Source organism: Aythya fuligula, chromosome 24 (genome assembly GCF_009819795.1).
Source record: "Aythya fuligula isolate bAytFul2 chromosome 24, bAytFul2.pri, whole genome shotgun sequence".
Lineage (NCBI taxonomy): Eukaryota > Metazoa > Chordata > Aves > Anseriformes > Anatidae > Aythya > Aythya fuligula.
Genome location: NC_045582.1, coordinates 2,521,535 through 2,764,977, shown reverse-complemented (window position 1 = coordinate 2,764,977; position 243,443 = coordinate 2,521,535). Strand labels below are relative to the sequence as shown.

The following is a 243,443-nucleotide window of genomic DNA, read 5'->3' as shown; positions in this document are numbered from 1 at the left end:
ATTAGACCCGGAGCAAACAGCTGCTGCAGCAACTTCTGCTGCTAAAAGCGCCACAAAAGGGTATTTTTACCCTCTCCTTTGCAGGTGAGCTTCCTGCAGGTGAGGGCTGGGCATGGGCAGTGCTCCCAGCCCCAGGAGCACCCGGTTCCTCTTGTGCCAGCATCCCCCTGCCTCCTGCAGCCGTGCGCTCACCGACCTCCCCAGAGCCAGGGCAGCACAATGATTTATTTTTATACAGCCCATTTCATTTATCGTCAGTACATCAGAAGGCAGCAATTCACCTTTCAATGCGCCAGCTGGAAAAAAAAAAAAAAAAATCTCTGCTCCGCTCTGCCTGGAAGCTTCTCAGATTGGCCCTTCCCGAGGCTGGGTATTTAACGGAGCCTTAGAGCTCAATCTGTTTAGCTTACCGAAAAGTAGCCTGAGATGTGACTTGATTACAGGGCGCGAGCACCTTCCCAGGGAGAAAAGTGCCAGGTATTAAAGGACTCTTTAACTTTGCAGAGAGAGGAATAATAAGAACCGAGGGCTTGAAGATAAAGTCAGGCAAATTGAAACTCAGAATTAGGGGCAGGTCTCCAGCAGGGAGGGCGCAGAGCGGCTGCAGCAGCAGCAGCCCTGGGTGCCCCTCTGCAGGTGATGCTCAGGGATGGGAACGTGACGGGGGGGGGCTGCTGCATCCCACCCCGAGTGGATGAGGTCTTGGGCAGCAGCAGGAGCGGTCTGGTGACAGCAAAGGGCAAAGGGGCTGAATTTGCTTCCCGGGCACATCTTAACCTCATGGTGTCTCAGCTGGAGCCTGGGCACGCAGAGGTGACCTTTCCTGGGACAGCTGAAGCGTCCCTTTCCGTAACAAAGGGAATTCCAGCCTGGTGAAAACTGCTTATCGTGGAGCAACTAGATCCCCAAAACCAACCCCCTTCTCCTCACGCTGCTCTTATCTCCCCTCTCCTCTCCCAGCGCGTGCAGGAGCCTCCTCGTCTCGCTCTGCGACCGCCTGCTGCACCTCTGATGATTCCCCGCCGGGAATTAATCGTGACTGTTCTCATGTCAGGTTGCTGCTGGATTAAACAAGGGGATTAGCATCAAACAATTTCCCTGCCGCCCCAAGTGGGGATGCAGGAAATACAACCGCTGCGGGTTTTTTTCTGCTCACCCTACAGAAGCTCCCTGGCATGGGGACGGGTGGTGCCAGCAGTGCCGGTGGCACAGAGGATGTGCGCCCAAGGTGCTGTGGGGACACGGGGCCAGCTCCTGGTCCCCCGGGCAAGTCAGAGGCTCCCCAAGGAGGCCACGAGAGCTGAGGCTGGCGAGGGGAGGCTTCCAGCTCCATGAGGGATGCGGCCGAGCGAGCACCAGCGATTTTCTCCCCGCTGTTCCTGCATGCCCGGGCTCAGCTGTGGCCAGCAGAGGATGAAACAGCTTTGCAGGTGCAGGAGAAAAATCTGTCTTCCCAGCAGCTCCCAGATCTCAGAGCCAGGGGAAAATGATGCAGCTCGGATCTTGACGCTGCAAACTTGGCAGCTTTTATCCCAAGTTTCCTCCCCAGCTGCGACTGCAGCATCCACGGCCAGCACCGGGGCACAGCGCTGCCCTCTCAGCTGCTATTTAAATAACAATAATAACAAAAACCCTCTCATCCAGGGCATGTGTTTGATAAAAAGAACCAATGCAGCTCCAGCCCTGCGCTCAGCGCAGACCTGACGGTTCCTGGGACCACAGCACCACCGGGGCTCCAACCTGCTTCAGAGCCCCGCGTCCCTTTTGGCCTAAATCTCCTCGGTTGCCTTCATGGAAGAAGTATTTCCAGGGCAGCCAGGTCCCTGCTCTTATGTACCCGGCTGTGCTGTGACTCCTCTCGTTTGGTTTGGGCATCAGCAGACCAGGAACGGAGGGGATGCAGCAGCACGGGGTGGGGGTGAAGGCTAGGGACAAATGCCAGAGTCTGCACGGCCTGGGGCTCGGGAGAGGACCAGGGCCACGAAGCTGAAATATTGAAAGATTCCCAAACGAAATTTCATGCACCAAATATCAGGGCTGTGATTCTGCTGAGACCGGGCTTTATAATTGGATCTGTCAGGAACCCGTCACGCTTAATGTGCAGCTGTCAACAAGATGCGCTCTTTCTCGCTGCACGGCAAGGCTGACGCTGGTTTTTTCCCCCTCTCCCCGTCCCCTTTTCGGGGTCGGATCCGTGCTGGCAGCAGGGACAGCCCCGTCCCAGGAGCCTGGAGCTGCCCGGCCAGCAGAGCCCTGTCCTGGTGAGCCCTGCAAAAGCCCCCAGGGAGTGCATTCAGCTCAGGGACCAGCAAACCAGCCTGGGATCCACCCGGCAAAGGAATGGGGATGCAACAGGAATATTTGGTGTACCGATCCTCGTCATCAGCTGATGTAAATCAGCTTTACGTAATTAAATGTTGACCCCAGATCCTCCTTTTCTCTCTCTCTCTCTCTCGTTCTGCTGAATTTGGCTTCTTGCTCTGGGAGCTGGGTGACTGCACCGGGTGGCTGTGGGGGGGTGAGTTTCCACATTCCTTGCTTATAGTTTGCAGGAAAAATAAAATAAAATAAAATAAAATTGCTTTTCTTCAGCTTGTGCTTCCCAGGGCCCACCCTCAGCTCCCCCCAGCCCAGCAGAACCCGGGTCCCTGTAAGCCCCAGGTTCCTGCTGTAAATCAGGGGGATCCCTGGCAGCCGGGAGGTGCTGAGAGCGGGGCTGGCTCTGCTGGGGCCACCCCTGCGCATCTGCTCGGCAGCTGTCCCTGCTCCAGCACGTTCCTTGCTCCTCGCACCCATGGGGGCAGCTCTGCTGGGCCCCCCGGTGTCACACACCGACCCCTCTGATGTGTTTTGCATCTGCCTGAGCCAGCACAACCTCGCGGATTTTCCCAGGTGGGGCACCCATCCTGGCTGCAGGACCCCAAATCACGCAGCACCCAGAGGTGGCGCAGCGCATCCCTGCTCCTGCTTTGCTTTGGCGGCCACTGAGCTTTTCCTCCGGGTGCCCCCATTTCTCTCCCTGCCCCAGGGGAAGGTGTAGGGACGAGGATGGGGACAGGGACGGGGGCAGGATGATGCTGGCGACCGCGGCGGTGTGAGCGAGGCGTGGGAGCCGAGCCGCCTGCGGCCACCAAGCACACACATGCCCCCGTGTTCTTCACCTGAGTAATCAAAGTCTTTATGCAGTGTTTGATTAAAGGCCACAAAACGTATTACCTTTGATTCTTTCTCTTTATTTTTTGTTCCCTTCATTCGTCCCTTGGAGACGAGGGCTGCTCCGGCAGTTATTAGTCACAAAGCCCTAACCCCGCGCTGCATTCCTGCTATCTGAGAAATTAATTATTAATGGCGCATTAAACGCAGCCTGGAAAGGGGCCCTGGGACACTGCTAATCAGCAGCTAATTGAGGAAGAAATGAGATACCGCTCCCCTTGCAGGGCGAGGGCTGTGCAGCGCTGTGATACCCAAGGTGACCCCGCTGCACCTCCCGGGCGCTGCGATGCCAAAACCTCGCTGCTGGCCCACGCGGGCACACACTGGTGTGACTGGGACACGCTGGTGTGGCCGGGGTGCTCTGCACAAGTGGTCACCGATGCCCGATGAGCTGGGTGAAGCAGCACAGCCGGGGATGTCCCCGGGGACGCAGGGTGCTGGGACCAGTGGCAGCAGAAGGGGCTGGAGGGGCTGGAGGGATCTGTTGCAGTCAGGGCTTTCGCACAGATTTTTTCCAGGTCACCTGTGAGGCTGCAGAGAGCTGAGCCCAGCAGGCAGGAGGTGTTCTTTGGTCCTAAAGAGGCATCGGAAAGCTTCAGGGCTTGCTTTTGTGCCACCGTGTCCCACCACAGTGGCTGCAGGCTGGCACCTGTGGCCACCCCAAATCTGCCCCTTTTGTTCAGGGCTGCCTGGCCCTGGCTCGTGGATGCTCAGCCCCATGGCATCACAGCCCCATGGCATCACAGCCCCAGATCCCCTCCAGCACGGTCAGGTTGGGACCAGGAATCCTGTGACCGGTGATGCAGGAGGGTTGACAGCCCCACGTGCCACTCGTTTGGTTTCAAGCACACCACCCGGCACCCGCTGCGGGTTCTGGCTTCCTGTGCCCTCTTTTCGTGCTGGCAACCAGAGGCAGAGCAAGCAGGGGACACGGGGGGGCTGGCAGCAAAGCACAGGAGGGGACAGAGCTCCCCTGTCATCCTTCCCTCCCTTCTGCCATGAGGGCTGAGCCATTTCAATCAGCTTTTATTTACTTATCTTTTACTGTTTCTCTGCACCATGGGCCTGTCAAATTTCTCTCTCTTTATTTTTTTTTTTCTCCACTCCATCTGTATTGAAGTGTAAAAAACCTCTCCTATTAAGCCCAGGCTAAATGGCAAACCCGTGCGAGCTGTGAAACTTTCTGTAAGGACTGAGGCAAAGCTGGGAAAAACGCTACGGGGTGGATAACGCCCTGTCCCCACAGCTGGGGGGGATGAAAATTGCTGAGGTTGCCTCTTGCTTTGGCACCGCTTTGGAGACATGGGGACCACAAACACGCCTGGGTAGCAGCCCCTACTCTGCCGCTGTCCCTGGGCAGCTCCGTGCCTCAGTTTCCCCCAGTACAAACCAGCAGCGCCGAGCCCCAGCTGGGGCTCCTGGCACCTCCCCGGCAGCAGAGCCGGGCGCAGCTGAGCCCCCGCAGCCTGGTGAGGCCGTTTGGAGGCTCCCCACCCCGCGGGGACCTGCTTTAAAGGCTGCTGTCCCCGGGGGGGAGGGCTGCTGACAGGGAAAATGAGAACTAGGCTTATTCAGGAGGGAGGTGGCTGTTGCTATTGCTGGAGCAGAGCTGGCCTCGGTGATGTTTTCTGAGCCCTGGAGGCAGGAGTAACCTTCAGGAGGGGGCAGGCGCACGCTGCTCCGGTGGCACGGAGGGACTGGGGGGGCAGCTGTGCCCCCCAGCATCAAACCCAGGTTATTTTCCCACTGGATCTGCCCCTGCCTTGCTCATCTGGCTGTCCCTGAGAGATCCGTGATGACCCACCAGCCAGAGACCTGCGTGGGGTCACCGATGCTGCTGGCACCAAGCCCATGCTCAAGATGAGGCCACCGGGGTCATGGTGATGGTGCCAAGGTCCTGTGGGGTCTGGTGCTGCTCTCCCCACGGTGTGGGTGCTGCCTCCTGCCCTGTGGGGCTTTTTTGGGGGGTGAGCCTTGCTCTCCCTGCCCTTGGTGCCCCAGCATGTGGTGCTCCCCGCTGGGAAGCGCCAAGATGCAGCCGCTGGGTCTCGGGGCTTTGAGGACCAGGGAAATCTTTTGGCATCTTCAACCCCAAATATGTGCATGCAGTGGGTGCTCCCAGCACCTGGATGTCCCAGCCCTGATGCATATCCTGCTGTCCCAGCCCTCCTACCTGGAAATTTTGGGGGTTTGAACCCAAATGTGGGTGCGGGGCTGGGTCCTGCCCTGCTCCTGCCCAGCCGGGGCTCCCCGCATCGCACCCAAGCAGCCCCGGAGTCCTGGCATAAATATTTATGTGGTGACGCTCTTCTAAATATAAAGCTTTATCTGGAATTTCATTTAAACAGTAAGTGTAGATAATTTATTTATAATTAATGTAGACATCAAGTCCCATCTCTGGAATGCCTGCGAGCTTTCGTTTATAATTGGGAGGTAAGTCAGAAGCTAGAGGCTGGGCCTCTTATCAGTTTGGGTTTAATTTTCCTCCTACAGCAAATGAAGCTGCTGCAATTCATCTCTCATTAGGAAGAAGCACAAAACTCCCCTAAAATAACAGTTTTTATTGGGAACATGTAATAAACCCCTCTCTGTTCCTCTCCTCGCCTTTGATAATGTTACCAGGGCTCACAGCTCCCTTCAAAGTGTTGCTCCAACTTAAAAATAAGTCTATTAAAAATTTAAACCTGCTTTTCTATACAATAAAACTTGCTCCCTGCAATTATGCAGAGGGACTAGTTATCTTGCCTTTTGTAGTTTTTAATTAAAAGTTACAGCGGGAAGGGAAGAACAACTGCCATGCGCTAACAGCCTTCTGCTGGGGCTGAGCTGCCAGAGCCTTTCCTGGCCGGGCACAGGTTCGGGGGCAGCTCCGTGGCTGGGAGAGGACGTCAGGACGTGGCATTTGCACCAGGATGCTTGGGTGAGCAGCTGGGGATGAGGAATGGATGCTGAGGTTCTGGGGTGAAAACACCAGGGTTTGGATGCGGGGTCCTGGGGTGCAACCACCAGGGTTTTTATGTAGGGTCCTGGCGTGCAACCACCAGGGTCTGGATGTGGGCTCCACTGCCAGCAGCACCGTGGCTCTGGGTGTCTGGGTAGGGGCTGCCCCAAATATTCTTAATTTCTAGAAATCAGCTGGCCCATTGCTCCACCAGCTGCTCCCCGCTGCTGTGCTCGGAGGTCCTTGAGCCTTTCCTCGCCAAGCCTGTTACCGTTTCGCTGTGAAGCAGAGGCTTGGAGCAGCTCTTCTCCTGCATGGATGTTTCACAAAGCTAATAAAACTGTCAGCAGAGAAGGCTCGGCACCAAAAATAGCCGGCGCACGGGACGGAGCGGAGGCGGCCACGGGAGCGAGCGGTGCCTGGGCAACCCTGTAAACACGAGAGGGGCTCGCTTGGCCCCGGTGCTTGGTTTTGAAGCCATTCGATGCCCCCTGCTCCTTCCAGCTGCTGCTGGAGGAGAGGAGGGCACGTGCTGGACCCCCTGCCTGGCTTCTGTCCCCGCTGTGGGGCTTGGAGCATCCCTGCCGTGGGGCAGCCTCTGGGCTGCTGTGCCAGCCTCTGTGCCAGGTCCTGCTGCGTGCTCTTGCTCTGCAAAACCAGGAACCAGGTCCTGGGACAGAGATGGGACAAAGCCCCCGTGGCCCCAGGGTAGCCCTGGTTTAATTCTGGGAGAGCTGGCTCTGCTCATGCGCTTTGGAACCATCTGAGGTGGCTCCAAGGTTTGCTTCTCGTCCTCTTTTGCTCACAGTTGAACCAAGTCCTGCTGTCCCCAGAGCTTGGTGGCAGGAGGGAGATGGTCACCACAGAGGCAAGGTGTTGGCAGGGCTCAGGACACAGGCGGGGATGTCTCAGCCCTCTCACCCTGTCCCTAAATGCAGCAGGAAGGTGCTGGTGCAGCCCTTGGTGGTCTCCAACCCATGCACCCCGGGGTGCTTGCTGCTGTGCTAACGGCAGCACCTTGCCACAGGGCACTGAGATTTGGTTAACAAGGTAATTGCTCATGTACAAGGGTCTGCAAATGGAAATGTGATTTTTTTTATTATTGTTGTTATTACTTTTTATTTTTTTAGAGCAACTTGTACAGAATTAAAGCCTTGGCTCCTGAGGACTTTGGTTTCCCCCAAACCCAAGGGCAGGTGTATGCCTGGGGGCCGGTGCCCTTCCCATGGAGGGGATAAGGGCAGGGCAGGGCAGGGCCCCCTTTTCCAGGCTGATTTCCACTCCAATCACTGCCTCTATCAAGAGCCAGGTAATTTGCTAATTGGGCTGATGGGCACAGCGCTGGCAGGAGAGCCAAGGTGCTGCTGGCACGGGCGCGCTCACTCCGTCTTAATGGCTTCATCACATTTCCAAGTGGTGCTGGAGCAGCTCCTGCCCTCCCATGTGTGTCCCCACCACGATGTCACCCAGCGTGGGCCACCCTGGGGACACCGTGGGAGCTTTGACAGATACCCTGCAGCCCGGCAAAGTTGTCTTTAACCAGTTCTGGCTAGAGAAGGTCATCTTCCAGACCCATCTCCCTATCACCTCCCTTTTCTCCAGGCTGGGAAGATTCATTGATCTGGATTTGAAACATTAATGAAATCTTTATGGGCTTTTGCAAAGATTTTAATTCCCTGACAGTGCTGCTCTCACCAAAAATATATATATATATATTTATGACTCAATGAGCAATTATAGGCTTAACAGCTGCTGAACGGCCGCAGCAGCTGCGGGAGCAGCTTGGCACAGCTCAGTGCCGTGGCCGAGGAGCCAGGGAGGGTTCCTGGAAAGCGGTGCTGGGACAGGGCCCTCCCAGGACCAGGGCTCTGAGTTGGGTTTGTGGGACCCGTGCTGGGTTCCCCATCCCATCCTCTGCCCACCAGTCCCTGTGGAAATTTAGAAATTCTTCGAAAAGCATCGTGGCCAGGACTGCCTCCAGCTCCTCCATCACCCCTGCCCCATGTCCCCGCGGTGTCCCCAGGCAGTGGCAGCCCCTCGCTGCCCGGGGATTGCCCAAGTCCATAAACACGAGGAAAGGAGCCCTTTGAGCTCGGACACGTGCCTGTTCCCAGCATAAAGGGTGAGCTGGGGAGAGAAGCTGGAATCAGAGGAACATCTGGGAGCAGTAAGCTCAGGCCGATGTTGGTGGCTTTGCACAGCGCTGCCCAGAAAAGGAGCTGCCTCTTGCATTGTTCAGGCCCATGCTGGCTTGCAAAAACTTCTTTGTGGACTGATTTCTCTTTTGGATGCCCAATGCTGCATAAAGAAATGAGCACGAGGGGATGGGGAGAAACTTTGTGGGTAAATGCAGCTCGTCGGAGGGGTTGGAAGCGCCGTCTCCTCCTAATCTGTCCCACAACATTTTTGTGTGGCGCAGCCGGAGACGACCTTGCCTTTTGTTTAGAGGTTTGTCTTCAATTTCAGGACGATCTGCAGCAAACCAAGCGGCCCGAGGGCGATGAGGAACAAACAACATCCCAGGGAGAAGCTGAGCTGCATTTGAGAAACGAGGTGTCCCTGGGGGGTATGGTAGCTTTGCTAGGGTGCAGATTGTAAGCCTTGCCTTTTTTCTCTGTGCCGTGTTTGGTTTTATTTTTATTTTTTTTTTCTGGGAAGAGAAGTTTATTTGCCATAAGCCAGGGTTTGTTTGGAGCCAGCCGAGGCTGCGGCTGCGTGGGAAGGAGATGGGAGTGAGATGTGGCTGGGCAAGGTTGTGTAGGAAATAAAAGCAGATTGCAACGATAACGCCAGGGAAAACATTCGCGTGAGGAATTCAGCTGGCAAAACCCATCGGTGGGGGGGGGGAGGGGAAGGAGCGACCGTCAGAGCTGTGCCCAAAATCTCGGCTGGAGCAGGCCCGTGGACCACTAACAGCAATTGATAGATCTGGTTCCTGCCTTGGGACAACTGCTTCCACCCCACCTTGGGGGTGGGAAACTTGTTCCAATAACCCCCCCCTGCAGCTGCGTTTCAGTACAAATCCCCCCTCCTTCTGTAGGGGTGCAGGGTTAGAGGGGAGCTCCTGCTCCTGGGAACCCAGGTTTCTGAAGGGATACGAGCCCAGATGTCCGAGATAAGCCACCCTACCAGGCCCTCGGACCTCACTGCAATAAGAATTATTTAAATAAATTCATTTCTCTCAGCAGCTCTGAAACAGCTGAGAGGGAACACAAATGAGTTACTGGGGTGCAGCCCCTAAACCCTAATTCAGGTGCTGCCTCAGATCCTTCACAGGGACAGGCCACAATGGGCATGGAAGATTAGGTTAATTAAGAATATCCCTGCATGAAAGCATCTTAGATGTCCTATGAAAACCTCAGGAAACGGGAAAGAGGGCAAAGAAAATATCGCGTTGGGCTGAGTGGTGTGAAAGGCTGCCCAGGGGAGAGGGAAGGCAGCGAAGACAACGGGTGGGGAGCGATACTGGAAGAGGGGATATGGCCAGCTGCGTATTTGTGCCATGGTGGGAGGTGGGAAGAGGCTGCAGGGGTTAACGGGGATGCAAAAAACATGGAGGAGCTGCAGCCCTGTCTGCTCCTCGGCGAGGAAGGCTACGCCGTAATTGTCAAGTTCCTGACAGCCAAGGTAATGCAAGGTTTGAGATCCATTAGGCTGCTGGTAATTATTTATAGGGAGGGGAAAAAAAAAAACAACACCCAACGTTGTACAAATCAGCTGGCACTGCGAAAACATGCAACGAGCTTTGGGGAAAGGGTTCTTAAAAACCAGAGTGATTCATAAGGAGAGATGGAGGTGCTGCACGGCTCTTCCTTGGGCTCCCAGCCCTGGCTCCGGTGCCAAGGAAGGGATTTTTGGCCCAACTGGGCAAAACCAAGACCTGCAGGGCCACCAGCTCGTGGTCCAGCACCCGAGGACTCAAAACAGCTGCTGGAGAGGACTTGGTGTCTCTGCCCCTGATTTGCACCTCCTGGGGAGCTGGGGTGGCCCCGCGAGCCTCCAGCCCTGCTGCAGGAGCCCGGAGCTTGCAAGCAGCAGCCTCCAGCCCCTCTGCCGGCAGCTCCTGGTTGCCTGATCAGACTTTTCCATCCTGGCATCAATTCCGCTGCTACAGCAGGGGCGAGAGCTCCCGGGGCTGAGAGCTCCTGAGCGCGTCTGCTTTGGTGTAGAGTGCTCTTGGCCAGGGAGCCCGGCAGGGCCGAGCAATTCCCTCACAGCCGGGCTGCAGAGCTTAATTAGCAGTTTGCGAAGTGCTTTGAGATCCTCTGCGCAGCGTCCGGGAGGAGGGCAAAATGTGATTATGTAAGGCCGTCTAGACAGAATATTCCTCGGGGTGGGGAGCGGGGTCTTTTTTATCCCTGCCCTCCCGTGTCAGCGCCGCACGGCCCCGCTTACAGGTTCTGGGAGCCGCTGAAATATTAATGACAGCGAGAGGAAAACAGACGCTTCTCCAAAAATGTTGATCTTAGCACAAGGCAGCTGCGTGTCAGCAAAGACGCCTCAGCCTCGCGGGTGCCTTGTGCTCCAGCAGCGATGACTTGAGAGCAGGCAGCGGCTCCCCGCGGGCCCCCCCCCTCCAGCCCAGCTCCGTCCTCCTCCTCCAGCATCTGAGCTCCCCCAGCTCTTGCAGAGGCTCTGGGCACGACGCGAGGTGTTGTCCCTGCTGGGACAGCTCCGGGTCACACCTGGGGCAGTGCCACCAGCAGAACCCTGTAGCCCCACTGGGGCCACCAGTGCCACATCCACTGGTCCCCAGGCTTCAAGTTTGTGCAGAGTCGGGCGTTTTTCTGCTGCTGGCATCTGCAGGACTTGGGAGCCTCGGCCTGGAGGCGGAGGGGAAAGCTCAGCGGGCAGGATCGGGCCCTGAATGTGTGCGTGGTGCTGAGGCCACCGGGCACCTCTGTCCCCCAAATCCTGGGTGCCCTCCCCGCTGCTCTGCTGGCTCACCCTCCTCCGTGCACCTTCCTGCCCCCCCCCCCCCCGGGAAGGTTTTGGGGAGCCCCTTGGGGTGACCTGAGGCAGCAGAGCCGGGCTGGGGGGCCCCCAGCTCCCCAGATCTCTGCGTCCCCAAACCTGCGGGATGCGCACGGTGCCGGTGGGAGGGGAGGAAGGAGGAGGAGGGGGGGGGGACGGGACCGCGGCGGCGCGCACGCTGCCTTCATCCCCCCCTTTCCTCCTCCTCCTCCTCTTCCTCCTCCTCCTCCTCCTCCTCCTCCTCCTCCGGGAGCGCGCTCGCCCAGCCGGGAGCGAGCAGCCGGCGGGAGGATGCTGCAAACGGCGGCGGAGCCGGGCGGCTGGGCAGGTAGGGCGACCGGGAGGGGGACGGAACGGGTTTTTTGGGGCAGCCGCCGGTCCTGAGAGCCCGACCCGGCCCGGGTCGAGGGGTCGGGATAGTTGTGGCCGTAGCAAAGTTGTTGGAAGAGGGGGGGATGCACTGGGGAAAGCGCGGAGGAGCCGGGGGGAGGTCGGCCCCCGGGGAGGCAGCGCCGTGCCCCGGCGGGGATGCTCCGGTCCCCCCCTCTCCGCCCCGATTCCCCCCTCTGACGGCTGTTAAGGGGCGAGCCCGGCTGTGCAGCGCCGTGCACAGGGGCAGAGGGGTGCGGGGGGGGGGGGGGGGTGCGGCAGGGCCCCCGCTGCCACTGACCTCCTCGTGGCAAGGTGTGGAGACAGGAGGGAAACTTGTTCGGAGGAACTTTGCAGGAGCCCTGATCGCAGCCCCTTCTCCCTGCACTCCAGAGCAGGACCTAAGGGGGTGCGAGGTGGGTGCTGGGTGCCCCCCGGCAGCCCCAGCTCCCAGCTTGTGGCTACCGAGGTGGCGATGCTTTGGGGTGCGCCGTGTGCCACCCGCATGGGCATGCATTGGGGTTGTGTCCGTGGGCATCATCTGGGCCCAAACGGTGCTTGCCGGGGGGCTGTGTGCCATCGGGGTGTGCGGCCCGACCTGCGTGGGTGCCCGTGGGGCTGTGCCCATGGGCACCACCTGCACCCCGCTCGCACCCATCACGGCGCTGGGGTTGCTGGAGCCACGGCGAGGTTGGCGCTGGAAATGGAGCCGCTGGCTGTCTCCACGAGGGGTACTCGGCTTTTAAAGAAAAGGACTTTTGCTGAAGCCTTACAAAAGGGCTTTCTGTTAGCCAGCCGGGTAAGGAGTGCTGCAGCTCGGGCTGGCTGCGGTCTGGGGCAGGGCACAGCCCTCCCAGGCAGGCGCACGAGCCCGCCGATGGGCTCGCCGAGCAGCGGGGAGCTCGGGCACAGAAGTGGCAGCATCACCCAGGAGATTGCCCGTGCCCTTCTCAGCCTTTACTGATCTATTTGACTCCAAGCTGGAAGCAGCAGTGAGTTATCTCTGGAGCTTTTTCTGAGTCGTGTCGGGCTGGGGTAGGGCTGGGAGCTCTCCTCTGCTCGGAGCACATCGCGATGAGAAGGTGCCCGCCTGCGACCTGCCCTTGAGAGCGCAGCAGCAGAGCTGCTGGTGCTGCGGGGAAAACTGCCTCTTGCACAGGATCTGAACTCCTCTCTCTCCTCTGCCTGTGCCTGGTTTGTTTTGGTTTTCATTTTCTGAGCAAAATTTAAAAGTGCGCCTTAAATACAGGCAATGATTTTGCTTGAACCTCACATCCAGGGCCCAGCTTTGGGCTCCCGGAGGCTTTATGGGGCTGCTGGGTTATCTTCACCCGAGCGAAGGGGATCGGTGCTGCCTCTGCTATCTCCGCTGCTCGAGCTGCCTGCTCCTGTGCTGATGTTGGCAGCAGCTTTCGGCAGGGCTGTGGCGATGTCAGGCAGGAGCTGGCCTTGCGCTGCTCGACGCGGTGCAGAAATCGGCTGCATCTCTGTGATTAGCTGGGGCAGCGGAGCGTGGATTCTGGATGCTCTGTGCAAGCCTCTGGGTTGGCTTGTGGGGCACTGGAAACAGCATCAGTGGGAAGTGCTGCTGTATGAGCCAGTCCTCAAATAAATGGGGCTCTGTCCTAGACTCCCAGCCTGGCCAGGAGTTCCCGCAGCCGCTGAAAGTCAAATCCATGCTCATTGAGTTGTTTTTTTTTTTTCCTTAAAGTGGCTGCAGGTGTTTTTCAATGGAGCCATCCAGCCAAGTGCCGGCTTCTCTGGGTGAGATTTGTCACTTGGCTGAAACAGCTCCACAGGGGTGCGAGAGGAGCCACCCTGCGCCGGCGTAGCTGCCAGCGGACCTCTGCTGCCGATCAGCTCTCTCGCCATATGTAGAGTTCAGAATCAGGCTAGTGATAATGTCTGCCCTGGGATTTTTTTTTTCCTGCTTGTTTTGTAATCCGCTGCATGCATTAAAAAAAAAAAAAAAGAGAGAGAGAGACTGGTATAATCCTGTATGCAAATGTGCAAAGCTTGGCTCCGAGCTCTCGGGGTGGCTGGCTCGTGCTGCGCGGTGACTTAACGCCGGGCGCTTTGTGCACGAGCCCGGCTCAGCTCTGGCATCGCGTCCTGCATGACCCGATCCCTGGGCTGGGCTGGTAAAGTTGTTGCCCTGTTGCCCGTTGAAGGAGGTTTTGCTTTGATGAAAAGGCCAGCGTCCTGCGCTGAGAAACCAGGAGGGCGGTGGAAGAATAAAATGCGTTTGGCTCGCTGGTCCTCGGGTCTCGCCCCCTTGGCTGGAGCACGCAGGGACTGATCTCACAGCTGCAGCGGGTGAGGATCAGACCCTGCAACAAGCCTGTGCAAGGTGATGCTGCCCCATTAAAAGTATAAGGTTTTTAATTAATTTTTTAAATTTTATTTATTTATCTATTTTTGCCAGCTCCCATCTTTCTGCCTCTTCTCTCCTCTCTGGCTTTTCCCCTCGCTTTTAGCACTGAGACACCCAGCTCAGACGTGCTGGCTCTATTTGTGCTGGCAGGAGAGAGCACAACCACCACGGAACCCGAGCAGCTGCCCAGGGACATCGCACCCAGAGCTGTGGGGCTTTCCCTTCCCTCTTGCAGTGCTCGCCATCAGGCCGTTTTGAGGCTGTTTCTGCTCTCTGCCTTGTTTATTTGTGGTTGGCATCATCTGCCCAATGCGCCGGGCTGTAGTGGCACGGGAGAAGGCTGTGGGGTTAACTCAAGTTGTGTGATTTCGGGTTAACTCAAGTTGTGTCACTTTAGGTTAAATCAAAAAGTGCTAAACCAAGTTGCTTTATGCTGTTGAATTTCCAGGCTTGGAATCATACCTGTCCTGGAAGCACCGGGCAATCTCCAAAGTGTGATGGGCTTCAAAAGGAGGGAACCGGAGAACCCCTCTCTCAGCTCCGGCCCTCGCAGACTCTTTTCCTTATTTCTCAGCCTTTTTGGGGCCGGTGCCTGACTTTTGGGAACGCAGAGCCCACAGTCCTGAGGGTCCTTCATCATTCCTAGGGAAAAGAGAAAGGCAAAAATGGGCACAAAGCAGAACGATAAAGCCCATGAGGGTCCACTTGTCAATTTAGAAACAATATTGTGATACGCAAAGGCAGTTTCTTAGTCTGATGCTCTCAGATGGCCTCCAAAATAGTGTCATAATTTATACGTCAAGAAGGCCCCGTCAAGAATTATATCTGTGCTCTCACGGAAATTCACGCTGTGACTGCATGGTAACAAGTGCTCCTTTTTTTATTATTTTTTATTAACACCATAATAATTTACTTGCGAGTCGTAAAAGACAACCTGGGTATTTAAGGAGCCTCGGGAAGCTCAGAAGTCAAGCTGTGGCTAACGGGTGTGTGCAGGGAGATCCTTGGCTTCCCGTGCAAAGCTTACACCATTCTTTAAAAAACAAATAATAATAAATAAAAATAATAATAATAATAAAAAAAAACAACATTTTTTTTTTCCCACAATGGTCACAGGGGGCTCACCGTGCCACTGCATTGCAAGGACCAGGGTGAAGGTGGCAGGACGTCTTGGGGGGCTGCTCCCCAGCTCCCCCAGAGCCCAGCAAGCTGTGGGACCCCCCCAAAATGGGGGTGTTAAAGCTCTCCTGGGCTGCAGTGGGGGGCAGCTCAGCTGGGGGAGGGCTCTGGGGGGGGCTCCCACCCAGCACCGCGGCACAGCTTGGGGCTTCTTTGAAATGGGAACGTTCCCAAGCTGTGATTTTCCCTGGCCTAATTATGGAAATTTTTAATTAGGTGATAAGGAAGATCACTTGGAAATGGCAAGGGAAACAGTTTGAGGTTAAGTCCTAATCTGTGCCCCTGTCTGCCCACTGACGGGGGCTGCTCCCTTTTGCAGGAACCCCTTGAAGGGGTGGAGGAGCAGGGGGGTCCCGTGGAGGCAGGGGTCCGTGCCGTTCCCTGTGGCAAAGCATCGGGGTCCTTTAGCCAGCAGCTTTGACCCAGGAGAAATTGAACCGAGGTAGTTTTTTCTTGACCTGGCTCTGAGGCCAGTCTTTAATTTCAGTTTTATTTTAATTGGGCTTATTGGAGCAGATGCTTTTATCCACACTGTGTAATTTTTAAGGTCCGTGTTCGCACCTTGGCCCCAGGCAGAGGAGGAGCTGGGGCATCTCAGAGGGATGCCAGGCTTGGTATCAGGGACACGGTGGCCCCGGTACCTGGCCAGGGCTGTGAGTGCTTTGGGTATTTCTGGCTCTGACGTCTGGTCTCTGGCTCTTGCTCCGCATCAGCTGCGGGATGAAGGAGCTGTTGGGATTTTTTTTTTTGCCAGGGTAAGGTCAGAGGCTGCCTCTCACCCCCCTGTCACCACCCGGCTCTTTGAGACCTCCGCTGCCTTTGAGCTGGGAAAAGCACCGCGGAGCGTGGAGGAGCAGGTCACTGCTTTGTGAACGTGGCAGAGGATCCAGAGGTTTTTTGGGTGTTTTTTTTTTTTTTTTTTTTTTTTAATTTAATTTTTTTTTTGAGAGAGAGATGTGGGATCAGTGACCTGGCCTTGCAGGTGCCAGGTTGCTGAGCCATCAGCCAGAGGGGGACCAGAGCCGTGCCTGGGGACGCCTCCTGGGGAAAGGTTTGGTCCAAAGGGTAAAAACGAGCTTTGTGCTGAAAAGAAACAGCGGTGTTTTAATTCTTGTTCCTGTGGCTGGCTGACTAATTAGCAGCTTCTGTCAGCATTAAACCCTGGAAGTTTTCAGAGCAATGCGCAGCCCTGATTTTTGTGATCCTGACTCTTTTATCTGGTGATGGCACACGCACGTGGCCGGGCATCCCGCTGCGTCTGCCCGAGGAAGGGGCGATTTCCGTCGCTGGCTGCTCCTGCTGGCACAGCACGAAGCACACGGTTGCTCATTTTAGGGTCTCCTGCACCCCTTGCCAGCTGCTTTTGGACTAGGGATGGGTCCTGGCCTCATCCTGCTGGGAGCTTCAGCCTGGTGGATGAGGTCCAGCACCCGGAGGGATTTCTGGTCTCCAAGCACTTCAATTGCTCTTCAGGAGCAGCCTTTCCTGCGGTGGGGACCGTGCCCTGCTGCCAGCAGCCTTTGGGGTGGCTCCATTCTCCAGGGTTTGGATGAAAACCCGTGCCAGGACGCCTCTGGCTGCATTCCTGTGGGTTTTGCTGGGCTCTGCCCGCTGGGCAGAACCCATTCTGCTGGTCTCCAAGGAGAGAAGAGCACAGGGGAGCTTACCCAGCACCTGCCAGCCCTGACCACGAACAGGATGGATCTGGCTCGTGCATCCCAGAGCTCCAGCCCTGAGCCCTTGCTGCCCCAGCTCAGCACCTCCAGGTGCTCCCAGCACCCAGCCACCCTGCACCCGCTGCCCACCCAGGAAGTTTTCCCGGAGGTTTTCTGCCCCGGCACGGCTCCAGCAGCCCCTGATCCACATCTGAGCAGCAGCACGAGCCCAGCGTCGAGGGGCACTGGCGGGGGAGCACGAAATCTGGTTGGAATTAGGGTGCATCCATGGGGATCAGCCCGTGCGCCGTGCTGGGGGGAGCCAGGGGTTAAGGCTCTGCATGCAAACATCTCCTGGTGGCCCCCACCAAACGTCTTCCTCGGGGTTTCTGCAGATGTGTGTAATTGCTGGCACCTGAGGTGGTGTAGAGCTTTGGCATTTGGCTCCCTGCACGGCTCTGCTTTGGTATTTCTTGCGAGCCCAGGCGTTAATTCACGGGTACGGACCTTCGGTGAGGACTCAGCCGTGTTGGCAGGAAATAATTGAAGGCTTCGTGCCACTCCCTCGCACATCACCAGAACCATCCCCTGCTCTCTCCTCACTTCATCTGCGAGTCGCAAAGATGAAAAGAAAAAAAAAAAGAGTGGCAGGAACAGCAGCTAGGAATTAACGCTTAAAACTAAAACAGGCAGATCAGAGGCATCACAACAGGGATGGGACGTGGCATCCTCTCCGGGAAGGAATTTCATCCCTACGAGCATCCTCCTAACCCCAAGTCTCTCCTTGCCTGGGCTGTCCCATGCCCAAGGAGATTTGGCCACACGCTTGCCAGCCCTGCTCGAGGTCTCATCCCCCACCAGGTTATAAATAACCCACGGAGGGGAATTGATTCTGGAGGACCTTTGCAGCTCCTCGTCCTGCCGAGCCTGCCAGAGGAGATGCTGGTGATGCTCCCTGTGCCACGACCTTGGGCTGTGCTCTTGGAAAACAAACTGGGAGCAGCCCACGGGAAGGTTTTTTGCTTGCTTGGGAGACAAACAACCTGAGCCCAGGTGGAGCTGGGTTTGACGAGGCTCCCAGCGAACCGAGGCCCCCGAATATTCATGTATTTATTTATTTGAAGCGTCACTTTTTTCCATTAATTTTTGTCATCTGCTCCCCTCCCGTCTGCTGAAGCACAGCACGTGGCGCGGGGCAGCGCACACACACGGGCGCTGTTTATTTCGGTCAGGAGCGCCGCTGCTTCGCATCCCTTTGAACTGCTGCGAGCATCTCAGCACAGAGGATTCACTGTGCTGAAGTTTCTTTTGAGGAACCGTGAAATGTTTATAGAGGAAAAATAAAAAAACGACAAGAGGAGCTTGTTACGGAGCCAGCGGCTGCCAGAGGATGCACTGGAAGCTTGGGGGGGGGGCACAAGTGGTCTGTGGCCCTGGGGGTCTCAGCATCAGGTCCCCCCCTTGAGCAAAGCCCTTCAATGCCCACTGCTGGCTGTGCTTCATCGCATTTATAGGGTGAAGCCTATAAATATCCCAACTCCAAATTTTCACGCGGTATTAGGAACTCTGCAGGCTTATTTTTGAGCATCATTATGAAAGGACTTTAGGGATTAAATCGCACTCAGATTAATCTTTGCTGCGGGAGGCACGATGTGCAGGACAAGCACTTTGGGGTGATTTGCGGGCTTCAAAGGGGCTCCTGGGGTCACTGTTCCCAGTCCCAGTCCAAGGGGGGCTGCTTCAGCCCCAGGATGTGGCTGTCAGGTTGGGGGACACCTCAGCAGCAGCTTCGTTTTCAGCCTTGTTCCCTGGCCTTGGCTTTTCTAGGTTTGCAGATTTTCACCTCTCAATGTCAAATTTCTGTCCTCTCTGCTTTCCCGAGGAGGTAATTAGCAAGCAGGCATAATAGCAATTTAATAAGTGTGTCAAATCAGAGAGCCACTCGTGGTGTACGGCACGCTGTGCCTTCGGAGGAGCCCTTCCACAAGGTAGGGATGTGCCAGGCTGCTTTTTATAGGGAAATACAGAGCAACCTGCTCTCTGGGCACATCCCCGCATGGGTTCGCTCTCGGCAGCGTGCAGGGCAGGAGGTGACGAGGTCGGGGCAGGGACCTGGTGTGACCCTGGTGCTTGAATCCACACCGGGTGGGGACAGCAGTGCAACCACAGAGAGGATTTGGAGAGGGAGCAACTCTGCAATAATTGGGGTTGGTGTTTCTGGAGGGAACGGGGAGCTTGGGGCTGAGGGATCATGCCCCACAGCAGCTTCAAGGGGAGCGCACCTGGCCCTGAGGGGGGATTGCTCCATCATGAGGTACAACACGTTTCTGGGCTGAGAGCTCCCAGGGCAGGATGAGTTCCTATTTAGGCAGGGGACGAATTAAAAGGATTTATAGGAAGCTGGCAGCCACGTGCACCCCAGGGTGCTTGTGTGCCCGGTGCCTTGCTGCAGTGCTCGGTGCGGGCACAGCACCAGTGAGCAGAGCAGGGGGACCCGGGGGGGCTGCCAGCATCCAGCTGTGGGGCAGCACCTCCCTGCGTTTGGCTGCTCCTTAGCAGTGGAAAAGATGCTCAAGTCATCCTTACAAATATTTATCTTCCTAAAGGTTTGGGCAAACCAAACCCTCTCTTTGGTGAGGAAGGCGGTGGCGCGGGCGCTTGGGAACTGTTGGCACGCTGCAGAATTTCCTCCCCCCCCCCGGTGGGCACCGAGAGGCAATTTCCTACCACCCAGCCAAAGGAGCTTTTTCTTCTCGTGCTGCCTGCAAGGAGCCCGGTTTCCCTGCGGTCCTGGCTGTTAAACAGCATGAGAAAAGCAGGCAGGGAGGATGAGGGATGCTGCGTGCACCAGGGGCTCAGGGCTCAGGGATGGGATCGAGCTGGGATCCCAAAGGGGGTGAAGGTGGCGGGGGAGAGGCTCTGGCTTGTGGCACATCTCTGGCTGCAGCACCCATCGCAGCACCCACGGAGCCCAAAATGGGCTGTGGATGGAGCAGAGGAGTCCAAAAATGGGGTTATCCCCCCAGGGGGGCATGGGCTGCCCCACTGAGCCTGGCTGCCTGCTGGGCAGGGGGAGGACGGAGCCGCAGGGCTTGGGGGGGCGCAGACAGGGGCTGGGTTTTGAGGGTCCCTCCCAAGCAGCTGAGCACAGGGAAGCGTTGTGCGCCCGTGAGCGAGCAGGGAAGGGGACAAAGGAGCCTCTGTGGAGGATTTGGCCTCTCTCTGCCTGCTCCAGCCCTCGGCAGCCGCTTTGCTCGGGTGTAAATAAATAAGTAAATAGCAGCAAACCCTGCAGAGCTGGGGGGTGCAGGTCTTGGCTGCGATCACCCCCCTCCAGGCATCACCAGCCCCGTCCCACCGTGGGACCACGCTCGGGCACCCCACGGTCCCTCTCCTGTTGCCAAGAAGGGTGTTGGCTCCTCTGCCCTTTTTCACATGCTGACAAGGCGCTGGAAAAGCGAGAGGTTTTTTAAAACATAAAACAAATAAAATTAGGTCTTCTGGTAAGGGATTAAATGGGTGCCCTCGGCTGTATTTATAGAAAGTTCAAAAGTAAATCTGTTCCCAGACTGAATAAATATTTTGCTCAGGCAGGCGAGATTTTCAGTTCATCTGTCTCGCAAAGCCTCGAGTGAGAGGGGAATTGATTTTCTTCAGCTTGAACAAGGCAAGCAACCCTCGAAACCAGACAGATAGCGAAGTCCCATTATCGGTTCAAATGGGGAAGCAGCTGGGAAATCATTTAAGGGAAAGTGAAAATGGAGCCGCTGTAGGGAGCAGCCCAATCCCCGGCGCCGGGCACGGCTCCGCTCGGGCATCGCCGCGGCACGGGGCGCTGCCAGAGGTTGTCCCTGCTTCGTGCTCACCCTTGTCAGGAGGCTGTTTGGTAGCAGAATCCCAGCTCCAGCAGCTTGCTAATTCAAGCCCCTGGTGTTTGCAGCCATGGGTTACTGCTAAGACAAGAGCTTAGCGCTGCGCTCGTGATAAAAGTCACCGCGGGGCAGCTCCGGCGTGGCACCGACCTCCTGGGCTGCCCTCCCCGTCCTGCCCGGGACTGGGGCTGTCCCGCTGCCCTCCCCGTCATAAAAAATAAAAGGGAGGATTGTGGAAAAGAAAAACACCGCAAAGCCTTTGGCAGTGCTCTCCGCTCTCTTTTGGAGGAGCCTGTTTTCCAAGGGCGGACCACGTGAAATGAATATTTGCCTTGAAAAACTGCCTCGGCACCACCCGGGCAGCTTGCAGCCGATCCTGGAGCAGCCCCGGCATCGCTCCACGCTCATCCTCCATCACCTTTTGTCCCCAGCATCATCCTGCTGTGCCCCAGGCACCTTTCCAAGGTCACGGCCAGCGAGGGGGAGCCGGGGAAGTGGCCAAGGTGGGAGCAGTGGCTTCCAGGGGATGGTGCAGGACACGGGGCAGGTTACAGCCGGAGAGGATGGGATCAGTGTCTGCACCTCGCTGGGGTTTGCAATGGGAGGTCTGACCAGGGGGGGCTAAAAAAAGCCGTGAGATGAGCAAAATGATCCGCTGAGTCACTGATCACTCGCTCGCCTGCTGCTTTAGTCACCCCCTTCCCTGAACCGCTATGGGTTTGGTGCTGAGGGGGCACAAACTGTGAGCGCGTTAAATTGCTGCGGCCGAAAAAACAAAGTGCTGCTGCTGCACGCGCGGCTGCTGGCACCAGATGGATCACTGGAGGTGCTCAATTAGTGGTGGCTCCCTAATAAAGCCGCTGATTAATACCGGTGGAAGTGCTGCGGAGTGGCAGGTGCTCTGCGCCGAGGTGCTCTCCGGTCCCTGGCATCGCAGCTCCTGCTTTTCGGGTGTCCCTGGGGACAGGAGCTGCCGTGCCCCACGCAGGGCTTGGTGGAGGAAGCAGGTCCCAGCCTCCTGCTCCTCGGGGGAAAGGCTCGAGTCCTTCCAGCAGAAATTCTGCCTGGAGAGCCTGGATTCACCACGCCGCTTTCTCATGCACGTGACGTGGAAATAGTGCGAAAGGGACGAGTTGGGGCTGCAAAACAGGCCCCCAGCACCGCTCCCTGCCGTGGCTCTGCAGAAAGCCCCATCCCCTGCTCAGCCTCTGGTCTGGGTGCCTGGGCACCACAGCACGATTTGTCTCGGAGCATCCCAGTGAGGAGATGGAGGTGATTGCTCAGGTCCTGGTGAGGGGACGGAGGTGATTGCTCAGGTCCCATCGGTAGCTGCAGAGGCAGAGGGACCACTGCAGGTGGGTGCTGGCACCGGGGGGGCCGTGCTGGCTGCCTGGGCAGGCTCTGATGTGGCTCTGCTGCTCCGCTGCTGCTGCTCGGCCTCCCCAACTCGCCCGGCCTCGCTGCCTCCCCCCACACACCCCGCACGAAGAGCCCTTTTAGCCGAGTAACCCCACCGTGCCGAAGCCAAGCGCTCGTGAAAGGGCCTGTCTTCGAGCAGGAAAGAGCCATAAAGGGCCTATTTATGTAGCTGGCTCCTTGCAATGTTTTCAGACACGGCCCTCGCATGTTTTCATAACAACACCGCCTCCACCTCCCGCCAGCTGCCAGCACAGCCCGGCCCAGCCTCCGCCGAGCCCGGCCTCCGTCCTCCACCTCCATCCCCATCCCTGGGGGCTCCGGGTGGCCACAGTCGGTGCTGGGGCATCACCGTGCCCTTGGGCATCTCGGTGCTGCTCCAGCCGTGCTTGCTTTCAGCAGGCAGCTGGCCAGCAGCAGCAGGGTGCTCGTGCTGGGGGTGAAATAGGGAGCCCTGCTCGCATCCCCGTGCATGGCTCTGTCTGGGATTGTGCACCGGGGCTGGGGGTCACCATGGCACCCTGGTCTGGCACCCTGACGTCCTGGGATGTGGCCCTTCTAGCACCTCTGCCCGGTCCCCTTGCTGTCATGTCCCCCTGCAAGAGTGTGCCAGCCTCCAGCGCTGCGGCAAGGCTCCCTGTGAGCCTCCACCTCTGCTTCCAGCCCTGCCAGCCCCTCCAGATCGTGCCCCATCGGGTGATGAGGCCGTTACCAGTGCTGGTGATGCGAAGTGTGCCAGGAGGTGGCTGCACGGTGGAGCAGGGACGAGCCGGGTCCCCATTGCGCTCAGCGCCGGGGTGCAGGAGGGAGCCATCGCCCTGCAGAAAACCCCAAAACTGAGTGAATACCTGGAGGCATCAGGGTGACAGGTTATGGACCTGCCCTGCCTTCTTCGCCCCACAGAAGCAGTGCTGTGGTGTGTAGGGCACAAGGCTACGCGCGCTCGGTGCCGGCTGCCTGCAGCCGCGTGTTTGCCATGGCAGGGAGACAAGCGACTTCTCACGAACCCATTTGCAAATTCCTTTTAAACAGGAAAGCTGGCCCGCTAGAAGTCCTTAAATAGCGTTAACGGTGCTGCCCAGCAAAATATCGGAGCTGCCACCTGCGCTGCCAGCCGACACACGCTTCCTTCTGGGCCTCTCGGAGCAAAGGTTTCTCCATTTAATTGGGCACGCACGCTTCTCTCCTGACACTGGTGACCTCTGCCTACTTGAAGGATGCTCACAGCACCCAGAGGGGGCTCCTGCAGCTTTCAGAGCTGCTGTAAGAACCAGGGGAGTGAGCAATGAGGCTTCCAGGAGCTGCATTTGTTTGGAAATAACCAAAGAAAGCCAAAGCAGCGTGCGTAATTTGGGCCATGCTTATCACTGACAGTAAACCCCAGCTCTGCGATTCTTTTCCTTCTGTCTTCTAGCCAGAGAGTCATGTATAACTTCATTAGCCCATATCCAGGAGACGCTGAAAGATGTGGACAATTAATTATCATCTGTCCTCTTTCATTCCCCTGCCTGTCAGTGATGGCTTTCCAGTAGCGTGAAGACAAGTCCGTGCTGAACACCAAGAGGAGCCGAGGCAGGAGGCCAGGGCGATGAAGGTGTTCCTCTCATCTGCTGCAGGGTTGGAGGAACACAGCCCCTGCTCAGAGGGAAATTCGGGTGATGGAGCAGCCTGCCTGGCCCTGCCTGTGCACTGAAATCAGTTCTGGGATGTGTTTTGATGAGCACCTCGAAATAGCATCACCAATTTGGAGCATCCAGCAGCCAGGCGGCACTGCCCAGGGGCTTGGTTTTGCTTGCCTGCATTTTAGTTACGTGTTTTGAGGTTCCTCCTGCCCATGCCTCCTGAATCAAGGTTTCCGTGTCCCTGGCCCTGGCTGGAGAGCAGAGCCCCGTTTGCAGCCTCTTTTGGAGCAAAACTGCTTTTTAAAGAGGCCACGATGAAGCAGCTGCACTGCCCTAATTTGCCGATGGCTGATGTCCTAGAAATACGGTCGGAGGCACAGAGGTAACGTCGGGACTCGGGGGTGCAAATGTCCCACATGAGGGGGGCCGAGGCTGGCAGGGCACGGAGACGGGGGGCCACAGAGGCAGGGGGCGATGCCAGCACACCGTGCTCGTCCCCATGCCCTCCTTCTGACTGCAAGGTGAGCTCTCAGGCGCTGTGACACAATTAAATGGAAGCTGGTGGCTGCTAATTAGAAGAATCGGAGGAGAGAGCTGCCTAAATGCCAGCTCCCACATGGGAAAAAACCCCTCTGGATGCCCACATCGGCCTCAGGTGGTCCCTACAACCGACCCTGAGACAGAAATGTGCAGCACAGAGAGGGATGCTGGCTTCAGCAATTGCTGAAGGGTTTTTCAAGCTTTAACCCCTTTTTGGCTGCCTGAATTTTAGCTAGAAGCAGCAGCCGCACGCAGCCCCATCGTTGAATTGCCCTGTGCTCCTGGGTGCTCCTGGCCTGTTCTCGCAGGTAAACGGTGACCGAGGGGGTACTGCAGGGTTCTGGCACCCCAAAATCACCACGGGGCTCCCACTGAGCCAGGACCACAGCCGGGCATGGGACCAGAGCTCCCTGAGCCCCACGGGTGCCAGCAGCGAGCCCCCCTCAGCTCCCGGTTACTAATTGCCCTGCGGAAAGCATTCCTCACAAGTTTCCTTCATAAGAAACAGTAAGCACAGACTTTGATTTAGCTCTCCTTTGCCTTTCTTCCTCTCTTTTAAATTTTTTTTTCCCTTCCTACCCCGAATGAAGAAACCCTTTTGATCAGGCCGGGTTCAGGCTCCGTAACGAGCATCCCTGTTTGTGTTGGGGGGCTGTCAGCCTGGGAACATGACAAGGCGTCTCCTCTCCGTCTCACACACAATGAATTATTTCTTCCACTCTCTCTTTGTACTGTCTCTGGGATAAATTACCGCTTCCAGGATTAGCAGATGGGCTTGTCAACCAGCGAAGCATCCTTAAACCCTTAGATTATACGCTGCCCAGCGTGAAGCGCTGGCCGCTGCGGCTTGACCGAGGCTGAAGGAAAGTGGTTGTGCGGGGAATTGTCAGGCGGGCTTGAAAGCAAATTGCTTTGCCAATTTATTTTCTTTCCTGTGTGTGAACATGTTTTTCTTAAAGGGATGCTGTCACATTAAATATGGAACTGCCAACCGCAGGCATTAAAAAATCATGGGTCGTCCCATTTTCCTTCCTCCCACTCGAAATTCTAAAAAAAAAAAAAAGAACAACCAAAAAAAACCAAAAACCAATAAATTTGGGGTTCTTTTCATTTGTCATCTAGAGAGCTAAAGAGGCTTTTTCAAGTTTTTCCTGGCAGTCGGGAGCTTTGGAAACTTCAGAGTCATCACCGACACTGCAGATCTGGGCCAGATGGTGCCAAGGAAAATGAGCAGTGGGGCAGCCCTTCGGGCTTAGCTTTAACCAAAATCGGGCTTTCTCACCTTGCCCTTTCTCTCCAGAAGTTCATGTTTTTGGCAGGCAGTTGTCACAAGGGTCGGGAGAGCAGTCGCAATAGGAAAGCACTTGGGGAGTGTTTAGTTCCCTCTGAAGCTGATGGGACCGAACCACGTGCTTGTATGCAAATTTTCCCCAAAATCGTGTTTTTATACTGCTGCTCGGCACCATCAAGCCTGGTCCTGCTGCCTGGACTCTGTTCTGTGACTGCTGCAGGATGGCAAACCCCAGCCTTTACCTTTCCAGGCACTTTTTTAGGGAAGTTAATGAGAGCAGTTTCCTTACGTTGTGACAAACCCTCATTTTTAGCAGTTACCCAGAAGGATACAGAAGAACTTGGGGAAGGAAATCGGGCATTGGCCAGAACCCAGCAGCTCCGGGGTACCTCTTTTAGCACATACCCAAGAGTGTTGTTTGAAAAAAGCTTGGATTTTGGGCAGGTGCTCAGTGATTTCTCCTTCCCTCATCAGTGGCTGCAGGGGTTGGGGTTGGGGCTGTAACCACAGCAGCCCCAGCTGGGTTGTGTTGGCCAGGGCCATAAGAAGGGCAGGGGAGGAGGCCTTGGGGTTTGCAAGTTGGGTGCTCTGCTCCTAGATTAACAGCCTGGATAGGGTCTGCTTTGCCCCCTGCCATGAAGCTCTGGTAGGTCCTGATGTGCTCCTTTATTTTGGGGGGTCAGTTCTGGGGAGATTTTGCTTTGGCTGTTGTGGTGTTTGGTGCTGCTCCTTCTTGAGTTTAAGCTCTTGTGTGTGTAAACCTGGGATGTGGGGAGGTTCTGGTGGTGTAATCCTGTCCTGGGGGTTAAAAATTACCCAACCCAGGGTCGTGAAGGATTTGGAGAATGAAGAAGCAGTGCAAAGTCTTGTGCTATTGTTAACTTCTGAATAAATATTGCTTTAACAGCTGGCTTGTGGTCAGCAGCACTGGGCTCATTTGCTGCGTGCCCCACGAGGCTGAGCACCCCACGGGTGCCCTGGAGCCACCCCCAGAAGGTTGGGTGTTTGGTGACTTTTGGTCTAATAACGCACTGGGCTTACTTTGATGGGGTGACTCAAAACACTGCGTGGATTTAAACGGATCCCCTTGCAAATATCTTTACTTGATACCACTGCAATGGCTGGATTTCAAATGTCACTTACTTAGCACTATGAAATAATTAATTCAGGTTGTGTTACAGGAGCCTGCGGGAGCTCAGACTTAAATTGGAGAGCTCCCGTGTTAGCAGTTATACACAAACATGCCTAGAAGCCAATTTCTGTCCCTAAAACATTGCAGCCTAAGTGCAGGCGAGAGGGGGCATGAGCCTGGCAGGACGGGCTCAGCCTGTGGGTCACTGCTTGCTGTAATTCGAGGCCTCTGAGCTTTGCTTTGCTTCTTTAAGTGGCTCCGGCACAAAAAATAGCTGTAACAATCTGGGTTCGGCTCCGCTGAGTGAGCAGCATTAGCTGCTGCTCTTCCTGAGCAGAGACTTTTAAAGTTTAATGTGATAATCTCGTCCCGAGTCCTTCAAATGTGGTAAGTCGCGTCCTCCTGGACCCTGCGGGAGCGGGCACAAGGCAGCGCCGCGGCCTCGGACCCATCCCTCGGGATAGCCCTTATCTGAAGGCTTTTGAGATAATGAGCTTCTGGGGGGTCAGGGAGGAGCTGGGTGGCGAGTCCTGGAGCAGGGTTTAGGGGGGGGACACACAGGGGGGCTCCTGGGACTGAGCGTGGCCAAAGCTGTGCCGTGCGCCTTGCTGCCTGGTGGCTCCTGGCTCTGCGTGCCCGCTGGCACCTTGCCCGGAGGAGATGCTGCTATTGCACAAGCGGTGCCTGGGTTTGATTTCAGGGGGGATTTGGAAAAATAATAATTAAAAAAAAATAAAAAAAAAGAAATTTAAATTGTAGGGACTAGGAAGAGACAGCGAGGAGCGGCTCAGCCAAAACTCGCGCCGCGGCTGCATCGGGTTGCACTCCCTGCTCTATTTTAAGAGGCAAACAGCCCGGCGGCGGCGGGGAGCAGCCGGAGCCGTCGTCTACCAGCCCCCCGGACTGGGGCATCGCTCTTTTGGCAGGAGGTGATTGATGGTGTGCTGGCCTGTGTGCAGGGGGTGGCACGGCTGCCTGCTCCCCAAAGCTTGCTTGAGCCACGTGTTTTAGCCCTGTCCTGGCGTGACACAGCTTATCCATGCCCTGCGCTGCTCCTGCTCGCAGCCGGCTGCCTTCGTGGTGCTGCAAGCCCCAGAGCTGCTGCTCTGGGTCCTCAGGTGGCTTTTTGCCCTTGTTGTGTTTTGGCATCCCGCAGGGGTGAGGTGCTGGGGGGCCACGGTTGTCCTGGGGGGACCAGGACCTTGGGTCCTGCCTGGCCATCCTGCTCCGTCCCCTGGTGTCCTGCTGGGAGGGCTGAGTCAGTCTGCTAAATTAAGGCTTGGGAATTTTGGGTGGAAGCGCAGCAAGGGCTGGAGAAGGACCTTTGACAGCAGCCCCAGCACAGCAGGGTTCATGCACACATCGAGCCCCTGAGATTTAAGCACATACTTGAACGGAACAGGATGAAAATGATTTACGGTGTAGATGTCCCTGGTGGCATTGGGGTGCCAAAACCACCGCAGTGTGCGTGGCCTTGCTGGTGTGGGGGCCCCTCTGGGAGCAGGACTCTCAGTTCCCATGGCTCTACCCCAATCTTTGTGCCGGTCACAAGAAACCTGAAGGATTTTGTGATCTTGAAAGTCCCGTGCCAGGAATTCCTCGGCCAGGAGAGCAGCAGCCGGGCGGGATGATGAATCGCTCCCTCCACAATCTTTCCTCTCCTGCTGCTCTCTTACACTGTGCTAACAGTTACAGCTAAACCCCTGGGGGCAAAATGTCAGGCTCTCAGTGTGCATTTGCTTCTGTTTTTTTCTCTGCTGATGGAAGCACGGGGTGGGTCACCTCCGTGATCTGCAGCAAGCATGGGCAAACCCCGCGGTCCCCTGCCCGTAACCAGTCAAGGTGCTCATTCACAAGAGCCATGTGCTCACAGGACATGGAGAGCAAGTCATTTGTTTTAAAAAAGAATCATCCACTCGTGCTTTCCCTGCCCTCCTGCTGCTGCATCTGGTACCTCGTTACCCCGCTGATCGTCCCTTTTTGTCCCTGGTGATGCTGATTATCCAGCTTGCTGCAGATGCAGAGCACAAAGCTTCAGGATTGCAGGACCCTTGGGTAGGAGATCAGATGTATTCTTCGTGCTTTGTTTCCTGGGTCTGGTGGGTGCTTCTGCGATGCTTCTGCAGTCCAGCCGTGCTGTGTCCTGCCCGGTGTCCCCTCGGTTTGGGCTGTGACTGTCCTCGTTTGAGATGCGCTGACTCAGGGAACGCGCCGAGTTAATGATGCTGATGTGCAAACGAGAGGACGGGCACCATGCTGTCCTCTGCGTGCTGGTGGTGCTGTGGGAGGTCCCGCTGCCCTTCAGAGTGTGGGAATGGGGCAGAGGCTGTCTGGGGGTGGGAGGCAGCCTGGGTACCCCAGGGGGGGCTCAGACAGCAGTGTGAGGGTGGTCAGTGGGGGAGCCCCCACCTGCTCCACTCCCTGTGCCAGCAGCCAGCCCTGGGCTCAAAGTAATCCTCGCTTTGAGGAGCGATGGTTTATGTGCTGATCCCAAAACGTGCCTCGCCCCAGCATTAGCAGAACATATGCTGGGGCTGTGGGGAGGGCGGGGGGGGGGGGGGTTGGCTTTACTGGTGTTATGAAATGCTGAGCATGAAGAGGGCACGGAGAGGGCTCTCTGAAATCCGTGGTCTGCCCTCAGCTGCTCAATCTTAGCCCAGGACACCAGAGCATCTCCTGCTGTCCCTGCAGCCCTGCTGGGACATCTCCATCCTCCCAGCAGGCAGGGCTCCGTGTCCCTAGGGCTGGCTGCCCTCGTATCCATCCTCCCAAGCCTGGAGGCTCTCTGTTGAAGCCACCCGGGGCATTTTCTAGGTCTGACCTTCGAGGAAGCTTCCCCATCTCCTCATTCACGAGCAGAGCTGATGTCAGGTGCCCTCGCCCTGCTCTTGGCTCAAGGTAACTCCTACAGTCACAGCAGGCGCCAACTGGCAGGAGGCTCCCCCGCGTGACGCCCGGGGCTTCAGCAAAAACTCGCTGAGAAGCAAGCACCGAGCGCCCAATATTCACCCGGGCCCTGGTGCGGAGGCTGCTGATGAGGGCTGATTTAGTGGCCATCGAACCGCGCTCGAAGTGCTCCTTGAAACCTGAGCCAGGAGTCGGAGGCTCTGCTGGCGGCGTAGGGGCGGCTGCGCTGCCCAGGCACACGGCAGAGGCTGGACTGCGGGCGGCCGAGCTCCAGCTTCGTCCAGGTAAGAGCTCGTGCCACTGGGGCAGGACAGCAGGGATCGCTGCCTTGCCCTGGGCTTTGAAGGAGCAGCTGGGAGTCCCTTGGTGCTGCTGGCAAAAGCTGCACCGGGAGCGGAGAGGTTGCAGGAGACAGCGGGGCTCCAAGCCTGATCCCACTGCTGGAGATCTCATGCACTCAAACCTATTTTAATGGGGGCGTGCTCCGAGCTGTAAGGGATGATTTTAAGTAGAAAAGCAGAAATGAGATGGAGTGATTTCAGCCCTGCTGGGGTTAGGGTGTTTTTCTGGCTATTCTGCAGTTCTTGGCGAATACGAGCAGGGCCATTGCAGTAAGGCAGTTGCTTGGGGTGGCGGGTTAGCTGGGTTCTGTGGCAGCTGCTGGTGGTGACTTTCATGCTAATTGTTCTATTTCTGTTGCTTTTATTCAATATTCCATGCCCTCATGAACAGATAAAGAAAGCAGATTCAATGTTATGAAATCACGTGAGCTCAAACAAGATTACTGTGTTGTTTTTTCAAAGTTTCTTACTCTTAGCAAATTCACTCAAACTTCAGGTTGAAATTGCCCTGGTTTGGCACTGCTAGATGGGACAGGTATTGAGAGCAGCAATGTAGCTGTGCCCCAGATCCGTGGCAGATGCCATTTCACTGGGGTTGAGGTTCTGGCCGTGTGTGGGGTCGGTTGTGTTTAGGGATGCGGTAAGTGCAGGAAGGAGCCCGGAGCTGCCTGCCAGGGTGGGGGGTGCTTGGGTGCTGGATGGGACCCCTGGGGATAAACCTGGGCAGGTGATTGGGTTTCATTAACACAAATTTCTGCCCAGACTGTGCTTTCTGCTGGGGACAGCTTGGTGAGACCTGTCCTCGACCACTCAGAGTATCAGAGCAGGGGCAAAGGGCCAAATGCCCGTTGAATCCCTGCTCTTGTCAGTATTTCAGCCTGGCCTAAATATTCAGTACCTTACCTCGACCCATGTAGTTGTTTTTCTGCGTGCAAGGCCCGTTCTGTGTGCTAAAACCCAGCTATTTTGGAGGTTTTAGGGGGCCCCAGCGCAAGGGGTGGGTGGTGCAGCTGGGCTCCAGCTCCTCACCCACAGGCTGGGGGTGCGTAAATGTGTCAGCACGCTGCGGGTGCCTCCTGGCACTGCCTTGGATTCCCCTGCTCCTGCCTGCTGGGGGACGGGGGCTGCTCTTTAACCGCCGTGTGTTAGCACGGACCCTGCTTTACAGATTTTGGGTGGGAATTGCTGGTTTTGGATGAGTTTGGTTCCTGTTTGGGAGCACGTCCCAGCGTGGGGCTGTTTCAAAACCTGGCACTGGCTGTGCAGGTCCTCAGGCTGTGTCCCCCAAAGAGGGACAACAGAGGTTGCAACCCCCAGCTGAGGGTGCAAGGATGGGAGATTTTCCTGGGGGAGTCAATGGCAGCAGCCAGCACAACGGGGCGCAGAGGATGAGCGATGTAACGCTGCCTGCTCCAGCCGTTCATTTCCATACATTTCACCCATCATTAAATCCCAAATCAGTACATCAGGGGTTGGCTACATCTGGGGTTGGCTTGCTCTGAGGTGTGGTGGCAGCTTGCTGGGAGCAGGGTCACGGAGCAGGGTGATTTAACCCCTGGCTGTCACGTGCAGGAAGATCAAGGTGTTGGGAACTGATTTGTAAATTAGGCTTGGTGGTAGGTGAATTCCCAGAGCTGAGATTGGGGTGAGAGAAGTGCCCTGCACGTCTTTAACCCTGGGTTATTTTTGCTGGGTGAGGGAGAGGTGAGCCCTCCAAGCTGCCCCAGTCACTGGGGGCACTCATTGATGTTTTCTGCTCAGAGCCCTAGGTGAGCCTGGGGATGCTTAAAAACCTTCTGCTCCTTGGTAGCTGGGTAACGTGAGCATCCTAAGGACAGGGCAAAGCCAGCCCCGAGGTGTTCAGCTGTGGGTCCCCAAGGGGCTGAAATGAATTTGGGTTGTGGCATCAGTGTAACTGGTGCCAGGGATGCAGTGTCCCTGGAGCAGCACCAGCTGCGCCCTGCCCCGATGCAAACAATTCTGGGCTCGCTTTTGGGTACTGAAATCATTGCTGGTGGTACCATGAGCTGTGTGGGGCTGAACTGGGTGGTCAGCAGCCGAAAAATGTCTGGGGTGTGTGGAATTGCATGGCACAGCTTTGCTCTGTCACTTCCCTTCCACCTGCAGTGATGCCCTTCGGAAGGGAGGCGAGTCCTGAGCTGCCCATAAAACAGCACTTATTTTGGGCATTTAGTGCATGGATTTTAAATCCTACCCAACGTTTGTCACCGCTTTACAGCCTTCTGCAGCCTGTGTTTATGGTGTTATTAAAAAAGAGGAAGAGACCTGGGGTTATGGACTATGATACAGGAGCATAAAACTGACCTTAAGATAAAAAAAAACGGCTGTGAGGAGTTTTCTGCTGGGGCTGGAGGGACGAGGTGGGATCGCTGTGACTCACGGGAGGTGAGGGGGCTGTTGTCCCCGAATCAATATATTTTTTTGCATCACAAACAATAATAAAATTAAAAAAATATATATTTTTTTATTTGGGTGGGGGAACTTCACAGAGCTGGGAGAATGGGGAGCTGCAAGCTCAGATGGTGGCTGGGTGTGCGTGGGATGCTCAGGGTTTGGAGGAATGAGGGTTTGGTGGGGCTGGGGGCTCGCCGTGACCCCCAGGAGTGCAGAATCAGCCTGGAAACGTCCCACGGAGGGGAGGAGAAGCCTTTTGAGGCAGCACCCGCTGCTGCGGTGACACCCAAGCCGCTCTGACCTTCTTTGATTTCAGGGAGATTTGGACATCTGTCAGGGAGCGTTTTGCACCCGTCAGGAGCCCCTCTCCCTGAGTGGAGGCTCCGAGCACAGGGCAGTAAAATGCAGGCAGGAGGAAGCATCCCGGCCTCCAGAGGTGATGCTGGTGGCCATGGGATCATTCTGCTCCCTGCGGGCAGTTTAAAGCAGGGCAGAGGTGGGCGAGTGGCAGCTTGGTCCCTGGGGAGCCCTGCCTCCATCAGGAGGCCCCCCCAGGAAAGATGAGGCCACCTGTGGTCCTCCAGGGAGAGGCTGGAAGTGCTGTCCCAGCAGCCCTGTAGGGTTGGGGTGGTGGATTTGGGGTGTGGGGACCCTGGGTTTGGCTCAGAGCCCCTCTGGGGTCGCTTTCATAGGAGGGAAACTGAGGCATGGTGGCTCAATCGTCACCGTGCCTCAGTTTCCTTCCTATGAAAGCGACCCCTTCTCATGCGGGGCCACCATGGGAACAAAAACCCAGGCAGGATGGAGGCACCATGAGGGTTGGGGTGGCTGTGGGGGGGTTATCAGCACCCCAGCCCCATGGTAGGGCTCTGCAGGGGGGTGCTGGGTGCCTCCAGAGCACCCGCGGCGCTGTGCTGACAAGGAGAAATCCTCTCCAAAGGAGCTGTCAGTCACAGGGACTGGTTCCCCTGCACGCACATGGGGCTGGCAAGCCCCCAGCTGCCAAATTTCAGGTCCTGACACCTGAGAAGCAGAAGAGGCCCCGAAGGCCCAGGAGAAATTAAGTGAATGAGATGGGCGCGCAGGCGATTAGGGCAGGGCTTTTAAATACTGCAACGGGAGCCGGCCCGGGGAGCCTCGGCCTAATCAGAGCAGCAGCAGCTCCTTTTTATAAGACGGGGGGTATTTGGGGGATACTTTGTCCGTATAACATTCCAATTTTAGCTGTGAATCCCTGGGTGTGATTGCATTATAAATACCCAGGGAGGGCAACGCGCCAAGAGCACCCGAGGACCTGCCCCTGCCCCCGAGTGTCCCGCTGCGTCCCCAAGGCCCTGTTTCACGTTCCTGGTGCTGATCATCTCCCAGACCTGCTCTAGGGCTGCTCTGCTGCTGGAGTTCTCTGGTCAGGGCCATCCCCAGGGTCCCCATGGGGTTCTCTGCCCCTCCAGGTGCTATTGACGGCTGTGGGTTTTGGGGAGCATCCATAAATGAGGTGGTTTGGTTGGATGGGGCAGCTCTGCTCCAAGGAGACTCAGCTTGGCCCTGAGTCCTGGAGGCTTCATTTAAAAGCAAGTGTTTTTTTTTTTTAGTACACATTAGTTTTTTTTTAATATTATTCCTGTCTTCTTGAGCCTTTCAGGGCTGGACCATGTGTGTTTTTTTTTTTTTTTTTTTTTTTGTTTTTTTTTTCCAGTCATCTCAAAAGCAGGGGGTGTATATTTTCTTTCCTTTTCATTGCAAGGTGACGTTGGACCTTCAGGAAAAATCCCAAGGGCTTGGGAGAAAATCCAGAGTTCACAGGTCCCAGGCAGCTGCACAGGGACCTCAGGCACCCAGATTCTTCTGCCAAGAGCTTGATTTACTTGCTTTCAATGTAAAGCTCCTTTTACGCTCTGCTCTAGCATATTTTTAGCTGGTGAAGCAGGAGTTTAAGGAATTATTTGTGACGTTTTTGGCCAATCGTGGTGTAATTTAGGTGGATCAGGACTTTGGGTGGTGGCTGGTCTGTGCTGCTGCCCTGAGCAGAGCTGGAGCACGCTGCCAGGGTCCTGGTCCAGCTTTGCACCCAAACCTGTGTCCGAGAAGCTCACCCGAGGTGACCTGAGCTCCTGCAGCAGGGCTGTGGGGTTTGGGGCTCAGTTCCAGGCTGTGCACGTAAAAGATGGGTGGCAGGATGGGGGGCGCAGCCACACATCGATGGGAGGCATGGTGAGCTGCTCTCCTCCCATCACGGCAGCTCCCAGCCCCTCCGCGTGCTGCCTCTCTCCCTTCGCTCGTTTTTATATCATTTTTGACCACATCAGAGGTGAAAAAAAGGCAGAGCGGCTGCGCCATCGTGGGGCTGCTGGCAGGAGCTGCATTGCCCGGACCGCCCGGCTCAGCTCCGGGTCTGCACCCCGGGGGCTTTTCACCCAGCGTCGGGGTTTGGTTGCTTGAATTGCTCTTGTCTGGTCTTAATGCAGAGAAATCTGCTTGGTGCACTCGCTTTCCTCCACGGCTGGGTGGCTGTGCCATGTGGCTGTGCCAAAATTGCGTGCTCTGCATGAGAGGGGACTTCAGGGCCACCTGGGCTCTCTGCTGAGCTCCAAGGAGCTGCTTGGTACTGAGGCAGGGATGCTCCTTGGAGCGCTGAAATCCCAGTGGGACCCCTTGGAGAAGAAAAAGCAAAATTTAGGAAGCTTTAAGCCACTGGGAGGAAGCTTTCCAGGCTGGTGCCACACCAAGCCATGGTGGTGGCAGCAGCATTTCAGGCTGCCCATCGCGTGGACCGAAGCCTCTGCTCCTCACCTCTAATCCCCGAGGGGTGCACAGGTCACCTGCTGGCTGCTTCCCATGGGTGCCAGGCACGTTGCTGCACGATGAGACCTTGGGGTCTGTCTCATGGACCCTGAGCACCCCTGTCCCTGCTTGTGGCCCCCCGGGGTGGCTCGGTGCTGGCGCAGCGTGCCCGCCTGTGCTTGTAAGGGGCAGCTGCCCGCTCCCAGGCGGTAACAGGATCGCAGGGCTCGGGTGACCTTCGCGCCTCCTCCAGGCTCCGTGCTGGGTGTCCCAGTGGTTCCTGCTCCAGGGTCACTCCCCTGGAGCAACAGGGGGCCGTGGGGACTGTCCCCAGCTGACCCCTGGGGCCGTGGGTAGCTCTTCCCTGCGCCGTCCCTGCGTGCAGCTGGGGCTTGAGCTGCTGATGCTAATCCATCCCATGTGCCGGGGACAGGCACCTGCTTCATGTGGGTGAGAAAATGCTTGAGGGGACGGTGCCTGTGGCTGAGATGGGCTGTGGGACACCAGTGCACGGCTCCCTCCAGCTGGATTTCTTGCCTGTGTTGGGTTGGTTTCATCCCAGCTCTGCCTAAGGATAAACTACAGCGCTGTTTGGGAGCGAACAAGAAAGGTCTTAGCTGGCATGAGGAGCTTCTGCTGGTGCTAGAAATTCAGGAGAAGTCCCTGCCCCAACACGTTCCTCCTAGGAATGCTGCTCCTTGTCATCTTGCCCAACGCAATTCTTTATAGAGATGCAAACACTTCTTCCAGCTCAGGATCTGGGCAGCCTGTGCACCACGCAGGAGTGGGACCTGCACTGGGTTTCCCCACCTCACCTGGCCCCTCTTGTGGTCCGTCTGTCCTGACGGCAGCTCTGTCCTTCCCCCCGCAGGCATGAAGCGACCCCTGAGCCCATCCCACAGCCCTGAGAACGGTTTGCGGCTGGTGGAGCCGGCCAGCGGCCAGCCCGAGCAGCGCCTGAAGCGGGAGAAGAAGCAGCAGTCCTTCACGCTCTGCGAGGTCTGCAACATCCAGCTCAACTCGGCTGCGCAGGCGCAGATCCACTACAACGGCAAGTCCCACCAGAAGCGCCTCAAGCAGCTCAACAAGGGGAAGATGCCGGCGGCCCAAGGTAGGAGTTTGGATCGGCGTTGCCCGAAGGCTGCCCTTGCTTTGGGACAGCTGCTCCCATGGGTTCGGAGTGGCAGATCTGTGGGATGTTCCCGTGGGATGTTTGGGAATGTGGTGCTGTGGCCTTTGACTGTCACTTGCTGGTGTCCCTGAGCTCCGGGGGCTTCCTGGCTCTGCTGTCACCAAGTGGTTTTGTGGCATTTGGGTCTGAGAACCCACATTGGCATTGCTGGATGGACAGATAGGCGTGGGTCCTGTCCATGTGCTGCTTGCTGGTGCCCTGTGTCATCAGGAGCATCTTCTTGGGTTTTCTAGGATGAATTTTGTGTGTGAGGCTGGAGTGGTTGGTGCCTTCTGGATTCCTGATGGCTCCCCAGTGGGTTGGTGACGTGATGGGCACCTTTGGGGCACCTGGCTTCAAGGTGCCACCTTGTTCCTGCAGCCCCCTGCTGTGCACTTCTCCTGTAACTGTGCCAGGTTTGGCTGCCATTCGCTCAAAAAGCTGCTTAGATTTTGGTGCTGAGGGTTAAGAGTGGATTTCTCAACAGCTCTGATGTCCACAGCAAATGGTTCTGTTCTGGTTTGGGGTGGGGGATCGCTGGTGCAGCCCCAGGTAAGGCTGTGTGGGGATGGCTCCCGTGTGTGCACAGGGGAGCTCACTGGCACGAGTCCCCCCCAGTTTTTCTCTTTGGGTGGTGGAGCTCCCGTTTGTCACTTAGATATTATAAACTAATGGCTTGCAGGAGTGGAGTCCAAGTCCAACACCTTCCCTGCGGACAGGCTCAGCACCAATCAGTGTTGGCAACTTTGAGGTGCAGAGCTGCATGTTATGAGCTGTCACCCCGGGGAAGGAGCATCTCTTCTGGTGGCTGGACAAACCTTCTCTTAAAGAAAAATAAAATGATCCCCATCACACTGAACCCAACTAGCTAAGCCTCTGTTTTCCTGCCTGCTTTTTTTCCCAAAAACTTCGGTGATGGACATTTTCTTAAAGCTGTTTGAATTTATTTCCCTGGGGTAAAAAAGGGATGCACAAAAAGGGACTGGTGACACTGCTGGGGCAGCCGAGGGGCTGCATGGTTGTGGCACAGGGACATGGGCAGGTGCTGTGCCGCCGGGCTCACAACATCTCGAGTGCAGGATAGGAGCTCGTGCAAGGATGAGGGCTCGTTCGCCCTCTGTGCCATCTGTTGGCGTTTACCTGACCTGGTCTCGCTACAGCTGATTGTTGCAGGTTTTTTTCCCCTGCATAAAAGCAGCAAAACGTGCCAATAAATATCACCCTGCAGTAAGGATTGATGGAATCTGAGGGGTGTTGCATGTATTAAGCCAGAGGAAGTTGTCCTTGAGGCCAGACAAAGCTGGGGCTGGTCCAGCGGTGCCAAGAGCCTGAGGCAGGGCTCGTGCATCCCGGGGCCCCCATCACCATTTGGGGGCAGGTGGCACAGCCCACTCAGGTGACTGTCTTCCTTTCCTTACACACTAATTACAGGTTGGATTAATGAGCTGGGGTCTCTTCAGAAGCTAATTGGTGCCTTTACATGGAGTGAGGGTGTGCGAGTGCAGCAGGAGGTTGAGAGAATGGGGAAAGGGCTCCTGTAAAATCGTGTCCCGTGGCTGAACCTTGCGCCCTGCGCTTCTGCTGTGGTTCTGCTGCTCGTGTGGGGTCATCCCTCAATATCCCTCAAGGAGCTGCTGCTCCGAAGAGCAGTAAGCACTTGAGAGTCCAGCCCTATTTTCCTGCCAGGAAGCGGTTGTTTAATAACACTCAAGGTGTTGGCAAATAAACATGCAATGCTTTTGCAAACAAACCTGCAGACAGCAGGTTTCAGGGTAAAAGCTGTTGCTGGCGGCTGGGGCAAGGAGGATGCTCGGCCCCAGAAAACCATGGGAGGTGTGAGGGGTCCCGGCTGTGGGGGGGGGCTCTGTTCTTGGCAGACCCCAAGGGAACAGCCCGTGGAAATACTTGCTCCTGCTCTTGCTAAAGACCACGCAGGCCAGAGCCATAAATTCCTAGCGTGGCAGCTGTCATCTGTATGCCAAGCCCTGCTCTCCCCAGTGGTAGTTTTGTTTGAGCAAGGCCCGGGATATGCAAAGGAGCTGCTCTGTTTATCATGGTTCACTGACAGATGGAAATATGGCCTGCTATTTTAATGGGAACAAGGCTCATAAATTCCAGCCTGCAGCTTCCAGATTCTCCCCCCCGGACCTGATTGTGGCCTCGATGGGTGGCTGCCCATTGATGCGGTTCCCACCGAGCCAAAGAATCTCGGCGTGTGCTCTTTGTGGGTCTGCATCCTCCCTGACCTCCTGCATGGCCTTGGCCTTGGCTCCGGCAGCAGTCGCAGCCCTCTGGGGCTTTGCTGTGCTGTCAGCCTCGCGTGCGCTTCCCTTTGGCGTTCGAGAAGTCTGCTTTTTGCTCGTGCAGGGAGGTGCAGACAGCATCTGCTCCTCACGCCGCCCTGTCCCCACCGGGCTTTGCCACGGAGCAGCCTGCTCATCCGGAGCTGACCTTCTCCCCCGCGCTGTTGTTTCAAAATGTCACTTCCAGCTCTGTCACCGGCAACCTTTCCCAGCCTCCTGAAGCGTGAGCCCACGAGGGCACGTGGCTGCGAATGACAAATTGGGGCTGGGACCCGGCTGATGCGATGCCTGAGTCCCCTCTGTCACTCACCAGCACCGTGGGTGCTTGGTGCCACCCTGCTCCATGTCATCCCCACTGGGAAAGGGACCCATCCCCAAAATCCAGCTCTTTTTCTGCCTTGCACCAGTGAGGACCAGTGCTGGAAACCCCCCCCACACATACACTTCACCAGGCTGTATCAAGGGCTCTGAGTATGTTTGCAGCTGGGGGTTTTCTTGGGTTAACCCCTGTGTTGGGGGGGGGTCCTACCGAGGTCCATCGCCCTCCTTGGAGCCCTCCAGCAGCACCTCTGGGTGCCAGCAGACGTTGCCCTGTCCTGGCACTGAGCTGCTGCCCGGGGAGAGGGCAAGCTGCCGGTGTCAGAGCCGGAGCAGCACCGGGAGGAGAAGGGGGTGGTCGTTAAAGGCTTTGGATTAAATGATATAATTGAGTTAGACAAAGGCAGAATATTCCTCTGAGCTGGAATCTCCGTCTCGCACTGACATCTACAGCTACATCAAAGGCAGCTCTCACAGACACTGAGATCTTCCCCGCTCCCCCTCCGGCTTCTGTGATCAGTGATTTCTGCAAAGGCTGTAATCGCTCGCAGCTCAGGGAGCAGAGCTGGGGAGGAGCTTAGCTGGCAAACAGATGCAATAATCAGTATCATTACAATTTATTAGCTCTATGCTAGGAAGACCCCCAGCTTAAAAACAAATTATTGTTCATTAGGCATTTTCTTGCAAAGCAAATCGTGTTCTGTTGTCTTGTGTTGAATGGCTGCGCAGGCAGCAATTAGATACTGGGTGCCCACAGATGAAGGGTGTTTTCATGTTGCAGATGCCAGTTCAAATCCAACTGGGTCAAGAGTGATTTAATTACTGCCTGGGATTTTCGAGGGTGTCCAAGTTAGCTTGGTTTGCTCATGCTGTTCCTGTGCTCCCCCAAATGGGAGCCAGAGCTCATCGGTCTGGGTGTCGTGTAAGCAAAACGTGCTTTTTTCCACCCAAATGGCTGCAACCAGCTTCTGATGTGTCTTTGTGGCAGTGCTGGGCTGCTCTCCCGAGCTCAGCACCGAGGCTGGGTGGGCAGGGTTAGGCCAAAACACTGGGAGCAGGCTGTGCCCTGGTGCCAATCCATGCCACGAGCTCTTCCCATGTACCCAAAGCGGGGGCTGCCCGGTGCCTTCCCCACCTGGAGCTTGCTTTGGAGCTCCCTTGGGTGCCTTTTTCCCCCAGCTTCAGCAGCGCAGCACTGAGAGAACTTCCTTACGAAGCAAAAGGATTCAGGTTTCCCCAATTAGCTGCTGCCACGTCTGTCCGTGCGCGTTTGCAGAGCAGGGAGCTTGGAGATGCGCAGGGAAATCGCTGTGACAGCTGCAGCATCGCCCTGGCTCTGCAGCAGAGGGGAAGGCTGTCGGGATGAGGGGGGGGACATGGAGCCTGTGGAGGGGTCAGGGTCATCTTGGGGGGGCAGATTCAGCGTTGCATGATGTGGTGCTAGGTGAATCCATGGATTTTGGAAGGTGCAGGCAGGTTCTGTGTGCTGGCGAGAAGCCCGGTCCTGCAAAAGGCTCCGTGGAGACCCAGGGCTGCAGGTCATGGTGCACGAGGGCTGGTTTATCCAGCCCAGAGCCATTCTGGCACAACGTCACACTGCAGGAAAAAAAAAAAAAGAAAAAAAAAAAAAAACAAACAGGGTCAAGGGGGTGCTGTGCCTTTGAGCGAAGGGTGGCGTGGCTGCCTGTCACTTAAGTTTTTGCTGGTGTGAAGCAAGCTGGGCTGTGCCAGCAAATGAAGGGTCCCCGCAGCTTTTGCACTGAATGAATAGGACGTGTTTATAGCCCTGCTTTTTTTGCACTACTGGGATAATCCTGTCGGTAGACGAGCCCTGAAAACCATCCCGAACTCCATCTGGAGAAGCAGTCCCCTGGCATGGCAAGCAGCACGAGGGGGGAGCTCGGGGGTCTGACCTTGAGCAGGCAGGCTGCTGTTGCTGCCATCCTGCTCTGGCACCCAAAATCTCCAAAGGTCAGCTGCAGGGAGCATTTCCTCCCCGCCTTCTCCCTGCTATCGGATCTCTTCAGCTGTTAATTACCAAGAAAATGGGTGCCAACCTAGCGTGCCTTTTTTTATTTTGTTATGCATCGAATCCCTTAATTGCCTTTATTAAATGGGGCGACTCTGTGCTGCTTTGCCTGCAATACGATTTAACGTATTGATTTAAACAATGCACAAACGTGCGGGATTAGAGCCTAATTGGGAACGAAGCCTTGAAGCTTTGCTTCATTTGCTGCTCGGAGTGTGTTTTTAAGAGCTATAAGATGAGCTGACCAGACCTTGGGCACGATGCTGGTGGTGCCGGGTGAAGTGGGATGAAGATCCAGCTCCCAAAGCGATGTACCCGTGTGGGCAAGGGCATGGCATTCCTCAGGAACCCTTTGGAGATGGGTTTGGGTATAAAGGGATAAGGACTGATGGCAGCAAGAAGTTTTTACCTCCCTGCCTGCACCGTTGCTCTGTTCCCCGGCAGCACCACGTGCAAGGACATCGTGCAACGAGGGCAGCATCAGGGGACAGGTTTTGTGGGGAGGTACCCAGCTTCCCTGGCCAGGTTGTTTTCATTTTTGCTGGGAGAATCCACCCGTGGTTGGCAGCTGCACCAGCGATGCTGCAGAGGGTACAAGCAGCCTCTCTGTCTTTCTACTGAATTCCTGCGGTCGTTTTGCTGCTTCCCCGCTTTGGGGACTTTTCGGAGAAATTTGGCAGGGAAAACAAAGGGTACAGCTGGCCCCTGAGACACGCTCGCTCGCCTGGCACGGCCGAGTGGGCCTGTGATTATAACGTCAGCTGACGGGATTAGCTACAGATAGCAGGGCGAAAGGAACAGTCGGGAGCGGCGGGGAAAGGCGAGCGCTCCCCGTTGGTGTTCCTCCTCCAGCTCGGGCTCGCTGCACCACCTCTGCAGTGCTGGTGGTGGGAGGGCTCTCCTGCTTTTACCCCCAAGCCTCTTTGTATTGATATTTATTTAATCTCCTTCCAAACTTTTTTTTTCCTCTGGGTGCCTTGGAGGATTTTTGGTGGTGGTGCCGGGTGGCACCCAAGGCGGGCTCTGCTCGCAGCAGCGTGGCTGGAGGCTGCTTTCAGTGCTCCTGTCCTCCAAACCCAGGCTTTAATCAGGCTTCTCCTTCCTTCTCCCTACATAACAACCCCTGTTAGCCATGTTAACAGCCGTATTCACTCCTGGAAACACTTGCAATGTGCCCATGGGAAGCGGGACCCGTTCCCTGTCCCCAGAAGGTGCTGGGAGCTGAGCGTGGATTCACACGGGGCATCAGCATCACCCAAACATCGCAGCAGCAGCCCTGGGTGCCCACCCTGTGCCTTAAAGGGTCTTTAATATTCAGCTCTGACAGCTGCTATGTCTGCCGGCGTGCCCGATCAATGGTTTCGTGGCAAAACAGTAGCAGGGTTCATGTTTTAAGCTTCTGTAAATTCAGTGAAGGGCAAACATACGGAGCCCTGCTCAGCTGGCCTCGGCTGCTCCCTTCAGCTGCGTGCAAAGATGACTAAAAATAGCTTTTCAGATCAGATTGGAATAACCTGGGATCTCTGGGAGGGGAAAATCTCATGCTCTTTTTGCATCTTGGAGATGCTTGCTGGGATCAAAGGTCACTTGAAGATGCGAGGTATTGTAGTTGTGCGTTTTCCTTTTGTCTACTTGCTTTCCAATTTCTGCCCTCCTGCTGGGGCTGTTCCTTGGGATTCTTGGTGACACCAAACCCTGCTTGGGTCCAGGGCTGCGCAAGGAGCTGGTGAGGGCACAGAGGTGCTGCCAGAGCTTGGAGAATGAGCTCTGTCCCGTTCCATGGTCTCGTTATCAGAAAAAGCCATTTCATGCAGGGGCAGCCCCCGTTGTATTGGGGTAGGGAGCAAATGATGTCCTATAAGTGCTCTGAGGATGTCTGCTCTAGGAAAGGTGGAACAGGGCTGCAGCAGGAGGCCCTACAACTCCAAGCCCTCCTTTTAGCGTGGCTAGCCTCGTGCTGGCTATCTAGGGAAAACCGTACCCTTAAATCCTTGGAAAATACCCCATTAGCTCTCCCCTGCTCTGAAAAGCCCTGCCATTCAGCTTATTGGGGATTAATAACTGCCTCCTAATTAATCCCTGGTTTTATTGAGTCGAACTTCAAATACAAAATGAATTGATTAGCTGTTAACTTCTGCTGGAAGGATTTTCTAGCCGCAGCACTCGCCACACTGGGGCATGCCCCTCGCTCTGCACGCTCGTTTCCGATCAGAGGCTGCACGGATTTATTTTTTTCCCAAATGACACGTTTATTTATTTTTCTAAAGAAAAAGCTTCTTAAAATTTAAACTCTCGGCCAAAAAAAAAAAAAAAAAAAAGATGCAGAGAAAGCTACCAGGCTCTGCTTATGCAAGCGCAGCCGCGAGCGGGCTGTCGCGTGGTGCTCGGGAGCGGGGAGGAGGTTGGAGACCCCCCAGCAGCGGGGGCACGAGGAGGGCTGGGGCAGCTGCTCCAGCTGCCCCCGAGGGAGGCTTTTGCCTTAAAAAGAGACCAAAGCGGCTGGATGCGTGTGTGACTTGGGGATGAGTCGCAACCCCGAAGATGATAAACTAAGATAAAGGCTCGAGGATTACATTAAGATGCATTCTCCATGACTCACAGCCCGAATTCCTACCTGACGTAAATATTTAGGCGAGCTCTCCTTGCTGGGGGCTGCTGGGTCAGTGTGGGAGGGCTGGCAGCCTCCTGTGCAGCGTGGGTTTGTGACCGGGGGGCACAGCGGGGTCTTTGGGATGCTGAGGGAGGCAGCAGCACTCCTGTCCCCACGGGGCTCCAGTGGGATGAGCCGGCAGAGGAGGTTTAGCAGGGCTGGGTATAGAGGATGCCACTGGTGATTTTTTTTTTTCCCAAAAAGTCAGGAGGAAATTGCCTCGCATTATTTTTAAGCTCTCTATTTTGCGAGCCGGTTGTTCTTAATCTTGGATTTTGCTGTAATTTTCTTCCTTTTGGTTCGCTATTGAATTGCGACAATGGCAATTTATGGCCACTTAGCTCTCAGGGATGTGTCACGCGTGGTCTTAATTAGAAGTGGATTAAGAGCAGTGGGGAGCAGGCAGTCACGGAGCACTTCAGCTCCCCGTGCAGCATCAGCTCAGCAGATTTGGGAGAGGGAAGCCAGGGATTTATTTTAAGTGGGGAAAATGGTAACTGCACAGCAAAGCACGAGCATGTTGCAGCCAGCATGAGGGTCCTGAGGGATGTGCAAGTCCCAAAGGGCAGTAGCAGGGGGGTGATGCAGTCCCGGGGGTGCCTTGTCTGGGGTCCCAGGGAACAGAGCTGGGAGCTTGGCACTTCCCATCCGGAGCTTCTCTCTGCCCCGTCTCAATGTGTGTGCACACGCGTGTCAGGCTCCAGGAGAAAAGAGTGGAGAAAGCACACATCAAAAATAATAATAATAAAACCTAAAAATAGGGAAGGGGGAGATAGGTAGGATGGAGCTGGATCAGTGCGAGCGGAGATTTGTGGGTAGTGTAAAGCTGTCAGGGTGATTTAGGGCTGGCTGGTTAAACTGTTTTATGTTCCCAGACAGTAAGTCGTAAGCAATATAAAATTTTCTATGAAGAGATGATCTCCCCTCGTCACGCTGGATGTCATCTTTCCCAGGGTGATCTCTCCTTCCTCTAACAGGCTGTATCACAGCGTGTTTATGCAGGGAAAAAAAAAAACAGATTCTGGTGAAGAAATCGTGACAGCCGAGCCCCCGAGGGGCTTCTGTGTCCTCGCGGTGGGGACCTGGCCCCAGTCACTGCATTTCGGCTGGCACGGGCTGCAAGGTCGGGCACTGGTGCTGCAGTCTGGGGTTGCTCAGAGGATGCTCCAAATTTTGCTAAGGATTGATCATTTTAGAGCGCCTTCCTTAAGGTTTATGGTCAGTGGTTAAGGATCAATCGTTTTGGAGCTGTTCTCAACTTGATCACTGCTGATCGGTGCAGTGGTGATGGTGACCACCGTTAGCTCCGTTGCTTGGAGCACGAGGATGTCTTAATTAAAGCTGACGGGCCCTGTGATAATTGTGGTCCCCGTGCATGGCTAGGATGGCTGTTGGATTGACTGTGCTCAGCTCTGAGCATCAGCACACGAGAACTGCACGGTGCATGCCCCATGAGCCTTGCACTGACCTCATCCCAGTGCCTTGGATGCAATTAGTGTTAGAGCAAGACTTCTGCCTAATTGGGCTGGCTGTTTGCACCTGCAATTAGGAAGACTTTCCTTGGAAGGAAACCTACAAAGAATAGTTCTGTTTCCTTCATTGCTGCCGTGTCACCAGGAGCAGCATCTTGAGGTCCTGGGATGTGGTTGAAGACCTGAAAAAGGGGTTTTAGGGAGGATGTGCTTGTTTAACACCACTCATGACTGTGGAAATTCTGAGGTTTTTCTCCTCTGTTCCCAACCCCAGGCTCTCTGCAGGAGCCGTCCCAGTGGTCATCCTGCAGTGGGGTTGGGGGCTCCCTCCCACCCTCCTAAATCAAAGGGAAAATATGACACAGTCTCTGAAATGCTCAAAAGGTGCAATTTCCATCTCTTCTCCTAGTAATTAAATGGCTTTAGGTGATCCGTTTCTCCACCTATTTGCAGCCCTGTTTTGGATGCCTTTGTCATCAGGCAGCTCCCTTTGAAAGGGGTGATTAATCGTGATGGGGACCAAATCCTGCAGCTCTGAGCAAGGCATCTCCTGTTTTCAAGTCATCGCTTGTCCCCTGGGGCTCTGTACGGGCATCCAGCCCTGTCCCCTGTGAGGGTGACAATGGACTGAGCCCCTATTTAATGTCACCAGACCTGGGACGTGCTGCTTCTGCTTCCCGTGGTGACTGTTCCCCATGGTGACACCTGGGCAGCAGCTCTCGTGGCTCTTACAGGATGAGAATTTTGAGAATGCTTAACTTCAAGCTGCTTTTTTTTTTTTTTTTCTGGAGGTGGATCAGTGCTAAAACGAAGGGCAAACAATGCTTTAATGCCTTGCTCTGCTACAAAAAAAGGCCCTTAATTGAGTGTTTCCATCACTGAGATTTCTCCCAGGAGCTGGAATTAATGAAAGGGCAATATTGTTCTCCGCTCCCGAAACAGCGAGATTAAAGCAAGAGGAAAGAAAAGCCTAGGTGTTTGTTGGGAGCCCAGATAACATGATGAGACCAGACCTTGCCTCCACAAGGAAAATTGGGGTTAAACTTTGGCATTGTGGTAAAGCCTCCGGTGCCCTGTGCTGCCCCTCGCCTTCTCCTTGCACGTGAATGGCATTGCTTGGTTCCCTGCTCCACCTTGCTCTTCTTACCCAAGTAAACACAGAAATCTCCAGGAAGAATTCATTAAAATGAAATGAGTTCATTAAAGGATCAAGGGAAGTGGTTTCAAAAATAAATAAATAAACCCATGCACCTTTGGCCAGCAGCAAACCCCATCCCCTTTGTGTGAGAACCCCCCCAGGGGGAAGGCAGCCCTTAAAATCTGTTATCTTAATCCCGAGCGGGGGGGCCAGGAGCACGGAAGGTCAGCGCCTGCCTTCCTGCCCTTGCCAGCATCAACCCCAGGCGCTTGTTCCACGCCTGAGCCGTTCTGCTTATGGCGGGGCTCAAATTTCAGAGCAGGAAGAAAACCGATACACCTCCTCCAGGTGTATCAGTCCTGATCCTATCTGGCGTCTTTCACCCCCAAATTATACCCTAAATCCTCGGAGAACAAAGCCAGCCAGAAAGGCTCAAGGAAGCCCCGTCGGTCCTGGGGGGAAGCTTCCTGCTGGTTTTTATCCCTCTCTCTCCTTTCTCATTTATTTACGTGCTTTTTGCCAAATCCGGGCGCTATTTGCCAGGCTGCTTTTGGAGGCTAAAAATTGGTGAGAGGCCATCCCGGCTGTGTCTTGGCTGGGGAGGATTTTAACACTGACCTCAGTAGGTTTCAGAGCGATCTCTCCCTTCTGGTTCTTGGTGCCCATCCTCGCAAGGAGCCCAGTGAAATCGGTGACATGGGGACACCTGTGCCCAAACTGGGCCAGACTGGTTAATGGGTGGGATGCATACTGGTGGTAGTGAGCAGCAGGAGTGCAGGTGTGTGCGTGGTGCTGGCTGTGGCTGCAGTGGAGGTGCTGGGAGGAGAGAAGTGGAAGAGCAGCTCTTTAATTACACTTTTTTTTTTAATTATTTATTTTTTTTCTGTTTCCTGAGCCCCCTCCTTCTCCCTCTGCGTCGCTGCTCGCCTGGGCTTCGGGCGCAACTTGAGCAGACTTGCTGGAGCAAGCCAGGCACTGCAGAGCTGCTGGGGGTTGTTTGGGGATCCTCCTTTGGGATTCGCCTCCCCTGGGATGAGCCCTGCTGGGGAGGGAGTGGCGGCCGTGCCGGGGCAGGCTGCGACGTGCAGCCCCTCGCTTCCCCCCCTTCTGCCCCCCAGCTCCTCGGCTCTCCCCGTTCCTGGAAGCTCTGCAGAGGGTTGCTGCAGCCCCCGTGGCTTTGCAAAGAAACATCTGCTTCTGTCGCCGCTTCCTTCTCCTAATGCTCTGCCATTAGGGCCTTGAATTTCGTTAACAACCTGTGTCAGAAAATGGTACCCGCGGGGGTGCGCGCAGCACCTGGCGCGTTGATGCCCAACGGCGTTGACTTTTTATTTAGCATCCTGCACTCATTGCGGAGCCTGTTGTTCCAGGCCCTCGGGCAGCCCCGTCCCAAAGAGGATGTTTTGGGAAGAAGCGGCCCCAGGCTTTGCTCCTTTGGGTGCTAGCACTGGGTGAAGCAGGTCCGGGACCTGGTGGGAGGACTCGTGCAGCATCCACGAGCAAATATAGCAAGCTATGCTCCGGCCGGACCCGCGGCTGCGGTGCGGGGGAATTCCAGCCATCAGCTGCAGCTGGGCAGGGGAGGGCAGGAGGCGTTAATAGCGGTGGTCTGTAATCAGTACCTGCAATTAGCATCTTCTCCAGCTGGCCACAAAGGCCCGGCCAGAAAACGCCGCACCCGTCCCACGCTGCGCTCTCTCTCCCGCCCCTTCATTTCACGCCTGCTTGGCTGTGGCAATGCCAGCCTCGCTGGGATGGACTCGGCGCCAGCCAGGGCAGGAAAATCATTTATTGGTGAAACTGGGCAAAATGCCTGACGCTGGAGGAGCCGGGCCCTGCAGGAGCAGGGGGAGATGCCCCAAATTTGCCTGGGGTCGTTGAGTGTCAGCCCCGTCCTCGCGGTCTTTACACCTCCGCGTTCCCCTCTGCTTAATGCTCGCTCGCGGTAACGCCAAACTGCTGCTGACATTAAGCAAATTAATATCAGGTTTAAATAGCCTGCTGGGAGCTGGCAACAGGTGGGCCGGACCCAGCTGTCAATTCCAGATTAGCGAGTGCCCGGCTAAACTTACTGCTAACGACCCTGAAAGCAATACCCTGTGCCCAGCACGGCCGCACGCTGCCACGGGGCACCAAAATGTGCGAATCTACCCCAAAAGTGCCCAGTCTGGCTGCAGCTCCTCCGGGTTTTGGTGGTTTGCTGTTTGTCTTGGTTCTCTTTCTGCTCGTACCTGAAAGAGACAGTCTTCTGCCCTCTCCTTTGAATTGTCTGCTTGAGGAAAGTATTTAAATCCTCCCTGTTCTTCCCTTCCTTTCATCCCCAGCCTGCACGGGGGTTGACGAGATTGTTTTTTTTTTTTTTTCTTTTTTTTCTTTTTTTCACCTCATTTCACGAGCAGGTTCCTAATCAGTTCTCCCTTTAAAAGGCGCTGTGCAATCAGGTCGTGAAACTCTCCTACGGAGGCTGTGAGCTCAGCCTGAACAGCAAAAAGCGTGGAGATGCCGGGGATGCTCGGTTCCCCCCTGGCTTTGCAATGCAAACGAGGGGGAGGACGGCAAATCTCGGGGGGTCGCGCAGAACCCCCCGGCACAGGAGGCTGGGGAAGCCCCTGCCCCTCTCCCAAAAGCCAGAGCCGGCGTCCCCCGGGTGCCTGTCCCTTCCCGTCATCCCTGATGCCTTGACACCCACGCGGAGTTGGTTTTAATTTCCCTTTTAAGGGGGAATTGTGTTTAATGAGGAGTTTGGCGGCCAGGGGCAGCTCCAAGCACCGCGCCAGGGATGCTGTGCTGGGGAGGGGGGGATCCTGCGGAGCTGGGTGGGTGGACTGGGGGGGGAGTCTTGGTTTTAATAGAAAAAGGAACGAGCTGGGGGTGTGGGGTGAGCCCTTGCACCTCCTTCCCGAGTCCTGAACCCCCTTGGGGCTGCTTTGGGGCAAAACTGTGTGGAAATCAGCCAAGGACTTGCTGTGGGGGATGCGTGCAGGATGAGGTTGGCTTCCCAAGAGAATGAGATCCTGGGGTTTAGGGAGCTCTGCTCATCCCACCATCCACGCTTGCCCCTCGCGGGGGGGATTTTGGGGAGGTATCCCCTGGAGCTCCCTAACCAGGGGCTGCCGCAGCCATCAATCCCCTCCCCAGTCAACCCCAGCAGGTCCCAGCCCAGCGGCGCAGATCTGGCACAGCCGCATCCCGACCCCTTCCCCAAATTACCCTCCCTAATTGGGGGGGAAATCCTCAGCACTTGGAGGGGGCAGATTCTGGGGGCGTGCAGCTGAAGCCGGTTGCCGGCTCCTTCCTCTCTGCTCCAAGTTTCTTTGCTTTGGCAGCCCTGGAGTTTACTCTGCGCCAGCCTCGGAAAAGAAAAGAGCACTTGTGCTTTGCTCCAGGGAAGGGGAGGAGGAGGAGGAGCGGGGAGAGGGGCACCGCAGCGAGGTTCCTCCGACCTCCCTCCCACCCGATTTTCATGCTAATCCCCGTCCCTGGGCCGGGACCTCAGCTGGGAGAGGCTGAGGCTGGGCAGGACGCGTGGGAGAGCGGCTCGCACCTCTGCGGGGCGCGGAGCAGCGGAGCGCTGCGCTTCCATTTGGGGTCCCAGCGGCTCCATCCAGGCACGGCGGCGCTCGGCTGCGGGCGAGCCATGCAGCCCCGTTAAGTCAACGCCAAGGGAAGGAGGGAGATACCAGCAGCGTGGAGGAGAAGCGGCCGGATCCAAAATGCTGCTAGGTGGGTGCCACTTTCCTTCCCTCGCGTGCGCCCGGCCGCTGGCATCCCGGCCGGTCCCCATTGCTTCGCGCTCCTCTTTACTGGGTAGATACTGGAGAGCCGGCTGCGGGGTCGCTGCTCGTTTCGGTGCGGAGGGCAGGGTTTAGAGGGAAGCTTCTTTGCGTGTGTTTTGCGGAGCCCTCGGCACAGCAAGGTCTGGGTTTTAGCCGGGTTTGCTGTGGCACCGGGTGTCCATCCCGTGGATGCAGGGCGAGGTCTGGGGGGGTTCGTCCTGGGCACGTCCCCGGCTGCACGGATGGGATTCAAGTGTTCGTGCCAGCAGCCAGCTTTTGCTGAGTTACTTGAGCAAATTGAGATCAATCAATGCATGAATTGTTCCTTTGTTGTTATTATTTTTTATTTAAATCTTCCTGATTTCTGGGTAGCTCTGCTAAGGTTATGGAGAGAGAGGGGGGCGCCTCTTTTTCCCTTTTGCAGTTTTGGCTGTAGGCTTAACTCTCAGTAGTGAAAAATTGACGTGGATTATTTGCTGCTGGGAAAGAGCTACAGAAATATGTGGAATTTAAGGAGCCTGGGCTCAGGAATGGGTGGCTGGTAAGAGGCTCAGCATCAAGCACAAATATTGGTTCACCTGTAGGGGCTTTTCCATGCCCTGTCCTGCACCCTTCGGGGTTTTGCAGTACTCAATTGCCTTCATTAGATTTTCCTTTTTTTGAAGCAAATCAGATCCCTATTGTTCCCGATTTCCATCCTGCCTGAAAAGCCATTTAAAAGCTGTTCTTTTTCTTTGAATCGACTCAGCCCTGTATCGTACACCCACAAGCCAGTCCCTCCCCTGCCCAAGCACACATGCAGCCTTGTTTCTTCAGCTCCCAGCCTGCTAATCCTAATTACTTATGGGATTCAAGCAGAGTTTGATTCACTGCATCTTATTGATTTTTCCCAGGGCTGCAAAAAAAAAAAAAAAAAAAAAAAAAAGAGGAAGAAACGGGTTGCGGGCTGACACGGCTTTATTTTGTCCTTGCTCTGCGTCTGGGGGTCAGCTCTGACTCCTGGGCATCCTCTGGCTCCGTTCTGCCTGCTGCACCCGCACCATGAACGTTTGATGCTTTTCATGTGAAACGAGGCTGGGTGGGGAGAAGGCGGCAGGCAGCGCCTTTGAAGGAGAAGCAGTTAAAAAAGCTCGCAAGGCTCTGTGGTGTTTGTGGCTTTCGTTTTTTTCTTTTTTCTTTTTTTTTCTTTTTTTTTTTTGGCAGGCTCAGGCTCATTGAGTTGAGCTGCGGCAGCGAGCGAAGTGTAACGTTTGCTCTCGCACCCATTTCACGCACAGCTTCACGGCTGGGAATTTCGGGGGCTTTTATTGTCATCAGCCTGAACTTTCTGCGCCGCTGCTGGAGCAAGGACGGGGCTTTGCAGGAGCCTCCAGCAGAGCCGTGCGTCTCCCAGCTGCCCGTGCCAACAGGCTTTGTGCCGTGCAGGGTGGCTGCTGCTGTTCCCGTGTGCATGCGTGTGCACATACGTGTGCGTGTGCACGCATCCATGCACACACATGCCTGCAATACTTTATCCCAGCACCGTGCTTGGTGCTGGCTGGGGTTTTCTGAGAGCAGCAAGTCCAGGGCAATCACGGATGTTATTGAACTGGCACATCTGACAGGGCTTGACCGAGGTGCTGTCATTTTTTTAACTACGGCCTTGCTCATCAGCTGTCTTGTGTGGATCACTTTAATGTTTCTAATGGCTTGAAGCATGGTCCTTCCTCCGTGAACTGTCTTTCCCTGTGTTCCTGGAACACGTAACAACAGTTCGTGGGATATCTATCTAGAACGCTGCTCAGGCAAAGCAGGTTTAACAACAACAAAAAGTGAAGCTTGCTGTCTCAAATATGTAGGAAATGTTGTAAAGCCCCTAAAGCTTTAATTTTAATCTTTGAAATGCAGCAGACACACAGACGTGTTTGTGTCTGCATGCACTGATATATGTGCAGACCGTGCCCACTGCTGTAGCAGAATACTTTATTTAACATTATTTTTCCTCGGTATGCTTTCTTCCTCCTTAGCCCCTGAATAAGTTTCCAGGTCCCCTCAAATGGCAGAGCAAGGAGAAGGGATCAGCCCAGCCTCACTGCCCTGTGCTGAGTTGGGATTTTGCTGCTCGGGTTAGGACTGTGCCTTGTGAAGTATGTGCGTGTGGCAAGGGTGAGGGCTTCTCACCCCCTCGTGTTTCAAACACCTCTTCAAGGAAAAGGTGAAGGCCTCGCAATGCTCTGAATTTCAATGTTTTGACTGAAGAAAAGTTATTTTCTTAAGATGTTGCAGCTCCGCAGCACGTTTGTAAAGCTTTAACCCGTCGGGCTGTAAGCGCCCTCTCTGCCTAAGGTGACTGCTAACATTTGAAATTATAAATGCCACATTATTTTTTTATGCTCTGTTATAGTGCACAAACAGAGTTTTAAATCAGGATTTTGCGCTCCTGCTTTTCCCACTCCCTGTTTTTGTTTGCACTTGTCAAATTCCTGCGGCCCTCCCAGCTCTGGGAGCTGCTGCCCAGCCTTGGTGAGCTCAGGACCACCGCAGGGACAAAGCCCCCTTACGATAAGGAGCAGCGTGGTCCAAAGGAGTTGGGGGGCTCTTGGCTCTCTAGGAGGTTTTGTCTTGCCTTGAAAATTAGGCACTGTGAGCAGCTTGCTGGGAATTTGCCCAGGTTGGAGGTAGAGGGGAAGCACTGGGAAGGGCTCGGGTGAGGTGCTGGGAAATGCTGGGACCCCGTGGAGTGGCGGTGCCCACGGGGGGATGCTGCTGGGGTGGATGATAAAAACCCTAGCCAGGGGGTGTCCCTGCTCTGTACCCCCAGGTTTCAGGACTCACTCCTGTGCTGCAAGGTAAAACTGGGGCTGTGGTGTTGCTTTGAGTCGCAGTGGGTGAATGGTGACTTCTTTGCTTCCTGCTCCCTCTGGAAATCATCTTCCTACCCGTGTGCGCGTGGGCACGGTGCTGGCAGGCATCAGGGGACAGCAACAGCAGCTGCTCCCTTGCCTTGCACCTGGAACGGCTCCGGTTCAGTGCCCGGGTTATCAGAGCTGGGGTGCGTTGGGGTCTCCATCACCGCCAGGCTCAGGAAGGGATCGGGGTGCGCTTCTGGCACACCAAGGAGCGCATTGTGCTCTGTCCTGCCCTGCTGCTCCAGGGCTTCTCCGGCAGACGGTGGAACTTTGCTTTTCCTAAGGTTGTTTTGGGTGAATTTTCCTGTAAATGCAGCAGTTGCTCTTGTTCCCGGGGGCTTGCTCTCAGAAACGTCTCGGGGAAAACATCTGTTCCCTGCTCCCAGCCGTTACCGACATCCCGGGGAGGCACCGGGGAGCCTGAGCTGGAATTCCTCCTGCAGCCTCCCCTCCACAATATTTTTAGACCGAGCAGTCATCTCATCCCGACCTCCAGTCTGATACGGGCCAGAAATATCACCAAGCTGAGGGCAGAAATCACTTTTGATTTAAAACCATTCTTAATTATACTTCACCTTGCTTGAGCAGTGGATCGCTGACAAGTATTGTGAGCAGATGCCAACATTTTTTTTTGAAGTTTCTGTGCAAATGATGCTCCCAGCAGCCTGCTGACAAGCCCTTTGCCAGCACCGGCACTTTGATGACCCATTCCAGCACCCGCTGATGTCCTTAAGCTTGTAATTACTGCAGGGGCTGGGTATTTAACAGATTTTTTTTTTCCTTCTGCGGAGCGGGATGTTCGAACAAGTAGGCTGGCTGTTCCCACTCTTCTCCGAAGTGATTATATTAGCACGGTCCGGGTAGGAGTGGCGGAAATTACAATGAAATACTAGCGGTAGGAAATAAAAATCTAATTAAAAAATAATGACAGATGTGCGTCTGCTTCCAAACATTGAATATGACCAGGCTCGCCCCAGGGCAGACTGAGTGGAGAGTTATGTACTTCTGCAGCTGTCAGCGCAAACGTGACAGGCTCTGTTCTCGGGGCTGCTCTAAAACCCCGAAATAAGCAGAAAGCAGCAGGGGGGAGGCAGAGGGCTCTGACCTTTATAAAATTGGGGGGGGGGGGAAGGGTATAAATGGGCTATTTTTCTGTCCTGGCTCCGGGCTGTGCCACCTGCTTGCAGGTGACCCTGGGCACGTCCCTTGTCCCCCGCGAGCCCTTGCTCCTTCCCCTTCCTGCTGCTGTCCCTCTCCTTTAGTGCCAAGGGAAGGGCTGGTCCTGCTCGCAGAGTGCCAGGGATGAAGCGTGGCCGGGTTCACCTGCCCCCAGGTGCTTCGTTCAAAGGAATCATTAACGATCCCTGCCATGGAGGAAATGCCACATGATGAAAAATGTGCCTTCGCTCTGAGGCAATTCAAAAGGCCGGTAGAGAAGGGAGCCCCGTAATTTGTTCCAAATTGGTTATTTTGCTGAAACGGTGAGAAAGCATCAATTTTGAGTCTTTTCTCCCTTTTCATTTCTGTCAGCTGCTCCCCGGCTGTAATGAATTTGGCTCGGCTGTAATTTTTATGATTTAAATGATGCTCAGGATAAAGGCTGAGCTAAGCTGGGGCTCCAGGTTTCCACTCGAGCTCCCTTTTGGAAATACCCAGAGCCCCTGATACCATCCCCAGAAGAGGAAGGCGATGATGAAGAGGGGAGTACTTCAGGGAGCCGGGCTCAGATGAGAGGGCTTTTATTTTTTTTTGCTCATTTATAGCTATTTTATCATGTCATTGTGCAGTGTTCCTGCTGTGGATCCTGTGGCTGAGGTACCCTTGAGGACCCGGTGCGTTGACTGGGAGGCAGCTGGGTGTGGGACATCACGTTGTCCCTGCTCTTTTTCCTCACCAACAGGGACATTTCCCTTCTCTGCAGCCACACCGTGGTGAGCAAAACCCCTGCCTGCCTCTGATGGGGGTGGTGAGATCACTGCAGCCCCAGGCTGGTGTCACCAGCGGGGGACAGATAAATACTGTCCCCCCCCTGACAGTCCAGACAAACCGCCCTGTCTGTGCCGGGGCATTCACAGGGATGTCATCAGAGTTTATCTCGAGGCTGATTCCCTGCCAGATCGCGTCACGCAGGCAAAAGGATGTGACAAGGGGACGGAGGCGAGAGGCGGCGTGTCCCGCGTGGTGGCTGCGAGGGCTGGGGACCTGGGTCCCTGTGGTGGCAGCTCTGGGGGCTTCTTGCTCCTTCCCGGCACCCTGTGCTCTCTGTGGCCCCGCAGCCCACCCGGACCCCTCTGCAAGAACCTGAATGAGTCCAGGCCAGAGCTTGGGTGCCCAAAGAGGTGCTGGAAGGGCCCCAGCAGAGGACGAGCAAAGCCCAGGGTGTCTGGGTGACACAGGGAGCTGGGACACAGCAGGGAGGAATATTGGGGTGCCCTAAGCTGGGGTGCTTGCTCCTCCTGTGACCCTCCAGCCTTATTGCAGCGGTGCTGCAAGAGCGTGGACCCTACAGAAGGAGGCAGCCCTGCCTGGCCAGGCAGCAAACCCGGGGCTTGCAGGCGTCTTCCCCATCTGTCTGAGCTGACACGGCGTTGAGTGCAGTCTCCCTCGCAGAGGGATGGCTCTCTCCTACACGAGACCGAGGCTTCTCAGCAGCTTTCCTTCCTCCTCCGTGCACAGCAGAGATTAAATTGAACTGTCACCACCTTCGGGTGCCGAGGGATGCTGCTGCGGCGCCCGGCGGTGCTGCGCTCGTTGTGTCCTCTGCGTGCTCACACTGCTCCCAGCCTCCGGCTTCATCCTGGTGCCATCCCACTGGGGATGGGGATCTGGGATCAGGGACCTGTGGGGCAGCGTGCTGCTTCCCTCCCTGAAGCCCCTTGCGTCTGGGAGTGCAGGATTTGGGAGTGGAGATGTGGGGCTGGGCACCGGAGGGCTGGATGGGCTTGGGAACCCCAAGGGGATGGAGCTCGCCTTTGTTAGAGGCTTTGGGAGCACGAGCAGCTCCTTCCCTGCTCCAAAAGCATGAGTCATTGCCGGGAGATGAGGTTAAAAATCTTAATGCAGAGAAGAAAAACAAAATCTCACAAATAGGTTTGGACTCGGGGGGTTTTATATCTTTTGGGGGTAATATGGTTGGCTTTCCCGTCTCTTCTGCTCAGCTCCTTATAGATGGAAAAGTGATAATGGGAAAAGCAATCTATGGGGAAAAAGCAGCCCCAGGATGTGGGGATTGGGGCTGGCCCCAGCCTGCCCCCCCCCCCCCCACTCCCCGGGCAGCAGCTCGGTTTTGGTTTCACCTTTGAAGGCGCGGGGCACGAGTGGAAACTGGCTCACGAGGCAGCGGCCGCCCGTCGTGCCATGCTGATGATAAATGCGCTCGTGCACACAGGTCACCTGCCCGCCGAGCTCTCCAGGCATGCCACGGCGGAGAAAAATAGCGATGATTAAATCAAATCAAGGCTTCTGCTGCTGCACGGGGGTAAATGGAGATGTTGTGATTGACTCCTGACCCCCCCAATACCCCTTCGCAAAGCTAAAGGGCAAAATAATTACTGTCCTCTGTGGGTGGTACGTGCCCTGGGCAGGCAGCTCTGGTCCTTTCCATCGTCCCAACTGATGGTTATCACGCAGGTTGTGGGGTCCCCAAGACCTGGGGAGGGACAGGAGCTGCTCAGCCCCCCCCATACAGATGCTGCTGCATACCAGATGCTTGTACCATCAGCCTTGGGGGGGCAAAATCCAGCAAAAACATCGCGGGTGTCTGGAGAAAAGCATCCCAGGCACAGATGAATCCCGGGGGATGTTTTGTGGGGCTGTTTGCCCCCCCCAGACCTGCCAGTTTTCCTGGCTGTGCTGAGAATTGGGCTGGGGGCCCCCGCTGCGAGGAGGCCGAGCGCTGCCGTGTGGTTGTCTGCCCCGCGGCGTTTCGCTGCCCTGCCTGTTCCACCTTGCCTCTCGTCTCGAGCCGGTTTTGTTTCCCTGCTGCCGATTTATTTATTTATTTTCCCGTGGCTGCCTTGAGCTCGCCACAGTCGGAAGCAGCCGGGGTTGGTTCTGGTGCTGATCGGGCATCAGGCTTGGTGCTGGTCTTCCTCCTCCTCCTCCTCATCCTCGTCCTTTTGGTCCAGGTTCTGGTGGCTCCCCTGCAGGTGCAAAGGGCAGGAGCAGCCTGCGGGGTCCGACCCAGTTGCTCCCTCTGGAAATAGGGTGGAAAATCAGCCTGCTGCTGGCCGGGACAGCCTAGCTGACTTCTGCACTTTTGTCCCCAGAAGCTGCAAAGGAGAGGACGCAGCAGCCTGAAAATTGATTAAAAACCTTAAGTCCTCTTTTCTCAGTTGCATTAGCACAAGGATAAATAGTGCATATTTTCAGCCCCGGAAACCCGGTCTCTGGTTTCACCCAGCTCCTGTAAGCATTAACCCTGAGCCAAGGTGGCCGGGCAGGAATGTCCTGAGAGCAGAAAGGAGCCTCTTGCCCCAGGACATGTCGAGAAGCCTGAAGAGAGAGGAATTTACTCCGGGGCTGCCCGCCATCCCCTCCCCGGTGTGTGGAGCCAGGTACAAAGCAGGTCCTAATCCAGGCACATACCGTGGGGCCGCGGTGCTTATCGGGGCCTGGCTGCACCAGCAGCAGGTAGTCAGGGCTGAGAGCATCCTCTGCGGGCACCGAGCACCGTGGACCAGGGGCAGGGGGGTTCCCTTGGTGCCTCCTGCAGGACGTGGGTGCTCTTTGGGGTTTTAATGGCCTCGGGAGTCTTGTTTGGAGGACAGCAAGGGTGGCAGAAAATCCTATTTGTTTTGGAAGGTGAGAGGCTCTAAATTGCACCCGCATTTAATGCTAAAAGATTTTTGGTGCAAACGGAGCCCCGTGCTTCTTGGGTGTCACTGGGGTGGAGGTGCCAACCCGAATCCCACAGCTCCAGGCCACCAGCAGGTAACGGGGTCTCAGCAGCAGCTCGGGGTGACCCCAGTGTGATGGTAGTAAATGGACTCATCCCAAAATTTTGCTCAATGCTTGTGGCAGGGCTGGAGGGCTGCTTTGCCAGCAGCTGCCTGCTGAAGCAGCGCTCATATCCTGGAGGTGCCCAGACCCGGGTCGGCATCCAGCTGCGTGCGCCCAGCCTGGGGGACATCCCAGGGGGTGCCACAAACCCGATACCCCTATACCCACCACCATCCCCCCCATCCACCCTGCAGGAAAGCACCCCCCTGGGGATCACCACCAGCACGTCCCCAGTCCTCCCCCACCACCTCAGGGACCCCAGCCCATCGGTCGGCCACCGTGGCCACCGTCCCCGTGGCCGAAGCGCGGCCACCGCCACGCGGCCTTCCCCGTTGCCGGCTGCCGCTAGTGGCCACTGCCGCCGTTGGCTGCCGGGAGCATCGGTGGAGCCAGACAGTCCTCGCAGCAAGATGGCTGCTCCCATGCTGCCGTGAGCGCGGGCGGCAGCCGCAGGGCTTTGTTCCCGGGGCCGCTGCAGCGCCCGCGGGGCGCCCGCCCCATGCGTTGAGCGGGGAGCCCCGCCGGGGCAAGGGGAGGGGGGCGGCATATGTGTGTGTGTGTGGTGCTTCGCCCTGCATCCGGGGGATTGTTTTATTTTATTATTTTTTTTTGTCTTTGCATTGTTTTTCTTTTTTTTTTTTAAATTAGTATTTTTTTTTTCCTGTATAAAAACCAAAATCTCGGGAAGTTTGCGAGCCCCCTGGCCCCAAAGCTCATGGCAGCGGTTCCATGGTACGTATGTGTAGAGGGAGGGTGGGCGTGCGGGGCCGGGGAGCTGGGGGAGTTGCATGCGGCTCTGCTCGCACTTGGCAAAGCTCTGCCTGGAGCCGGGCGGGCGGTTTCAGTGACACGGCCAGGGCTGAGGGACCTGGGGCGTGCGTGTCCCAGCAGGGGCTCCTTGTCTTGCAAATAAATCCTGCCCAAACTTCCTTACAGACAGTGCTCCTGCCCACAACCCTGTGCTCCTGGCGGGAGCAGCACATGCAGGAGCTGGGGTGCAATCTTAACACCCCTGCTTCCCAGCTGAATTCAGCCCCCTCCGGCACGCTACCTGCTCCTGAGGACACACTGTGCTAAAATCTCCCCGCAGGCAGCAGCAGGGCAGCAGAACCAGCCCAGGTGCACGGTGGCTGCCCCGGGATGCACAGGACACGGCTGCATCGCCAGCAGCCCCTGCACTGTCCCCTGCTCTGCCCAAGCAAGGCTGCACGGGCCCTGTGCACCCCCAGAGCCATCACTGATGTGCGTGTATATATATATATATATATATATATATTATTTTTTTTCTGTCCAAGGGGTGAGTTTTTTGCTGGGTTGAGTGTCTGGGTGCAGTGTGTAGACGTGGTTGGTCACGGCAAGGGGACAGTCTGGGGACCGTGCGCTGTCCCTGCTGCAGCCAGGGCACCCAGCTCGGTGCCCACCCAGCCCAGGGGCTCGGGGCAGGTGGGCACCGAGCCCACGAGCCAAGTTTTGGAGCCTGCACAAGGCACGGCGGAGGGGGGGGAGGCACCAGGGCGCTCCCCACCCAGACAGAGCCTGCGTTCCCCGGGGAGCGTCCGACAGGCGCTGGCAACCGCAGAGGAAACATTTAGCAAGACGGGTCTTGGCTCCGGCTCTCACAAAAGCCCTTGCAGTTTCCTAATTAACGGACTGCAGAGCAGATGCACTTAGTGGCTGCGGGTGAGGCTTTTCCACTGGCCTGAGGAGGACGAGGCTGCAACTTCGCACGCGATCGCCCGGTGCTGGGGATCGCCCTCCGAGCGCTCCCGGCTGCACCGCGCCGCAGAGGCGTGCGGTGAGGAGGGAGGCTTGGGTCTGGGGAGCCAAGCAAGCAGTTATATTCAATAGGCTTAACGAGGACAGGGAACCTGCATGCCTGTTGCAAGCCCAGACAGCTTTGCATTCCCTATGTCGGGAGGAAGCTCACCCCTTCCTCGCCCTCTCCATGAAGGGCGTTTTGCAGCCCCCGGGGGGTGGCAGGGTGCAGGGGGCAAGGGTATGAGGGCAGTGGTGCGGTGCCAGAGATGCTTTGGGGTGGCTGTGAGCCCTGCATACCCTGGGGGGGGGTAAGAGCTGGGTGGGTGGGAGGGGGTTTGGGGGGTGCTGGGGGTCGAAGCATTGCTCCAGCACCAAATCCTGAGGCTTTCCATGATGGCTGTGGGAATGGCTCCAGTCCTTGGGGGTTTTGTTCTTTAGAAAAACCCCTAATCCCTCTTGGCTTTCTCAGTGAGTTACACTGAGTATTTCCTGGCTTGCACTGGTGACCTGCTGCTGAAGGTGCATTTTCTTTCCTTTTCCCCCTGTGCTTCGGTTTTCTCCCCTTCCCTGCTCTGCACTGTGTTCCTCCTCCTCCCTTTATCGAGGCTCAGTTTGATTTTTCAGTCCTGTTCCTGGAGGAATACAAGGATTGGACTGAGTGGGGCTTAAGTACAGGCAGGGAGTTAAGTGGCTGCTTAAACACTTGAGCTAACTGGTTTAAAGACGTGCTTAGGTCCTTGGTAGCCTTCTGTAGGTGCTGGGGAGTCCTGGCTCTTCCTCCACTGTTGGGGACAATCCAGGAGCTGCTCACTGGCTGTCCCCAGCTCCAGGCGGCCACAGGTCCTGGCTGCCAGCCCCCCCCACCCTTGGGGACAAGCCAGGCTGGTGGCACTGGCTGTGCAAGGAGCACTGTCTGTACCTGACCCCAAAGCCTGTGCAGGTTTGGTGGCTTCCTGAAATAAAGGCAAGCAAGGAAAGGATGAAAATGTGCACACGCAGGCCCTGGGCAAGTGTTTGAGTTGCTCCTTGGCCTCGAAGGCGACTGGGTTCAGCTCAAAATCCACCCAGGACAAGGCTCCCTGCAAGCCTGGGTGATGCTGCCTGCCTGAGGAGGTGAACAAGGTACTTTGGTCCTTCCTGGTGGTTTGGGGAATGGAGTGTTTTCTCCTCTGGGGGGGGCAAACACTCTGATTTGTGATGTTTTGTTGAAAGCCAGCGTTGAAGTTTCCATATCCTCTGAACGTTGGCTGCAGCATGAAGGTCTGCTCTGGTTGGGAGTGCATTCAGACGGCCCCGTGGTCAGGTGAAGGACCACGCCGTGCATGCCGGTCCCACCACGGGCACCCAGAGCTGCTGGGGACACCAAAAGAGGTGCTCAGGGTCCTGCCCTCCGAGCACCCCCACCACCGCCGTGTCACCGCAGCTCCTCGATAGCAGGCAAGAAAAAAAAAAATAGCAAAGACCGAGGATTGCAAGGGCCCTAATCCCTTTCCCCTTGTGTCTCTTTCATCTCCAGTCGAACCAGGAAAGTGGTAATAGACCTTCCTTACTAAATTAAATGTAGAGGCTGCTCCTCCAAGGCACGTTTCAGTTCAACCGTAGTGTTTGATTTCCCAGCCACAGCAATATGGTGCCTCCAGGGAAAAAGCCAGCTGGGGAAACTTCCAATTCCAATAAAAAGTGTAAGCGCTATTTCAATGAGCACTGGAAGGAAGAATTTACCTGGCTGGAGTTTGACTATGAGCGGAAACTCATGTTTTGCATAGAGTGTCGGCAGGCGCTGGTGAAGAACAAGCACGGTAAAGCAGAGAACGCCTTTACCGTGGGCACGGACAACTTCCAGCGCCATGCCCTGCTGCGGCACGTCACCTCCGGCGCCCACCGCCAGGCGCTGGCGGTGAACCGGGAGCAGCTGGCTTTCGAGGCCCGCGTCCACGGCCACCCGGAGCTGCGCTCGGTCCTCAAGGTGGAGGTGAACCCGGCGAAGGTGGCCATCCTCACCACCGTCTACTGGATGGCCAAGGAGGAGATCCCGGAGGAGAAGTGCTCCTCTCTGCTGGACTTGCAGAAGTTCAACCTGTGCCAGGCGCTGCTCGCCTCCGAGCACAGCGAGTACTACCACCCCAGCAGCGTCAGGGAGATGCAGGTGTGTACGGTGTGGGCTGGGGGTCTCTCTGCCCGTGGTGTTTGGTGGCTGTTTTGGGGCTGGACCATGCTGTGAAGCTCCCGTGGCACGTAGCAAAGAGGTTTCAGTGCTTGTGGTGGGAGCTCCGCGCTTTGCAGCACCCCTGAGCTTGTGTTGCGTCGAGCATCGCCGGCGTTTCTTCAGCTGCTGCATGTGTGAACAGGAGCCTTGGGCACATGCTCCCATCCCACGGGCTAGGGCTGGGGGTGAGCGTGTGCTCTGCCTCGCCAGGGCTAAAAAAAAAAAAAAAAAAAAAAGCATTTTTGCAGCAGGGACTGCGGGAAGCAAGGAAAGGCAAGATCAGAGCCACCTCCTTGGCTGCTCTGATCCCACCTGGATGGATGCTGGAGCCAGGCGATTAGCCAGCTTTCCCATATTTTCGGTAGAGACTGATGGCAAGTGCTTCCACGTTAAAAAATAATAAACACAGCACCTTGTTGGTGTCATTCCCTGATGTGACAACTCAGGAGGACGGAGGGGCTAGAGAAAGCAATGGGCTCCATCGAGGGAGCAGGGGGCTCTGAGCCATGGGTGTGCCTCCAGAGCACACAGGGACTGGAAGCAGCCGCTCCTGCTGCCAGAGCGCAATGCCCATCGCTGCAGGTCGATGCTGCAGGCTCAAAGGATGAAAGCTCGGGACTTCAATTAGCACGCCAGCACAGTGGGCTTTTCCTCTTTTGCCCTAAACTGAGTGATCAGAAAAATCGAGTAGCCATAGAGTTTAGAGAGGATACATGTATTTTTTGAATTTTACAAACGCTTCATGCCTGTTAAAATCAAATTAATTTTTTAGTGACGCTTGGCGGTTTGCCAGGCATTTTAGATACATAAAGAACCCTATTTCACTGCGGATAGGCTAAATCCACTAATTAGATTTCTCAGCCTGGAGTGATACTTACAGCGTTTGCACTTGCAGAGAAAGTTTTCCCTTCGAACCAGCGGGATTTCCATGAAATGGATAAAATGGAGCGAAGAAGGGAGAGATGCCCCAAAGTTTTATTGTTGCTTTGCTTGAAAAGCACTGAAATGATGGAGTCACAGCTGAAGAAGCAGAGGTTAGGTGTCTTAATGAGCTCCTGGCACCATCAGGGTCCCGGGAGCCCTGAGGAAGTGGGGAGGGAGGAGGATGCAGGGAGCTGGCTGCCTTCAGCCCACAGGGCTGCCGACCTTAACTCGCTGCTTGGGATGCGGCCAGAGGAAGCAGGAGGCAGCATATTAGAAAAGAGAAAGCAATTTCCAGCAGGGAGTTGACTTGTATATACAACTCACACAGCATTATAAGGCCAAAATTGCTTTTGAGGTCTGCGGACACGACCATAACATAACCTGCTCTTGCAGCGTGATTCAGCGCTCGTGGCTACTTTAAGTGCTATTGCTGTGCACTTGGATGGAACAGAGCGAAAAGCGAGCGCCAGCAAGTTGTGAGCTGAGTGGTGGGACAAGGCAGCATTGCATGGCTTTAAATAAGGTTTGCAGAGATGCTTTCCATGGCTCTTTCCATGAGAAAGCTGGATTTGGTACTCCCATGCCAAATAGCTGTGACCGATGGACTTGCTCCATGTTTTAAGCTAAAATTTAGGAAAATATTTTTACTCAGGAATGGGTGCTAAAACATTCCAATTTCAAGCATGTGTCTGAAGTTGTAGTTCAGATGTGCCAACGTCTCATTGACTTTCTCTAGCTCCTAAAAACCTGAGGGACCAAAAGCAGGGTTTGCCAACATCTGAACTCCAGGTTTGAGAGCAATTTGTAGGCACTTGCATTTAAGCGCCCCAGCTGTTACACCTAAATCAGCGAGCAGCTTAAAACATGAGCAAAAGTGGCTTTGAATCCTCTGGGCAATGCTCTGCTTTGAAGGCAGGTGGCCAGTGGGAGCCAAGCATGTGCTTAAGGGCTTCTCAGATTCGGGACCTTGCGCTGCTTTTGGGGAGATCTGAGCGTGGGTGCCTTGCAGCTTGTCTTGCTAGGGGTGCTGCACATCTCCCGCGTGCTTTTAAAGTTCATTTGTATTTCTCTTTCCCTCCCCGCCTGCCCTGCGCGTCCTTAACTGGCTCAGGCAGCGATCGCCAAGGTCCTGCACAACGAGGACAGGCACAGGATAAAAGCCTCGCCGTTTGTCGGGCTGGTGGTGGACGAGACGGTGGACGTCCTGGAGCACCGCAACCTCGCCATGTTCACCACCACCGTCTCCCCCTGCAACGGGCAGACCTCCACCACCTTCCTGGGGAGCTTCGAGCTGCCCGCCGGGGAGGCCTCCACGGTGGCGGGCAAGGTGGGCGAGGTGATGCGCTCCTTCGGCATCCCCACCATGAAGATCACCTGGCTCAGCGCCGACAGCGCCTCGCTGGTGGCCGAGCGGCTGAGCGGGGTGGGGACGGCGCTGAGCTCCCTCTGCCCGCTGCTCACCGAGATGCACTGCCTGTCCCACGGGAGCTCCCTGCTGCCCACCCAGAGCATCGTCAGCATTGAATACCTCCAGAAGTACGAGACCACCGTGGACGCCGTCTACAGGCTCTACTCCAGCTTCAGGGGAGAAAGCAACAGCCTGCAGGAGTTGCGCAGCGTCCTGGACCTCTGCGAGATAGACCTCGGGAGCCCCAAAGCCATCCACTGGACTTCTATTTTCCCGGCTGTGGAAGCCATCGATTCCTCGTGGCCCACGCTGGTGCTGCTGCTGGAGAGCGAGGCAGAGCGGTCGCCTGTGGCCCTTGGCCTCTGCGAAGAGCTCAAGAAGTTCCAGTTTGTGGCCTTCACCAAGATCCTCCTGGACGTCCTCCCCATCTTCCAGAAACTCAGCCGCTTTTTCCAGATCGAGGACTTTGACCTCTCCATCCTGAAGCCCATCGTCTCCGCCACGGCCACCACCCTGCAGGCCCAGAAGAGCGCCAGCGGCCAGAACCTCCAGGAGTTCCTCAACGAGATGAACGAGCACCCGCGGGACGACCGGGAGGGCGAGAGACGTCTCTACTACAAGGGCGTGGAGCTGGCCAACTGCTCCAAGGTGCACCTGAAGCACTTTGAGCACCTGAAGGAGACCTACTTGGAGAGCGTGCGGGGCAATCTGCTGGACAGGTTCCCCAGCAGCGTCCTGGAGGCCGTCAGCTCCTTCTCGGCCATCTTCAACCCCAAGTGCTACCCCCAGTCTTTGGAGGACATCGGCAGCTACGGGGTCAGCGAGCTGAATTTCCTCCTGCAGGCCTACTCCCGGGTGGTGGTGAGCGAGAGGGCCCTGAGCGATTTCCCCCTCTTTAAGCGGATCGTCTTCAGCCTCAGCCAGCTGTCCTTCAAGGACCTCTGCGTCAAACTGGTTTACAGCAACTCTGAGATGCACGAGCTCTTCCCGGACTTCGCCGTCCTCGCGGCCATCGCCTTGGCCTTGCCGTTGGGCTCAGTCCTGGCTGAGAAGATCAGCCGGGGCCGGGAGCTGCTGAAGCGCGGCCGGTCGCGCTGCGTGAAGGACGAGGGGCTGTCCGACCTCATGAAGATCGCCATCGACGGGCCGGCCGTCAACGAGTTTGACTTTGCGTTGGCCATCGAGTACTACGAGAGCATGCGGGAGTCCGGCTTCATCGTGGCGCAGGTGAAGTGAGGGGTGGCTGGTGAAGGCAGAGCCCTGCGGGCAGGAGCCTGGTCCTACGGCAGCCCCGAGCATCTCCTCCATGCTGCCTTCCCTATCACCGGTCACCGTGATGATGATGTTTGGCTCCGCGCTGGGAAGAAGGGAATGGGATGCTCCACAAAGCCACGCCAGCCCCACTGCTGCCCTTCATCCCCCAAAGCAGACGTCAGAATTGGCCAGAATTTCAACTCCTGGTGGAGTTCCCCTTGGGTGTCACCACAGATGAAATTCCACCTTGCGATGAGGTCTTTCCAGGGTGTTGTTTTTAATTTTTTTTTAGGGGTGATGAAAGCAAATCTTCTCCTGAGCTCAAATGTAACATTGCCTTTGCACAACACCCGGCAGCTTTTACTTAATACTCTGCAAAAATATCTGTTTTTTGTTATTTTGGAGCCTCAAGAATGAATGCAGCGAGGGCAGCGTATCTCTCTAGCTCTGTGGCAAACCCAGAAATGCCTGGTGGTGTCTTGTTGGTATTCCTTGCACATGGCACAAGGTATTTTTAACAGTGGCATCGAGTCATGATCATTTCAGAAGCAAGTGATTTAAAGAACGGTATTGTAATCACTGGGGAAATAGTAACTTTTAAATGCATCATTGTGTATATATGTGTATGTATATATATATAAATATATATATAAATATATATATATGAAAAAGATCTACCTTAACTTTCCTAGTGTTTAAAGTACAAAGATATCTAAAAGGACTTTTTTTTTTTTTTTTTTGCAATGACAGAATAAATTATAAACAAGGGTCCAAGAAATAATAGTGAATTCCTTGTTTTTTCAAAATGGCATCACGTCCCGAAGCTCCCTTTGCAGTCTGAGCGCTCTGCAACCTTGCAACCAAAGAAAGAGTCTTTTAACATCTATTTCAGGACAGACTTGAGTCCGTTTAGCCTGGTTTCTTTCTTTTAACCCTTCCCTCACCTTGAAGTGAGCAAAGCCTTGGCAAGCCCCACGGGTGGGATGGGCGCCTCTGTCACCCCGTTCAGTGCCCGTGCATGAGCCTTGCACCTGAGTCGGAATGGAGAGCGTGCTGCATGGCGTGCCCTTGGGTGTTAGGTGGGATAATATTTGTTATTTTTTAACTTGGAGGGATGGCTTCTTTAGTTCTGCAGGGGTGGGATGAAAAGATCCTTCTTACTGATATTAATTTGCAATAAAGTCAAAGCAGCAGCCCAAAGCACCACATTAGCTTAACGCTCCAGCATGTGGGGAGCGTTGCGTCTTTCTGCTGGATTCAGCTCAGCTCCGCTCCCAGGTAAGTTCACACCATCCCCTGGATGTGCAGTCCGGCAGGATTTGACCCAAATGCCCATGATGCTGGTGGTCCAAGTTCAGCCCATGCCTTTGCCTGGGGCTGGCATCTGGTATCGGTGCCAGAGCAGGCTACACCCAGGAGAAAGGGGGACACTTCTGGGGGGCTCTGTGGGTGCTGAGCAGGGCAGGGAGGTTGCTGCACTCTGCGAAAATCGGTCCTGTTGCCGTGGTGCAGAGATACGACCCTAGTCTTGCTCCTTCTCCCATCTCTGCAGCCCTTGGCACCACGGAGCGCGCACACGTGCGTTTCCCAGCCAGCCTCCTGGAAATAGCCAGAGCGAATTCAGTCCACGCTTGGCCAGAGACAAAAGCTTTAAAGCCCTGGGTGAGGAATTTGAGACACCACCAAAATTTGCTGAGAACACCTACCGAACGAGAGGGAGCCAGGCTTTCCGTGTGAATAAACAGCTCCCGTCTCCATCTGTCTTGTGCAGACTCTGCGCCAGCTGCTCTCTCAAGGCAGCCCCGCGTTTGTTTGCGAGACGGGTCCTTGGCAGCTCCTCGTGATGGTAGGAAAAAACCCGCAGCGGTGTCGCTGCCGCTTGCAAAGGCAGAGCTCGGAGGTTCGTGCAGACGTAGCGTTGGAGCGCCGCAGTTGCTCTCAGCAGCCCGGCGGGGGGTCAGGAGGGAATCGACTGCAGAATTGTGCCCGCGCGGTGAACGGGGGCTGAGTGAGGTCACAGGGGGAGGCTGCGGGGAGCAGTGGGCCCCGTTCCTGCAGGGGCTTGGTTAAAGAAAGGTCTGAAAGGTGTCTTTAAATCCAGGGGGATGCTCTGAGACCTGGCTGACTTGTGGGGTAGGGCATGCGCTGAGCTTTGGAGCAGCCGGGAAGGTGCCTTGCAGAGCATCTGTGGGGTTTTGGGGTGGCTTTGGTTGCTGCTGGCTGAGCCCTGGAGAGGGAAAGTGTGTGCTGAAGCTGTGGCTCCATGTGGTGTGTGGTCAGACCTGGGATGCTCTTTTAGGAAGGGCAGCGTGTCCTTGCTGCAGAGCCAGGGGTGGCAATGGGGTGCCCAGCGCTGCAGTGGGTTGGCTGGAGGGATGCCTCCGTGGGCATCCAGAATCCACCAGAACAGCTTCAGCACAGCAGCACACAGGGTTGGAGATCAGCTCGTGTGTCCTCGGCATCGCTAACCCCAAAACCTAACTGGGGAGGGGGGCAAAGCCATTTTGTGGTGTCTGTGCTGGAAACTCAGGGCTCCCTCACTGCCTTCCTTCTGTCAGTGCTTTGACAGCGCTCCCTGGAGCCCTCGAGCTCGTTCCTTTTTGGCATCATCGAGAAGGAGCCAGCACAGCAGGAGGTGGGGGCTCCTCCACCAAACCTGCGGGGAGAGGAAAAACCACGACCACCCCATGCCCTGGCAGCAGCCCCGCAGTGAGGGGACTGATCCTGCTCCCGAGCTGCCAGTTGGGCATCCGGGGGTGCTGCTCCCTGCCTGTGGCCATGCCCGTCCCCTCGGGTAAGGTCGTGTCACCCTAGACAGACCCAGGGGCCCTGCCACTCTCACCAAAGCTAATCCCTATAATTGAGTGTCTAATTAATACCTAAAAATACAGCCCGCAGCTGCTGCCGGAATCTGCCCTGCAGCAAAGGTAAGGCGAGAACCGCTGCGGCCCCGCGACCTTGGGGAAGTGCCCCCAGCACCCCGGCTGGGCACCACGCCGTCACCCCCTGGCCAGGCACTCCAATGACAGCTTGGGATGGGACTGGGAGCTCAGGACAGGACTGGGAGCTCAGGATGTGACCGGGAGCCCCGCTTACACCAGTGCTGCGGCTGCGCTGCTTGCTGCCCGCTCCCTGCATCCAGTGCTCATGCTTTTGTGATCATCTGAGGTTTAGGCAAACTGAAGCTGACGGTGACTTTGTCCCCATGCCTCGTGATTATTTTCCTTTTTATTTTTTATATATTTTTTTTCCCTTTAGCCACGGGAGCACGAGCAGTGCCAGCCGCAGCGCGTTCCCTTTCAGCTGAGTGCTGCTTTTCCTCCCGGTGCCTGCTACGGGCTCGTGGCCTCTCCTTGCACGGCCCCTGCACCTCGCTGGGGCTCCGCAGAAAGATGTGCCATGCTGATTAAGGCTTTTTCCTGTTCACTGGGGTCTTGTGAAGTCTGGTCGACCTAAATCAGGGAGGAAAGGTGGCTCTCCTGCCTCCTACCACAGGGTCCCGTCTCGGTAGGGGTTTCTGCGTGCTCTCCGAATAGCCTTTGTCTTTTACACCTGATTCCTGATCCAGACCTAAAATGATTAACCCACAAAACTGGGACCAAAGATGCCAAGGGTTGGCTTAGCACATCATGACTGTAGTTGGTCTGTGGGCAGCACCCATGGGTGCTCCTGCCCCAGCACCCTCCTGAGCAGCAGCACCCGGGTGTCGCCAGCACCGTGGTGCTCGCAGAGCTCCAAACTCATTCATTCGGCCGCCTGCAATGGGGACAGAGGCATCGCTTGCCCTCTTGTTCCTCCCCATGTTGAAGGTAACATACCTTAGGTTTTAGGGCCAGCACAATCACTGCAAAGTGCACGGACAAAAGGCAAGCGGAAACCTTTGCAATCCAGCCCCAAAAGCCTTTGTGTAACCGCTTTCCTCGGCACACTCAGGGCTGCGTGTGCAGGCTGCGGGGGGGGGGGGGGGTCCCTGGGGGCCAGGTCCCCGGGTGCAGGGTGCTGCCATCTCTGATGATTTGAGGCAGAAATACTGCTTCATGCCTCAGAAGGTTAATTATTTGCATCGTTCACCCATTCCTGCTTGCTCTTGCTGCCTCCCTCGTCGCTGTTGCTATCACTTTATTTATTTAATTTTTTTGGAGCAGTTTCACAGATTTCCCTTCTGGGCGACTCTGGAATTAACTCGATCAATGCACGCCTGATGAAGCAAAATGTGATTTTTCCCCCGGAGTCAGGACTGACTCAGGGACCGCTGCGGTGCAGATGAAGGAGCGGCCGTGTGCGCTCTCCCAGAAAGAGGTCGTTTTTGCCTGCAGGGCCAGCGCGGCCGGCTCCCCGTTCGGAAATTCAGAAAAATCTCCCGAACTTTGAATTTCAGATTTTTATCTGGGCGCCAGCCTGGTTTTTGCCAGGGGGGGGTCAGGTTTGGGGCAGAAAGCAAAGCGCAGTGGGGGAGCAGCAACGATGCGCTGCGGGAGCGAGCTCCTCATTCGGCCAAGCCCACGTGGAAGAGGAGCCAGTGTGGGGGGATTTGGGGTGACTCAGGGTGTTTTGGGGAGCTTGTGGGGTGGGCGACAGCTCCTCTCCCCTGCTGCTGCTGTGTTTTTTTTTCTCCTGATGGGTTTTCTGCTTTTCCTAAGGCTGTAAGGCGAAGGGGTGGGCTGAGGGCAGCGCTGCGACCCCAAGCATCTTCCAGCAGAGCAAAGCCCTGAAAATGAGGTGGAAAAGGACCAAGATATTATTATTATTATTATTATTATTATTATTATTATTATTATTATTATAGTAATATTTGCCTTGTCCATGGCCCAGGCTGCTGAAAGGGGCTGAAGGAGGACGGATGGAGTCGCGCGAGATGCGAATGGGTTTTTTTGGCTCACAGCATATCGAAACCTTTATCATTTTATTTTCTTCATTTGTTGGCTTTTTAGCTCTTCCACACTCCTTGATCCCAGGGCGCAGGCTCCCAGCCTGGCCCGTGCAGGACAGAGGGAGGTGTCTGGGGGGGGATGGATCAGGCCGCATGGAAAACCTCTGCTTTTGCACTGACGCCTGGGTTCCAGATCCCTTCTGTTCGCCGTTCCCTCGTCCCTACGGGTGTTTTCTTTTGAAACAGAATATTATTAATAACCGCAGGCTATTTTTACACCGCACGCTGGAGCTCACAATTGGTTTGCGGGGGAAGATGCAAGGCAGGCAGCAGAGCCGGGATGGGGAGTGGGCGGCTCTGCTGCCGGAGCCAAGGTTGGGGATTGCGGGTGGTTTCCACCCAAAATAGCAGGAGGGGGGCAGAGCTGGGGTGCCTGAGAGGCTTCGAGGGGCCCAAATTTCAACACCCGTGTGAAGCCGGGGCTGTGGTGTGCTGGGGGCTGCTCAGCTCTCTGCCCAGTGCCCTCAGTTCAGTGTTTTGCTTTGGGGGGGCAGCTGTGGCTGGGATGCTCCCCGTGCCTCTCCATCAGCTACTTTGGGGCCCCCCCATGGGAGATCCCACAGGAGAGGGGTGATTTTTTCGGGTGGAGAGGGATTTTTGCTGCCTTTAAGATGGTTCAAACTCCATCACATGCAATGCTCTGATGTGGAAACGGCTGCATCGGGCTTTGCCTGAGGGTGCTGGGGCTGAACCCAAAAACCAGAGGGATGCCCCGAGCCCCCCCATGTAGGACATGTCACCAAAGGGTCGGAGCAGCACCAGACCGTCCCGGTGGCCTTGTCCCTGTGTGTGAGTGGGATCCACTCGTGCTAACGCTGCTCTCTCCCCCCAGGTCCCTCTGGACACAGCAGTCCCCTCCTAGCATCGCTGCCTATTCCCGGCCGACCCCTTCACCCCCCCTTGGACATCAAGCACTTCCTGACCTTCAGGCTCAACGGGACGTCCCCGCTCAACCTCTTCCCCAATTTCAACACGGTGAGTCCCCATGGGCGGGGGGCTGCGGCTGCTGGACCCCTTCCTCCCCTATCCCCCAGAAAAAACAAACAAACAAACAAACAAAAAACCCTCTTTTTTCCCGATTCTTCTGTTCCTTGAACCCAGCCAGATAAGTCCTGGCTTAACTTTGGGGCTATTTTTCACCCCCACACGGTGCCTGCTCTGCCCGTAGCTCGGAGCAAACGTGGTGCCAGCGTCGTGGGGCGAGGGAGCAGCGGGAAGGAACCCTCGAAGGCTGCCTCTCGCCCCATCCGCCGCCCTCAGAAAGCAAAATTAAAAAGGTGGTTTGCTGCAACCAAGATCAATGGGGTTTTGCTCCTGGAATCGATAGCGGTAAAGTCGCTCTGGAGAGCAGTTCATTAGTTTTCAAGTGAATAAAGAGGAAAAAAGGAGGAGAGAGGAGGTGTGGAGAGGCAGGCGCCGGGTGAGCCTGGTCGCTGCGGGACGTCTCCTACCAGCGGGGGCTTCGAGGTAGGGCTGAAGTGGGACCAAACACCGGGGTTAGGAGGTTGAACTTCGCTTTGCAGAGCTCCCCCATCACATATCACAGCACAAGGCCGTGTCCTGGTGGTTAGCAGGATGCCCAAGGCAGGGGTATCCATCCTGCTCAGGGCTGAGGGGGTTTTGCTGCCCTCATCTTGGTCCCTGCATCTGAGACAGGCGGTTTGGTTGCTCCTGCCTTTGGTAAATGTCAGGTTTTTTTTTTTTTTTTTACTCGTGAGCCTAAAAATGGGACTTTCCTGAACTCCCTCCCCACCTGCTGAAACAGGGACCTGATCCTGGCCAGCCTTTTGTAAGTGGCTTTGAGATGAAACGTGCTCTGAAGGTGCAAATTATCACCGAGATCTTCAAAGTCGGCCCCAGAAATTAAGTGCTGGATTCCTGTTGCTGTTGAATGGGATTCAGACATCTAACTCCTTTAAGCTCTTTTGAAATCCCAGCTTTAGCCTGTCTCTCCCCTGTGCTAACAAGCAGGAACACAGGAGAGGAGGATTTTTTTGATGCCATTAACGTTGCTGCTCTTTGTCTGTGTTCCTTTTTTTAGTCTCTGGAGTCAGTAGCTAACTCGAACCAGACACTGTTGTTTGTTCTGCTTGGCGCTCGCTTGCCCCTGCCTTGGCACGTGCTTTCTAGAGCTTCAAAAAAAAGAAATAAATTGGAAAATGACTCCTGCACTCACGGGAGCTGCCCGGCTGTGCAGGGACAGGCTCGGCCGCTGCCCTGCCAGGCTCCGTGTGTGCTCTGATCCCTGCCAGCTCCCTGAATCCTCAGCTGGTTGCATTGAGCTCAGCCTCAGTCCCATGTTTTTAGCCCTGCAGGGATGCTCTCGTGCCGGAGAGGTGATGGGGGCAAGGTGGGAGAGGGGGCAGGAGCGAGGGGGTCACCGTGTTGTGCTCCCCGAGTGAGCTGCCATAAATGAATTTTAAGAAGGCAGCAGAGGTTTGGCCTTTGCTTGCTGGTGATGCTGGGCAGGACCTGGCGTGGTTTTGCCCCCAGGCGGCCGGGTAACGCTCGCCCCTTGCAGCAGCGCGGAGCACGAGCTGGTTGCAACTGCGCAGCTGAACGCTGTGCACTTGGAGCAGGTCACAAGGCTCTCATGAACCCAGCAGATGTTTTACTCTGGAGCGAGCAAAAACCTTTCCAAAAACTGAGCTCTCACTTAAAGCAACAACAGCAGGAGGGAAAAAAAAAAAAAAAAAGAGTCCTAGCAATACGGAAGGCGCGTTACGTGCTCAGAGGGCACTTTGTAGCTCTTGCGATGCTGCAAACCCCCAGGACCTAGCAGCGCCTCGCAAAACCACACCAGAGGATGCAAAGCGAACTGATGCTCTGTCCCGCTGCTGACCTCAGCGGCTGGCAGGAAGTTTGGCTCTGAGATCTCTATTTATATCGGTAGGAACATCCAGGGATAAATAAAGTAACGTGAGTCAATAAGAATTGGCGATAAAGCTGGGACCTTCATGCTCCGAGCGTGCCGTGCCCGAAAACCCACCTCTGCTTTTGGATGAGCTGCCCCACAGCGCTGGCAGCAGCTGGGCCCTGGGGTTCTCGGTGAAAGGTGCTGGAGACCAGGGGGAAAAGCCACATCCGTGGGAGATGGTACGTAAAGCTGCAGCACCAGGGTCCCCAGGGAGAGCGAGCAGGGACCGCAGTGGTTCTTCTTCCTATTGGAGATAGCAGAGGCTGCATATGGGAGAGAGACGGTGATGGTGTGCTTGTATTTTCATTTGATAGGAAGAACGAGGGCTCTCGGGGGGGCATTCGAGCATCAGCCCCATTAGGCATCACGTAAAAAAGCTCTGGTGCCCACATCGTGCTGCTCACACAGGTGGCAAGGTGCTGGCGTGCGCCCAGGCTGCCCCAGTGGGACTTTCCCCCAGTTTTTTTGTGAAGGCTTTTGGATCGCAGGGATGGCCAGAGAGCTGCGAAGGCAGCTGAAGTGGCTGTGGCTGGGTGCGTGGGGCTGTCCAGGGCATGGAGCTGGGTTTTGGGGTCACAGGGAGCTTGCATGCACAGCAAAGCAGTCAGTGGGGAGGAATTGCACCCAGGTAATGGCCAGCGTTGAGATGCCTGCTACAGAGAGGTCGCCAGCCTCACCCTGCTCCCAAAGCCACCTGGTGCACGGTGGCTGTGCCCACAAGTCCCTCCCCACCAGAGGGGACACAGAAGGGTGCCCAGAGGCCCCTTGTGCCACCCAGCAGACGTGGAGCGAGTGCAAAGCTGGCCGGGCTCCATGACAGCAAAAGGAAACCGAACAAAACTTGAGCGGAGAGAGCAAACCTCCTCCAGTATTGATGCTAACGGGGTTCCTTCATCCCAAGCATCCAAAATGGAAAGCGGAGTTTCCCGAGAGGCTGCAGTTTAGTGCTAATTAACAGACGAGCAAGTAGCATCGAGGAGCCTTCGCTGTCAGGCACCAAATTCTCCATCGAGCGCGGTGGAGGCTGCTGCAGAGATGAGAGCCGTTTTTCTTGCCTTTCCCTGGAAAAGGTGGGTGTTGCTCTTCCACGTGAGGGCCAGCCGGGCACTGGCAGCACGGGGACTGCACGCTGCGATCTTCGCTGTCGGGGTGGAGCGGCCTCTTCACCATCCGTAGGTTCCTCCGGTTCTCCGCCGAACCCCGAACGCCTCTTCATTTCTATTCCACGAGTGAGCAAAAAAGCTCGCAGCGAGCAGGCGCTTCATTAATCACCCGCCTTTACCATTCTGCTCACTCCTGGAATGGAATCTGGGGTCCTGATAATGGCTCCGTTGTCCAGGCATGTGCCTTGAAGACTGATGCACCTGTCTCAGCAACCAAATAGCTTTGCAGAGAAATACGATCGCCTGAAAACCCAAGGCTCTACTGACAGCAGGACTCAGATAAGATAATCTTCCTGTGCCACGGGCTAGGGGAACAATACTTGCATTATAGATTATAGCCGCGCTCAAACAAAGAGCTGATTCTTATTCCCCCCCCCCCATACCCCTTAATAAATGCATTTTGTTTAAAACAATTATGGCTTTTCCAACAAGTTTGCAGCCTCGGCAGAGGAATGACGCTGAGCATCGGGGAGGGACAGAAGCGCCAGGGGCTGTCAGCAGCCTGCGTGCTTCTGCCTCGCTGGCAGCCCCCCGCGCGCTGCCCCTGATGAATGGTCTGGTGGAAAGACAAAGCTCGCTGCAGATCATCCTGCTCCCCCTGTGCACATGCCCTGTGAAATACCAGGGGCTGTTTCTGAAAGGCGTCAGCCTCAGAATTTGGTTACAGCAGGCGAAATGGGTGCTGGGGGAGCCCAGGGTGGATTTGCACAGGTACGGTGCCCTGCGGTGTGCCTGGGGCTGCAGACACCCTCATCCCCCTGCCCTGGATGCCTGTGCAGGGCCGTGCCGTGTCCCAGCACCCCACTGAGCCCAGGTGAAGGTGGCTGTGAGGCAAGAGCCAGGGGGAGAAGTGGGACCCCTGTCCCCTTGTCCCCTGCGTTGGCACTGTGGGAGCTCTGTGCCGTGGTGTCCCCGGGCTCTGCTCGCACCTTTGGCTTTGCACAGGAACATTTCGGCTCCCTAGCAAAACACACGTGGAGGATTTGGGGCTGTTGCTCCTTTTACCCTCTTTTACGGTGGTTTCGGCTCCTGCTAAGTCACTCAGAAACCTCCCAGGTCATTGGGATAATGAGGACAGCAGCTGGGAGCTCAAACAGAAGCTGATAATTTGCCATCCACGACACCGGGGGCTGCTGTGGAGCAGGAGGGGGATGAAGGAGGGGGACACTGCTAGAGCAGGGCTCGGGCTGGTGCCATTCCCCCTCCTCTCCACATCCCCATTGCTGCCCAGAGGAGAGAGATGGTGGGGACGGGGGCCGTTCCCCTCTGCCAGACCACAGCAGAAATTCGGTGGTTTTTGAAGGCTGGCTTAAAAAATAATAAGGAATTGCTGGAGAGCACCCCACGGAGAGGTTTTATATAAAGTAATGTAGATAAGAAGAGGTCACGGAGAGGTCTGTGAGACCCCAGGCTTATTCCTGGAAGCCGGGAGCAAACACTGAGCACCGCGGGATGCGTGCTGCAGGTCCAGGTGCCACCCAGCCACCCTGTGCCTTCCTCCCCTTCCAGATGGACCCCGTGCAGAAGGCGGTGATCAGCCACACCTTCGGCGTGCCCACCCCGCTCAAGAAGAAGCAGTTCATCTCCTGCAACATCTGCCACCTGCGCTTCAACTCGGCGGTAAGCTGGCACGGGGCTGGCCTCGAGCGTGGGTTTGGGTGGGCGAGCGGGGTCGGTGCCAGCACCCTGCAACCACCCCGGTCCTCATCCCACAGCCCCACTGGGATGCAGAGTGGGCTGGTAGGGGTGCCCCTTGCCCACACATCCCCAGACAAGGCACCAAGCAACGCAGCTCCTCGCTGCTCCTTGCCCTTCCTCTCCGCTCGCCCTGGCTGATGCTGCCCATGGCAGGGTGGTGGAAGATGCTTCCTCCTTGCTCATGGGCCTGAACGCTCCCAGGGCTGCTGTGCCCTCTGTTCACCACGCCAGCTCTTTTGTCTTTCCACTCCTCATCGTTTTGTTCAGGTCTGTTCCCCGCTGCCTTGGCCTCGTTGGTTGTGCTTAAGCTGCTTTATCAGCCCGTGCAGTTGATATCTGCTCCTTGGGAACTGAATATAATCTTCCCTGCGTTGGCTTCCCAGAGCTCTGATGTGGCAGGTGGCTTTTTTTTCCACACACACACGCACCCCCCCAGCCTTTTATTCTAAGTAAATCAACCACCTTGAAGCAGGGAGGAAGGAAACATTCATTGATCCCTGCAGTACTGAATTGCACGCAGCTGATCTTTTGTGGGCAAAACTGATTAAACAGTTGGAAAGGGAATTCTCAATCAAATACCACCCAGCAGGAGAGGTTTGCAGGCAGCTGGGCCAGGAGTGCAGCATGGGGGGGCCCTTTCCCTGCACCCCCAGCAGCTCAGAGCCCCTCGCTGGGCTGCACCCCTAACCCCACGGGGCTGCGGTGGTCACCCTGGCCAAGGGAGCGTTTTCCTGCTTGAATTACAGCTTAACCACCTGCAGCTGTGTTCCCCCTTCCTGGGGAGGGTGGGAGGGGAAATCACAATAAAACCCCAAGATGGGGGCTGCTTTTCAGCCTCTTTTCTCTCCATCCAGCTCCGGGAAAGGAGCTTTGTTATGTGCTAAGAGAGGTTTTGGCCATGGAGGTTGGTGTTGTCTGGGCTGAGCCTGGACTTGCACAGAGGGTGACTGCGGAGCTGGGGGTGGCACCAGGCTCTGCTCTGCCCCCCGGCCTTGGAAGAGACCCCGGGGGGGGGCTCCCCGTGAGCAAGGGGACGTTTTGCATGGATGTGCAGCACGCAGCAGGGAACTGCTTCTGGAAGGTCGGTGTCGGTGCACTGATGCGCTCCTCCGCGCCGTGGCGTGCAGGGCAGAGGGGGAGGCAGCAGCACGGGGTTATTTATAGAGCTGCCAGCCTGGGAGCATCACCCTGTGCTCGGCTGTGCCTTCCCAGAGCAGTGACACGGTGCTGAGCCCCCCTTGCTCATCAGCTTGAGAACCAAGCCTCCTGAGGCTGCTTTTGCAGCTGGGGAGCACTGGGCTGGCTCTGCAGCACTGCTGTGCCTGGAGAGATGCGGTCCCGGCCTGGCCGTGCTGTATCAGCAGAGTCCTGCTGGAGATCCAGCTCTTCCAGCCAAAGTCAGCTTTTCCAGGCTTAATTATTTCGCTCAGCAACCAAGCAGCTTTGGGAAAAGCAGCAGAAGGGAAAGGCGGCGCTCTCCAAGCCATACCCTGGCTGGAAGCGTGGTGCGGGGAGGGTTGGTGCCCTTCCAACCCACCCTTGTGGCTGCATCCAGGTCTCAGCCTTTGACCCCTGAGGTTGCTTTGCTCTTTCCCACCACGCGCTGCTGCCGCCCCCATCCCTGCCCCGTGTCCCCCCGAGGTCACGTCTGCAGCAGCCCCCGTCCGGGCGCAAATCATCGCACGCCGCTCCTGTGCACAGCGGCGGCGATGCTCCGTGACCTACTTAGGCTCTGCTCAGCCCCGGCCAAGCCCCGTTATCTGATGGGAGTTGATTGTGTTTGCTAATGAGGCTCTGCTCAGCCGCGTGCGCTCCGATGGGCCTTTTTCTTTCCCACGTACCCGGCCGGCGCTGCGCTGTTCCCAGCCCTTAGGAGGCGGCGAGGGGGGGAGGCCGAAAGTGATGCTGCTGCTTCCCCAGCACTGGGAGCCTCAACTGGCCCCTGAAAATGCCGTGCAAATTAATCTGTGCTGCTCAGCAGTACGGTGTCTTAATTCACAATGGGTTCAGCCTCCACAAATTGCTAAACTGGGGTTGTTTTTGGTGACAATGCTGCATTGTCCCCGACCGCTAAGTACACAAATGTTCGGGATATTTTCTTTTGTGGATGTTTTTATCAGTTCGGTGCAGGCATGAACCCATCAATGTGCACTTCATTATTCGACGTTCTCTGGGAGAAAGGAGCCTGAGAATGTAAATTGCATGTTAGACACCCATTAGGTTACAATGGGAGACGTGTCCTCCCCACCAAGGTATTTTTTTAATTTTATTTTTACAGCCGGCGATTCACTGCGTGTTTCTGAAGCCGTGATTTATTTTTTTTTTTTGCTTGCTGAAGGCTCCTTTTAGAAGTGCCTTGATGCATTTAATCAGAGCAGGGTCCTTATCTCCGCCTTGCAATGCTGCGGTGTCTCAGCAAAGTGATACCTCGCCCTGAATGCATTGGCGTGCGAGGAGCAAAGCGGCTTTGTGCTGCGCCCAGCCAAAAATATCACCTCCGAGTGATCCATCCGTCCATCCTCAGCACCTACATTGTCCCTTTTTCTCCCCCCCTGCAGAACCAGGCAGAAGCTCACTACAAAGGCCACAAGCACGCCCGGAGGCTGAAAGCCATCGAGGCCATGAAGAGCAAGCAGAAGGCAGCGGCGGGGGCCAGCAGCCGGGACAGCGCAGCCGACTTCGTCCCCAGCCCAGAGGGCTCCGGAGACCCCAGCAGCACGGGTACGGGGTGGGGGCTCCAGGAGGGGTCCTGCAGCGGTGACCCCTGGGGCTGCTGCCACGATCTGGGTGGGTCTGGGTGATGTGGCAGGGTTTGGGTGAACCATGCTGGTGTGGCTGCAGCACGGTGAGGATCCCGGTTAAAACCCGAATCACCGCCTGCTGTGGGCACAGCCTTGTGCCCAAGCATCCCTCGGGGGTCAGCTGCTGCTGGGGTGGGATTAGGGTGGTGTAAAGCTGCGAGTCACCAATGGCACCATGAGAATTAGTAAACGAGCCGTTGTGTTACACCAGCATCTCTGGTGTGACAAGCTGGGAGCAGCATCGCTCGTGGCTTTTTGCACTAAAGAGGTGCAAAGGAAGCCCAAGTCCCATTCTCTGAGTATTTGAGCCTATTTGGTGGCCCAGCTGTAGTGGTGAGGAGTGGAAGGAGGCTTGGGTCTGCTTCAACTCTGCTTCAGCCTTGGGATCGCATCCTGGCTGTGGGAAGAGGGGGACAAAGCTGGTGTGTCCGAGCCCTGCTCAGTGATGTGCAGCTGAAGCACAGGGCTGGAATTTCCTTGAGGTTTTCTGTGCTTAAGCATGGCTTGGTGTTGAGGTGGGGACAATTAAAGCAGAGGCTGCTCCCAATTATATGTGTCTGCAGCATCTGGTGTGGTGGGGAGCACCCCAAAACGCCCCCCTGGGGAAGTACCCCAAAAATCCCATGGGGCAGGAGTGGGCTTTGCTGTGTCCATACAGCACCCGGCCCTGGGTTGTAGTGCCCCAGCCTGTGGCTGCCCAGAGGGAAAGGAGCAGTGATTTTCCCTGTGATTTGTTGCCTCTGGGCGATGTTTAGAAATAGAGATAAGGGCTGTAGGAAAAAAGCATTCCCTGCCCTTGCTGGAGCGCGCTGTCTGATACGGGCTCACACATCCCTGGTGGGAGTGAGCACCCCCCCGGAGCCACGGGCTCCTTGGGGCTTCTGCTCTGAGCCCACTGAGCTGTGGATAAAAGCTGTAGTGGGAGACAGCCCTGGGTAGAGCCACCCACAGCAGGAATAAAAGGAGCAGGCAGTGCCTGAGGTGGCCTTGAGCATCGGGGTTGCTCTCTGAAATCTGGAAAACCCATTCGAGAAAAGACAACCTCCCCCTTCTGACCCTTTTTTCCTCTTTTTTTTTTTTTTTTCTTTTCTCCCTTTTTCTCTCCCGCCAGCCCAAAGCAATGGCCTGAAGGAGCCGGATGCTGAGGGCAGCAGCCTGGAGCTGCCGCCCAGCTCGGAGGAGGCTCCGGCGGAGCTGTCGGGCAGCGCCGCGCCGCTGGGCTCCCCGCCGGCCTCCGAGCTCTCCGAGGGCGCCTCGGATGCCACCGGCGTCACCTCTCCGGCCACGCAGGTGGCCGAGTCGGGTGGCAGCATCAGCTCGGCCCCTGAGAGTGAAAAGGAGGGGAAGAAGAGCAAGCAGCACCTCTACTGCCCCACCTGCAAGGTGACCGTCAACTCCCTGTCCCAGCTGGAGGCTCACAACACCGGTAAGGGCATCGCATGTCCCAGGGATGGGCTCGGAGCCTTTCCCTCTGTGTTTCTGCCATGAAACGGAGCCCCGTAGGCTTGCAGGGAAGCCGTGTGAGTTAATGAAGGGTGCTTTAATTAAAAAGGGTTAATTAAGGTGGCTTGCGATGATGAGCAGTCGTGTTTTACTTACGCTGCGGCTTACGGGGTGAGTTCTAGCAAGGTCAAATGCTCTCTTATTGTTCGTGTCTCTAATTAAGAGACGTTTTCAGATGTATTTAATCAAGTGATTGGAGGCTGCTCTGTATTCTGTTGCAGCTCGGGGCTCTCAGCTGATACCAACCTGGAGCTGCCTCTTGCAGGCCCAGGAAAATCCCCCCCCACCCCCCAAAGCAGCCTGGTGCTGGGGCTCCTGCTCTTTTTGAGAAGCACCTGGGGGAAATTGGGTGAGCTCCACGGGCCGGAGCCCCGCAGCGATGGCTCACCCCAATTCTTCCCTCCCAGTGCTCCCCGTCTGGCTGGGGGGACTTGGGGGGGCTGGAGCCGGGTGGCAGCTGTGGGCTGGGTGACTCCCAGCGGTGCCCACGGTCTCTGCAGTGCCAGCTTCCATCTGGCTGCCCCCATACATGATGCTAAAATCAACCAGCCCGGCACCCTGGTTTTTAAAGAAAGCCACCAGCACGGCACAGCGGGAGCTGGGAAGCAGCACCCCCAGCCCCGAGGGGGTGGGCTCGGGACACGGCTTAGCTGCAAGCGTCTCCTTTTGCTTCTGTCGGTTCTGGTTACAAGCCCAGGAGCTGATTTGGGGAAAAAGAACAAACAAACAAAGGGCACGTTCGCAGCCTGGCGCTCCTCCGCGGCTGTCGCGCAGGCGCTAAGCGCAGGCTCCTTGCTTAACGCCTTAAAAAATAGAATGAATTAGCGGGGGCTTAAATTACTTGCCCACCCCCGTCCTCCCCAGCCCCTTGCCGGCAAGGGGCAGGACAGAGCACCCTGTTCCCAGGTGTGTGGGATTTGGGGTTCCTCCTTCCCTGCCTCTTATAACCCCGCTGAGCTATTCCTGGCTTGGCAGCCGGCTCTGCTCTGACCTTGGGCATAGCTCAGATGCTGCGGCACGGAGGGCGATGCGTGCCCGGCTCTGCAGACTGTGCTAATGCCCAGGACAGGGTGACGAGCTCCAGATCAGGCTTAAAATAGCAATTTCTCCGAAGGTCTGACACGTGGAAGGAAGGGGGGGGGGTGGATGTCACTGGGAAAGCAGAGCAATTCTGGTCTGCCTGCGGAGCGCAGCTGGCCGCGAGGGCTTGGAAGGGTTTGGGAAGGGGCTGCTGCATCCCTATGGGAGCCTGGGGTCCTGGGGGGGATGCCGGGTGCTGCTGTGGGTGATTTGGGGTGATTTGGAAAGGTGATGCTTGCTGAGTGTCCCCGTCCCTGTGCCATCCAGGCGCCAAGCACAAGTCGATGCTGGAGGGTCACAGCACCCAGATGCGGCGAGGCCGAGGCAAGCTCCTGTCCCGGGCAGGGCACAAATCCAAGAGGATCGGCAACAAGGGCAGCATCAACATCCAGAACAAGGCGTTTCACTGCCAAGTGTGTGAGATCTACGTCAACTCAGAGACCCAGCTCAAACAGGTGAGAACGCCGAGCCTCGTGCGCTTTTTTCCTCTGAGAGGTGCAGGGGCTCAGGGCATGGGCATGCAAAAGAACCTGGGGCTTGGGGGCACATCCCCTCTCAACACCCGATGCCCTCAGGAGGGGAGGGTCTCAGAAGGCCTGGATTTATAGGATGCATCCTATTTAAATCCTTCCCCTGCCTTAAGCCAAGGGGGATCTGTGTGTGTTTGGCCTGGCCACGCTGATTTTTTTTCCCCAGCTGTGGGGAGAAAATCGGCTTTGGGTTTTGCGTGGAGAGAGGGAGGAGATCTGATCCCAGCTCTGAGAGTGGAGAGGGTCCCTCGGGAGCAGTGGGTGCATCCCTATCCAAAAGCTGTGGGATAAATGGGCAGCCCAGAGGTGGCACCTGGGCGGCGGGCAGGCTCTCGTGCAGCTCCTTGTCCCCATCTGTGGCGAGACTGCGGCTTCCCAGCCACGGTCCCCGGGTCGGTGCCCATCACTCGGGCTCTTTTCCTCCTCCAGCACATGAGCAGCCGGAGGCACAAAGACAGGCTGGCCGGGAAGCCGCCCAAGCCCAAGTACAGCCCCTACAACAAGCTGCAGAAGAACGCTGCCCTCGCAGTGAGTATTCTCAAGGTACCTGTCTCCCAGCAAATTACCCGTCCGGTTATCGGGAACATCCTCTGCTGTGGTAGCCATCTCTTGCAATAAGGCACATCTGTTTTTATTTTTTAAAGCCTCGTCTCCTTGAATTCCTTCGGGGAGGGAGAGGGGTAGGGGTAAGAGCAGTTTCTGGGCTTTGTTCACGTGAAGGAAAGCATGGGGAGAACTGGTCAGCTCCCTGGCAGCGGCTTTTGAAACTGCTGCAGCATTTGGGGGTTCTTCCACCTGTCTCACAATTTCTGGAGGGGACGGTTGTGGGGTTTGGATGCTTGGGGTGGGCAGGGGTGGCGTGGTTCAGCTAAACCGAGCCCGAAAGTTCGTTTGCAGAGACTTGAGCCTCGCGGTCGAGCTCGGTGGGGAGTTGGCAGCCCAAAAACCAGCGGGCTGGGGGCTGCGTTTACTGATGCAGGGGTGCTTGTCCCATCCTGCACGCGGCCTCACCCCTCTCTCCTTCTCCCTCCCCGCAGTCCAAGCTGGCTCTGCAGAAGCACCTCACCAAAACGCTGGCGACCCGCTTCCTCCCCAGCCCGCTCACCACGGCCGTGTGTGCCGTGCCTGGCCCCCTCGCCTTGAGACCAGCCGCTGCCACCACCCTCTTCCAAGCCCCTCTCCTCGGACCAGCCCTGTTCCGAACGCCGCCGGCCCACGTCCGCACCACGCCGGGCCCCATCGTCTTCGCTCCCTACTAGAGCCCCTCGGCCGCCCAGGGTCCGTCGGCTGCGCCACGGGGGCTGCGCGGGGCAGCGTGCCCGGCCAGGCCGCTCTTCTTCTGGCTGATGGGAAACCGTAGTAGTAGACGTCGACCCAGGCTTCTCCTCCTTTTTGCTTCGAGTTGGCTCCTGGTGGAGCGAGATGCCCCGGCAGAGTCCGGCCAGCCCCCCCGGGGCCCCGCTGCTCCCCCTGCCCACGCCAGCCCTGTGCTCAGCAGGGTCCCCCCTCACCCCAAGGGGCTGGGTGATGCAGGTGAAAGGACGGTGCCAGAGCCACCAGGACCCTGCTGGGTTTCTTGTTTCACCTCCCAGTTAGCAGACTGGGAGGAGAGGAGCTGGCTGGTCCGGGAGGGGGTACGGAGCACCCCTCTGTCCTGCCAGTCCCTGCCAGCCCTGTCCGTCCCACACCAAAGAGCCCCCGCCATGGTGGGCGCTGGCCACAGCGATCGCAACTTTACTCAGAGAGCAATAGGCGAAGCCCAGGGCTTGCTCCCCCTCCCTCTGAAAGCACATCGCCTTTCGCCCAGGCAACCCAAGAAGCACAGAATTTGGGCACACGGTCGGACACGGGCTCCGCTCCAGCCCCATGAGGAGCAGAGAGCTGAGCCAGCCGCTTTGCGCTCCCCGAGGTGGGAAGGAGGTGACCCCGAGCTTGGAGAACGGCCCGGAGCCCTGTCCAGCCTGCTCAGCACCAGCTGTTTGCCTCCGTCCCACCCCTGGGGGGGACAACCCTGCCCCTACCTCAGGGGAGATGCTGTGAGGCTGCGTGAATGTCCCCAAAGCACTTTTTTTGGTTCTCCGGTGAAAGGTAACGCCGTCGTTCGCCGTCCAGCCCCGTCCCCATTAGGAGCTTCCAAGGAGTTTCTGACGACTCCCCAAAACGAAGGCGTCCCCGGCAGCCCAGACAATCAGGGATGAAGGAGCAGGCACCGCCAGCTTGCGCGTGGGGCTCTCCCTCGGATGCTCTCTTTTCACTGTGCTCAGAAGGCCCAGCGAGGACCTGCTCCGAAAACTGTACCCGCAGCGCCCCGGCTTCCCGGCGCGCTGCTGTAAATAGAAAACTTGCAGGAAAAGTTGCAACCCAAACGAACCTTACGCTGGAGTGACAACCCACCCCGATCTATGCAATCCCGTGGGAGCAGCTCGCTCGTTGTGCTTTGCTGTCTGCGTTTTTACTTTGGTGCTCACGCTGTCTGTACAGCCGGGAGTGTTGTTTGGAGCAGGAAGAAAACAAAGCAACACTTAGCTCTGTGCAGACGGCTCCTCCGGCATCTCTTCCCGGCCCCGAGCCTGGGTGCTGCTTCAGAGACCTCTGCTGCGTCCCGGGATGAGGCCCGTGTTCTCGCCCAGCCTTGGGGAAGAGGCTGGTGGTTTGCACACCTGGGAATCCACACGCACAAGCACACCTATCTGACACCTTGGCCATAAGCAACGTGGATTTCGGGAGGATTTTTGCCCAGTGTGCTCCACCAATGCTCAGGACGAGGCCTTGGATGAGGTTGAACAGGAACCTGCTGCCAGGAAACTCCTGGGGCTGAAACACTTCTGCTTCCACGGACAGGAGCTTTGGGAACTGCTGCATGGAGGGAGCAGCCGCCGGGTCCCGGTGGCACAGAGCCATGCTCCTGCGTCTGGAGGACACGTCTGCTCCCACCACAAGCAGCACTGCCCCGCAGCACCACTGCTGTGCTCCTGCCACAGAGGCCAGAAGTGCAAAGGAGCCTCTGGGAATGGATTTATCTGCTCAGGGCATCTCCTTCCACCCCAGGGAAAAGAGGACACCTGGAGAGGGGAAGGGAGATTGTGTACGGGAAGATGGGGGCAGAGATGAGTTCTTGGGGGTGGGGGGAGACCTGGCTGGGAGAGCAGCTGAGGGCAGAAAGCTCCCAGCAGTGGCTTGCACAGGGACAGGGACACTGTCCAACAGCCCATGTGTCCTGGACCAACAGCTGACCCCACGTCCCCCAGGACAGGAGCTGGGGCAGGAGGGACGTGGCTCCAACAGCATCTCGGTGCCACGAAGCCTGTGGCCACCCCAGCTCCAGCCAGCCCCTACCCATCTCACTGTGCTCTCCTCCAGGCCTCCTCTGCAGCCAAGGGCAGCGCCTCCCCTCCTGCACGCACACCAGCCTCGGGAGCACAGGGAGCAGGCAGCTGCAGCCACGCTCCAGCCTGCAGGAGCTGCTGGGCACCCCGTGGGGTTGTTCCCCTGCATTTTGTTCTAAAAAAGCCTGTGCTGGAGCCAGCAGCGGCTGCTCCTGTCACCCCCCTCCACCAGTGGAGTCCTGATACACTCCTACACTTGGCACTTTAACCCTTGAAAGCCATTCCTTCTAAATAACAATAATACTGCAACAAGCTGCATAAGAACATGCTCCCTCTGTCGCATCCCCTCCAACCTCCACAGATCCCTCCCTGCTCCTGTGCTATCCAAAGCATTTACTGCCTTTGACTTAGCATATGCTGTACTAGGTAGTAGGGCATAGTCCATAGCGCTCGATAACGCGTGCCCCTCTGTACATAACCTTGGAGTGATGTGAACAGTTTGATTCAAAAAAAAAAAAATAATAATTGAATAAACAGACTCTAGGGACTTGGCCAGTACCCCTCCTGTAATGTTCACTGTATATTTTTTGATGTACTATAACTGTTGGGGAAAAAAAAAAAAAAGGAAAATATTTTGATAATTGAATCTCATTGCTTTATTGTGTTACTCAGTAAATAAAAGGAACAAGTATAAACAAGCCAGGGATTTCTCATCATTATTTTTTTTTTTAATCTAAATCCAGACTAGCCAAGGGAAACATGTTGCTGGGCAGGACTGGGCCACCTTCCCTTTGTCTTGTGGTGGTTCTGAGAGGAGAGGCAACGCTGTGACTGACGGGCAGTGAGAGCTGCCACAGCCCTAAAGCACCTGGGTGTGCAGGTTAAGCGCAGTCCCAGCACCTCGCAGGTCAGGACTGAGTCCACGCTCAGTAAGAGGGCTGCAGTTTTAAAATGTGAGCACCAAAAGACATGGGGCCAAGGTCTGACCCTGCCTCAGGAACAGCATCCTGCTCTGCACTGCATTCGCTGGGACAGGAGGCTCCTCTTGACCAAGGACTAACTACACCACACATTGAGGAGTAGAGGGCACGGCCAGGTAAGGGGTGATCTGCTGAGACAAAGCTGTAGCACCACAAAGCTAGCTGGGAGAGGACAAAGGGGCTCTTCTTAGATAGTATCAGTAAATACAAGACAGAGCTGCTCTTGAAAGGGGCACTCATTTCCTCTGGCCTGCCTGCACTCAGGTGCAGAGCTGATCTCAACCTGCTGGCCAGCCTTGTGCTGCACCTCCCCTCGGGCAGCACGCAGCCCACAGGTGCCAGCCTGTGCCCTGGGAGCAGAGGAGTGTCACTTAGTGAATCCTGGCTTTCCTGTAGCACCTCAAACACTGGCAGGGCCTGGGCAGTGAAAGGAGCGCTTGTCTCAGTGCAGGGAGATGGGTCACCTCTCTCCTCCTCAAAGACCATCCCCAGCCCTGGGATGCCTGTTCCTCGTGCCACGAGGCTTCCTGCAGGCTCCACGACACCACACAGGTTGAGCAGGAGGTACGTGCAAGGGAAGGAGAGAGGTGAGGGAGAGGAGGTGCTGAGAGAAGGGAAGGGAAAGACGAGTCTCAGCCATCCACAGACCCGCCGCCCTTGTTCTTGCGACTCAGGGGAAAAGCAGACTTGCTCTGTGGCTGTGTCATCTTACTGGCCAGGTAGATGAACGGCTCGATCAGCGTACGCCGGTCAGCCACAGACACCTCCCACAGCTTCACCTTCTCACCCTTGGCCCAGTGCTGGGCTGCGTCATGGTCTACCCGGCGCTGCTCCTGCAGGTCACACTTATTGCCCAAAACCACGATGGTGACCTGTTCAACAAAAAAGGGTGAGAAGAATCCCTGTAGGTAACAAATGCGGAGTTGAATAGTGCTGCCTGGCTCTGCTTGGCAGCACCCTTAGTGCCAGGCCATGTCCTTCAGCTAATGTCCCTTCTGTTAGGGTCTATGGGTCAAACCAGCCCCACTGAGCGATTGTAGGCATAGCGCTGCAGCAGCTAGCAGAAGTGCCCAGTCTAGAAGGCCAAGAGAGATCTCTGTAAACGCCCTTGAGACTGATTCCCCTTGTGAAATAAACAAAGCAGCTGACCCCTGTCCCCAGCCATCAGCAAGAGATCCACAAACTTGCTCCGGCACAGAGCCCTCCTGCCCGTTGGCTGTGGAACAATCACAGTGACAGAGCAAAAGCTCTCCCCTGAAAGCATCCCAGCACAGCAGCCAGTTACAACCATGGGTCTTACAGAACAGGACTCCCTATCACCACCTTGTGACAAGCCAGGGGAAAGGAGTCTTTCTGGGCAAGAACCACAGAACAAGGGAGCAGACCCCACTCCGCAACCCCTTTCCCCTGGGGAGATCGCGGGTGCTCACCTCCTTCTTGTCTTTGGACTTGTCAATCTCCTTCTTGAGGAGCTCGACGCGCTTGAAGGACTCCTTGCTGTCGGTGCTGTAGACCAGCACGTAGCCGTCTGTGCAGGAGAAGCAATGCTTGGGCAGCTCCATGCCGTCCCGCAGGCCCCGCGTGTCGTAGAAGCGCACCTGCTCGCGCACCCCGCGGTCCGTCTCGATGGAGCCCACGTAAATGTCCTCCTGGGTCTCGATCATCTCAGAACCTGCCAAGAGGTGGCCAGGGTGACCTGGGGGGCCCTGGACACGACACAGCCTACAGAATTGTCCTGATGGGTGATCTGGGGTGGACGCTGCTCCTTTTTTCCGCCTTGGTGCTGGGTTTTTGGGGGTCGTGGCAGCAGCAGCGGGCTGCCCCACACCCCAAACCCAGTCAGGGCCTTCCCCCCTTCAGCCCCTTGCTGCCACTCACCCACCACATGGTTGCCGTACAGCAGCTGCTCCAGGATGGCCGTTTTCCCCACGGAGGCCTGGCCGCACACCACCACCTTGCAGCTCTTCCCCATGCCGCCTCAGCTCCGCTCCGGAGCCCCCTGCAAAACCACAAAACAACCGCGGGCGACGCCTCAGGAGGGGAGGAAGGGGGGGGGGGGGACGACTCTCCCCGGCCGAGACCCGGCCTCAGCGCTAATTTCCAACCCCTTTTACCCCCCAAAGTGGCAGCCCCGGGGGTGAGGGTGGTGTTGAGGGAGCACAACCGGGACGGTGCCAGCCCTGCGAGCCCGGAGCCGGGGCCCCTCCGGGGCTTCACCTGCGCGGCGGCAGCGGCGGAAGAGGCGCGGCCACCCCGAGCCAAGCCCGGCTCGGTTCAGCTCAGCCCAGCCCAGCCCAGCCCAGCCCAGCCCACAGCGCCCTCCGCGGCCAGCCCGAGCCCTGCGGAGCCCCGCAGCGAGCAAACAGCGGCGGCGGGGCACGGACCAGCGATCCTGAGCCCCCCTCCTCCCTCCACGACCACCAGACCCCCGGTTCCATCCCACCCCGGGTTCCCCCCCGCTCCCCATTCCCGCTTCTCTCCCAGCCCAGCCCCGTTCAGCCTCGCGGCGGCGCCGCCGTTGCCCCCCCAAGGCTGCCTCCAGCTCCGCCCGTTCCGGCTCGGCGCCCGGCCCCGTCCTCCCCTTCCCTTCGCGTCCCCATCCCCGTCCTCCCCCCCCCCCTCTCTCTCCCCTCCTCCTCCTCCTCCTCCTCCTCAGCCCGGCCTGGCGGTAAGATGGCGGCGGCGGAGTGCGACGTGATCATGGCGGCGCCCGAGGGAGCCGGCGAGCCCGAGAGCGAGGAGGAGGAGGCGAGGAGGTACGGCCGCTGCCCTCCGGCCCCATCCTCCTCCTCCTCCTCCTCCATCCTCCTCAGGATGGCGAGGAAGGCCGCGGGTCTTCCTCTGGGAAACGGGGGAGGAGGGGGGGGGGGTGTGCGGGGCTCCGTGGGTGTGGGGCGAGAGGAAGAGGAGGAGGAGGAGGAAGATGAGGAAGATGAAGAAGGGGGGGTGCAGGCTCTGTGTAGGGCTTCTCCTGGCTGGACCCCGGGCTGGTGCTGAGCAAGGTGCTCGGGGGGCAGCCCGGGTGCTGAGCAGGGCAGTGGGGTGCTGCCTTCACCCTTCACCCGCCCCCCTGCCCGGTCCCACACAGGGCACAGCTGGGGGCTGGGGCTCGGAGCCGGGGCTCTGAGGTGGTGGCCGCTGGGCCCGGAGCTGTGGCACCTACAGCGAGGGGCTGTGCTGGCTGCTAGGTGCTGGGTTAGCTCGGCAGCTCTTGGCTGCGTGTCCTGTGCGAGTTCCTAGGGCCTCCGTCCCCACCAGGATTCCCGTCCCCACCAGGATTCCCGTCCCCACCAGCCTTTTTCTCTCTCCGCACCTCCTGGAGCGAAGCCTTCAGTCCTCCTGTCTTCAGTCAACTGCAGCTCGAGTGTCTTGCGATACCGATAACATCCTTTCTGTCTTGAGGCCACGCCGGTTAATTTCCTAAAGAAAGCTTTTGCTAGGATGAGGAAGAAATGATTCAACTGTGGAAGGGGCGGCCTCAAACCCTTAGGTTTGAGCATTCTTTGCTTCTTCTGTGTCTGTTGTCTTAGCATTGTGTTGTACCTGACTTCCTTGGCCTGTAAACATTTGAAATCTTTACGTGGTAGTTAAAGCAGTTCTTACGCTGTCCTGTTTTGCTGGACATAATGGAAAGGGGGGTAAAAAAAAGTCAGTTGTAGGCCAGTGTCATGCTCTGAAAACGTTAACGTGATTAAAGAGGCCCTCCAAGTGACTATTAAAAGTTCCAGTAGCTGGTTTATTTCTGAAGCGGTCTGGTTCAGCGTGCCCAGGGGAGTGGTGTCGGCTGGGGCAGGTATAGGAATCCCGGCCTGTCTTCTGGCTGCACATTTTCATCTCAAGAGCGAGCAATCTCGTTCCTGCCAGCAGCTGTGTTGCAGGCACTGCAGGCAATGAAATGGGAAAAGTCCAATGTCTAGGAAACTCTGCTGGTTCTGCAGCATTTAAAGCTGGCAGTCTGTTATCTCCCGGGGAGCTGGGAAGGAGAGAGCTCCTTCTGTGGAAGGTGAGGCAATTGTTCCAGAAAATTATGCAGCTGATAAAATCAGAAGGAGAAACAAAACCGAAAGTGGCCTCTGAGGAATACAATCTTCAAAAATAGTATTGATGGCCCGAGGTGTTTTGCGCTGCTTATTTACTGTCAGAAATTGAAGGCTTGGGGAGCAGCACGGGGAGGGAGCGAGCTTCCTGGTGATGTCATTCTGAGGAGTTCAATTAAATCTTGCTGAAGAGGCACCCGTGCGTTGTGCATAGGATACCGACAAATTGCACGGCCCGTAAAGTTGGGAAAGCCCTGATTGTGTGAGATTCGTTCCTCCAGGCTAATTAAACGTGATGTTTGAAATGGTAAAAACATCCAAATGGAACAGTCATGCTGAAGGCACTGTCAGCTTACGGCGACCTCTAACACCACCCTTCCTTCCTCCTCCCTGACTTTCATTGCAGAAGTGTGGTTGTGGAGATGAGCGTTTGGTCCTTGTCCTGCCTTGAAGGGAAGTTTCAGCAGTGAAGAACAGGGCCAGTCTAGGTCATCTTGGGTTGTCTTGGCATGGTAAGGCCAGTACCACCCTCCGTGGTTATTACCATGCAGTCCCTCTGTGCTTCTGGAGGTGCTATCACAGTGTTTCCTCTCTTGTCGTTCTGGGATATCATTTCTCTTTTAATGACATAAAACCAGGTGTGAGTAGATGACGTTCTACAGGCAGTTATTCTCTTTTTATTTGGTTGGAAAGTTTAGGCTTTAAACAGTCAGAGCAGATTTTCTTGAGGTCAGGAATCTCCTGTGCGTTAGTCTCTTGACTGTGCGACCCTTCCAGGCTTACATAAGTTGTTTAACTTCTGTTTCGATTGATCTCATGTAAATTAGGGTGATAGTTGCTGTATTAGGGAGAGTAATTGGAGGCTTAATTAGGTGCCTAACGTTTGTAAAGCACTTTGAGCTGTGTAAGGGCTGCACGGGCACACGCAAACATACTCTTGAACCTGGTATAATGCAGCCTTTATGATGTGACTGTGCTAGATTCTATCAGAAAACGGCAAAAATAAATGAAAACCCCTACTTGCTGTAAGTTAGCATCGAGGGTTTCTGTGTTCTGTACTTCTCTTTAGGAATTACAGTGTGACACGGTACGGATACTTTGCTTAAAGGACTAACCCTTGTCTGAATGCGTGATTCTGTTCTCTGTGGCTTAATTAAGATAATGAAATTGGCAAAAGCAGGGAGTATTTCAGAATGATTGTAATGCACTGAAACAGCTGTAAACACGCTGAATGGCTCACTCACAAGTTGTTTAAGGGACAGGAATAGAGTGTGGTCACAGGATAATTATTGTTTGCGGCCGCACAAGTTGTGCGGGTCCTTATACAAGAGGGTTGATGTAACCGTATTAATTTTATCTGCTAGATAGTGGTGCTCTTACTGCCTCTGCAGGGCAGCAGCTGGTGGGCAGGGCCCGAGTTGTGCAGTCAGGGGCTGGTCCATCCCCCCAGAGTCGCTTTTCTTTCTAAATTTTAAAGGTTTCTAACCCCTGGGAGCTGCTTTTCCCTTGGCCCAGCTGATCTGAGAGCTTGGGATCTGAGAGCTGGGGGTTGCTGGGGTTTTGCCAGGGAGAATTTCCTTGTCATCTTCCTGGCAGCTCGAGGTTCTGCCCGATGCCCGTGTTTAAGACTGGATCTTTCTCCTCTTTCTTCAGCGTTGGAGGATGCAGAAGCCTCTTAAAAAGAGGTATCTCAAACCATTTGGAAAATATTGTGAAATGATCTGTGCAGACCGCTGCTTTTACAGTGCTTTTGCTGCAGACTTCAGATATGTTGATGCCTCAGCAGGAAAGCATAGTTAACCTTAATACAACAATGAACGTGAAATTTGCCACACAAAGTAAATGGTGCAGAAGTCAAAAAGGTTTCAGACCTCGGCTAAATGTGGGTCACTGGTGAGTCCAACAGATGTTGCCTGGAGGTTGTCAGGTGTAGATGATTAGCACGAATCTTTCCGCTGCTATTTTACGTGAAATGGGTTGCGTCCTGCTCGGGCTCCTTGTGAATAATGCCTTCACTTGAGTGCTTTTACAGGGAGTGCTGCCAGGACTTTTGGGGGATGAATTGGCTGGAGGGGCTCTGTTTGTGGATCAGCCTCAGTGATGGAATAGTCTGTTCCAGTATTCCTGTTCTGCTTGCAAATGGGCACTCGACTTTCCCAGGCTGTAAATCCAGCCTATTTTACTAATGCCTAATTATGATCTTAGGATAATATGAGGAACAGCAGAGGCTCCTCGCATCGATGCTTAGGCTCCCATACATTTGCAGAGTATTTGAATACTCTGAATTAGGTAGATGCTGCGTGCAGCCTGAAGAAGATGCTCAGTACTAGCAATTCAAGCCTTTCTTTATCTCAAGACAGCCTTTTTTTGGGTGAATGATGCTGTAGATGCGGTCGTCTTCCCGTGTAATTCTTACAGCTGGCTGGCTTCCTTCACTCAGGCCTTTGTGGAAGAGAGCGATCTCTAGCTGGTTCTAGACCCTTCTGTGGGTTTCCAGGAAGGCTTTGGTGTGACCCTGCCAGAAATGATTGAGCCATTAGTATGAAGTAGGTTAATACCGAGCTCTGCTCGCAAGGTGCATTACATAACCGCGTAATTAAAGTTCAGGACTCATCTGGCTGTTTTCACTCGCAGCTGCGGGGCGAGGACTGGCTCATTTCTTTGCTCCTGCTCTCTGCTTGTGGCATATTTTAGTGCTTGTGGCTTTCGGTCTTCCTCATCCGAGTTTGTCCTCGGGTATTGGGAACGTTCTGGGGCGTGCGTAGAGGACAGCATGGCTTTTTTTGTACTCTCTTTGGATTGATTATTAATGATTTTGCTCATGGCCACTCTTGCGGGAAGACTTGAGGCCCCAAGGCAGCTCTTTCTATTTTGTGTTTCAGTTGGTGAGCCTTTACAGGATCCGTACAGGGTTATTACACGGAGACTCAAGTTCTCCCCAGGTATTAGCACACGCAGACTCGAGATTTCCCTGGTTTGGGACACGCCGTGAGTCAACGTCTTCATTCCCATTGATCCGTCGCAGCTGGTAGTAAACCCACTCCTTGCTCAATGGGGGGTGCTGATGTGCAGGGAAATGCGCTGCCTGGTTTGCTGTTCTGCTCTATATCCCTTCTGGTCTCTGCTGCAATAGGGTCAGCGTGAGACTTGTCCAGCCCCGGGAGATGATCACAGGATATGTTATAGGTGATTTTTTTTGTTTTGCATTCGGGGGGCCTGTTTTTGCCCCTGTAATCTTCCTTCACACACCAGAGAGAAAACACCAACACTACTAATGAGATTAGACATTCCCTTCACTCAAAATCCCCAGCTGCAAAGTGAAAACCTAACCTGGAAAAGCCCACGGAGAGGTATTTATTGTCTGAACATCTCCGTGGCTCACTGAGTGTTTGGCTTCCCTTTGGAGCCCTGAGAGAAGGGAGGGGAGAGTATAATATGTCCAGTGGCAAATACGACAGCTAATTTTAAGCTCTAGACATCTGCCTGCTGTGAACTGTATTGAGATCACCAAACTTATTTTACCCAAGCAGCTGAGTAATATCTGACAGCTGAGAATCTCGTCTGGATTTCAACAAGGAAACTGCGGGATAGAGGCACCGTGTGCTATTAAGGAAGAAGTCTCTGCAAGGATGGCTTGGCAAAGGCAGGTGTGTTCCTTTTGGTTTGGGGCATCCCCATGGAAATTGAGGCCTGACAGATTTGCCAGGCTCAAGGCACCTCATGGCTGTCCACGGGGCAGAAGCTGGCCCGGTTAAAATTGGGATTTCTTTGGGTTTCTTGGTTTTGGACAATGCCCCGGTGACCCTGAGATACTTGAGTTTTCTAATAGGATTTCATAGTGTTCCTTAAATCCTACTTTGTGTTTTTTTTTTTTGGTGTCTCTTCTGTAATGGAGGCAGGAGATGAAGTAATGGTTGTGAGAGCTGAGAGATACCGAGCGTGCTGCCTGCTGAAATGGGGAATTTTTAGCTGGATGGCGTGGCTTTGAGTGAGTGTACCCCTATATTAGTGTAGGAGCGGGGTCTGGGAGGTGCTTCCTCTTCAGATCCCGGTGGTTTAGGAAAACGAGGTGCCTTGCAAGGTAGGTCTGCGTGTTCTTCCCTCTGAGCTGGAGTAGGAGGGGTGGAAGCCGCAATCGGCATTCGCGTGGGGGCCGCGTGTGCGAGCTCTGAGGAGGAGGCAGAAGTTGTTAGGCAAACGTGGGATTGTGTCGCTGCTGCGCGGGCTGGCTGCTTCTCATAGCTCGGCTGTTCTGCGAACGAGCAGGGGCTGAGCTTTCAGCAGAGGGCAGGGGGAATATAGAGGGAGCCTTGTGACGGCTCCTTCTCCCACCAGGCAGGCGGCGAGCGCCGGCGTGGCGAGGGGCAGGAGGGTGGTGGTGGCACCCTCTGCCCTCTGGGTGCACCAGAGGAGCGTGAGGGATGGGTGGCTGCTGCCTGCCTCGACGGCAGGTCTTCCAGGGTGACGGGGGAAGAATCGGACAAATGTTACAAAAGGGGGAAAAAAAAAAATCGACTGTTTCACGGGGGGAGAGTTACAACACAGAGTTCCCTCCCTGTGAGCCCTTGGTGCACGCAAGCAATGAAAGACCAGCTTCTTCCCGAGGTCCTCGGGGTGGCTCTTCCCTGTCTTCGGCGTTCGATGTGGAGAGGCCCTGAGAAGACAAGACCCACTCCGAACAAAGCAACCCATTCAGCCTGGGGCGTATTTTTAGCAAAGCACGATTCTTCTTCAGTTTCAAAAGTAGCAAGTGGGGAATGCAGCCTACATCAGTGCGAGATGCAGAATGATCTCATTCAGGCTGCAGCATCTGTTTGGATTGGAACAATTACCAGTGATATCAGGAGATCTGCATTTTTTCTTGTTATGGCAAGTGGTAAACAAGAACTGTTTTCTGTGTGCTTTCTATGTCAGTGGAGCACAACTGGGGCGAGATGCTTCTCTTCTGTGTCTAGGATCTCAGACCACAAGCTCTGCATTTCTAGCAACTGGCTTTGCCTTTGTGCTGCGGAGGAATTTTTTTTTCTCCTCTCATCATCTTTTTTCATCATTAAGCTTTAAGCTATGTGAGCAATAGAAATATTTGCATGTTTCCTTTCTGCCACAGGTAGCTGAGGTGTTGTGACTTGTTGGTCTATCAATCTGTGCTAAAATAAAGGCATAAAAGGGAAACAGACCAAAAAAAAAAAGAGTAGAAGTGAGTATTTCTTGTATTCGCATGTTTTCTCTAGCATTTCATAATGCTGGTGCTTTGTGAGAGTTGGTTTTGCTGTGCATCTGTTTTCTTTCTCCCATTTTCCCAACTCTTCCCAGCAGTTTGTTGGCAGACGGGGTGTTCTGGCAGCCAGCCCTCCAGCTCTTAGGCAGTGCTTCCTTCTGACATGACAGGTAAAATTGCTGAAAGACTTATGAATCAGGGGCTGGTCGGCTAAGCAGGTTACCGCAGAGGCTCAGGGAGATGAGCTCTGCCATTAATACCCTTCATCCTTCTCTTCAGACCATACAACGAGGAGCTTCTGAGTGAAGGTATGTAAACGGGATCTGTGATTTCCTTTCCCGTTTATAATTACAGAAACAAAGACTTTTGGTTAAACTTCTCACTGCCAGGGTAGAGCAGAATTGCTGGTTATTTTCTTCCACTGCATTTTGAAGTGCTTGATGTGTAACAGTCAATAAAAAAGGTTTTGTTGGACCCATTTTTGATCATACAAAGCACGAGCCCCACCGATTAGGAGACGCATCCATGCAGCAAGCCCATAATGGCTTCTAGACCTTGAGAGCAGCCTGCAGGGGAGCAGGAGGGATGCCACTTCTCCATCTGGACGAAGGAGCACATCACCTACCAGCCTTCGTGCAGCGCCGTGCTGCTGACCTCAGGAGCCGTGGCAAGAGGATCCGCCGAGCCCTGCGCCGACCCGTTTCTTTGGCACCCTCTTCCTTCCTCATCCTACTGCACTGAAACATGCCAGCGTGATTACGTTGCGTTTCCGTTGTTTGACATCAACAGAGTTACCGGAGGGGTGCGTCTGGCCCGTGCCGGGAGTGTAATTGAGAGTGAAACTTAAAAACGAAAGCCGACATCACGTACCAGAGCTTTGGCCCCCCAGGCCCTCGGAGTGGCAGCTCCCTGTGTCTATTGTTCTGCCAGCTGGCAAAACTGTGCTGTTTCTGTGAAAACAACCCTTTGCATGAGGCGGTTGTGTGGGAATGGCCAATGGCAAGCCTCAATGAGGTTAAAAACATGTGAACTTGTTGCAACACAATTCCCTTTGTTCTCTCCCTAGTAGGCTTGCTGAGCGTTGCTGGTGCCGCGCTGCCTCTCCGAGCCGTGCCCTGCGGTCGCTGCGGGGCCGTGGCAGCGTTTCCCCCTTTTGGAGAGGAGACTGGGTTGGCAGCTTCGTAGGGAGCGCAGCTCCCAGCAGATAACTGCAGCTCCCACGTGATGCTCCGATCTCTAGGTGCTTCCAAAATAGAAATGCAAAGCGGTGGTGGACTCTTATCAGACCTGCTCAGCACCCTCAGGTCTTTGATTTTGGCAGCTTGTTAAAATGCAGCCTTCCTTTCCATCTTTATTTTTTGCACTGATAGAGGCTGCTCACGATAGCGCAGAGAAATGGGATGGCATCAGTGCACAGTAAGCCCCCCGCTGCTTTTCCACCGAATGCTTTGCAGCTACAGCCGTCTGTGAAGACAGTCGGCTTCTGTCCTGTTAGGTTTCCTAAGGATAAGATTTATCAGCGATGAGTCTTTGCTTCCCCTGGGCAAAGCCCTGTCCTGAAACTTGCCCGAAGCTGCATCTCATTTTGAATTTTGTAAAGGTGGCACAGAAACGAAGACCTGCATCGCTTACATTATACCATGTGTGACAGATAAGCCTAGAATTTTAAAGGGAAAGATTATCTCCGTGTTTATAGCACCTGATAGGCTGGAGACTTGCTCTGATTTGGGCCTTTGGCTGTTAGAGTTGTAGTGCCAGATACCAAAATAAAGCTCCTCAGGCATCAGAATTGCTCTCAAGCAGTTGATACGCCAGCGCTTGCTCTGGAATCGGATGAAAGCAGTTGTGTATAAAAAGCCCTGCGACTCCTCGCTCTGTCCCCGTGTTCTCTGGTTTGGCTTGGATTTGTTTACCCTGGATTTCCCTGTAAATAGCTTTGCCGCAATAAGTGGTGCAAAGAGACACCTTCTCTTCTGGATCCTTCCCTCAAGAAAACGCTGAAGCATTTCGGCACAGCCTGGAAGCCGCCCGTGGTTGAGCCCGCAAGCGCAACTCCGCTCCGTGCACCCGGCTATTTTAGTTTCCTTGGCCTCTGCTTCATCACTTCAGCAAAGGCTATATTCAGATCAGCTGGCAGTCCCTCAAAGAGGAGTAGGATGACCTGTGATGGTCAGCTTCAACTGTACTTCTCGTGATCTGTGCATTGCCCCGTGCGGATGACTTTGGCTGGGCTGCTCGCCACTGGTTGCTGGGGCTCGTAGATGTGCCGGCTGCATCCCTGGTAGGGCACTGAGCAGGGAGCCTGAGCTAGTCCTAGCCCTGATGTTTGGGGACAGAGTTCTGTTTGTACAAGTGCTCCAGGCGGCGGACAAACAGTGCCTGTTGCTCTGGCTACAGCAGTGGAGGCTCAAAGGCACGGCACGAGCAGCGACTGCTGCGTCTTGGAGATGGCGATGCCGCTTTTGAGCCGGTCTCGTCGTGTTGACACATTAGTCTAGGAGGGAAGCGAGTGAATTAAATCACTGAATTTGATTCAGTAAAAACTGAATTAAACGTCACAACACCGTGGTACGAGTTCTCTCTCAGACTGCTGATCTAAAATGAAGGTAGAAGATAGGGAAGGGTTTAATTTCCATTAGGGGAAACTGTGCTTTCAAGAGTTTAAGGGATGCGGCTTTAAACCATATGTTGTGTGTTTCTAAATGTCCTATCTCTGCAAATGCTTGCTCTTGAGTGTGAGGACTATTTCTGGACCTGTTGCCAAGGCAGTGCCAAGCTTCTCCTTGAGACTTGTGCCCGTATTTCTCCTCTATTTAGCTGTCTTTTGAATGTAGAAATTGTTCTTGGCCCTGCTTCTCAATATGGGGCTACTTCTGAAAGATAACGCTCAGTTTTTTGACTTTGATGACTACTAAGGTTATGCATCGCTTAGGCAAGTAGGCTGCTTGGTTAACCACATCCACCTGAATTTTTGCTCAGCTCTAGAGGCGACTGAAGGAAGGTTGTCCAAAGGTGTGGTTGGACTGCTATTGCACATCTGTAATGCTCGGCTGAGTTGGTCGTGTCCCTGTTCACGGCCCTAGTCAAGTGCTGAACTATCCGAGAGCCAGAAGGATGTGGTTTGCTCTTTTCTCATGAGCAGTGCATACAGAGTAAATCTCACAGCAACCAGCTACAAGTGTTTGGAATGCTGAAGAGCTGTAACAAGATTGCTTGGGGATCATTTTGTTTTGGTCAGAATGTGTTCTGATGCTCTGTCCCTTGTGTTTTACTTCCTTTCAGAGAAGCAGAATCATTCAAGGAACAAGGAAACGCATACTACGCCAAGAAAGATTACAACGAAGCGTACAACTATTACACAAAAGCCATAGGTGAGAGCAGTTGGTGATGATGATGATCTTTGCTGAATAGTGTCTAAAAGTCAAAGCTGGTGATTGATTTCCAAATACACCAGCAGGGTTTCTAACAGCACATGCTGGATGGAAGCTTTTTGCTGGCTTTAATTGCCTTGCAAAACTTCACCAGATTGATAATGCAAGTTAGTGCTCATGTGGGTCATTTGCAGCTTTTTTTTGCTTGTCCTTTACCCTAGATATTTTTAGCAAGAAACAATCCAGCTTTCTGTCCCAGTGCAGGGTTATCAGTGCTGCCAGGCCAAACGCCACAAACTTTTGCTCTATGCAAGTTAAATCCTGTGTCTAGTTGAGGAGCAATAGTTTGATTTGCAATTCTAAGCCCTCATGCACCATCGTAGGCCACTCAGGTGTCATGAAGTGGGAAGGATTTTGAATCCCACAATGACTTTTGAGTTTGCTGCTTACATTACACTCTGCTCTTACATTTTCTCCAGATACCTGTCCCAACAATGCCAGTTATTACGGTAACAGAGCTGCCACCCTCATGATGTTGGGGAGATTCCGAGAAGCACTGGGAGATGCTCAGCAGTCTGTCAGATTGGATGATAGCTTTGTACGGGTACGTGGGAAAAATTCATATTTGGTACACGTCTGAATGCCCTTGTTTCCTCCTATTACAGCTCTTGCAACTCCCTTTTAATTGTCTTCTCAGGGCCATCTACGGGAAGGGAAGTGCCATCTTTCCTTAGGGAATGCCATGGCTGCCAGCCGCTGCTTTCAACGAGTTTTAGAACTGGATCATAAGAATACTCAGGCACAGCAAGAGGTAAGAGGTTCTGAAAGCTGAAATACTCCTGGGGGATGGGGCTGTCGAAGGAAATGGATTGAACTGGCAGGTCTTTTGCTTCTGATTTGCAAGGTGGAATCATGGGCATGGTTAGTAACAATTGGGTGATGTAATGAAAAAATGAGGTGGTATCGAAGTCTGTTTCCCAGTAAACCGACAGGTTGCATAGTTTACTTCTGTGGATGATAGCCTCCATGCTTTTCTGCTAAGAAAATAGAAAACTGGTCTTTCCCCAGCATACTAGGGGAAGAATGGTGAGAAGAGAGCATGGAAATGGATGAAGCAGCATGTAGAAGGCTGCCGCCTCTTTTGTATCTCATTCACAAGTGTACGTTTTCTTGGGCTACCAGTTGGGTCCCATGATTTCATACTGATTTTAATGCTGGCAAAAGTATTCTTGTGATCTGCATTCTTGTTTCGTGGTCTGCTGAAGTTTTTGCTCCGACATCACTTTAGGGATTGGTCACTTGTGTGCTTGGTGGCGTTACAGGCCAGTGACTGTCCTGCAAGGCTTACTGTGTTCTGCTGTCTTTCAGCTAAAGAATGCCAGTACCGTGCTAGAATATGAAAAAATAGCTGAAGTGGATTTTGAGAAACGGGATTTCAGAAAGGTAAGATTGACTTGATTGTTTCCTGTAGCATTAAGAAAATATCATACCTGGCCAGTTCGGCCAGATGTACGTCTAATCCCCCTGCTCAGTACTAGCTGCGTCCTGATGGGAGGTGCTGTACAACATACTTCAGCTACTGAAGGAGGGTCATGAACTGTAGTATCTGTGAAAATGGCAGAGCTCATGGTCTCATAGCCCTGAACAAACGAAAAGCAAAGAGGGTGACTGGTTCAGGCTTTGTAGGGTGAGTGGAACCATGAAGAATTTGATACAGGTTTTGTCAGTAACTGCATTTAATAATTTAATTCTACTGTCTCGCTTCACTGGGAAGGCTTACATGAAATGTGATCTTTGTTTCTGGAGCTGCTCTTGCTCTTCCTCACCCAGAAGCCTTTGGCTTCTCAGTCTGGAGCACAGTGCTTCCCACAGCGGGCCCTCGTGATGTCACGGGCCGGGAAGGCAGATGAACCTTGGTGGAACAATGACCCTGTTCTCATGCAGATGTCCCCACCAGAGAGGCAGAGATGGAAAAGACCTATTAGATCACCCTGCCTATTGCAGTCAGACCAGTGTAAGATCAGGCCTTGCACTGTACTTTTTTGTGTTCTGTCCAGTCCAAACTGTCTCAATCTATTGAATTTCTGTCCCTCCCACATGTCTTTCTGATGCAGAAAACAGGGGCAGAATTGTCTTCCTTGGCTGCTTCTTTGGGGCCCACAGTTTCAGAAGGGTTAAATGGATGGAACTTGCACAGGTGTTCCTCGAATCCTCTGTATAGTGCTATGGTGTAGTAACACAGCAGGGGCCACAGACCTTTAAACACAAAGCCATTAAAAAAAAAAAATGCTCATAAGGAAGACTTTTAATGAAGTACATATATCCAGCAGAAGAGTTGTCTGCACACTTATTTTCCTGTTCAAAGACAAATATGGAATCTCAAGTGTGGCAATGGGGCAATCCTTCAAACTAAGCCTTTGGATCTTTGCTTTGTTCACATTCATGTTTTTCTCATATCAGGTTGTATTTTGCATGGATCGTGCGTTGGAGTTTGCTCCTGCTTGTCACCGATTCAAAATCCTCAAGGCCGAATGTTTAGCACTACTGGGTCGCTACCCAGAAGCACAGTCTGTAGCAAGGTGAGCATCTTTAAAGTCTACAATTTGTGTAACAGCTGGTGGTATGTCCTGTCTACCACCTGAAATGAATGGGGGATAAATATATTAAAAAAAATTCCCTTAATGCAAATGGTGATGGGGAAGTTTGCCTGAGTTTATCCCCTGTTCAGTTAATTGTACTGGGAAACTGTACTTAGGCTCAGCTAAGAACCCTGCCACAGACTTGATAAAATAATTAAATATCTCAGCAGAGGAGCAATGCTTTGGAGATCAGAAGAAAACTGCAATAGGGTGACTTTTTTACCATGTTTGTTTTTTACAGTGACATCTTACGAATGGACTCTACAAATGCAGATGCTCTGTATGTCCGTGGTCTCTGCCTTTATTATGAGGACTGCATCGAGAAGGCAGTGCAGTTCTTTGTCCAGGCACTCAGAATGGCTCCTGATCACGAGAAAGCGTGTCTTGCCTGCCGTGTAAGTTGTGAGCATTGAGGTCGGGACTGCAAAATTACCGCGTTTTTTTTTCTTTAAACCAAACACTTACTTCTACTGAAGCAATCCCTTCTTCGTACCTCAAAATAATCATTCCCCAGATCTCCAGTAGCAAATAGTGAGTCAAGTCCTTCCTGAAAGGGCTGCTTTAGGTATAACTGTGAGCTGCTGGAAGCTCTTTCTCAGAAAGCTGTGATACTGTGATTCTCTGAAGACTGCTTTCCTTTCATTCTTTTTTGCTTCTGTATCTGATCAAGGGGCAATAAAGCTAGGTCTATCAGTTCCAAGAACTTCTGAGACAGATTTAATTTAGTGCCTACAGGCTGACTGTATTTAAACACTGTTTCTTTCAGGAAGTTCCTTCCCTCCTTTCTATACTGTTGTAGTTCTTTAATCAAGTTTTGAAAGATTTATTTAGTTGTATAAGCTGTCAAAAGGTGAGGTCCTGCTCCTATTGTTTTTAAATACATAAATTATTTCACTGGCATGTTCTCATCTTAAACATTAGGCAAACTTTGTTCATGTAGAGAATGCCTGTAACTGGCACTGGCTCTTCCTCAATGCTTCTCTTTTGGGAAAAGCAAAATGCTTACATCTCATTTCAGCTGCTGTAGCAAGTCTGTGACTTCTGTATCCTGCTATGTTGTCTGAAACCAAATTAGAACAGTTATGTTTGAAGACCCTTACCCAGCAAAATAAGGTGTTTCATATTCCTGAACCACTGACCTACCGTCCTTATCCGGGATGTATTTTCTTTCAGAATGCCAAAGCACTTAAAGCAAAGAAAGAAGATGGGAATAAAGCATTTAAAGAAGGAAACTACAAACTAGCATATGAACTGTATACAGAAGCACTAGGAATAGATCCAAATAACATAAAAACAAATGCCAAACTCTACTGCAACCGGGGGACAGTTAATTCAAAGGTAAGAAATGGTCACCTGGCAGGTAGCGTTTGATCTCGGGTTGTATTCCTCACCATGTAATTTATAAATACCACATCACTTCTTTTGGAAAGCATATGCTTCTCTGGCTCCAGGGGCAGCTGGATCCTTTAGTGCTATAGGCAATATTTCAGGTTTTTGTGCTTGCACAACAATTGGATCTGTTCCAAACAGCCAAAGAAGTTGACTCCTGAAGAAACAAAACTCAAATACTTGGGCAAATACTCCCACAGAGTGGGAGGGAGTGGAGGAATGTAGTGTGGCCTTATCTTAATCAGCGTAAAGGCATCCTTATTTGTTTCCTCCCTGGTAATGAGGGTTGTTGGTTCTTTTTGTAGATCGTGTCTTGCTTCATTTTTTGATCTAAAACAATCTGACGTAACTTAAAATTTTACACCTTTGTTGGAGTTGCTGTTGTATTTTGGTAATGCACTCTCCAGCAAAGCATTTGCTTGACAGTGCTTCAGATTTCCATCATGCTTTTCCTCTAGGCATGTTTCGTCCTCAGCTGTCTCTGTGTTGATGCCCCTCTTCGATCAGTGGGGCTTTTCAACACCCATACTTGGTCAAGAGATGGGCTGTTTTCAAACCTAGGAAGTGGGATAAATCAGAGGCTGCTTTAATGGACGCTTTATGTGGCTGTGTCTGAAAACAATTGCTTAATAATTCTAAGTTTATTCCATTTCAATCCAGGACGTCTTATTCTTCAGATCATTCTCAGGAAGCCCCTTGTTTCCGAGTGCATTTTGTAGAGCAGCACCATGTAGTTGTACCACTTCACTAGCAAAGTTTCTAGTTTTTCCTTAGAGAAGAAAAGCTCTGTGCTTTTGGGGACTGGGAAAAAATGTCATAGATGTAGATCCACAAAACCAGTGAGACTTTTCTAAAATTCTATACAACTTCCACTTGCCTAAAATCACAATGCTGATTAGCAGATTTTTTTCTGATTGGGATTCACTTAACTTCTGTCTGACTTTGTAGCTTAGGAAACTTGAAGAAGCAATAGATGACTGCACGAATGCAGTAAAACTGGATGACACATATATCAAAGCATACTTGAGGAGAGCACAATGGTAAGTAGATGTTTATTATGGACATGCTGAGCAGGTTTGTGGGTAGGAACCTCTTCCCTACAGCACTGAGTGACAGGGTAACAAATCTGAAGCTTAAATGAATAAAAGATTCTGTCTTAAGAGTCCCTGAATTTGTTTCTCTTCCTTGTGGCGCCAAGAAGACAGGAAAGTATGCAGTCTGTCCTGCCTGCGTGGGTCTGGGTCTGTCTATCTGTTGCTGTGTTCAGGCAAGATTTGTTCTCAAGCTTGACTTGCCTTTTTTTTTTTTTTTTTTAAAGACTAATATAAGATGTTGTTCTCTCCCAGAGAACCTGTCTCTTCTAAGCTGTTTCAGAAAGGTTGCTGGGAATAATAGATTTGATATGTTTCATGCTTCTAGCACCCTGAATTTTGAAATGGCATAGCCTGTTTCCACTATAAGGGAAATCAGCTGAGGCTGTACATATCTCTGCTGTAGATAATACTGCAATGTAGTACAGTGAGGCTGAGAGAGTTGGACAAAGGATGTTTGGGTCTGTGTGTCTTGTAACTTGGCACCAACCAGAGAAGTCATCAAGCTCTGTTCTGACTGCACATTTATTTGCTCCTTTGCTCAGTACTGATCGTTCCCTAGTTTGTGACCAAGCTGCCTGGCCTGTAGGTGAACCAAAACCATTACTGCAGCCTTCTTGTTGTGCATTCATTTTAATTTGCATCCTTTGGTGTTTTTCTGAAGTTCCATTTCAGTAATTGCTAAATTACAGTAAGTAGTTGTGATACAGTAAGACGTGAGCAGGGCTGAAATGCCAACAGGCAGGGACACGTCCCTCTCTGAGGTGCCAGGATGGTCGCTTCTAAACAGGGCTGCTGGTGTACAGCTGCACCAGCTTCCTTGAAATGATACTGGCTGGTATTAGTTCCTGCTGTTGGATGAAGTAATTATCAGATCTTTAAAGTAGAACTTGTGCTGCCAAATGAGACTGCGGTCTCAGCTTGGAGCCCAGAGAACAGGCTCCTGTGCCAGAACTTCCCATAAACTGCAGGTGCTTAGGCTTCTATTCAGTGTAGCTGTCACCCTTTGTGGGTCCCTCTAATGATTGCTCTTCCTGAAGCCCAGTGCACATATTTTCCTTAATTCATATCCATCCAGAAAGCTTGTACCTGCACCCCCTTTTTGATATTTTCCGTGAAGTATACCTTGTCAACCATTGTTTCTTTCCACAGTTATATGGACACAGAGCAATATGAAGATGCTGTAAGAGACTATGAAAAAGTATATCAGACAGAAAAAACAAAAGGTAAGCATATGAGCATTCTGTACATGTATATTCTGTAACATGTTCAAAAACCATCTAGTTATGGTTTTTATTCTTAATAGTTGTCTTTTCTTGTAGCCTGAAATGAAATGGACAGAGTTAGCTTTGTCCTTCTGGTTCAGTGTGTAACAAATAGCACTGGGATGTTTACCTACATTTGGAAATGGTATTAAATGTAGTTAGACTTTAATTATCTTGCCTGGCTATAAATCCAAGGAGGTTGGCTCCTTGTGGCACTTGAATACTTCAGCCCAGGTCACCTCAACATGTTGGTCTGTCAGCCTTTTTTAAAGCAGAAAACTGCCTGACACTAAAGCTGCTTTCCCTTGGCATTGCACTTCTTTCTAGAACACAAGCAACTTCTAAAGAATGCACAGGTGGAACTGAAAAAGAGCAAACGGAAAGACTACTATAAAATCCTTGGGGTTGACAAAAATGCCTCTGAAGATGAGATCAAGAAGGCTTACAGGAAAAGAGCACTAATGCATCATCCAGGTATGCAGAAACAGGCTGTCTTGGAGCATGTATTTGTTGCTTTTATCCCTCTTCCCATGCACATCCCTTCTCCCCACAATCATCACTTACAGCCAAGCATAAATAGGAGAGGGAATTCGTGGACACACAAGTTTTCTGACACTAGAAATCTAAAATAAGTCTGTGGTAGCAGCTGGAAATTTGTGGTATTTTCCATTTACACTAGAAACTCAAAGGTTCTTTCCTGCTTGTTTTTATATCACTAGACCGACACAGTGGGGCAAGTGCAGAAGTACAGAAGGAAGAGGAGAAGAAATTTAAGGAGGTTGGTGAAGCCTTTACCATCCTGTCAGATCCCAAGAAGAAGGCCCGCTATGATAGTGGACAAGATCTAGAAGAGGATGGATTGAACATGGGTGGTAAGTGTTTATGGTATTCTGTAGTGGCAGCCTTTAAAAAGATTAGACCATTTAGTCTGCCTTCTCCTCTAAAGCAGCCTGGCAGTTCTTGACCTCTCAATTGTAATAATCCTGTGAAGTGGCTTGGCTTGGTCTGCAGAAGTATTTGAATGGCAGATATGCAATGACTATTTGAAGTTGCAGATAATAGGTGCCATATAATCCAGATTATCTTTGACAGAGCTGTTGGATAGTAGGTATCATAACGCAGAAGCTTCTGTCTTTCGTAGGCAATGTAAAATCACATCACAGAAAGGTTTTGGTCCAAAATGTTGCTTATCCAGAGTTCTTAGGTTGCTCCCATGACTGGAACTGTCTCACAGCTGTTGCTTTTACCTGTTTTCTGCCAGTCAGTAGCCCCATACTCTGCTGTAGTACAGTATAGCAGTGCTCTCTGCTGCTGCATTATAGTGGACAAAGCCAGCTATTTGCTTACAGCTTTTTGTCCATTTAAAAAATGCTTTATGGACCTTCAATGAAGAAGCAGTTTCTAAACTGTAAGCTGTAACCATCTGTTCTACTTCATCTTACGACTTCCTTTTCTTCCCTGTAGACTTCGATGCAAATAATATCTTTAAGGCCTTCTTCGGTGGGCCAGGTGGCTTCAGTTTTGAAGGTAGGTGGAAGTGTCCTACTGTTAGCTTTGGAAGTGGTAAGTACACAAATAGCTTGACAGGACGGCCAAGTTTCCCCAAGCTTGCTGTGCTGTTTGAAAATAGTATTTGGCTTTTCTACATAAAAGTGTCTGCAAGCTCTTGGAAGGCCTTGCACAGCATCCCAGCTGATGGCTGGTTCTAGTTTTTACATTCAAAAGGTTCCCTTTTCAAGTAGCCTGTAGGCATGGGCTCTCTGAGTGGTGTTTACTGCTTATAAGTAGTTGACCATAGCTTGGATACAGTTGCTGTTGCTCAAAAACAAAAGGCAGTTCTTGGTCAGAAGTCCTGTGTATATGTGTCACACAGCTCTCTCCTTCAACATTTGTAAGACTCAATCCTCCTGAGGGTCTCTGCCTTCAGACAGTTTGAGGTGAGTGGAGGCAGTGAAGGAGCTGTTGCTCATGTCCCTTCAAACCTCAAGTGTGGTCAGGCTTTCTTCACACACGGTGGAGTAAGATGGTTTTATACAGCACCAAGCAAGGTCTCAGCACTTACCTAGTATCAATGTGCCCCTTAGGGAATTTTGTGTTCCATAATGTCTTTTGTTAAGTGAATTTTGAAAAGTCTTGCATGGTTTGTGTCCCATTTACCTTCATCCTTGTAAATTTGTCTCCAGGCCTCCTTTCCCTTTATTACCAGTAATCCACTCTTACCTGTTGGAATTTAGCTGCTGGAAATCATAGCTAAAATCTCTCCCACTTGTCCAAATGGTTTTGTTTGGGTTAAGTGCTGGCCTGGCATCCAGCTACTGCAGAATGGTGTTTAACCATGTTGCCTTTGAACTTTGAAAGTGCTAATATCTTCCATTTTCTTTTTCAGCTTCTGGGCCTGGAAATTTCTTTTTCCAGTTTGGCTAAAAACAAACAAACACACATACCTGATCTGCTTATTTTAGCCTTGAATACGGACATACTTTAGACTCCTTCCTTCATCATGTCTCATTGTACTTAGAGCAGTTTCATTTTTCTCGGTTGGAGACCTCTGTTTTGTGTGCTTTTGTGTGTGAAGAGGAAACCAGCTCGGGGAGGGAAAGGCTTGTGAATTTTGTTTTACTGTTAACTTTATTAAAAAAAATAAAGCTTTGAATCTTTTGGTCCCTCCATGCTGGCCCGTACTTTCAGACTGTTCCTGCTCCTCAGCAGAGAGGATTTCCCTGAAGTCCTCCTGGAAACTTGCCGTGTGAGAGGGTGAAGTAATCTCCTGTTTTGTTTTGGTTGGCTCCAAAGTGTGATATGGCAGCATGTCTAGGGTTTGTAGTAACTTGTAAGTTATCTTAATCTTCTGAAAATGTTGCCAAGATTCAATCAAACTTCATACAATTGCATTTTACCTGAAAGATGTCTCTTTTTTTTCTGCCATGGTTCTACCAGAACGGTACACTTGGGCATTAACTTAATCGATAATGTGTGAGCTTAAAAATTTTGTATCAGAGAGAAATGCTTCTTTGGATTTAAAAGAGCAGCTTGTGTGAGAATTCCCTGTGATGCAGCTAGAATTAAGGGCTTTGTGTTTCCACTCCATGAATTGTCCTCTTTAAGGGAATGTTGAATTTGCTCTGGGCTGAATTTTTTCACCGTATGTTTTTTAATTAATCTACTTGAACATTTAATATCTGTGCTAAACTTGATTTTCTTGGGTTTAAACTCTTTGTTTGATTTTGTGTTACTGATCCGTAACGTGGATGAGCTCTTTTTAGCTTTGAAGAAATGCAACGTAATATTCAGGTTATTAATTGAAAATGGTTACTGTGTGCGTGCAGCAGTGTGTTCTCATAATGTTTACAAGAACTGTACAAATCTGTTAAACTAGTCAAGTAGTTTTCAAATAGAAGTAATTTACTAGTCCAAAGAAGCAAGAAAATGCAAAGTCAAACCCTGAACTGACAGTCTGTCACTTGCTTCTCTTGCACAATGTCAGGACAAGTGCTGGAGTGATGAGCTTAAAGCCTGGAGCTGCGTGCAGCTGCACCACCTCGAATTGAAAATGGATTTGGTTCAGTGGTACTGCCAGTTAACGTGAATGCTCTTCTATTTTTCACCATAAACGTAGTGTTACAGCAAGACCTCAGCTGAGAGAGGACTGCTTCCCGAATTCTGCCCGGTTTTCTAGAAAGTGAAGAATCTTTTCTTCAGAGGTGCTTTGGTCAAGTTGAACGCTCTCGCTAAAGCAGTTCTGGAGCACAGCGCGTGGCGTTGTCTGCCAGCTTCAGGCAGCCTTGCTCAGAAGTTGGGCTCTGAAAGAAAGTGTGTTGGCACTCCCCAACACCAGCGTGAAGGGGCAGAGGCTCGAAGCATTGTTGTATCCAGAGTTTCTTTGAACTGACCTGCTGTAGTGTAGTGACATTTGTAGAGCTGAATTTTGCTTGGGTGAGAAAACGTGTTCGTAGAAATCCATGCAAGGCTTTTTCCTAGAGAAACCTGACGCTAACTTTTATATAATACCTGAGTTATCTTCTGACTGCAGGAACAAAAAATTGCAATGACTTCATTGCACAAAACGATTACTTTGAACGCTGACATCTTTGTCTTCCTTCCAGTTGAGGGCTGTACTTGTCCCGTCCAGTTGGACGGAGTTGCTAGACCGCAATGCAAGTGAACTCCATTTCCACCAGTTGCAATAGTGTCGTGGTGCTGCTGCTGAGGACTGCAGTCCTGTGGTTTTTGGTGTGTCAGAACTTTTGACAATCCGCTTTCAAAGAGGGAAGATTTAAGGGCTTAAATTCTAGTACTGCAGAATAAAGGAAGCATTTTATAACTCACTCAAAAGTCAGCTTTTAAAATGAGCCAACGTTAAGTAATATTTCCAAAAATAAACTCTGCAACGTTTATTCAAACTTCCTTTGCATCAGTGTAATGTGATGGACTCGCCCGGATTGCACTGAGAGCAAAATAAGGTCCTAGCATTTTTCAGGCTCTGGAACGGTGAATACCTGGTGAACTAAAATCCTGGTCTATGCACATTGAGACTTCTCCAGTTCTCATGGCACTTGTAAATCAGTTTACAGGAGTTATTTTAGTGTGGCATTCCGGATTCATAACGTGTCGTCCTGTGTGTGTCGATAATTACTGTACAGTTCGGACTTCTCTCAGTCTTCTGTCACCATGCAGAGCTGTGTACTGCGTTTGTCAGTGTGGTTTTTATTATTATTATTATTTCTGCCTCCCCTCCTCCAGTTGAGTATGACAGGCTTTCTTCTCTCCAGGTTGTGAATGAGACCATTCCTGGGAGGATGGAAATGGAATGGCTTCTCTGAGAGAGGAAACGTGTACAACAGATATTTATGAACCTGTACCTGAATGCATGATTTAAAGTAGTTTAATATTAACGTGGTGAGTGCCAAGACTTTTCCAAGGAGCGCTGTTGCGTGATTGAAACTGAAGGCAAACACATGCTTTTTGCATAAACTTTTGCACAGTGCGTTGGGGTCTGACGGGCGTTCAGTGACTTTCCCCTTACCTCAGGACAGCAGCAGAGCGTGGAGGTAGAGGTGCGCTGGCGTTGTGGCCTCCGTCTTGTCTGAGCACGGCTGGGGGACACGGGACTGTGCTTGTTCCAGAAAAATCTGCATGGATGTGCACTGCTGGAAACGTTGCCTTTCACACCTGGTAGTTACAGAACGTGTCGTGGGTTGTGGTTTGGGCATGGCCACAGGGAGCCTTGGTGCCATTTTTCCAGCTGCTACCGTTCTGCAGAGCTCCCCGGCTTCCTTTGGCTCGATAGCAGCTACCAGGCATAGGAACTTGCCGCAGAGATCATTAATAAATACCTTAATGATATTATGCTTCTGCTTTTTCTAGAGTGATAAAGAGCTAACGGAGGTGATAGCCGTGAAACACAAGCACAGGGGGGCGTGAGTCGAGCCTTGCTTAGCAGTGAGCTCTTCCCTTTGGAGACTGGGGGGCACCACGGGAACGTGGCACATGCAAGAAGCTGATGGCAAAGCCCCCCTCTTAATGAGGAAGGGGCTTCGTGGAGTTCAGTCCTTGTCGTTACTGAAAGGTTTGGTTTTTGGCATTACAGGAAGAGCCTTAATCAACATCAAAACATACTAAAAGGTGCCCCCAGACTTTCCCATGCGCAGGGGCTGTTCCCTGACCTGCCCGGTGAGCTCCCAGCTCCCATCGCCTGCAGTGCAGCCGCTGAGCATCTTTGGCTTTGTTTTGTGCGTCTGCCCCTCGGGCCTCAGCTCCTGCTTGGCGTTTTGGAAAGGGAGCAGTTGGTGCTGTAAGGGTGCCCGCTGATGGGAATTACCCCGAGGGGAGCAGAGGTGAGGTGGCTGAAAGGCAGGCCAGGTCGGTGCTGAAGGGAGGGTCTTCGATGAGAGGAGATGAACGCGATGGCTAATGAGCAGCTCGATAACTGACAGCGCAATTGTTGTCGATGAAAGATGTGAAATACAGGAAAAATGTGTGCATGAGGAGTCCCTCAGCGGGCTGAGCTGTGTGAAGTGAGGCTGGGTGAGGCTGTGACTGGAGCATTACCAGGAGATGAGGAGCGCTGGCCTGTTACCCTCCCTTTATTTCTCTGTCTCCATCATGATCTTGTGGTGTCTGAGCTGCTGTGGGGCTGGTTTCAGAGTGCAGCTGCATTCAAATTAAGATGGAAGCAGTTTCATGCTTGAAAAATGAAAAAAATGCATTGGTAATGTTAGTGTTTGGGAGATACTTGCATGTACAATGATCTGACCTCTAGACCACAAAGCCTGGTGTGTTTTTGTTTGTTTCTTGTGTGGATTTACTTTCCAAATCTGATGCTGTTTCAGCTCCACCTTTTGCAGGGAGTGTTGCAAGTCCTTTCCAGACTCGCTGAACCTGGACTTGAAATCAGCTGCAAAGCCCATTAGGATGCTTCTGGCTGCCCGTTTTGACAGGCTTTTTCTGATTGTTTCTGCTATACATATACATAGGAAAGTACATGATTTTTTTTGTGAACTTGGGAATGTTGCTATAAAGCTGGATCCTGTGCTCTAAAGGCTTCTGACTGTTTTGTAAATACTTGCATTAATGCAAACTGGGTGGGGAAGAATGGTTTAGGGACAGCAGTATTAATTAGCGGTGGAATATTGGAAGTCCCTCGGAGCTTTCTGTGTCTGACTGGGATTTGGAGTGCAAGCACCCGTGCTGTTGTGTTGTTTCTGATAAAGAAACTGCCACCTGCGAGCTCTGGCCTCTGAGCCAGCCTCGCGTCGGGGGCTGCTCGGCCAAATCAGTCTTCAACGAGTTGAATGACCAAAGCATTTGGACCACGCCGTGGCTTGCTTATTCCTTCAAACTCACTTCCTCAGCTTAATAACTAAAGATATTCGCTTATCTTCAAGCGGATGGCTTTCATCCCGTTTCAATTTGTGCCTTGTACCCTCCCCTCCCTTCCTTAGGGAAAAGGAGAGCTCGTGGACTGCACCTACTTGAGCCTCTCCAAGTAGTGCTGAGCTCCATCGCCTTGTTATAGCCGTGCTGTAACTAGGTCTGAAAGGTGACAAACTCAGCCGTAGCAGGTCTGTGACCCTCCTTTCCCCCAGAGGCCGTTCACATCCAGCAGCTGCTGAAATCTGGAGAATTCCCTATTGCTCAGCAGGGCAGCAGGAGCTGTGCGTGGCGTGGGAGATGATGCGAAATGCTTCGGCTTTCCTCAGCTTGCCCTGGCTGTCCCCAGGCCTGCAGTCAGGGACAGGGTTGTCCTTTCTTGGAGCAGTGCTAGGCACGTCTTCTCTCTAGAGGATCTGACCTCTGATGGAAAGCTCTTGTGTGAGTTGTGAGAGGGCACCGAGACGAGGCACAGGCTGCAAAGCAGTGAGCTAGAGCTGGTGCATTCAGGGTGGCTCGGGAGGGCAGTACTTGGGGAGAGCTTGGATGCTGCCTCTGCAGCTTGCCTGCAGGTCTTGCATAGCCAATCTTACGTTGCTTACTCCGTCTGAGTCCCTGCTTTCACTTAAAAACTCATACTTAAAAGAGAAAATCGCGTGAAGCAATGGTGGGGGGGTTGAGTGCGAAACAGCAAACCGAGCACCTTCATTGCATGCGTATCTGCTTTGTTGTAAAGACATTAAGGAGTAGTCAGACAACCGGACGCTGATGTGAAGCCGACTTGGAGAGGACAGTAGACCCTGTGCTGCAGTATTTATCTGAAATGAGATTCCGAATGTTTACCTCAGTGTAAATATCTTACCTTTCCTGTGGGAGGAAAGGAGTCTTGCATGGAGCAATCAATATCCAGATCGCTTTGCCAAACACGTCATCCTCTCTAAGGCAGGCTTCACATTGGTATGAACACTGTCCCTCTTTGGACCCTTACCTTTCTAGGATGTGAATGGTAAAAATGTGAATATTTGTTGTTTACTTCATTAGGCATAATTCATAATGATGTGTTTATATGAAGAATATCACAGACTGAAGCGAAACCATATGCAATTGGTTTACTTTATTATAAACTGTATATGATGTACAAACTAATAAAAACTTAAATGACGACAGTCTCACTGTTGTTCTTGAACAGGCAAATAAACAAGATGCTCCAGCTGTGCATTTCAGTGCTGGATGTGAGCTGGAGCATTGGGTTGTGTTACCAGAGCACTGGAGGGAGAGGTGGCTCAGCATGCTCCTGCATACTCTCAAGAGCTGTCCTGGGCAGATGCTGTTAATTTTTTTTTTTATAGTTTTGATGGAACAAAACCGCATGAGACTTCTCACATGGCACTCGCAACTCTCCTGGTGCAGAAGCTAGCCAACTGTTAATCCCTTGAAGGTAAGGGGGGATTACATCTTTTTGCAGCAGCAGGAAGTATTTTGCTTTGCTAGAAAACATGGAGTGTTTATCAGGTTAGCCCAAAGCACTCCTTGATTTTGTTTTAAATGTTCAGAGGAGAAATGCTGCTTGCACAGGCTGAGTTGGGCTTCCTGAGCAATGCAGGTTTGAGCGCGCACAGCTACAGGTAGGCTGTGCCCATGTGACAGCTCCTTTACAGATATGAACCCAGCACATGCATGTCAAACACAGTAAGTATTTACATTTATTAATCCAGTATTAACTTCACTGTGCAGTTCACCAAACACTGAGCCCTAGCATGAGTTTAAACTGTTGTCCTGACCTGAATCCATTAGTTGAGCTTTTTGTTACGGTAAAGTAGTGACCACATATCCACTGATGACTGACAAACAATCTGGCTAAGAGCAAAAACATAAGCTTTAATAAAACAGACTTAATAACAAAAGTACTTGATCATTAACTTTTTTCCAGCCAATGGTTTAGGTTTGAGCAGACTTAAGTTACGCAGTTACAGTACCTCCATTTACTTCCTAAATTACAATGTTACTTCCATCCTAACTTTTAACATTCAAGTGCATTAGATAAAACTAGTAAAATCTTGCATGAAGTACAGTTCTATACTTCAGACATGATTTTAGTTTCTATAAAATAAGATGGAAAAGACATTAGTTCATCTCTTCCACTCCCTGCCAAGGCAGGATTGTTCCCTACAAAACAAGGGCACGGGACAGTCCTTGGTCCTGCCCACTCTTACATGTGCTCTGAAAAGACTGGAGCCATGTTGCAGGAACTGAATGCATCTCCTGAGATTTAACTTGGTTCCTCTTCTGTGATTTTTTTTTTTCCTGTCTCTCAGACATTATCTGGCAACGTGCTTTCTTTCTGTGTGCTCACCAGCACAGCTCTTCCCTGCACTTGAAGGAAGCCTGAGCATGAACTGGGGTAGAACACGCAAGGCTTTTAGGTACCCCGATGTCTGTTGCAAATCCTCTTCCTATGGACTAAGTTATTAGTAACTGCCACATTTGACAGAAATGACCCATAATTGGGTCTGACTGGTTCTTACCTAGTAATTCAGCTACCGGAATTACTGACTTTTAGTCCCTCTGGTTTGGGAGAGGGGAGAGGCATTATGCAGTTCACTTCACTTGGCTTCAGACCAGTTATGTACAGGCTTTGGTCTGCCACTGCTCGATCATATAGTGCTGGCACGTAGAGATCTAACGATTGTGGTTCATAGGGAAGTTATAAAAGACCATAGAAGATCTTCCTCTGAGGAAGAAAACAAGCAGAACACCACAGCTCGTTCTTTCCAAAAAGTCTTCCATTAAAAGCACTCAGCAACACTTCAGTTACTGACAGCAGTCATTCAACAGCTCTCCTTTGTCAGTCAGGAGTTGGTTGTTTTCTTCCAGAGGCCAATAAACTGTCTCCCCAGAGACACTTCATACTGGGGTTGGCAAAAAGGGCTTACTTTAGTAAAGGTAGAATTATTTCTCTTTACAATTATAAAGGTTACTGAGTTACTTGCCTTTTAAAAACAACAGAAAAAAAAGAAAGCTACCCTGCCCATGCTCTTAGATGATGGTGCAGGAACTAAAAGCAGAGCCCCGCTTGTTGGTGCTCTGCGTAGGCACAAGTTTTCCTTTTCCATAGTAACCTGAGAATATCGCCCTCACATCAATCTTTTTGGAAAGGACGAGCATCCACATACCATTATCAAAATACTGCAGTTTCCCTCCTCCGATTTCCCCCACTTCATCCCCTTTGTTCCCTGCCTTTTCCAGTTTCACAAACTCCAGCAGATCGAGCCCAGTCTGGACTGCTTCTACGCCGTTGGCGCAGCCGAGGGTGATGTGAGCCCGGCTGCCTTTCGGGAGGTTGTCGGTGGACAGCAGCTTATCGACATCTCCGGGCCACAGCAGCAGCTGCTGTTCATTCAGCTCCACACGGGCACCAACAGTTTTCGTTGTGATGAACAGAGCAGAAATGGACAAGGTGAAGCCTTTGCCGTAGGAAGCCTTCACAGCCTGGGAGAGGAAAGAGGGAGACAAGTCCAGAACAGAGCTTTAACCGACGCCGCACAGGTGGAATTTAAAGCAATGCGGCTGGCTTTATCGGCCACAAGCTCAGGGTCCTGGCTGGCCGTGGTCATTCTTTGCCATGTTTGAAACATGGTGGTCAACTAGGAGGTCGTGGCCTGAAGTTCCTTCTCTGTGAATTCAGGGCTGGTCACATCTTTCTCCTTCACAAATTCCAAATTCAAACGGGCTCTCGAGCTCATCCGCTTTGAAATAATTTGGCTAGAAGCATCCATACTTCTGTTGAACGATTTACCATCATTCCAGTTAAGCTACTGGGGATGCTGCTGGAAGTCGGGGTGATGGGGGGATATTTAATTTGGAAGCCATCAGGAAATAGTTGCTATCTCCCCCATGCTTATCACTTTCCTATGATATGGGCATACTTTCTCTACAGTTTGCCTCATTGCTGAGAGCAAAGCTGCCCCCCCAGCCCACTCCCAAGGCGTGTGGATCCCCAGCTGGGAAGGGGAAGGGAGACTCCAGCAGGGAAAAGCTGGAGCTGTGGTACTCACTTCTTGCTGCGCGTATTCCTCAGCCCCGGGGGCTTTTCCAAACTCTGTGTATTTGGTGGTGCAGTGTAAGACCCCAGGTGGCCTCTTCACAAAGTAGCTGGTGAGATCTACTTTTACTTTGGGATCTTCGATAGCAAAAGCAACTGCAAACACAGGTAAGCAATGTTACTATGAAAAAAATCAACCCCTCAACCCCTGAGCCTGTCTCATCTCAGCTTTCTCCACCAAGCTGTCCTTCATGCTTCATCTTTCTTACTGCTAAAAAGGACTAGACGGATACATAAAGTTCCTCCTTCCACCTAGACTATCAGTGGATGTAATTAAAAGCCAAGCTCCTGCACAGCAGCATGGCTCCCCTTAAACCTGATGTTGCAGAAGTCTCTTAAGTCCCCAAGACCACTTGTTTTTTCCCCATTTTCTCTTCGACTCTGCAGTTGTTCTGCACAGCCCGTCCCAGTAACCCGTGGGTGCCCAGCTGCCTAGAGTAACGCTGCTGCCATCCTAACCCACCGCCCTGCAGCCTCACAGCTAAACAGGCTTTCACTGAGAACTGGTTATTGTCAGTGATTGTATTACTGGTTATTGTATTATTTTTATTACAAAAGCAAATCTGACAACTCTGGGAAGCTGGGATTAGTATCTTCAAACAGTTTTCCCTGATTAACTAAGAGTGTCACTGTAGAAGCTGACTAAAGTTGTCCCACGTTTCATCAACAAAATAAGAACTTGATAAGACACTTCTATACATACAATATTTGCTCTCCTTTTTGAAGGCTTTGAGACTTCCAAGCTCATCTAAGAAGAGCTGGCCAGCCTTCCTCAGGTTCTCGGAACTTCTTTTGCTCAAAAACCACCCAAAATACATGGGTAGAAATTCCTTCTCCAAGCTTGGCTTCATCTTCTTCAGGTCTTCCGCTGACAGTTTCCATTGATTCTTTTCCTTAAGCTGCGAGCAATCCATTCTCCACAGGGTTTTGGGCTCAGCAAAGATGACTTTGTACCGGTATTTGTCAGCAATATCAAAGAGTTGGTCCAGCCGTTCCCTTTCATGGTGAGTGTCGTCCAAAACGATAATGCTGATGTCTCGTTTGCAATAGTCAACTAGATCCTCATCAACTTTTGAGTATTCTTCAGGAATGCTGCTTCTTATTGCAGGCGTAATTTTATAGTTATCGACAGAAATGACCTTGCAGGCATCTTTATACCTGTCTTGAATAGCCTGGGCAAGAGTGGACTTCCCACTGCCAGGTAGGCCTCTTAAAATAAAAAAGGTTTTAGACTCTTTGAGGGTGGAGATGGTATCTTCGTCATCAAGGAAAGGAAACTGCAAGCTTTCAGGCCTTTCTTTTGCTGATTGAGAAGACATTTTTCTAAATATTTTAGGCAGGAATGTGTGGCTCTTCTTCGAGAAGCCTCTGTTCTGAAATCCAAGAAGAAAACGCTTTGTAGGTTAGCAACCCCCAGAGACCCCACGCTCCTGCTGCGTGAGCACGTGCTGCCGAGAGCCTCCACGGGGAGGAAGGGAGGCTGAGGGGACACGGTGCCACCGCTTCCCAGAGCCTCGCTTGGCTTAAAGCACTTCCCACAGCTCCCCCAACCCTTCCCCACAGCAGGGACCTGCCTGTGCCCTGTCCTGGTGCTGCCCCGTTCCTTGCTCCAGCGCCTGCCAGCAGCAACTTGGGCCCTGCCTGACCAGGAAGGGGAAGCTTCGCCCGTCACGTGGCGGTGGCTGCAGCTGGGGAGGCACCATGGGGCTGAAACCCAGCCAGAGCAGTCTTCAGCATCAAATTTATTTCTGAACGCTTAAACAAATACCTGTGGCCACTAGAAATGTGGCGCCGCTGTGCGTCTGGGGGAACTCTGCCTGAAAAAGGGGAAATGAAAGAGCCAGGCGGCTGGGGCAGCTGCTGCAATCCTGTCAGCTCGTCCTGAAGTGATTGCAGGCTGATTTAAGTCTGCTCGGGGGTCCTCTGTTCTGTAAGAAAGGCTGTTTCCATGTGAAGGCTGTTTCACTGCAAGAATTGCCTCTTTTTCATATCCTGCTGAACATCAGCGCCATGAGTGCCTCGCAGGAGGGAATTTGGGCTCCTCCTTGAATGAGGAGCAATTTAAATTGCTTTCAGCGAGGGCAAGCCCAACCCCAGCCACTGCCGAGCTGAACACGAAAGTGAAAGCAACTGTGAGCAGCAGAGAAGCTTGGCAGCAGCAGGAGCCTTGGGAAAAGCACCCTGGGGAGCTGGCACTGGCTCTGCCTCCCTGCTTGCCAGCAATGCCAGTACCAGGAAGCCCAGATAATTCCCGGCAGGGTCTGGGAAAGCACCGGGCTCGAGGAAAGGAGGGATTTCTCCAACTGGTTTCAATAGCACCACCAGGGCAGTTGTTGTTTTTTTGGGTTGATGTGTGGCCTCTCCACCCTCCCCAGCTGCGTCCTCACTCAGCCCAGCCTGGGACCCGCACCTGTACCCGAGCTCTGCCCTAGAAGTGAAACCAAAGGAGTGAGTTCTGCCTGCGATGCAAAAATTGGGGGCTTCTACATGCTGTGCAAGTGGTCTGCCCACAGCAGAAAGGCCTTTCCTGCTTGCAGAGTGAAAAGCCTGTTTAAAAAGTCAACTATTTCATTTAAGTAACTATCCTTTATTCCAAAATTCACAGGTGGGGCTTGGTTCCAAAGCACCCTGGGGCTAAGACCTTGCACCCCCCCGCCTTAGGGATGAGGTGGGCAGGGAGCGCTGTGTGCCCGGGGGCAGCAGCGTGGGATGGAGAGCTTGGGGCACACTGAGCCGTGCCCGCTCCCAAAAACAAGGCAGAGCTCCTGGGGCTGCAAGAAGAAGAAGAACTGCACAACTCTCCCCTACACCACCTTCCCTGGGGATTTAGGGCTCCCCCATCCTCATGGACAGGGAAGCAGAGGTGTGAGCTGTCTCCAAGGGCTCCTTGCTGTGTCCTGGCTCTGGAGGGGGATATTTGGGCCGGGCAGGGACCAGCAGCATCTCCGAGCAGGGCCGTGGCACAGGGCTCGGCTGTGAGCGGGGCAGCCCGGCTATTTTGCAGCAAGCAGCTGCTGGTGGCCAGCAGTGACTGAGGCCGCTTTTCAACCGTGCAAACAAAAGAACAATAATAGAAAACACCCTCAGGACCCATTGTTTAGCAGCCAGCTCGAAGGATAATGCTGGCCTTTATGAAATCGGGCCCCGTACAGCGTGGCCAGACAATGGCACTACAGAGACCGGGCTCCTCCGGGCGAACAATCCCCGATTGAACGCGCGCCCCTGTCCTGTCCCTGCCTGCGACCCCCACAAAGCCCCCGCTTGTCCTCCGCGTCCCGGGGCCTCGCCGGGTGATGCTCCCAGACCCAGCACCCCTCCGCACGCTGCTGAAGGTGTCTGCACCCCGACTGAGCCCCAGGGTGGGCTGGGGACCAGAAGGGGGCTGCGCAGCCCAGGACCCCCCTGGTTAGAAGCTGCTGTGCCCCCAGCTCCACCCTGCAGCCCCTTGGGGTCGTGCCCCAAGCACCCCGGGACCCCGGAGCCGTGCCGTGCACCCCGAGCTCCCCCCATACACCCGGAGAAGCCCCGTTCCCCCCCACACACCCCCCGTTTCTTCCTCCCCACCGGGAAACGAAACCGGCCCCGGGGATGCCCCGGCTCCTCGCTTACCATGGTGAGGGCAGCGGCCGCCGGTGCGGAGCGGGGCGGCGGGGCAGCGGCTCTGGGGCGGGTGCGATCGCGGCCCCTTTCATAGCACCGGGACCCCCCCGCCCAGCTCCCCCCCCGCCGTGGCCGCGCCTCCCCGGGGCGGGCCGGGCCGGTGGCGATGGGTGCCCGGCCCCGGGGGCCGCCGCAGCTCGGAGCCAGGTTTTTTTTTTTGGTTTGTTTTGTGTGTTTTTTTTTTTTTTTTTTTCCCCGTGCTCCCGGGGAGCTGTGCCAGCCAAGGGAGGAAAAGCACGAAGCGAGCGTCTGCGTGAGCCGGGACTCGCAGGTACGTGGCACGGCTGGGGTTTAGGAACAGCGAAGGGAAAAGGAGTTTGCAAAAGCAACGCTCAGCACTAAGGTTTATTCTGCCCTCTAACTGCTCAGGAAATGCTACTCTACTCCAACGCGAGGTTTGGCTGCTTTTCATCATGCCCTGTTTCTTCTTCGTCTCTTTTGCCCTCCTCTCTGTCTCCTTTGCTCTCCTCATCTCTTTTGCTCTCCTCGCTGTCTCCTTTGCTCTCCTCGCCATCTCCTTTGCTCTCCTCGCCATCTCTTTTGCTCTCCTCGCCATCTCCTTTGCTCTCCTCGCCATCTCTTTTGCTCTCCTTGCCGTCTCTTTTGCTCTCCTCATCTCTTTTGCTCTCCTCACCATCTCTTTTGCTCTCCTCTTCTTTACTCTCGTGATCTTTATCGTTCTTGGCACCTTCATTTTCCTTTTCACCTTCTTGATTCTCTGTGCTTTCCTTCCCACTTTCCTTTCCCTCTCTGTCCTTCTCCAAGTTGTCATCTTCTGTGTTTTCATTGCTGAAATCATAATCTGGAGGGGGGAGAGGAAGAGGCAAAGGGAATCTTAAACCAAGTTCCAGCACTGAGCAATCAGTAGGGTGCAAGAAAAGCCCCTTGGCCTCCATCACCATGGTTAGAAAGCTCTCCTCTATTTCCTGTCTCACAAAGCTAAATTTGCCAGCAATATGAGGTACTGAGCTATATGATCTAAGGTGAGCAGAAGGCAGGTGCTGGCAGTTGCATTGTGAGGTCTGGATTCATCAACTGACAAAATGAACATGAGATGAAGCCCAGGTGTGGTGTTCGCAGAGGGGACGCCTGGGACGTGCTGCCATCTCCTGCTCAGGCTAGATACAGCTCTGGGATGGCCACGGCCAGACCTGGGAGCAGAGCTGCAGGAATTCAGTTTGTGTTCTGAGTCTGGGGCTTCAAATAACCATGAGGATGCTGCACTCCTGGGGATTCCACTCTGCTCCCCTCTTTCTGCAGCCCTACTTGCTGGGGCAGCGTAGGGATTGCTCTTTGTGTGAGTTTTGCTCTAGGAAGGACACATACGTGTGTTCAGAGGAAGAGCAGTATCTTTTGCAATGGAACTGTGACTTACTCTGTCATGCTTCATGCTGCAGGTGCTCAGTAGCACGTATTGTCATTTAGAAGGTGACAGAAAATCAAAACTTTTACGCTATGTGGGCTCTAGGATTTGCTGATGTTTTTGAATGCCTCAGCACTGCGGGTCTCATTTATTTATGGTCATTTTTGCGGTTGCATTTTGACACTATTTTGCTTCTGGCTGTGCCCACCACTACACATTCTGGGCACTGGGGCTGCTTTCACTGTTATTAAAAGAAGCTTTTTACAAAGATAGAGCTGAAGAGAAGCCAGAGTCCCTCACTGTTATCCTGGAAATGAAGCCCTCACTGTCAAAAAAAATGAGGCCACAAATCTTAACTATGCTATGGCATCACATATAAATGAATTCCTGCTACAGCATACTAGTACAGAGGATGCAAGCAGTCCAGAAATTTCAATCCTTGGACCTAGGAATGGGGTGTTTTGTTCCCATGCCAGAAAAGGAAAGTGGGAAATTTTTACATTTATGTGGTGCGGAGGTCTAGATGACAACTACCTTTAAAAGAGTAATCTCTCAGTTCTCTTCCTCTTTCTTTTAGGTCTTCAATGAAGCTTCTGCTCACGTCATCTAAGGCCTGAAATTGATGTGGCTTATTAGTGAAGGCTATAGAAATACAGGTATATATCCAAGTTTTTTCTATTTCTCTTTGATCTCTGCTGTCATTGCTTGCTCCTTTCCTACCTCAAAACTCTGCAACAACATGCTTTGTTCCTCCCTGCAGTGATTGCTACCTGTTAGTATCCCTTATCAAATGTCTCCTCCCCTGAAGATTTAATCTCTTCCAAACTATTGTTCTCCTTCTGGCAGGAAAACAGGCTCTGCTTCAACTTTGAACACCCATGAGGGATCACCAAATAGGTATGTGTTGATGCTGTACCTGTTCCTGGCAAGCTGACTGAGGTCAGAAGATCACCCACAACCCGCTGTCAGGCTACCAAAATGTGCAGACTGCTTTATCCTTGCGTCACCACCAATGCCCCAGATGTTCTGATCTGATGCAAAGTGGTTTCTCTGGGACACTTTGGAGAGGCCATAAAAGGGTAAGCTTTGATTAGCCCTGCATTCTAACAGACACTGAATGTAGAAAAGGATCTGTATTCTGCATGAGAAAGGGAGTTCAAATAAAAATTTTCCCTTGACCTAAACAGAGCTAGAGCTTCAGCCTTCTAGGTGTTGTAGTGGTTCACAAACTGAGATTAAGTTTTCTGAGCCAGGAGGCTTCATAACTTTTTGCTTCAGAGGCTGCATTTTCCCCCTCTTAACACACTAGCTAGGAAGTGACATTTTCTTAATTCGCAGGCTGCTAAACAACATTTACAGCTAACTTATTGATGCTGCTGCAAGCTTCTCTCCACTTTGCACCAAGCCACTTACAGTAATGATGGCCTTCTGAGCAGGATCATCGTGAACAAGCTTTGCCTTCTCAAGTGCTTTTTCAAAGGTCATGATTGCAGAGCGGTAATCCTTTAATTTTTCTGTAAGGGACAAATGAAAATATCTATTTTAACCCAAGATAAAGAGAAGAACAAGTGTTAGTCAAGCAAGTCTCCTGTGAGAGATCTTAATCAGAACAGTTACTTTGGTTCTTAAATGACAGATATGTAAGAAGCTGAACAGACAGGCTGCCATCTGTCCTTAAAGAAATATTGTGGTGACATCTTTACCTTGTGCTTGTGCCACCAGTACGCTAGCATGGAGTTGCCACTCAACATCTCCCTCTTCATCTGCTGACTGCAGGGACTTCTCTCCGTAATTTCGGGCTGCTTCAGCTTTATCAAGCTCAAGGTAACATCGGCCAATTTCATGGAACAGCCAGGTCTTTTCCAGGCTTGATTTTGCCATTGGAATTTTCTCCTCCCAACTTCAAGCAGAGAGTAAGAAAGAAAGACTATTGCTGAATCTCACTAGGTGCAGTTATAATTTCAACCATGGATTCTATACACAAAGTGTTCCAGGTACTGTGATTAAAACTTTCTCAGCCCTCTTTCTAGCAGTACAATTAAACTGAAAAGACAGCATCTATTAAATTCAAAACACAACCTTACACCTTTTCTGTTACTCATTTTACATACGTGTCAATAGCTTCCTGGAATTTGCCGATTCTGGCATAAACTCTGCCGATGTTATCAAGGGCTCTGGATATGGCATCTGGTAGATCGCTGTGTTGAAAAGAAAGAGAAGTTGCAGTAGCTGAAACAGCCTCGTTCCTGATATAGTCTGTGCTTTCTTCAACCCCATATATTTTCTTTGGCTCTTAACATGAAAGTAAGTGTTGAGAAGTAGAAGTAAAGGTTGAAAGTCATCAAAACAAGGTAAAACTTTATTTTCATCTACAGCATCGCAACACCCTGTAATATGGGGAAAACCAGTTTAGTTTTGTCTTCAATATTTTGTGCAAATCTGGCAGCCCTCGTGAGTCTTTTCTTTGCCTCAGTTTCTCTTTGTTGCCATGTGGATCCCATGGAAATCCCCTACCAGTTCTTAGGTCCCTAACACTAATAAATTGTTATTGTCCATGAAGAAATTGAAGACACAAGTGTCTGCAATATGTCTCATTAACAGATTCCTGGTTACAGGCCCTGTTCCCAGTGCCTTGAATGAGATTTTGCCCAATGCTAGAGGCAGCTTCTTCAATCATAATGTAGCTTTTTTTTTTTTTTTTTTTCCTTTAATTAGTCCTCATTCCCAACTTCAGAAGTGGCCTGCTTTGACTACCCGTGCCTTGAAAAAAAAGTGATGAAACGAGAGAACAAATGTGTTGCTGTGGGTTATGCGAGTCATTACCAATGTCTCCCCTGGCCACTGATGAACTCCAGCCACCAGAGGGCGAGTTCCTCTCGGTAATGACTGTGTTTCTGTCCTTCAAATACAACCTTCAGTCGGTTTGAAAAAGTAGTAAAACGACGGATCTCATTCCTGCCTAGCTTCTGCTAAGTCTTAACTTTATGTGGTGTAACTGTGGAGTGGAAATCACAAGGAGAGATGCAGAAATTGTTAAACCTATAATTAAAAATGTGCTTTTTGAAAAGGACAAACAGTGAGGCTGTAACGTTTTAGGTCTTATATAGTATCGGCAGAAATAAAACCAAAATAACCTCAATTCAAGCAACTATTCAGTGTTTTCTCATGTGCTTTGTAAAACTCTATTACTAATTCTTAAGACTACGTTTGCTCCATTCAGTTTTAGCTGAAAGTGCTGCTGCAGAATGTGTTCTATATGAGCAACTGTATCTTTTATCAACATTTCACACCTATCATCATGATTTGAATGCAAATGACTTTAAGGGAAAATGTAGAAGAAAACTTGTGCAATTTAGACTCTGACCTTCCTGAGAAGGAAATGCATACTAGAGGCTGCAGTGCTGAGGCTGGAACTTGTGTTCTCTTCTGCTTTGCTTCAGCATGGATTTAGATACTTTGCGTGTGCTAGATCCTTTAAAAATCTGCTTAAGTCACCTTATTTTTGAAATAGTGAAGTCACTAGGGACCACTGCATGTGGACAGAGTCTGTATGCATTGCCCTGTTAAATCTTGGGGTGAAAGAATTACAGTGTTACCAGATGCTAAAACACCTTAGCAGAGATACTTTCCTCTGTATGTTGGATCTTTTCCCCATCTATCTAAACTTCTCAGCACTTACTTCTGCCTAGCAAATTCGAGATCCATTTTATGGCTTTGCAGGGCTGCTTCCATCTGGCCCATCTCTAACTGAGCATTCCCAATGCAGCTGTGCAGGTTTCCAATCAGTTCATTCTTGTTGGGAACTTCATCGTCTGACCATCCTTGTATTGTTTTTAGCACATGCTCAGCTTTCTTGCAGCTTTCTTCGGGGGAGCCACCGGTCAGTACTAGAGACAAAGAGGAAAGTTTAGTGTTAGGGCAGGGACACAGCAATATTGGGGAAGTAGGACTGAGTGCAGTTATGTACACTTCAGACAAAGCTTGGGAATGGTTAGAGCTCCTAACTCTTCATGCATATCCTACATTCCTCCATTCAATCTCCACGAAATCTGCTCTTGGGAGATGGTACTTCAGCCCCTCCATCTGGCACTCCTGGAAATCACTTTCATCACAGCAAGCAAGGAGAGATAACTCTGGTAAGACTTCACACTTGCTGAGGAAAAATAAATGAGAACGATGCTTGTTGTCTGAAGTTTTTGAAAGCAAAAAGTCATTGAAGCAGGGCAGCCTGATCACGGAGATGAAGTACTAGCTACAGTGCTTAGTTTTTTATCTCCTAAATTAGCCCCTTGCACTTTCCTGGCAAGCTCTGTTTATTGTACCCAGCTGGCTGCAGTGCTGTGGGGAGTGGACTGCAGGATGTTTCTGGCACTGCCTTCACCAAGCTGTAGCTTAAATGAATTGAATGGCAGTAACACCAAATTCTTGTCCTTGAGTCATAAAATATGTAGTATAAGTAGAAAGCAAGGGTAAACATGGCTGAATTACTTCTTCCTTCCAGATCACTATTTTTCAGCTTCTTCATCTCTCCGCAAAGGTATTTTTCAACTACAGAAATTATTTACTTCAGTGCCCTGCATTTTTTTTGGTAAAACAGCTTCTGATTACTAGACCAGCCAGAGGCACTTGCTAAGTATGCAGCAGTGGCTGACCTGGCTTTTGTATCTAAGTGATGTTCTGAAAAGCAATCAGCAATACCTCAAGTACAGGAAAAAAAAAAAAAAAAAGATTAAAAAAAGGAAAATGCATTGGATTCTATATCTAAGGAAGTGTTGCCTTGGAAAAGATGGAGAATGTGAAAGCAAATACTTCCCCAAACCACCTGCTACTGTTTGTTAGTACTTGCACACTGCTTCTGTTGTTCTGGGCTGTAAAATAGTACAGCAAATAGTTACATATGCCAATCATCACTTTCTTACTGTTTCCAGCCAGGACACATACACATATCAATGTCCTCCATACTCTTCACAATGTATCTGGCTACCTCAGCTGGTTTTCGTTTCTTGTCTCGGATCCACCTTTGCTGCCTGAGCTTACGCTCCCTCACACGGGCATAAATAGGCTTCTGCTGCTGCCAGAACTCAGTGCGTGTGTCCAGGTAGGCAATGCCACTCAGCACCATGTCTGCTACTTTGATCCCCTTCTTTGTGCTGCTCTTCATCAGATCTGAAAATAAGATGGTAGAACGCAGGAAAACATTAATGTATGTGAGGGACGAAGCTGCAGTTCACTGGGGGACTGCTTGTGAACATTCTTTTGCTCTGACAGAGACAGTCCTGAGAATTAAAGTCTTTAATTCTCCTCAGAACTCATGTGATTAGGAGAGAAGTTACAGAAAATTCTCCTGGTGAGCTAAAGCTGTTGTTCCCAGCTCCTGTAAGCCGCTGCCTTCTTTAATGAAGAGCCAAAGAAGATGCCCAATTAATGAGGGCCAGCTGTGGTGCGTGAGCATTTGTCCTCTTGGACAGGACAACTATATGGGACACTTGTACTCAAATGGCACTTTAGAAAGTAGTGGATTAAATTGTGAGGTGGAAGCTGAGAGGACTTTAACATGGCTGGAAACCAGATGGCCCTTATGTATTATTAATGCCAGTAATACCATAAACCCGGTGAGTAGACTAAATTCTGAATTATTCCTCTGTTACTGGGTAAACAGTTTCTTAGATGAATGACTACATGGGAACGACCTTTCTGCCTAGTTCTGAAATAAAGATACTTCTCTGATTCCTGCATCTTGATCTTAACAGCATTTACAAGAAAGCCATGATTGAGGCACAGTCTCATTAGCAGTGCTTTGCACTTAATGCAAGTGTTATTAGAATTTAACGTCATGCCAGAAATTAAGTAAGTTGTAATGCTGTTGTTTCTGCTTTTTATTTCATCAGCACAGATTGCTTTGAATTGATTTATTGTTTGTTTTAAAAGCCTATCATTTAATAAGGAAGGAAACATGTTCAGACACAGTTATGAATATTGGATCTGGCTCCAAAAATGCCTGAACTCTCCAGATATCTGCCTCTCTCAAGACCACTGCAAACACTCTGTGCTATCTGAGCTCTGATACAAGTAAGGAATTGTAGTAATAAGGATATAAAAGAAGGAAAGAAGACCCTGCCTAGAAGGAGCACTTAGTTAAATACAATGGAGAAAGACCTTCATCCTTGAGCAACTTTTCTAGGTAGGCCTTGTCAGCATAAAGCTCTCCAAGAAGCTGTCGCTCTACTTTTGGGTTCCTCTGGGGCTCCTGTTTCTTTGTCCACTGTTGATCCTTGGTCAGTTTTATTTGGAGTTTCTGATCTGCTTTTTTGCTCTACAGCAAGAAAAAATAAATTAAGTTGGGTGAGATTAGTGGGAAATACTAGCATTATCAGGAAGGTCTGGCTTTCAGAGTTGTTTACCATCAATGTAGGCCCAATTACTTTTTAAGTCAAAGCAAGAAGTCAGTATGTCACCAAGAGCTTTGGTCAGCAGCAAATGTTGTGCCCAAGTGTGCTCCCTCACTTCCAAGAGAAGGAGGAGGCATTGTAATAAGACCAAGAGTTAGTTCTGCTCCTCAGTCTTATTCTATTCTGGAGGGAGTCCAGGTCAGTGCTGTGCCAGGACATTAAGGCTGTGGCAAAGGCAGGTCTAGTTCTCCAGAGTCAAAGACAAAGACAGCTCTACCCTCTACCACGGCTTCTGAAACATCAGGACAGTATTTCTGAAGTCTCACATTCAAAATCCCAATGAGTATAGCACCAATATTTAGCCCCCTTTGTACAAATTATTTTTACCACAGAGTACCCATAATTGCAGCTGAATGAAGCAATGAATTAAGCAATTGAGAAAGTGTCCATTATCAAAAATGTGAACCTTAAACATCAGGTAAGACTAAAGTAAATATTCTAGATAAATGTACCCTAGCTCTGACCTCAGTGCTGTTACTTATTAGCCTTTGATGGGCGGTCAGCAACATAGAACAGAACGAGCAGTCAGGCTGGTGGAGGATTCTCGGTTTGGGCTTCATTTCTCCTTGGTTGCTCTTCCCTACCCCTCTGTCTTCTCCTTTCTATTTCGTGTAGCTTGAGCCACAACTATGTTAAAAGTAGGTACATAAAAACTCTCATAATGGATCAGCTTGTTTTGTCCGCTCAGAATGCGCTTCACTAGACCAGCCGTATCCCCATCCACGTTGCTGCAGGATCTATTAATCCTCTAGAGCCTATTTCAGATTACATTAGCATTATAATAACTAGTTAGCTTCTAAAGCAGGAGCTCTTCATACTGTACCTCTGCCTGCCTGCTTATAAAGCAGAGATCCTCTTTGTTCTCCAGTTTAACTGAGGATGGACCTGCAAATACAGAGAAAATACTTCTTAGTGTTCAAGAACAGCAGCACTGAAGCTTTAGAAACTAAAATGACCGTAAATGTGCCAAGCCTATCATGTCCTGTTTCAAATAAAGCTTCTTAATTATTTCACAAGAAATATGTGCATGTTGGTATGGTCTTTAAATAGGAATTACAGCTCATAGATGCAGCTCTTCTCTGGATTTTAATTATTATTTTCTTATGGCACCAGGGGAATCCCATCTTCGTGTAGTTTTCCTACAGAGACGTGCTACATCTACATGGAGACAGAGGAAGAAAAAGGGTGGCAGGTTCTTCTGAGGAATCAAAGCTGAAGCTTAAAATGGAAGGAAAGCTCATAAGCATGGGGATATCCAGCAGTACAGAGAACTACTTTCAAGTTTTTGTGCACTGACATTAGGGCAAAACTCCCATTTCATTTTCACTTCTGCTATTCAGATTGCACCCTGGCAGTGGAGGAAAGGGTGAAAAACAACTCTTTGTTTTGGTCTGGTCAGAAGGAAGGAAGGAGATTCGGCTGCTGTTGTTGGAGAAGGATTTCCTCCAGCAAGGCAGCTCAGCCAAGCTCAGTGATGTGAGTATCCACATATCCCAGAAGGCAGGCGTTTCTGAACCTGCCGAGCAAAGCAGATTCAGTAAAGCAATTTGGAGGATATGCCCTGCATTATCATGCAGTATGTGCATTTCACAACTATTTCAACATATGGATCAAATACTAATATGTTTCCTTGCTTCTTTTCCCTTGCATCTAGCAGTTGCCACTTGATTGGAAAATGTTTGGGGTTTTATTCTGTTCATTTGCATACAGTCCAGATGCTTGAACACATTTAAAGCATTTAGCTCAGTATATCAAGCATGACAAGCATTTTGACTGAGAGCTGTGAAGACATCAAGGCATTTGTATTAGTCTAAGAGAGCAGTGGTGATGGAGGAAAGCAAGCCAGATCTGGAAACTTTCACTTTGTTGTTGTTGTTGTTTGTTTGTTTGTTTGTTTGTTTAAATAATATGTACAGAAGAGTTTCAGGCTTTTACACAGCTGGGACAATAAGCTAATCTGCAGCACTGGAGGTGGATTGAAATTTTGAAACTGATTTCAGGGAGAGCGAGATGCCCAAGTATCTGGAGGATCGAGGCCTCTGTAGGGGTGTGCAGGCAGGGTGTGTCCTGGCTCCATGACGGGACAGGCTCTTGGAGGATCCACCTGGGCAGTTCCTAACTAGCTCGGCGGGTTTTACAGCACCCTTGGGAGCTGTGCACCTGATAAGCCACTTGTCTAAGGTGGCAGCTCCAGCTGAGAGGTGTCTGTGTGCTCAAGAGTGGGTGCACATCTTGTCCACGCTTGTCTGCACGTGACAGCATTGCTAAGAGAAAAACTAAGGGAAAAATTTTCCGTTTACTTTCTAACATCACTAGGTCCTTGGCCTTTTCTGTCTCCTGCAGGACGCAGCTCTACGATCTACGCCAGAAATTATGAAAGCAGGGCTCCATTGCAATAGTCAACAGTTTCACTGCTCTTATGCAATGGCAATTGGAGGAAAATCAGGATCTCAGGAAGGCCAGTCTCAGGTAGCAAGGCAAATTTCATTACAAACTTTTAATACTGGGATAAAGATTTCAAAATGGATTCTGTAATCAGTAGGGCCATAAGCAGACGAGCTGCTTTGTTCTGTATGATTTAGAACAAATTCACTTCCGTAACTGAAGTTATTGGACTCTGTATATGAATAGGCATTCAGCCAAAAAAAAAAAAAAAAAAAAAAAGCAGAAGAAAAAGAAAAGAATGGGGCTGTGCTTTTTTTGGTACTATCTGGTTTCATCTGACAATGGCCACTGAGCACATGAATCTAGAAGCAAAGAGACTGCTGTTATAGGGTCCTTAGCTCACCTGCAGAGCTAATATGCCATCAGCTGTCCAGTGAACAGCTTCCAGCTGTGCTCACAGGCACCACAAAATCAAGCTGCTTACTTCCAATGCAGTTGACAATTGCCTCCTGGGATTTCTGGATACCCAGCCTGAACTTCTGTAGTTCTGGGCGTAGTCTGTAGCCTCGATGATAAAACACTAGCGCAAACTCAAAGTCACCCATGGTATATAATGTCTCAGCTTTTTGGTAAAGGCCCTGAAATGGAAAAAAATAAAAACACTTCAGAAATCTCAACTAATTCCCCATTAGGCTGAAGGGAAAGCTGTATGCTATCAGGTTTTCATACAATAAAGCGTAATCCTGTAACTCTTCCTCAGCTGACAAAGCACCTCCCCTCCTCTGGAAGCACTAAAAGGGGCCAGAGTGCAGAGCGAGGCTGATTTTGCTTTTAGAGTTATCTATTTTTACACAACGCTGCCTCCCAGACCCTTCAGATAAAAGACCTGTCCTTGGCCACCCCAGCCTCTTCCTGCTTCGTGCCGTTTACCTTGGGGAACGTTTTGTCATTTTGGAGAGAAGCTTCAGCATCTTTCAGTGAATTTTCCATGTCTCCAAGTCTCAGGTAACATTTCGAGCGGGCAACTAGGCAGTGCTTGTCTTCTGCTCTCAGCTTCAATGCCTGGAATGCAGCAGACATCCATGTGCCATCAGTGCTGGGAATGCAGCCCAGAATCCCAGGATGGCTGAGGTTGGAAGCGACCCCAGGAGACCACCTGGTCCCACCCCCCCTGCCAAGCAGGGTCACCTAGAGCACCTCGTGCAGGATGGCACCCAGGTGGGTTTGGGATATCTCTGGAGGAGACTCCACGGCCTCTCTGGGCAGCCTGTCCCTGTGCTCTGTCACCCTCCCAGTAAAGAAATGCCCCCACACATTGAGCCAGAGCCTCCTGGGCTTCAGTTTGTGCCCATCACCTCTCGTCCTGTTGTTGGGCACAACTGAAAGGAGGCCGGCTGCTTCACACACACATATGGGACACAACCTGCTCCGTCCCCACACGGATCTGTCTGACGGACGAGGACAAAAAACTCCAACTTTTTCGGCACAAATTATTCTCTGCATACTCACGCACCCCCTGTGCAACCACCCTCTCCTCCCGTGCTGCCCCCCCTGTCTGTGGGGCAAGGCCGCCCTCCCGTGCCCTCGGGGCTCTCCCCCCCGGGACTCCCCGGTTCCCTCACGTTGTCGAAGCAGGCCAGGGCCTTGCCGTACTCTCCCCTCCGGTACAGCAGCGTCCCCTCGGTCATGAAGCCGGGGAAGGTGCCGACCGGCACCGCCGCCATGCCCAGGCCCGGCCAGGCCCGGCCAGGCCTCGGTCGCCGCCGCCGCCGCCGTCGCCTGGCAACCGTTGCCAGGCAACCGCCCCGCTTCCGGCTCGGCGCGAAGCCCCGCCCACGCGGTGACGTCTTAGCGCGCCACGGCGCGAGGCCGTTTCCCGCGCCCGCGCTTTGGCCACGTGCGGCTGCTGCGGTTCGCGGCGCGCCGCTGCCGGCTCCGAGCGTTGGGGGGGGGACCCGGTGGGGAGCGCTCGGTCCCGGGGGCTGGCGTGGGCAGAGCGCCTCGAAATGCTGCCGAACCGAGCCGTGCCGTGCCCAGCGCCTTCCCACGAGCCAGGGCAGCGTGGGGTGGGCTGGTCAGAGGCACGGTGTAAGTAGGGCACGGGTGGGCGGCGGATAGGAGAGGTGCGCGAGGCCGGGAAGGAAACGCCCGTTTCGCTGCAAAATGCGTGCCGGGTAATTCCAGGCAGCTGGAGCTGTGGTGTGTTTCGCGCTGTGTTTCCTCACCTGGCTTGTCCAGCCTGCGGTACTCCGGCGCTTGTTCTGGTTTTGGTCTAAAGGCTGCGTTTCCAAACAGCAGCGCTGGAGGCACGGCTGTAAAGAAAGGGAGTGTGGGAGTGCAGGCGCTTCATAAAACCGCTGTGCAAGAGCAGTCGTGTGAATGCCTCAGCTTCTGCCAGCGTCAGGCTGAGCAGGTTCTTCTGCTCAGCCGGGTCAGGAGCTGGTGCCTCCTGCAGGGGCTTCGCACAGCAGCCCACTGCCTTCCCCCCTCCTTGTGTAATATTCAGTTCTTTTTGGTGTTTGCTGGTAGGTCACACTACTGGTTTCATCGCTGCAGCATCCAGTCTTCCTGGACAAACAGAAATGATGAACGAGAGAATGTTCTGGTTCTATCCTATCAGCATCCAAAGTCTCGATATTGTTTTGGGCTTGTACAAGACCCTGCCAGGATTAATTTTTGAAGCAATTTGTTCCAGCAGAGTGACTCAGAGAGGGTGTGGCCTGTCTGGCCTGCTCAAAAAAATCCTCCTGCTCAGAGCAGTCTGTAAGATTTAACATCACCGTGGGGAATGGCAGAGCTGCTGCTGGATGCTGGAAGCGGCCCAGGAGTGACAGGGTCAGTCCTCACTTCCACGGCGTGGCGGACGGGGCTGTGCAGAGGGCAGGCAGGGACTCTCATGCGTGGGTGGTGACACAAACACCCATCAGACCCTGCAGTGGGAGGCCAGCGTGACAAACCCTCTGCCGACAGGGAGAGAAGTTGAGATGGTTTAAAGTAAACTTCTGGTAACCGTTTTCCATGTGGCCTTTTGCCATTGCGGGTCATGACGCGTTCTCCCTAAGGAGATGGGAGCATCGTGTCTGTGTCCTCCGGTCACCCGCTGGTGGCTGTTACGAGTCCGTGCTCCAGCCCCGTGATAATGTCATGGGCTGCTCGCCTCTGGACCGAAGCCATCCTGTCTCATCGGAGGGACTGCCCTAGGGCGCTTCTCTTCGGTGTGGCTGATTTGTACTTTAGTCACAGGTTGGAAATACCAGGGAAAAAAAAAAAAATGAATGTGCTCTGAGTGTTGCTGGCAAGCAGAAGAGACCGTGCTGAGTGCCGTTAGAGGCTTGTTACCAAACAAGCAGGGCTGTCGTGAACAGGGAGGGGGGATGGCCGCATCCTGCACTTCCAGAAATGTCCCTTTCTCCTGTCATTGCACGTGGGAGATGTTTCGCTGCCCTGCTCAGGTAAAGAACACCTGCCAGCCGTATCCTTCAGGACCATGCACCATGATGGCAACGTACGCTGGTGATGCTCGGTTCCCGAGCAGGACTGCTGGCTGGCTACGCACCACAGAGCTCCGCACCCCACCGCCGGTACCGGCAGCCACCTCCTGCCTTACACCACCCCCGGGGGAGGCTTCTCAGCTCCGGGGAACGCCTGGATCCGGCTTGGTGCAGGCACGCCGGGCCGGGCCGTGGGAGGGGAAGGGTGGGCGGCTTGGCCCGGGGGCTGAGAGGCTGCAGCAGGAGGAGGAGGAGGAGGAAGAAGAAGCAGCGGGCACGGGGCTGCTGCAGCGCTGGGAGCTCGGAGGGGGCTGACAGCGGGGCAGGCTGCCCGTGGCTGGCGGGCGGCGCTCGGCGTGACGGTGGCGTGGCCGCGGCCCTTTGCTCCGAGCTGGCACCGCCGCTGTTTGCCCGCAGCCCCGGGATGGGGGGGGGGGGGTGGAGGTGGGGGGGGTCGGTTCACGGCCGGAGACGGAGGGGAGGGAAGGAGGGGGGGGGGAGGCGCGGCAGCGAGGGGGCGGAACTACGACTCCCACAAGGCCGCGCGGGCGCGCCCCACCGCTGTCAGCCAATGGGAGGGCGGGGAGCGCTCAGGCAAGGCACACGTGGCGGCGGCGGCGGCCAATGGGAGGCGGCGGCGCCCGTAGGCCGATGGGCCGGGGAGGCAGCGCCGAGCCGCAGCGAACAAAAGGCGGCGGCGGCGGCGGGGCCGGGGCAGGGCCGGGAGCAGCGCAGCGGGGGCCGAGCGGGGCCGCGGTGAGTGGCAGGGCCCGGGGCTGGGCCTCGTGAGGACCCCGGGACTGTGCCAGGAGCCCCCGGGGGGAGGCTTCGGAGGGCGGCGGGAGCCGGGAGTGGGGAGCGGGGGGAACCGGGGAGGGTCCCGGGGGGGTCCCCGGGGGGTTTCGGGGGGTCTCGGGGGTTGCTGGGGGGGGTCTCGGGGCAGGGTGAGGCCGGTTCGCAGCTCCGCCGCCGTGGGGGGAGGATGCTCGTGGCCGTGAGCCCGGGGTGGAGCGGGGGGAGCGCAGCCACCGACCCCCGGCCCGGCTCCGGGAGCACCCCGGGGGCAGCCCCCGCCCCGCTGCCCCTCCTCGACCCCAAACCCGCCCGAGGCAAAGGGAAGGAGGCACCGGGTTTGGGGTTTTTTCCGCTCAGTTCTGTTCCCGCCTGCCTGTCCCTGTCACCCTCCGTGCCCGCAGCTGACAGCTCCGGGGCCGTGAGATGGCCGCCCTCCACATCTTTTATTTTGAATTATTTTTGTTTTTAATTATTGGCTGCTTGGGGAATTCTCCCAGTTTTGCACTGGCTCCGGGATTCCCTCTCTTAAGCAGCGTTTGCTGCCTGGCAGAGCAGCGGAGGAGTGGGAGCTGTGCTCCGAGCGTGGTGCCTGTCCCTGCAGCTGATTTATTTCCCCAACCGGGATCAGTCTCAGCTCTCCTATCTAACGCTCTGCCTCGCACCCCCTCGAGTTTTCTGCACGAGGCTTCTGCGTGGCCGTGCAGGAGGTTTTCCGGCAGCCTTCCTCCTAGCAGGTCTGTCCTTCCTCCTCCTGGCACGTCCCTGGAAGCGGGACCCACTGTGAAGGCAGCCACGGTGGGGAATCCTGCCCAGCCACACAGCCCAGAAGGCGTGCTGCTGCTGCTGCTGCTGCTGCTGCTGCTGCCCGTTCCCCAAGGGACACGGGGAAGAGTGAAGGAATGAAACTGCTGAGAACTCTGCACAGAGCTGCAGGAGAAGTTGATCGTTAGACACAAAATTCCAGATATCCCGCTTCTGGCACCAGGCACGTGCCAGGGCGTTTGGAGGCTGTTTCCTGCTCTCCACTAATCTTAGCTGGGTTCACTGCCCTTCTCCCTGGCTGCACTTCCTTTTTCTGAGGCTCCCCATCTGCAGGGAACCTGCTCCGGAGCTGGACATTCGCCACGCTCACCACCCCGGCGAGTGATACCTGCTTGCATCACACCAGGACGGTGCCAGGCGTTTCATAACGCTCGGCGCCGCGATTGCTTGAGCTGTGAAGTTGGCTGGCTGCTGTGGGGCCTCTTCCCTGGAGCCCCCTCCACGTCCTCTGATGAAAGCAGGCACGCTTGCCAGGTGGAAGCTGACGTAACTTTTCACGCTGCTATGGGCAGAAAATACTGGCCGGTCTTGAACCGTGTTAATAAATGACCTGGGATGAAGGGGGAAGGTTGCTTTACAGTGCAGCTTAAAATTTCTCAGGAAGAGAGGGCATGGGATCTTTACTGGAAGCAGTAAAGGCGCTTTTCTTCCAGTAAAAGCGTTGCTTGGGTATGATGGGATCTGGATCCAAGTAAATCCATGCATGTGAGCCCCGTTCTGCATGGACGTGAACTGATGAAGCTCGCTGAGTTACACCTCCAGCACCACAAAGGGTTTAAAGAAAAAAACTTTATCCCTTTTTTTTTTCCTCCCTTTTCCAGAGGTGACTGCACATCATCCAGTCTCTTTGGGATTCAAGGAGTTCTTATCCTGATCCTGTTGTCATGAATTTCTCGTTTTATTTTTTTCTCTGGTTTCTCCTGTGTTTTGCCTTCGGTTAGCCCCTGGTATATCGGGGCGTTATGTACCAGTTGTCACGGCAAACACAACATCATTTAGCTTTTTGGTCCATACCATTATCACACAGTAGCTCTTCTCTCATCAGGACGCATGAGAAATTTTGCCGAGGGATAAACTTGCTTTGCATATTTGACAAGTGATGTTTTAGGGAAGTACGTGCTCCTGAGGCCCCGAACACGATCTAATCCATTTGTCTTGTTTGCTAGTGAAGGCTGAACACCAGCTTTTTTTATTTTTTTTCTTACGTCATTGGCCGTGGATGATTTTGTAAAGGTCTCTGTTGCAGAGAAGCTGTTTGTTTTAGAGCCTCAGCAAACGAACAGAAATAATTCGTGGAAACCACTGACGCTTCCCACCAACACCTTATTCTTTCACCAGTGATCTGCTTGTCAAACCAAGACTAGGTACGTGGCATCTGTTCAGCAGAGCTCTTGTCCTCTGCTTAAGGGCAGCGTCCTTCAAACGCAGGAATGGTTTTGGTGGCTCGGGCTGTAGAACTGATCCTGCCAGCCCTACAGAACCTGTAAAAAGAGCAGCAAATCATCACAGTGAGCCCAGAGAGGCGATATCAGGTAGAAATCATTCACTTTATCTGCCTCTGAAATCCCGTGCAGCAGAAGATAAGTGCTAAAAGCAGACTGCAAGTGGCATTTTGTGCTACCAGCACAAATCTACTGTTCCATCTGTGGCATTTGCAAGATTTGAGGCCTAAAGTCATAAGAAAATTGCAATTCAGTCTTAATGAATGAATCGTGAACAGAGCAACGTCTTGGGAGTGGATCAGTGGAGGAAAACATTTCCCTGTAGTTTGTATTTAGTGTGGAGAAAGGGATCTTCCCCGTTTGTTTTTTAGTCCAGAGGTGCACCCGTTACTCCCATCAGCATCAGTCAGCGCTGCAGGTGCTCAGCAGGGCTGCAGATAAGGCCAGCCAGGACAGGTGACAGTCCAAACCTGCCTCATTCCTGGGAAACTGAGGGTTCCCAGCTCTGTGGTGACCTGCAGTCGGTTTTCCTGCTCCGTGTCTGCAGAACAGGTGCAAGCAGTTCATGGAGTCTGCTCTGATTACGCCTCTGGGGTTGATGAGGGACCTGCACGAGCACACGCAGCCAGGAACTGCTGATGCCCCATGGATTTTTTTCCGCTGATCTTTTCACCGAGCGGTTCAGCAGACTGGAGCATTGTTTCACGCTGCCTGTTCCTGAGAAAGGCTGGGTGGGAGCAGCGGAAAAACTGAGAGAGGGGCGTGATTAAGGACTTGCTAACGCATTGGGAAACATCTCAGTGAATCGGGGGCAGGACAGCCTCATTCCTGCTGGTCTCTTGCCATGGGACAGCTAGCGTGACATAAGGATTCTGTCATTTTTCATCTGTCCTAATAATCTAGGTGTTCTCTCTTCACGTCATTTTTGCAATCGCAATCCTGGGGTAATGAAATAAGGAAAGAAACTGGAGGAGCAGCAGAATATGGCATGAAGGAGCCCAGTAATGTGCTGGGCTTCGTGTGAATCCAGTGTACTCGGTGTCCCTTAGGATTAAGCAATCCAATATATGTCACTGTTGTTGCAACTGACTTTTTTTCTTTTTTTTACAGGCCTTTTAATAAGACCTGAGGGGTGTCCTAGGTCACTGGGTCCAGTTTCCTGCGTTTGCAGACAATTGCATCTTGGTCATTGGCTTAGCCAGCACCAGCTTTTGGTTGTTTTGATTTGTAAATGTGTATTGGAGATCTTGCAGTATTGTTCAGGGACTCCGTGTCGCCTGGGGGAAATGCAAAATACTTTTTTTTTCCTTCTTCCTTTAAGGTTAAGAAATATGTTTACCACTTTATCTGCTTTTACTGCAGAAACGTGGTACTTTTTTGCCTGCGACTGGCAAAAGGTAGAGCAGGCAGCTGATGTATTTCTAAGGGCTTTGAAAGCGAGGGTATTCCAGTTTCCTACCAGGCAAAATAAATAGCTGCAGGTAATTTGGGAGCAGGATTTGCTCCCAGAAATAGCCCTGCTTTAAAGTGAAAATTGTCATGGAAAGTTCTGAGTGCTGCGGTACGGATGACTGAGTGTAATGTGTGTGCAGCTGCGCAGGTAAGGTAGCAGAGAGGGGGTTGAGGGAGTTGGATTTGTTTGCGTGTTTGCAGAATAAGGTGTGTTTTACAGCTCTGCCAACCACCAGCCTGATGTACAGCCGCTTTTATGGCTTTGAAATGTCTCTTTCTGCAGCTAGCCTGTGGCCGACCACATAAAGCTGGAAGCCTTTGGTCAGAGAAGCCGTTATATTCTCCTTCGCAGTGCTTTTCTGATGCTTACACGGTGCCTTTCAATGAAGAAAAAGCTGTCTCAGAGTGGTACAGTGAAAGTGAGCCGCTGTTAGCAGAGGACAGATGCAGTCCAGTTCTAGAAATGAGCTTGAGATCCTTCTTGGTCCGATGCAGCAAACTCTGGTTGGTTTTTAGAGGTTAAACCATTCTGTCTTGCAGCTTCATTACTGCTAAGGGTTCGGCAGTTGGAACGACCCTGCTGATGTTTGTAAGTTTTAGTGCACATCACAACACAGCTTATGCTCCTGCAGTTCTGTGGTATCTGCAGGGCAAAGATGGGCAGAGAACAACACTTGGATGGGATTCTGGACAGCAAACATCTTGCTGCTCCTTGAGCACAGGAGATACCTGCAAGCCAGCTCCCTCTGGATGTTTCTGGGGGGCTTGCATGCTGCTTCCCCTTGAGACTGTTACATGTTCTGCTTCTGGTTGTAACACTTTTGTTAGGCTTTTTGCTCCCTTCCATTCAAAATCCTTGTTCTTTAAGAAAGCTGCAGTGGTCAAACACCAAGAAGAGACAAACGTCTGTCCAGCTTCAGTGCTTGGCTTATGGCTGGAATTGCAGCCCACCTAAGGAGCTGCGTTTAAGGTATTTAAGTGTTTAATGCACTGGCACCCAGCATTTCCATTTCACTGACCCCTTCCAACACGTGCTGCTGTTGTTAGTTACCTGGCAGCAGGGCGTAAATCCTTTGAGACAGCACCGTTATCTCAATGTAGCTGGAGATGGAAGCTCTAGATTGCTTCTAAACCTCCTGCAGAAGGGCTGCTCGTAGCCCTGGGACTTAACAATTCGGTGCCTGCCAATGTTTTTCTCAGACAACTCTACTCCCACAACATCTCGGGAGAGCAGCAGACGTATTTTTAGGAATGGCTGTTAGTCAGCGAGCAGAACTGAAACCCGGCAGCCTCGGCGTGGTGCTACGTTAAACGGGGCTGCACGGGGCTGAGCACGGGGCTGGAGGATGCGTCTTGCTTTGGGGGACCAGACAAACAAAAAGTGCTGGGTCTCCTTCTCTTGTTCATTAGAGGTCCCATCTCCTTAGGCTGTGATGTTGACTTCAACATTAGTGTTGTTTTTAGCTGGCTAAATATTAGGTGTAAGCGTTTATGGGGGCAAGAAGGGGCTTTTGGTTATTTGGAGCATGTCAGGGTGCTTAGGAAGTGGTTGATGTTGTTTTTGAAACGGGGTTAAGTTGGAAGCTGTGGTGCAATTATACAATTTAGATCTCTGAAAGCAGAAATGATGGTTTTGAACCAGCATTGCCCTTGCGATAGCTTCTCCTTTTCTATTTTAAAACTTGAATTGCATTTGAAAAGATGCTAGCGGCAAATTTGATTGTCAGTTCTTAAGCCTAGTTAAGAGTTTTCTGTAATGGTACTTTGTCCATCCTACTCCATGCCAGAGGCATATAGAGAGAATGCAACCTGCCTGCTACTATTTTTTTTCTTCCCCTGCAGAATAAATCCCTTTCTCTTTATTTTTTGGGGGAAGGGAGGGAGGACAGGAAAGACTTTCTTCTGACCCGAGGGAAAAGGGTCTTTACTTTTAATGATGGCAAATTTATTCCCAGGCACATCCAGTGCTTGTTTATAGGATGAATAACCCAGTTGATTCCCCAGAGGATGGCACAAGAAATAACCATGGGATCTTTTAACTCTTTTCCTCAGTGGGCCTTTAATTGGTCATTTGTGTTGGCATGGGCAATTAAAGCCAGTCTTCACTGACTCGTTCAAATATTTCCCTTTCCCGATGGATGGAATTTGAGAAGCTTTTCTTTTCTGTGGTTGTGCCTTTCTGCTCTGCAGCTCTCCTAGAAACCACCCTGAGAGTGCTTTTGTCTTTCCTGCCCCGCTGGTTGTGCTTGGGGAACCCTGACACGCTCTCCAGCCGCTCAGAATTCAGCACGAGCCACTGCTCAAGCTCTTCTGTCAGCACTCTGACCCCTTGGAAAAAGTGGAAAACACTTGTCGGGCTCTGAGTGGTCACAAGACTCAGCTCTGATGTCAGATGGATGCAGACAGGTTCCCTGGGATGAAGTATTCTTTAAAATAATTCTTACTGCAGTTAAAAATAAAACCTCTTTGACGTATGTGACTTGGCATCTAAGAAGGAGAAATTACAGCTTTGAGATCAGGAATCATTTACTTAATTCAGTTTAGAATGTGCTCCTTGGAAAAGAAGAAAATCATCTTCAGAAAAGAAGCTTGATTAGGGATTTTTATCTTTTTTTTTCATTTTTTTTTAACAACAAAAGACTGTCTTGCCTTTAAATCTTCTTTGTGATGTTAAGCATCTTATTTTGTTTGGGTGTAAAGCTGCTCTCAAAACACCTAGGTCCCAAAGCAAATAAAACAGTGATGTAAATATGTTCTGCTCTGGGGTTTTGCTAATACTGGTAACATTTTATTTTCCCCCTTTTCTAATGGATGGGGGATTGCTAATCTGCCTGCAGTCAAGCTCAGCCTGGAAATGTGGTGTGCCAGAAGAAAAGAAGTGGGAGGGAGGATTTCTGTTCTGTTGCCTTGTCCCTCCCTGGTACCAAAGTAGAAGAAATGGTTGTTGCATGGATGAATTGAATGGGAGAGAGGTTTTAAGCAAGCAGAGTAGCTCTTGCTTCAGTTTTATAGCTTTGTGCCCTATTTGCGTTGTATTTTCACTGAGCAAGGTGGCTGAGAGTTACCTGTGAGAACCGTGCTCTCCTGATTTCCACTTTAATGGACTGTTTTTCACTCCAGACTAGGTGACCATGTCAGCCAAAGCCATCTCGGAGCAGACGGGGAAGGAGTTCCTGTACAAGTACATCTGCACGTCCTCCGCCATCCAGAACCGCTTCAAGTATGCCCGAGTCACCCCGGACACCGACTGGGCACGACTCACCCAGGACCATCCCTGGCTCCTGAGCGAGGTAAGGACTGTGCCTCACCGTCCTGCCATCCCTGAGCCCTGGACAAACCTCTGCCCACACGAGGTGCTTGCGGTTGGGCAGGGCTGCAAGCACATCTGTGTGCTCAGGACCTTTGTGAAGGACCAGTCGTTGCTGCTGCTCCGCAATACTTGCAACACTGATGAAGAAACAAGCCTGGTTTCAAGGCTGTCACAGCACCTTCAAGGGAGTCTGATTATAAAATTAGCGTAAGGAGTTAGTGAAATGCATGAGCAGAGAGATCTGCAAGTGACAGTCTGCTGATGACCACACAGAAGGTAAACCAGGCTAATTGAAAGAGAGAGTCTCTTGGGACATCTTTCCCTGCTTGGCAGGGTTTGAATCCTTACTTTCTGAAATCATGGAGTGCTTTTTCCTCGTCTAACTTTCACTTTCAGTTAGGAATATGTCTAAATTTCCTGTGTCCAAGCAAAATGCCAGGTAAAGCTTCATTTTTTGTTTTCCTGTGCAAGACCTTTTATGTTCTTTGTTTCGTAACATTGTACTTTCTGTAGGGAAAACATATCCAGAGCTCCTTGTATTTGCTGTCCAAACTGGCTCCTCTCCCACAGTTAATATAATTAAGTTATCGGTTAGTAGAGGATGAATGTTTCATAGCCCTTTACTCAGTGACTGATAGAGGCCCTACGCAGGGTAATTAAATGCCCTGCACTCAGCTGCATGAGCAAGTTCTGAAAAATATCAGCAATCCATCAGAGACTTGCAGAGACCCAAGGGGATCAAGGATCATATTTATCCTTTAAGGCAGACTCTTGTAACACTAGAAAGCACCGTGCAGTCCGGCAGAAAGATTGCTATCTGTACTGCAATACGTTATGCTCTGTGCTGTGGGTTGCTGAAGTTCCAGGGTGCCTTAACTGTGCAGGAAAATGGCTCTCACTTCATAGCCAAAATAATAATAATAATTGCAAGCTAGAGATGAGTGTGTTACCTAGGAACAGCCTTCTGTAGGTATTTTGTACAGAGGCACTGTCAGTTGACTCAAATGTGCGTGACTCTGGCCCTAGCTGGTCTCGTGTGTAAGTACACGGTGACAGCAGGAGCTTTCTTTGTAGCAGCTGACTGTGCTTGTGGTTGGCATCCCACGGCTCGGTTGGTTTTTCCTCATGAGCCTCTGCTCGTAGAGAAACGTTAATTTTGTGATGCATCTAATAAAGACTGATTGGAAAACTGATGGGATACCAAACAATACTCAGCATGGATTTTTACAGGAAGGGAGTAGCTAAACACCATGCTAATAGTTGCATTGAAAGTGCTTTAAGTTCACAGAAAACACCAACAACAGAACAAACTGCAGCCTCAGTCTCTGCTGATGTGCAGCAGAGAGCTCTGAGGAGAAATGAGGCAGCTCTTCTCAAAGTACAGAGTTGGGAGAAGGGGAGAAAAATATTTTCAGGCTTGTTGTACCAGGAGATGCATTTGCTTAACAACTGTAGCACATTAAGCACCAGCCAAGAGACTGCAGGAACTCTGCAGCAATGCCTGCTGCATAGAATTTACTGAAACTTTCACTTCACCACCTGCAGAGAATCTCTCAAATGAAACCACTTTCTAATTATTCTTTCTTTTAATCCCTCTTGCATGCTGTAGCGTTTAGTGGTGAAGCCAGATCAGTTAATCAAGCGACGTGGGAAGCTCGGACTGGTTGGAATTAACCTCACCCTGGATCAGGTGAAGGTTTGGCTCAAGCAGCGTTTGGGCCAAGAAACCACGGTGAGTGCCACCTCGGCAAGAAAAACTTAAGACTTTTTTGGTCTGTCTTTTCTGAATGCTTGCACGATAGAAGCTGGTGTGCAGGTATTTCTCCTGCTTATGGTGGTTAAAAGACAAGTTATTCTGATGCCAAAGCAAGTAAGAAACTTGCCCATGTGAACATCCTCTTGGTAAAAGAGTGCTGTTATGTGACACACTGCGTTAACTCAGTGCCCCCTGTTACCATCTGCTGTGCAGGACCCATGTAGCAGGAGCTCAGCAGGAATTAGGACAATTTTGAAGATCTCTTCCACTAGGGAATCATCAGTTGATAGCTCAAATGCTGTGTCTAGCTGGCACAGCTGCCTCGCTTTAATACCCAAGGCGGATTTAACAAGACAAGTATAAAAGCTGTCATAAAATTGTCCTCTGATTGTAGCCAGCCAGTGTTTTGGCTGATGAGCGAGTGTTGCTTCAAGTTGTTATTTTAGGTTGGTGCTGTCTGGTAATATTTATTCTTTTGGGAATGTTCCTGCAATGCTAATGATAAAGAAATGCCTGCCATCCCAGCTGCTGTGTTCCAGGAGCTGAGAGCTCTGCTGCCTCGATGAAGCTGGTGCCTTGGCCCTGCTGTGATTGATTTGCTGCTGGCTCCAGCATCGAGCTGAGCCCATGAGTCTTGCCTGAAGGCCGTTACGAAACGGCGGGCAACTGCATCGTGTGCGCCTGCCCACTGGAAAAATGATGGATGTCGAAACAGCTTTTTAGCACAATGCAACAAATGTGTCTAAAGGAGAGGCTGTGCCAAGGAGTTGTGGCCAATGATGGTGGCTACTTAGTGGTGCCCCCAGGAGCAGGGGTACCTACCATGGCCGTGTCCTTTGAGCCCAAACAATTGGGTTTTGGATAGCAGGAAAGCTGTGCAAGACAGTTCCCGAGACCTTGCTACAAGGAACAGTCTGGTTCCCCAGGAAACACAGTAGAGAGGTGATTGGGAGGAACTGATCTTAGTGTTAATTCTTGAAGTTTGCCTTGTGCTGTCATAAATGTGGATATTGGGCAGGTATTTATTTATTGGTGTCTGTCTTGTTTTCTGCCTACAGATTGCAAACGCCAAGGGAATCCTGAAGAATTTTCTGATCGAACCCTTCGTCCCTCACAAACAGGTCGGTGTACCAATTAATGTGATTAAAAAGCGCTTTTTGATCTCTTTTGACTTGAATGTGGCTTAAATGGATTGATATATAATGGCAAAAGCTGGAGCTTGGGAGTGAGCTATTAAGCTGACAGTGTCAATGCATATTGTCGGAGCTGCATATGGGCACAGCGTTAGTCCCTGCAAGGAGTCATCAATAATAGCATTGGCTGCTCTCTCTCTGCTGAGAGGAGGTGATATATCACATCAGAGACACCCATTTGGAAGGGAGAAGGCAGCTCGTTGCTCCTTGAATCTGGTGCTCCCAAGTGTGGATAACAAACTGATGTGAGATGTCTCAATTTGCGCTGGTGAAATCGTTTGCGGGAAGGGTGTAATTAGCTAAGATGTAGGTGCTTTCACTGCACACAGGAAAGGACCCTGGTTGGAATTTCAGTTGTGGAAAATGGGAATGGCTTTCTCTAGAAATTGAAAGTGTTGTCCCTGACGTGCTTCACCAGGATGAAGCTTTCTGGACCCTGCTGCTCTCTGTCCCCCAGGCCTCTTCCCTTGTGCTGACACAAACACCTCTTCTGTGTTTGCTGGGTGTGACTTGCTAATGTCTGTGCCTGGGTCTGTGCTGCAGGAGGAAGAGTTCTATGTGTGCATATATGCTGCCCGGGAGGGAGACTATGTCCTCTTCCACCATGAAGGCGGTGTGGATGTGGGAGATGTTGATGCCAAAGCTCAGAAGCTGCTCGTGGCAGTGGATGAGAAGCTCAGTGAAGCAGATGTGAAGAAACAGCTCCTGCAGTATGCACCAGCAAATAAAAAAGAGTAAGTATGGATGCTGAGATCCTGTGCCTGCTTTGGGCATGGCCATCCATTCTCCCCGAATCTTGCCTATTTTATTTCAGTGCAACATCCCTTCATACTGTTTCACCCTAAAGCTTGCTCTCCTCCCCTTCTTGCTGCTCTCAAGAACATGCCGTGCATCCTAAATCCAAGTTGTTTGACCTTATCTGAGCCTCTTGTGAAACCAAAACCAAGCATTGGTGGTGATTTGAGCCTTCACTTGACAAGAGCACTTCTCAAGGTGCTGAAGTCCTGACCTCTGAGATGTTGGAGACGTACTGAATTTTGATCTTTTGTGCCAGCACAGAAGAGTTTCTTTTATTTAGTAGAAATGGCAACAAGATGTGAATCTGGCTGCTAATTCAGAAATGTACTACTGTGCCTTGCTCTGTCCCATCAAGGGAGCCATTCTCTTGATATTCCCAATTTTACTGCAAATTGATCTTTAGATTTTAAGACTTCTGCGTCTCCCTTAATTAGATGCCTATAGCTAGTTATCATGAGTCATGAGTTTTCTAAAGATAACATGCTCACTGAGAGCACTGTTTGGCACCGAAAGGCTGAAGAAGCCTGTCACTAATAGAGTTTACTGCAGTCTTTCCCCTGTCCCAACTAATGAAGCTTAGTCCTGACAAAGATGTGTATCTCTCAGTGAGAGACAGGGATGTGTTTCTGTCTCTGAGATGAAACAGACTGAACATCTACATGACAGTTCCTCACAACCGTGTTCTCAGCAGAGTTTGGTGGGGTGTAATTGGGATGAGTCATCAAGGTCTTCCTTTCCTTGAGTCATCAGCCAGGCTTGCACAGAAGATGAATGAAAATGAAATAAATTGATACAAAGTGATTTACCCCGATATAAATGAAGCAGAGCAGTCTGTGCTTTGTATTTGGCTGCTGTAATGAATTTGTGTTTAAATTTTTTGCAGTGTCTTGGCCAGCTTCATCTGTGGCCTGTTCAACCTTTATGAAGATCTGTACTTCACATACCTCGAGATCAATCCATTAGGTAAGTGCTGTTTTTGGGAGCCTATGTGCAGGACTTCCTGCTCATTTGTTCTAAAATACTGAAAGTTGTATTTCAGCCTTCTCCATTTGGTGTAGTTCACAGCAATATTAAGTGGCGTGTCCAAAAGTACAGAAGTGGATGTGATTTGTCTTGGAGCTGTTAGTCGAATGAATACAAAATGAGGACTGCTTGGAGGCAACGTTCTCTGTTATCTAATTTCCTGGTGCAGACAAAGAAATTCCACTGAAAGGGATGTGAAGTCAGAACTGAAGCACATAAGCACTGCTGTGTTGCAATATAAGACAACACCTGAGCTAGAGCCTCCGTGACTATGGTCACAAGTTAATTCTTAAGGGAGCTCTGCGGGTTTGGTAAATAGAACTAAGTGACCAATGTGGAGAAATGGGAACAAAGGGAACCTAGCTTTTGTAATGATCTCTGTATGGGATGAAATTTTGAGTAAATTTGCAGTGTGTACAAACCACAGCTAATCCTGATCTATTTTTTAATGCAGTGGTGACTACAGATGGTGTCTACATCCTTGACTTGGCTGCGAAGATTGATGCAACTGCTGACTACATCTGCAAAGTGAAATGGGGGGACGTGGAGTTTCCCCCTCCCTTTGGCAGGGAAGCCTACCCAGAGGCAAGTTACAATCTGTCACAGCCCAAATCTTTTAAAAGGAGGCTTGAATTTAACTTCATCTTCATTTATATGCCAAAGCTCTGTGCTTGTACAGTATTCCTTTATATGGTGCTCGCTTGCGTTGCTCCCCCATCAGCATCACTTTTGGTGGAGCACTTTTTTGGCAGCCTCCTTGGGGCTGCTGTTTCTGCAGTGTTCCAGTTACAGATCATTACAGCAGAGTAGCAGTTGTGTGCAAAATACATGCAGGTGTGAATCCAGAGAGAATATTGCTGTATCTCACACTAAAGTAAAAAGTTGAAATGTTAATACACCTGTTTTCCTGAAAAGTGATGACCACAGATGCCTGCAGGCAAGCTGTGTTTGTTTTAATGCCCATTCCCTCGCAGGATTCCCTGGGTCTGCACAGCCAGTTGTATAAACACTGCTTCATACTCAGCTGCCCAGCAGCTTCCAAGGCTGTTGGACCTGGAGCTCTCTCCTTCATTGTTCTGTTGCTTACTTCAGGTGACTGTTCTGCTGCCTCCGAAAGGATTTCTGTCCTGACTTTTTCATTTCAATAATTATAATTATGCTTCAGTTGGAAAAGGTTTTTGTAACATGGCCAGGAAATCCATTTAGCTATTTCTCTCCACGTAGCTTGCTGGATGCCAACACTTAACTCAATTTGCTCTTAAATAGATTAGTTGAGTTTTTGTCTCTCTGAATCATCCCTCTGCAAGTCACTGTGAATGTTATTATGTCAGTGTCTTTGAGAATTTTAATGAACTCCCAATAAAGTGCTTCACGACAGGCGAGCATGCTGTGATACAGGAACACCACGTTGAGCCAAATTACATCTCTGGGTGATTACATTCTTAGCTGCAGCACAGCCAGAGAACGTAGCCTTGAGTGTGTTGATTTTAAATTTCCTCTGGTCGCAGTCTGCAGACAAGGTCAGAGGAAGACTTTTCAGTTCAGAGGCACTTGATTCTGTGACTGTGATACATTGAACCATAAAACCCGCGAGCTGCTAAGGGCTGGCTGAGCTGTGGAGGACAAGACAGCTGCTCTGTCATTTCACAGTCTGATGACATGGAAATGCCAGTGCAGTGCAGCTTAGTGAAACACGTAGCAGTCAGCTCCATCTCCAGAGTTTTTCACGTGCAAACAGAAAAATTCTGCTTCTGGATGTGTAGTCTACAAATGAAGTAATGTCACAAGTGACTGCTGTACATAAACTGGATTTCACTTGGGACAAACAAGAGATAAACCAGCAGACCTTATAAACACTACATGTTTTCTTTGGAGGGTAGGAGTTTCCAAGCAAGAATCAAAATCTAAGTGCGTGCTTAGGTTCATTGCTCCTCTTTGAACTTCTTCCAGAGGGAAAGGTGCAAGCTGTCTGTATCAGTCCCATTTCAGTGTTCTGTCTTGGAGAACATGTAACACAAACCAGTTTGGGCCCCTGAGAGATGAAGCTGGGTCTCCTTCCCTTACAAAAGCTGTGTTTGTGGTTCTGCTCTTCCCTCAGTTGTAGTTGAGAGATGTGGGAGCTCTGCATGCCCAGAAGTTGGGCCCAGCGCTGCTGGTGCTTTGGTTTGAAAAAGAGCATGCAGGTGTTAGGCAGAGAAAGGCAGTAAGATGTTTAAATAATGTATGTTGCTCCATCTGCAGGAAGCCTACATCGCTGATCTGGATGCAAAAAGTGGAGCCAGCTTGAAACTTACTATTCTCAACCCTAAAGGCAGGATCTGGACCATGGTGGCTGGTGGTGGTGCCTCTGTAGTTTACAGGTAACGAGAACAAGGTTTTTTGGGGGGAGTACAAAGAAAATAATGGATGCAACCTGTAGGAAGGGGAGACTTCTAAAGTGGTCTTTCCCGTGCTTGGACTGCTTGGGACTTACTCAGAATGAAGCTTCTCTGCAGGTTTCTTCCCAGGATGTGGAATGCAGTGTCCTTCAGAAATGATAATTTCTGCTGGGAGGCTGTGTTAAGGTTCCTTTTTCACATGGAAAGGAACGAGCTGGCTGGAGGCTGTTGATGCTCACGTGGTTGCTGTGGTAGTTCCCATCGTATGTGTAGGAAGTAAAACAAGATTAATCATGCCTGGCACCAAGAGGAGAGCAGCTTTGTTCTCAGCAGATAGCTTGACCTCTCTGAGTTCCCCTTTCCTAGGAATTTGGAATGCTTTAAGACCTTTAGAGTGACTTGAAAATTATAACTAATCCTTTTTTTTTTTTTTTTTTTTTTTTTTAATAGTGACACCATTTGTGACCTAGGGGGTGTAAATGAACTGGCTAACTATGGGGAATACTCGGGAGCCCCAAGTGAGCAGCAGACCTATGACTATGCTAAGACTATTCTCTCCCTCATGACACGAGAGAAGCACCCTGAAGGTAAGAAAGTCACTGGGACTGGAAAAATTGTAATAAAACTAGTCAGGAAGGGTGTACAGCTCCAGGCTGCTCAGTGGTGAAGCTGCATCTGGGGGAAAAAATGAACAAAGCTGGATGGTTACTGTGCTTAGAGCTGCCTGGGAGAGCTTTTTTAATGTACTGCTGCCTTCTGGGTCAAATAGTGATGGATTTCTGTCAGCTCTTGCTTCACAGAGGGTTTGTATTATTCCATGTAGCAAAAAGCACAAATGTGGCTTGAGGTTCTTATCAGAAAACTTCCTGCTTGATACAAAACTCTTATCTCCCAGACCCTGCTGAACATAACTTACTGCAAGCTGTCGGCCTGAACCACAGCGTTGTTTCACTTTGCCCTGCGCTGCTTCACGATCTTAGAGCAAGTACTCTGTGTTCTTAAAGCAGTTTTATTTATGCTTGTCTCTTCCCTCAGGTAAAATCCTGATCATTGGGGGCAGCATTGCCAACTTCACTAACGTCGCAGCCACTTTTAAGGTAGGTGACTGTTCAGAAGTAGCTGCAGATGCCCCCAGTCAGCAACCCCAAGCTGTTCTCTCCAGGTTGATGTGGTGCTGGTGGCGCATCTCTTCTAACAGTTGTTAAGATGATGGGGAGGACACGGTAAATGCTAGGCTGCCCAGCTCACCTGTACCATATGTTTGTTTTTGTTTCCTTCAGGGCATCGTGAGAGCAATTAAGGATTACCAAGGCCCTCTGAAAGAGCATGAGGTGAGGATCTTTGTGCGAAGAGGAGGCCCGAACTACCAGGAAGGATTGCGTGTCATGGGAGAAGTGGGTAAGGACCACCCGTTTCCTTCAGCTTGGTTCTTGCCTCTTGTATCTTCCACCTGCTTCCTGCTGGGCCTTTTCCAGGTTAAATACTTCGCTTTGGCAGAAGCTGGTCTTGTTCCTTCCCCTCCGCCCCCAAAGCTGACTGTTCTTGTGTGCGCATGCAGGAAAGACGACCGGGATCCCCATCCATGTCTTTGGCACCGAGACTCACATGACTGCAATTGTGGGGATGGCGCTCGGCCATCGGCCTATCCCTAACCAACCGCCTGCCGCAGCCCACACTGCCAACTTCCTCCTCAATGCCAGCGGCAGCCCTTCGGTGAGTTCTTCCACCCCCTCTGTGAAAGGGAACACTGGTGAGAAGCCTCCTGAAGGCAGCTTTCCCCTGCCTGAACAGGTCAGAGCAGACCTTAGCCACTGTCATACCTGTATAGCTCAAAGCTGGAGGAAAACTAGACTGCCTGCACAGTTTTCGAAGAGGGGCCCTCCTGATATCCACCTCACTTGTGCAGAAAGCACGACCCTTCATCATAAATGTGACTCTTGCACCTACTGGGAACTTGGTCATTTAGTTTTCCTTCTCTTGACCAAAGTATTTCTATCACTAAATCGTTCCTCTTTGGAGAGTAGCATAGCCAAAATGTCCCAGAAATGGATATTGGGAAGCCTGCTCTGACATGCTGTCCCTTACTGACTTGGCTTCTGAATCTTTCAGACTCCAGCACCAAGCAGAACGGCTTCTTTCTCCGAGTCCAAGCCAGATGATATTGCTCCAGCCAAGAAGGCAAAGCCAACAGCACCTCTTGGTAAGTCCAGCAGTGGTTGCTGGCAGTTCACTTCTGCTCCAGGTTGTACTCAAAAGAGAGAAAGGTGGACTTGGTTAATGCTTTTTCTGGATATAAAGAGAAGTAATTTTGTGGTATCTGTCTACCTGTTGTTTTGAATGGAATTAAGTGCTTTTAGAATGTGTCCCTTGGTGAGCTGTTCGCTTGTGCACGAGGTGAGTCAAAGCTACCTTGATCTGTGACGTTCCTTTCAAGGGAACACCACAATTTGAGAATTGCAGCTCTACCATGTCCCCGTACGTGAGGCCAGCAGACAACAGGTTAGAGTCTCCGTGCTGTGGCTGCTGATCTGGGGCCTGCTTTCCATTTCAGTAACTGTGGGGTGTTCCCAGGGGATGCTGTTGGAAGGAACAGTGTAGGTATTCAGAAAGTCCTTCCTGGTAGAGTCTGCAGCTTCCTGGATAAACAGTGCCAGAAACCTTCCTGGTTCAGTAGGAGCTGTGATGTAGCCCTCAAATATGTAGGGTCTGAGGTTGCTCTGTATGTGTGGTGGTGGGGTTTCTTTGGTGTTTTTTTTTTTTTTGGTTGTTAGCTTTTATTTTCTGTTTAAGTTTGTAGGAAGCTTCTTTAGCATGGTGATATGCTTGAGCTTTGGTGGCCTTTTGGTTGTGTTTGGTGGAAGCCTTACTGGGTAAAAGCATGCTGTATGGGAGGAAAACAACAGCAGAACTGGGCAAGGACAGAATGTGATACCATTCTGGTCCAGCTCCCTTGAAGGCAAGGAGATACGGATCTCATTGTCAGCAGTGTGACATGATGACCATAGGATTCATGTCCGACCCTGTTGAAACACAACACCAAAAACACACTGCTCTTTTGATGGTCGTGCACAGGTTTTTGCATGAGCAGTGCTTCAAAAATACGTAGAAAACGTTAGCCACGGAGCTTGCAGTGGGGAGAACAATCTCCTGAAGCTGTAATGTTTGTGCTGGATTAAGCAAAAGGTTTCTAGATGGCAAAAATCCAAAATTCAACTTGGAGAGGAAGTACAATGGAGAGTGCTCCAGTCTGCTTGTGTTTGCTTTTTTTTTTTTTTTTTTTTTTTTTTTTTTTTTTTTTTTTTTTAACAAAAGCAAAACCCAAAAGCCCTGAGTGCTGTGGGGAGGAGGGAAGCCCTCTCACAGGTGCCCCCCTAGGCTGTCAGGATGACAGCAGCCAACTGTGTCATATCGTTGCATGAGTGATTCTCTCTTCAACAGATTCAATCCCAGCTTCAAGACCTGGTCCAGGTAGGACACGTGTGACTAGCTGAATGTGTCTGGCCTTGCTGGCAGCTGACTTTTTTTTTTTTTAATTTTCGTTTTTTGTTGCTGTTTTTTCTCTCAAAAGATTGCAGTGTTGTCTGGTCCTTCCCTTCCCTCCTGCCAGCGTACTTAGCTAGTGCCACGTGAACTTTTCAGCTGTTTTTGAAGTGCAGATCGCATACAGCTTTGCACAAAAACTTAGTACTTCTAAGGGGGGAAGAACAGGTCTCAAACTTCTTTTTCCCTTCCCTTCCCTCTCTGCCCTCCCACAAGAACTGGGGAAAAAAACAGACCTAGCAAGCTGTGAAAAGCTCTGTGCTCTTCACTTTCAGAAAGAATGAATCATTAAGTATTCCTAATAACTGGCCTTCTGTTTTAAAAGGAAACAAAATGATGTAGATGCCCTGCTTATGAGCCTTGAAGGGCACAGAGAAGTTGCTGAATGAAGTAAATGTCCTTGTAGCCTTATCGGTTCAGCAAACCACTGAAGCTTGGTGTGTGCTCAGTGGAGTTAAAGAACTTCAAACATTTTCTTGAGCTCAGTGCTAAGTGACAATAAGCTGCTGAGCTGCAGTCCAAGTGAAGTTTCAAGCTGTTTTCTCCATCATAAGAGGGGCAACAGCAGAAGGGGACTCTCCTTCTTCTTGTGTGGCTTCAGATGAATAGCATCACCTTCCTGGGCCTCTGCTTCCCTCTGAATAATAATATTCCTTGCAGGCCTCTGTAAGATGATAAATTGAAAGGGCTTTTTAGCTTCCTGAGGACAAGTCACGTGGCAGTGCATCTAAACTGTGAGCATGTAGTGCTGGAGAGAACAGTGACTGATTTAACGCTCAAGCCAGGCAGAAGAGGATCTTGTCTAATCCCTAATGCCATCTATCTTTGATTCGAAGCCAACAAGAAATCAGTTGTAGACTGACTGGGATCAGCAGCTGGATCAGCTCAGGGTTAAGAGTTTTAAAATGAACTGTCTGGAGTCAAAGGGAGGAACTCAACATTTTGCTGTGACAAGTGGTGTAAATGTATTTGAAGCGAACAGTCCATCTCACTAGCTGAACTGTTGCCTTTCCTGTGACTCTGTCCCTCAAAGCCAAAGTTTTGGGCTGCATATAAATGCTTGGAGCCATCCGAGGAGGCTTGTGTTGGATTCTGATGATCAAAAAGAACTGAAAACAAAAGCTGAGTACCGTAGAGCTCTTCTGCTCTTAGTCTCCTTCGTTTTCTGCTTTTTGTTGTTATTTTCTACCATCGTACTGTGGCACCCTGTCAAACGTAGGAGGAAAACCTCCTGTGGTTCTCCCAGATTGTAGGCTGTTGCAGTAAAACAAAATCCAAAGTTCCCTTCCTCTTCGGCTTTGCAGAATAAATCCATCTGGGAGGGATGTGAACAGCCCATGCAAGGAGAGGAGGAGGCTCTTTTCACTCCTCGTCTCTCCCGTCTTACACCAGCTCCCACCCTGTGATGAAGCACTTGCCCATTTCGTGAAACCCAAAACCTGGCTACTGTGTTCAGAATCCTGGGAAGAGGGGGATGCTGCTCCATCCGCAGCTTCTTCCTTTAATCTGGGGAGTGTGGCTACTACATCCTGCAGCTCAGCTGTTGGGTTTAGTTTGGAGGGAGGGGGAATACGCTTATCTGGGAGGCTTGAGGCAGACTTGTAGCAAAGTTGCTGCTTTGATCTTGCACAGATGTACATTTTGGGTGTGTTGTTCTGTTTTTTTCTTCCCCTCGCCCCTCTCTCCGAGCAGGTAAAGCTACAACCCTCTTCAGCCGCCACACCAAAGCTATCATTTGGGGGATGCAGACGCGGGCCGTGCAAGGGATGCTGGACTTTGATTACATTTGCTCCCGGGATGAGCCGTCAGTAGCTGCCATGGTTTATCCGTTCACGTAAGTAGCCTGGGATAACCGTGTCACTTTTCTGACTGCTTCCCTCAGATTCTCCTGTTAGCTTCCTCCTCTCCCAGCCTCTGTTCTGTAGCGTAGTTCTGCTCTAGTCCACATCTCTGCTTTTACGCCTTCTCCTACGCTCCCTTCCACCATCAGGCTGGCTTTGCAGGCTGCTTCCTACCTCTCTCAACCACTGATTTCAGGCTGCTCTGTTGAATGACGTGGCTAACGTTAAGCTGTTCCAGGCCCCACCTCATGCTCTTTCCAAGGGTGTCCAAATTTCTGTTCCTTCATTCCACAAGTGAGGCAGGCGTTACTGGTTGGGCTTTCTTTAACAGCCCACTGACTTATAGGCACTACAGACATGTGAGGTCTCTTCTACTCACCCACTGTTTGCTGCATCCTTGTCTCTGACATCTCGCTTTGTACCCGCTGAAGCAGGTGTTTTCCCCTCCAAACATTAGCCAGAATCAGAGCAGCTCTGCTAACTAGACTAAGGCAGTCTGTCATGTAGCCAAACAAAACTATAAAAAGAAAACAAATCCCTGTTCATCTGGTTCAGACTCTTTTCCTGCAGTAGCTGCAGGTTTTTCAGCAGGCATGAAGCGTGCCAATCCTTCAGTGGGATACAGTTCTCTTGTGGTATTCACCCTCTTTGCCCTTATCCCCACACCTGAGGGTGAGAGAGGTTATTAAGTGTTTCACATTGCCCTCGGGAGGAGCCTCCAGAACGTGGCTGTTGAGGAGATGTGGTGCACAAGCAGTTCTGTTGTCGTGCCTTGTGGCTGCGAGGTGGGGGTCTTCCTGCTACACAGGGCAAGCAGCGAGAAGGAAAGGAGGGGCTGGCTGGCCTTCTGCTGGCGCAGTGAGGTGGGAGCAGATGTAGGGGTAGGAGGCTTGTTTCATTTCTGTGCTATTTACAGACATCTAAGATAGCTGATGTCTAATCAAGCTCTGTCCTGCAGAGAATTGTGCCTCTCTTGTCCGTTAAGTACCTTGTGCCATTAGTCCGTAGTGCTGCAATTATCATCAGGGCTGTAACACCTCAGCGAGTGCAGACCTCAGGGTACTAAAAACCGACTGCAGGCATAGCCACATCCGTAGCTGAGTGGCAAACCCCTTGCGGCGTCACAGTTGTTGAATGAGGAAAAAGCCACCAGGATAAAAAGCTTAAGGCTGTCTAATAATAATCTATCTCTGCTTGACCTTTTTGAGGAAGTCAGGCTGACAAAACCTGAAATGTTCCGGTACGACCGTAACGGTATGGAAACACAGCCAATCTCTCTGGAGTCCTAAATGGTTGAGTAATAGACTTCAAATTCCAATCAGAGAGTCTACCGTGCGTAAAGACCATACATAGAAGACAACACCTGCACTGAGACTTCCCTAGGTGCATCTCCTTCAGTGTGTGGGGCAGGGTGGGCAGAGTTTCACTGCAGCAGGATTGGGAAGTTGACTGACCCCCTCACGTTGTTACCCTGGCTGTTTGCCACAGGTACTGGTTTCCTGTTTCCCCCAGTGCAGTATTTGTCCCAGTCCAGTAACGCAGCTTTGCATGCACCTCATTCATTACTCTTTCTGTGCCTCATTCTGTCTTCCAGCTTGGAGTAGAATTGAGGCTCTGGTAACTTCACTGTGGGAGAGCTTATTCATCTTGCTGGATGCCTCTGTCCCCATTAGCCCGTCTCCTTCCATATGCTGCTCTGTTCTATACTCTGAAGAACCTTCTGCTGTTAGTATGGTCCCTCCCCACGTACGCTCACTTGCTAGTGAGTGTCTCACAGTCAGTCGTGGTGTCTGAGAATTGGGGTTTGCAAACTCCTCTATCTGCATGCATTGTATCCCTCTGTCTTTGCAGTAACCTTAACAGTCAGGCCTTTCTCATCTTCTCCTTTGTAGTGGTGACCACAGGCAGAAGTTCTATTGGGGCCACAAAGAAATCCTGATCCCAGTCTACAAGAACATGTCTGATGCCATGAGGAAGCACCCAGAGGTGGATGTTCTCATCAACTTCGCATCTCTGCGCTCTGCTTATGACAGCACTGTTGAAACGATGAATTACCCACAGGTGAGTGAGGGATCTAGAAGAAGCTCAAGAAAAGAAGGAAGATCTTGTAAGCATTGTACCAGTGCTTCTGGTGCAGGGTACTGATGTTTATTAAACCATGCTGGTGCTAGGAAATAGTCTTGGTCGGATAAATACCTCAGTCCTAACTTCTTGTAGAATCTAAGGAGGATGCTGGACTTGTATAGCAAAGTCTGATGCTGGACTTGTGGTTTGTAAGAGGAACTTGGCACCTCTGTGTCTGTTAAGAATGATTACTTCAAGTTGGTTAAAAGACAGTGCTGCTCCCTAATCTGCAAGGGAGAGAAAAATTCTCTCAGCAGCTCATTGGGACTGCTGAGAAAGAATATAGTAGATTGTGGATCCATGCACTGGGCTTTTCTAATAACTGCTTAGAGACCTGGCAGGGAGCAGCGTGATCATGCCCTGGGAGCAGCTGTCTCACTCCTGTGTCCTGCAGAGTTGGTTAGGATGGCAACGCTGGGGCACTAACGGCTCTTGTTATCTTGATGCAGATCCGCACGATTGCCATTATTGCTGAGGGCATCCCAGAGGCACTGACACGCAAACTGATCAAGACAGCAGATAAAAAAGGAGTCACTATCATTGGGCCTGCAACTGTAAGTACCGATGACCTTTCACTCCCCCTTGTCTGTCTGTCTTCATCTTCAGATCAGCTTTTTCTGAAGGATAAAATATGTCCTACAGTACATCTTGTCTCTAGTCATCTAAAGTGCACGTTAGCTGACCATTATAAGGTCACATTTGTCTTCCTTTGTTTTATAAATACTGACAGAAGGTTGTTTTACCCAAATATTCCTAAGTCTCATGCCTTGTTTTACAGGGCTTTACATCTTTCTCTAATTTTCTTGTAGGTTGGTGGGATCAAACCAGGTTGCTTCAAAATAGGCAACACAGGAGGCATGCTGGATAACATTTTAGCATCAAAACTGTATCGTCCTGGCAGCGTGGCTTATGTTTCAAGGTCTGGAGGAATGTCTAATGAGCTCAACAACATAATTTCCCGAACCACCGATGGGGTTTATGAAGGGGTGGCCATTGGAGGAGACAGGTAGGAGTCTATCTTCAGCAGACAAACCATTTTTTAAGTCAGTCAGCAGAAGAAAATGCCTGAATCGTTAATTGTGTGGGAGTGAAGGGCAGGCTGGCTGTTAACTTGTCTGAAAGAAAAGCTTATGCAACAAACTCAACTTCTGTCATTCTTCCTATGTTCTACCCAGGTATCCTGGTTCAACTTTCATGGATCATGTCCTGCGCTATCAGGATACCCCAGGAGTGAAAATGATTGTGGTGCTTGGAGAGGTGAGTGAGACCATTTCACTTCTATCTGAGAAAGACCCAACTGCTCGATTCCAGGAGCATCTGACCTAGTAGTTAAAATGCTAAATAACTACCACAATGAAGTGGCAGCTACTAAATATATTTGAGATATACCAACAATCTGTTCTCAATTATCTGAATTTTTATTTTGTGCTTCTTTAATGAGAAGAAATTGAATGTTTCCAAAACAAATATAGTCTTCCCCACTTAAAAAAAGAGAATTTCTTCTCAAACTGAATCCATTACTCAGAAACAGACAAAAACAAAGTTTTTATGTGCATCTCAGAGCTGGTTTCTATGAAAGTGCCAAGTTCTTTGTTTTGAACCAACTCATCTCTCTCTCTCCACAGATCGGAGGCACAGAGGAGTACAAGATCTGCAGGGGTGTTAAAGAAGGCCGTATCACCAAGCCAGTGGTGTGCTGGTGTATTGGTACCTGTGCCACCATGTTCTCTTCAGAGGTAAGCATAAAAGTGGGGGCAAATGCAGAAGATATATAAATATCTGTGGCAGAAGGAGAAAAGGCAACTTCTCCCACTGCACCTAAACTGGAACAACTTAATGTGCAGAAGTTATTAAGCATCTGTGATAAAAACTTAACTGCGCTTCTGTAGCTTGCCACTGGAAGTTTCCAGAGGATTCCACTTAGATGTAAAAGGAGCCCAAAGATCCTAGGTAATATAACAGATTTTAAGAGTACCCAGATTCTGGAGTGGGAAGGAGAAAGATATACATTAAGCAGCTTTGGAAAGTGGCGTAACATTAGAGAAGCAGAACTTGATGGAGGAGCCTGCAGTGACTCCAGATCAGAAAATGCTCTGTGTATTGCTGTTTTGACTGCAGTTGCAGCCAGGAATTCTGTTTGCCCAAATAAGAAGGCGGATTGTACAATCTTTGGTATTCCTGTGACCAGTTCCCTATGCAGTTCTGTACTCTGTTTTACTCTCTGCCCGTAAACAACTCGTATTCCTTACTGCTATCACTTCTTTTGTTTGTAGGTGCAGTTTGGCCATGCAGGAGCTTGTGCTAACCAGGCTTCTGAAACTGCTGTTGCAAAGAATCAAGCTTTGAAGGAAGCTGGTGTGTTTGTTCCCCGGAGTTTTGATGAGCTGGGAGAGGTCATTCAGTAAGTCACACTAACAGGGCACCTTGTGCAGGGACAAAAAAAAAACCAAACAGTTAGGGTACTGACTCTTAACTGATATGGGGATGTATTCCTGCTTAAGGAAAGCTGCCTCGCTTCATCCTGGGTTTTTAAGGTCTAGACTAAGACCACCTCACTTGTCTTTCAAAAGTATTTAATAAATGGATTCTCTCCCTAGGTCTGTCTATCAGGATCTTGTAGCCAAAAGAGTGATCGAGCCAGCAGAGGAAGTGCCTCCTCCAACTGTGCCAATGGATTATTCCTGGGCAAGGGTGAGCTATGCCATTTTACTTAATTCTGGGTTCCACAGATGCCAGACAGGACGTTTGCTATGATTCTGGATGCTTAAGATAATAATGGTGTGGTGTTTGGGTTACATCTCAGGCTTTATAGTGAGCTCACTGGCTATGCTGGTTCTAAGCTCTAGAAGCTGCCTTGAGGGCAAGTTTAAGGCTTTGTTTTTGGTCTCCTGCTGCCTCTTGCTTCTAAAGGGGATTATTTAAAATCCCATCTTTGTGCTCTGATTTCAGGAACTGGGTCTGATCCGCAAGCCAGCTTCCTTTATGACGAGTATCTGTGATGAGAGAGGTCAGGAACTGATTTATGCTGGAATGCCCATCACCGAGGTCTTCAAAGAAGAGATGGGAATTGGAGGGGTTCTGGGCCTGCTCTGGTTTCAGAAGAGGTGAGGCAACTATTGTGAAAGTTCCTAGACTCGTTAGCTTGAAGATAGATTCATTTATTAATAGGCTTTTAGGCACAAAAGTAAGGCAAGATGCCTTTGTGAGTGTAGATTCATTGGAAATGCCATCTCTATCCTCTCCTCAGAGGCCACATCAGCATCTTCATCCACTGTGTTTTAGTTTTGGGGTGAAATTTCCCCACCAGTTTTGTGGTGCACCGAGGAGACTTCTCCATTTTAGTCCTGTTTCACATTCTTGGACTGCCTGCTTATCATAGTTGCCATTTCAGCCCTGGAGAGAGCTGGGGAGCCTGCAGATGTTCAGTAGCCAGCCTACAGGGAACCTTCTGACTGACAGAAGTTCTTGCTGGTGTCATTAGAGGCACTCCTGGCAGTAGCTGAAATGCCTAGATCAACAGAACTGCAACCCAGCATTGCTCAGGGCCCTCCTCAAGGGGACTCTCAGAGCTTACTGATCAGCCAGTTGTGGGTGTGCAGGTTCAGCCTACCCAGCTGACCCTAAGTTCTAAGCTAAATAAGTGGAAACTGAACAAAATTTACTGATCTCTGAAAAGTCCAAGATACTAGGATGCACTGATAGCCCCGTGACCCTACAGCTCCCTCTCTCTGTTCTACTACTTTCATGCAGGCACCTAAAACACAACTTACTGTCCAGTCTAAGACCAAGTGTCTTGTGTTTTCTTTACAATAAATGACCTCGGTCTCTTTCTTGCTCAGGCTACCGAAGTACGCCTGCCAGTTCATTGAGATGTGTTTGATGGTAACGGCAGACCATGGGCCTGCTGTATCTGGGGCCCACAACACTATTGTTTGTGCAAGAGCTGGAAAAGATCTCGTCTCAAGTCTCACTTCAGGCCTTCTTACTATTGTAAGTACCTAGTATCTGGCAGATTTGCTAGTCCAGCTTTTATTACTAGTGTGCTAGAATTTGGAACAGCTGCAGAGCCATGGTTTAGCTTTTGTCTATTCACTCATACTTTGAATTTCTGTTGAATTCCACACTACTGCCTTGATTAAAGTGAAAAGCTACAGGAAGAGACAGTTCAGCTTCTGTTCTGTAGGTTTAAAATATAGTCCTTTTATTTTTTTTCTAGTAAGAAAGACTATTTTAGTATCTCATGTTTGTGTCTATGAATATTCTGTAGAAGTTTAATTGCTGTCAAAACTAAAATCTCAGTTTGGGAAGAGACTAGGCAGCCACACAGGGACAAGTAATAATCTGAATAAAATGGGCTCTAGATTACATTCACCCCCTATCCTAGTCTGTCGTGGAGACGACGCGGCTGTGCATTGATAGTTATTATTACTGAGTTATAAAGCAGATGTTTAGTCCCAAGTGCCTGCCTAATTTTACTTTCATGATTATAGACACAAAGGATGGGGAAGATAATCCTGTGCTTGTTTTGTACCTTACCTGTGAGTCCTTTGCTGTAATCCTCTTTGTGTTTCACACCCAGGGTGACCGGTTTGGTGGAGCACTGGATGCTGCAGCTAAAATGTTCAGCAAAGCTTTTGACAGTGGGATTATCCCTATGGAGTTTGTGAATAAGATGAAGAAAGAAGGGAAACTGATCATGGGCATTGGACACAGAGTCAAATCAGTAAGGAAAATGCATTATTAGTACAAATTGGAAGTGTGTTTCTGTTCTTGATAGGTTTTTTGTTCTGTTTTTGTTTTTCTCAGGTGTTGGGGGGGGTTGAAGGGAAGAAAACTAGCAACTTTCAGAGGCAGCGTTTGGTTCTCAGGACTTATAAACCATAAAAACATAAATAGTCAAGCTTAGGACAAGTACTTTTGTAAGATGCAACATCAGTGACTGCAATATATTCTTAACTTGCAGATAAATAACCCAGACATGAGAGTTCAGATTCTCAAAGACTACGTGAAACAGCATTTCCCCGCCACCCCACTGTTGGACTATGCACTTGAAGTAGAAAAAATTACAACTTCCAAGGTGAAATGTGCTAGTATTTATATTTTTTCAAGCGCTTTTTCTTACAGGGGGAGAAGTGACCAGTAGTTAATGCTATATTTTAATTGCAAAGCACAGTAAATTGTTGCTGGGTTTTTATTCTTCTATGGAAGAGTTTGGGCCAAGTACAACTACACTTCAGTAAGGCTGGAGATGTTTGTTGGACACCAGGAAAACACTGAACAGACTGAAAGCCATTATCTGAGTTGTTCACAGTATATCTGGAACTGCTACATTCTTTAAGCTGGAGGCAGAGCTAGTATGTATGACGGGTGGTAGTAGATAAACTCTGCAGTTTTAGTAAAATGCAGCCCTGTTGTTTGGGGCTGTCCTTCCATCATTTGTGTTAAGCGTGGCTCTTGCTCAGGTTGCTGGACAGCCTCTTGTATCACTAGGTATGTGCCCACAATTATGGGTAACCTTCAAGTTACCCTTGAGGATGAAAATTACCAGATGAACATCACTTGCCATTGTTAACATCTTTATTTGGGGTGTGTGTGTTTATGTCCTTTAGAAACCAAACCTTATCCTGAATGTAGATGGCTTTATTGGAGTTGCCTTTGTTGATGTACTCAGGAATTGTGGCTCTTTCACACGGTAAGTACATATTGGGCTGTTTTTCTCTTGGATCATGGTCTGACAAAAAAAATGATAGAAGCCATACTGCCAGTCCATGTGAGACCAGGGTTTCAAAAAATATATTGATTTATTTTCTCTTGCAGGGAAGAAGCAGATGAATATATTGATATAGGAGCTCTTAATGGCATCTTTGTACTAGGCAGGAGTATGGGATTCATTGGTAAGTTTGCTGTGTTCCTGTCCCTTCGTTCCCTGGGGAGATGCACTGTCACCATGAACTAACACAAACGTGAAACTCTGGGGTCTCAGCCTAAAACCTAAGTTGTAGGAATCAAGAAATCAAAGCTGTTTTAAGACAACGTACGACCAGATTAGAAGGGGGCTCAAACGTTGTAACGCAGTTGTTTTCCTTTTAGGACACTATCTAGATCAGAAGCGCTTGAAGCAAGGCCTGTACCGTCACCCGTGGGACGACATATCCTATGTTCTACCAGAGCACATGACTATGTGATAACCAGTAGTACTGCCTCAGAATGTCACTTCAAGAAGCTGGAAGCCTGCACAGAGGACAGCCACAAATGGGACTTTGATGTATAAAGGCCATTGATGCATAGACATTGAGCTGCCTAGTTAAACTGTGCAAAGCAACTGTTTTATAAGAATAGAAACTTACTCAAAAACCAAAACTTATGATATTCCATGTTACCTGCTGTATTTAATACTGTCTCTCACACTTTTATTTTTTTCTACTCTTGTTTTATTTTGTTTCCAGGAAGGATTTTAAGGGTTTTGGGGGGGAATTTTTCTCATAGACGCAGTCATTTTGAACTTACCCTGACGGGGGGAAAAGTACCCATCATTCCCATAAGCTATGATTTGGGTGTTGTATTTTTTTCATTGTTGTTGGTTGTTTTTCATTTTGTTTACTGTGTGTTCATCTTCACAGTCTAATCATCATAGCCTGAGTAGTGGGACCACTGCTGATGTATAACCAATGCTACTCAAACTCTGGTGTAGTAATTTAAAATGTAAAGCTGTAACATACTGCTGTTAAAACTGTGAAACTCCACGTATTCCGGTGTCTGTATTTATGCAAACAACTTCTCATTTACTACTCGATTGCTGGTATATGGAATGTCAGTCTCCCGCGTTATCTGCAGATGAGAAAATAATCTCAGTAATAACTTTAGCATCCTACTTGTCTGTGTATTGTAACCAAACAAATAAATGATACACTACTAGCTTATCTGGATTCTTTTTTTCCCCTTCTCCCTTTTAAAGGTTGGTTGTAAACTCTATCTGGCTCTCTGACGAGCTTGGAAGTACTTGTATAACCGCATGCCAAACCTCAGAGCAATTATTCCTCTGATAGTGTGTGTTCTAGAAGAGTTTTTTTTAAAAAAAAACACATGTGACTTACCCCGTAATGTAGGTTAAGGGCTGCAACTTTGCAAAAGAGAAAAGAAAGAGTAGGAAAAAGAAGTATGTAAGTGGAGATAGCATTATAACCTCGTTATGGGGCTGTATCATGATGCACAGTAAAGATGGAATTGTCAGCTGCACCTCACTTTATTCTAATTAACAAACAAAAAAATGCATACCTCAGTCAGAGTTAGTGAATTTCTCACATGAAGTCCCTTCCTTGCAGGCTCACCTGAGAGAATGACGTTGAGAAGAAAAACGATCAAAAGGATAGCTCAAGGCTTTGACAAAAACCATGCCTGTATTTCAGGTGTAGCATCCCCGTACCCTTTGGCAGGGCCATCTCCTCCCTTTAACTTAACTTAAACCTGCACCACACCTAGCGAGCTCCCTTTGTGCTCCGTCACGAGGCGGGGGGCACAGTGGGCGCACCACGGGGCAGCCCCGGCGGCTCCCTCTCGCCCCGCTTTTCCCCCTTGCTGGCTGGCGACACCCCGAGGGAAAAGCAGCTCCTGTCTGTCCCCAGCCCTCACTTTTCAAAGCGGAGGGCGGGGAGGCCCCCGGTGCCTCCGGGCAGCGCTGGGGGCGGATGCTCGCCTCAGGCACCCCCTTCTCCCCTCAGGGCTCCGCGGCCGCCATTTTAGGTCGGGCGGCGGCGGCACCTCCCCGCCAGGGGGCAGCGCGGGGCCGGCCGAGGCGGCGCAGGCGCGGTGGCCGCAGCCCCGCCATGGCGGACAAGATGGCGGCGGCCGCGGCATCGCCCCAGCCGCAGCCGGGCCCCGGGTCCTCGACGGCGGTGGCGACGGCGGCGGAGGAGGAAGAGGAGGATGGCGGCGGCAGCGGGGGCCCACGGGGAGGTGGGGTGGACGGGGAGGTGGAAGCGGAGGAGTTCGGGTGCCCGGCGCACTGCGCTGACCTGGCGTGGCGGCAGAACGAGCAGCGCCGCCACGGCCTCTACTGCGACATCACTTTGGCTTTCGGCGGCGGCCGGCCGGGGCTTTGCCGCGAGTACCGGGCTCACCGCTCCGTCCTGGCCGCTGCCACCGAGTACTTCACGCCTCTGCTCTCGGGGGGCTTCGCCGAGTCGCGCTCGGGCCGCGTGGAGCTGCAGAAGTGGAGCTCGGAGGGCGGCCCCGACCCCGACACGGTGGAGGCCGTCATCGGCTTCATGTACACCGGCACCATCCGCGTCAGCCCCGGCAACGTCCACGAGGTGCTGGAGATGGCCGACAGGTGAGCTGGACCCTCTTCTGTTCCTCCTCAGGAGGCTGCCCGCCAGGCCGCGGCATCACCCCGATTTATTCCTTCCACAGGTTTCTGCTGACCCGGTTGAAAGAGTTCTGTGGGGAGTTTCTGAAGAAGAAGCTCAATCTGTCCAACTGTGTCGCGGTTCACAGCCTGGCCCATATGTATTCCCTGAATCAGCTGGCCCTCAAAGCTCAGGATATGATCAGGAGAAACTTCCACAGAGTTATCCAAGACGAGGAGTTCTACACTCTGCCCTTCCACCTCATCAGAGACTGGCTCTCAGACTCGGAGATCACGGTGGACTCTGAAGAAGTCCTCTTTGAGACCGTTTTGAAGTGGGTTCAGAAAAATCCCGAGGAAAGAGAGAGGTACTTTGAAGAACTTTTTAAACTGCTGAGGTTGTCTCAGATTAAACCCACTTACCTTACTCGCCACGTCAAATCTGAAAGGCTGGTATCCAGCAACGAAGCCTGTGTGAAGTTGGTGTCAGAAGCTGTGGAAAGTCACGCCTTGAGGTCTGAGAACTTGCAGTCCGGTAATCTGCAACATTCCACTTGTCCTGTAGCGTTGCTGCCACGTTTTGGACAAAACATGGACGTCATTATGGTGATTGGTGGTGTATCGGAGGGAGGAGATTACTTGAGTGAGTGTGTGGGGTATTTCATCGATGAAGATAGGTGGGTAAACTTACCGCACATACACAATCATCTTGATGGGCATGCTGTTGCTGTGACAGAATCTTATGTTTATGTGGCTGGCTCCATGGAACCGGGATTTGCCAAGACTGTAGAAAGGTACAATCCAAATAGAAATATTTGGGAACAAGTCTCAAATTTAATAACCAGAAAACATTCCTTTGGCCTTACTGAAGTTAAAGGAAACTTGTACAGTATTGGCGGACATGGCAATTTCAGTCCTGGCTTTAAAGATGTAGCCATTTATAATCCCGAGCAAGACAAATGGCATAACCTGGAGTCAGCACCAAAGATTCTTCGTGATGTCAAAGCTGTTTCTGTAGAAGACCGATTTGTTTATGTTGCTGCTCGTACCCCAGTTGACAGTGATAGCGAAGATGGCTTGAGGGCAGTTATTATCAGATACGATGCTGAAACAAGGCAGTGGCAAGATGTAGAGTCTCTGCCGCTCATTGATAACTATTGCTCTTTTCAGATGTCAGTTGCAAACACAAACTTTTACCATACGGCATCCTGCTGCCCCAAGAGTTACCCTATCGATAATGAGGAAGCCAAGATAAAGATCTGTGGCAGAGCCTCAGACGAGATTCTTGAAAGTTTACCCCCAGAGGTTCTGAGCATTGAAGGGGCAGCTATTTGTTATTATAAAGATGATGTTTTCATCATCGGGGGGTGGAAGAACAGCGATGATATTGACAAGCAATACAGGAAAGAGGCTTATCGTTACTGTGCTGAGAGGAAGCGCTGGATGCTCTTGCCTCCCATGCCTCAGCCTCGCTGTAGAGCAACAGCCTGCCATGTGAGAATCCCCTTCAGGTGCTTGCAGGGCACACAAAGATATCCTATGCCACAAAACTTGATGTGGCAGAAAGATAGAATAAGACAAATGCAGGAAAGACAGATGCAGGAAATACACCGACACTCGCTAAGTTTACGAAGAATGCCACGCTCACAGATTGAGTGCTAGTGTCCGGAATATCACTCCTGATGAATCTGGTTTAGGAAATACTGGGCTAAACCATTTTCCTAGGCTCGATATGTCTTTATAAGACATCAGGATGTTGCTTGGGTTTGATGCGTAAAAATAACACCTCGTATTGAAAAGTAAGAAGCTCAAATTGAGGATGAATGGGAATTGAGAAACTATCAGAATCCAACAATATTACTTAACAGTGCCAAGGAAAAAACTACTTTCCTCTAATAGGTCACGAAATAGATCTTTCTTTTCAAGGGTTTCTGTTGAGTTAGTCTCTAACAGTTCTGTTTTGAAAATTGAAGATCTCTGTGTTAATTTGCCTGTTACATTTGTGTGTGCTGAAAGCACCTGTTTTATTTGCACTTAATATTTTGACATTCCTTTGACCCTCCTCAGTGACTAAACTTCACGTATAATTAGTGTTAGTGCACTTGGCTTTCCAAAGTTGGAGGCGAGCGCAATAGTTACACGTACGTATGAAAATGAAAGCACAATCTTTCTTTATAAAGAATTACTTCAGGATGTTTCTACGGCTATCAACTATTTTGTAACTGTACGTTGTAGAGAGGCAGCAGAGTTTGTAGTGGTTGATCAGTAGAACGTCAGACACTTGCTAAAATGGAGAACTTGAGGCAGTGGATCTTTTCCAGGTATGTCTGGAGATGCTTTGAGTTTGTCTTTGACAACTTCGTTAGAAACTTGGGTCAACGGTCAGCCTGATGAAAGGAGTGGAAACCAGCGATGTAGTCTAGCCACATCAGCGTGGGTTAGTAAGAATGACATTATTGCCCGGGAATAGATTGAAACCTGAGCTACTTGTCGATCCTTTCTCAAATATTGCACGCGTTTAATTCAAGTGAAAAAGCAGAAGAACCCCCACAAGCCTGTTTGCAGCCTGTTTTTGACAATCAATGCCTCTTGCCTTCAGCGTATTTTCCCTAGAAACTTAGGGTAGCTGTGCTGCAGTGCTGCTTAACGAATCAGCACTTGGTGTTCCTCCTGGAGGGACATCGTTGGCTCTCAGTTACTGATGACATGAAGATTTTTAGCTGCATCTGGAGTTTTCAGTCTGTAAATAGTTTACGCGTGTACTGTGGATGTAAGGGTTAACCTGATTAAAGGTACCTTTGGGAGTTTTGAGGTAGTTTTGCATATATCAGGGCCCTGCTTGGCTCTGGTTTGTTTAACTGCTATACCCCCGAGGAACAGAAGGTGGAATAGTTCCTTGGGAGCATCGATGCCTCTCGGTTATTGCTCCCACTGAACACTCCTCCCTGATCTGAAGAGCTCCAGGACAGTTTTCGTTACTAGCGGATTCAGTGCATCCTTCCTACCTCCTTTCCTTCCCCATCCTTCCCTTCATTTGAATGTTCCAGGTTTTCACTTGTGACCAAACTCAGGACCTTAGGGAAGGGAAAGGGAGGAGTCACCACGTTGTTCCCAAACTTACGCAGACAAACATTGATGAAGAAGGTGTTCACTGTCTTCGGTTCGTATGATAATTTGCTGGTGGTTTTGATGTGGGCAACCTCATTGCAAAAGATCCTCTAAACACTTCTTGTTTGTTTGTTTGTTTTTGTTGTTTTTTAAACTGTTTGGCTTTCTGAACTGATACTTCTCATTTTCCAATTCAGCAGGCAACCTAGATCATATCTGAAACACTGGGTAAGTCTTTCAACCACATAATATGTAAAGGTTTCTCTGATGTGTACTTTCCTTAATGCTCCACTTTGCAGTTCACTCGTCACTTTGTTATCAATAACTGGTCTTTTTGTAATAAGAGAATAACCCAGCCTTGTAAGTTAGATTGAAAATCCAACAGTTCAGTCTCAAATTACTTACTGATGGTAATCATCCTGTGTTGTATTTGCCTGTTGGATTATTATGCAAGGGCAGATTAAATTGTACAGTGCTGGCTTAGTGCAAGAGAGGAAATGTTTAAGTTTGTTCAGGCTTAAGACTGATGTTCAGAAGTGACTGTTGCCAAATCAGCTCATGTAGGCCCTTACGGAAGGGCTTAATCAGTGGAGTTTAGCCCATGAACTCTTGTGGGTTTGGCTGGAATATTTTTCAGAATTACTGCCCCTACAGCAGGGTTTGTGAGTGGAAGATGTGCAAATGCCTCACAGCTTTTGTACAAACCCCATTGATTTAACCTACGTGGGAGCTGAATTTAAGACACTTTGTCAGACTTTGCACAGAAGCACCCAAGAAGAGTTTACCTCTTCCATCCCACCGCCTGGGCTATAAGGATTTGATGAGCAAAGGATGGTAGCATGGCACACCACCACAGCTCTGTCAAAGCCCTTATGTAGTCTGTCGGCAAATCTGGGACAATTTTGGGGGGGAAATACTGAGATTGTTGTTTCAGTTAAATAGCCTGATATATGGCAGCATGCAACAAAGTTAGAAGCAAGAACAAACTTCTTGCAGTCTCTCTTTTTCTAAGCAAATTTGATATTTGCACATACTGTGAGAACTTCCACCTGACATACACTCTGTCTATTTTACTGAAGACATTCCACTTAAAGACAATGTCAAAATGGCTTCATACCTGTTTAACGTGTGGATGCCAGCCACGATTTTGTGTGTGATGCACTATGTCTCTCCTTCTGTGTTCTGTTTGCATGAGGAGTGATGGACAGTGTGAACAGCACCGGTTTGCTCTAACTTTTGCTAGGCCAATTCAGTGGAATTTTTAAGTAGTGAGGTTTTTTTTTTTAGCCTTGACTTTAAGTGGACCAATTGCTTTGCAGTTTTTTAACTGACAAGTCTAACCATCCATTGTCTCACCTGTAGGTGTTCAGAAGAACTGAATTTGGCTGTAATTTAGCTCACTAACCTGTGAAACGTGTAACAAACTCCTTGGGGCCCTTGACTGCTGTAGCTTGCTGGGTATTTATAAAAAATGATCCTATAAGCAACAGGCTGGGAATTCTTTCACTGTGTTTGTACTGGCTAGTTAAATGTCAGTAAGATCCTAGTGTGAATTCAGGAAGTATTACAAGGCTGACTTCTGGCCCTCTAAATGTAAAGGAACATCAGACGGTGTTTTTCCTCCTCCTTATGACAATCACACCTCTATAGCTGTACTGAATGTGTGCCACAAAATGCATGTTTCACGTCCCGTTGTTCTGCTCAAGGTATTAGTGAAGTAGGACACGTCCTGCCCAGCACTAGGTGCTCACTGTAGTCAGTTCTAGGTGCCATAAATGTACATAATATTTTATAAGGACATGAATACCCTGTTAGTATGCTGGGTTTGTATATATTTTCAATAAGACTTCCTCTCACACGTAGTAGGACACTACTCCAGAAATAAATGCCAACTTTTTAGCATACGTAATGAATAATGATCCTAGATGGATCACTATTCACAACTTGAGTCACTGAGAATAGCAACTTCTGAGGTTATTTTCAACACAACGTTGCAATGCTATGGGGTAACATTCAGTGGGTTTAAAAAAAGTAAATGTTTTATGGCTTAGATTTATTTTCAGCTGTGTCCATGTTATGTTACAAAGTAAACCATATTTCTAATTTGACAGTCTTAAGTGGAAGTCTTATAAAACAGGTGCTCCTGAGGATCTAATCCTATTACTAATGCAAATGTTAAGTGTGGAACTAACTAGATGTTCGAAGACCATTAATAGTCAGATACTCCTTATAGGTCCATGTCACTGTGGATCACGGCAGCTGTACTCTCCTCAATGTTAATGTAGACTTCAGCAAGTTGCTTGGGCAAGCAGCACTCCTGTACTTACTTCCAGTAAGGTAAAGTAGTGTGTGTCTATAGGCTGTTTGAAACTCCTACTGTAATGTTCTTCACATTAAATACACTGTACTAAAGTTTATTGTAATAAGTGAATTAATGCAAATAAACCTTTTATTTCTCTAGCGTTCTGTCGTGCGTTGTGCCTCTTCCTGGCAGCCAATACGTCTATATCATACTTTTTTTTGGTGCCATAGAGTGAAAGTTTTACTTACTAATCATTCTTCTGGTCTGTATCAATTGTGCTTACTTTTAGAATAAGCGAATACATTCATTTGCTGCTTAGAAGACTTTATTAGCTAAGGGGAGCCGTTTATACAGGCAGGGTACTTGTTGAGGAAGTGTACTTGACTTCTGTTTGCAGTGACTCCAGGCTGTAGTCACGTCTGGCGGCGTACTCGCCGACGTTCGACAGCCCTGGCACCACGCAACAGCTCAAAGCACTGCGGTAGATGCCCATGTCGTGAGCATCGTACCAGTCGTCAGCTTTTTCGTCGTAACACTCGACGTTGAAAGTGGTAGTAAAACCGTTAAAGCCACCAACCACAAACAAAAGGTCGTCCACCACCTCGATGCCAAAGTTGCTGCGAGGGTTGAACATGGTGGGGACGGTGCGCCACGTGTTGGCGATGGGGCTGTAGGCTTCCACGGTCCGCAGACGGTTCACTCCGTCAAATCCTCCTACCTGCAAACGTCAAAGGTACAGAGCTGAAATAGGCCTTTCCCCTTCTGCCCAGGCAGCTGAATCGCGTTGTGGATGTGTAAGACTTTCAACTTGTCCCGCTTTGTCGAGTTTAATCATTGTCTCAAAACACAACGCAGACTGCCCCCTTCTTGTTCCAGAGCTTCCAAATCTTGTGTGTCTGTCAGATTCTTATACTTACCCACACGCTGCATTTAGGTTCTGTGTAGGATAAGCAGGACCAAGCAGAAGTACTGAGCTGCTAAAAGATTTTATCAACAGCAGAAAATAATTTCTTTGCTATGACAGTTTAAAAGTTATGTATTTTCTCCTAATGAAAAGCATGCAGGTGACAGTAGTTTCAGGGGTATTTTAACCATTCTTGCCCTCAACTTTCTTCCCCAGATCTCACTTTGATTTTCAAGCTGGCCACTTGCTTCTAGCTGGGAGATGCAGGTTAGCAGAGTTTCAGCCCATTAAACAACAAAAAAGTACCACGAGTGCTGGGTGCTGTTGTGGCAGAGGTACCACTTCTACCTTACCGCATACACTTGTTTTCCATATGCAATCACACCTACTCCACTTCTTCTGCTTCTCATGGGGGATATAAAGGTCCACTGATCCGTTGTGGCATCGTACACTTCAGCTGTGGATAAGCATTCATTCCCATTGAACCCACCACATATATACACCTGTTTAAAGGAGGAAAAAAAAAAGGTGAGCAGGGTGCTTGTATTGGTGGGAGAACATGCTGAGAAGAAAATGGCCTGGCTGTGGGTTTTTTTTTTATGTTTATTTTTTTTAAAGAGAATTGTCTTTTTGCCCTGGGTTGGAGGTAGTAACAGTGCAGGGAGTTATACGAAGCAGCAGGGTTTTGATCCGTTTTTTCCTGAGCTGTGTGAAGCATCCAGGCGTGGTATGTGACCTGCGGCCACAAGTATTGTCCAGCAGCAGCCAGTTTCGCCTCTTAGCTTTATATCTGTAGCTGCAGGATTTAATGAGCAAGGTTTACGTGAACTTTTCCCCCTCTGTTTTAAATGACTCATCATGTTAAAGGGAGCGATTGTTTCGTGTCTAGCTCCCACAGCTCCTCTTTTCTATCTAGAGGACTAATTCTGGGTGGAAGCTCTGTTCATCCAGCACACAAGGCTGAGCTCCACGAGGCTCTCCACCCCACCACACTAAAAAAGCCCAAGGCTCGTGCTCGCCGTGTAATGCTACCCAGTGCTATCTGTTTGCTGCCTTGTCCTGCTCACCGTACTACAACCAGAACCGCTGTCACAAATCCCCCCAGGCCTTTTACCTTGTCGTACAGCGTGGTTGCACCAGCATCGCTTCTCTGCTCGTGCATGGGGGCGATCAGCGTCCACTGGTTGGTCTCGGGCTCGTAGCGTTCGGCCGTGCTGAGGCGCGTGTACCCGTCGAACCCCCCCATGGCGTAGATGTAGTTGTTGAGCACGGTGACGCTGACGTAGCAGCGCCGCGAGTGCATGGGCGCGACCTGGTGCCACGTTTTCTTCAGCGGGTCGAACCGCTTGACGCTGTTAAAGTAATCCACGCTGTCGAACCCTCCGATAACGTAGACGAAGCCTTTCAGGAAAGCGGTGCCGTGGTAGGCGCGGGGGCTCTCCTCCTGGCACGTCACGTTCACCCACTTGTCCGCGCGGGCGTCGTAGGTCTCAATGGCGTTGGTCGGGCTCCCCCCGCTCCAGCCCCCGATGGCGAAGAGGATGGCGTAGGGCAGGCGAGGCCGGGTGAGGGGGTTGACGAAGTCAGAAACCGAGGGGCCGTTGGCGCTGAGGTCGTACATGGCCGTCAGCGCGTTGATGATGATGGGCTTGCAGTCCTCGTTGTCCTTCACGTAATCGTGCATTTTGACTTTCTTCATGAAGTGGTCTGCCTGCATCAACGCCAGTCGGACCTGAAAACGCAAGCGGAGGTGAGGGTATTGGTGTTAAATGCTTAACATTTTGGTGTCTTTCCCAGATAGGTCTGATGCTGGCTGGCTTTGATTTCAGGCTAGAGTGTTGTCTAAAGCTTATCACTGAACCAGAGAATTAAACGTGTGGCTTTTAGCTTGTCCTGAAAAGGGTACACAAGGGTAAATGATCCCGTTTTGGGGGAGCCTGCCACGACTCTGCCATGGCGCTCTCCTGCCCGCAGGCTGAAGCTGCTGTAGCTCCTGCTGCTGTTTGCATAGTGCAGCTTGTCTACAAACACCCATAAGCTTTGTGTACCTGGCCATAATGTCAGCCCGTGTAATCTTCAGCCCTTCCCGGATGTGAGGAATGATTAAACTCATGAGGAAACGTGCGCTTAAAAGGGCCTCCCCAACCTCGGCAGAGCACGTAACAGCACGTAACGCGCGCTTTTCCCCGAGCAGTGCTGGGAGGCTGCTATTTCCTCCGCTCTGACGAGGAAAGAGAAGCGAGCCACATCTCCAGAGCCACGTAGGGGGGCAGGATAGGTGCCCCCGCAGCCGCACTGACCTTGCTCAGCAAGACGGAGATGTACTGCTTCCTGTTCTCAGGGTCGTGGGCGATCCACTTCAGGATGGCCTCGAACACCACGTCTTCTTGTTTCACGTTGAGTTCGTCTTTCTCGATGATGCCCTTCAACTCGTCGACGGAGAGGTCTAGAAACTCCGTGGACACTTTGATCAGCTCCTCGAAGTTATGGAGGATGAACGTGTAGGCAGTTTGTTGCAGGTTGGGACAGTGGTAACAGTTTGTGAGTCGGCAGATGCCGATGCAATTCTCCAAGCACAGCTGAGATTTCAAGAACTCGCAGCACAGTCTGACGATGCCCATGATGTTGAACTGGTCCGCTGCGGACAGCAAACTTTCAACATTCTCGGCGGTGACCGGTACTGTCCTGGTGTAGGCATACTCGATAACGAGCTTCATCATTTCAGGTGAAATGCCAGGGATTTTGTATACAATCTTCTCTTTGTTGTTCCAGCCACTGGTAAACAAAGCCCTGACAAAAATGATAAAAAAATAAAATAAAAAAACAATGTTGGGGGAAAAAAAAGGCTTTTCCTGTGTTAACCCCCGACCCTGTTTTCCCATATGCCTTCCTCCCTGGGCACTGGTTTTGGGCACTAGCAGCAGTCATGCTGGGAGGCCCTGTGGTTTATTGATCCGTGTTTTACCAGCTTGTTGGATGGTTTAAAATAGGAGCCACAGCCTTAGGCCGTGGACAGAGAGCAACAGAGCCCATGGCCACCTTGCTCCAGAGACTAACGGTGTGGGGGGCAAGAAAAACTTGTGCTAGGGGCCGGGCTGGCCACGTTCCCAGCCCTACATTCATCAGACACCGCTGCCAGAGTGGCTGCAAAATGCCAGGGTGTGGGGTTTCGTTCTGGTGACCAGGCTGCTATCAGGACTATCTACATCTGCTGGCCGAGAGGTTTAGTGCCGACATAAGCACCAGAGGTACATTAAGAGCATCTGACCCAGCCTAGGAAATGCCATTTGTCCCCATTCCCCCTGTAAACTCATTTCTACTACTGACCTAAAATAATGACTGCAGCTACAGAGGATGTTCTTGTGAGCATTGAATTCAAACCCATTCACGTCAATGATCACGTCACAGAGTTTCCCTTCCAGGCGAAGCTCGTTGAAGATTTCGCAAGCCATCGCACTCATCTTCCTCTCCATTTGTGAGGCCGAAGAGCTGGTGGGAGCCGAGGTGTCGTCCATGTCGGAGCCGGGGTCAGCGGAAGGAGCTTCTCTAAGGTGCTACAGGGCTTTCTCCTTGCCCTCCTACATTTTGTCCGAAACGCTGCCTTGTCTGGTGGTTCTGGAACCTGCCCCATAGTGAGCTCACAGAGGCCGGGAGGACCCTGGAGCTGCTGCCTGTGGGGCTGGGGGGGCTCAAGCCCTGTGGGCACGGGGGTCCTGCTCCTCCTCGCTCCCCCAAATCTCAGCATAGACAAGGCTGGACCTTGTACCCACACCTCGCTGGTGGCTGCTCAGGGCACAGACAGCCCCGTGCCTCCCGTGCAGCTTGCTTGTATCATTTAGCCCCCATATAAAGCCCCCCCCATGGCAGGCACCAACTGCTTAGAAGTGCCCCAACATGATGGAGGAAGCCAAGACGCGGGCTTGCTCGGGTGGGTGGTGAAGCCACGAGCCTTGCACTGCTTCTTTGGAGGAGGGGAAGGTTTTTTTGGGGGGGCCAAGCCCAGGAAGAGGAGAGTGGGGTGCACCTGGGGCCCCCTCCTGACTCCTCAGGGCCGCCTTCCCCATGGGCTTTGTCACGGCTCTAGGTGAGATGGGTGCCAAGGGAGCACCCCTAGGACTGGTGTAAACAAGAAAAATAAATTAAAAAAAAAAAATAGTTTTAAAAAAAGTAATAAAAGTAATAAAAAGTTTGGACTTCTTCATTTTGCTGCTGGTGTGTTTTTTTTTTTTTATTATTATTATTATTTATTTTTTTTAAGTTAGACGGTTCTGTGACAGCGCTGGGGAGGATGCAGCCGCTAGCAGCCCTTGCCACGTATTTTTATTTATTTAATTAATTATTTTTTAACCTTTCTCTTTCGCCTTCCCGGCTCGGGGGCGTCTCGCAAAGGAGCCGCAGCAGCGAGCGGCGGAGGGGGGGGGGGGGGGGATCGCGGGGCAGGGGCTCCGCTGCACCCGTAGGCGACGGGAGACCCCGGCCAGCTCCGAATACCCCCAAACACCCCCAAATACCCCTAAATTTCCCCGAATACCCCCGGGTCCTCCCCCCCCACCCCGGACCCGCCTCCCTGCCCGGCTCCTCCCCGCGGCTGCGCGGCCCCGGCTGGGCCCTGGCGGAGCGGAGCGGGGCGAGATGGTGAGCGCGGGGCCGGGGGGGGGGGTCCCTGGGGAACGGGGAGAGCAAGGGCTGGGGGCACCCAACCCCTCTGGGGTGTCCCTGAGCCCCTGGGGGGGGTCTTTCTGCCTGCAGGTGCCCGAGCTGGAGAAGCCCACGGTGCGCATCCTGCGGCCGGAGCGGGTGCTGGGGATAATCCGGGCCATCAAGGAGCAGGGGAGCAGCAAGCTGCAGGTACCGGGCCCCAGCACCGTGCTTTCACCTCCTCCCCCCCCCACACACACCCTAATTTTTGCTTTCCCCCCCCCAGCACCCAGATGCACACAGCACCCTCTCGGCGCGGTTTGCTGGTGCAGGGGGAAAAGCCCCAGACGAGCTGGGGGGAGCTGTGTTTGCAGGCTGCCCTTTGCTTCCCTCTTATGCAAGCTATAAATATTAGCCAAGCCCCAAACCTCCCCCCCCACACACACACACACCCAGTGGGGAGGATTAAGCCTTTTGGTGCTGATAAGAGTGCTTGGGGTGCAGGAGGGGTGCTGCCTGGCTCAGTTAGAGGGGGGGACATCTGCCTCCAGCTGGCAGGGGGGCACCCAAATTCCCATCCCCAAGCTGCTCCCGTGCTCTGCTGCGGCTCTGTGCTCTCACGTGAGATGTGCTGACGCCGGATTTGCATCCTTGGCCGGGTACTGCAAGGGCAGAATGAGCTGGGTCACCTGCAGCTTTTGGTCTTCTCTCACCCTCCAGGTCATCTCTGACTTCGACATGACGCTGAGCAGGTTTGGGTGCAACGGCAGACGCTGCCCCACGTCGCACAGTGAGTTAAAAAAGCCTTGCTGTCGGCTTTTCCTGCCCCTAATTCTGGGGGGTTTTTCTGTGTCTGTATCCGCAGCGGGTGCTGCTTTCACAGCCCTCACCTCCAGGCAGCCCAAAAACCATCTCCTGGTCTTTGTGCTCCAGCTTTGCAGACGAGACTTGCAGATGCTCCTTCCCTTTCTCACGCTTGAATCCTAAAACTTTCAGCCTTCACGTTTCTGGGCTACAAAAAGGGAATTTTGTCTTTGCAGATATCCTCGACAACAGTCGTGTTGTTAGTGAGGACGGCAAGAAGAAGGTAAGCGTTGTTTTGCAGGGCTCTTCACCCCCATGGCCCATCATCTTGGGCTTATATTGGCTGATGATAACAGAGGGGAAAGTAAAAATGAAAGTTTCATTTGCATACTCAGCTGTGGGCTTTTTTGGTCTGATAAGAGCAGGAAGCGTGTCTGCTTACTCCTCTGTACCTGGAGTATTTGGGCCAAGAGGAGACGCAGCCAAGCTAGCGGTGGATTAACTCTTCCTTCAGAGATCCCCAGATTTGCTCTGAGTGAAGTGGTTTTGGCCGTGTTTTTGTTGTGTATTGTGTTGCTTTGGGGGAATTCAGAAGTGCTGCGTCTGCTGATTACGGTCTCTTTGGACTCAGTGTTCGCTCTGTGTTCTCACTTGCGTACGATGTTCCAGTTAAAGGATCTGCTGCACTATTACTACCCCATAGAAATCGATCCCAACCGGACCCTGGAAGAGAAACGTCCCCTGATGGTGGAGTGGTGAGTGCCTACCTGTGGTCTACTTGTTTCCTTGGGGAGCACTGGGGGAAACAGGAGAAAAAGGGAATTCCTGAGTCGAGGCCAGGCACAGAGGAACGTGCTGAGCCCTAGAAGTGGTTCCCTTTGCTTGTAGGGTCCCCTTTAACATTTTTTGGGTGTGTGGCACGCGCTCACCTGATTGTGCCTGTCACACCCAGCTGGCAAATAATTTGAGTCACTGGATAAAAAGCAAAAGCTACAAGATCTTGAAGAGAAGGGGGGGCTGTCCTTGTTGTCCTTGCCTTCAGGCACGGGAGTGGTGGTGCTGGATCCCTGGCACAGGTCTGATTTCCCTGCACGCTGGTGCCTGATGTTGGTGCTGGCAGTTCCCTGGGTCTCACAGCATGTCCTTGGGTATCACAAAGCACAAGGGATGTGAGGATGCAGCTGAGCACGTTGGTTGTTTCAGAGCAGAAAGCCATAGATAAATCGGTGCTTATCACCTCCTCCTGACACCTTCTTGCCCCCCAAGGACTGCAGTGCACAAGACTTGCACTTCCTATAGGCTTAGCAGCCATACCAGGAAGTTTCTAGCTATTAATTTTCTGCCTGCCTCGAGCTTGGCTGCCCAGGAAGCTCACCCTGCTGCCTTTCCCTAGGTGGACCAGGGCCCACGACCTGCTGTCGCAGCAGAAGATCCAGAAGGGTGACATCGCCCAGATAGTCAGGGAATCGGACGTGATGCTGAGGTATGTGCCGGGGGTCGGTGCGCTGCCTGGGGCCCTTCCTCCCCTGCAAGTAGTTCCCCCAAGGCCACGTTGCCGCTTGTGTTTTCGGAGAAGAATCTGGGGGAAGCTGAACTGATTTCTCGCTTCACCTGCTCGCTCTGATCCTCACGCCGCCCCCGATGTGTAGCAGATGCAAATCTCTCTTCCTTCCTGGGGCTGAGCTTTGTGACAGAGCCAGAAGCCAGCACCACCAGCTGCAGCCTGAGCTTTGCTCCCCGAGGCTGCGGGCTGCCCGGCTCCTGGGCTGGCTCCTTCCTGCCCAGAGCCTCTTCCATCTCCTTTCATCTTGGCAAGGAGCACCCAAATGAAGCTCCCCGAGCCTGGGCAGGCAGCAGGCAGCTCCCCTCTTCCAGAATAGATTTTCTCCCCGCTCACTGTAACCGCTGAGCCTTATCCAGGCCCTTGACTCAGCATCAGGTTTCACCCACAACACTAAACCGTTGCCCTAAAAAATGCTGCTGAAGCTGGCTGTGGTGGTGATGTTCCTGGAAGTGGCGCAGGGAACCCTGCTTTGAATGAGCTGCCAGTCTCAGGGGGGAGGTGGTACCATGTGTCTGGTTTTCTGTGGGGTCAGAGCTCCTTTTGTGCATGGAAATCATGTCCTGGCACCCGCGCTGGTGGGCATGTGCCTGAGCTTGCTGGGCTGGGTGCTGCTCTCAGGAGGCTCTCAGGGGGCTCTGGGTGCTCTCAGGAAGCTCTCAGGGGGCTCTGAGTGCTCTCAGGAGGCTCTCAGGGGGTTCAGGAGGTGAATGGCTCACATGCCTCACCTTGCTCTGTACCTCCCCGCAGGGTTGTTTTGTTGAGGTGAGGTCCGGTGGCTCTGCTGTGCACCCTCAGCGTGCACCACAAAACCCCAAAGCACCTTGATTTTTGCAGAGCAGGCACAGGCTTTTCTTTTTGGGGAGTCCCAGGCAGAAACGTGAGCCTTGGAGCTGAGAGCGTTGGCAGCCCACCATGCACAGAGCACCTCTTGCTGGGAGGGAGTAACGTAATACCCTGTCACGGACGCTTCTCTTCCAGGGATGGATTCAATGAATTGTTTGATCAGCTGTACAAGCACAACGTCCCCATATTCATCTTCTCTGCTGGCATCGGCGATGTCCTCGAAGAGATAATCCGGCAGGCCAACGTCTTCTACTCCAACGTCAACGTGGTGTCCAACTACATGGACTTCGACGACAGCGTGAGTCCGTGCAGAGAGCCTGCAGGGGGGAGGTTTGTGAGGCTGGAACGTGGTGCTGTGATAGATTGAACAGACACGCTGCTAGGTTCAAAGCTGCCCGTTAAAATTATGAAGTATTGGATCCCTCTAGGTAGGACCGGCCCTTTTCTGGGCCATGGGAGCACCGTAGGGGCTTTGGGATGCCTTGCTGCCACCACAGATAGCACAGGAGCAGCTGAGCATCGATGCTCAGGATTTTGTAGGTTCCTCGTCTTCCAAACTTGCTTTTGGAGGCTGAAGGTGAGCTGTGTGTCTGGGTATGCCCCGGGCTGGATGCTGATCCAGCGCTGCACGCTCAGTGCACGGTCAGCATGGAGTTAACCGGCCGCAGAGGTCCCCCCGATCTGAAAGCCAGATGTCCTTTAAAGCAGCTTGGAAGGCCTTTGTTGATGTGCGAAAGCCTGAAAAGTCCCAGTTCACATCAGAAAATGACCTGCTGTGCACAATGAAGCCCTCTGTTCCCGTGGGTGGTGTGCTGGGGCCAGCAGCCTCCGGGGGAGATGGGGCAGCAGAACAGCCCTGCCTCCCTCCTGGGGCTCCCTGATTGTGGCTTTCCACGGCCCCTGAAGAGCACCAGGGCAGTACAGAGCCCAGCCCGAGATCTCCAGGATCCTTCGGGTTCTCACCATACGGAACAGGCTCATCCTGCAAAATGGGGCCCTTGGGGCCTCTCTCCCCGTGTTTCGTGGCTCCTTGGGCACGTCTCAGAGACGAGAGCTGTCATTCTGCGAGCGTCCCCACCTTATCCCCCTCCCAGAAGGGAGCCTGCAGCTGCAGCACGGCAAAAGGCTTGCTTTGGGATCAGCGTGGCTGTCCTGTTTTGCACAGGGAGTCCTCAAGTGCTTCAAGGGACCTCTCATCCACACCTACAACAAGAACAACAGCGTCCTGCAGGGGACGGAGTATTTCCAGCAGCTGAGCGGCAGGACGAGCATCATCCTGCTGGGGGACTCCATGGGGGACCTGACGATGGCAGACGGGGTTCCCAGCGTGGAGAACATCCTCAAGATCGGCTTTCTCAATGACAAGGTGGGTGTGAGAAGCAGCCTTCTTGCTGCCAGAGCGTGGGGGATGCTGGATTTGTCTCAGCTCCCATGGAGCGTGCAAGGGAGCTGTGGAGCTCCTGGTGCACTTCAGGCATTTTTTTTTGGGTGGTTATTGAGTTATTGGCCCTTCTTGTCTATAGCACCAAGAAATGCAAGGGGTGTGGGTGCAGCATCTTCATTCTCAGCTGTTCACAGTCCTCTTTCTCTATGGTCCTCTCCTCTTCTCCCTTCCCTGGTGGCCTCACGGCAGGTGGAAGAGCGGAGGGGGAAGTACCTGGACTCCTATGACATCGTTCTGGAGAGCGACGAGACGCTGGATGTGGTCAACGGCATCCTCCGCTACATCCTTCTGGAGACATGAGCTGGGAACCTGGCATCCCAGCCCCGGCCAGGGGAACCAGCAGACGTCCTTCCACTGGCAGAGCCGGGCTGGGTTTTCTGGTACCCGCCTGAATCCATCCTGGTGCCTGGGGCAGGCTCCCTGCCCCGGCTCTTGTGTGTTGTGTCCATCCCGAACCTCGCTGCCTGTCCTCCTGGAAGCGGAGGGCTGAGATGTGGGAAGCAAGGAGCCTGCTCCTTGTGCCCCGTCGGTGCCTCGGCTCTGCTGCTTCCCCCTCAGACCTCATCCCAGCTCCGGGGGCCACACAAACCATTGGTGTTCGGGGCAGAGACATCCCTGCGCTTAGCTTCAGCGGCTGAGCGCAGAAACGGAGGTGTTTTGCTGTTGGTTGAGGGCAGACCCGTTTTAGATCGAAGCTGTTCGGGTTTAACTGCGTTCCCATCTAAGAAAACAAATTTCTCTCCTGATGTCCTGTGTTCTGTGGCTTTGAGGTGCTCAGGCTGAGCTCCAGGCACCTCTGGGCATTGCCAAGCAGTGCTGCTGCCAAAAATCCACAGGTCCCTGCGTGTCTCAGCCTCTGCTCCCTCCACTCCTGCGTGGGTGCAGGACCCATTGCCCACCAGGGCTTTGGGGTGGGAAGGGAAAGGAAAAGGGAAGGGGAAAGAGAAGGGAAGGGTTTGGGCAAATGCTGCAGCAAGGCTGGGGCTGGGAGAAGCGTTTGAAGCCCATGGGTGGGATTGGGGAGGAATGGCCAGCTGCGGTGTGGGGCGTTTTGGGGAGCATTTTAGGTAAGGGTGATTCCATCCGAAACTGCTGGGCTCGTTCTGGGCTCTTGGAGGAGCGGTAGGAAGAAGCCCTTTTATTTTTGTGGAGCCTCTGGTGAAATTAATGAAGAGGAAAACTCTTTGACAGCCCCGATGGCAAGCGGCAAATTGAGACCCTGGTGTGGGAAACTGCTCTCATCCCACCCTGCTGTGCTGATGGCAGGGACCTGCACCTCGCGGTGTGAGCTGCAGTAGGGCTGCGTGGGGAAGGTTAGGATCCAGCCCCAGTCCACAGCATGTAACTGGTGGCACCTCTTGGCCTGTGAGCTCTGTGTCCAGCCCTCAGCTCGCTCATTGCCCTCCGTGTGGGCTGAGAACATTTGATTTGTGAGCAGCACAGATTTCCTTCTCTAAGATGAAATAAAAGACCCAGGTGAGTTCTCCTTGCACCACTGCCCGGCCAAACGCGGATGTCTCATTGCAAAGTAACCTGACACAGAGGGAAAAAATCTGGAAACCAGTCAAAATCGTTTATTTGGTGCCCTGTCATCGTTAGAGGGGCTCACTCCGACCCTTTGCACAGTTCTGGACTCACTTTGTTTTAATCTCTCTGCGAGGTCACAGAGCCGGTGGGGAGGGGATGGGGACGTGCTGGGACAGACCTGAGAGCGCCGTTAAATTAGCTGCATTTAGGCGTCAGAACCAAACGGGGCTGATTTTTCTCCATCCCTGCTGGCTGCGGCCGTGGGGTGGGGAGGATGAGGAGGATGAAGACCAGCCTGCTGCTCCCTTGGGGGCCGTGGCGGGGAGGCTCCCCTGTTTTCCAGGCTGGCAGCGGTTCATCCTGGCTGTCCCAAGGGACACGAAGCAGGGGATGCCCGTGGGGCATCAGGGTTTGATCCTGGGAACCCGAGCCACCTCCAGCCCGTGTCCCAGGGGAAGCAGAGGCTGGGCCAGCAGCAGGGACCAGCAGGGAAGGCCCCTCTTTATTTCTCTTCTCCTTTAAAGATGGGTATGGAAGTGTGCTTAAAACTAACAAAAAACGAAAGAAACCAACAAAAAACACCCCTAAACTCCAGCAATACGGCTGAGGAGATGGAGGGGAAGCTCCCCCCTTCCCTGTGGCATCGCAGGAGGTGCAGTCGCTGGCCAAGGACAAGGGAGAGGAGCTCGGGGACAGCCTGGGGAGGGGGTGCCACTGCCCCGACCCCCCCGCGGGGCACCGAGAGCAGAGGGGTCGAGGCAGGGCTGGGGGCAGAACCGGCAGCAGAGGGGACGTGGGGCAAGGCTCGAGGGGGTGGGGGGACACGGGGCAGGGTGGGGAAATGCAGGCACTGCCCCCCCCGGGGGGCACCGAGATGCCCAAGAGTTTGGGTGCTTCCCACCTTCTGGTCTGGGCGGGTTACCTGGGGGCTGGTGAGTTTTCCTGTCCGTGAGGAACACATCAAATCCCCCTCAATTAAACAATGGGGGGGGCAAAATATTGGTTTTTGTTGATTTTTTTTCCCCCTTGCAAGGGGCAGGGGCAGGTTCCCAGCTGGCTCTCTGGGGAGCCCGGCCGTGGCATGGCAAAGGGCAGTCCTGTCCCCGGGGGGAAAGGGGGCTGCACCTCACAGCTCCTCGTGGATCTTCTCCTGGTCCTCATCCGACTTCAGCTTCAGCTCCTCGGCCGTGATCTTCCCGTCCTGGTTGCGGTCCTGGTTCTTGAACATGTCGGCGATGACTTTGTCGGGGTCGGAGCTGGGCATGAGGCGCCCCTTCCCTTCTGCCACTTGGGTCAGGATGAAGGTGGAGAACTGCAGGAGGGAGAAGGGATGGGATGGGATGGGATGGGATGGGATGGGATGGGATGGGATGGGATGCTGCTCTGCTCCGGGCAACAGCAGGGACACGAGAAGAGGCTGCCCCCACTGCCCCAGCCCCGCTGCTCCCCATTTCCAGCAGCGATGCTCCAGGCCTGGGCATTTTTCCTGCCCAGCGCTTCCAAATGTTTGGGATCAGCAGCATCCTTTGGGTGCTGCCCCCAGGGGTGGGCTCCCCGTGCCCCCCACATCCTCCCGCACCCCACAAGCCCCCGCGAGGTTTGGGCACCTCATCGGCGGGGATCTGCCCGTCCTTGTTGAGGTCCATCTGCTCGTAGAGGTTCTCCGGCGGGTCCCCGTGCCAGATGAAGAGGTAGCCTTCGGGAACTCCCTCCTCCATGGAGATCAGCTCCACCTCGAAGCGGAGCACGGCGCTGCCTGGCACCCCCCGGGCTGCAAAACAAGCGAGGGCTCTTGCACCTGATGGGCGAAAGCCTTCCAGCCTCCAGCAAGGAAAAAAGAGGCGAGGAAGAGATGCTGAGGGTTTCAGAAACCCTGGGTTTGCTTGGCAGACGTGGCTGTGGTGCCCCTACCTCCGCTCTCCCCATGGCCCAGGTGCGGGGGGATGATGAGCACCCGCCTCTCCCCAGCACACATGTCGAGGAGACCTCTGTTGAGCCCCTCGATCACCTTGTTGGTCCCCAGAGTCACCTCCTGGGGGCTCCCGTAGTCGTGGCTGCAGGGGGCACAGAGAAGACGGCGTGGCTGAGAAACCCCCTTGGACCCAGCAGGCTCCCTCCCGCACACCCAAATCCTGCACTTTTCCCTCCCATGCCCCAAAATCCTGCACCCCCCCCCCCACACCCTGCCGCCCCGTGGCCGTGCCGCCGCCATCCCGGTGCACGCACGAGGAGAAGAGCTTGGTGCCATCCAGCAGGGAGCAGTTGTAGTGGTAGCGGACAAAGTCCCTGTTGCGGGTGGTGACGTTGCAGCCCTCGGGCCGGTACACGGTCTCCATCTCCACCGGGTCAGCCGGGTTGTGGAAGTCGATGACGTGGACGTCGAAGATGAGCACGGCTGAGCCGGGGATTTTGTCCCCTGGAAGAGGAGGAGCAGCAGCGAGATCTCAGCTGGCTGAGCACGGAGCGGGGAAAAACCTTTCCCTGCAACGCGGCGACGCTGCGGGTCCCCTCACCTGCTCCGTTCTCGCCGTAGGCCAGGTGGGGGGGGATGACCACCCGCCTCCTCTCCCCTATGCAGACCCCTTGCAGGCCCTGGTCCATGCCGGGGATGATGTAGCCCTTTCCGATGTAGGTGTTGTAGGTGTGATTTCGGGAGTAGCTGCAGGGAGAGAAGCCCACGGCGCTGTTGGGTGAGAGAAGTGTCCCGAGCACCCAGCACGTGGCCCTGCTCCCACCAAACCTCGCTCCATTTGGTAATTACTTTTTTTTTTTTTTTCCTAATCCTTTTCCCAATTCATTACCACGCTCTCCTCCCAACTCCCCTGGGATTTTCCAGCTTCTCCTTGCTGCTGGACGCGGGGTGGGAGAGGACCAGGGGTGCACGGGGGCGTCCCCCCATGGGGCCACTTCCTCGCCCCCCATACCTGGAGTCGAAGAGCGTCCCGTCCATCAGCGTGCCGTTGTAGTGGTAACGCACAAAGTCCCCGGTCACGGCCCTGCGCTTGCAGGACGCCGGCACCTCCAGGTGCTCCAGGAAGACGCCGTCCTTGGGGTTGTGGAAGTCCACCAGCAGCACGCTGAACACCAGCGAGGCTTGCGGTGGGATCGTGGTCCCTGGGGAGGGGGGCACGGCTCAGCCTGGATGGGGGGCCCGTTCCCCGAGCAGGAGCAATGGGGTGATGCCTGGCTTACCATAGCCCTTCTCCCCGTAGGCTAGGAACGGGGGGATGATGATGCTTCTCTTCTCCCCGGCACACATGCCCAGCAGCCCCTGGTCCATGCCCTTGATCAGCCACCCGGTGCCCACGTAGGTGTCGTAGGTGCTGTCCTTGCTGTAGCTGATGAGGAGGAACGAGGAGAACAGCTCTGGGCCTGCACCAGCACCCCCCAGCCTGAAAGGGGGGCTCCCAAGTCCTGCCCCATGCTGGAATCCCCCGGTCCCCACCGTTCCCAGTGCTCCCAGTGCCGGCACCCCGTACCTGGAGTCGAAGGGGGTGCCGTCGAGCAGCGTGCCGTTGTAGTGGTACCGCACGAAGTCCGAGTTCTCCACCGTGCGGTTGCAGTGCTCGGGTTTGGACAGGGTGGTGATCTGCAGCTTGTCGTTCTTGTTCCAGATGTCCAGCATGACCACGTCGAAATACAAGGTGGCATCCGGGGGGATCAGCCCCGCTACAGGGGCAGCAGCGAGGGCAGGGAGAGAGTTAGGGGAGGGAAAGGCAAGGGTGGATGCCCTGCTGCATGCAAATGCAGAGCTTTAAAGCACTTGCAGCATCCTCCCCCCTCCCCTGAGCAGGACAAGGGGGGGACATTTGTCCCCTGATGCCTGTTGTCCCTGAGCTCCTGCAGGGTGCTGGTGGATGGGGACCCGACCTGCCTGGTGCAGCTCTGAGCTCAAACCCTGCTGGGGACCTCCACGGAGCCATTAGTGCAAGGGGGAAGGCGATTGCTGGGCTTTTTTGGGGTGCCCCAAATGCTGCTGTGGGGTTTTCTTTGCAGAGAAACCAGGCATTAACCCCACGTCCACCCTGGAAACAGCACGGTGCATGCACAGAGACCATCCTTCCCTGCAAAGCCCTGCCCAGGCACCACTCGTGCTCACCATTTAGTGTCCCAACGCCTCCATCCTTCCCCAGCGCCTGCTGGGTGGGTGCCAATTCTCCATCCCCCTCCTCCAATGCAAGCTTGGTGGGTTTGCCCCGATCCAACCCCCCTGCAACCCCTTACCCACGCCGATGCTGCCGTAGCCCAGGTGGGGGGGCACGATGAGGTGACGCCGCTCGTTCACGCACATGCCCTGCAGCCCCCGGTCCATGCCGGTGATCAGCCGCCCGACGCCCACCACGCCGGCCACCGTGGCCCCTCGGTCGTAGCTGGGGGCGAAGGGACAGACCCGTCAGCACCGGGTACTGAAGGGCAGGCTGCGACCCACGGGGGCTGAGCAGCTCCCTCCGCCTCGCCCGGAGCACCCGCGCTGAATTTGTAGCCTTGCAAATATGTTCCTTCAGCCAAAAATGTGCCCAAATCTCCTACCCCGTGGCAAGGCTGATGGCAAGCTCTGTGGTGCCCCTGCTAACCCTGGGCTCTCTCCCAGGTCTGGAATTCACGGTAACGAAGCATCCCCCAGCCCTGTCTCAGGGCACCAGCCTCAAGTTCTTCCCCCATCTCGCTGGGATCGGGGTCCCCCCACCCCAACCAGGGATCAATCCTGCCCTGCCCGTGGTGCAGCTGCCTCCCTCGACACCCCCGGGGCTCTGGCCTGCACCCTTGGAGGTGGGGGAGTGCAGGATCAGGCCCCCCGGGTGCAGAGGAGGCAGGAGATGAATTTATTTGGGGCTGAACACTCAAATATCCTCGCAAATTTTGCACGGCAATCTGGCCCGGAGGTCTGCGCGCTGCCGGGCTTGCTGTGGCTTCCCTGTAATTTGGCGTGTGCCACGTTTGCAGTGAGGAGAAAAGAAGAAGTCCCAGGCCTCATTTTTAAACTGCAAATTTGTTTTTATTTTTTTATTTTTTTATTTTTTATTTTTTTAAATCTTAAAACACAGGCTCCGGGAAGCAACTGGGGGCCGTTCCAGATAAAGGGAAGCCCTTTATCCCGTTTCATGTGCTGGGAATGCTTCTCCTGGAAGCACGCTGCAGTGCTCAGGACAAAGAATTATTTTAGCAGCAAAATTCCCCAGGCCCCCGTCGCGTTTGGGGCGTGCAGCAGCAGGAGGGGCAGCCCGTGGCTGATTTCCTTTCTCTCCCGTTCACGCTTGCAAGAAAATCGAGACAGGCTGAGCCAGGAGCAGAATCCCCCTGCTCTTCAGGGGTCTGAAAAATGCCCAGCTGGAAAGTTTTTGTTCCCGAGCTGGGCTGGGGCTGAGCTCCAGCACAGCCCCCTCTGGTCCTGTGCTTTTGCCCTGTGCCCTGATCCTACCCCTCCTCGCCCTGGTGCAGATCAGGAGCTGTGCCAACAAAACCCAGGTTTATAACCAGGGTGGGCACAGCAGGATGGGTGCAGAGACCGAGGAAATCCATGACCAGCAAGACTCAAAGCCTGTTAGGTAACGAAGGGATTTCGCCGCTGCCACGTCTCAAAGTGCTTCAGGTATTTTCCCTGCCTGTGCAGTACATGCAAGCACACGCCTGGAGTGCAAAGCATCTCAGCCAGGGCCTGATCCTGCCCCTGCCTGAGACGGGCTTGCACCCGGGGGCTGCGGGCTTGGAAATGGGGCTGGGCTGGGGGCTGCAGCCCTGACCGGGCTGTGCCATCCTCAGTAGCTCCCTTGGGACCACCCCGGTCTCAGCCCCGCCATGAGCACCCCCAAAATCCCCCCTCGGGGTCCAAGCTGTGGGGCACCGAGCAATGCAGGCGGGGGGCTGACGGGAAAAGGCATCCCCTGGCCCTTGGGGCCGTGATGGGGGGGACACGCGGGGGGGCTGGGGGCAGCATGCAGGATTCCCCAGCGCGTGGGGCGGCCGCATGCAGCTGGTAAAGAACCAAGGGCGATACCTGGAGTCAAACTTTTTGCCATCTTTAAAGGTCCCATTGTAGTGGTAGCGAATGAAATCCCCCATCTGGACTTCCCGCAGGCAGATTTTGGGGATATAGTATCTGTCTATCACCACGTCTTCCAGGGGGCCGGGGTCGCCCAGCCCCAGGACCCCCAGGAGGCTCAGCAGGAGGACGAAGCTGCCCAAGGCCATGGCGCTGGGAGGCTGCGGCCGGTGGAAAGGCTCAGCGGAGGGGAAGGCGCAGAGGTGGGGCCTCCCCGGCCCCTCTCCCGCGCCGATGCGAGCTCAGCCCGGCCCAGCTGCATTTCTGTACACGTGTAACGGGGCCCAGCCGTGCTGCCCTCCGCCAGCCTCCCCCCTGCACCGCCGGGGCAATTCCCCGAGCCGGCTGCAGCGGGGCAGGCGGAAAAAGTCACAGCGGCAAAGCTCCATGTCAAGACTTTTTTTTTTTACCCCCTTTTTTTCTTTTCTTTTTTTTTTTTTTTCTTTCCCTAGGCAGTTCTTTCTGCAAAGGAAAAAGCTGAAGAGACCTATTTGGAAGAAAGTTTGTGCAGCTGGAGGTCCCATCCCAGCAGCCGCTCCGGGTCCTAGTGCTGCCTGCGCTCCTCCCAGCAGGATGCTGCTTCCCACTCCCTCGCGCTTAAGGAATAGTAAATACAAGGAATTAACGGTTTTAATAACACCTACTGCTCTTCAGTCTGCTGCTGGCAGATCTTTTACTGAATGGCAACGATTAAAAATGTGAAACTGTCCCTGTAGCAGACTTTCACAGATAGGAGCGGCATTGAGTGCACATGTATGTGTTGCCCCACATCCCCGCTGTCCCCCCAAACTCTTGGTGCTGTGGTAAGAGCCCTCTGCAAGCCCCAGGTAGCAAATATGACAGGTTCTGGATCTGAACTGAATCCCAGCCTCTCAGAGGCTCCTGAGAGCAGAGGCTCAAGCAGAGCAGCATCAGCTGCCCTGAGCCCAGACCCAGGGTGCTCTGTGGGTCCCTGAGGGTTCGTGCTTGGGCCGAGCCACCTCGGCATGGCTTGGGGGGACTTGGGGCTCTCCTCACGACACAGTAGGGTCAGGGTCTGACTCTGGGGCAAGTGAGCTCTTACTGAGGGGGCTGCCATCCCAGGGGGCTGCCATCCCAGCTGGCGTGCTGGCGAGCTGCTCGTTTGCAGGGAGGTGCTGGGCACTGCTAACGGCCTCTGCTCCACAGCCAAAAATCTCAGCAGCTCCCTGGCTCCTGCCCCATGCTGCCGCAGCTCTCAGAGCCACTGTCCAGCAGCAGCACAGCTCTGGGCTTGGGCTGGGGCCAGCGTGGCCGTGCCGAGGCCTGGCACGGCTCAGCCCTGGGGTCTGGCACGGCGCAGGGCGAGCAGCCTCCAGCTCGCCACTAGCCAGCAGCGAAACCAGCACAGGGCACAGCCTGGCTGGGGGGGGTCCGCGCTGTGCAAAACCAGCCCCGAGCGCACCCCGGAGCCTTCCCAGGAGCTGCAGCCCCCAGGCTCACCCCGGCACCCCGCGCTCCGAGCGCATCCCCGGGGAGGCGCAGCAGAGGGCGCAACCCCCCCCAGCACCTCCCCGACCCCTCGCTCCTCCTTGCGCGCAGCGCGCAGCCCCCGCGGGCCTTGCGCCAGCCGCGCAGAGCCGCACTAAGACCCTGCGCGCCCGGCAGGGGCGCACCGCCCCTTCCTTCCCATCCCCTTTCCCCTTTCTCCGCCTGCCCGCCCCTTGCGCGGGGCGCTGCGCGGGCATTGCGCGGCGGCTGCGGGGATGGGCGGCGCGGCGCTGGCGCTGCTGCTGCTGCTGGTGGCGGTGGCGGAGGAGCCGTGCGCGGCGCAGTACGAGGAGTACAGCGTGCGCGGCTTTCCCGCAGCCGCGCTGGAGCCCCTGCAGCGCGCATACGCCCGGGCGCTGGCGCAATACGCGGGCGCGCACTGGGCGGAGAGCGCCCGGGAGCTGGAGGCCAGCCTGCGCCTCCACCGCCTGCTGCGCGACAGCGAAGCGCACTGCCACCGCCGCTGCGCGGCCGAGGGGGATCCCCCCGAGGACCCCCTCGCCGAGGGGGACCCCGCGGAGTGGGAGTGGGAGCGGGAGCTGCAGCTCTTCGGGAGGCTGCTGCGCCGCGCCGGGTGCCTGCGCGCCTGCAAGCGCGGCCTCCCCGTCTTCCAGCTGCGCTACCCCCCCGCGCAGACGCTGCGCGATTTTCAGCGCCGCCTGCCCTACCAGTACCTGCACTACGCGCTCTTCAAGGTGAGGCGGCGCGGCGTCCCGCGGAGGGCGCAAATGCCGCGCAACGGGGCGCGCAGGGGGTGCGCGGGGTGCCGGGGGCTGCCCTGCTCTTGTGGGTTGGGGGTGGGCGTCCTGCAGCGCTCTGGTCTTGCCCTCGCCTCCTCTCCCCACCCCGTCCTGCATGGCCCCCTCCTCTGCCTCTCATTCTGCAGCTCTGTCCCACAGCCCAGCCCTGCACCCCCCCAGTTTGCGCCCCTCATCCTGCACCTCCCCATGGACACCCCCATCCTGCATCGCCCCGGCCCGCATCTCCACTCTGCACCCCCAAAATCCTGCTCCTGTCCATCCTGCATCCCGCTGCGCTCCCCATCCTGCAGCCCCCACCCCGTACCCCCCCTGCCTGGCATCCCCCCTCCCCGGGCTCCTCCATCCTGCCCCTGCACCGTGGCACGTCAGCGGCATCTGGGACGCATCAGGCAGGATGTGAGGGGGTGTGCCTGCAACTGGGGGCCCTCGTGGCTGCCCCCCTCCACAGCCCTGTATGGCCCTGGTCCCCTCCTCTCACAGCCCCTTCTGGGGGTTTCCTGGGGGCTCCCCGTGTCCCCCATCCTGCTGTGGGTACGAGCATCCCCCAGCACAGCTTTTTGTGGGTGCCCCTGGCCCACACGGAGAGGTTTTCCTGGGAATTTCTCCAGGTCAGCAGTGCCTACGTTCTGCCTCCTGTGTTTGCGCTGAACCTGATGTCCCCAAGGTCCCCCAGCGGGGCAGAGCATTGCCTGGGGAGGGGGACACAGGGGCTGTCCCAGCTGGTGGAGCATGGCCCGAGCTGGCAGATCCAGCAGTGCTGTGACCGCTGCAGGACGCGTGTCGGGATGCTCCATTGGGGAGAGGCGCGTGCCCAGGCTCACGGTGCACACGTGGAGGGGTCGGTTTGAGGTGTCCTCCTTTGCCAGAGCTGTTCTGGCAAAGCTGTTCTCCCTCCCCAGATGCCACGAGTGTGCTGGGCCCCTGCTGTGCCGCGGGCTGGGCTGGCTGCTGGTGCAGAGGCTGCTTTAGTCCTCAGCGCTGCTGCCCCCCTCACCTGGCAGTGACGAGGGACAGCCTGGCCTAGATACTTAATGTGTTTTCCTCTCGGTTGCTCTGGCTAAAATCCACGTAACGGATGCGTTGTCCAACCTCCCCCAATCTCAATTCCCCGAAATTGCAACCTGAGAGCTCAGAAAAGCAGCGGAAGAGTGGGGGCAGCTCGCTGGGCTGGCAGCAGGGTTGGAGGAGAGGGGACACGTGGGACAAACCCGAGCCACGTGGATCGCTGCCGGTGGCACACGGGGGTCCCCAAGGGAGCTGAGCCATCCCTGCTCCCACCATGGGCATGGGGAGAGGTTGGCGTGTCTCAGCAGGAGCAGTTGCATCAGCTGGATTTATCTGCCTTGTCTGTGGTCCTGCATCCTGCCCAGCCCCTGCTGCCATGGGACAATTGGGCTTGGAGCTGGCACCGTGGGCACTGGGCTGTCCCCTCCTGAGGAGCAACCTTCTGCCCTGGGCCACTTCCCTGTGCTGCCCCACAGCCCTGGGGCTCTGTCTGGGCTCTGGTGCTGGGTGCTGAGCCCCCACAGCCCCAGCATTGCCCCAGCTGCCCCCACCAGCCCGTCCCCCATGCCTCCCCCCATCAGCTCTTCCTCTTCTCCCCAGTCCAACAAGATCGAGAAAGCCGTGTCCGCTGCCCACACCTTCCTGCAGAAGAACCCCAAGCACGAGATGACCTTGAAGTACCTGAACTATTACAGGACAATGGTGGATGTGGACGAGTACCTCGTCGACCTGGAGGCTCAGCCCTATGAGGTGAGGAGGGGACGGGGCTGGGGTGGGACAGGGACACCCCGTGGGGATGGGAGCTCAGCGCGTGCCTGGCTGGCAAAACCCATCCTGCTGAACCCAGAGGCATCAATCCCAGCTGAGCCCTGGCTCGCCCACCTTCCTGCCCCCCAAAAAAAGCATCTCCGTGGGGCTGATGCCCTGGATGAAGCAGTGTCCAGGGGAGCAAGGCAGGTCTGGTGTCTGTGCCACCCGGTGTGGGGCTGGGCACCGTGCTTGGTGCTCGGCAAGGAGGTGAGCAGAGCCCTCTCGGTCCCCTGCAGCCAATTTTCGTGCGGTCGGTGAAGCTGTACAACAACGGGGATTTCCGGAGCAGCGCAGCCGACATGGAGCAGGCGCTGGCTGAGTACTACAAGGCGTACGAGGACTGCCTGGCTGGCTGCGAGGGTGCCTACGAGCTGCAGGAGTTCAAGGACTTCTACCCCGCCATCGCAGGTGGGTGGGTGGGTGGGTGGGCGAGCGGTGGGGCTGGGGGCAGGTTTGGGGCACGAAACCCCCCCTCTGACACCTCTCCCCAGATCACTTTGTGAGCGTGCTGCAGTGCAAGGTGGACTGCGAGACCGAGCTGACCCCCAACGTGGGCGGCTACTTCGTGGAGAAGTTCGTGGCCACCATGTACCACTACCTGCAGTTCGCCTACTACAAGCGTGAGTGCCAGCTGGGAGCTGGGGGGGCTGCACCCCTGGGGTGTGCTGGTGTCAGTCACCCCCCCTCTGTGTCACCCTTCCCCTCGTCATGCTGCTGCTGCTCCCCGCAGTGAACGACGTGCGGGATGCGGTGCGCAGCGTCTCCAGCTACATGCTCTTCGACCCGGACGATGCGGTGATGCAGCAGAACTTGGTCTACTACCGCTTCCACCGCGAGCGCTGGCACCTGCAGGAGGAGGACTTCGAGCCCCGGCCGGTGAGAGACATCCCCCCAGACCCCTACCCTGTGGTTTGGGCATTTTGTGGGGCTGACGTGGCCCCCGCTCCCCTTCCTGTGCCCAGGAAGCCGTGCGCTACTACAACCGGACGGCCGCCCAGAAGAAGATGCTGGACTTCGCCAGGCAGTACCTGCAGGCTGACGACGAGGTAGGTGACGGCCCTGGCTTGGGGCACTTTTGGGTGCTTTTGGGTCCTTCCTTGGGGGGTCCAACCCCAAAAAGGGCCGTAGCAGGCACACATTCCCTCCCCATCCTGTGCTGCAGATGGAGGTGGATGACGGCGAGGAGCCGGACCCGCGGGACCTGCCCTCGGACGGCGAGTTTGAGGGCGAAGGCGACTACGAGGAAGGCTTCTTTGCGGAGTGGTGGCAGGAGCCCAAGACCAAGGGGGACAAAGCTGACGAAGGTTCCTGATGCCGGGGCAGGGGGGGTCGTGCCTGGGGGCGTGGGGTGGCTGCTGCCTGCCCCCCGGTGCCACCGAGCCCTCCTTGTTTGCAGAGAACCTCTGATGAGCCAGGCGAAGGGGACCCCGGCCGTTACGGAGCTGGATGGTGGTGGCCCAGCGATGCCATCGTGGGGACGCCAGGCTTCAGGCTCCTGCCAGCTGCTGCACAAAAACTCAGGCTCACCGGGAAGGGCTGATCCTGCCTGGTGCCCACCGCAGGGCTGCCTCTGCCTCCTGGACATCCGCTGCCCCCAGTCCCAGCGGTGGAGCGGTGGCACCTCCGCACCACCGTGCCTGGCAGGGTGCCCCCCTGAGCCACCCATCCCCGGTGTCCCCAGGAGCCTTGGTGCTGGCGGTCCCCTGCAGCACTGGGGTTTGCCGTCCCCCTCGGCTCCTCCCCAGGAGCCGTGGATGGGGGTCAGGACCCAACCCTTGTGCTGTCACGAGGCGTTCAGTGGGTTTCCCTGCGCTGGGTGCGACGCACGTGGGTCCTGTGCATCCTTGGAGCTCATCCAGGGCTCCTGCCCTGGGGCTTCCAGCATCCCACCAGCAGCTCGCAGAGCCCTGGACCCCCTCAGAGCCCATCGCCCGGTGCTGCTGCAGGGGTCCTGGTGCTGTAGCAGGGGTCCCAGGGCTGCAGCAAGGATCCCGTGGCTGCAGCCTGGGGGGGCTGCATTGCCCGTGCCCCGCGTGTGCCTTGAACTCTCACCACGCCAGCCCTCCGTAGCCTTAAGCTCCATTAATTTAATACTTCCCGTCTTGCACAGTTGCTTTTTTTTTTTTTTTAATTATTATTATTATTATTATTATTATTTTACTGGTGCTGAACTTTTAATAAAATCCAGACCGGTCTTTTGACAGCTGCCTCTGCCTCGGGGCTCCCTGGGGCTGGGGTGCGCCCGTGGTAGGAGAGGCCCCACAGCAGGCAGGGGGAGGGACGGGCAAGGGTGCCGGGCACCCCTGCGAAGCAGGGAAGACCCTAAAAAAGGGCAGGGGGATGCCTGGGGGGGGGGGGTTGGGGCCCCCTGAATTGTGCCAGGTGAGGCTGGAGGCACCGTGCACCACCCCAATGCCCCTGCGCAGCATCTGATGGTTGGGGAGGGGGCTGAGCGCATCACCCCAATACCAATCCTTGGGGTTCGTCACCCTGCTGCTCGTCTGAGACACGCGATGAGCACCCCCTGATGCTGGTCCTGAGCGGCAGGGCGGGATGGCCCCGTTCCGGGCTGCATCGCTGCCGACAAGCCCGTGCCCGCCCTTGGGCACGGGGCGTCCAGGGGCAGGCAGCGTGCGGCCGCCCCGCTCCTCCCTGCTGAGCCGGGCGCGTTTCTGCACCCCTTGGAAGTTGGCTGCGAGGACTGAAACCGAGAGGCTGAATCATAGCGTTGGCCCCGGGGGAGGGAAGGGAAAAGAAGGGAAGGGAAGGGAGCGAAGGGGGCGGCGGGGAGGCTGCCAGCACCCCACCCCTTGGTGCCACCGAGCTCCCCTTGCGCCAGGGCGTCCCCAGCTCTGCCCACCCCGCACCGGGCTGGTGCCGAGCCCCCAGAGCTGCGGGCAAGGCTTTTGGGGGGCGCAGGAGGCTGCGGGTGGGAAGAGCTGAGGGGAAGGCAGCGCAGGCGGTAGGAGCGGCTGCGTGGCACCCATGCGCCGGGCAGGGCCCTGGCTGTCCCCCGGGAGGAGCTGGGTTTGTCACCGATGGGTCACTGCCACCCGGCGGGGTGTGGCCGCTGGGAAGCGCCCGGCTCAGCGCTGGCGTCGTGGCCCTGGGGGGGCAAAGGCTGCTTTATCTCCCCAGCACGCTGGGCGAGGGCGGTGCAGGGCCCTGGGGGCCTCCACCCTACTGCGACGCACGCCCAGGCAGGGTGTCCCCCCTCGCCAGCCCTGGGGACACGGTGCCTTGCTCCCACTTCTCCGCCAGCAGCGGGTGAAACCCCTTGTGGCCCCAAATCGGGGTCCCCGGGGGCTTTTCCTGCTCCCACCCACAGCTGGAGCTGCCCTCGGGGGTGTGCAGGGTGGGAAGGGGAGCACTGGTTGGGAATGGGGGCACCCCGGGAGCCGCAGCACCGAGCAGGATGGCTCTGTCGTGGCCACCGTGTCCCATGGCACGTGGGGACGGCAGCGCTGGGCTGATGGGGACGTGTTGGGGTGCAGCACCACGCCAGACTTCCCTGCAGCCCCTCGCCTCGACCAAGGAGGAATTGGTCAAGATTTTTTGCCTCTCATCCCAGATGCTGCCGTGCCATGCCGTGCCATCCTCTGTGCCCCTCTCCTCCTCGTGCCGGCAGCACTCTCGTCATGCTCTGGCTCCCCAAGATAAACCACAGAAAAAAAACAAAGAAAAATGAAAAACCAAAGAAAAAGAAAACCCAAAGAAAACCAAACTCCGTTTTCTTGCAGGTTTTTCATCCCTCGCCTCCATCCTGGAACCGCGATTTCCTACCCCAGCCCGTGCCCACAGCCAGCTGCAGCCGAGGGTCCCCCGGGGGCTGGTAGCGGGGGGCACAGGGTGCATCCCCACACCCCAACAGACCCCAAATCCTGGAGGGGGGCTACATCCCGGGGACTCCCCAACCGTGGGCTGGGCTGTGCCCTGGTGCCGGCCGGGTGCTCGCCGGTGACTCGGCCGCTGCGTGGCGAAGGCTTCGCCCGGGGCCAGCGGCAGCGGGTGAGCCGGGACGCGGTGGTGGGGCCCGGCTGGACCAGTTGGGCCAGGACGGAGGTGACGCAGGGAGCTGCCGGCAGCCGCCCCAGCCCGGCCCCTGCACCTCTCACTGCTGTTACTGCTATTACTGCTGTTACTGCTGCTGCTGTTACTGCTCTTACTACTCTTACTGCTGTTACTGCTGCTCCTGCTGCTGTTACTGCTCTTACTGCTGCTGTTACTGCTATTACTGCTATTACTGCTGTTACTGCTGTTACTGCTCATACTGCTCTCACTGCTCTTACTGCTATTACTGCTGTTACTGCTGCTGCTGTTACTGCTCTTACTGCTGTTACTGCTGCTGTTACTGCTTCTGCTGCTGCTCCTGCCTCAGTTTCCCCTTCCCTGCACCTGGGGAGCGCGGATGCCCTCAACCAGGCTGGATTCGCCCACGGTGTCACCAAGCGTGGCCGTTTGGTCACAGCCGGGGGGGGCGTTTTGGGGACTGGGGGCTGCCCTCGTGCCCCCTGTCCTGCTGGGTATAGGGTCAGGGGGGGCCTGACCACCCCCTTCTGGCCCCCCTCCTGGCCTTTGAGCCTTTCCGCCACCCTGCCGGGCCCTGCGCCCTCAGTGCTTCATTTCGCACCAACGCGGACACAATTTGGGGTGAAACCCGGCTGGTTTGGTGTCCATGGGGCCAAACCCCCCTTGGTGTGTGTGTGGGGGCACTTTGGAGGGCAAAAATCCCCCCCCGTAGGACACAGGGGTCCTGAGCCCCCTGGGGACCATGCCCTGACCCCCTCCCATTAGGATGCTCCTGGCTGATTTTGGTGCAAAACTGCCCGATTTTGGCACACGCGATAAATTGGGGGTGGTGCTGGGGGGGCCCCGGGGGGGCGGCAGCACCCAGGGGTGCTGCAGGTGGAGGGGGGGGGGTCCGGGGGGTGCCTGGGGGGGACACGGGGGAACGGGGACAGGGACGGGGACATGGGGGGGGGGGGTCCCCACGCCCCCCCGGCCCCGCCCCTCCAAGCCCCGCCCCCTCCCTCCTGACGTCACCCAGGTGGGCCCCTCCCTCTCTCAGCCACGCCCCCTCCACCTCCCCTCCCGCGCCAATCCCCTGCCGGCTGAGGGCGGGGCGTCCGCGCGCCGACCAATGGCGAGGGGATAAACACGGGCGGCGGGGGCGGGACCCGAGGTGATGGGCGGTGGGGAGAACCAATGGGGAAGGCGTTCGGCGGGGCGGGGCGGGGCGGGGCAGGGCGCTGCTCGCCTTTTGTTCGGGCAGGAGCGGGGCGGGCGGCAGTGCCCGCGCAGGGAGCGGCGCGCAGGTGAGAGGGGCGGGGGGCACCGGGGGGGGGAGGTGGCTGGGACCGGGCGGTACCGGGGCTGGGGTGAGGACCGGGAGGGGTCCCGGGGTCAGCCGGGGTTGGGGAGGGGGCACCGGGAGGGGTCCCGGGGCTGGATCCCGGTGTAAGCAGGGCTGGGGAGGGGGCACGGGGCGAGAAGCGGGAGGCGGCTGGGGCTGGGGAGGGGGGTCCCGGTGTGCGGAACGGGAAGGGGGTGGTTCTGGAGGGGGTCCCGGTGTGAGAACCGGGTGTAATTGGGGCTTGGGAGGGGTCCTGGGGTAAGTACTGGGAGGGATTCCAGGGCTGGGAGGGGTCCGGTGCGAGAACCGGGAGCGGTCTCGGGGCTGGGGAGGGGTCCTGGGTTGTGAACTGGGAATAGCCGAGGCCGGGAGGGTCTCGGTACGAGGACCGGGAGGGGTCCCGGAGCCTGGAAAGGTCCGATTTGAGAACCGGGAAGGGTCCCGGGGCTGGGGAGGGGTCGCGGTCCAAGGACCGGGAGGGGTCCGGAGCCGGAGAGGGCTCCGGTTTGAGAACCGGGCGGGGTCCCGGGGCTGGCGAAGGGTCTCGGGACGTGAACCGGGAGTAACCGGGGCTGGGGAAGGGCTCGGGTGCAAGGACCGGGCGGGGTCTGGAGCCGGAGAGGGCTCCGGGGCGAGAACCGGGCGGGGTCCCGGGGCTCCGTCCCGGCCGGGGGCGTCGCTCCCGGGCTCGTTCCTCTCCCCGCGGGCGGAGCAGGTCCCGTCCGGTCGCTCCCCAGGGCGAGCCCGTACCGGGGGTCGGGTGGCGGCTCCGTGCCGGTACCGGGACCGGGTGGGAGCCGTTCCCCGCTCCCCCCGCGGGGCTGGCTGGAGGCACGGCCGGGCGCTGCCCAGCCGGGAGGAGGAGGAGGAGGGAGGAGGAGGAAGGAGTTTTCCCGTCCGAAACCCCCGCGAGAGGCTGACGGTGAAAATCCGAGCCGGAGAACACGAAGGGAGGGGGGGGGGGGGAGAGCGAAACTGGCTGGCGTTTGGGGAGCAGCGAGGGCTCTAATTGCGTTAGCTGAGTGATTAGCCTAATTAATCAGGTTTGCAGCGCAGATGAAAGGATAATGCTGAAATGTCGCTGGGAGTTGCCCGCCGAGGGCTGTCGTGCAGGGAGAGGTGGCAGGAGCACAGGTGCCTGCTGGGGGGGGCATGGCTGTGATGGGAGAGCACCTTGTGGGGGTCCCAGTGCCCCCAGTACTGATCCCAGTCCCCCCAGTTGTAATGGTGTCACCGTTGGGGTGACAGCCTGACCCACTGCGTGCTGGCGGCGGTGTCCCCATGCATCGATCTCTCCTCCTGTGTTGGGTGCTGGGGGGGGTCCTGCCCCCAGCCCACCCCTGGGGGGGTCGTGGAGCAGCCGGGTGGGTCGTGGTCCCCTCCCGGGTCCTTGTTGGTGCCTTACCAGGGCAGGCGGGGAGGGCGTGGAGCACCCAATTAAACTGTCTTTATGCATCTGAAGCCTGTAATTGCACCTTGCTTCAGAGGATTTCCATAGAGTGTCATTAAAAATAACAATCTCCTATTGCAAATTCGGCTTAAATACGAGGATTGTAGGACGGGAATGCCAAGAACTCGTGGCTCTGGTGGTCGAGGTGTTCTGGTGCCCCCTTCAGAGCTGGCTCTGTGGCCCCACGGGTGGTGGTGAGCTGGTTTTGTAGGGCGCGAGTCCCCGGAGCTGTGTCAGCTCCAACAGTTGGGGAGTGCTGTGAGAAGGCAGGACGGGCCCTCCCCTCCAAACAATGGCTCTCCTGCTCCATTGTCTGCCCTGGTGCAGCCTCCCTGCCCCAGGAAGCTCCTGCAGCAGTGGGGGGGACAGCCAAGGTCTGGGTGTCAGAGCCCCTCGTGCCCTGTCCCCACGGGGGTCTCGGTGTGAGCGCTGGTGGCACAGCAGAACCCAGCTTGGATTGCACCTGGAGACCTTGAGGAATTTCCCCTCTGGTCCTGGTGCTGTGTTTTAGCATTGCTATTGAGTGCTGCCCTAATCCTGTTAATTCTCCCCCTTTGTTTTTTCCCCCTGCCACCACCACCTGAAATCCTTAATCAGATCTAGCAGCTGGGCCAGGCAACTGCTCTGCAGCTGCGAGGCTTTTTCAGCGGAGGCTGTGCCTGTGCTGAAGACGGTGGCTTCCCTTCGAGGCTGTGGTTTGGTGTGGGAGCATTTGCTGGTGCTTGGCTCCTTATCGCACTTCCACATCTTGGGGCTTCGGCTCGCAGATGGCAGAGCCTCCAGGAGGGGAGCTGGGGAGGGTGGGGGCTCCACGCAGGCGACTTGCAAGGCTTTAATTGCTGCATCCGTACCAAGCCCTGAGATTTGAAATCCTAAATCAGGTTGGCTTCTAATTCGCAGAACCTAAAAAGAAATTGAAGGTCTCTTAAAGCCTTGTGATTCTACCTCGGATGTCTCTTGGCACCGTTTCCAGCTTTCACCTTCACTTCAGCTGGTGCTTTCCCAGCCAGGCAGGCTCTGGGATCACCCAGCAAATGGGAACTGGTGGTGGCGGCTCTGGGTCCCAGCTGGTCCTGTGGGACCTGGGGTGTCCCCAGCTGGGCTGTGCAGAAGTAGCTGTGGACCTGTTGGCTTGTAGCCTTGAATTTGGTGCAGCATTTCTCACTCCTGCAGGGTTAGTTTTACCCCAATCCTGCAGGGCTGGGGATGGAGCAGGCATGTTGCCTCTGCACGGGGGAGCAGCTGCCAAAAAAAAGTCTTAAAACTTGACCTAAGCAGCTAAAATAACACATCTGTGTTTGAACTGCTGCTGGCCAGCACTGAGCTGCAGAATGCTCCAAACCTTCATCAACCCACAGCCCTGCTGTGCCCTGTGGTGCTGTCCCAAAGCTGGCCCTGCACAGCCCAAAATCTGGGCCATGCTCAGGCGTGTTGCTGCCTGCTCCTGTTCAGCCCGTTAACGTTCACCTGAACATTGGGCTCCTCCTGGATCCCATGTCCTGCAAGGGATCGGGTGCTGGAGGGGACTTTGGGGTGGCTTGTTGGGTGCGTGCACCTGCACCCCAAAGTTTCAGGGTCTGGCAGGGGGAAGGGGATGCTCTGGGTGCTGCATCAGTCCTCCTTCTGCTTCCCTTGGGATCGTCCTCAGCCTGTGCTTGACCCCGAGCTGGGTTTTGGCTTGCAAGCTGCCCCCTGGGTTATTGCATCCTCCTGTCATGGTGAGGTGCCTCTGAGTGCCCTGGGTGTCATCCTGCTTGGCTGCAGCACGCTGCCCATGAGCATCACAGTAATGTTTCCTAAACAGCTACGGGGGGAGTGGGGCAGAGGAGGATGTTTCTAATTAGCCAGGGGTTTGGAGTCTCTAAGTCTGCCATCCCTACTTAGTTTTTCTGCGGATGCTGACAGCCCCGGAGGCATTCCATAATGCTTTGGTCGCTCGGATCTAAAATCCCTTTAGAAAAAGGGCAGGAGCCTTGTGCTGGAGCAGGGCTCCTTGGGGCTTCGGTTCTCTACAAGGTGCTGAGCAAGGAGCTGCTGGCTCAGACGTGGAGCTGCGGAGGGGGCTGATTCAGGATGCTCGGTGCTTTCTGGATATCTCTTCCTGAGGCTGTGAAGATGAGCAAGTGCCGGTGCCCTTGTGGGGTCAAGCAGCATTGCCTGCTTTGGTGCTTGAGACCCAGCCTGGGACTAGGAATTGGCCCCGTGGCATCTTCTCTGTGACCTTGGCGAAGGTCCCTCCTCCAGGTGGGGATGGAGCAGGGGATGCTGTGCTGGGGGCAGGAGCCAGAGCCGAGCACCTCGGGGCCCTGGTGCCACCAGGAAGCCGAGTGCTGCCAGCATTTTCCAGGGCGATGAACCAGCTGCTCCCTGTTGGGGCGTTTAATCCTGCTTGGTGCTGTCCTGCTCCTTTATCCACATCCCTGCGGTCTCAGGATGTGCCTTGGTCCTGCTTTCCGAGGTGCTTTGCTGGGCAGAAGGTGTTTGGTTCTTTGCTGTTGGAGACCTTTGGCTGCTGTAAAGAGCCTGCTGTAATCACTGTGACATGCGGGCTGAGCCCCGGTGACAAATCATTAACTTGCTCCGACAGGCTGGGTGCTGACGGGTGTTGGTGATAATTCCTCGTGAAGCATTTGAACTTTGCAGATGTAATGCAATTGGATGGGGAAATTAAGCTGGGGCGCAGCAGCCCTCAGCCCAGCTTCCCTTCCCTCTGTTCTTCGCTGGCAGAATCAGGGCCAGGTGGCAGAATCGTGTGTTTTTTGGACACCATTATTCTAGCTGGAGACAGCATGCGAGCCTCCAAGCCGAAATCTGAAAAGCCTGCAATTATCGTGTTCTTAAAGGACAGTTTGTTCCTGGTGCTCTTTAAAACAAAATAATTTCTTCTTATCCAGATGGAGTTATTGTGATTAATTGCACCGTGCCAGTTTCTCCTTCCCGTGGACAAGCAACGAGTTCCCATCTTTCCCAGCAGTGTTCCCGATGAGATTGGTGATCTCTTGTTGCAGGGGGGATCTGCTCAGCTGTGTCCTCCTGTTCCTGGTGCCCCCGTGGGTCTCCACGGGTGCTGGTGACCCCTAGGAGAGGGGGAGCGTGGGTGCTGTGGTGGCACTTGAAGGTTTTTACCAAAACCACCTCTTCTGAATGCGTTTGAGACAGGTCGAGGGATGAGGCTGGGTGGGAGGTGCTCCTGCTCCATCCACGTTTAGCACAGCACCCAGCCTCGTGTCCGAGGGTGCAGGGGCAGTGGCGGGTGCTGCTGGAGCAGGGTGGGGTGGGAGGAGGTTTCCCACGTGCGGGAGAAGCTCCTGCTGATGGCAGAGGATGGGTGTTGGCTCGGGAGGGTGGAGGGGGAGGCTTAGAGCTTTCCTCCCCCTGGGGAGAGGCCGGTGCCCTGTGCGCACGGGGTGTGAAAATACCTGACCTGGGCAGAGCCGCAGGGATGCACGCAGGGAGGGAGGAATGTGGGTGCTGGTGGCCAGGACAGAGCTGGAAAGGGCTGGCTGGGCTCTCAGAGGAGAATTATTCTCCAGGGTGACTTTGTGCCTCAGCAGGAATGTGTTTTAGGACAGGATTGCTCCGCCCTGCGCCGCAATCAGGGTGATTCCTGCACTGGCTGGGTGGGGTGGGGAGCTGGGCTGGGCTGCAGGTAGAGCCCTGCAGCGCCCGGTCCCACCTCTGAGCTCTTCCTGGCCTTGAAATGGCTTGGCTGAGAGTCTTGTGCCTTGATCTGGGGGGAAAAGGGCAGCCAGAGACACCAGGGACCTGTTGGGGCTGTGCTGCAGGGTGACCCTAATGGCCAGCGTTGTGCATGCCCCCATGAGGGAGGGATGTGCAGTGGGTGGTACCTCGGTTTGGGATGGGAAGTGCCAAAATATCGCAGTGTGTGTGCTGGAGCTGTCAGTAACCCTGAATTTGGGTGAAGGCAAGGCTTGGGGCACGTGTGTTTCCAGTGAGCTGCGCCCTGATGGAGAGCAGAGAGGGGGCTGTGGGGGGGATATGGGGCCAAGGCTGGAGCCAGGTGGGGGGGGAGAGCAGAAATGGGCTTCATGTGGGGCTCTCAGCAGCTCCCAAACACCTGGTTGGGAGCAGCTGAGAAATAAATAGGGCTTGAGGAGCTGCCTCTGGTTATGGGGCGTGGATTTGGACAGCAGCTCCCGTGCCCATTGCTGCCCACCTTGAGCCACGCGTGGCCGCAGCCCGTTGGGTGTGCAAACGGTGGCCGGGAGCCCCTCTGGGTGTGCAAACAGTGGCCGGGAGCCGCTCTGGGTGTGCAAACACCGCAAACAAAGGCGGCCAGCTCCTTTGTCTGAGGGCTGGCGAGGGCAGGGCCGGAGCGGGGCTGATTGGGGTGCGCGGTGCCGCGCTGCTCCCCGCCGCTCTCCTCCTCATTAAACTTCAAGCTGCTCTCTCATCCCCCTTTGAATCCTTTGACTTCTCTGCGCTGTACAGCCCTCATTGAAACAGCTTGCGCGAGCAGGGCTCTGACTTTAATGCATCCCATTGATGCCGGCAGGGTCTTGAAAAGCTCCTTTCTCTCCATCCTTGCGCCGCTTGTTCCTGCCATGGATCCTTTTCAAAGCTGCTGAAGCTTTTACGCGGCGCTGGCTGTCTCGGCTTCGTTAGCTGCCGCGCGGCGGTGGCACCGTCACCTCTGGGCTGTGGCTGCCCCAGCCCTGCTGCATCGTCCCCGCTTTGTCTGAGAGGCACCAAATAATCCTCCTGCCTCTCCAGGTGCCTGGGGAGGACCGGAGATCACTTGCGTGCAGCAGAAGTGCTTCTAAATAAAATAGTCTTTTTTTTTTTTTTTTTTTCCTTGCATGGTATTTGTTGCACTGCCTTAAATACCTCTTTCCTTCTCTTAAAAGCCCAAGTAACTGTAATTACCATCGCTCACGTGCTTCCTGCAGCCCAGCTTGCCAGGACACAATGGAGCTCCAGCCCCGCTGCCCTTTGTTCTCTGCAAGGCTGGGGAGGTGCTGGGGGGCTCCTCTGCCCCCTGCCCAGCCAGGGCAGCTCCAGGATCAGGCCCTGCCTCACACCACCACCACATCAGGGTCTTGCTGCCTGCTTCTGAACACCCCAAGTCTGTGATCTGGGTTTTGGGGGTGCTCCCGTGCCCCCACCTGCTGACCTAGAGGGGCTGGGTCCTGCTGAGCACCGCAGCCCCCAGCCTGGTGTTCGCTCCCCTCCTGCAGCACCGTGAGCCCCATCCCCAGCATGCCAAGGAGCCCCTGGGCAGTGACTGTTTCTGCCTCCAGCAGCATTTATCGCTTCCCTGCTGCTTCTCCCAGGCAGCTCAGCTGGAAACCGGTGCCAGCACTGGGCTCCAGAGGCTGCGTCCTGCTTGTCCCCAGAGGAAGGGGCTCTCCAGGCAGGAGGACGCGTGTTTACTGGAGTCTACTGGAGTTTACTGGAGACTTCCTCTGCAGACGGTGTCCGTGGGGAGATGATGTTGTCTGGCTGCTGATCAAATAATTCTGGAGACAGATGAGCCCTCTGGCCGGGGCTGTGCAGCGCTGGTGGCTTCCTCTGGTTTTCCACCAGGATGCCTGGCTCCAGGAAGCAAGGGGGGGGAGGATTTAACCTTTTTCCTGCCCTGTGCTGGTGTGGCTGGAGCTGCTGGCCTGCCTGTGCTGTGGGGCTGCCCCTTCTGGAGCAGGTATTTCCTTGTGTGCCCTGCTCGCTGCTTTCTGCACAGAGAGCTCTGCCTGGTTCCTGGCTCTTGAGCTGCTGGGGAAGGTGAGGGTCCTGAGGGTCCTGCTTTTGTGTTTCTGCATGCTCTGCTGCAAGCTGCTCGCCTCCAAAAGCCTCGATGTGGCTGTGACGGATGCTTCTGAAGGTCAAACCAGGCTTAAGCAGCATCCCCTGCCTGCAGTGTCACCTGCCAGCTTGGTCCCCGCTGAGGAGCGGGGACATCTGAGGACAGCAGAGGGGATGGAAATGCTTGTGTCAGGTGTGAGGAACAACAGGATGCTCGGCGCAGGATTCAGGAAACATCTCCCTCTGCTTCTGCAGCCTCTGACACTTGCTCCGCTGGCCCTGTCACCTTCAGTGCCACCAGCTTCAGCTGCCTGTGGCAGAAAGCAAACCCACAGCGGTGCTGGGCTGGTGCCCATCAGCGGGGCGATGCTGCTGGGGCTGTTATAACGGGGCTGGTATCTCACAGGAACACCCGTGCTCATTAGCCTGGGTCTGTTCTGCTGCTCGTAGCCTGTCTGGGGCAGATCACCTGAGCCCGTCGCAGATCTGAGCAGCTCCGCTCGCTTTTGATGTCTCGGAGGCTTGCGGTGCAGACAGGGAGGAGGGTGGCAGCGGGGGGGGGACGGCTCATGCATAATGCACAGCTATGGAAAAAGGCAGCGTTTGAGCCCAACTCGCGGGTGTTTGAAAAAAATTAAGTGCTCGTCAACCGCCTGTGAACTGCAGAGCAGCCGTGGCAGGTTGGCTGAGTGCGTGCGGATGGGAACGGGCCCCTCCTGCCAGCTCCGGGTGCCGGGGTGCTCCCACCCACACCTCGTCTGTGCCGTGGAGGAGCTTTGATGCCCTTGGCTCTGCTCTCCCCTCGTCCAGCCCTGTCCAGGGCAGCTTTCCAAGTGTTGGTGTGGGGACCTGGCAGGTGGCTGGGGCTGCTGCCAGGGCTCTGCACGTTGCTGCTCGCTGGGGTTGCTGATGGCTTCGGTGAGCCCCGCCGGTGCCAGCTGCTCCATGGTGGCACCGTGGGACCCTTCCTGCCTCCCCCCTCCTGCCCCAGCCTTGTCCTCTGCCTGCTGCTGCCCTGGTTTAGGGCTGGGGGGGCTCCCCAGCTTGTGATCCAGGCACCCAACCTGTTTGTGGTGGCTGGTGGCCGTGCTTTGATGGCATTTTGTCAGGCTTCCCAACACCATGGTCACCAAATGGGGAGGGCTTGCTTTCACCAACACCCCCTGACATCTGAGCACATTGTGGGGCTTTGCTGGAGGATCTGGGGCTGGCTGCATGCTGTGCACCCCCCCCAGCTTGGCTGCATTTGCCCTTGGGGCTGTGTCTCACCCCCCTTTGCTCTGCACTGATCGGAAAGCCCAGCTCCAGCCCGCACCCTGCCATGGGAATAACCTGCCTCCCGTGGCCTCCATTAGCAGGGCTGCCTTTTACTGCCTTATAAACATGCATTATGCACAACCCATTAAAGCCAGAGCAGCGTGCAGCTCGCTGCTTTACAGCTCCGAGAACACCGAATTGACAGGAACAGCCCCCCACTGCCAGGAAGGCTGTTGGAGGGGGGGCAGTGGGGTGCAGGATGCTCCGGCCTCGCTGCGCCCTGACCTCCACCCCTCCTCAGGAAAGGGTTTGGGTACCTGAGCCGGGATGTTTTCCCGGTGAGTGGCGGCCTGTGCCGCTCGCCAGGGCTCGGCTGCTCCTTGGGAACAGCCCGCAGCGCTGGGGCGAGCCGCGCCAAGCCCGTGCGCGCCGCCCTGGCCCCCCCCCAGCTCTGCGCAATCCGCGTCCTCTGCCACCACCCAACGCCCTGACTCACTTGGGTGGTGGGGTACCAGGGCTGCCCACCCCGTGGGGGCTCATCCTGCCGCCCTTAACTTACTCGGGGACGACGCTGGTGGCAGTGCCAGCCTTTACGGACCCCCAGATTTTCCCCAAAAAGCTCGGAGCTGGCTCGGGGCCACGGGCACGCGGCCGCCCTGGTCCAGCCTGCTGCATGAATCAGTGCTGGTGGAGGTGGTAATTACGCCTCTGTTTGGCAGAGCTGCTCCCAGCTCCGCCGGGCGCCGCGCGGCAGCTGCTCCCTTCGCCTCTTATCGAGTCTGAAACTCTGACTCATCCCCTCCCCGGGCGGCCTCGGCTGCTGCAGGAGGCCGGGGGCTCGCTGGGTGCCCCCCATCCCGGCCGGGGGCTGCGTGCGGGGTTGGTGACTCAGCCTTGCAGCTTCCTGCCCCTGTGGGCTGGTGATATCCTAATATCCTCCTTTGCCTCTCCTCCCCCAAATCCCCGAACTACCAGCAACAAAAAAAAAACAGCTAAAAAGTACCCCCGGGGTGGTTGGTTCTGGGTTTGGGGACGGAGCAGCCGTGCTGCGTTTGGGGATCGGAGTCTGGTCCCTGAGACTCTGGAGCAGCCAGACAGGGCTGGAGCAGGGCTCGTCCTGCCGACGGGCTTCCCCGGAGGCCCAGGCAGCTGCTGGAGGCTGGCGGGGAGCAGAGCAGGGAGCGGAGCGTTCCCGTCTGCCCCAGCCCCGTGGTGACTCACGGCATCGCCATGCGCAGGAGGCGGCTGCGGGCGGGAGCTGCTCCTCTCTGCTTGGGATCTCCCGTGGGTCCTGGCTCCCCTTTGCTCCCGGAGCCTCCCACGCTGGTGTTGGGTGCCGGGACCCCATGCCCAGGGTGTTCCCAGTGTTGCTTCCCAGTGCCGTGAGCCTCCCTGCTGGGGCAGCTGGAGCAGCGTTGCCACCCCTCTGTGATAATTCATGAGCACCAGCTGCTGCTGGCCCCTCTTCCCAGGGGATGGGGCTGCCCCACTTCCCTCTCCCTCCCCTCCCCAGGCTCTGACGCCAGGTTTCTGGCTGTTCCCTGATCTGTTTGCAGCCATGGCGCACCGTGAGCATGGGGACGTGCCACATCTTGGCTCACCCATTGCTGGATGAGTCTTGGGGGGACCAAGCTGGTGTCCCCCAGCCTAACCCGGCTGCTTGGGGACCCCCAGGAGCTGGTAGCGAGCGTGCTGCTGGCACCACACTCAGCACAGGGAGCACCCAGACCGTGGGCACCCAGGCTGCCATGAGAGAACCGAGCCACTGGCTTCGCCTGCTTATTTTTAGGAGCGTCCCAGCAGAGCCTTTGAAAGATTTTATTTTATTCCCAGAGTCCCAGCCTCGTCCTCAGCTCGCTGCCAGCTCCCCTCTCCAAAAACCTGGTTTTTAAACAGCCTGTGTGCGGGAGCGGGGAGGCCCCTCTGCGCTTCGGCACCGAGGTGCTGAGACGCGGTCTCGCGCGGCGGGCGCTGGCAGGCGGGCGGGCGGCTCAGCGCCGGGTGCAGCCACGCTTCGTGTCTGAACACGAGCAGCAAAGTGCTGAGCTGTGGGTTCGTCAGCTCGGTGCCGCCTTTCATCTCGCTTGGGGGAGGAGGGCAGATAGCGATCTGCTGGCGGGCTGCGCCCGGGCGGCTGCGCTCGGCTGCGGCGGGGGCGCCGCCGGGGTCCGTGGGGCAGGAAGGTGCCGCGGAGAGACCCCGGGCTCTGCCCTACAAGCTCTCGGCTCCCTGCCCCGCAGAGCAGCCATGGAGGTGATGAACATGATGGAGCAGCCGATCAAGGTGACGGAGTGGCAGCAGACCTACACCTACGACTCGGGCATCCACTCCGGCGTCAACACCCAGGTGCCCTCCGTCAGCAGCAAGTGCCTGGGGGACGATGACGAGGTCTACGGGAAGCAGTACACCATCAAGAAGACCACCACGAGCTACTGCCAGGGAGGAGGCCAGAGCCAGAGCCAAGCACAAGGTAGGGGTCTGGTGGGGGGGAATGCCAAGGGGGTCATCTGCCAGCTCGGCTGCTTTTCTGCTTCCTTCTTCCACCTCCCCCACGGCTCTCCCGTGGCCTGTGCTTACCGTGCTCCTTCTGGGCACTCCTCCGCGCAGCCTTCCACACCCTGGGAGTTGTTGCTGCCTAAAATATCCTCCCTCCCGTCCTCCTTCCCCTGCGCCCGAGAGCTCTGGCGTCGAGGGCGCGCAGCCAGAGCCCGCACTGGTGCTGAGCTGTGCGCACTCATCCCAGCTTGCCGCTCGGTTGGCTGCGGAAAGGAACATCTGATCCCAGCCCACGGGTCGGCCGTCTGCTCTGCTACCTGCCTGCTCGGGAAACCTGTCTCGCTGTGCCTGGCAAAGCCCTGGGTACACGCTGTAAAGCCCTGACAGCCCGCTCGCCTTCCCCCGCTGCCGCTGGGGCGAAGCAGACGGTGGCGCAGCCCGCTGGGCTGAAGGAGCTGCTTCCCCCAGCTTTATCCCCAAAAAGGGGGCAGATCTACTCTAGTCAAATATGTGGCTCGCCTCATATGGGTCCTGGAGGGCTGAGCTGTGAGCTCCCAGTGGAAGCAGAGCCCCGTGGAGAGGGACAAATCCTGCCCGGTCCCTGCTGCGGGCTGCTGGGGACCACAGGTCTCTGCTGGGGACATTCCTGCTGCTCTCATCCCCGCAGCCCCAACCAGGAAGGCTTCCGTGTCCTTCTCCTAATCCCCAATGCCAGCCGGTCGTGAGTTGCAAACACCCTTAATTTTTTAATTAACGGGCCTCGTGTGACAATTGCTTAATCACGCCGCCTAATTGAGCGTTGTCTTATCTCCACGCCGCCCTATCTGTTTACGCTTGGAAGCGCCGGCTCCTCGCAGGACGTGCTGGGACTGCTGACGTGGCTGGTGCCGCGACGCTCAGCTCTTCTTGCTCAGCTCCTTGAAATCTGGGGAGCTCCTTGACATTTGGGGAGCCTCCGAGAGACCCCGGCCTTTGACGTTGCCTCCTGCTCTCTCCCCGCAGCAGATATGGAGGCTCAGCTGGCCATGACCCGTGCTCAGCGCGTCCGGGCTGCCATGTACCCCGAGACGGTGGAGGACCGCTCCCTGCTCATCACCACGCAGGTGGAGGGGCAGCAAACCAACGTGCAGCGCCTGGCCGAGCCCTCGCAGATGCTCAAGTCTGCCATCGTGCACCTCATCAACTACCAGGACGACGCCGAGCTGGCCACCCGCGCCATCCCGGAGCTCACCAAGCTGCTCAACGACGAGGACCCGGTAAGGAAGCGTGGTTTGATTGCACCTTTCTCTGGGCTTCCAGCTGCAGGGCTCCCTGGGGGTGCTTCCCCAGCAAGGGTGGCACAAACGGGGGTCCCGAACCGCTGCTGCCATCCAGCTCCTTCCCTCGTGGTGAAGCCCTGTGGTCATCTCCGCCCTGCAGCAGGATGGAGCTCACCTCTGCAGCTTGTCCCTGCTGCTCTGGCACAGCCCTCGTAGTCCTGGCCTTGTTCAGGCTTTTTGCCCACTCTCAAAGCCCCAGACCCTGTTGCCTGCCCCCTTTTCCCTGTGCCGTGGGTCAGACCCTGCGCTGCGAGGTGGGCAAGGCTTGTGCCAAGCAGCAGCCCTCGATGGGGGCACCCACAGCAGAGCAGGAACCTTGGTGTACCTTCAGGGGGCTGCCCTGGGACTTCTTCCACCCACCAACCCCTCTCCCAACCCCAGGTGGTCGTCAGCAAAGCAGCCATGATCGTGAACCAGCTCTCCAAGAAGGAGGCGTCCCGCCGCGCCCTGATGCAGTCGTCCCAGATCGTGGCGGCCGTGGTGCGCACCATGCAGAGCACCAGCGACCTGGACACGGCCCGCTGCACCACCAGCATCCTGCACAACCTCTCCCACCACCGCGAGGGCCTGCTCTCCATCTTCAAGTCCGGCGGCATCCCGGCCCTTGTCAGGATGCTCAGGTACCGGGGTGCTGCCGGGAGCTGGGCACGGCACCGAGGGTGGCCCTAAGAGGGTGGTGGAGCCAAGATGTCCCTGCCAGGCTCACTGGGGCAGAAAGAAGGGAAGGGAGGGCTCATCCTCCAGAAGAAGGACAGGTCCTGCTTCCTCCCGTGCCAAAAAAAGACCCCACCAGGAGCCTGAGGCCAGCAGCAGAAGGAAGAGCTTCTTGGAGTGGCTCCGGAGCAGGGCCACGAGGATGCTCAGTGGCCGGAGCCCCTCTGCTGGGAGCTGGGTGGCTCAGCCTGGAGAAGCTGGGGAGAGCTTGTAGCAGCCTTCCCATGCCCCAAGGGGGCCTCGGAAAAGCTGGGGAGGGACTCCTTGGTTGGGGGGTAGCAATAGGACAAGGGGGGATGGCTTTAAACTTAAAAAATATACATATAGGTTTAGATGAGATAGATTATTAGATATTAGGGAGGAAATTCTTCCCTCTGAGGGTGTGAGAGCTGCCCCTAGGAGCAGTGGGTGCCCACAGGAGCTGTGGGAGCCCCATCCCTGGCGGTGCCCAAGGCTGGATGGGGATTTGGGGTGCTGGGCGGGCAGAGAGGGGTGCGGGCAGCGCCCCGGGGCCCCGCTCGCAGCGTGGGGAGCCCGGCGGCGGCCGCCGGCGCTGACGCGGCTCCTGCGCCTGCAGCTCGCCGGTCGAGTCGGTCCTCTTCTACGCCATCACCACCCTGCACAACCTGCTGCTCTACCAGGAGGGGGCCAAGATGGCCGTGCGCCTGGCCGACGGGCTGCAGAAGATGGTGCCCTTGCTGAACAAGAACAACCCCAAGTTCCTGGCCATCACCACCGACTGCCTTCAGCTCCTCGCCTACGGGAACCAGGAGAGCAAGGTGAGCCCCGGGGCGAGAGGTGAGACCGGAGAGGGGGACAGCTGCCTGACCTCATAGACCAAAAAGCCCAGGAAGGTATCAGGGGGCAGCTCCCCCCAAATCTGGGCCGTGTCACCCCCCCGGGCCGTGCCTGGAGGCAGAGCAGTGGCGCTGTCTGCGGCGCTGTCGCATCCGACCCCTCACGGGCAGGACGTCCCCGCCGGCGCAGACGGTCCCAGTCTGGCCGGTAAAGCGGCTTGGCTGGGTTTCTCCCTCTGCTGCTCAGGGCAATGGCTCCATCTTTGCTCTTGGGGTGCTGCTCTGGGCTGCTGCTCTCTCCTCCTACGCTCGAGCTGCTGCAGCCTTGCCTGGCTGCACGGTGTGGGGTGCTGAGGTTTGGTCCCCGGAGCAAATTGAGGGGGTGATGCTGCTCACCCCACCTCGTGGGACGGGGGTCTGTGGTGCACAGGGCTGGTGCTGACCCTGTCCTCTTTGCCCCGCAGCTGATTATTTTGGCCAACGGAGGACCCCAAGCCCTGGTGCAGATCATGCGCAGCTACAACTACGAGAAGCTGCTGTGGACCACGAGCCGGGTGCTCAAGGTGCTGTCGGTGTGCCCCAGCAACAAGCCCGCTATCGTCGAGGCCGGTAAGAGGCTTTGGGGTTGCTGCCTCTGCAGACAGCAGGATGATTTGGGATTTGGGGTTTTTGGGGTGATGCAGCTGAGGGTGTCCAGCCTCCTGAGGCTGCTCCCCAAGCCACGCTTCGTGCCAGACCCCAGAGCTGCAGGGATTTGGCTCGTCCTCCTGCAGAAGTGACTCCTCCTGGTCCCATTTGCTCCTTGCCCCTTGGGGTGGCAAGTGACCCCTATCCAAGGGGTGGGTTATCCTACTGTCATTCCTCCCCCAGATGGCTGCCACCATCTCCTAGCCAATGCACAGGGCGCTCTGAAGCCTTCCACATCCAGGCAAAACCACCTGGTGCCTGGGACAGCTTGCTGAGGTGCTTTCCTAGGCCCGTGCGTGGGCAGGAGCCGGCCCGGCTGGCGGGCAGGGAGCTGCCTTCCTGCACCACATTTAGCCTCCGCTAAGCCACAAGGCGACGTCGTGCGTTGGAGGCCACAGTCGGGTGGCATCCAGCCCGCCCTCGCCGTGCAGAGAGAGAGCTGCTCCCTTTTCCTCTCCGCTGGGGACGCTTTGCATGTCTGGATATTTATAGCCGGCTCGGTGTCTCGTTTCCCTGGCAGGCGGCATGCAGGCCTTGGGCAAGCACCTGACCAGCTCCAGCCCCAGGCTGGTGCAGAACTGCCTCTGGACCCTGCGGAACCTCTCCGATGTGGCCACCAAGCAGGTGAGAGCTTCAGCACAGCTTTTTGGGGAGCGCCTCGGGGCTGTCGGATGGGTGGTGCGCCAGCGTGCCCCTCTCCACGGAGCCCTGTGCCAGTAACAGGATGAACCCAAAGCATCATCCTCGTGCTGCTCAGCATCCCCGGGGCTGCTCGTTGCTCTAGCTCACGGCAGCAGCTCCTTCCCCCAGCGAGGATGCTGCCCTGGCACCGAGCCCCGGGAGCCGTGGGGCTCGAGGGTGGCCCTTGCTCTTCCCAGCCCCTCGCCGCCTCCTGATGCGTTCCCCATGTGGCGCTCGGGCTGCGGCTCCGCACGGATTAGCGCCTGATGCAGTGTGGAAACTATTCGGGCTGGCGGTGGAAGGCACGCAGCCGGGTCCCCTGGCTCGGCTGAGCGTGGGGGGGACGTGTGGCTTTAACCCCTTCCTGGCCCTGCCTTCACAGCTGGGCCCCGGGGCTGTGGTCACCCTGGGACAGCTCGGGGAGCGCTGGCTCCTCGCGTTGCTCTGAGCAGCTGGAGGCTGCGTTGTGGGTGCGTTTCCAGCAGGGAAAAGTTGGTGGAGGAGATGTTAAACTCGGAGCGAAGCTGTGCGTGTCTGGGGCGCTGCCGTTCGCTCTGCCCAGACGATGCTGAGAGGTGCTGGGAGCAGCAGCAGGGGTTGCACAAGCTCTGGTGGCTGCAGATGCACAAGCCTGGGGCTCGAAGGAGAGGGGATTGGGTCTAGGGGGGAGCCCCCACGGTTGGGGCAGGCATTCTGCCCATATCATGGGGAGAAGCTCTGACACCCCAAGAGGGGAAGAGCTTGCATGGGCAGAATCTGGCCATGGTTGGGGGAACTGCTCTGACCTCCCATCTCGACTCCTGCAGGAAGGCCTGGACGGCGTCCTCAAGATCCTGGTGAACCAGCTGAGCTCCGACGACGTGAACGTGCTGACCTGTGCCACCGGCACCCTCTCCAACCTGACCTGCAACAACAGCAAGAACAAGACCCTGGTGACGCAGTCGAACGGGGTGGAGGCCCTGATCCACACCATCCTGCGGGCGGGCGACAAGGAGGACATCACCGAGCCGGCCGTGTGCGCTCTGCGGCACCTCACCAGCCGGCACCCCGAGGCCGAGATGGCGCAGAACTCCGTGCGGCTCAACTACGGCATCCCCGCCATCGTCAAGCTCCTCAACCAGCCCAACCAGTGGCCACTGGTCAAGGTGTGGGGTGGTTCTGGGGGGCGGATTTGGGGGCTGGACTAGAGGGAGCCTCCAGGCTGCTGGTCCCTGGTGGGGTTTGCAGCTGGAGGATGGAGGCAGCGAGCACCGGTGGCCGCTGCAGTTTCCGTAGGGCTGTGTCCTTGGCGGCCGCTAATGGGAGGAAATTGCTCGTGCTGGGCTGCTGCAGTGAAATCAATCCTCGCCCCCCCCGGCCACCCCCGCACTGAGGGGGAGGCAGATCCGGTATGGGAGGGTGTGTGGGGGGGTGCAGGAAGCTGGCGTCAGCCTGTGCTGCAGAGAGAGGTGGTGTGGGGGCAGGCAGGGGGGCCCGCAGGGTGCACTCACACCTCCGGTCCCTGTTTGACGAATTTCTGTCCCCCCCCGGTCCCTTCTCCAGGCTACCATCGGCCTGATCCGCAACCTGGCCCTGTGCCCGGCCAACCATGCCCCGCTGCAGGAGGCGGCCGTCATCCCCCGCCTGGTCCAGCTGCTGGTGAAGGCTCACCAGGATGCTCAGCGTCACGTCGCAGCCGGCACGCAGCAGCCCTACACGGTGAGCCCCCGTGGCAGGGTCTGGCCACGCTGCCCGTGCCCCTCTTCCCAGGTCCTGACATGGCCTGGTGTCCCCACGGGGTGGCATGTCCCCACGGCGTGGTCGTGCCCCTGTCTGGGGACGCTGACTGAGCGCGTGTCCCCTCGCAGGATGGCGTGAAGATGGAGGAGATCGTGGAGGGATGCACGGGAGCGCTGCACATCCTGGCCCGGGACCCCATGAACCGGATGGAAATCTTCCGGCTCAACACCATCCCTCTCTTCGTGCAGGTCAGGGGCTGGGGACGCTGGGGGCTGTGTTGTGCCACCTCCCAGCTGCTGGCACGTCCCACTGGGAGCACTCGGCTGGCTGCACCAGGACCACGAATTCAGCCGTGCCGACTGCTTCACGGTGTCGTTTCTCTCTCCTGACAGCTCCTCTACTCACCGGTGGAGAACATCCAGCGCGTCGCGGCCGGCGTGCTGTGCGAGCTGGCCCAGGACAAGGAGGCAGCAGATGCCATTGATGCCGAGGGGGCCTCGGCTCCGCTCATGGAGCTGCTGCACTCCAGGAATGAGGGGACAGGTGAGTGCAGCCAGCCTGAGCCCTGCTGCCCTTTGTTGGCGTGGCCGAAGCAGGAATCCTCGGGCTGACTGTGGCGAGGAGCCGGGGTCCCTGCGCCGCCCGGGTCAGCGGCGCCTCCTGTCCCTCCGCAGCCACCTACGCAGCTGCTGTGCTCTTCCGAATCTCCGAGGACAAGAACCCCGACTACAGGAAGCGCGTGTCCGTGGAGCTCACCAACTCCCTCTTCAAGCACGACCCCGCGGCGTGGGAGGCGGTGAGCACGGCGCCGGGCACGGGGGACGAGCCTCGCAGGGACGGGGCCACCTTTGGAGGCCACCTCCTGCCTCCATACCCTGTAACTGCCTCCTGGCAGAGCTGGGATGGGGGTGACGGGTGGATAGATGGAAGTGGGAGGTGGCAGGGCTGCAGCTTTGGCTCTCCAGCAGCCCTGGGTTACGGGACGGGGCTGGGCACCGCGTAGCCATGGAGCGTCGCGCACACGCGTGCGCGTTCCCCACGTCTTAAAACCGTGTCACCTTCTCCCATAGGCTCAGAGCATGATCCCCATCAACGAGCCCTACTCAGACGGTGAGTACAGAGCGAACCCTTCCTGCGGGGCCCCGCAGCGAGGCTGAGCTGGTTTTAAATGCTCTCAGGGAGCTCTCCAGCAGCTGCCTGGCCTGCATGGGGACGCTCAGCTCCCCAAGAGCTGCGCCCCTCGGCTCCGCGTTGTGCCGCAGTTTTTGGGGCATTGGGTGGCAGATGGCCCCGGTGTCCCCCGCTACCCAGGACAGGGGGGAGCAGGAGGACGGCTGAGCCCGGGTGCTGCCCCCACCCCAGCACCAGGAGCTGAGCTGCGTGTCCCTCATCCCCCGGCAGAGCTGGACCCCGGCTACCGCCCCATGTACTCGGGTGACATCCCCCTGGACCCCATCGACATGCACATGGACATGGACGGAGACTACCCCATGGACGCCTACAGCGACGGCGTCCGGGCGCCCTTCGCCGACCACATGCTCGCCTAAACCCGCGCCCCAGACCCCGCACCAGGTAACGCCGGGGGGGTGCGCGGGGCGCTGCCCCCCGAGCCCCCCGCGCTGGGTGACGCGAGCTCCCTCCCGCCGCGCCGCAGGTGTTTCCTCCATCCCCAGAGGGTGGCCCCAGAGCTGAGCATTCGCGAGAAGGACTTGGGAGACAGAAGTGCCTGAGAAGACAAACTTTTCCATTCCCACGAGAGGTTTTGTTTCTCAATTTTTATTATTTTTTTTTTTCTTCTTCGCTGTGGGTCTGTGGAGAAGGTCCTTCCTCCTGGGACTGCTTCGAGCACCTACTGCCGCATCCAGCATCCAAGATACTGTTTCTGAAGCTTTAAGACACACAAACCTTGCATCATTATCAACCTTTTATTGGCAAAATAGTCTTTTCTATGAATATATATATTTCTTTTTTATTTTTAATATGGTGCCAACGGCTTTAGCCGTCTTTAAGTTTGTGCTTTCTAACTTCCCCACTACTCGTTCTGCGTGTTAGTGTTCTAGGAAAGGAATCTAACATGAGAAAACCCTTTGTCTTCTGCGAACTCTGACTTACTTAATCAGGCCAATCCGGAGTTTGCTGAAAACAAATGGTCCCATGTCCCAAGACCTTCGTTTTAGCCATCGGGATGTCTGCGGTTTAATTCTTTCTGATCAGCCATTGGGGAGCTGACTTTGTGTAACTGCCTGTCCTAACAGTAACAATAGAGAAGTGACTCCAGCATTAGGAACCGTGTCCTTGTACTGATCTCTGTTGCACATTTTAACCCGTTTCCCTTCTTTTTGGTGAGTGGTGTGTTTCCGTCCCCTCTTTCCTTACCTAATGACTTTTTTTTAAAAAGAGGCTCTAGAGCTGAGGGTTTAATGCTCCGACTGGAAATGGATGGACTGTTACTGGAGTGTGGTTCAGGAATGGAAGATTTTATTATTTCTGTAAGTTGTTTTTGTATAGACCAAAGCAAAGAATAAAATAACCCCCCCCAGCCCCAGGTTGTCACGAGCCTGTTCTTCCACCGCCTCGGGAAGGTTGTGAGTCCCTTGGGGAAGGAGGGCGAGGGCAGGCACAGCAGCACCCGGCCTTGCTCTTAGCCCTCCTGTCGCCGGGTGCTGGGTCGTTAGCATGCCGGCTCCATCCAGGCTGCTCGTCTGATCCGTCAGGAGGTAAAAACTCCCAGTAATTAAGATGTTTGTTCATTAAGCAGCATCACCGGCGCCTCATCTCTGCTGCTGCTGCAGCACGGAGCTCGTTTTAATGAGCTCCAGGGGATAAACGCGCGCGCTGCGAGCGAGCCCCGGTGATTGATAGAGCGGAGCCGGGACGGAGCTGCAAGAAGCTAGGCTTAGAAAAGTGATTTACTCCAGTCAGACAGGGTCGCCTTCTCCTGCCTTCGCCTGGCTTTAATAGCAAGAGCAGATGGCAGAAGGAAATATTCTCAACTGAAATGCTAACTCTGACAGCTGCTCCCTTGGAGAGCGATGTGGAAGCGGCTCCAGGCGCCAGGCTGGGATCGTGCTGGGAGGTGGAAACTGTTCCCGAAGTTACCCGCGAACTTCACGGCCGCCCATCTGCTCGGCGGCCTCCCCTCGTCCCCTGTCACTCGGCACAGGGACCTGTCCCTGGGAAGGATGCGGGGGACGGGGACAGGCACTGCCAGGAGCTGCCTGCCTCAGGCTTTCCCACAGCACTTTCTGGGGCACGAAGCTCCTGGATGAGGCTGTCAGGAGAAGAAAACCCGCAGCAGGTTCATGTGAGGCTGCCTGCAGAGGCTGGGGGGGGTTTGCCTACAGCCAGATACATGCTAGGGGTGGGAGGGTGACATGGGGGTGGCCCTGGGATGCCCACGTCCCTGTCCCAGGTGGGTTTGTACCTCTGCCCTGTGCCAGCTGGGGGCTGCGTGCGCTCCTTGGGCAGCAGTGGGGGACCTGGGGAGAGCCCAGCCCCATGCCACCAGGGCAGTAGGGACACGCAGAGGTGTGCCTGGTGGCTCTTGGGGTGCTGCAATCAGTGCACGTGGGGTGAGATGTGCAGCACCAGCACGGCACGGAGGAGGCAGCTCCCTGCAGCTGCCTGCGCTCTGCTGTAGCAAAGCTCATTTTGTGCAGCCCCCGGCGAGGCACTAATCAGCTGGACACGGCTGCCACCAGTGCTGGGAGATGGGAGCTGTGATCAAAGGGACCTGGGAACAACGTCGCGGCCGTTCCCACTCGCTGTCAGCATCGGCTCCTCTCCAGCCTTGTGTTTTCGCTCAGCTCTGCCGCGGTGGGGAGGCGAGGTGGGGGCCCACGCTGCTGCAGGGCAGGGCAGGGTGTGAAGCTTTGCACGTCTGCCGTCCTATGCTGCCCATCCTGCTCACCTCGAGCCGCTCAGGGCCCTATCCCTGCTCTGTGCTGCACAACCCCAGCAGCCTGGGGCAAGGACGAGCTGAAGGGCAGGGGCAGAGGAGCCGGCCTGGGCAGCGGGGCTGCCTCCAGCACCACCCCATTGGGGTGGGGGAGCATCCTGCACCCCGCTCAGCCCCGGGGCTGTGGTCAAGCATCGCTGCAGCGGGGATGCAGCCTCGCTTCCCATCCCAGCCTGTGCCAGGATCAGGGCCCAGCAAGACGACACAGCCAGGGGCTGCCTTCTGGGGGCAAGGGGGGGGCGCATAGGAGCCCCAGCAAGGCAGTGATGAGGCTTGGGGGCACGAAGCCGGACCCAAGCATCCCTTTGTTTGCAGAAGCCCCTGCAAGGGGTGGGCAATGGGGAGAAAAGCTCCCAGCCCGGGCTGGGGGGTGCAGGAGAGCAGCCGACCCAGCCGCGGGGGGGTTCAGGCGCTGCCGCCTTGCGCTGGGAACCCGGGGCTGCGGTGGCCGGGGGGGCTCTGACCGGAGGCAGGGACCTTCCCCCGACCCTTGCCCGCAGACCCCCGGGCAGAGAAGCTGGGAACGACCCCCCCCCGGAGCTCCCCCCGCCTCGCCCAGCCCTCGGTTGCATCTCCGCCCTTCTCGGTCCCCGGTTGCCACCTGCCGGCAGCTCCGCAGTGCCACGGGGCTCCGCTCGCCCTGGAGTTTCGGCCGTGCCAAGCCCGGAACCCCCCCACCCGGGGACCCCCCCCCACCTCCATCCCATCCCGACCCCTCTCAGGGATGCTCCGGGTGCCCCAGGCTGGGCAGTACCAGGGCCGGACCCCCCCCCCCTGTGCATCTCCCCGTGGCAAAACCGCAGCTCCCCAGCTGGGAGGGGGGGTCCCCTCGCTGTCACCCCCGCGCCCCCCCAGCCCCGTGCGGTGCCGGTGCCCCCTCCCTACCCACATCGAGCATCGCCCCCCCGCCCCGCATCCCTCTGCGGCAGGGCTGGGGAGGGGGATGCACCGACGGGCCGGGGGGGGGGGGGGCGGTTGATTTTTTTAGGGGAGTTGCGGACAACGAAGCCGCCGCCTCTCCCGGGGTCCCCCCGGAGCTGCGTGCCCGGGGGGAGAGCTCAGCGCGGCCCCGGGCCCCCGGAGCGGGTTGGGGGGGGGTCCCGGGAGGCGGCGGGACGGACTACAGGTCCCGGCATGCCCGGCCGCGCTCCGCACCTGCCCGGGGAGCGGCTTTTGTTCGCGGCGGGGCCGCGGGAGCGATGGGCGAGGGCCCCGCGGCCGCCTCCGCGCCGGGAGCAGCGAGCGCGCAGCGGTGAGTGCGCCCCGCGCCCGGCCCCGCGCAGCCCCGGCTGCAGCCCCCGGTACCCCCCCGGTACCCCTCGGTACCCCCTCGGTACCCCCTCGGTACCCCCCAGACCCCGGTTTTCCCGGTACCCCGGCCCCTCGCCGGGGCGCACCGAGCTGCGGCGCTCTCGTGCGCACCGGGCGCATCGCGCCTCCCGCTTGGTTCCCCCCCTTTTATCCCCCTCTGCTCTCCCCGTTTTTCCCTGGCACACCGAGTCCCGGCACCTCCGGGCACCCTGAGCACCCCCCCTGGTCCGACGGGAGCCCCCCGAGCCGTGCCGGGCTGTGCCGGTCCCCTTTTCCCCCCCTCCCTCCCCCAATAATTCACTTTTTCTCTCCCCATCCCTGCAGCCCCGCTTCCATACAGCAGCCCCAGCGCACTGAGCAAGTTTTCAGCTTCGCCAACAAAGTCTCCCACCCCGGGTGGGATTTTCCCCTCTCTCGGCTTTAGTGGCCTGGGGGGGGGGTGGCAGCAGGGATGGGGTCCCCATTCCCTTGGGGATGGTTCGGCTGCGGGGCCGGGGAGGGGGCTCGGATGCGGTGGCCGGGCTCTGGTTGTGTTTTGTGCTCCCCGCTGCACGAAGCAGGAAGTCTGCACGCAGGAGCGGGGAGGGATTTTCCTGCTGTACGGGAAGAGGTTGATGCCACTGTGAGGATATTTCTCTAGGGGGAAGGGAGGGCGCAGGGCTCAGCCCCAAACCCACCGTGGGGTCACCCGTTGGGGGAGGTCTGGTGCCTGCGGCAAAGCATCAGGTGTCCGGGGGCCACAACGCAGAGAAGGTGGTGGAGCTGGAGCTGAGGCCTGGGAAGAGGGGGTGCCAAATTCCACCTGGGAAGCGAGGCACCCCGTGGGATTACCTGCTGGGGCAGACGTCCTTCCCCGATGTCCTCGGGTGCGGGGAGAGGCCCGTTTCTGAAAGATGCTTCGGTCAGAGGCTGCTTCCTGAACTCTGGGAGGGGATCTGATGGGCTGCAGGAGCCGTGGTCGTGCTGTGCCCTTCCCTGCACGATAGCAGGGATGCTCCGAGGCTGGGGACTGCTACAGGGACTCCTCTGGGGACGTCCCCTGGGCCAGGGCAGGGCAGCAGTGTCGTCACCCCCATCCCAGCACCGGGACTGAGCTGCTGCCTCACCTTTGCCCTCTCCCTGAGCATTGTTATTGCCCCTCCGCAGGCGTGGGAGCAGCCACACCAGGTGCTGAGCGGTGGCACCAGCCAGGCTTGGGCACCTCTTTCCCTCCTGCACGGTGACACCAAGCCGTGCGTCCCCATGGGGAAGCTCCCCAAGTCCTTCTGCCCCTCCAGCCACCTCCCCCTGGCCCATGCCCTTGCAGAGTTTCCTCACTCCCCAACCCAGCCTCAGGCTCCTGCAGCAGCAGCTGGGGGGAAAAAATAGCCCGGAGCAAGCCTCGCAGCCCGCAGCACGGCTCAGCTGCTGCTGAGCTTCCTCGGCACGGGGTGGGGAAGGGGTTTGGGGGGAGCCCCAGCACGGCTGCGCTGCAAGGAGGAGCCCGGGCAGGAGCTGCGTGACAGCAGCAGAGCAGGGCAAGGAGCAGCGAGTGCAGGTCTGCACGTGCAGCAGGGCACGGGCTGAGCCCTGCAACTCCTGCCCCGCTGTCAGGACACGTCCCCAAGCTCTGCCATCCCCTGCTCTCGCCCCGTGCCCCCCGCCAGCCCCCGTGGGACATGTCCCCAAGTCAGCCGCTGGGCACCGCAGTGACTGAATGCCGGTGGGCTGGCGGGGTCCGGGGGCGATGGGAGCTGCTCACACGTGTCTGAACAAGGTCCCCTGCCCGGGCAGAGTTAATGGATGTGCAGGAGCTGGGCCAAAAGGAGACACAGGACTCTGTGCTGACGCAGAGGCTCGCTCCCCAGAGCCAGCGGCAGCGAGGGAGAGGGGCAGCGGCAGCCCGACACCTCGGCACGGTTGGTCCCTCTCCTTCCTGGGGGGAAAAATGGGGAGGGAGAGAGCCACCGGGGTGAGGGAGCCTTTCTCTAGGGCAGCACAGGGCAGGATCGGACCAGCCGGGTCTGGTGGTCCTGGTGTGGTGGGGCAGAGGGCCTGCGGGCGTGCTTTGGGATGTCCCTGCCACCCCGTGGCTGTCCCACGTGCCAGGTGCAGGCGCAGGGTGGCCCAGCCCTGGTGCTGTGGACGTGACAGCAGCCAGGCAGGAGCACGTGCCAGGAGGGAGGGCAGCGACGTGCCCGGCTTGGACCCACTCCTGGGGCCGAGGAGCTGCCGCACGCAGCAGCCCCCCCGCTGCAGCACAGATGGGGGGCACGGGGCTGGCACGGGGGGCACCCACCCTGCAAGACGGTGGGGCCAGCGGTGGCCACGGCCCGAGCTGGAATCGCTGGAGGTGCCGGGAAAGTGTTGGCTTTATGGCCTGTCTCATGATGTGTTTATGGCTGGGCTGGCACGGCCGCAGATGCTGCCCGGCCCTGCCCTGGGCGCACGGCAGGGCTGCGCTCTGCGTCTCATCGGCGCTGGGGTGGAGGATGGCAGCTGAACTTTGCTCGGCGAGGTGGGGCTCCCGAGGGCTCCCGCGAGAGCTGCCGGCACCGCAGCCGTGCCCGCCCGCTGCCAAGCACCTGGATTGGGGAACGGGGTCCTGCCCGGTCCCCTCGGAGCATCCTCTCCCCCAGCTGGCACCCATCCGGACGTCACCAAATGTTTGCTTTGGTGCCGAGACCCCGCGCCACATAGCGGCCACCAGCTCGGGGGTGTGGAGCAGCGCTTAGCAGGTACGCCAACCCTGCGCCAACCCCAAAACCTGTAGGGCACTGGGGGCTGAGCTGGGGCTTGTCCCTGTGCTGGCTGTCCCCCTGGTTCCCCTGGCCCATGGGATGAGTTTTGGCGTTGCTGTCCAGGTCTCCCCAAAGGCCAGAACCCAGCAGTGCCACCGTGATGCTGCCCCCAGGGAGGGGCTCAGCCGGTGGGGAGGACCCTTAGGGTCCACACGGGTGCTTGAGGACATGGCTGGGGGGCAGGATGCATCCCTCGTCCCCCGTACAGCTCCCTAACACCTCCTTCTCCCCAGGTACCAGCCGGAGCAGGGACTCTGCCTCTTGCCAGCACCTCTCCGGGGGGCCAGGGAGGAAAGTGCATCCCCCCATGGCAGCCGGCTCCCCCACGTAACGCCAGCCAAACTGGACACCGCGGTCCCGCAAGAGACCCCCCCCGGCCAGCACCCCCCCGCCCGCTGCCTCCCACCCGGCCCGGCCTCGCCGCTCGCTGCCCTGCCCCACGCTGACCCCGTGCCCCGTCGCGATGTCGCCACCATCACCGGTGGGTAGAGCCCGGGGTGCCGGTGGGTGTCCGTGGGGGACCGGGGAGAGGTGGGGGGGGTGTCAGGGGTGGGACAGCTCCATCCTGGTCCCCCCCCTCATCCCGGTCCCATTGCGTGGCCACTGCTGAGCCACCATCCCGGCGTCCCTCACCTCGTGTCCCCATCCTTGGTGTCCCCAGTGCCGCTTGGCTGGGCTGAGCGCGGCCAGGAGATGGCAGCAGGACCCTTCCTGCTGGAAGCAGGGGGTGGAGGGGACGGGGGACTGGGGAGAGGGGGGGGGGGGTGGTCCCTGTGTGCCAGCCACCCAGCGCTGGGACCCCCCAGTCCCCCACGCACCTCCTGAGTGGCTTTGGGGGTGCCACCAGCCCCAAACCCTGAGGGGACAGACGGGTCCGAGGGGTGCAAGAAGCTCTCCTCCGTCGCCCCCCCCACCCCATTTCTTTGCCCCCCCACCCCTCGGCTGACCCGCTGCCCCTCTGTCCCCAGACCTGTGCAGCGGCGGCGATGTCCCCGAGGTGGAGATCATCAGCCTGCTGGGCGAGCAGCTGCCCCGCTACAAGCTGCGGGCAGACACCGTCTTCGGCTACGACCACGACGACTGGCTGCGAGCCCCCCCTGCCCCCCCGGAGCCCGCAGCCCCCCTCACCCCCCAGCAGATCGCGGAGACCCTGCAGTATTTCCGTGAGTGCCCCCGTCCCGCGCCGTGGGGCTGGGTGAGGGCAGTGGGGCGCAGGTGACGGGGTTCGGGCCGGGTGGGGGCTGTGGGGGCTGTGGGGGTGTTAATCGCCACTAACGGGATTGCCGGCGTGGATTTCCTCGCCCAGAACATCCCGGGCTAATTCTGGGAGCAGCTTCTGCTGAGCCGAGCCGGACGCTCGCGGAGAGCCTCCGACAGCAACCAGGGACCCCGGTGTGTCCCCCCTCCCTGTGCCCTGCATCTCTCTGGGGTGGCACACCAAAGGGGACACCCGTGTGGGGTGTTCTGGTGGCCCCAAGTGCTGCTGTGCCGCCAAAACCAGCCTGGAGTGGCCGAGGGGGTGTGGGGCTGCTCCTGCCAGCAAAGCCCTGGGGGGTTACGGGCACCTGGGGGAGACCCCCGCAGCCCCCTGGCTGGAGAGGGGGCGACTCCCAACCAGGGAACTGCGAGGCCCCTTCCCAGCATGGGGTCAGGGTCTGGTGGGCACACAGAGGGGTCTCTGCCTCTGGTGCACGTGTGGTGGGGGCAGGATTAGAGCGAGGGGCTGGGGGGGATGGATGTGGGGCAGATGGGGCTGGGCCCCGCTGCCAGCCTGGCTCCCTCTGCCCATATACGAGGGGCTGGGCTGGGGGCCACCCCCTGCTTGTGGCTGACCCCAGGGTGTTCCTGCCCCCCCCAGACCCCCAGCCCTGCAGCGTCTGGCTCAGCAGGACCCCGTGCGTCGCCGTCCCCTCTGTGTCACGTCCCTCTCCATGTCAGCTCCCTCTCCGTGTCACGTTTCCCCGTGCCTTGGCACCTGGGTGACGTTTGTGCCTTAGCGGTGTGGCGGGGGCCCGTGCTCCCTCATCCCTTCCCCCCAAAACCCTTAAGCTGCCATCAGAAATAGCCCCCTGTAATCTGCTTGCGCAGAGGCGCGGGGGACCTGCCCGGAGGAGCAAATCCCCCGGCGGGGGATTAGGAGGAAGAGGCTCCTGCCCGTCCTCCACGAGACGAGACGAGACGAGATGCAGGCTGTGTCCTTGGGGTGCTGTGTCCTTGGGGTGCCCTCAGGCTGTGACACCCCCAGGCAGAACCCACCCGCACAAGGAGCGGGGAGAGGGGGGCGCTGAGGGTGCCTGGGTCCTGCCCCAGCTCCCGGAGGGTTTTGTGGCTGTGGCAGGACGTGGTCAGGGTCCTGGAGAGGATACAGGGAGGGGAGCGCGGGCCAGCGGGTGGGAATCCCGCAGGCAACTGGATGGTGTGGTGCTGAAGGGCAGCTCCTGCCCCAGCCTCATCAATTCATTGATTAGCTCAGTGCTAATGAGGAAAGGCACAGAGGGCGGGCGGTGGCATCACCAGAGGTAATATCCTGCTGGAGGAGGGCTCTGCACAGCCCTGTAGGGTCCCAGACCCCGCTGCCCTCCTGCCCACCACCCCTGCGCAACGTGGCAGCCAGCTCCTCTATGCTTCAAGGGATTTATTCAGCATAAGGGCATTTGTGGAGGTGCTGGGGGTGCCAGCCAGGGAGCGTGGGGCACCCAGGACCCATAGGGGACACGCATATGCCAGCCTGTGATGGGGCTCAGAAAAGGGGCTGCTGAGCAGGGCAGGTTTGAGGAGGAAGGAAAAACCCTCCTGTGGGTCCCAGCACCACACTGGGCACCCAGGCGTGCAGTGTTTGCATACTGCTCGGTGACAATGGGGACAGTTTGGGGTGAAAGAATGAGGCTGGCCAGGTGCAGGGCAGGGAGCACACTGTGGTGACCTGGCAGTGCCCACGGGTAGGGTTTGGGCGTCCTGAAACCCCTCCTTGTCCCTCCTAAGGGGCAGACACTGCCACCTGTGCGTGACCCAGCTGGGGTCAGCCCCACAAAGCTGCTGCTCAGGAGCCAGCGACCCCTCAGTGTCCCCTCTTGGCAGTCAGAGCTTGGCACCACGGGGGGCTGCTGCGCCCAGCCCCCGCCGTGTCCCAGTGCTGCTGAGGTGAGACGCAGCACCCCAGGGCTGAGCGGGACCACCCTGATGGGAAACGTGTCCCCAGGGTGCCCTGATGGGGAGCCTGCCTTGGGGTGCCCGATGGTGACCACGTCCCCAGGGTGCCCCGATGGGGACCCCTGCCTTGGGGTGCCCGATGGAGAGCGTGTCCATGGGGTGCCCCCCAGGGGTACCTGATCCTGGGCTGCACAACGGGGGGGAAGTCTCCTGGGATGCTCCAAAGGTTTGGGGTGCTCCAAAGCTCCGGGGCGCAGAATGGGGAGCGCGGCTCCCAAGCGCCCCCAGCGGGACCGGGTCCCCAAAGCGCACGGGGAGCGCGCAGCCAACCCAACCGTGCCGTGCCGTGCCGGGTCCTACCGGGGGGAGCGAGCAGCCCCCGGCCCCGCCGCCCCCGCCCCGCTCCAGCCCAGCACCGCCCCCGCCGGGATGCGCCCGGGCAGGTGCGCGCAGCCGGGGCGACCCCATAAATAGGGGCGGGAGCGAGCAGGCTCGGCACGGCTCGGCTCGGCACCATGGAGATCTGGAGCAGCCCCGCTGCCTACGATGAGCTGAACGGGAATGCGGAGCGGGGCGGCGACGCTGACCCCATCGCCAGGGAGCTGGAGGAAGGTGAGGGGTCCTGGGGCTGGGGGTGCGCAGAGCGGGGCTGGGGCTGGTGTGGGGCTGGGTCTTGGTCTCAGTCTGCGGTGTCAGGGAGGTTTTGGGGCTGGGGTCTCCCCAGCAGCTGCTGGTGACCCTTTTCGTGCTGCCCTAAGACCGGGACCCCATGTTTGGGGCCACGCTGCCTTTCCCCATGGGGTCGGCAACCCCCCACAACCACACTCACTGGGGGGGAAAGTGGCTGCCCTTGGGGAGTCCCTTGTTTCCCAATGGTCAGCACCCCGATAGTGGCGAGTGGAGGGATGGGGAGAGGTCCCCCAGTGCTGTGTCCCCAAGGGGCTGGGGGGCTGCCCTCCTGGGGGGCGCAGGACCCTGTGTCGTGCCGGATCAGGCCCCGGCAGTTGGCGCGGGTGCGTACGTGTCCGCCAGCGTTGCGGCTCCCAGGGCCTGCCGCTTGCTCACGCCATAACGATGCTCATGCTCTAATTACTTCCAATTAACAGCTCAGTGGCCTGACGAGGTGCAGTTGGGGACCCCTGCAGGGACCAGGCCCTGTTGGGGCATGGGGAGGGGGCTGAGGCTGGGGCTGGCCCCCCTCTCCCCATGGCTGTGCCTGCAGGGGGCTGGACGGGGACACGGGTGGCGAGTGGGGGCATTGCCATGGCGATGCACGCACCATTACACAACCCCAGCTGGGGCGGCGTAATGGGATTTGTGTGGCTGAGCCTCTCCTGTTAACCCACTTTGCCTGCCCCAGACATCCCCCCCCGGCTGGGGGAGCACTGCTGGGGCTGGGGGGGGAAGGGGACAGACACGGGGTTGCGCCGCTCTGCTGGGGGAAACTGAGGCACGCACCCGTGGGGTTGTGGATGCAAGAAGGGGGTGTCGGCAGAGGCTGTGGGGTGCAGAAAGGGTTTGGGGTATGAGCAGGGCTCGGGGCCTCGTGCTCGCTGCTGGTTCCCTCCTGCTGCGTGGATCTGGCGCTGCCATCTGGGTGCGTGCCCGGCGCCGTCTGGCAGCGTCTGCAGGCGGTGGGGTTGGGGCTGGGGCTGGGGCTGGGGGGACAGACAGACGGCCCCAGCCCCATGCTGGCCGTCTGTGCCAGAGCCCCAGACACTGGGGGGGGAGGTGAGCCTCAAGCGTGGTGATCCTGCTGCCTGTTCCTGCCTGCAGCTGCCTTTGCCCCGTTGCAGATTGTGGGCAGTGGGGTGGGTGCACGCACAACATCCGAGGACAAATTTTGGTGCTGGGTCCCCACAGTGCGATGGAAATGGGGGTGCTGTGGTCTGTCCCCTGCCTCCCAGCCACCAAAGCAGGGGCTGGAGCAAATCCCTGTGCTCGGCTCTGCCTCGGTCAGCAGCCCCATGGAGAAAGTAGGGCAGGGGAGGGGGACTGAGGATGGAGGGGATGTGGCGCTGCCTCCCAGCCCTGCACGATGCCACCCGTCGCTGTTGGTACCAGCCTGGCTTTTTGCTGGAGATGTCACCTCCCGTCCCATCTCTGCTGCCGGCCTTTCTCCATCCTGGCCGTGTGTCCTGTGTCAGAGCTGCTGGCCTGTCCAGGCAGGGTGGTGGCTGTGACCAAGTGACATTGACATCGCCTCCACCACCCTGAGATGCAGGGGGGCAAGGCGGCAGCGTGCCCCGCTCCCCACGGTGCAGTTGTGAGCATCTCTGCCCGCACCACGCTGCGGAGAAGTCCATTTTGGTGACCAGTGTGGAGCAGCTCCACCTCCTGTCCCCATCACAGCGAAGCGCAGGGGGCAGCGCGTGGTGCTGGGGGAGCTGCAGCACGGGGGGGAGGCAGCAGGGGAGCCGTGCTGAGCCCCCCACCCCAATGGGGTTCTCCCTTTGCCTTCCTCCCCCAGTCCTGTGCACCGAGCGGGCCGTCAGGATCACCAAGACCTACCACGACATCGACGCCGTCACCAACCTCCTGGACGAGGTACGCCGCAGCCTGCTCCGTGCACGGGGAGCTCGGGGCTGTGTGGGTGGGCCTGGGGGGCTGCAGGAATGGGGACAGATTGGGGACGGGTCCCAGCTGACACAGAGCTCCCCCCACTGCAGAAAGAGCGGGACCTGGAGCTGGCGGCGCGCATCGGGCAGTCCCTGCTGAAGCAGAACCGGAGCCTGACGGAGCGCAACGAGCTGCTGGAGGAGCAGCTGGAGCTGGCCAAAGAGGAGGTACCGGCCCCTGGGCACAGCCCCTGGGCACGGAGCGCTGCCCTCGCCCCACTGCGTCCCCGGCCGTGCCCTGATGTCCCCTCTCCTCCTCCCAGATCGCGCAGCTGCGCCACGAGGTCTCCATGCGGGACGACCTGCTCCACTTCTACACCACCACCACGGAGGAGAGCGAGCCCACCTCGGCCACCGCCACGCCGTGAGTGGGTCCCTGCCCCGCTGCCCACCCCATGGGGCTTTTTTGGGGTGGGTGGGTGGGTGGAGGAATTGGGCTGGGGCAGCCCCGTGGGTCTGGGGTCCTGCAGATGATGGGGTTGGTGGGTGACCCCCCATCCTGCCCACGCTGCGGGTGCTCAGCACCTTCCACGCTGTCCCCAGGCTGCGCCGGCAGGAGTCGTCCTCGTCCCTGCAGCAGTACTTCCAGTACGACACCTTGCAGCAGAAACTCAAGTGCCTGGAGGAGGAGAACCAGAAGCTTCGCTTGGAGGTGAGAGGGGACACGCGGGGTGCCCAGCGGCGAAGCTGGCGGGGGGGATACGGAGGGCTCAGGGCTGCTGCGTGCCCTAAAATCCCCTTTGGGGGGTGCTGGTGGCGCTGCCCCTCACGCTCAGCCTCTCCATCCTCAACCCCAGGCCACCAACATTGCGATCGAGACCTGCCAGTACGAGGACCAGGAGCACCAGCTGATGATCGACTGCGTGGAGCAGTTCTGTACGTGGGGAGGGGGGTGGTGGTGGGTGGGTGGGGGGGCCGGGCATTGCTCTGGGGGGCTGTGGTGACAGCCCCCCGGCTCTGTCCCCAGCCGAAGCCAGCCAGCAGGTCATCTGCCTCTCGGACGAGCTGGCCCGCAAGGCGGAGGACACGGTGAGGCAGCAGGAGGAGATCAGCCAGCTCCTGGCGCAGGTGGTGGACCTGCAGCAGAAGTGCCGCGCGGTGAGAGCCCCCTCCCCATCCCTTCCTTGTCCCCTCTGTGTCCCCTTCCCTGTGCCACGGGGGGGGGGCTCAGGGCGAAGCTCCCTGACCCACCCGTCCCGCAGTACGGCTCGGAGGTGGAGGAGCTCCAGCAGCACCTGGCCGTGGCCAAGGAGGTGCAGGAGCAGCTCCGGACAGAGGTGAGCTTGGGGGGCTGGCCGTGGGTCCCCCTTACAATCAGGGGGGTTTGGGGGGGCCGTGCACTGAGCTGTGCTTCCCCCCTGCAGCTGCGGGACCTGCAGGAGAAGTACACGGAGTGCGGCGGGATGCTGCAGGAAGCCCAGGAGGAGGTGAAGAGCCTGCGCAGCCGCAGCCTCCCCAACAGCACCGTCAGCCGCTACGGCGCGCCCAGCCTGCTGCCTGTGGTGAGCCCAGCGGCGGAGCTTGGGTGGTGGGGGGCTCCGTGCACCTCCCCCCCCCCCCTTTCCCAAATCTTCATCCGTCCTCTGCCTTTTCAGGACTCGCTGGCAGCTGAGATCAAGGGGACGATGAGGAAGGGGACAGACGGATCCTCCTCGGACTACAAGTGAGTGTCAGCCCCTCAAGGAGGGGGGGGTCCTGGTGAAAAGGGGGGGGGTTGGCTGGTTCAAACATCCACCCCCCCGCCTGCTTTCTGCCCCCAGGAGCTACCTGCGTGTCTTCGAGACGGTGAAGGCGGTGAACCAGGCGGCCAAAGCCAAGTCGTGCTCCGAGTCTCCCCTGCACGCGCCCAGCTCCAAGCAGCTGTCGGCCGTCCCCTCCAGGGGGGGCAGCACCCCCCCGGCCGGCTCCTGTGGCTCAGAGGGCACCCAGTGAGTGCTGGGGAGGTGCTGGTGGTGGTCGTGGGGGGGGGTGTGTGATGGAGCTGCCACCCCTGCAGAGGGGTTGGGGTTCTTTGTGTGACGTTGACCCCATTGCAGCACGGGTTGGGGTGGATGCGGTGTAGGGCGCAGCGGGGCACCCCCCCTGCGGGATCGTGCCCCGTTTTTCCCCCAGCCCCCTGATGCTGAACCCCTTGGCAGGGGCGAGGGGGCCGGAGAGGACCCCCATGGGGCTGCTCCCCCCGGGCGGCGGGCGCTGGAGGCGGCGGTGCAGCGGCTGTCGGCGCGGCAGCAGAGCCACGGCTCGGGGGAGAGCTCCTTCTTCGAGGCCGAGCGGGAGCGCAAGCTGTGGAGGCTGCGGGATGGGGAGAGCTCCAGCGGCTTCCTCACCCCCACCGAGAGCATCGTGTCCACCGGCACCAACCACTCGGGGGGCTCGGAGCTCACCACCGGCTCCGGTTTCTCCCTCGGCTCCCTCACCTACCTGCCCGACAAGCTGCAGATCGTGAAGCCGCTGGAAGGTGAGGGGTTGGGGGGGGCTTCTCGGTGCCCCCATGCAGCCCTGGAGGTGCCCCTAGGTTTGGCTGAGCCCCTCTGTTTTGTGTGTGTGTCCCCCCCCCATCTCCAGGCTCGGTGACCCTCCACCACTGGCAGCAGCTGGCCCGGCCCAACCTGGGGGGGATCCTGGTGCCCCGTCCCGGGGTGCTCACCAAAGACTTCAGGCAGCTGGACATCGACCTGGAGGAGGTGTACAGCCTCACCGACCTGGAGGAGGATGAGGTGGAGGCCGCCTCCTTCCAGCTGCTCCCTACCTCAACGCCCGCCAAAGCCAAGGAGCGCCCCGGGGGTGAGCGCAGGGCGAGGGGACGGGGGGCGACGAGGACCCCGGCACCTCCCTGCCCTCCTGCTGCTCTTCCCCCTCGCACCCCCCTGCCCCTTTCCCTCTCCCCTCGGCGTCCCTCCCTTCTGCCCCTGCCTCCCCGTGGGGATGCTCTGGCCGCGGTGGCACGGGGGCATGCGGGGAGGGGGGGCGGTCTGGGAGAGAATTTGGCTCTGAGCCCCTGCTGAGCGGGTGCTGACCCAAATGCTGCTGGGTGTGCGCCCTGGGTGCTGGTTTCTGCTGGCCAGGACCGCTCTCAGCTCAGTCTTGGTGCTCCCGCATGCCCAGTGCCCTGCTTGCTGCCTCTGCATGTGCCCTTTTTCCTGATTTTTTTTTTTTTTTTCCCCCCCCTCCTGCCCGTTAACCCGGTGTCTCCTGTCCCTTCCAGTGTTCCTCTCTGTTAACAACCTCCCCCAGACCCCATCCACCTTCACCATCACCACCTGCCACATCCTGCACCCCACCACCGAGATCACCACCGTGACACCCAGGTAAGGTGCGTGGCCCCCCCACCGCCTGCACCGCTGCCCCCTGCTCCCCCCAACCCTTCCCTTATCCCCCCCCTTGCCCCCCTCCCACAGCTCCAGGACCCGGCACTCTTGGGGCTCGCTGCTGCTGCTGCCCTAAGAGATGCTCGTGGACACGTCCCCAAATTGCACTGCTCGAGCCACGGCACCCCCAGGAGGCTGGGGGCAGCCTCCCCTTGCTTTCCATGATGGGGAAAAAATTTTTTTTGGGGGGTCCTGGGGGTGAGAGCAATGTCTGTCTGCTCCTGGTGCCTGGGATGGCTCTGTTCTGGGAGCTGATGTGGATTTCTTTTCCTCCTCCTCCTTCTCCTGCAGCTGCTTCAACCCCTGGGGCCTCTCCCAGGGTGTGCTGGAGGAGAGGAGCCAGGCAGGGCTCGGAGCAGAGCTCTGCCAAAGCCCCTGCTTCCTGCCGGGGCTGGGCTGGAGCGAGGACCAGGCACCTTAATTAATGAGCCCTAATGTGTCCCTGCTGGGGGCTGGGGTGAGCTGGAGGCTGCTGTCTGCTGCTGGCCAAGGAGAGCTTTTTGCCTTCCCCATGCCCTTGGAGCAGTGCCTGTACCCCCTCCTCTCCTTGCTGCCTGTCCCTTGCCCCCCCTGCCCCCCAGCTGCCCCCTCCCTGGGCCATCAGCATGCAGGAAGGAGGAGAAGAAGGGGCTGAGCTCTGTCTGCAGCCCCCCCCAGCTCCAGCCACCCCCCTGATACCCCCCCCTTGCTCTCTTTTTCTCCCCCTCCAGTCTGTATAACGCCGTCGTGCCTTCTTGTGGGCCCATTGAGAGGCTGAACCTCTGTACCCCCTCACCAGAACTGCCCAGCCACGGCCCCCCCAGCACCCCCCTGGGACTCATCCGGCTCCTCCTGGTGCGGGGCATCTCAGCCTCGGTGCCCTCAGCCGTATCCTGGTGGCCCCCCTCACTCCCTGTCCAGGACCCCCAGCGAGCTGCTCCTCCGAGCTCCCTGCAGCCCCCTCCTGAGGCTGGGGGGGGGCAGCAGCAACCCTCATCCTCCAGTAGCATCTTCAGCTTGAACCTGGTGGAGAAGCTACGCCGCCTGGGGCTGGATAAGGTGGTGGCACGGGGGGAGCTGTCCTACGCACGAGGAGAGCACGGGGGAGGCCGGGATGCGCCGACGTGATGGCACAGCAGAGCCTGCACGCGTGGGATGAGATGAGATGTGATGTGTCCTCCTCCTCCTCCTCTTCATCTCCATCCGTGGGCCACAGATCTGGGCCAGGTTCCTGCTCCCTGGTCTCTGCCCAAGCCCTGGCTGCCTCCTGGTGGTGCCCTAGGGCCTGGCGCTGGTTTGCAGGGGTTTGGCCCTGACTGCAAGGACACAACTCTGCGATGCTACAGGGTCCCACTGCGCTGCTCCCCCAGCCCCACGTCCTGCAGCTGCAGGGGTCCCAGGTGCAGGATGCTCGGGGCACTCGAGGACACTGGCCCTGTCCCCACCCAGAGGCTGTGGACCCTTCATTGGAGCCTGTTGCTAGCAATAAAAACTGTTCTGGTTCCTGCTGCGCCTGGCCCATGTGCAGCTTGTCCCCTGGGAGCCATCACGGCTGCAGCAAGGGGCGATGCTCAGCCTGTGCTCGAGGCTGGGAGGAGCTGCATGTGCCAGGATGAGACCCCCACCGCCACACCTGGGCAGCGTCTGGGCTGACTTTTAAAGCAAATGGTTTTAAAACTCTTTCCTGCCCACCACATAGCTGTAGCAGCACTGCTGGGGGGCTGCTGGCAGCGAGTGTCTCAGGGTGTAGCTGTCACTCGCGCCGCCTCTGTCCCTCGCCCCCAGCTGTGCCCTGTCCCTTATCCAATAAATGTGAAGAGCTGAAGCAGCTCCGGTGTGCTGTGTCTGTAGCTGTGTGTTCCTGCTGTGCCCTGCGCATCCCCTTGGGGTTGGGAATTGAGCCACCTGCCCCCAGCTTTTCCCAGCAAAGAGCCCAGCGGCAGAGGCTGTAGTGCCAAAGCTTTATTGCAGCAAGAAAGATGCACCAAGGGTGCCAGTGCTCTGCACGGCGGGGGCGATGCTTATGCAGCTGAGTCTTCGGAGCTCCGGCGGCCGAAATCCATCCAGTCGGAGTAGTAGTGGTCGTGCAGGGCCTTGTCCCCCTCGTCCCCCTGCACGAAGCCCTTGCGGTCTCTCATCTCTGCTGGGACAAAGGGAGTGGGGTCAGAGCCACCCGGGACCGGGGCTGGGCTGTGCCTTATGGGGTTCCCCTGGGGCTGCCCACCCTGTGCGTCCCGTGGGGCTGCGGTACCTGCGAACATGTGGGGTAGGAAGCGGGAGATGAGGTGCTGCTGCTGCTCCTGGGACAGGGGCTCGGGCCAGTCCCTCCGGACCAGGCTGGTGGGGAGCCGCCGGGGGTCCCCCACGGCACCCGGTGCCTCTGCGGCTGGCCGGCACAGGCAGGCAGTGGCCACGACGGCGAGGATGAGGCCGACGAACACCTTTCCCTTCATGGCTGTGGAGAGAAGGGGAAGGGGAGCAGAGGGGCTGCACCCCCAAAGTGAGGCCAGCAGCTCGGTGGGGTGCTCATCCCCAGCGCACGGCTGGTCCCCAGCCCCGCTCCAACCATCCTAACTGGTCCCCAGGTCTCCCTGTCCCCCTGTCCAGTCCCCAGGTCCCCCTCCATGCGTCCCAGCAGGTCCCCGTGTCCCCACCATCCCTCCCAGGTCCCTCTCCATCCCTCCCAGCTGGTCCCCAAGTCGCCCCGCATCCATCTCAGGTCCCCCCCCATCCCTTCCAGCCTCTCCCCAGGTCCCCCCATCCTTCCCCATGTCCCCCCCCCATCCCTCCCAGCCTCACCCCACGTCCCCCCATCCCTCACCTGCTGGCTGCAGGACTCGGGCTCACCTGCAGCCGAGCCCGGCCCCGCTTTTCAAGTCGCCCCCGGCCTCGCTCCTCCCCGGGAGGGGCGGCCCCGGCCGGCCCCCGCCGCGCCCCGCAGCACCCCCGGGGCTCCGGGGCGGCTTCTGCGGGGGGGACCGGGGGTGCAGAGGGGTACACACGTGTGTACAGACACATACACACACGTGTACATACACACACATGCATGTATGCACATACACACACTAGATTAGTGGTAAAGTTGGCAGTGCTGAAATTAATGGTTGGACTTGATCTTAGACTTCTTTTCCAAGGTAAATGATGCTATGATTCTATACACACGTGTATATGCACATGTATATTCATACACACACATGTATACATACATACACATGATATATACATAGAAATGCACATGTTTAGGGGTAAACGTAGTGCTAAGTTAGTGGTTGGACTTGATCTTAGACGCCCTTTTCAAAGTAAATGATTCTATGAGTCTATACACACAGAGACACAAACATATAGACATACACGCGTACGTATACATACACATAGTCCACCTTTGCCCACACACTCTTTTTAACACATACAGTTATGTGCACATATATCACAGTCACAGACTAGCTTGAGTTCTATATAGGTATAGCTACATAGCTATGTGTATACATGCAGCGCTTGATATACACTCTTTCTCTCTCGTACAGCAATATCGGTACAGAGATACATGTACATGTATTTACACACACAAGCATACAATGCCACAAGCACATTTACAAATATACCTATACATGTGTGTTTTTATATGCATGGTCTTACACATATGCACATATATAAAAAGAGTTAACGATATCAAGACATATCTGTGTGCCTGCATGCATGTATGTTTATATGGCTGGCGACTATGGCAATTAGCCATGGTAGTATGTAGGTGTACAAAGTGTATTTCATTAGCTAGCTACCTGTGTGTATGGCTATATGCACAAATGTATGTGTGTGTGATTAGCTACACAAATATACACATACAGTTATTTATTTATGCACATAAAAATGGCTCTAGGTATAAATATTGAATATGCTTATAGATATACTGGCTCTCTAGATACACATCTATAGGCATACATGCATAGATAGTTATGCATAAACAAATACAGCTATAGTTATACAGAGCAAGAGGCAGACCAAGAGTGTGTGTAGGTTTGGTTGCATGGAACCTTTATCGATCACTATCAAGCTATAAATATATATATGTATATATAAAGATACATTGATTTACGTACAGAAATGCATAGAAAATTATATGTATACAGCTAGATGTACCACTGTGGTGAGCTACAGAAACAGACACAACGCTATAGTTGTACCATACATATACCCATGCACACAGCTCTATACGCAAACGTACGGCCAGGGCCATGTGCACCATAAAGGATACACACACACACACAAAAAAGATGATAGAATCATAAAGGTTGGAAAAGCATGCAGACATTAATGTTTATTTATACAGATTAAAACTACAAGGGGTGATTTTTTTTCCCCATGCATGCATACATGTAGACAGCTGCACATACATGAGTGTACATGTTTCTATGGCTGCAGCATATGCAGCACAGGTGGTGTGTGTGTATTTACAAGCATCATGCACAGCTCATGCTTTTTACATGCATGTGCTGATTTTCATGAATAGCTGCCCCACAACCTCCCCAGCCCCTTGCTGGGCTCTACGATGGGTGCTGGGGGAGCAGCATGTAGCTGGGGTGCTGGATGAGAGCACCCTGCAGCGTGCTCCCATGTTGGGCACAGGCCTGCCATATGCATGGACCCCACAGCTGGGACCCCCCCATCCAAGGGGAGGCTTTTGGGGGTCCCAGGAGCTCAGTGAGGCATAAACTAGGGCAAAACACTGGGTCTGGTATTTCCTTTTGTCATCAATAGCTCCTCTCGTGTTTACCCTCAGCCTGTTGTGTTTGTAGAGGACATTTGTGTCACTCCTGCCATAAAAGACGTGTCAGTGATATGCTATGGATTGGGCACACGCCGGAGCTTTGCTGCCTGCCCTTGCCCCCTGTGCCGTGTTTGCAAAGCTCAATATTCGCCCTCTTCAAATAAATAAACCCGAAACAAACGGGCTTTGAATGGGCAGGAAAGCACCAGAGCCTCGGCACCTCCAGTGCTCCGCAGCAATCGATGGCTCGCTCCCCGGAGCATTTTTTACAAGGAACAAACAAATTGTTTTGCAATTTCTGGCTTTTAAAGGCTCGATCCGGGCCAAATGAGCCGTCAGGGTGACGAGGGCACGGCGGCTGCTTCCTGCAGCCCATCGGCTCGGCGGCGCCTTGACGCATGTTTGCAGAGTGACTGCGGGTGCTCGGCTCGTTCCCTTCTCCCAGCATTGTCCGGCTGTTTGCTCCATCCCACCTGGACATCCCAAAAGACGCCGTGGCAGTGACCATCCATGCTGACTGTGTCACCGTGTCCCTTGCCAGCTCCCCGGCCTCAGCTGTGCCCACCAAGAGAAGCGGGGTTGCAGCAGAGCTGGCAAACGGCAGCGGGGAGCACGCCCGGCTCAGCACCCCCGAGCTGGGTTTGCAGAGCAGTGGTTGTGCTGAAGGGAGAAGGTTCCGGACATCAAAATGGAGAGCAGGAGGGAAGGGAGGAGAAAATGAGTGCAGGAGCAAAGCCCAAAGCTGAGGACATCCAGCACTGAGCCTCAGCGCCCTGCCTGGCCGGTGACTCCGCAGTGAAGGAAACTGAGGCACGACCAGACCAGATCTGGGCACATGTGGTTGCGTCCCGAGGAGGTTTGACGGCCTCAGATTTCATTCTTAACCCCACGGCTTAAACACCCCATGTTCTGTTAGCTACAGGGGCTCTGTGAAAAGCTCCACCAAGCACGAGAGCCCCCCAGGAGCTCAGGCAGGCAGCAAGGCCGAGCCTCACCGCCGCCTGCAGGCGCTCTGCCAGGAGCAGGCAGGGCACGAGGGCACCCGCTGTCCCCCTGCACTTCGTGTGATTGCAGCGAACTGGTGGCCGAGAGCAAAGTCTCACAGGGAAGTAAATGGTGGCACAGAGGGCTGAGCGCTGCACAAAGAACCCAGGCTAAGGCAGGAGCTTCACAGCAGCAAGCGGATGAACACGGCTCGGCTCTTAGAAAGCTGCCAAAACCACGAGGGGCCCCCCTGGGGATCCGCTGCTGGGCAGGGTGTAGGCACCCCCAGCACGCAGGGTGCAACGCAGCAACACCCTTCTAGTGTGGGACACAGCCACCAGCAGCACTGCATGGGGAAACACAAAGATTTCTGCTCGTTTCTGGGGATTTTAGGACATTTCACGTTGCATTTGCCCACCCCCACAAGGAGGGCTGTTGTAAAATTGTTCCCTCGTGGCTCGTTCGGTGGCTCCGAGGCACAGAGGGAGGAAGGTGCTGCACCCCGCCGGGGTTTATGTGCCTGTGGCAGCGGTTGCTGGCCGGAAGCAGGAGCGCTGACCTTGCAAACCTCGCAAGCAACAAGCACGAGACCTGGTGCGAGGGTGAACAGGCCCCAGCCAAGAGGGAATGACTCAACAGCCGCGCTGGGGCTGTTTACTTCAACTTTGGCCAGGGAGGAGGAAGCGCAGCGCCACAGCTGCTCTGCCTTCCCCTTCCTGCACCGGGTCACACTAGGACACGCGGCCCAAGGCAGCGCAGAGCGCCCACCACCCCGCTTCATCCTCCCACCAGGCTCCAACTCACACAGCAGCAGAAGCTGCCAGTCCCCCAGAGCCACCACCTCTTTAAAGCAAAGCATTTTGGCTCCGCAACACAACCGAATCCACCCATCAAGTGCTTTTGAAAACCATTTTTATTTAAATAAGACTTTAAATACATTACATAAAACATTAAAAATGAAACCAAAAATCTGTTACTTCACAGGGCATTAGGCAGCAGTTGCTAGTAACACGTAAGCTCTGCAGCTCTATCTACAACGATACTTGTTACATTAGTCCAAAATTGATCCCTTGTCAAAAGTTTAACCCAAGGTACTGGTTCCTTCAAGTACACTGCCCGGTATCTTTGGGCTTGTACGACACCAGCACCTGCCAGGCCGGAATTGCAGGCATCCAGCCTTGAAGTCACTCTTCAGTCACTCTTCTCGTTCAAAAGTCAAAATTTTTCCCCAAATCCCTCTACCACCAGGAGCAAACACTGCCTAGAGTGAAGGTCCTGTCTCCCCAGGCCATGCCACAGCTCGCGCTCAATGCCTCGCTCCGCGTGGGGCTGCAGGAGGCACCGCCAGTTACCGTCCATGGAAACGGAGGAGCCGCTGGACTGAGGAGAGATCCGGACGGTCTCTGGACTGACAGGCCGAGTCCCTTGGCTTAACTTGGAACATCTGGTTACTTTTAGCTTCAGGCCGGGCAGTGCCAAACGCCCGATTTACCTCTGTTAAATGAGGGACAGCAAGACGAGATAGCATGGGCTCGTGTCAGTTTATTACATCACTGAATTACACTAGTCCAGACTGAACAGTGGACCCAAGATTGTTACATTACACAAACCGGCTGGTTTTAAACTTATGACAAGGGACAGATGGGAATTTCATTGTAAGGAAATCTTCTTGCATAAAGCTTCAGTGACCCACAGGCACTTAAAACCCATGGACTTTCAGCTGGTCGTCTTTAGCCAGTCCAATCTGCAAGAAAAAAAACGCACTTTAAAGCACTTCAAACCAGACAGGACTCCACGGAGATCCACACACTGCGGATGCTGTAGAACCGTCAAATCTCTGCTCCCCCCGAAGCACGGAATAAAAGTTATCCTGCAACTGCGAAACCTTGTTGGACAACATATTATTTAAGAAATTTGGTTAGAAGAGAAAGAGCGTCCTCCATCAGTATGTTTTTAAGACAGGAAAATGAGAATCTGCCTCCATCAGCGTGGTATCTTAAAGCCAAGAACATGAGAACCTGCATCATGATTAAAGTGAAAAGTCACATTTAATGCAAAAATTAGCTATCACGTGTACCAGAACAAAACAAACCCTACCTCTACGAGGAACTGGCATATGTTCTTGCGCTGGTCACCTTGCAACTGAATCACTTCTCCATATTCAGGGTGTTCGATCACAGTACCATTGCAGGCAAATTTCTGGAGGAGGGAGAAAAAAAGAACAGAAAAAAAAAGATTTTTAGCAGGAAAAAGGCAAAACCTGCCCCCGCAGCTCCCCACCACCACCCCCAGCAGCCGCCGCCCGGCTCCCTCCATCTGGCGACGCCCCGGGGCTGCACCCACCTTCTTGAAGGCCTTCACCAGTTTCTTTTTATCGTAATCATCCGCGATGCCCTGGACAGTGGTGAGGGTCTTCCTGCCGTTCCGCTGCTGGATCCTTATATGGATGTAGTCCTCAGTGCCGGCAGGAAGCAGGTCATCACCCTTACTTGCATCAGCAAAGGGGTCTGCGGAGAGCGCCCATCAGAGCCGGCCGCCCCGCCCCTCCGCGCTCCCCATTAGCCACCCCGCCCGTCTGTCAGCGCGAAGCCACGCCCCCTCCTTTCTCTCTACCCCCCCCACCCCCCCCCCTCCCTCGGCTGACGCAACCGGCCCCGGGAATAGCAACTGCGCCACGGGGCGGGGCCCGGCCGGGGAGGGGCCGCAGGCCCGGCCCTGCCGCCCGCCGCACAAAGGGCGCTCACCGAAGGGTTGGAGGTTCTGGATAGCGGACATACGATACGCTTCCCTTCCCTCGGCGAGGCGGCGGCGGCGGGCGGCGGCTGAGGCGGCGGCGCGGCGGTGGCTGAGGCGGCGGCGGTGGGCGCGGAGGATGCTCTCGCGGCGGCGGCTGCAGACGCTGTCAGGGGGGCGGGACTGCGGCCGCCCGCTTATATACCGCCCGCCGTGACGTCAGCACGCACGGCGAGCGAGGGCGGTGATTGGCTGCCCCGCCGGAGTGGGGAGGAGGGGGGGGGGAAGTGAGGGGGGCGGTCGCGGCGCGCGGGCGAACGCGGCCGCGCCCTAGGCTGGGGCGAAGGGAGCGGGGCGCATGCGCGGCGGAGGGCGCCGGTGGGAGGGGGGGGTGCGGGGAGGGAGGCAGGGCGGCGCATGCGCGGTGCGGCTGAGCCTCGAGGGGGCCTGGGCATCGCCATGGGGGGGGGGGGGAATGGGGACAGTGGGGGGGGGTTTGGGGATAGGGAGAAGGATGGGGACAAAGGGGGGGGCTGGGGACAGGGAGGGGGTAATGGGGACAGGAAAAGGGCTTGGGGACAAAGCGGGGGGACTTGGGGACAGGGAGTGGGGGATGGGGACAAATGGGGGGCTTGGGGACAAGGGGGGGGCTTGGGGACAAAGGAGGGGGGCTAGAGGCAGTGAGGGGGGGCTGGGGACAGAGAGGGGGTAATGGGGACAGTGGGGGGGGCTTGGGGACAAAGGGGGGGACACCTGGGGACAAAGGGGGGGGACCTGGGGACAGGAGGGGGGACCTGGGGACATCTGGGGGGGGCTAGGGATGAAAAGGGGGCCTAGGGATAGTGGGGGGGGGACCCTGGGGTCAATGGGGGAAGGGGGATGAGGATGAGGATGAGGAGGGGGCTTAGGGAAAGGGGGGACCTGGGGACAGGGAGGGACCTGGAGACAGGGGGTACTGGGAACAAGGGGGGGCGGACTTGAAGATGGGGAGGGGGCAGGGGACAGTGTGGGCCCCGTTCCCTCTGTCCCCCTTCAGCAGCCCCCTGGGGGACAGAGGTGGTGACCTCCATGGTGGGCACAGGGGGGGCCCACGGTCGTGTCCCTATATCACTGGCAGCCCCACGAATCCCACCCGCTGCCATCCCAGGGGGTGACACCGCCACGTCCCCCTTCCCCGTCACCTCACGTGGGCCCTTGAGGCCAGGGAGCTTTTTTTTTTCTCAAGAAACGGCAGAAACGGGGCTCCTGGTGCTTCCTGCCTGGTGCTTCGGGCAAGCTGGTGTCCCCTGGCCCCTTTTTGCTGTGTGTCCTGGCTGGGCAGCGCAGCCTGGCCACCCCTCGTCACCTCCCTGGTCCTGGTCATATAGGGCAGATGAGGGATTGTGACGTCCTGGCTTAGTCAGGACATCCCCATCACCCCGATCACGTCGTGGGAAGGGGCAAGCTTTGGGGATGCGCTGAGACAAAAGCATTTTCCGGAGCCATCTCAGCAGGGGAACGAGCCCAAGAGAGGCCTCGGGTCCTTCCCTTGAAACCCCACAGACATTTGGGATGTGACCAAATGCCCTTCAAAACCAGGCGCGTTCGATCCTGCTCCCAAATCCTAATTTCAGGGGCCTGCAGCCTGCATCTCGGTGTTCAATGTGAGCTGCCGAGATCATTTCCAGCCTTCCTGGTGCCTGCCGTGTGCCTCAAAACCCCTCACGAAGCGGCGAGCGTCTCCCAGCACCGCCTGCACATGGGGCCGGCAGCAGATGGATGGCCCAGGCAGCCCAAAGCTGCGTCGTGAGCGCTAAAAATACACCGAAACCCCAGATATGAAGGCCAGCAAATCTCCTACACAATTAATAACGGGGTCAGAAGCCATATAGATCCAGACAAGAGCACAAAGTCTCTTCTGGGAGCTGGTCAGAGCTGCACATAGGGCTGGAATATCGCTGCCACAGGGACATAGCTCTGTCAGTGTGGGTCATGCCAGGGGCTGTTTATCCCAGAGCTATTCAGCTCCTTTTACATCTCCCACAGCCTCAGCTCCTGCTGTTAGGTGTTCCTGCCTTGCGTTTGGAGCCCCCTCGGAAATATCGGATATTTTTTGGCAGGTTCTTGGCATCTGGGAGCGCTGCCATCAGTGGGGCCTGGCAGCTGCCGCGCGGCCTGGGCGTCGCATCGTTGCTGGGGGCCTTCAGATAAAGCACTTATCGTGCACTAGGCGGAGTGTTCCTGCTGTATTTTTGTGTTTCTGCTGTATTTTGGTGTTCCTGCTGTATTTTGGTGTTCCTAAGGCATCCGTCACCTTCCTGTGTCCCCGTGTGATGGATCAGCAGCAGCACTGGATTATTTTCACCGCTGTCAACGTGCTCCACAGCCGCAGCGCTCCAGCAGCGTGTGGCTCTCGTTCCTCCCCTTCTGATCACATTTTCCTCCTCTCCCGGAGCAGAAACCATCTCCAGCAGCCTCCTGCTGGGCTGCCCAGGCACCAGAGGGGTAATTGGGCATTTCCAGCGCATCTTGCTCCAAGTGCCTCTGCTGGGGGAAAGACCGCTCAGCCTATTTGGAGTCACAAATAGGCAATGGAGTCACAGCCACTTCTTGTCTTCTGCCTGCTGGTGGGCAGAATGGCCTCGTGGCTGGGCCAGGATGTGCCAGAGCGATGATTTATCAGTGTCACTGCAGATTTGGCATCCATACCATACATCAGGGTTCATATCTTCACCACCAGACCCCCAGAACCTTTGGTAAAACACCAAAAAGGCGAGTGTGTGGGTACCAGAGCTGGGCCCAGCGCTGGTGTGGGGCTGGCCACTGCCAAAGAAATGGTTTCAACGTTTTTAACACCAGTTTTCCGTCCTTCAGGGCAGGAGCTGCCTGTCCCGGGCTCCCCACAAGGTGGCAATGCTGCTCTCCTGTGCAGGAGCAGCTCTGCCGCCAGGTGAGGCTGAGCGGCTGCAGGAGCTTTTGTGCCCGGTGCCTGGAAAAAAATAAAAATACTAAAATAAAATACTAAAAATAAAATAAAATAAAATAAAATAAAATACCAAAAAAATATATATAAAATTAAATAAAATAATAATAAAACAAAATATAGTAAATATAGTAAATAAAATAAACAAAATAAATCAATAATAAAATAAAATAAAAATTAAAAAATAAAATAAAATAAAACCACCTCCAGGCTGTTCACTAGTTCTGTGCACAGGAAAATCTCGGTGCATGGGGCTGTGGCAGTGTCTGGGGAGCTTCCAGGTGCGTTTTGGGGTCACCAGGCGGAGCGGAGAGCCCCCAGAGCAGTTTGTGTCCTGCTTTCCTGGTCCCACGGCACTGCAGTGGTGCTCGGGGCTGGGGCTGGCTTCTGGAAACCACCTCAGACCTTGGAAATGAGGGGCACAGACGGGGCACGGCCGGGCTCTGCGGCGAGGAAACCCACAGAAGGAGAGGGCTGGGGCTGCCCAGCGCCCGTGCTGCGGCTGCAGAGGAGCTGCAAGGGGAAAAGCCCCCGAGGGCACCGTGTGTGCATCCTCTGTGCGGGGTCCTGGGTGCTTTTGGGTGGGTGACTGACCTTTGGTGAGGCCACAACGCCGTGCTCTAGGGATGGGAGGTAATCCTCCCGCCCATAGCACCCACAAATCAGCTTTTTTCCTCTCGCATCCTTCCTGCAGCCTCCACGTGACTGCACGGACCCAGGTTCGGGACAAGCTGGATTTTTGACGCACGCCGTTTGATCCCATTAATCAGCGCTGACAGTCATTAGCCCTGATGATTAATTAACCTGCTCCTGGAAAGCACTGGGGCACGGCCGGGGTGAGCCCGGTTGTCACGGGGCCAGCGGAAGCGCAAGGCATCCCGCGCTGTTTGCTCAGAGGCCACCTTCCCTTTCTGCACGTGGGAATTCCTGGAAATTCACATCCCAA

The 243,443-nt window shown here is 54.8% G+C and overlaps 16 protein-coding genes across 22 annotated transcripts; 9 read left to right on the top strand and 7 right to left on the bottom strand.

Moving 5' to 3' along the window:
* The first annotated feature begins 9,706 nt into the window (after positions 1-9,706).
* ZNF385C (zinc finger protein 385C) lies at positions 9,707-83,410 on the top strand. The gene is given in 11 exon segments (XM_032202530.1): positions 9,707-9,791; positions 11,210-11,274; positions 11,276-11,456; positions 35,894-36,133; positions 71,081-71,223; positions 75,838-75,948; positions 78,585-78,747; positions 79,939-80,253; positions 81,678-81,865; positions 82,370-82,483; positions 82,978-83,410. Coding segments are annotated over 11 exon segments (1,827 nt in total). The 3' UTR covers positions 83,200-83,410.
* Positions 58,429-65,955, top strand: C24H17orf113 (chromosome 24 C17orf113 homolog). Its single transcript, XM_032202947.1, has 3 exons — positions 58,429-58,500; positions 61,043-61,672; positions 63,768-65,955. Exons 2-3 carry the CDS (start codon positions 61,154-61,156, stop codon positions 65,298-65,300), a joined length of 2,052 nt encoding a protein of 683 aa, XP_032058838.1. The 5' UTR covers positions 58,429-58,500; positions 61,043-61,153; the 3' UTR covers positions 65,301-65,955.
* A 2,497-nt stretch (positions 83,411-85,907) lies between the features above and the next one.
* On the bottom strand, positions 85,908-89,577 carry NKIRAS2 (NFKB inhibitor interacting Ras like 2). Of its 4 annotated transcripts, none has more exons than XM_032202641.1 (4): positions 89,560-89,577; positions 88,125-88,245; positions 87,677-87,918; positions 85,908-87,118 (listed from the first exon to the last, which is right to left on the bottom strand). In XM_032202641.1, the coding sequence occupies exons 2-4, from the start codon at positions 88,216-88,218 to the stop codon at positions 86,879-86,881; spliced, it is 576 nt and encodes a 191-aa protein (XP_032058532.1). In that variant the 5' UTR covers positions 88,219-88,245; positions 89,560-89,577; the 3' UTR covers positions 85,908-86,878. The 4 variants fall into 4 exon arrangements, with proteins under 4 accessions (XP_032058532.1, XP_032058529.1, XP_032058530.1 ...); XM_032202638.1 differs by lacking the exon at positions 89,560-89,577 and adding an exon at positions 88,361-88,540; XM_032202639.1 differs by lacking the exon at positions 89,560-89,577 and adding an exon at positions 88,464-88,539.
* Positions 88,897-113,227, top strand: DNAJC7 (DnaJ heat shock protein family (Hsp40) member C7). The gene is made up of 14 exons (XM_032202636.1): positions 88,897-89,002; positions 98,784-98,872; positions 99,352-99,476; positions 99,570-99,683; positions 100,241-100,315; positions 101,333-101,451; positions 101,753-101,906; positions 102,685-102,849; positions 103,849-103,940; positions 105,144-105,217; positions 105,584-105,730; positions 105,976-106,128; positions 106,721-106,783; positions 107,643-113,227. Exons 1-14 carry the CDS (start codon positions 88,920-88,922, stop codon positions 107,678-107,680), a joined length of 1,491 nt encoding a protein of 496 aa, XP_032058527.1. The 5' UTR covers positions 88,897-88,919; the 3' UTR covers positions 107,681-113,227.
* Positions 113,221-119,905, bottom strand: CNP (2',3'-cyclic nucleotide 3' phosphodiesterase). Its single transcript, XM_032202637.1, has 4 exons — positions 119,838-119,905; positions 116,932-117,601; positions 116,182-116,324; positions 113,221-115,615 (listed from the first exon to the last, which is right to left on the bottom strand). The coding sequence occupies exons 1-4, from the start codon at positions 119,838-119,840 to the stop codon at positions 115,163-115,165; spliced, it is 1,269 nt and encodes a 422-aa protein (XP_032058528.1). The 5' UTR covers positions 119,841-119,905; the 3' UTR covers positions 113,221-115,162.
* A 363-nt stretch (positions 119,906-120,268) lies between these two features.
* On the bottom strand, positions 120,269-131,809 carry TTC25 (tetratricopeptide repeat domain 25). The gene is made up of 12 exons (XM_032202529.1): positions 131,708-131,809; positions 131,016-131,147; positions 130,570-130,723; positions 128,524-128,585; positions 127,408-127,564; positions 126,193-126,417; positions 124,931-125,138; positions 123,363-123,449; positions 122,955-123,151; positions 122,665-122,765; positions 121,786-121,864; positions 120,269-120,690 (listed from the first exon to the last, which is right to left on the bottom strand). The coding sequence occupies exons 1-12, from the start codon at positions 131,807-131,809 to the stop codon at positions 120,269-120,271; spliced, it is 1,926 nt and encodes a 641-aa protein (XP_032058420.1).
* Positions 131,810-134,283: 2,474 nt separating this feature from the next.
* ACLY (ATP citrate lyase) lies at positions 134,284-162,970 on the top strand. 2 transcript variants are annotated; one of them, XM_032202589.1, is made up of 29 exons: positions 134,284-134,332; positions 141,208-141,377; positions 143,007-143,129; positions 144,212-144,274; positions 144,890-145,080; positions 146,028-146,107; positions 146,622-146,752; positions 148,409-148,527; positions 148,996-149,132; positions 149,581-149,642; positions 149,826-149,943; positions 150,104-150,258; positions 150,655-150,745; positions 151,984-152,013; positions 153,778-153,919; positions 155,819-155,987; positions 156,500-156,604; positions 156,860-157,056; positions 157,226-157,307; positions 157,676-157,786; positions 158,324-158,451; positions 158,648-158,741; positions 159,000-159,154; positions 159,890-160,040; positions 160,630-160,773; positions 161,014-161,127; positions 161,660-161,742; positions 161,868-161,944; positions 162,141-162,970. In XM_032202589.1, the coding sequence occupies exons 2-29, from the start codon at positions 141,219-141,221 to the stop codon at positions 162,233-162,235; spliced, it is 3,306 nt and encodes a 1,101-aa protein (XP_032058480.1). In that variant the 5' UTR covers positions 134,284-134,332; positions 141,208-141,218; the 3' UTR covers positions 162,236-162,970. The 2 variants fall into 2 exon arrangements, with proteins under 2 accessions (XP_032058480.1, XP_032058481.1); XM_032202590.1 differs by lacking the exons at positions 134,284-134,332; positions 151,984-152,013.
* Positions 162,971-163,873: 903 nt separating this feature from the next.
* Positions 163,874-169,963, top strand: KLHL11 (kelch like family member 11). Of its 2 annotated transcripts, XR_004254177.1 has the most exons (3): positions 163,874-164,379; positions 164,460-167,730; positions 169,736-169,963. XR_004254177.1 is itself a non-coding variant. In XM_032202680.1 (2 exons), exons 1-2 carry the CDS (start codon positions 163,874-163,876, stop codon positions 166,054-166,056), a joined length of 2,103 nt encoding a protein of 700 aa, XP_032058571.1. In that variant the 3' UTR covers positions 166,057-169,963. The 2 variants fall into 2 exon arrangements, 1 of the variants encoding a protein (XP_032058571.1); XM_032202680.1 differs by having other exon boundaries at positions 164,460-169,963.
* Positions 169,964-170,150: 187 nt separating this feature from the next.
* On the bottom strand, positions 170,151-173,490 carry KLHL10 (kelch like family member 10). The gene is made up of 4 exons (XM_032202827.1): positions 173,009-173,490; positions 171,823-172,440; positions 171,062-171,211; positions 170,151-170,522 (listed from the first exon to the last, which is right to left on the bottom strand). The coding sequence occupies exons 1-4, from the start codon at positions 173,426-173,428 to the stop codon at positions 170,151-170,153; spliced, it is 1,560 nt and encodes a 519-aa protein (XP_032058718.1). The 5' UTR covers positions 173,429-173,490.
* Positions 173,491-175,285: 1,795 nt separating this feature from the next.
* On the top strand, positions 175,286-180,747 carry NT5C3B (5'-nucleotidase, cytosolic IIIB). The gene is made up of 9 exons (XM_032202926.1): positions 175,286-175,343; positions 175,458-175,556; positions 176,067-176,136; positions 176,387-176,433; positions 176,820-176,905; positions 177,544-177,633; positions 178,693-178,855; positions 179,723-179,923; positions 180,191-180,747. The coding sequence occupies exons 1-9, from the start codon at positions 175,341-175,343 to the stop codon at positions 180,299-180,301; spliced, it is 870 nt and encodes a 289-aa protein (XP_032058817.1). The 5' UTR covers positions 175,286-175,340; the 3' UTR covers positions 180,302-180,747.
* Positions 180,748-181,553: 806 nt separating this feature from the next.
* On the bottom strand, positions 181,554-187,738 carry FKBP10 (FKBP prolyl isomerase 10). The gene is made up of 10 exons (XM_032202952.1): positions 187,524-187,738; positions 185,753-185,898; positions 185,008-185,197; positions 184,721-184,866; positions 184,453-184,642; positions 184,042-184,187; positions 183,755-183,944; positions 183,440-183,582; positions 183,136-183,299; positions 181,554-182,840 (listed from the first exon to the last, which is right to left on the bottom strand). Exons 1-10 carry the CDS (start codon positions 187,715-187,717, stop codon positions 182,655-182,657), a joined length of 1,695 nt encoding a protein of 564 aa, XP_032058843.1. The 5' UTR covers positions 187,718-187,738; the 3' UTR covers positions 181,554-182,654.
* Positions 187,739-189,292: 1,554 nt separating this feature from the next.
* Positions 189,293-193,653, top strand: P3H4 (prolyl 3-hydroxylase family member 4 (inactive)). The gene is made up of 8 exons (XM_032202744.1): positions 189,293-189,772; positions 191,444-191,593; positions 191,890-192,061; positions 192,145-192,273; positions 192,384-192,529; positions 192,616-192,699; positions 192,816-192,957; positions 193,050-193,653. The coding sequence occupies exons 1-8, from the start codon at positions 189,293-189,295 to the stop codon at positions 193,058-193,060; spliced, it is 1,314 nt and encodes a 437-aa protein (XP_032058635.1). The 3' UTR covers positions 193,061-193,653.
* Positions 193,654-196,923: 3,270 nt separating this feature from the next.
* Positions 196,924-216,412, top strand: JUP (junction plakoglobin). 2 transcript variants are annotated; one of them, XM_032202743.1, is made up of 15 exons: positions 196,924-196,968; positions 207,717-207,946; positions 208,978-209,228; positions 209,673-209,911; positions 210,583-210,784; positions 211,267-211,411; positions 212,010-212,113; positions 212,977-213,315; positions 213,713-213,868; positions 214,018-214,137; positions 214,282-214,432; positions 214,564-214,685; positions 214,960-214,999; positions 215,291-215,461; positions 215,544-216,412. In XM_032202743.1, the coding sequence occupies exons 2-14, from the start codon at positions 207,724-207,726 to the stop codon at positions 215,434-215,436; spliced, it is 2,238 nt and encodes a 745-aa protein (XP_032058634.1). In that variant the 5' UTR covers positions 196,924-196,968; positions 207,717-207,723; the 3' UTR covers positions 215,437-215,461; positions 215,544-216,412. The 2 variants fall into 2 exon arrangements, with proteins under 2 accessions (XP_032058634.1, XP_032058633.1); XM_032202742.1 differs by having other exon boundaries at positions 208,975-209,228.
* Positions 216,413-219,046: 2,634 nt separating this feature from the next.
* Positions 219,047-232,181, top strand: HAP1 (huntingtin associated protein 1). The gene is made up of 17 exons (XM_032202528.1): positions 219,047-219,099; positions 222,172-222,419; positions 222,907-223,101; positions 227,559-227,635; positions 227,758-227,874; positions 227,970-228,070; positions 228,250-228,358; positions 228,504-228,582; positions 228,674-228,804; positions 228,909-228,983; positions 229,071-229,208; positions 229,302-229,369; positions 229,467-229,634; positions 229,845-230,164; positions 230,272-230,495; positions 230,899-231,014; positions 231,785-232,181. Exons 1-17 carry the CDS (start codon positions 219,047-219,049, stop codon positions 232,179-232,181), a joined length of 2,616 nt encoding a protein of 871 aa, XP_032058419.1.
* Positions 232,182-233,074: 893 nt separating this feature from the next.
* On the bottom strand, positions 233,075-233,506 carry LOC116498281 (gastrin/cholecystokinin-like peptide). Its single transcript, XM_032202526.1, has 2 exons — positions 233,305-233,506; positions 233,075-233,193 (listed from the first exon to the last, which is right to left on the bottom strand). The coding sequence occupies exons 1-2, from the start codon at positions 233,504-233,506 to the stop codon at positions 233,075-233,077; spliced, it is 321 nt and encodes a 106-aa protein (XP_032058417.1).
* A 4,818-nt stretch (positions 233,507-238,324) lies between these two features.
* EIF1 (eukaryotic translation initiation factor 1) lies at positions 238,325-239,650 on the bottom strand. Its single transcript, XM_032202920.1, has 4 exons — positions 239,547-239,650; positions 239,146-239,309; positions 238,900-239,001; positions 238,325-238,546 (listed from the first exon to the last, which is right to left on the bottom strand). Exons 1-4 carry the CDS (start codon positions 239,575-239,577, stop codon positions 238,502-238,504), a joined length of 342 nt encoding a protein of 113 aa, XP_032058811.1. The 5' UTR covers positions 239,578-239,650; the 3' UTR covers positions 238,325-238,501.
* Positions 239,651-243,443: the final 3,793 nt, after the last annotated feature.

Excerpts from the sequence above, each read along its gene's own strand:
- C24H17orf113 (XM_032202947.1), top strand. The coding sequence starts at position 61,154 with ATGGTGCCTCCAGGGAAAAAGCCAGCTGGGGAAACTTCCAATTCCAAT. Across the intron at positions 61,673-63,767 it reads GCAGCGTCAGGGAGATGCAG|GCAGCGATCGCCAAGGTCCT; the intron begins GTGTGTACGGTG and ends TAACTGGCTCAG.
- NKIRAS2 (XM_032202641.1), bottom strand. The coding sequence starts at position 88,218 with ATGGGGAAGAGCTGCAAGGTGGTGGTGTGCGGCCAGGCCTCCGTGGGG. Across the intron at positions 87,919-88,124 it reads GTACGGCAACCATGTGGTGG|GTTCTGAGATGATCGAGACC; the intron begins GTGAGTGGCAGC and ends ACCTCTTGGCAG. Across the intron at positions 87,119-87,676 it reads AGTCCAAAGACAAGAAGGAG|GTCACCATCGTGGTTTTGGG; the intron begins GTGAGCACCCGC and ends TTTGTTGAACAG.
- DNAJC7 (XM_032202636.1), top strand. The coding sequence starts at position 88,920 with ATGGCGGCGGCGGAGTGCGACGTGATCATGGCGGCGCCCGAGGGAGCC. Across the intron at positions 101,907-102,684 it reads AAGCGTGTCTTGCCTGCCGT|AATGCCAAAGCACTTAAAGC; the intron begins GTAAGTTGTGAG and ends ATTTTCTTTCAG. Across the intron at positions 102,850-103,848 it reads GGGGGACAGTTAATTCAAAG|CTTAGGAAACTTGAAGAAGC; the intron begins GTAAGAAATGGT and ends CTGACTTTGTAG.
- CNP (XM_032202637.1), bottom strand. Across the intron at positions 116,325-116,931 it reads CAAAAAGGAGAGCAAATATT|TTGCTTTTGCTATCGAAGAT; the intron begins GTATGTATAGAA and ends CTGTGTTTGCAG. Across the intron at positions 115,616-116,181 it reads AGGAATACGCGCAGCAAGAA|GCTGTGAAGGCTTCCTACGG; the intron begins GTGAGTACCACA and ends TTCCTCTCCCAG.
- TTC25 (XM_032202529.1), bottom strand. The coding sequence starts at position 131,809 with ATGGCGGCGGTGCCGGTCGGCACCTTCCCCGGCTTCATGACCGAGGGG. Across the intron at positions 126,418-127,407 it reads AAAGTTGCTCAAGGATGAAG|ATCTGATGAAGAGCAGCACA; the intron begins GTCTTTCTCCAT and ends TCTTATTTTCAG. Across the intron at positions 121,865-122,664 it reads CTCAGAAGGCCATCATTACT|GCCTTAGATGACGTGAGCAG; the intron begins GTAAGTGGCTTG and ends CATCAATTTCAG.
- ACLY (XM_032202589.1), top strand. The coding sequence starts at position 141,219 with ATGTCAGCCAAAGCCATCTCGGAGCAGACGGGGAAGGAGTTCCTGTAC. Across the intron at positions 148,528-148,995 it reads GGTGCCTCTGTAGTTTACAG|TGACACCATTTGTGACCTAG; the intron begins GTAACGAGAACA and ends TTTTTTTAATAG. Across the intron at positions 157,787-158,323 it reads CCACCATGTTCTCTTCAGAG|GTGCAGTTTGGCCATGCAGG; the intron begins GTAAGCATAAAA and ends TTTTGTTTGTAG.
- KLHL11 (XM_032202680.1), top strand. The coding sequence starts at position 163,874 with ATGGCGGACAAGATGGCGGCGGCCGCGGCATCGCCCCAGCCGCAGCCG. Across the intron at positions 164,380-164,459 it reads GTGCTGGAGATGGCCGACAG|GTTTCTGCTGACCCGGTTGA; the intron begins GTGAGCTGGACC and ends TTCCTTCCACAG.
- KLHL10 (XM_032202827.1), bottom strand. The coding sequence starts at position 173,428 with ATGATGAAGCTCGTTATCGAGTATGCCTACACCAGGACAGTACCGGTC. Across the intron at positions 172,441-173,008 it reads TCTCCGTCTTGCTGAGCAAG|GTCCGACTGGCGTTGATGCA; the intron begins GTCAGTGCGGCT and ends TTGCGTTTTCAG. Across the intron at positions 171,212-171,822 it reads CAACCACGCTGTACGACAAG|GTGTATATATGTGGTGGGTT; the intron begins GTAAAAGGCCTG and ends TCCTTTAAACAG.
- NT5C3B (XM_032202926.1), top strand. Across the intron at positions 176,434-176,819 it reads GTGAGGACGGCAAGAAGAAG|TTAAAGGATCTGCTGCACTA; the intron begins GTAAGCGTTGTT and ends ACGATGTTCCAG. Across the intron at positions 179,924-180,190 it reads TCGGCTTTCTCAATGACAAG|GTGGAAGAGCGGAGGGGGAA; the intron begins GTGGGTGTGAGA and ends GCCTCACGGCAG.
- FKBP10 (XM_032202952.1), bottom strand. The coding sequence starts at position 187,717 with ATGGCCTTGGGCAGCTTCGTCCTCCTGCTGAGCCTCCTGGGGGTCCTG. Across the intron at positions 184,643-184,720 it reads CTACGGGGAGAAGGGCTATG|GGACCACGATCCCACCGCAA; the intron begins GTAAGCCAGGCA and ends CCCCCTCCCCAG. Across the intron at positions 183,300-183,439 it reads GGGCCATGGGGAGAGCGGAG|CCCGGGGGGTGCCAGGCAGC; the intron begins GTAGGGGCACCA and ends CTTGTTTTGCAG.
- P3H4 (XM_032202744.1), top strand. The coding sequence starts at position 189,293 with ATGGGCGGCGCGGCGCTGGCGCTGCTGCTGCTGCTGGTGGCGGTGGCG. Across the intron at positions 189,773-191,443 it reads TGCACTACGCGCTCTTCAAG|TCCAACAAGATCGAGAAAGC; the intron begins GTGAGGCGGCGC and ends TCTTCTCCCCAG. Across the intron at positions 191,594-191,889 it reads TGGAGGCTCAGCCCTATGAG|CCAATTTTCGTGCGGTCGGT; the intron begins GTGAGGAGGGGA and ends GGTCCCCTGCAG.
- JUP (XM_032202742.1), top strand. The coding sequence starts at position 207,724 with ATGGAGGTGATGAACATGATGGAGCAGCCGATCAAGGTGACGGAGTGG. Across the intron at positions 211,412-212,009 it reads GCCCGCTATCGTCGAGGCCG|GCGGCATGCAGGCCTTGGGC; the intron begins GTAAGAGGCTTT and ends TTTCCCTGGCAG. Across the intron at positions 212,114-212,976 it reads CCGATGTGGCCACCAAGCAG|GAAGGCCTGGACGGCGTCCT; the intron begins GTGAGAGCTTCA and ends CGACTCCTGCAG.
- HAP1 (XM_032202528.1), top strand. The coding sequence starts at position 219,047 with ATGGGCGAGGGCCCCGCGGCCGCCTCCGCGCCGGGAGCAGCGAGCGCG. Across the intron at positions 222,420-222,906 it reads CGATGTCGCCACCATCACCG|ACCTGTGCAGCGGCGGCGAT; the intron begins GTGGGTAGAGCC and ends CTCTGTCCCCAG. Across the intron at positions 228,984-229,070 it reads AGGAGCAGCTCCGGACAGAG|CTGCGGGACCTGCAGGAGAA; the intron begins GTGAGCTTGGGG and ends TCCCCCCTGCAG.
- LOC116498281 (XM_032202526.1), bottom strand. The coding sequence starts at position 233,506 with ATGAAGGGAAAGGTGTTCGTCGGCCTCATCCTCGCCGTCGTGGCCACT. Across the intron at positions 233,194-233,304 it reads CCTACCCCACATGTTCGCAG|AGATGAGAGACCGCAAGGGC; the intron begins GTACCGCAGCCC and ends TTGTCCCAGCAG.
- EIF1 (XM_032202920.1), bottom strand. The coding sequence starts at position 239,577 with ATGTCCGCTATCCAGAACCTCCAACCCTTCG. Across the intron at positions 239,002-239,145 it reads TGGTGAAGGCCTTCAAGAAG|AAATTTGCCTGCAATGGTAC; the intron begins GTGGGTGCAGCC and ends TCCCTCCTCCAG. Across the intron at positions 238,547-238,899 it reads TATGCCAGTTCCTCGTAGAG|ATTGGACTGGCTAAAGACGA; the intron begins GTAGGGTTTGTT and ends TTTTTCTTGCAG.